Source organism: Pholcus phalangioides, unplaced genomic scaffold (genome assembly GCF_987345545.1).
Source record: "Pholcus phalangioides strain wild (caught in Gottingen) unplaced genomic scaffold, Ppha-v1.0 ptg000013l_1, whole genome shotgun sequence".
NCBI lineage: Eukaryota > Metazoa > Arthropoda > Arachnida > Araneae > Pholcidae > Pholcus > Pholcus phalangioides.
The window spans coordinates 25,214,234-25,466,719 of NW_028301606.1; the positions used below are offsets into that span (position 1 = coordinate 25,214,234).

General features: G+C 36.7%; 2 protein-coding genes across 7 annotated transcripts in view; one reads left to right on the forward strand and one right to left on the reverse strand.

Annotated features, from left to right (window-relative positions):
• The window catches only part of LOC149078849 (junction-mediating and -regulatory protein-like), a 24,407-nt gene extending 21,000 nt beyond the window's left edge, over nt 1–3,407 (reverse strand). For both annotated transcript variants that reach the window (XM_089241007.1, XM_089241006.1), the window contains exons 1-2: nt 3,238–3,407; nt 1,588–2,420 (exon numbers count right to left, since the gene is read on the reverse strand). In XM_089241007.1, the coding sequence (XP_089097133.1) occupies nt 1,588–2,398 (811 nt within the window). In that variant the 5' untranslated portion in view covers nt 2,399–2,420; nt 3,238–3,407. The remainder of the gene's footprint in view (nt 1–1,587; nt 2,421–3,237) is intronic.
• Nucleotides 3,408–8,547: 5,140 nt separating this feature from the next.
• On the forward strand, nt 8,548–222,726 carry LOC149078850 (uncharacterized). 5 transcript variants are annotated; one of them, XM_089241013.1, is made up of 14 exons: nt 8,548–8,834; nt 110,759–113,242; nt 119,935–120,148; nt 121,856–121,929; nt 129,130–129,206; nt 188,924–188,966; nt 197,324–197,445; nt 214,809–214,895; nt 215,174–215,341; nt 215,469–215,651; nt 217,613–217,825; nt 218,157–218,276; nt 220,168–220,308; nt 222,555–222,726. In XM_089241013.1, the coding sequence occupies exons 2-14, from the start codon at nt 110,800–110,802 to the stop codon at nt 222,624–222,626; spliced, it is 3,957 nt and encodes a 1,318-aa protein (XP_089097139.1). In that variant the 5' UTR covers nt 8,548–8,834; nt 110,759–110,799; the 3' UTR covers nt 222,627–222,726. The 5 variants fall into 5 exon arrangements, with proteins under 5 accessions (XP_089097139.1, XP_089097138.1, XP_089097137.1 ...); XM_089241012.1 differs by having other exon boundaries at nt 8,561–8,834; nt 129,127–129,206; XM_089241011.1 differs by having other exon boundaries at nt 8,562–8,834; nt 197,303–197,445.
• The last annotated feature ends 29,760 nt before the right edge of the window (nt 222,727–252,486 follow it).

A 252,486-nucleotide genomic window follows, 5' to 3' on the forward strand; every position in this document is an offset into this window, starting at 1 on the left:
GGAACTTCAAAACTGAACATCTTTTTTAATGAACGGCAAACATTGCATTGTAATAGCTATGCTAACTTTGATCCAGATTTAGGGATCTGATTAAGGTTCTTCAGTTTTTTCTTCTTTTTTTTGGTCATAGTGGAATATTAATATAATAAAGCAGGAGTGCACAACCATTTCAATCCGTGGGCCAAATATCTGAGATGGCAACCTCTCCTGGGCCAAAAAATTAGTACATTAATCGTATTGTATGGATTGATACCTTTTGTGGGCCAGATGGAACCCCTTGATGGGCCACATCTAGTCTCCTCCCGTCTTCAAGTTTCCAAGCATATGAGCTTCTGGGATTGTAATTGGTCTAATTTATGCATTGGATGCGGGTCTGCCAGCTATCTGTGGAACAGGGATGCCAGACCCAGGAAAGGACAAAGAAGACAATCTCCTCCTCCCTGTTTTTAGAGAGGTTTTCGATTACCAGTCATCTATAAAATAGGTCTGTGTCTTCTCAAGGTTCATATATATTCTTTTGAAGTATGGGGGAGACAACACATGCACACAAAGGATGCTCAACACATAGATTACATCATCCTGTATGTACTACAACTAGATATCTAACTCTATGTTAGGTGTTTCTAGAAAAGCATGTTTAAATACTGTGTGTGAATGAAGTGTATATTTGACATTATATCAGGGACTGGCAAATTAAAAAAATACTCAGGAACCAGCCCAATTTCGTAGGAGCCAAGCATGGTATTTTACTCAAGACAAAGACGGTCCTGAGTAAAATATCATGCTTAATGTACCTATGCCGGTCCTAATAATGTTTTATGACTGTCCCCTACTTTTTCCATACTAAAAGACATAGTGTAATGAAATCAGAAAGTTTTATGTCACCCTTTAGACTCCAATTTAGCAACCACATTTAGGAAATTTAAGGCACCAAAATATACTAGTCACCATGGTAACCTGGCGCCTATGTTTTGTCCGATCCTGCATTATATTACATAAAAACAAATAAGAATAACATCGCTCAGAGTTGTGTTACAGATTTCCTTAGTTGTATCCTACCGAAGTGTATGCTAATACATTTTCTTTGTATTCATTTAAAACTCTTAAATTTTTGAGTTATGAAGTTGTAGGTATTGAGGCAATCATATCATTTATTCCTAATTTTTTATTGGTGATTAAGATTTATTTCCCTTGACAGTGATTGCAGCACGATTTTTTTTCATCCATTGGCACAAAAAAAATGTAAACTGGATCCTACGTGAGCCCAAACTTCAGATCAGGTTGCTCTGATATCTATGTCAGATGAGGGAGTGGGGAGCATCTGGTAGTAGAGTAAAGCTCACATTTGGGTCCCAAAGTTGGAAAACCACAGAAAACTAAAAAACTAAATTGAGACAACAATGGAGAATTGAGCAACAACTATGACTCCAGCCATCACAGATTGATGCGATTGACTGAAATTTGATTATTTATAGGTGCATAGTTATCGTAACACCCACAACTACTACAGAGTGGTATTTGTTTGATATTTCCGCCTTTTTTTGTTCAGAATTTTAGTAGAAAAAGGAAAAAAAAAATAGGGCTTACACGCAACCAGCTTGAAAGTTTTTCTATAGTAATCCTGATAAAGTTGCTGCAATGCTTCAGCAGCAGCCAAATACTGTTCGTGCCACTCCTCAAATTCATCACGGACTTTTATCTTCATGTTATCCCCGATTTCATCATGAAGTCGTCTTTTGGCTTCCGTCAACTTGGAATTAGCCAGTTCTCTCAGTTCTATGAATGGCTGCAGCTGGAAGTTATAAAACTCTGCTAGTGCTATTGATATATTATGTACAACCTGATCTTCTAATGTATATATCGTTTTCGTCTCTAGTAATGTCTCAGCTCGTTCACGCAGAATAAGTACTTCTTCTAACTCTGCGTAGGACTTGTTTACAGTATTTTCTAAGGACTTTAACTTAAGTTCTGTTAGATTTTCTTCATAGTCGCCAAGTGGATCATCTTCATTGAAAAGAAGAGAGAACACCAGATTCTTCCCGAATAATTCTACCGCTCTGTCGAAATATCTCTCTAATGACTTAAGATACTGCTCCTGCAGGTTAATTTTTTTTGATAAGTTTCTCGGTTTTTCTGGGAAGTAAGAACATACAGAAGGGTCAATCAAACAAAATTGTTGATTGATATACATGAGCTCTTTAGGACTCATTAATGAAGCTTTGTTTTTCTCGTGGTGATCACTGGCTTTTCTGGAGCCCTCGTGATAAATCACTGCAACTTTATGTTCCTCTGCATTCCATCCAACGATGAATTTTACCCTCTGTTGAACGTCATCGACACAGAATATGTTCTGCTTGACAGCAACCCACTCACTTAAGTCAGGATCGGGCGAATCCATTTCTTAGAGCAATGGTTAGAAACTAGAAAAAACATAAAAAAAGAGCAAAAAAAACTTTAAAACAATCTTAATGACATTATACCTATTTTACTAATTTTCTCAGCCAATCATTCTTTAAATTTGCTGCCGTGTGCTATAGTCCGCCCGCTAAGCTGTAAATACTCCTGTATTTCCCCTGTAAATACGCCACTGCTCATACAATTACTCACCCACTTACTTTGTCAGTCATAAGGTCACTCACCCTGTCAGTTGGTCGTTCATAGTTATTCATCCACTCACTTGGTTACTCATAAGGTCATTCATTTGTTTTTTGATACGTTCACTCACTCATACAGTTGCTCACTCTGCAGGGGCGAAAAGTGCCTGGCAAAAGTAAAACGACCTGGCGACGAATTGTCGGAAGGCAAATTTTTCCGATCAACCACATAATAGAGTTCAACATTTAATGATCGTCTATAAAGATCAAAAATGGAACATCTTCGATATTTTTCTGTGGTTGAGTTTATCGTATTTCATATGTAACAACGTCAGTAGACTTCAACAATGGAAAATATCCCATTGTTGTAATAATTAGTACAGTCGAATCCCGTTATAACGAACTCCAAGAGACCGGAAAAATCACTTCGCTATAATGAAATTTCGTTATAAAGGAATTCCGGGTTCTTGGCATTGTCTTATGAAAACTTATCTGGAGGATTAGAAAAGCGTTCGTTAAAACGAGATTTTCGCTAAAACGGGATTCGACTGTATATTACTCGAGACTTCTCCACACAATATCATTATTTAATAGAAATGTCTTGTTCTGTTAAAATAGAAATGATTCTGAATATGTAACGAACCTCTAAAGCATTTTCCACAAAATACTGTCACTGGGCTATGAGTCAAAAACCACTTCTTCTTTTCCCCCCCTTTCTTTGATCGGATAAGGAGGGAGCGATGTCGCATCAATTGTTGTCGGCGGCGTGAATTTCAGAGAGAGACGTAAATAAACAAGTCAGCTGATTAATATGCTGGCGGTCATCGTCACGGTTAACACACTTTCGCGTGCTGTTATATTGTTATTTAAATTTTAATATGTGATTTATGTTTACACCGGGATTACGTGTACAAAACTTATTTTTGAAATGAACTTAGTCACCAAAAATTTTTGGTCTGTATATTATTTCTCGTACTAGCTTCGTTTTCATACTTTCCTTCAGGTCGGCCGCCATTTTCAGGCTACATCGAGAATGTCACCAGATATTTGACTATATTTCTTCGACAGAAATGCGGGAAAAGCAGAGCCTAAACACAAACCATCTTTAATTACCACTGAAAAAGTTTGTCAATGAGACAAAATTTGCCAATTATTGCTGCAATAACTACACAATATCTAAGTATGTCAGAAAATGAAGTGCTTTTGTGAATGGCAGGAAAATTTAATTGCCCATTGTTTACTCTTTTTTTTAAACATTAATGCTGCCGTCTGATTTTCATATTTTGAAACAGAAGTTTCAAGCATTTTGTATTTTTACATTAAAGCATGGAATATAGATAGCAGCACAAGATTAATGTAGAACACACACAATTTCCCGTTATTTTCTAATGGCATAATAATTACCTCATCGATGCTGAAATTATTTCTTTCGTTTATTGGTTTAAACACCAATAAACGAAAGAAATAATTTCAGCATCGATGAGATAATTCCAAAATCATTGAAAGATATAATTTCAGTATTAATGAAAAAGGTAATTCCAAACTTAATAAAAGTTAATTCCAAAATTAATGAAAGATAATTCCAGATTGGTGAAAGAGATAATTCCAAAATTAATGAAAGAAAATTCCAAAATTAATGAAAGAAAATTCCAAAATTAATGAAAGAAAATTCCAAAATTAATGAAAGAAAATTGTAGAATTAATGAAAGGTAATTCCAGATTGATGAAAAATTGATAATTCCAAAATTAATGAAAGTGATAATCCCAAAATTAATGAAAGTGATAATCCCAAAATTAATGAAAGAAAATTCCAAAATTAATGAAAGAAAATTCCAAAATTAATGAAAGAAAATTCCAAAATTAATGAAAAAAAATTCTAGAATTAATGAAAGATAATTCCAGATTGATGAAAAATTGATAATTCCAAAATTAATGAAAGTGATAATTCCAGAAGTAAGGAAAGAGATAATTCCAAAATTAATGAAAGAAAAATTCTAGAATTAATTAAAGCGATAATTCTAAAATCAATGAAAGTGATAAATCCAGAATTAATGGAAGATCATTAGAGAATAAATGAAAGATAGTTACAAAATTAATGAAAGAGTTAATTCCAGAATTAATGTGATATAATTTCAGAATCAATGAAAGAAATAGTTTCAGAATCAATGAAAGAAATAGTTTCAGAATCAGTGAAAGAAATAGTTTCAGAATCAATGAAAGAAATAGTTTCAGAATCAATGAAAGAAATAGTTTCAGCTTTAATGAAAGAAACAAATCCAGAGTTGATGAAAGAAATTATCCCAGAAGAACTGAAAGAAATATTAATTAGCAAATGAAATAATTCCAGTATTAATGAAATAAATAATTTAATCTTTTTTTTAGATCAGTTCTATATCCTTTTTTTAATCTTTAAAACAGAAGATTTACGGCCGTATTCACCAACACAGTTTCAACTGAAATCGCAGGTGGAAGGAGTGAAGATCGAAACGGATTGGTTAAATTAAGGATTTTAACCAATCCGTGTCGATCGCTTATCGTTTAACCTACGATTGAAGTTGAAACTGTGTTGGTGAATACGGCCCTTATAGACTAAACTGTACATTTCAATGGGGAAATTATTGCTAGGCAGGAACTGTGTTTTCACCGAGTCACATGATTTACTTGAATTCGATGTCGCTGCCGTCATGGCGGCTGGACCAATAACTTCTAAATCAGAAGGCTCTAGAATAGGCTGACCATATTTTCTCGAGAGAAATACGGGACATTGGGATTCCAAATACGGGACATCGCCAATTATCGCCAAAAAACAACGCCAAAACCAAACAAAGTTGCCAAATATTGTTGAAATTACGGAAAAATCAAAATGGCGGGAAATGATGCATCGCTGCAAATTGCAGTGGATTAAAATGTATTCCACGAAAAACAAACGTTCAAGACAAATGTGGGAGATTAATATTCTCATATATAGTTGTAATTATCGTAAAATAATTTATGAGTTGAAAAATAATGTCAATCTTTGACGTCAATAAAGAATAAAAATTCAAGTAGGCTTCGTGTAAAATACGGGAAAAACCGGGACACTTTTGCCAAAAAGTCGGGACGGCCAACAAAACAGAAAAAACCGGGACTGTCCCGGGAAATACGGGACGTATGGTCACCCTACTCTAGAAGATGTACTCTAGAAGATGTTGGCTGGACGCTCCCTCCAGTAATATAAGCTTGACGGGTGTATGCGCAGACGTCTTCCATTCTCAGTTTCCGGATCTGGTAACCTAAACAAGCGTAAATAGGGTTAAAAGGTGTTCTTTTTTTTAACGTTAAGGCTCGTTCACACGTATTAAGTGATTAAGTAGTTAATTAAATTGTAAGTTACCGAATGTTTAGAAAAGTGTCCACACGATAAGTGATTAAGTAGATGCTCATTAGATAATTTTTACGGAGGCAAGCGCAACAGGCGCATGCGCGCTACATTAAACTCAAATCAACGGAGGGAGAGAGACGCAATCATTCTTCAAATTTGCTGCCCTGTGCTATAGTCCGCCCGCTAAGCTGTAAATACGCCACTGCTCATACAATTACTCACCCACTTACTTTGTCAGTCATAAGGTCACTCACCCTGTCAGTTGGTCGTTCGTAGTTATTCATCCACTCACTTGGTTACTCATAAGATCATTCATTTGTTTTCTGATACGTTCACTCACTCATACAGTTTCTCACTCTGTAGGGGCGAAAAGTGCCTAACAAAAGTAAAACGACCTGGCGACGAATTGTCGGAAGGCGAATTTTTCCGATCAACCACATAATAGAGTTCAACATTTAATGATCGTCTATAAAGATAAAAAATGGCTAACGTATTTAAATTTCCATTTAAAAATTTTTCTGTGGTTGAGTTTATCGTATTTCATATGTAACAACGTCAGTAGACTTCAACAATGGAAAATATCCCATTGTTGTAATAATTAGTACAGTCGAATCCCGTTATAACGAACTCCAAGAGACCGGAAAAATCACTTCGCTATAATGAAATTTCGTTATAAAGGAATTCCGGGTTCTTGGCATTGTCTTATGAAAACTTATCTGGAGGATTAGAAAAGCGTTCGTTAAAACGAGATTTTCGCTAAAACGGGATTCGACTGTATATTACTCGAGACTTCTCCACACAATATCATTATTTAATAGAAATGTCTTGATCTGTTAAAATAGAAATGATTCTGAATATGTAACGAAACTTTAAAGCATTTTCCACAAAATACTGTCACTGGGTTATTTTACTTTGTAAAGTTTAGTTTTGGTTAGTTTACTTTTGTCCACACGATAAGTGATTAAGTAGATGCTCATTGGATAATTTTTACGGAGGCAAGCGCAACAGGCGCATGCGCGCTACATTCTACTCAAATCAACGGAGGGAGAGAGACGCATGCGCCGGAAAATAATAAAGAATAATTTATCTGGCATTCAGCTCATAGCTTCCGCAACAATGCATGGAGATAATCCGGTAGAACTGACGAAAATTGTGATCAGAGACATGTTATACGATATTCATCGAAGTTAAATTATGTAAGATTATGAGAGTGGACATGGTTCTCACATATTGGTCAAGGAGAGAAATTTCTTGGCGTTTATTGGAGATTCTTTGTGTTTATTAAACAAAAATTATTTGAAATTTTATTTTTTTAAATTTAATGCAGGTGTTTTTGTTGACGTTAAATACTTGATTATATATTTTTACCAATAGATAGCAGCAAATTCGTTTTGGATGAGTGAAATATTCCAAACCCGTCCACACACAGAGTTTTTAATGTACAGGGCGGACAAAAAGTCCGTAGAAACTTTAAAAATTCATAAAAACGGGAAAAATAGCTGAAATAAAAAACGGTTTGCAGAGTTAGCATCGCTAGGTAACGGGAATTGTTTTTTAGTGCAGGAGAAAAATGACTCGAAAAACAGCCGATAGGTGGCGTTGACGTACACAAGTCGAAGAAAAGATACTCAAATAACGAACTGAATGCCTCCAAATCGTTTATTACAGCAGTAGGTGTTTAACATGACCACCACCACAAGGGATAACATATTGCAGGCGTGTCACTAATCCAACAACGGCAGAGTGCAACAGGGCCGCATACACGGTTTGCAACGGTGAAGTGGTTGTGGATTATGAGGGCAAGTCCTTATAACCGTGTAATTTGCATATTTCCACCGAAGTCGCTCGTACCAGTACCACATATCGGCTCCTTTTTGAGTTTTTTTCCCCCCTGTCTTAAAAAAATTCCCGTGACCTAGCGATGTTAACCCTGCAAACCGTTTTTTATTTCGGTTATTTTTTCGGTTTTCATGAATTTTTAAATTTTTCTCTTGAATTGATTTTTGCATTTATTCTGAATTTCCGTCGATTCTGAAATTATTTCTTGCATTTATTCTGAATTTTCAGGATTTTTCATTTTCTGAACTTTCGATCCTGAATTTTATATATTCTGGTCAGAATATATAAAGTTCAGGGCGAAGGGGCCCCCATAATTATCAAGTCACCTCTGGCCCGCTATTATTTTCCCACTTGTCCCCGCGTCTAGGAAGGGTGGCTCCGATTGAGCGCGGGGTCTGCCATAGCCTCCACATCCTGGAGAAGGGCCCCTTAAACTGGGATCCTTGGTGGAACCCACCCCAAGCCAGACTTTTCACGGGCCGTTCTACGGTGAATTCATTTTCTTACGCAAAAGAGGGAAGTGGCCCGCGCTCTCAAAAATTTTCAGCACTTTCAGTTTACCCCTACTTTTCTAGATATATGGCCAGCATTGCTCGTTTTGCAACTACTTCGACCTGACCTCTAGCGACAGCGGAAGGAAACTCACAATATCCCAAATCCTTCATCCACAGAGCGTAAAAAGGGGTGGGATTTAGATACGCAAAGGCCTCGGTTTTGATTTGTAGATGTGCTGCTGCCGAATGCGAGAAGGTGAAGTAGAGAGGATGACTGTGTGTATGTATGTGTGTGTGTGTGTGTGGTGACGAAGAGATCTCTCGGGTGATGATGATAGACATCTTAAGGTTCGTTTCATTGTTGAACAGATGTGAGGGACAACAACTTAACTTCTCCTTCATTTCAATGATGCTCCGGATTATCCTTTGTTCGTCTCCAGAGTAATAATAAAAAGACACAGAGAAAGAGATAAAACAAGTTGTGCTCACTGGGATTATTACACTTCATCATCGGGGCAGTTGGAAGAACTGCTTAATGGTTATAAGGTATTTAAAAGAGCTCTCACTCTCTCAATACACTCTTCTTCTTTTTTTTAAATATGTGATCCTATTGTCTAAGAGTTGTGTTGTTTAAAAGAAGATATATGTTGTCCACGCGGATCAATTACATTAATTGATCTCTTTAGTGTTATAGAAAAAGAAGATGCGGATATCGAGAGGGGTTTTATAGTGAGCACTGCAATGTGTTTTGCTACTATAAAAGCGCGACACACCTTAATTGATGACTTAGTGCTCTACTTACACCGCGCCCTGGATATATGTGTTTTAAAATTTTTATATATGTGATTAGTGTAATATGACTCCCCCCCCCCTCCTCTTTCTCATGTTTACGGAATCGGCTTACAATTATTATTGATTCCTCTCTGAATGGGTTGGAACACATTTCTTTTTTCTTCCTCCCCTGAATTTCCATGAATCATTGGTTCGATTCCCGGAATTAGGTCGATTGTGTCTTTGAATACATTCTGTTCAGTCGCCGGCTTCATATATATTCACTGATTATAAATAGACTCATTTAAGCCCCACCCCATCTTGTATTGACCTACAATGAGGTTCCTGTGATTTACATTGTTTATATGATTTGATGGTGGTTCTTGCTTTTTTTTTTCATGGTGTGAAAATGAATTGAGTTCACAGGTTTTTCTGTGAATGATAATTATTTTTTGTTAAACTTGGACCTTTGTTGTTGATTGTGAAACTTGGAGGTGCTTTGTTGACAATGGTTCTTATTTTGGTTATGCATGCAACTGATCGTGACAGGTTGTGGCTTTCTTGATTGTTTGTAGTTTCGATGACCTCAATTTGTTCTGAGCGAATTGCTTGCGTATTGACGCATTCAACAGAGTTATACTTTTGTATTCATAGTTTACTATGTTTTCGTATAGTTTTATGTTGATAGCACACACACACTACTATATATTTTGGTGATGCATGCAGCCTATCTAAACAGATTGCAGCTTGCTTGATTGTGTATTGATTTCCTTATTTGAGCCTATGGAAATTGCTTGCATATTGACACATGCAACAAAGCTATGCTGACATATTCATAATTTTTCATGCTGACACGAGAATATAGTCATTCCTTGATGTACATCGCCCTGCATTTACATTGTCTTTGATTTTGAACAAAGCTTCAAAGCTTTTGATGTCAAATGTTTCTTGGAGATCGTCATATCAAAATAGTTAAATAGATAGAAAGAATAAAGAAAATATATATATACAAATTTAAAGATATAAAATAAATAAGATAAAATAGCTAAAATGAAAAAAAAAAAGATTTGAATGCCTCGATTTCTTTATTGTGAGCACTGTAGTGTAATGCTACTATAAAGCATGACACACCTTAATTGATGACTTGGTGCTTTACTTACACCATGTCCTATGTATATGTGTTTTAAAAAATTTTATATACGTAATTACTATATTTTGACTTATCCTTCTTCTTTCTAATGTTTTTTGGGAATTGGCTTACAATTATTATTGATTCCTCTCTGAGTGGTTCGTCAGTTTTTCTCTAATTCCATAAATCATTGGTTTGATTCCTGGAATTAGGTCAGTTTGACTGTCTGAATATATTCTGTTCAGTCGCCGGCGTCATGTAAATTCACTGACTAAATAGACCATTTAAGCCCCGCCCCATCATGTATTGGCCTTCAATGGAGTTCTTGTGATTTACATCCTTTATATGTTTTTTATGGTTATTCTTATTTATTTTTTTGTGATGTGAAAAGGAATTGATTTCCCAGATTTTTCTATGCATAATATTTTTTGTTGAACTTTGGACCTTTGTTGTTGATTGTGAAACTTGGAGGTGCATTGTTGACAGTGGTCTTATTTTGGTAATGCATGCAATGAAACTGGTCCAGACAGATTGTGGTGTTCTTGATTGGTTGTAGTTTCGAAGGCCTTAAATTTATTCTGAGAAAATTACTTGCATAATTGACACGTGCAACAGAATTATATTGACTTACTAGCAAAAATTCTTGGTGTTGCGCAGGTTTGCTCTATATATTGGCAGTATTAAAGAAGTGGCAAACTATTGTAAAGGGATAAGCATGTCTGAAATGCATTGTTTGGGAACTGCAGAAATCAAAATAAATGTCCAGACGTCATTGTCCATTCTTACAAACTTTGAACATGTCTGAAATGCATTGCATTGTTTGCGAACACCCAAAAGTTATTGTTGAGGCTTTTTAATGATAAACATATCTGAAACACATTGTTTGGGAACCCTATTAACCATAGTAAACATTCCACAAAAAGTCATTGTTGGGACTTACGCACTGTTGTTGCTCGACAGTTTTTTGCCCAGCTCTGAAAAACATCTGAAGTAGCCTATCGGGTACTAACTGATATAGGCCTACATGCAAAATTTGATAACAACTTGTTTAATATTGTAGATTTGTATATAGAACATACACACACACACATACAGACAAAAAATCAATTTTATAAATGGTGAAACCTTGATATAATGATACTTTGCGGACCAAGAAAAAATATTGATGTAGAGGTATTACCATTAGGGCCCTCTATAAAAAATGTAACAGTTTGACATTTCCAAAGATTTGAAAAAATATTATTGTGAAAGAATTTATCATATCGTGTATCATTGTAGCAAGGTTTCACAGTAGGGTAGGAGCAGTGATCTCTCACTTGTGCACCAGTGCAAGGGAACAAATAAAAAAAACGCATGAGTGAGAGGGGTGTAAGTGAATAGCACTATTATGCTATATATTTGTTCCCCATAGCAGGATATGCCAAAATCTGCTACATACATCACAGAGCAATCAGTGCTACTGCAGAAAGATTTGGAAGAATTTTAAGAAAAATGTAGAAAACATTATAATATGGGAATCTTCACTGCAGAACATTTCGAGTCAGCAGAGAGCTCGTTGCAGAGCAATGTAAAACATTCTGCTTTGGGGTCTTTGACCTGGGAGTGCAGAAAATTTTCCTATAATTGAGGGGAAACAAATAAGTGGTTTCGATTCCCTGATTTTATTGATTGAAAATTGTATGACGTTGACATGTGTGCGCAACAAAATTATATTTGATAAGTCTATCATTTTTTTTTACATTTTCCATAGATTTGAGTGGGCACAAACATCATTATATATTTTGGTGATGCACATGATGGATCTAGACCATAGTCTCCCAAACTTTTTGTTACATCGCCCCCTTCATCAGAAATTTTTTCCTCTCATCGCCCCCCAACTCACGTAAACCCATAGGATCCTATGCTAAATCAGTAGGTTCTATCGCCCCCTTGGACCATTCCATCGCCCACTTTGGGAAATACTGATCTAGACAGATAGCTTTCTTCATTGCATATAAATTTTCCTGTTTGAGTCTGGAAATTGCTTGCTTGCTTATTGACACACACAACAGTGTTCTGCTGATATATTAATGATTTTTCATGTTGGCACATTCACGCTTTTCATGTTGACATTTCCAGGATTTTCTATGCTGGCACATAAGAATGCAGTGATATCTTGAGAGGGCACGGGGGGGGGGGGGGTTGCACTGATAAGATTCTCATCGACCACTATAAAGGCGCCACCTTCAAGGCTATGGATTCGATACGGGAAAGGACATTGCTTGTTTTTTCAAAATCAGTCACATCAAAAAAATTAAATGAATAGAAAAATAAACAGCATCTTCAAATTACCTCCTGTATCCTCTTAAGAAGGGAGGTGTATGACCATTGGAAAAACATCTCTTTTTTTGACTTTTGTCATCAGCCTTGGAAGAAATTACTGACGTAAGTGTATAGTATACCATACCACATGGTATCATTGTACATTTCGGCAATGCATGCAACAGATCTAAAGGCTTGTGTGAACGAGTTAAATGATTAAATAGTTAATAAAATTTCAAGTGGTCAAAGGGCTCAGAAATCTGCCGCCACATAGTAATCAAGTCGTGAATGCTCATTGGGTAATACCAGGCCACCCCCACGGGCGCATGTGCATAGTGCCCACTTAATGAAAAAAATACATGGAACTGTATTCTACTTATTTACTTAACAATTAAATCACTTACCAACTAATGTGCCCGAAAGCAGAATATTTAGCACTGTTCTGCGACGAGCCCTCAGCTAACTGGAAATGTTCTGCGGTAAAAATCCCTATTCATTTAATAGTGTTTTTTGCACTTTTTCTTAAAATTCTTCCAAATTGTTCTGCAGTAGCGGTAATTGTTCTACGACACACGTCGCAGATTTTGACACATTCTGCTTTGGGGCTAATGTATAAAACTTGGCATACATTCTAAAGTACTTGACAACTTAAAATTTAGTTAACTACTTAATCACTTAGCTCTTGTGTGAATGGGCCTTAACAGATTTTCATGGTTTTGGGGTTACCTAATTTTATTAATTGAAAATTTCTTAAGTATATCAAGGCATTCACAGTTGTTGTCACACATATCAGTGCAAATTTTAATTATGCATGTAACAGATTTAGACATATATTGTGGTTCACAAATTTTGTTTGTAGTTTCAATTACCTTATTTTATTTTCTTAAAACACACATAATTGTTGACATATTCACAATTTTTATCTTGACAGATGAGTACAGCTTCATACTTGTGACTGATTATCATTCACTTTCTTGTTCATTACAACCTTTTCAGTTCATAAAAGTGAGAGGAGGTGGCATTATTTACTTCTATTATCTCAAAATTATGGATGGAGGCTTTATAATGTACGATTCTCCCAGCTCAAGTACATTTTTGTTTTCAGTTGTTGCCTTCGTCTCATTTATAACAGACAATGATTTAATGCGTCTGTGGATCCAGAAGTGCATAGTTTCTAATGATGTGAAAATTGATATAGCTATCGTGGGGAAATAACTATACTTTTAGGCCTATTGAGAAGATATCTTATTTGCGAATATTTTATTTCACAACGTAGCTATACTGATGTTGCAAATCTTGAGAACTTAGTGTTTCATCCTGGATCTTAGGAAACCCTTGATCCCTTTCAAATTTAAGAAAATTAATATTATGAATGAAGTCGTGGGATTCAACTTCAGTTTTAACAAAATCTTTTATATAAATGTGAAAGTATGTATGTACTTACATAGCCTATGTTTGTTCTTTTTACAAATCTATAATTTTAGACTGTTCGGCACCAAATTTTGCATACATACCAAACAGGATCGGGATTGAACCATAGGCTACTTTAAAAGTTTGTCAGAGCAGGTCAAATGCCCAAAATGGGCAAAAAAACTGTCAAGCAACAATGGTTCCTGGGCTCAAACAGTCACTTTCGGAATGTTTACTTTGGTTACCATGGTTCCCTAACAATGTGTTTCAGACATGCATATGCCTTTACAATGGTTTGTCACTTTTTATGTTGCCTGTATTATGTATAATAGTTTATTATATAATGGTTTGTCATTTTTTTAATCCTCCCAGTAATTGAAGAAAACCTGGGCATTGCCGGGCATTTTTGCTAGTACTTTATATAGGCCTAAGGGAATAAAAATTACTTCAAAGATATATGAAAAATCATCTGAGCTATAAGAATTCTAATGTGTTGTGCGAATGCTCCAATACAGCACTGGCAAAGTACAAATTCAGATAACAAACAGATGATATAGGTTTATGGAATGATTTACAACTTTCTTTGAGCAATAACATATTGTTTTGTTAATATTTTGAGCTCAACAAAAAATATTCTTATACAAATTGAGTTGAATGTGATTGCTAATATGTTTTGATTATTAGGAATTACATTATTATGCATTGAGCAATTTTTTTTTGAAAATAGCAAACATGTATTTTTTGATAAATTTTCAAGAATAGCCATTCAGAAAAACATTCACATTTAAAAAATATTTTGATATTTTTCACAAAAGCTTTATAAAATTCATTTGTTATTGTTTTTAAATTGCAGACTCATATTAATGTTGCCCTTTCGTACTGGGAGATTGATAAGTGTTTACAATACTCGTGTTTGAACATGATTGGACATGATGATGGATAATGTGATTATCAATTTTATAACTTGGTACTACAATAGTCATGAAATTTCAGTGAAGTCAGTGGCAGCCCCAGAATTTGTGAGTCCCCCATTCCTGAAATGACATAAAAGATGCTTTTGCTCTATTGTTTGAGCTCTTCTTGCCAATTGTTCACTTGCTGTGAATTTTGCATGCAATTGTTTCTGTATTCTGCATTAGCTGAGCTCTGCTTTGGAAAGTTTCGAAAAATATCTTAGCTTTTGAACATGATGTCGTGTTCAAAAAAAAGACTATTCTAACCATGATACCCATACTAGAAGGCAATAAAGTAGTTTTATAGCTTAAATTTGAGAGGGAAGGGATTTTTTTTTTTCAATTTATTTCATCTGCAATATCTTCAAAATGTGTGAGGTCAAATTCTGTGTGTCTGGTTTTTCCTGTGTGAGGATCACAACGAGATAAATTAGAGCTTTATGTCATGGCACACTATCTGCTGATAAATGATTTACAAAGCTTGGAAAGGTAAATATTTTAAAACATGAATTTTTTTTTGACAAAAATTTATTGATAAGCTTTATTTTATTTTTAGTTGAAACTTTAATTTAATCTTCGAAAATTCTTTTAAATTTCAATTACATTCCTGTTTTTTTTGGTATTTTAGTAGTTACCTTTTCATCTTTACTTCTTACCCTGGTGAACATTATGTATAAACTTTGAAAGTTTATTTGCTTCTACTTTAATTATTTGTGAGTAACACCTGTGCGTTTTTCTTTGCCATCTATGATATTTGGAACTTTACAGAAGTGGCAAATCATTGTAAGAAGTGAATGAACATGCTAAAACTTGTATTGCTTGGGAATTTTCATAACGATAAATGAACATTTATTTTATTTTCTGGTACCTTACTGGCACTATAAAGTTGCTGTTGTTGAAGCTATAAATCATTGCTATTAGATAGATTTTTTTGATTATTTATGACATTTCTTTGAGCTTTTTCAAATTTTAAACTTGTAAATTGTCAGATCCTAAAATTTAAAATGACTAAGAGAGTTTTTTTGTGATACAAAATTTAGTCTGTCCCTATGGCATATTTGCTGCGATCTTCAATTTGAATTTTCACACCTCCCCGAATAGTAATTACATCCTGGAATATCTACCTGTAAAATTGCTTCACAGGTAATTAAAGGATTGAAATTAATTATTAGGATTGAATGCAATGCATACATGCACCCTTGACTTACAACTAGAGGTGGTCTCAATGGTAAAATTTCTTAAAAATACTTTGAAGTATTTGGCTAACAAATAATTTATGCAAATTCCTTAAAAAGTTAATTTAGAATCTGTATAAAAAAATTTGCAATATTTCACAGTTCAAAAATTGTATCTTAATCTGTGCCATATTTTCCTATTATTTTCTGACTTGAAAATATAGTGTGAAAATGAGAAAAAAGGGGTTCATATTTTTCATTAAAATCTTCAATGAATAAAAATTCTCAACCAAATAATAATTAGGAATATTCTTTTCTTTTAATTTTGATGTGGATCAAGTGTTCTTAGGAATGCATGAAGACGAGCACTTTGGGGCTTAATCCTTACTTCATGTATGCATATTTAGCTGATCAAACAACATATATGTTTCGTAAATTCAGCTGCAACATGGATGATTTTCTTAAATCTTTCATAATCCTTTGATATTCCAGCATTTTGTTCAGGGTTGTTTATTCAACATCTACATATAAAGTATTCTGTGCATACAATTAATTATGCATGCATTTTTTGGGCTAGATGGTGCACCAATTCCATTGGACTATGCAGATTCGCCACCAAAAATCGGTTCTGATTTGTAGGCTCTAGTTTAATTAGCTAAATAGAGTGCATGAAATGATCATTCGATGGGACAAAAATGACTTATGTATATATTTTTTATGAATTTATATAAAAATTACAATTTACCCAAAAAAATTTTTTCATCTATTATTAATAGTCTTATTCTTGCACTAACTGTTCAATACCATAAATTTAGGTAATAGTTATTATTTTAATTGCAATTCATATAAATTTGAATTAAAACTGAATATCTCTCACAGTAATTTATTATCATGTTGCTGGTAGTCATACAAACCTCCAATTTTCTTTCTCCTTATTTACCATTATTAATAATGGTGAATAAGGAGAAAATGTAATAAAACTATTTTTCTGGATACAGTGTATTAAAAACATTGTTTAATTATTGGGTGCCCATTTTATTTTGATGCATTGAAATTTTTTAAAATGTTTTATCATTTATAATTTACTGTCTAGATATTGATTGTTAGTTTCAAAAGTTATCACATGAATACACCTTTTTTTTGGGGGGGGGGAATATTCACAAATGCTGGAAGTTTAGTACATAGCAATTATACCACAGATAAATTTATAAATAGTTTGCAAAGTCATAAAAATTGAAGGAATGCGTATATTTGAATGGAGTTTGCGAAATAGTTATTTTCTCGAAGGATTTTTTTTGGTGAAGAAAAAAAAATCAGTTCAATTTATTTTCCATAGAGGGCCCTGCAAGAAAACAAATCATTGGTAATTACAGCTGAACCTTTCTTAAATCTCTTCTGTTCGTTCAGCCGCAATTCACGGCTGAGGTAAAACAACTTCCCCAGTAGTGCTTTATACATCAATGTCAACATAACAATGAAACTTTGTAAGCTCCAGTAACAGCTAAATTCAGAAATGAGCTGTTAATTGCACACCTTGCATTTTATAGGATTCCGATTTGCATTTTTCCAGTGATTTGCTTTTGTGCGCCGTTATCTATCGACAAAAATTTTAACTGATTTTTTGCTTGTACCGAAAAAAATAAACTCCCTTCTTGAGAATAAATTTTTTTTTCGTGTTTTGCAAACTGCATTCAAATGTACAATCCCTTTAATTTTTATGGATTTTACAACTATTTACGAATTTATTGGACACCCCCTATACATTAACCATTACGTAAGATAAGTATTTTTGTTTGAATGTTTCTGGGTGATTTGAGCGTATTTGTAGAATTCAGTCTAATCTCAGTACAGAGTTTGTAGAACCTGAGAAGTCACGAAAAACTAGGTGAGATCAGGGAAAATGAGAAATGATAGCGGAAAATGTATAATGTGAGGCAAATTTAAGGAAATTGCAAATATTTGATAAAATTCGGGGTAAATTGTGTGAAGAGAAAAAAAATTTGGAAGGTGAAAGTTTTGAATTATTTTTTTTTCAAATGTTTTGATCAGGGAAATAATAAAGATTTTGTTGGGAACCCTGAGGTAAATCTTCACCCCTGGGAAGCGAATAAAAATGATTTTACAATCTTGGTAATTGATAATGAGTAGGTCTAATTATTTGGTTATGCTGGCAGGTCTTTTAAAAAACGAAAAACTGACGTTAAAAGTGATCGACGTTATACCAAGGTCTGACCTATTACTTTTCCAAGAAAATGTTTGTCCTGATCGCATAAAAAAATTATAATTTGTTTTTCCTTGGAGGGTAACATCAGGAAGTATTACTCAATTCATATATTGATGTGCAGAGTTGCATAATGCGTATCAAAGGTTTCCCAGGATTTTCCGAGAATTGATTTCGTATTCAAACATAAGGGATTTCCTTTTTTGCATCAATAAACATTACTGTATCTAGAGCTATAGAAAAGTACTGACTAAGATGGATGGATTGATGTTGCGTCACTTCGAAGCACCCCTACATTTGAGAGATCGGCATGGTTACGAAGATGCTAGTTGCTTGTAATTTATTTGCCGATCGATAGCAATGGTTTATTGTATGGTGATGTAGCATCAGATTTAACTGCTACTCACACGCCTCTGTGTGGTCGTGCGTATCCAGGTTCGAACCCCCGTGGTGGTTTGTGAAATTTTCTTTTCTGCTTTTTTCCAACTTCAAGCCGGTCTCCCAATTGGAAAAGTCTCTCCGCAGAGAGCAGGCAGACTTTCAATATGATACTTACGCAACATGAAAAATTCACGCATTTACCATCTTTACTTCAAAACATGGGATACAGTTGAGGGTACAACATGAAACAAGCACAGCTCTAAGAACATAAATACGTTAAAGCCATGCATATGCATACACTCACACAACATCAATATAATTCATAGGATTGGGGAAATAATTTTAATGCTTAATTTCAGCAAAGAATAAAAATTTCAATAGGCTTTGTTGAAAATATGTGGAGAATAACGGACATTTTCATGAAAAGTTGGGACGACCAAAATTACATGAAATTATGGGAATGCCCCAGCAAATATAGGTCATATAGTCACCCTAGAAATATGATTACTTGCATTCTAAACTACAATGGTTTTTGTCCTAAAAGTAAAACCTATAGAACTTGACATTGTCTACAAGTATAATTATTTTTAAAAAATTATATCTCTAATAAATTTAGCATTTCAAACTCGAAATTAAAAATGAGTAAATATTGAACATAAATTAAAAAAACTAAGTTTTATTTTTTTTTTTAAATCACGATCTTTATCTACCGCGATATTAATGTCTTTGAATTTTAAAGTTTTTCCCGGAAAAGTGCTTGAATAGTCCTTGAATTTTTTTCACTTTCAAAGAGTGTGAAACATGATAAACAAAAGGAAATAATGGCGGCATTGCTTTTTTTAGTCCGTATTGATTTGATAATCAAACATTTCCCATTTTTCAAATGTTGAAAGAAAACCTACTTTCGACGTGAATCGAGAGAGATGATTTCTTAATGACTATCCTACCACTCGAAATGTAATGTGACCAGAGATTAAAAAACGCGCTGGTGAAAAACTTTAAAACTGAAATCTTGGCAACGTTAAACAAACTGCAGTAGGCTCATTGTTTACTTTATCTAATCAATAAATTCATTTCTTTGAATGGGTTCGTTGTTTAGCTTTAAGATCCCTATGCATATTCAGGTATTCATGGAAAGTATGATCTCTAGACCCCCTGACCCAGCACTCCCTAAAGAAGACAAACCTCTTTACTTGGTGTTGTCTAACCACATTATTCTTTATAAGTCATTTGCTCTAAACTGTTGCCATGCTGACGGTTAATAACAGTGAAGTGAAAAGAATAAATCCTCAACTCCTTCCGAACACAAAAGAGCAGAATGAGGTAGAACAGTGGTCCTCAACCTTTTTTGACTGGCGGAGCCCTTTTTAATAAGAAAAATTCTATGGCGGAGCTCCGTAGGCCCATTTTTTAATTATTGATTAAAGTTACTGATTTATTTTTACTATTTAAAAATATTTATAATTTTTAAAAATTTTACTGGTTTTTTATTTTCCTCGAGTGGCCGCGGAGCCCCTGGAGAGTGCATAAGGAGCCCCAAGAGCTCCGGGGAGCACTGGTTGAGAACCGCAGAGATAGAAGAAGAAATATGAAAATTTTCTGGGAAAATTGGCACATTGACACAATCAAACATAATAGTTAGCGTTAAAACGACGTTTTCTTATATTAAAATCTCTATATGGGCGATTTGTTCATTGGAAATTTGTGGCGCTGAAATGTCGATATTAATTTTATTTTCAAATACCATATATTTAATTTGTTTTTTTTTAATGTACGGGGTGATTATAATTAAAGTTCGTTTTTGAAAAGTCTATAAAAAACGAATCATTGGTCAGAATGACCTGATATTTCACCTAAATATACATGGAACAATGGTATTTTGTCTGCCAAAAGAAAAAAAGTTCAAAAAGTGACTGATAGATGGCGCTGTACTCGTCATGAGATGCAAATTCAATGACGTGACCGTAAGAAATATCGTAGAAAAGCAAACAGTGATGAAACCATCAGGAAAAGGATGTGGTAAATTAGCTGCTACTCAAGAAATGTTCGATATGCTGTCCATCGTTTTCTCCTATGAGTCGAAAGCGCACAACATCATGTTCCACAACAGATCGAAGTGTACCAGGGGTGATGTTGTGAATGTATTGCGTAATGCGGTTTTTCAATCTAAGTTCGCAATCGGACCACTGTACACAACATTTTTTAGATGACACCACAGCCAGAAGCCACAAAGGTTCAGGTCAGGTGATCGGCCGATTCCCCGAACACCGTTTGCAGACATCGGACCAGAGCCGCTTCTAATACCCTTTAATGTCCGGAATTTCTTTAATGCAGATTCCACACAATCACCTTTCTTGTAAACAGTTTCATAAGCGGAGCCCGATCCTTCAATAACAACTTCATGACGACCTTCTTGGACGCAGAGAATAACAGGAACTGCATGTTCCCCGCCTCTTGTCACAATTGCAATGTGCGGTGTGCATGTCAAGTCTTTTAATTTGCATCTTATGGCGAGTACAGTGCCAGCTTTCGATCAATTTTGAACTATTTTTTGTCAGACAAAATCCCATTGCTTCATGTATATTCAGGTGAAATATCGGGTAATTCTGACCAGTGATTATTTTTTTTACAGCCTTTTCAAAAACGAATTTTAATTATAGTCACCTTGTAGTTCATGTTCCTTATGCAAGATGGAGGTGTACGTCCCTTAATTTTGATACACAAGGTAATTCAAAATTGGGTCGCAATTTGGAGGTGGCAGAGAGATCTGTTATGGCACCCAGTTTACTTCAACCCCCACCCCCCCCCCCTTTTAAAAACCATAAGAGAGGTGCCAAAATGGATAATAGCCCCGGGAAATAGAGTAAACTTTCGTTTCTATTTGCGGCCCTATTCAGAATCATCCGATTTCAAAATCAATCAGCTCAGAGAGAAATCGGATGATTTCTCTCTGAGCCACCCTCTATAAGTATTAGCTTTATTTTTTGACTTATAGGTACAAGTAGAATTTGATAGTATTTAGGGCTGGTCTGATTAACCGGGTCGATTAATCGATTAATTTTAATGGCAGTTAAAATTTTTAGTTCAGTTAATCGACTCGATTAATTCGGTTGAAATTCGATTAAAATTTTTATCAGAAGTTCGTAATTTATTTGACAAAACCGATCAGATGTCTTATATAATAAGTTACATTCCCAGATAAAACATTTCTGATTGGTGACCATATTTAAAAAAATATTTGACTCAATATTCTAATCAAATTTTTCGACATAAGGGAAATACAAATCGATTCCACAAAAACTTATGATTTCAGTTTTAAATAATTGTGTTTGATAAAAGAAGACAAGACCAATATCTGTTATCTCAACTGTGAGCATTAGTGTTGTACAAGATTCATTGAGAGACTGGTTATTTGTGGAGATGAAGATTACAAGGAAGAAAATTCATCACTGCCCGGACTCGAACCCCGGTCTCTCGCTTGCCGGACGAGCGTTCTACCATCTAAGCTATGGAAGCAGATGGAATGTTTCAACTTTGGAGCGTATATATACTCGGGGGTTTGATTCCACGTGGGGGCAGTGAATTTTCTTCCTTGTAATCTTCATCTCCACAAATAACCAGTCCCTCATTGAATCTTGTATTGACAAGTGGAGAGGACATTTCTATATGCATTAGTTTTGTATTTGTATTCCAGTACCATGTGGGAGCAGTTTTTAGGGGAAAAGTATGAAGATCGAAAGTAGTTTCTTGTAGTGAATGATTTAAAATGACTGATTTTTTTCCCCCCTTAAAAACAATAAGATCATAGTGAAGGAACTCCAGGATCTGAAACAAAAAGTCTTTAGCATTACTTCAAGCATGCAATCTTAATTTCTTAACTTATTCGAATATTTGTGTACATCTAGCGAATAGGTGAGTGAAATGAATAAAATATATTTTTTGTAGCATCAGAGAGTTGGTAAAAAAAGCTTACCTGATAGATTTTTTATCAAGTGTTAGCATTTGAAAACATTTGATTGAAAGTCGATTAAGTAATTAAAATTCTTTGATTAACCAATTGAAAATTTTAATCGATTCCCAGCCCTAATAAAATTGCGTTGAGTGATACATTGGTAAGTAGCTCAGCTGAGTCAAGACATTTCTTAGTTTTGAAATATTTTCGTTGCAAAAATGTGAATAAATTTCTCATTTGGATGTTTTTATTTTGGAGTGAATCTCTCGCGACCCCCTCCCCTACTAGCTCATTGACCCACACTTCGGGAACCACTCGTCTATGTTGATGAGAAACTTCAGCAAACCACTCACGGACGACATATATAGCATGCGGAGGTAGACGAGCCCACAGACTTCTGACGTTTGCAATTGTAATGACGTATCACTTCTTTCCAAATGAGCTTCTGTCTGTACAATTGTTACCACCGTGACTCTGTAATCGAACGGTTTCTAGCTACGATCGTTTTTCTCTTTCATTTCTGTCCCCGGTACCCTCGGTATAATTTTTTTTTTTTCCTTCTCCCGCAGATACACACGCAGAGATATAGATCATTTACTACAAAAAACCCCGAAACGACAGGTCTGTAGAACATAAAATAACGTTCATAGATCCATAAGAAAGACGGACACCACATGATACGGTCCATTTCTCGAACATTCACGAAGGTTTTCCTCCCAACTATTAATAGCCAGAGTTTTGCGCCATAAAAAAAAAAAGCCTCTCCCAGTGTATGTTTCTCTTAGTGCCTTGAACAGAAATGGAGTCGGTGTATGAAGAAGAGAAAGCAATGGAGAGGTTTTTTTTTATGTATAATTTGTTTTTTTTTTCTCTACTGACTGGCATTTTCTCTCCTCCGCCGACTCCTCGCCATTCAAATTCTCGTCCATTAAATTCCTGCTGCCATAGTAGTGAGCCGTCAAGCCATAAAAGTGAGCGGATGAGGAGATTCTCTATTCCTTGGATGTGGCACTTCTATATATTTTTCCCTCGGTTTCATCTATTCAACGTTTTTTTCCCCTCTCTCCTGTTTCTGCTGCCTTAGGAGGAAAAAGAAAAAAAAAACTTGCCGTGACATCATCAATTTAACATAATGAAGATATATGAGTGAAGATATATTATGACTATAGGTCGGTCAAGCCTGTTTCTTGTTGGAGACACAAAAACGTCTTTCCGGTGTTTATTATTAAGGGAATTGCTCTATCCTACTTATTCTAGCTAGTGGTTATATATGCTATGGCATACATGCTCAACCCATGGCCAGTGGGCCAAACTTGGCTCCTCAGATTCATCTGATCTGGCCCGCGACACAAACCTAATTTTGTAAAAATGAGCTAAGCGGCACGTTTGCAGATGAGTCAAGTGCTTCGCGGTGTAGTTCAGTATCACTTAAGTGGCCCGCGGCACTTCTACTGATCACTTAAAAATGACCAGCAGCATATTCACAAATCAATTGAGTGACCCGTGGCAAAATTTCAGGGCACTAAAGTGTCCTGCGGCACATTCCCAGATCACTTACGTGATCTGCGACATATTTACAGAACACTCAAGCAGCTGGTGACACATTTACAGATTACTTAGCTTAAATGATCTGTAAATGTGCCAAGAGTCACTTAAGTGACCCGCAGCACAGTTCCAGAGCATTTAAGCGGTCCTCGGTGCAGTTCCACGTCAATTACGTTACCCGCGGTACATTTCCAGATCATCGAAATGATCCATTGCACTTTTCCAGATCATTTATCATTTGTTCATGGCACATTTGTAGATCACGCGAGTGACCTGCGATGCTCTTTCAGATGACCCAAATGGCCTGCGACACGTTTACAAACCAATAAGTGCAGTGGCCTGCACTCTCTTGGAGGTTGAGCACCCTTGTGTTACGGTGAATTTGGTGAATCAGTTACTATGCATTCTGCCAATCATCTTGGTAAGTTTGACAAATTTATCTTTTTTTACCGGTTATTATGCATAATACCCAAGCGTCGTTGGTGAATTTGAGATAAATACTAAAAAAATTGCACCTTACCGGTGATTATACATAAGTCCCAAGCGCACCTAATTAATTTGAATCTGATTGACGGTACTTGAAACCTGGAATTCCTTTATAACGAAATTTCGTTTTAACGAAGTGATTCCTCCGGTCTCTTGGTGTTCGTTATAACGGGATTCGACTGTATTTATCTTGACTTAGGGTAACATATTCTCCATTAATTTCAAATGTTTCATTCAATAAAAACATTCTGTGTATACGGGTTGATGTGTGTATTAATAGTTGACGTGGGAAGCGTAAAATATTCGATTATCGATTGGAGGGAAAAGTCGTTGAAACTTGTAACATTGTCTCTATGGGGGGAAATTTGGTGCCGGAGGATTTTTATACGTTATCCGATTAAGCGGGGCCGACTGTACATAATGAAATAGCGTGTTTCTCGCAAGTCATTTTCCTGGAAAATAATTACTATTCTACTGATTAATTGCACCTGCACCATTATTAAATTTCGCTTCCACCTTTTCGGAGAAGGCAAAACTCGATTTAGACGTTTTCGATATTAATGTGATCATGTTCCGAAATGGCCTGCTTTAAGCAAAGAATCATTTATACAGAAACTTATCAACATTATATATTCCCCCCTATTAAAATAGGAACATAATGTCACTCTGGTGCGAGAGTTTCCGAAATGTTTTTATTTTCTATGGGAAATAAATCGCCGTAATTTTGTGAATCCGTTTCACACGTATAATGTTAAAAAATGCACCATCATCATTAGGAGAGAATTTTTCCCCGGGAAATAACGCCGGTATAAAAGCAGACTCCAGAAAGAGTTCCTTTTTCTTTCTCCAGCGTCTTAACCAATATGAAAACATCTGCTGCTTTTAATCTTCTAACGGCTCTTCAAATCTTTAAGCTTTTGCTCATATATATATACACACATATCTACGGAGAAATTTGTGTGGGGGGGGGGGGGGGAAGAGACTTTATACACCAGTGGTAAATGCGGTACATGTTGTTGCTGGTCTCATTTTCCCTCCATCCGGCAGACATCCCCCCCTCGTCCTTCGTTTTCATAATAAGCCGAAAACTGTGCGGCAAAATGTTTCGCCTGTATTACTGCGCATTTTCTGAACCATAAAATCCTGAAGTTAATGTGCGAAAAGAGATGAACGTAATTTTTAACGAGTCTCTCAGTAAAAGGGGAGGATATTTGCTCTCTTCCTCCCAACCCCTTAGTTTTCAGGGAAACCCAAAAGTAATTACGAGATAAATCTCTTCGTCGTCCGCACTCTACTAATTTTTTTCCATAAGCATAAGCCTCCAAAAAGTCGAACGAAGCTCCCGCAATAAAAACTCAATAAAACACGGCCTCGTTTTCTTTATTAGTATTTTTTTTCTCGGGTTGCATACACCAGTGTTTCTCAACCGCCGGGCCGCGGCCCGGTACTGGGCCGTGACATCATTCATACCGGGCCGCGACTGATGTGCCGTTTCCTTTTCCCCCATTCAGGTTCCGTTAATCATGTGTTTGACCGGGACTTTCACTTACAAAAATAAATGACACCGGGCCGCGGGCTTCCAAAGGTTGAGAACCACTGGTATACACGGTACTGTGCATTGCTTCCCGTGATTAGTGCGAAACAGACATTTCCTTAAAATCAGTGGTTCTTTACCAGGGGTCCTTGGTTAGGAACAACTAAAGTTATGAACCTAACGTGGAGCTTTTTTTTTGTATAATGCTTGTTATAGTGCTGCCATCAACTGACTGAGTGAAGCGCAATGATTGAATATGAATGATTTTTAACAGCTGGCAGATGCATTTTAGGTTTAGTTGAAGAAAATTCAACTGCCCTTACGGGTAATAGAGCTCACGTCTTCCCACTTGCCGTGTGAGTGCCTTAGGCCACTAGACTACAAAGGCAACGAGAAACCTTCGTATGAATAATAAGGATGAGTGACGTCATCCTTGTATAAGTCGCTAGCTGGTGGCAGTGTCAGCAATTGCGAGCTTGTCCTAAGTTAGGTCGGACCGTCCATGTACGATCCCGTTCAGTGCACACGAGCTCTAAAGCCAGGTTTTCCTAGAAGCAGGTTTCTACAGCGCGAGTAGCGTGAAAACTCTGATTGGTCAAAAAAAACCTGAATTTCAAGTTTTTAACGAATCGGCGTTTTCACGCTGCACACGGCGCAGAAATTCTAGTCCTAGGAAAACCCGGCTTAAGGAAAGATTGAAGGGCTCTTTGCTTTTGTAGTCTAATGGTCTAAGGCGCTCACGCGGCAAGTGATAGGGCGTGGGTTAGATTTCCCCCAAGGGCATTTGAGTTTCCTTTCTTTTTTAAAATTCATCTTCGCATCAAATGTAACGCTGTAGGCCTGTTGCTCTCTGCAGCGAGACTTTTTAACAGGGAGATCGGCTCGCATTCGTGCCTCAAAGTTGGGAACCACAGAGAACCAACTTCAGCCGACCTAGAGGTGTAAAATTCTCGCGAATAATCTTTCGTAGAATATTCTCTGGGAGGACTACTATATATATATTATAAATTACTAGAATATTCTTATTGAAAATAATAAGAATTATTCCCAAGTTATTTATAGAGATTATTAATTATAATACATGTTATTTTTTACAAATACTATTGAGAATACTCGCTAAATGATTTCTGTAACTGAAGAACATTCTTACGGAGGAGAATCTTTGAGAATATTCTCTGGAAGGACTGTTATTAACAACTTCAGAATAATTTTTATTATTTTCGATAAGAATACTCCCAGTAATTTATGAAAGTAGTCCTTCCAGAGAATATTCTCCTCCATAAGAATGTTCTTCAGTTACAGAAGTCATCTAGCGAGTATTCTCAATAGTATTTTAACATGTATTATAATAAATAATCTCTATAAATAACTTGAGAATAATTCTTGTTATTTTTTATAAGAATATTCTCTACTAATTTATAATAGTAGTGTGAATCGAGAGAATATTCTCAGTCCTCGTCTCTCTTCTCGACAAAAAGACGGGAATATTGAAGTTAGTAGTCTACTATATTAAAGTTTGAAGGCAAGGAAATTAAATTAACATGGCTCAATTGCACAACTTTTAAAGAAATGCGAGTGATACAGAATTTAAGTGTATGTACATTGAAGAAAATAGCAGTTCTGTATCTTCCTAGAATGAAGGTGATTGCATAAGAATAGCTTCCTTCATGAATCAACTTGGTTTAATTTACTGTTTTGAACTTATTTCTGAAAATTTATCTAATTTTAGAATAATTTTTTAAAGTTTTAATCTCAAGGTTTCTCTAAAATCTTCATAACCGAACTTTTAAAACCTCGAGAATATTCTCGAACTAAAAGTTGCCATTGGGGGGGGGGGGGAGTTATTATGCCAAAAATTGGGTTTTTTTTTATGTTTCAGGCAATGAAAACCGATTTATATTTCATAATATACAAATACAAGGCCAACCAAATGGCTGAGAAAAAGATGCTCGTAACAAGTATGTATGGATGTCATATATTACTAAAATACAGCAACCCAATTAAAAATGCAATAACAAAAATTACAAACTATATATATATTGTTTGTAATTTTTGTCATTGCATTTTTCAATAGCCTCTCAATTTACCCTAACATGTTTATCGTATTCCTCTTTAAACGTGTCAACAAAAACGATTAACAAAATCTCTAAGCCGACGATGGGTTCCCGGGTTCTCGCGATGCACATGCACATGACATTTTTATAAGCTTCCTGTAATTCTGCTGCAGTTCTTAAGTCACTTCACTTGCATAGCCTTTTGCCCTGCTGCATCATGTAATACGTTGTATTTTGCGATTCTATGTTTCTTTGCATCTGCTTGTTAAATGCATAGTGCTTTTCTACACGCCATTTTTCCTTCGTCGTATTCTTAATCCCACCTACACTGGCGTAGCGTTTTTGTTCTGCATTTGTGTCTCTTGTAATTGTTGCATACAGTATTGTATATAGCCTATATATATGCCTATAGACATAGGCATATATATAGGCTAAAAAATATAGACATAGGCATATATGTCTATAGTTTTTCGTGAGTGTCCTTCGAGGCTTGCTGGTGACGTGCGTATCTTTGTAAGCACCTGCCCAATGTAACCTCAATTTTGTGTCTTGCCCCGCTGGTGGTCTTTCGGTGCTTTGTGCTCCCGGCGTCGTATCGTTCTTTCACCTTGGACCAAACTCTCTGGGTAACCAGCTTATGGGGCCCTATGGGGCCGCTGTGGTGGTCGAGTGGTTATAGTGCCGGACTCGTGATGCGAGGATCCGGGTTCGAACCCCACAGTGGTGGTCGGCTGAAGTTGGTTTTCTGTGGTTCCCAACTTCAAGGCGCAAATGCGAGCCGATCTCCCCGTTAAAAAGTCTCGCCACAGAGAGCAACAGTCCTACAACGGTAAATCATTCAACCATAACACTTCACTCATAGTTTGTAAAAACTGGGGGCAGATGACAGCACTACACATAACAAGCATTACACAGAAACACACTTTACGTCAGGTTGCACTACACGTACACGCACATTCCCGCATGTACCGATTCGTTGGGGGGTTCCGCGGGGGGTTGGGGGGTGCATGTGTGGTGTAGCAGTAGTAGGTAGGGGCTCGGGGATCCATGATGTTCTTAAGTCAGCCACCTCGTTGGGCAATTTGCCTGTTGTGGCGTTGTATTTGTATTTGTATTTGTGTATTTGATGGGGACAGAGCGGAAGGGGGGGGGGTGTCATGATCTGTTTTGGATCTTCGCGATGCAAGTCCGGCGCTATAACCACTCGATCACCACAGCAGCTGGCAGGCAATATGCCCCTATAAAAGTATGAAAAGAATTATTATTTTTTTCAGACCATTTATATTCTCGGAAAAAGGTATTCTTGGCTCCTAAGAAATTTGGCTGGTGCCAAAATATTCTTTCAACTGGTCAAGCCCCGGTGTAAGGTAATCATAATATAGTGAGGTGCAATCACACGTGGGTAAGGTAGGAAAAAATAATCACTCACATATTCCATAGGCCTTTGGATTGGACATAATCGAAACTCGCCATTCTGTTGTCACGACGTATGGTCATAGACATCCTATTGGCATGTACATGTTACTGCCAAAGTCCGAAGTTGACTACTTCACGAAGTGGCCAGCCTAGTTGGCCCGGGCAATGGCCGAAATTTGGGCTTTCCCGGTCCCCATATGTCGATTCCTTTACGTTCCTATATATGTATCACTAAGATATCGATATTCGGGCTTTGGCTTCAACACATACATTGATGCATACAGAAAAATTCATATCCCGCTTAAGGTTAGAAATAGAATTTTGCAATAATAACGCAGTTTATATGAATTCGATCCAAGATATTCATATATATTTTAACTATTCAAACTCTCTCAAAGCAATATGCTCATCGTGAGACGCACGACGCGACTATGTAAAACTTGCATCAATATGTATAGTTTACTTCAGATATACATATAGCCAATAGGAATGGCTATATGTATGCATTGATAGAATTTATCCCATTGAAACCTTTGTTTCAAACGATTTTTTTTTTTTTTAAAAGACGTCTGGAGATGAAATATATAATATTTACAACATATATTTCCACTGTGTGTTAATATTTGATGCGCGGCTTCGAAATTGAAATGTTTTTGGTGAATTTATTCAAAAAGTATGTGACTATGACAAAAACTACAAAATATGGGGGGTCGAGGATTTCTTTATGGAATTCATTGAATTTATTCATGAGAGAAATGATATCTGATTTTCTTTGTTGTCTACTATTTTTGGCGGCGATTCCGCACAACAGTATTGCGGATTCAGCAGTTACTGTAGGCATTAATGGTGGACTTCTATACGTGCATAAGAGTTGCGTGCCTGTTATCGAGACTTTCGCAATTACTATTTGCTATAACCATTACGTGTCTGATTTTTCTCTTCGGTTGGGCTCGTTTCGTCCTGCCACCCACGGCGATCTAATCTAGTAGTAATTCTGTTATAGAGACAGAAAAGAGGACCTCGATGTAGTCCCGGGCCATGTCATTGGGCCATTAAACTTTTATTGCCTCACTTGCGGGGCCACCGATGAAGGCAATTAGTGGTTAATCTAGTTTCCATGCTCGGCTCATTTAAAGCACCCCGAAACGTCGAGGAAGAGGTAGAGAAGGCGAACGGGGGGGGGGGGGGGAGGGATCCTTCCTCCTTTTAATAGTGTTTATAATTTTGCTTTCATCCCGAGGAACGTCGAAAACGTCGCAGTTTTACCTTTCCCGTGTCGGGCAAATATTCCATCGCTTTTCTTCCACGATCGGCCATTAGTTTGTTTAGAACTTCTCGGGGGTAATTTGATAGAAATTTCGGCCGGAAATAAGTCGATTCCGGGCAATTTCCAACGAACCGAAAACAATGACATTGTTCTTACGAGAAACTGTTTTGTTTATTTTACTCGTTGTTGTTGTAGTGTATAAGTTGTTTCGGGGCGGTCGAGTGAGGAAGAGGCGGCCGGGTCTGCGTTAGATCTTGTACGAGCTCTATACTCTTTTTTTCTATTTACATGCATGCGTGTACGTAGGAAGTTTGTTTGCCTTATTGGTTCCAGTAGTACCATTCGCCAAGGGTGTGTACGAAATTCTCTAGCTTGAGTGAATTTTGGTAGGCAATGATGAAACAAAAAAAAAAATATTATCCTTTTAAGATGCAGCTTAATTTTTCCTGTGGCTTGCATGTTTTCTAGATGAATGACTCATTAAATTACGGTCAGCTCGGTGCAAAAACGACGAAATGCTTAAATGAAACAATAATGAAAAGTCGAAGAGAATTCTATTCTGTATAACTTAAAAATTGATGGTACGTTATCACGGTAACATTCCGAATACCACGGGTGTACAACCTTTTCCAGTCCGCGGGCCAGAAACTTTTTTTATATATAGTTATAGAGGGATCATATGCCCTGTATTTTACGGGGCATTCACGTATTTGTTCCTTTCTCATAAGATGACCCATTTTCTTCCCCTAATTTTCAACGAGACCAACTTTTTTAATCAAGTCTTTATGACTTGTTATAAATTAACTCCTTTTTGAAAAATTTTAGACTTCAATTGGCAACCTTAATTGTCTTAGACAATTTTTTCTGGATATAATTAGCAACTTTACCATCATTTGACAATTTTTTGGCTATAATTGGCAGCTTTACTTGCATTTAACGTTCTTTTTTGCAAATTGCTACCCCGTATGGATCCCGAATTTCCGTATATTTACAATGAAAATGTGGTCAGTATAGGCTTTTGTTGTGTGTGTTTTGATTATCTTCTACCGGAACATCTTTCGCGGACGGATGAAACTTTTTGGCAGGCCGCAGAAAAAAAAAACAAGAAACGGACGGTAAAAATGAAGAGAGAGAAAAATTGGTATTGGCTCCTGAAATTTTCAATGTATGATCACTATCTCGGGCAAAATAAATACGCTTGGATCCTAAAATATTTGGTTGGCACCTAGATTTTTTGTCATTTTTGTCCAGCCATGCTCTAAACCAGTGTTTCCCAAAGTGGGTGATGGAATGGTCCGGGGGGATGGCGATAGAAACTAAGAGTATAGTATAGGATCCTATGGGTTCGCTTGAGTCGGGGGTCGGTGGGAGAAAAAAATTTCTGAAAAAGGGGGCGATATAACAAAAAAGTTTGGGAAACTAAACTAACGAATCAGAAAGGGAAATTACAATATATATATATATATAAATAAAATTTTCCACGATTCACTTGTTGCTGCTGTTTTAAAATCTTGAATTGCGTTGAACGAATTCTTTATCTGCAGTTATTTTGTTTCTGTTCTCTTATTGAAAGTGAAAAAGAAATACCGATTTGAAATCCATTTCTATGAGTATCGAGTTGTTTTATTTACAGATACTCCCGAGATTTTGCAGCAGCTGGGCGAAAAATGAATAAGGGATGTATGTATGAATTGTTTTGAAGGAATTCTATGAGGAAAATGAACACCAGCGCCGAGAATAACTAGTGTGCTGTTTTGTAACTACGACATCCTGTTTTTAACTCTTCAGTGTTGCAGATGTGTAATCGCGAGTGAAACGTTAAGAAGTTAACTCAGGGCTTGAGAAATTCAAAAGAAAATTCAGGCACCAGCCAAATATTTTTGAAGCCAGGAGAGATTTTTATTTTTCTAAAGGAAAAACTGTCCTACGTAACGTTTTGTTGATTTTCCCAGGATTTGATGACTATTTCACACGTCGGAAGGCGCGATTTCATCAAAACAGACATTGAATGGTAAAAGTGATGAACGCTATTGAGAAGAGAAAATGTTGTGAAATCGCAAAAAAGAAAAAGTTTTCGCCCAACCATGGGGACGTTCACATTTGAGACCTCTTTATACGCTCTTTTGAATCACAGAGTGTCGGTGGAAAAAATTGCCAGTGGGTAAACCTCTGCAGTACAGTATTATACTACAATCATTGAAGTAGAAACCCTCCAGAGGAGGGTGATAGGTGGTAAGAGCACCTATCAACTAAAACTGTAATAATTCTTCTCTTGGCGTTTGTGACCGACTCTTGATTGATACGCCTCTTGATTGATACGCCTCGTAAAATCAATATAGTACGATATTAGTAAACATTTTGTAAGCAATAATATCAGTTAAATAATTGAGTTTGCCACATAATTTTAACAGTTGTTGTTTGTATGAAGTAAGATAATGTTATATAGTAAAACTCGTAAACCGCTGTCCTTGGCATTAAGGAGCTTGCAAATGCTTATTTTGACAGGCTACGATCTCCTGAACACCCGCATGTTAGAGAAATTGTCTATTAAGACCCTAGAATACCCACAGTACACTCTAGACCAATGGACTTGCTAAGCGTGGATTGGGTGCCGAATTGATGTAATTTTCAGAACATTTTCATGATTTTTTATATATTTTTTTCAAACAATTTATCAATTTAATATCAGTTTTGTTTGACATTGCAGATGCTGTGATCACAATTCAGAGACATTTATATGTTGTTTTTTTTTTCGCAATTAATCACATTTTTCTCATTTGTTCATAATTTGCTCTTGCATAAAATAATGCATCAAATTCATGTCATATTGCAATTGATGTTATTACAATACAGAGATGGTGCATGTTATGTCTTCATTATAACTTTTTCTTTGACGTTCTTGATTATGGTTATATGACTGATGACGGTTCAACAGTACCTGTACTGCGGAATGAAATTGTTTACACAAAAACTTTGACATGAACTCTAATCTTTTATTGATTCAAACATCTTTGATTAGTGTGTCTCGATTATGTAAAAATTTTAAAATGTTTGGGGTTTTTGGGTAGCATATCATCAGCTACTTCCCTTAAGACATTTCCCCCTTGTTTTCGACTGTGTTGTGTTTTATCTCGATGATCATTCCTTTCGCGAAGATTTGTAAACAATACTCTCCTGGCTCGTTCATTCTCTACACACACATGCACAAACTTGTCTTTTTCCTTCACATACCACCCCTGGTGATCTGTAAGTCGCCAGACAGCCTGCAAAGGCTGGGCATCGACGGAAACGTTCAATTCTGGTATGGTCTGGCTGTCCTTGGCTTTGTTTTTTTTTTGAAAGATTATAGACCAAGAAACATTTATACTTTAGATTGTATCCATTTTGATTACAATCATAGAAAGTGAAGGACGACTGCGCTTTGCGAGTTTTACTAACGTTATTTTACGGCACAGAGTCAACAACTGTTAAACAATTTAATTTGCCTCAAAACTTTAACTGATATTATAGCTTATAAAGTAATGATAAATATTAAAATCATATTTCTTTTATATGTGGCATTTCTTTCAGAATCAAAACATCGATTCTAATCAAAAAATTCTAACAGTTTGGTGGCAGGAGGGGGATTCCAGTTGTATGATTTTTCTTACATGAATTTTTCTTCAGTACTGTCTTAGTTATTTTCAATAGTTTCTAAAAGGCACATTTTTTGCTGATAAAATTTTATCTTGACCCGTTTGGTGGTTATGGATAAAATTAACTGAAAAAGCCACCACAGTTTTCGCAATAGGCTTACAAAAGGACGTTTGAAGTCAGAATACTTCCGTGTGCAGGGTTTTTTTGCTGCTCAGAAAAAAAAATTCCCATGTAATAGGTAGCATATATTATTTCGTCATTCCGCACAGATATTGAAATTCTGTGTGCAGAGAAACAACAGGTCTAGTGCAATGTATCAGCTACAACTCACTGGCGACGTTCACGAAAGAGATTGTGACCCCCCCCCCCCATCAGGAGAAAAAAATATCTCTTGATAGCTCAGAAAAAAAAAATTATTCAGCTCAGCGGGATTATTCAACTACAGGATTATTCCCCACTTAAACGCTTTCTCTAGCATATTGAGCCTAAAAACAAATAATAACGTTACAATTAAAACTTTTGCTGTCACATATATATGAAATATAAAAAATACTAAACATCTCTCTGTCTCAGCCTCCTTAAAGTAGGGTTGCCAGAAAAATTCTCTCTCCTTAACTTTAAAATGAGGACGCGTGTGCACGGCTGTCTTTCTTGCGTATAATCACAACAGATGGCGCCACTACATCAACAAAAAAAGTTTTTTAACCAAAACACAATTGATTTTAATATGTATACATTTTTACGGTGCTTTTCAACCGAGGGTATTTATTTTTCAGGTGTTGAGTGTTACTTAACCTATCTTGCGTCTGAATTGAAGTTGCCCGGTTCTTTATAAACTATTCTAAGGTCGTCTTACCTTATGGGGGCTCGCCGAGCACAGCCAGGAGGGGCTTCTTGGATGCAAAGGGGCACTACACGATAATGAGATCAGGTGCTATGATAAATAGCAGATTTCTCTTGGGCGAATGCTTAATTTTCCGAGGAAATTCAAAAAAAAAGTCAAAAGTAATTGACAAGGGCCATACAATTTTAGGGCACTCCAATTAGGGCTTTGTCCGGTACCCCTCCCAGCGGAATCCAATTTATTGTTTTGTTGCTCAAGGGCTTTACAAATTTTGTTGCTCTTCACCCAATCTAGTCTAGTTTTCTTGACTACTCATTCCTTCAAATTAGCCGCCCTGGACTGCATCCCGATTAGCTCCCCTCCTTCCTTTACACCATAAATATGACACTGTGTCTAAGTCGTTCTTTCGGTCGTTCACATGCTTTAACACTGTAGGTGACTGTTGTCTCGTCCTTCGCACACCAGATCATTCTTTTGGTAACTCATATGCTTGCACGCTCTCACAATATCAAACAACATTATCACATTAAAATTTAAAACGAAGAACAGCTTTTGCGAGTATCAGGTATAAGAAAGTTTTTTTTTTGAAAAAGTTTTCCCTGTTCCGTGATTTTTAAGGGTTCCGTGGCGTTTGATTATGCAAAACACCAGTTCGGAACCCGTGACTCAGAGGACTACAAGGCGCTTTTCACGTTGACGACATTATAAAGCATTGCTTAGGGAAAAACTGTTTGAATTTTTTTGACAATTACAGTGTTTACTACTTTTATTCGGTTCGAAAGCTCGAATTTCGGAAACCATATGTGCAAAAATGTCAGGTTCCAAGATCTTATTTACCTGATGCCTGGGATTTTCAAGCCGTATAATACCAGTGCAGGCAAATTATATTATTTTGGTCTCAAAACACAAAGAAAAAATGAGGATTTTCCTTCTTTTTTTCATCCTTTTAATCAGCGTAATATGTGATATTCCCATCATTTCATTTTTCTATCAGTTCATTTCTCCTAGTTAACAGCATCACGGTTACATATCTGAAAAAATCATTCTAATTATGTGCCAGGATAAATGTAAGGAAATTTTGATTGTTTAGATGTAGTCCTATAAATACCTTTCATGCTGTTACAGATTTAGAAAATAAAACTTGTCTCTTTTATCAAAAAAGCTATAAGAGGATTTGCAATTGTGGTATAATTTTTTCCCCCCGAGCGTTTCCGGTCATTTAGTTATCTGTTCTCAAACATATAAATGTTGGGAAAACGAAAAATTTTCTTTATGAATCGCGGGCGCCAGGTCAACCTGACAACTAAGAGATAGGTATTGTGTCTTACTGAATTGGGGTTTTTGAGGATAATAGATATTAAGAATTTATGTAAGCAACTTCTATTTTGGGGGGAAAAAATGCTTGGCTCCCGAAATTTTTTTCATTTTCCGATTCGTTATAAACTACTCAAAAATGCAAAAATTACTGTTCAAATTTTTGTTTTCAGTTGATTGCTACATTCTGCTGCTTTGCCTGTAACATGACAATTTTTAGCGTGTAAAGAAAGAATTAAAATGATGATCGTGCAATTTCTGTTGATGATGGTCATGAATGAAAATTATTGAATTTCTAGGATTAAAATAATTTTTTTCCCCCATCCTTAAAAAATGTCTCTAATGTTATCAGCTGAATGATATTTTCCCCCCTATTTTGAACATCTGAAAGAAAATAGAAAAAGTAGTACGTACGTAGATGATAGAGACGCAAGTATAACAAAATCTCTTTCCTTAGAATGAGATGATTTCTTCTGTGTGTGTGCCGTCATTTAGAGTTTTTTTTTTTTGTATGAGTTTTGTGATTTTTTGTTACGGAGTCATATCGTGCATGTATTTTTCTTATTATAAATAGATAAATTCAAAACAGCTCATTTTTATTTATTATTTTTTATATTGATGTAGTTTTGAAAAGGAAATTTGATATCTTGAAGTACTTTTGGTATCGGGGCATAACGGAAGTTAATTTATTTTAGTAAATTGAAATCTATTTTGGCTTCCATATTTTCATTTTTCGTTTCTTAGAACGTGAAACCTGAACTGTCTCGTAAATTTTATCCATTTACTATGAATGGTATTTTTATTTATTTTTTTTTGTTCTTCGATTTATGGAATGTCATCAGTGCTTTTCTATTTAAAGGAGCGAAATTTAATTTTTCTCTTAAAAAAGATCGTTTCCCATTTATTTTGCGACTTCATGTTTCTAATTCTATAACTCTACACGTAAGCTACACAATTTGTATATTTATGATGTATATATAGCATATTCGGGTAATATAAACTACTACTTTTATTTTTTTTCGACTATTCTAATTTAAAACATGGAACTTGAAACTTGTATTTCTATAAAATTTGAATTTTTGTCTTTGCACTCACAAGTGCATCGTAATTAAAAATAAATATTATAACTAAGAAAAAAGGCATCAAAAATAATTTTCTTGGGGTATTATAGAATAGTGTGGGGGGGGGGACCAATATGAAGAAAACTTAATTGGAATTGCTAAAGAAACAAGATTTTTTTTTTTTTAAATGAGTCGATGAAAAAAAAATTCATCGTTTGTTTTTGTAGTTGATGATGCGGTGTGGTGTTACAGTCTATCTACAAGAGTCACAAAAATGTAATCTTCCTATTCTGCCCCAAAACAGCCAAGATGGCCCCACAGAGAACACACACATTTTTTTCTAGACTTTTCCTCTTCCAAAAATTATCGTCTTGAAGAGATATTCTAGCTCAACTCAGGTAATAATTATAGTATTCCATATTACCTGACACACCATCTGTGAAAAAAAAGTGTTCCACCTAACCGGAGAAAATAGCTTGCTAAAAATGAGCGCAGCGCAATAAAATACAACACTTGTGATGCACATTGGGCTTACTTTTAAATTATTGGGCACATTTCCAATAATTAATAAACACTTTTGAGAACTTGCCCAAGTAAATTTCTGGAAATGGAAAAACATTCTCCTATACAGTAGCCGGCCGTGATGATGATCCTCTATATCTATAGCATCATGGCGACACTGACTGTATATCATCATGGGCGTGGGAGGGGGGGGGGCATTTTGAAGTTGTTTATCACTGATCTCCACTTGGAGGCCATACCTAAAGGCAGAGAAAATCGGATAGTCCATATCACCCGAATTATACTGTATTGTTTCGTTGGTTGTAAAAATGTCACATCAATCCAACATCGACAAAAATGTTTTCGATGTAATTAATCTAAATAATTTTTGTCGATGTAAGCGCCGACTCTTACCAAGATAAAATTTAACTCCGCATGTGATTTTTTTTTGCTGAGTATAAGAAAAAGTAAAGGAAAAAATATTTGTTAGAAAATTCTTGCTGAATGCTCTGCAACCATCCTGGATACCGTAAGTTCCAGTGTTTAGTCCGCAGCCGCATATAAACAGCACAGAAAAATCTCATTCATCAATACTGTAATCTAAAGCCCTGCGGTAATTTGCGTCGCATACAACGTGAATCGTCCACTCACTAATAGACAAGCAGGTATTACTTTTTTTTTTCCTACAGCAGTAGTTCCCAAACTTTTGTTACCCGCGGCGGTCTTGCTCAATTCATGGTTCATCTACAGCTCCCCAGAATAGCGTGGTAGATATTTTTCCAATGTATAAAAGAACCACCTCAAATCATAAATAGACTCACAAATCAATATCTCCAGCTCGCCACGACGCCCCTAGCAGCCGCGGCGCACACTTTGAGGAAACACTATACAGTATGCGACGCGTCTCATTTCGGGCGTGATTGGCTGACTGCTTTTGTAGTAAGATGTGCCACATGCCGCGTTTTTTTTTTTTTTGTAGATAGTCTCTGCATTTTTACGGTGTGTAATTTTTTTATCCTACACTTGAAATAAATAGTAATTTTTAGGGGTGTGGTTAAAAATGTATGTATTTTAAATGTATATGGTGATTATTTAGATTTATACATTAGTCCAGAGCTGGACAGATCGCAAAAAAATCTAGATCCCAGAAAGAAATTTTAGGCACCAAAATTTTTTTCCCCGAAGAAAAAGGTCCAAAATAATGCTTCTTTTGACTTTTTCAGGGCATAGTGACCCTCCTTCATGTTGGCAAATATGCTGCTATAAATTCCGAATATTTTGCGCTGCACTTTTGTAACTGCACGAAGAAAATTTTAGGCGCCAATACCAATTTTTTAGTCTCCATAGTGCCTGGGATTTGTCCAGCCTTGCGTTAGTCGGACACCGATTTAACGGTTTTATGAAAAATTCACCGAGAGAAACAATCACCGCTGGGAAAATTCACGACAAACTATTTATCGACAACATTTCGTCACCAGTGAGTGAGTGGGCGAGTGATTAAGCAAGTGAGTAAATATGTTAGAGAATAAGTAACTTTATGAGTAATCGAGTGAGTGAGTGAGTGATCAATTGTAAGAATGAGTGACATTATGAGTGGGTGAGTAAGCGGTTGTTCCAACATCTGAATCTTCTATATACAGCTCAAGCAGAGCACCGGTGCACGGTCTAAAGCACACCGTGGTAGAAATACAGCAATTCGAAAAACTGTGAAACATATTGAAAGCAAAGTATTTCTAGTATTTTTTTTTTTATAATTCAAGGGTATTTTTTTCCAGGAACGAATCCTTACAAATATTATTTACACCACTGGATCCGAAATTGCTTCCGGCTCGTTGATTAGTCTTTCTACTAATCTAGAGCTTTCCTCTCTTCCTCTCCACCTTGTGTTTTCTGTATCTCTCTCCTGTTGTTTTCTCTGTCCAGTTTGAACTAATTCAATATACTATCCGTGTACATGGAACAAATACTGTTTTGTACGTATCCTCGCTTTCGCATACCCGCCGTACACGTTCGATTCGGTATGTGTAGTTAGTCGGAAAGAAAGTGAAATTTCCGTTACGGCACAACCATATCCTTCTCTCTCTCTCTCTTCTTCGGAGAAAACTGCAGTTAAAGAGCAGGGCAAGGAAACGCTAATCTTTCTAGGCAAGAAATTGGTATAAATTGGTGCCGTCCTTCGATGTTGAGCAACCGGGAGAAAGGGGTGGAGAAGGGGTACGAAGTGAACCAGCAGTTCTTATAACCTCCGTTCCAATAGACAAATTAGAGAGAATTTTGTCACCGTTGGGGCTTCTGTTGTTCGATTTCTACGTAATTGCCTCCTCCTAACTGGCCAGGATGCATGCTCGACGCCGTGGCCTTTGGTAATGCGCGCTTGTTTGTCTAGATTTAAGCTGGCTCCTCTTGCATCGTTCCAGGCTCTGCCGCCTCCGGATTATTAAAGAAGGCTTTAAGGATTGGCGTTCTTGATTGCTGGTGTTAAAGGGCAGATATGTCACTGTCGCGTTCGTCGTCCTCTCGGCCCGGAGAAATATTTCTCGTGTTTTATAATTGCTTGATTTGTGCGAAATTCAGTCATAGGGCGTAATCTGTTTGAGTCTCTTGTAAACAACACGGTAGAAACGTTTCGTAATATCATTTGAAGAGACCAAGAAATGGATCGCGATCTTTCTTGCTAGTTATTTAGATGGAATCAATAAAATAGGGCTCAATTAGTATACGATATTTGAAGTAAAAATGCTAAAACTACAAAGCGGATATTTGTTAACGATGTGAGATTTACCAGAAGCATTTTGCGTGACAGAAAAAACCTATTAATGTACAAAGTGGATACATGTATAACGAGAGGCGATTTAAAGAAAGCACGTATTTACTAATGCTGGATTAGCATAAATAAATGAGACACAATTTTAAAAATTTATTTTTAAAACTATTACACACATAATACAATCTGTGGTATATAAAAAATAAAGAAAAATATTTTCAACATCGCTCAATAGGTGACAGCACTTCCTGTTTCCAATGCAGGCCGATATCCCCATTAAAAAGTCTCGCCACAGAGAACAACAGGCCTACAACGGTACAAATCTTCAATCATTTCACTTCAAATATAGTTCGAAAAATAGATGGTATCACTATAACAAGCATTACACACAGAGACAATCTTCACGTTAGGTTCAAAACACGTACACTTACATTCCAACATGTACCAATTCGTTAAAAGTTCCGCAGAAGAATATGGACGAGGTGCATGTGTGGTTTTGTAGTAGTAGAATGCAGTGTCTAAGTTACTTATAAATGGGACAGTGAGAGAAAAAAAAGTTTTTGACTATTAAAATATGTGCGAGTGCTGTTTCTGCTACTTCTGTGCAGCATACATTTAGAAATTTGTAACTGAAAAAAAAGCAAAAGAAAATGGTTCAGTCAATTTCAGTCACTGCATTCTACAGAAGTGTTTCCATCTATTGAGCGATGTTGAATAAAGCTTTGAATGTTTTTCTTTGTTTTTATTAGATTATATTACGTGCAATGGCTTTGGAAATATACATTTTTAAAATCGTGTCATTCATGTGTACAAACATTTTGCGAGACGGAAAAAAATCCCGTTAACGTACAAAATGGATACATTTTAACTATGTGTGATTCACCAGAAGCATTTATTGACCAATATTTTGCGTGACGGAAAGAAAAACTATTAGAGTACAAAATTGGTACATGTTAACGACGTGATTCACCTGCTGCCACCTAACAAATAATAAACGCTACTGTTATAATTGTTTGATTCATATTGCTAACCAATGTTTGATTGTGTGTCGCTAACCATTGTTTGATGAACATTTGTCATAAAAAAAAACGATGCTACATGTATATCAGTGAATATTTTATGAGCAGTAATATTAGTTAAATTTTCAAATTTCTTCGAAATTTTAAGTTGTTGTTTGTGCAGGGTACAATAATGTAAAATCTACGAAGTGTAGCTCTTTGGCTTTTTCTACGCACTACTGCAACAGGAATTGGCAGAGTCATGATGAAGGGGGTTTGATGGGTTATAACTACCCATTGGAACCCTGTCTCACCAATTATGGTTTTCGGTTTTGACTTTCTCAAATTGTGATAAACGAGGATTCCTTGTATACCAGCTTAGTAGGCAGGCTTTTTTAAGCAGGCTGGTGTTTAGCATTTTCTCATATATGGCAGTAGTTCTAATGTAAAGATATAATTTACGTACTCGACGTGTGTACGAAAGAAAGTGTTAAGGTTACCAGAAATTCCTTGACTTCGACATGAGAACACATGCATCCTCGGCTATGTTCCTCACATAATGTGAACAAAAGATGGCGCCATTACACTAACAATCAACAACATTTTTTTTCCAGCCAGAACAGAACCGCTTTTAAGATGTATACATTTTTATGATACTGTTATTCAACGGAGGGTATCGGCCATTGAGTGCTGTTTCACCCGTTGGTTTTTTTCTGACTTGGAAAGAAAAGGTTGCCAGATTGATTTTTTAATAAGTGACCCCAGGGCCGTCTTAACGCATGGGCCCATTGGGTGCATAGTGGCACTTCACGATAATGAAATGATCAGGTGCTATGATAAATAGTAGTTGCCACTTGGGCAAATGCCTTTTTTTTTCCAAGCGAGATTCGAGAATTTTATGGCCCTCCGATTAGGGCTTTATTCAGGCGGATTTATGGTTTTGTCGCAAGTGATCTATGCAAATCTTGTCGCCCCCTGCACCCGTTGTCTAGTCTAGTTCTTTTGACTACTCACTCCTCTAAATTAGCTGCCCTTGACTGTAGCCCGATTGCTCTCCCCCCCCCCCCCCCACACCGTAAATATGAACCTGGGTCTAAGTCACTCTTTGGGTCGTTCATATGCTTTCACACCCTTTAGGTCACTGTTTTCTCTCTCACTCACTATGTCATTCTTTTGATAAGGAGTCAATCAAAAAAATGTGACCCATTCTGGTAAATGCTAGTGAAAATATTTGTACGGAAAACAAAATGTTCAACTAAAGGATTCAAATTATTCATATAAAAATAAAAATTCATGGCAACAGAGGAGTGCAATTTAAAAACAGATCTACATGCTGCATCTAAAAATATATATTTCTTGGATGGTGGAATCAAAGCAAAAACAACTCGATGCAGCATGTAATTAAATTAAACTGTTATGTTATTTAAGAATTACATGAGCAACAGAAAAACATTAAAACAAATTTTCTATACCGTAAAGTGAGAACATGTATTGCTTGACACATTTTTTAAAGCATGATAAATTAGTATTGCGAGTGATTTCTGGTGGTAATGTGTTGTAGAATTTTGGGATAAGGGATAAGTAAAATGTTTCTTCAACAGTGTTTTATGAGGTAACGGAGGTGAACACTTATTATTTAGTCTATTTGAAGATCGAGATGTATTTAAAGATAAGGGGAATTGACCTTTTAATAAGAGAATACGTTAATTATATTTCTATTAATCTAATTAGTAAGTATTCTAAGATGTTGATGAAGTTGTATTGATGGTGTAGTAAATGTATTTGTGATGATTCTCTAATTATTCTCTTATATCTCTCTCGTTGATTATAGAGTAAAGGGTTGAAAGGTAACTCTTATTAATGTTAGTAATTCTCATTAATCACACATTGTTCCAAATCTTGTTGTGGAAGCTCCTATGCAAATGAGGTCCCCGTGCCGCGCTCGAGTGGGACTCGTGTGTTAAGATGGACCTGGGTCTATTGTAAATACACGTACATTCGACAATTCTCACTTCTACTTAATAACAAATTTCCAAAAATACATTTTTACAACTTATCCTAATAAAACGGAAAATGACATTCATGAACTTGTGGAGCTTCTGCTTCGGAAATCAGTAACAAGAAAGTTTTCTTCTTTGAAAGCTTTCCAGGTTCCGCCGTGGCGTTTGATCATGCGGGATCCCAAAAAAGTTGTAACGGAATCTCAAGGTTCCGTGGAACACCGATTGGGAAACCCATGTTCTAGTCCAGCGTTTCTCGAAAGTGGCCGATATCGTCTTCCAGAGGGAAAGTGCTGGAACTAACCGAGGGGATGACATACAGTAGTACAAATACGATCTTATCGGGTTTACTTAAGATGGGTAGGGAGTTAGAAGGGAGACCGTGTAATTGTGCAAATTTTGTTTGGAAGATACTGCTCTAGATTTTGTTTCCTTCGGGGCACGAGGATAATTTGATATTTTGCTGTATTATAATCAGAGATAATAACTATAATGGTCCTTGTGTCTTTCTCAATACCTCCTCATCCAATCAAAACGTTAATGGTGGCCGTCGTACCTTTTCGCGCTTCGTTGCACTATCCATTAAGCGAGCTTTATCGTGAGGGAAATGGGGGGGTCTGAAATACCTTATTTCTAAAATCCGTGCATGAGTCATATCCATTGAGTGCTCATGAGTCACACCAGTTAAGGTAAGAGGAAAACTCGAAACGCTCATTGTCCGAACCAGTACCTTACTGACTACCACAGTACTGGGATAAAGACTTTCCACCCCCACCTCTTCATCCGGAATTTTTATCGAACGGAGGACATTATACCTTTGTATTCGAAGCGTTACGATCAGACAGTCTGACTGACCATATGCATCATTAGAGATACACACACACACACTCTCTCTCTCTCTCTTTCCTTTCTCATGCGTTCCATTGGGAGGGTCATTTGGTAGCGGAATTGGGTAGAGCCTCAATCGTTAATCAATAGGGGACACTATAACGAAGCACTGAATAATTTACCGTCCGCGTTCGGCCACGCATGACCTCCGACCGAGTCGTTATCGCTTGAAACAACAGGCCGAAATCCGGCAGATTTACATCTCTCAGTCGTACGCTCCGCTCCCTGAGTATCCACTCTTTCCTCCACCCGACATTAGTCCATTCAGCCTGGAGTCCGTGGCTAATGGGACATTGAAGACCAAAGGGATGGAGGTCGAATTCGAATCGCTGGATTTGCTGAGCCATCAGGAGGAAGAGAGAGATTGAGAGCAAACCAACGGATGCCGCTAACCTTCCTCACTCACTCATTCGCTCTCGTTCGCCGCTGCTGTAAAAGCTATCACGGAGGCATTAGCAATCCGCATAAACAGCTAAGCCGTCCCGGGTTCCCGCAAGAGGTCTTGGAAATCATCAGTAGAAATCCGATGATGGAAGACTGGTGGAGGGGGATGGACTGACGGACGGGGTGTAGATAGGGTCAACACACAAAACAATCGGATGCTAGGCAAAACAAACAATAGCAGCAGAATATTACCGGCTCCATACATGTTTGTGCTTAGAATATGTCGATGCAGGATTGGAAGTGGGTCCTCGTGGCACTTGTAATTAACGCCCGACGTTTATTAGGTGCTCGAACTGGCAACTGCGACTCGTGATGCATTTACCCGTGATGACATTTTATCATTCGTTATGGTGACGAAGACGGAAGGTAAGGTTTGATTTATTGATTGAAGCGGAACATCTCGCCACCTGTCCTGCATTTCAGTCTGATATGCAGTTAATTCATGATAAGTCGAACTCCGACAACTCGAAAGTCTATTTGAGTCGAAGTTTACGCTCAGTCAGAGACTTTTTTTCCCTATTTTGTTGTTGAAAATTTCCCTTAACTCGACGTTTTCTTCCTTTAAGTCCAAGTTTTTATGAATGAGAGAAATTCAAAAATCTGTCATCTATTTTCCGAACTAACAGAAGTTACTAGTTCAACTGCTCGCCATCCAACTTGTTGCCAAAAGCCATAGAACACGTGTTTCCCAACCCTTTTGATGTCGCGGACCATTATAGTGAAGGTCAGTTTTGTGTTACTTTCCCCCCCTCCCTATAAAATCCAAAATGTATTATTTTTGTAATTTGAATATCATAAGAAAACTGTAATAAATTACAATTTTACAGAACTAAATGTGCATACATGCAATGGTAGTAAACGGAAATGATCTCGCAGACTCTCAGGGGTCCACGGACCATAGGTTGGAAACACGGATGTGGAATGAAATTAGCAGATTATCTGTATGGTATGTCGAGGATAACTGGGAAAAAAGCGTCGTTTTCTCCACCGAGAAACGAACCCAGGACCTCTTGCACATCGAGCAAGCGCACCGACCATTATACCGTTGCGAGACGATGTTGTTTTCCCTCAAAACACGAACAGTTGTGTGACTTGCTGATTAGAGACATGCACGTTCTATTAACTTCAGGTGGCAGCAGTAGAGATGAATGTGATTTTTGCTCGACCAAGATACATGGGAATTAATAGACTGTGTGGATATTATATCGTCTCTGCTGCCATCACCTGGAGGTCATAAGCTGAAATTAAGAGAGTCTGCACGCGTCTCTACTCAGCAATTTGAGCTACTGTTCGTGTTTTGTGGGGGGGGGGGGGGGTCTCTGTATGGTGCAATGGTCAGTGCGCTTGCCGGGAATGATTGAGGGTTCTCTTCCATTATCGCCCAGGGTTCGATTCCCGGTGAAGATTACGACACTTTTTTTTCCCACGTTTACCTCGGCATAATATCCAGATAGCCTACTGATTTCATGTACCTTAACCGAGCAAAAATCATCATCCATCTCTATTGATATTGAATGTGCCTGCATTCTGTGGAGCAGAGATTTTTAACCTTTTTCAACCGCGACACAGAATCGATAAGAAGATCAGTTTTGCGACCATCGGACTGTTTCGTTCGAAATTAGTGAAACCAATGTCACAATAAGTTCATTTTGACAGTCTGGTAGAGTGGGTTCGTACGACTCATCTAGGAAGCCCTTGTGAATCAAGTTTGCTTAGTGACCCATAGCTTGAGAATCCCTGGCTGTAAGTGGATTGGTGCGGCCCATCTCGGAAGCTCCCTGCGAATCAAGTTTGCTTTGTGACCCATAGCTTTAGAATCCCTTGGTGTAAGTAGATTGGTGCGGCCCATCTCGGAAGCTCCCTGCGAATCAAGTTATCGGAAATAGTATCGGAACTCATAGCTCAAGAATCTCTGGCTGTAAGTGGATTTGAACGATTCATCTTCTTGAGTGAATCAAGTTTGGGTTGGGACCGATAGCTTAAGAGCACCTGGCTGTTGGTAAATTTGAATGACTCATCTCGGTATCCCAAGTTTGGGTCGCGACTCATCGGTTAAGAATCCCTGCTACCTTTTCACATGCGGGTGGTACTGCTGGGATGCGAGACCGCATTCGGCTTTTGCAATACCTGCTTTATATATTTTTTCCCTCAGCCCTCGTCGCTCTTTCATTGAGCACTTCTAATATAATGCGCTTGTTTTCTATTCAGGGGATTTTCTCACACAAAACGCTTTTTTTTCTTACCTGAATTCGTCGAGTGTCAAATTCTTGTCCAATTCGATAAAAGTCTGTTGTAATTCGCAATAAACGTCTCTAAACCTGGAGGAAAAAAGAAAAGTATTACGACAGTTTCAGCGTGCAATTATGTGTGTTCGATCACAGTTGAAAGTGAGTCGCTGGGACTTGGAGCAGTCGATTAGTGGTTAACGACTTCTTTTGATTTCCTCTGGTTTTTTTTTTTTCCTTCTCTCTTTTCGGATCGGCATTCATTCTGATCTTGATGAGTTTTTCTGCTGGTCCGTCCCCCCTTTTTTCCCCTTTCACATCGGTCCCTTTTTTCATTTGGTCATTCACTTTACTTTTCTTTGTGTGTGTGTGTGAATTCTTCTACCCTTTTTTTCACTTTGATCCTGCTTTTCTTTTTTTTAATTGGAGAGTATTAAGAAGTTTTCTGGGAAGATAATCACCCGAGCGTTAGATTAGAATTATTGAAGGCGTGACGAGAAGCTTCTCTTCAATTTCAGACGAAAAAAAAAGTGTAAATGAAACAAACTACCGTGGAAATAAATTGAGAAGTTTCGAAAATTTCGCGAAGACCTAGATGATTACCATATAAATTAGCATTTTCTTTTCGTCGCTGATTCTTTAATACGGTTCGGGAAGGCTTTATATGAAATAACCTCTATTCCTTCTCTCTCTCTCTCGGACGGACAGAATTGGTCTTCAAAAATACTTTTGTCCATACTTAACTATTAGAAAATTTTTTAAACACGGTGCAAGCCACTTAATGTGATCACATCCAGACTGGGGGGTTTCTAATGAAAATAATCAATTGATAATTATATCCGGAAAAAGTTCCAGTTTCAATCACCATACATCCTGTTTTGTCGAACAGGACGTATGAAAATGGACAACTTCCCCCCCCCCCCCACACACACACACAGCTGGTTGCAAAATGTCCAATCAGCTGGTTCTTTTTCCATATGATTCATAGAACGGGATTCCTCCCCCCCCCCCCACTTCCTTGTTTGAGCTGAAATTCTTCAGCCATTGCGAGGAGTTGGGAAAGAACTGCGTGTGATAACTAGGGCTAAGATTTTTATGATCTAAAAACTGACAGAATATGCTCCATAAAAAACTTAAAATGCGCCGTAAAAATATAAAAAAATATGCCTTTATAAATAGCTGACCATATTTCCTCAATTAAATTACTGGAAATCGCCAATCATTGTCCAAAATGATGTCAAAGGTACCCAAATGAAATTGTCGTTTGTTGCTAACATCGCCGTTCGTTGTCAAAAACGTTGCCAAAGATGAGTAAAATTCTAAATTATTGCCAATATCGTCGAAAAATTTCCAATTGTGGGAAATGAAGCTAGTGAAGAGTGATATGGGGGAAGGACTCCCTCTTTATTGTTCTGCTGAAACACGCAAAATAATGCTCCAAAATATGAAAATATGCATTAACTATACCTAAGATTCGTGAACAATATGAATTTATACATTTGCATATCTGCTAAATTTGAAACCGAAAACGTGAACCGTGAGACGATCAAAAACAGCTTTCAAGATATGAAATGGAATTCCAGCTTGTTGTGATAATAAATAATACATATTTCTTCTTCTCCCAATAAAAGCCAACAAATGGCTTCCTAAAAAGAATGAAGTAGAGAAATTGGAAATGAAGGTTTATTTTATTTTTTTCTCGCATATTTACATAGAAGTTACATGTATGACTGGAAAAAAATAATAATCGGTATTTCTTTTTAACAACAATTCTCACTACTGAATATAATGAAATACACCAGCAAATAACCCTCGATAAAACATATGAGACTCCGAACTGACACAATATTGATTCTAAATTGCAAAAGAATTTCAAACCTAGAGCTTAACAAATCGAACAAAATATGTAGGCAGCAACTAAATTTCATAGAAGCCAATCGTGGTTTTTTCCTGCGTGGTTCCTCAAAGCGTGGTTGTTTCCAGATAAACGGTCCTATAAATAATGCATTTCTGACTTCTCCGGAATTAATTAACTTCCCATTTTAAAAGACGTGCTGTAATGAAATCCGTTCCGAAATTGTTTCGTCCTTAGACTTGGAAATCCCATATGGAAAATTTTATAGGTGGCAAATTTTTTACAAATACATAATTTTGATATAAATGTTTTAGTATCTATGGCAACCCGGCATCTGGAACTATGCATAAAAAATGTCTCGAAATTCTGAAAATCATGAGAAATGCTTTAAAATTACTGGAGATCATGAAAAAAATGCCTATCGCGTAAAGTTAGCGAAATATTTAAAATCATGAAAATATGCAAAATCATAGAAATTCGGGCACCAGTATTAACTAATGTATATCACGAATTGCAATACTTTTTATAATGTACGCCATGTTTCATAGATCCCTTGCCTTGGGAAAGTCTTATGTGGTCAGTCACAATGTGGTTAGTTGAACGAAACTAACCAAGAACTGAAGGATTTTTTTTTAATACCTAACACACAGACTTCCACTATAGGAAGCGTTGACACGTAATATGGGTGATAGCGGTTATCACGGCCCGATCAGGACATTGTGAACTGAGTACGGAGATTTTTCTCAACAAGGGACCCTTCGGACCCTAAGGGAAATATGTCTGATTCAGCCTTAGTTTCAAAATATGCGAAAAAAAAAGAACATTAACCGAAGTCCTGATTGAAAAAACCAATTTTTTTCCCATGTTTTGATATTGGATTGTTCAGTGCATAGCGAAAGTGATGAAAATACCCGAATGATAAGATTCTCCGTGATTCTACTATAAGCGGCATTTACTTTTCTTACATAACACGAAAGTTCAGGTTATTTAACTTAAAAATATAGGAGACAGATGGCAGAACCATTAGAACACACGACACAATAAAACTGACAACGCATAAATACGTTAGTACCATATATATATCACTCAGAACGCTCGTTCGGGCATGTACCGATTTGTTAGAAATTCCCTTTTGCTCTCCAAGTGTAAGCGAAAAAAAAAAACCACTTAACCGTTGAGCGTGGATTTCAAAAACGAAGCGTGTGCCTTCGAAAATTTCCGTATCCGTCACTTTCCAAAAAAAGAGAGAAGAAAATCGAAGAGGATGGAAATAATTAAGTGCAAAGTTAACTCAGAAAGCGTTATAGATCATGTCTTAATTACGTGAACGGATTTCTCATCAGCTGAAACTCCGTTTCGGATTTTTAGTTTTCACTTTTGCAATGATACATCATGGCAATGGCGCTTCTTCCTTCCTGTTCCCACCCACATTCCGTCTCGAGTAGTTAATGTTCCAAAAGCCTAATGGCCTAAACATCTGTTTACCTTCGCTCGAAAACTCCATATTTTAAGATATGGACGTTCCTGAAACTTTTTTTTTCCCTCCTGTTGAAATAATTCATGGATTTTCCTACATCCTCTGCCTCATTCTGTTTTATATCGGCCACGCGAAGAGTTTTTTTTTTTGAGAAATATGAGGAGAAAAGAGAGACAACCGAGTTTCTCCTCTTCTCAGCGCCGAAAAGTTTCTCGGGCAATATCAAATTAAAATTCTGATTTATTCGAAACAGGAAGCGAAATCCGATGTAAAATGTTTTGCATAATGGATTTTATTCCTCGGCTCTTCTTTCGTGTCCTACTTTTTCTTTTATGTGCTCTTCTCTCTTTTTTTGCCGCGTCCTCTTCTTTCGTCTTAGTTCCTATCAACGACGTCCTCTTGTCGTCGTCTTTGTTTTGTTCCCATCGAGCCCTCTTCTGGATGTCTCTTTGCCATAAAATTTGGTCAAGGAAGTTTTAATGCCCAGCCAGGAACTCAAAACTTGTTTTTATAGATTCATCGGGAATTCTTAAATGCTTTATATTAGTAAAGTTTTAATAAAGGGTGTCCCATAAATTCGTGAATAATTTAAAAATTCATAAAAACTGAATGAATTAGAAAATTTTAGTGCGGTTCGCGGAAAAAGTTATTCTCGCGAAGGGGGATTTATTTATTTTCTCACAAAAAATTAGTTCAAATTTTTGTTGACAGAGGGTGTTGTATGAAAACAAATAACGGAATATGCAAATCAGAGTTCGGTTCTATAAAATGCAGGGTATACGATTAACAGCTCATTTCTGAATTTTCCTGTTACTAGTGCTTGCATGAAATTTTTCATGGTGACCTTGACCAATTGATGGATAATGCACTATTAGTGGTGTTTTTTTTTTCCCTCGGCTACTATCGCCGGCTGAAACTTTACGAACGTTCGGACACAGAAGAAAGATTCAGGTCCAAACAATCATGATTTGCTTTTGTTGAGTGCTCTCTATTGACAAAAATTTTAACTTTTTTTTTTCTGTATACAATAAAAATTCCCCTTTCTCGAGAATAACTTTGTCGCGAACCGCATCTAAATGTAAAAATTCCTTCAACTTTTATGAATTTTTAAGTTATTTGCGAATTTATGGAACACCTTGTACTTACAAATACAAGATGCAGGAAACAAAAAATATTAAAAATGCTTCCATTTCGGTAATTTATTCCGTGACAAAATATCCGACATACAATAAACTTTTCTTGTGTCAATGTATTCGTGCGTGTGCTAAAAAAAATTTTGTTATACATATTTCGATTTTTCCTATCGTCCTATTTTGAGTGACGTCACCTCACTGCCCTATGATATACAGATTGGCACGTGAGGCAAATGTGCCTGCCACCTAAGTTATCCCGATTTTCGTTTTTCTATTTCCATAGGCGAAATTTTTTTTTTTTTTTTTTGTCGTGACTTGATGCATGCAGTGGAGGATTCTTGGTGATGATTGCGGAACAAAGAAATGTAGGTTATCTATTGATTTTTGTTGAAAGTAAGTTCAAAATGGTGAATCCTCCGTACTCTTCGGTACCGATTCCACCTTATCTTTAGCGCATATTGTCTATGTTTGGTAACGTATGGTAGATAGGAGTAATATAATTCAACATAGCTGCAAAAAAAATGTTGTTTAGGATTGGGGACAATATTGCTTAAGATAGATCATTAAATCGAAAAAAAACCCCGAATTCTTGGGAAGATCGAATGTTATTACTACAGCACTTGTAGATTCTCAACAAAAAGTAATGATTCGCGTCAAAACTATGCTTCAAAGCTATATATGAAGGAGAAAATTTTGTTATACAGTGTTGTGATTGAGCGCTATGACTATGTGAAATATCTGCGTTCATATTCTTAGTAAAAAAGAAGGATATCAATTTTCTTCCTTCATACCTTTCCTTTCTCCTTACGTTCAATTACTCAAGTACAGTGTACTACTAAGCTACTGTATTTTAACTTCATGACATCCGTAATGAGCCGGTGAATTTTAATTAAACTCGGAAGCTCATGTAAACTACGTATGTCTATTCGTGTAAGCTGAAATATTTTTTTTTGGAATTAATGTCTACTTCTAAATAAGAATTCGGAAATCATAGTGCGAGAAAATTTAAGTTCAAATCTAATTTGGTCTATTTTTTTCTGTCACCACAGTGTTCAACCTTACATAAGCTATTAAACTTCCTGCATCTATCTCCGCTTTCAACTTATTTTCTATAGTTTTTACCAGTATCACTACGAGAACTATCGTCCATGTAATGGTGGAAGACGAAAGTTTGAAAATATTGCTCTTCTGGAAGGAGACGTTAATTTTTTTAGGCTGTATTGTATCAGGAAAAAAAAATCGATCGTTCGTGTACTGCATTTTTTTCTGATGATCAATCATATGATTTGGTCCAAGCTCAGTGACAGAATGCTTTTGCTCGTTGGTTATTTCGCCAGGATATTTTGACCTGTAGGCATCGCTATATTGATTAGAGGCTACTATGTAGAAGCGTAGCTAAAGAATATTTTTCAGAGACAGCAAGTTCTTCCCTTTCAAGTCTCGCTACAAAGAGCAACAAACCTACAAATATTCACTCGCTACAGCTCAGTCAAATTTTGAAAAAAAGAACGTTGCACTAAAATCCACGCACAACACTAGATACGCATTCAGACTGTTAAGGATCGTCTACATGCATCGCTAGGAATTGTCCTCGAGTGGTTTGCTGATATTTCCCGTCCATGGCTGTCACGAAATATTTCATCGAGAGCCAAGCAACACGCACTAGACAAACATCAAACTTGGTTCGATCCGCCGACGGTGAATTTATCAAAGAAGCTTGTGTTGCGCCTCTCTCTCTTTTTTGTATCGCTAAGTTTGCGGTCGGAACCGGTTTGTGCTCGGAAAAGATTAAAGAAGAGAAAGAAAGCAGAAGCATGACGAACTGGGGTCAGCGCTAGTGAGCCTATGTAGACGCTCAGTTATGTACACGCACACTTCCGGCGTCACAACTCATTCCATAGTAAATTTCTCATGGCGATAGTTGTGCTCGGTTTGAAAGAAAGAATGAGTCAATTTTTTTATTGCGCGAAGGAACAAGTAGTGTCGTTTACCACTACATAAACTACAACGAAATCTTCGCGATTCCGACATATCTCTCTCCTTTTTTGTACCAGTTTAGTCCCTATAGACGACTGAATTCAATTTTTCATTTTTTAATGAATGACTATTTTTTATTTTAATGTTCTGTGACAGTCAATTATATTCACACGTGTACTCTTTCACGCCGCTGTAACAACCGATAGACCAAAAAACAACAATGCTGACTTGCTCGGCTGTATTGAAAAAACTTACCACATAAACCCCAGAATGAAGAGACGTAGGGAAATGCGATAAGAAAAAAATGAATGCCTGGAAGGAAATCTTTTCAGGTCGAACCCTGCATATGGCTACACTCCAGCTCACGTTACGTTACTGACTAGCTTGCCAAAACAAATAACAAATTGTATCCCTGAGGGATGTCGATGACGAAAATGTAGAAAAAATATAGCAGGATATAGTCCGTGATGACATCGGTCAACGTGGATCTAAAAAAGATTATGCTGAAGTAAACGGAGTCTCTAGAGGGATTATCCGAAATAATATTCTTTTAGTTGACCTTAGAAATTTTTGACCCGAGAAAATACCGCGAATTTATTTCGGTACTTTATTGGGTAGTTTCGAATATGTGATGAGAATCATACCTCAAACCACACTTATAACCATCGATGTGTTTACTGGTTTATGGCGGCAACTTTGGACACCATTTTACTCTCTCATTTTACGTGTTCGTGAGTTCTCGTTTTATATCTCTCAAGTTTTGCCAAGTACACAGGTTTTGTCGCTGAGCTCATCTTGTCGCTCCAAACACACGGTTCAGCGAACATTTCTGTAGCTTACGAGAAATGTCACACACACATACCTTCCGTGTCTCTTATCTTGCTCTGGTCATATAACGATACCAACTGCTGTTACGTAGTGGTATATACACACATATATCCTCATGGCTTTTCATATCCGGTTTGCGGGAATCTCTCGTCGTTTGTAGGAAGCACTTCAAGTGCAAGCTGTCGTCTCGTTCTTTGTTGTTTGCCTTTAAAAGTTTCCTCTCCGACTCTCGATGTGTGGACGCCGGGAAGAAGCATTTACAAGGGATGTTCACCAACGCAGCTAGCTCACTTCTCTTATGAACAGACGGGAAAAACCTTTCTTTTCTCTTTTTGTAAGGCAGTCGGTAAAAGTTTTCTTTTTCCTGTTTTTAATAAGTTTGCTTGTGTCCTGTTTTTGTTTCGTGGTTGGTCGAATCAAAAACATCAAAGTTCATGTTGGATATGATGATAATTTCGGTTCAAATGCCAATTGAAAACGGCTCATATAATCTTTTCTGTGTTTTATAATTTGTACTTGTCTGTATAATTCATGTTAAAATTAATTGTGTTGTCCGACATAAAATGAAGCTTCTGAATATATCCGTTAAAATAGGGTCGTCTAGACGTCTGTGTTTTGTAATGTATTGTACCTGCATTTTTAATTCGGTTGCTGTATTTTTGAAATATATGACATCCATATTTTTGTTATGGGCATGCTTTTCTCAGCCACCTCGTTGGACATTTTGCCTGTTGTGGCGTTGTATTTGTATTTATTTGTATAAAGTTCCTGTGAATTTCCGTACCCATACGTTTATTAAATGACCAAAATGTCTATTTTTCAATCGATTTCGATAGGGGGAGGGGAACATTTAACTATACCATCATTTTTTGCTCGTATTCTGCAATGGCGTAATTAGATCCAAGTTCGCTACTCTTCAAATAAAATTTCATCGTATAGTCCGCAGCAGCATATAATAGCGGATTGCTTTAAGTAATATTTGGCACCTTTTTTTTGTAGAAAAAATGTTTATTTTTTCTGTTCGTATTCGTGTACACGCCATCTTTAAATATTGAAAAATATATTTTTTCAACAAATTATTTTTCAAAACATTCATTTCTATTCTAATCTCTCCGAAAAAGAAACACCTACAGATAATTCACGATGGATATAATCCGCACTAAGAAATTCCGATTTTTTTTAACGTTTAACTTAATCCGTGAACTATACGCGGGAAAACACAGTAATTCCAATCATAGCATTGGTAAATTGAGTTTTTGATCTCAAATTGAAAGCTTTTGCTTTGCGCGAACTTTTAAATCGTGGTTATGATAGGTAATTTATCCCATTGTAGGGAACCAATAGGCTGGCTGTGGGTTCGGCTTTCATCTCGATACAATATGGTCAGTTATAGATGTAGTAAAAACCTGGTAACCCTATCTTAAGAGCATTATTATTCAGTTTGGGTTTTCAGTTCAACTAAGTCATAATATGCTTGTTACTATGACGCATATCGACAAAAATCCTTGACGATTGACCAATTTCGTTGTGAAGTTGTTTCCTTCGCAAGTATATCCTTACTGCTAAGAAAACAAATTACCGGTAACTGTGTCGATCCATTAACTGGATCGACTTCATGGAATATTAACTGTGGATATCATTTATAATTCACATACACAAATAGTATGGAAGGTGGATACAAATGAAAAATACAATTTCTATATAAAAAAATTTCCGGACTAAATTTTTGATGGTCTTGCTTGTTGAGTTATTGTCGAACGACTGAGGTGCTATATCATTGCTCCAACAACGGGATTTCAGCTTGGATTCCCGAGGACTAGTCTATTTATTTTTTCCATTTTCTGCAGTATAGATTTACTAGAAAATATACACAGGAAATTGAGGAAAGTGCTGGCATAGGTGTCCCCACTCTAGGATGTGAAATTCCTGCAATAGATACTATGAAATTCCGTAATATTTGCATTGGTGTCTCTGCATTTTGTGGTAAGTTATTATTTCTTCTTGATTTTTTTTATGTCGATTTCTTTTTTTTTTTGGAAGAGACAGCTGCTACCAATTTGTTTTTCAAGATCTAAAATTCCTTACTGAAAACTAGTATAGAATGGCAGGTTCATATATTCGCTCGAATTGCTAGCTGCTTCTCTCTCTCTCTCTTCCATATTGGATGCTAGATGGAAGCCCAACACAGTTTTAATGTAGAATCTCGTATTTCGAAAGAAAATTTGATTTGATTCTATGCTTCTCTTTTTCTGCTGTGATATACAGGGTGTCCTATAAATTCGTAAGTAGTTTACCAATTCCTTCAATTTTTATGAATTTTTGTATTTGATTGCCGTTTGCGAAAAAGTTATTTTCACGAAGGGAGATTTTTTTTTTTTTGCGTACAGAAAAAATTTAGAACAGACTGTTGTCGATAGATGACGAAAGGAAATCACTAGAAATATATAAATCAGAGGCCTATAGAATGCAGGGTGTACGATTGACAGCTCATTTCTGAATTTCCCTGTTACTGGCGCTTGCAAAGGTTTTAATTGTGATGTTGACATTGATAGATAAAGCACTGTTACTGAAGTGGTTTTTTCACAATCATGGGGTTATTCAAGTATTACGTCAGCATCGGGGGGGGGGGGTTTGATTTGCTGACTTTTGATGACAAGAGGGGGAGGGGGGGGTTGAAGGTCGCTTACGTCATCAACCACCCTTCTTTGAAGATATGAAATATTCTAAGCTGCTGAAGAAATTTTGCTGACAGTCGGGGGAGGGGGTCAGTGTTTTGCTGACAAGGGGGTCAAAAACGGCTGAAAATCTGCTTACGTAATACTTGAATGGCCCTCGTGAATTGCCGGCTGAAGCTTTAAGAACGTTTCGGACACAGAAGAGATTGAAGAAAAGTTCACATCAAATCAATCCTGATTTGCTCTCGTGAAGCGCCCTCTATTGGAAAATTTTTGTAACTAATTGCTTTCTATGTATGTACCAAAAATCCCCTTTTGCGAGAATAACTTTTTCGCGAACTGCATTAAAATTTTCGAATTCCTTCAATTTTTAGGAATTTTTAAATTGTGTACGAATTTTTGGGGCATCCTGTAAAGTGACGAGGTAAGAAGTCGTGAAACGAACAAGCGACAACCACTTCCCATGGGATGCAAATAGCTCAATGCGAATATTAGGAAGGCTGCGCTCAGAGGACTTTTCATAATGCTATGGTTGTTTAATAGGTGGCGCAACAGAGACCACCACTAAAACGTTTTTCACAAATGACGAATGTTTACGTACAAAGTCTGTTTCTTTGAAGAATATGGGGGAAAAAAAAGGAATGTGGTGAATATACATAGGTTATTTTGAGATCGGACATGGTTTCATCGTTTCCCAAAGTTTATAGTGCTATATAAGACTTTTTTTCAGTTGGTAACAAAATGTATACATATTTTTTTACTTATATTCTTTCCGGGTTTCAGTGGAGAAGTCTATTTCAGTGAGATTGTTTTTTTTTATCTATCTCAGACTTTCTTGGGAATATACATTTCTGACATGTCCTTTTTTGCATGACAAATTTGATGACTAAGCATTTTTTTTACTACCAGCAGTGTAACAGGCCCACGTTTTTCATGTGGTTTTGCTTTTTTTTTTCCTTCCTCGGACGCCGGAAGAAATAAAAGGTGACCATAATCTTTTCTTTTTTTGTATTTTTTTTTTCTCCTTACCGCATGTGACTACGAGAAACGGGATATAAAAGAAAATGAAGAGAGAGAAATGAAAAGTGATGCTCGCTGCTGGTGGTGGTTGTGCCGTGGTTTAAGATTTCGCCGGCCATTCGGAACGGAATAGGTCTGTAAATCGCTAAGCATAGACAGGAAAGAACGAAAAGAAAAAAAGTAAAATTATGAGGGGGTGAGGAAAAAAAAAAATCTGAATAGTATATGGAAGAGGAGAGTGAAAATTGGAGAAAAAAAAAATGGTGTGACAAATAGGTGGTGGTTTGATGGTCGTTTTGCTGCTTCTCGTTCTGGGACTTGGCAGCAGCAGAGCATAAAATTGTTGGGGTGGTGATTTTATTTTCTCCCCTTTTATGCGAAAGAGAATTCCAAGCGAGTCTATGATGATGAATCTCTTGATGTCTTCGGAGCCCCCTTTTTTTTGCCTTCTCTTTCCTCCTTTTTTTTTCGTCTTCAAGATGGCAGGCATATCTATGAAATGATAATGCTACATCTTACTGTCTTACGAAATGGTCTTGGATAGCAATCGTTATGGTGTTTTTCCCTCCTCTCAATCTCGGGCTGCAATTTTCGCTATCATTTACCGATTCGTGTTTGTTCGTTGAATGTGTCAATGAGCCATGCACAGAGCATATATATATATATATATATATATATATTTGCTCTCTATAGGAGTGATTCTTGTAGACTCAGCGTCATAAATTGCCTTTTTATTACATTCACTTTAAGTGAATAGATCTGCAATTTTTGATGGCTGAAAGAAATGTGTTGAATGATGCACGATATTATGCTTAGGATGTCTTGGCTTCGGCAACAACAGTGAGTAATACATAGTAAATTGGAGTTTAAAGAAAATAATTCAAGATGTGTGCATTTCTATGCACAGTATTCTAGTAAGTCTCATAACATAAAAACTCAAGCATTTGTTATCTTCACTTTAAAAATATTGGAAGGCAGATGGCATCACCAGCAAAACAAAAATAAGCAGAACTCTGACAATGTAAATACTTAAGCGAAGGGAGCATATATAACATCAGAACACACATTTCGGTATGTACCGATTGGTTAGAAATTGCGCAGAGGATTGTGTACGAGGTGTATGTACTTTCAATTAGTAATTCTTAATCCGGATAGCTGTGTGGTCGTGTGGCCATCGTGCTGGACTCTCGTCGTGAGGATTCGGGTTCGAAGCCGGAAGGAAAGGAGCGTTGTCCGTTAGTTTATGCTGTTATTTCCCAACTATTCCTCCGATTTTTGAATTCAAATATCTCAGCGGTAGTACACATCTATCTGAACTTCCACGATCTTAAATAGAGGCGTGGACTTTTTTTTTTGGTTGCTCTCGGGAGAGACAGGGCAACAGCTTTTTAATTGGGTTTTTGAAAACTGTGTTCGTGGGTTAATTTAAATTTAATTTTTATATTTTCATAACTAAATAACCCTTTGCAGTACAAATGACGTATCTGAGTTTACACGTGATTTGATTACTATTTTAATTGGAAGTATGTCTGTTGGATCAGCTGTTGGCCAGTAAATTGCGGCAAGGAAAATTATAGAATCAACCTGTATTCCATGCCCACTATTAAAAAAAATCATCTAATTCTCATGATCAATGCATAAGGAGATAAAGTGAACCGTAAGATAATTTCCGGAATCATCCCGGGGAATTCCAGTAATGCATCATATTTGCGCACTCGTTTCCTCTTTGGCCAGATTCTGTTATTCTGCTATAACACGTCGGCATGTATCAGAATGAACGATTTATGTATCAGCTATCACCTCCGAACACTTACCAGATCCTGACTTTATATTCGATTTTTAGGCTAAATTCCATCCCAGCCCTTAAGTGCCTTATTTTGCCCCACCCTCGCTCGAACTCGTTTGGTTCGCAGCTTGATTCTGCCTGTTTTGTATTACTCGCAATTTTTACGTAGGAGAGAGAGAGAGCTTGTCCTGGAAAGTGTCCAGCTCATTTGAGAGGCCAATAGTGGTAAAGAGTAGGGTGAGGCGGAAATGTGAAGGGGAAAAGGGTGATTTGCTGGAGCTCTCCAACCACCCTTTTCCTGTCCCAGATTTCTGTTTTATTTTTTTTTTCCGGGTCAAAAAGCAGTGAAATAAGTCGTCAGTTTTTAAATGTTTTCCATCTTAATGCTTGAAAAGCTCATGTCTGTTAAAAAAAATAAAAAACCTGCAATATGTATGTGTGTTGTGTGACGTCTCTCATAATAGACACGCAAAAAAAGTGTCTCCAGATTGTTTGTCTTTTTTTTCTCTGCTGTGCAGTGTTTCTCAAAGTGTGCATCGCGGCTCCTAACGGCATCGCTAACCTTTTTTCAAAAGCATTGACCTGAGCTGGCAACATTAATGTTTGCCTGTTCAGTGCTTTGAAGTGGTTATTTATCCTGGGGGAGTCGATAAACGTTATCATGGCATTTTTGCCGCGAGTGACAAAAGTTAAAGAACCATCGCTTTACTGCACCGTTTCTGAACCTGTGTTTCGCGACGATGGCATAAGTAGTCCACAGGCAGACTTGATGATTCGATTCTAACTGAACGAAAAATTATTCAGTTGTTGTAATTGATAGTAGTAATATCCGAATAGGTTCAACTAAAAACTGTACCTTCAATAATTTAGGTTCACCATATATCAAGGAAATCGCTATCTAAATACGGGATATTATTTATTGTAGTCAAAAAATGTAATTTATGAAGAGTGGGAAATAAACGGCTGCTTCAAATCGCAGTAAACAAAAATCTCTTTGACGAAAAAACATTCAAATGAATAGATGACAACATTTAATTGAGAAAAATAAGGGGAATTGGGATCTTAAATACGGTAAAATATATTTAATATTATATTTGATAATTGTCATCAAAAATGCCATAAGTCGGCAAAATCCCTAGTTAAAATCGCTGAAAAATTGAGGAAAAACACGTTGAACCTGATAAATACATAAGATGGATATTTGTATTTGTAGCCATAATTATCACAATAGTTATGAAAACGCTGTTTATTCATGATTTTAGTAAACATTACAAATTTGAATAAGCATCGTTGAAAAAACTGGACAAGTGTATAAAAAAACGATTCGGATGAACTGAAAATACTGGAATGTTGCTTAATTGGAATGTTGCTTATACTTGGAATGTTGCTTAATAGGGGGATACAAGTGTTCCGTCAAACAGTTTTACTAGTTCTTTGATTTAGAGAAGTTGCGAAATGCTGCTTTAGTGTATAACGGCTTCCCCTGCAAAATTCAATAGCTGTAATTAGGCTTAATCAGAGCTTGACAAATTCCAGACGCCGGGTTGCCATACATACTAAAACATTTGTATCAAAATTATGTATTTGTAAAAAATTTGGCAACTATAAAATTTTCCATATGTGGTTTCCGAGTCTAAGGACGAAACAAAATTTGGATTTCATTACAGCACGTCTTTTAAAATAGGAAGAAGTTAACTAATTCCGGAAAAGTCGAAAATGCATTATTTATAGGACCGTTTATCTGGAAACAACCACGCTTTGAGGAACCACGCAGGAAAAACCAACGCTTGGCTTCTATGAAATTTAGTTGCTGCCTACATATTTTTTTCGATTTGTTAAGCTTTAGGTTTGAAATTCTTTTATAATTTAGAATCAATCCTGTCAGTTCGGAATCTCATGTTTTATCGAGGGCTATTTGCTGGTGTATTTTATTATATTCAGTAGTGAGAATCGTTATTAAATAGAAATACCGATTATTTTTTTTCCCAGTCGTACATGTAACTTCTATGTAAATATGCGAGAAAAAAAATAGAATAAACCTTCATCTCCAATATTTCCAATATTCTCTACTTCATTCTTTTTAGGACGCCATTTGTTGGCTTTTATTGGGAGAAGAAGAAATATGTATTATTTATTATCACAGCAAACTGGAATTCCGTTTCATATCTTGAAAGCTGTTTTTGATCTTCTCACGGTTCACGTTTTCGGTTTCAAATTTAGCAAATATGCAAATTCATATTGTTCACGAATCGTAGATATGTATATAATTTTTTGGAATCGTGAATATTCAGAGCTAGAAACAGAAAGATTTTTTTTTTTATTATTTGTTTTTGAATTTTTTAAGACGACTAGAATATATTTTCATTTGAAAAACAGCTTCCGTAATAAGCTCAAGTTTCTTTTTGTATATTTTCTTTCTTTACTTGTTTATTTATTTTCTCTTTTTCTCAATTTGCTTCTTTATTTTCTTTGCAAATACCACTAATTCAGTACCTTCCTTGAATTCAAATTATCTTCGAATACCGACAAGTGTATTGATGTAAGGGGGAAAAAAATCTCCCCGAGGTTATAGTAAAAGCCAGTTTAGTAGATTAAAAGTGGAAAAAAATTTTCTTTTTTCCTCGACGTAATATTCATTATTTATCAGCTCACGGAACGCTTTTTCCATGTGAGCATTGGGGGGGGGGCAAAAAAAGTTCCTTCACCGAATAAAACAGTTTCAACTTACGAGGGTCGACAAAAAAGAAAATTGTTTGCTCTATAGGAAAACACGATTGAAAACTTCTTAGTTTATTGTTATTACCTCAAGGGCGTAAAGGAATTGAATTTGAATGTCATTTATTTGGGCCCGACGCTGATATGTTTAGAATGTGTGTATGTGTGTGTACGAACCCCCTCCCCGTATTTTTTTTACTGTTTTCCCTGTTGAACTTCCATTGAAGAAAAAATCAAGAAAAAATATCCCAATTTTTTTTCGTTTTTTTATTCCGGAAACCAAACATTTGCTTGACTTTTCGTAAAGAAAATTGAAACATTATAAATTCACTTTTTTTTGTTTCCGGAAGCAAGTTAGAAGCAATACAGTATACAGAAGTCGTTATAACGGTGTTTTTACTGCTGCTACCTTATCTTTTAGCGAGAAACTTCTTTTCTGGTATACACGCTTACACCATGGCTTGTGTGAAATGTTTCAACTATGTGCTTCTACTTACTCCTTTTCACTTGAGAATTTTCTCGTTCTTTTATTCTAGCTTTTTTTTTTTCTCCTGTCCTTTTTCTTCTGTTCTCCTTTTATGCTTTTGTATGTCCTGAATTACACCCGGGGGTGTTGCTGAAATGACTTTCTTACCACAAAATTTTTCTCTGTGCAGAGAAGACGCTGTTTCAGACCCCAGAGTTTTTAACTGTTTCCCGGATCTTACGTCGTTTCAGGATTTTTTTTTCTTTATCCTTCATTCTTTGTCCCTTGCTGGATTTTTTTATTATTATTCCTGACTTGAACTTTTTCTATCTCTTTTCTGCTCGGCATAATATTTCTTCATGTCACATTTCGTGGAAGTTTTTTTCTTCTGATCCATATGTTAAAAGAATAGTGTGATGTAACTTAATTTTTAACTTTTGATGCATTTTCTTTTTTTAAAAAATTGAATTTGTGTTGAAATTTCATAGTTTTGGCTAGACATGCATTACAACCAGTAATGATGCTGTTTGAAATTTATTTGTTATGCTGATGACACATTAATACCCAGATGCAGTATACATATGTTCAGATGTATACGTACACATGTTCTCTCTCGTTATGAAAGTATTATATATTTTTTAACACCGAATTTTTTGACTCGTTTTAGCTAACAGTCGGCCCCTCTTATAGAATATCAACGATTCCAGCACACAATATTCGATCCAGCGGGGTATTCGATTATACGGGGAAGAATTCAATTTCCATTTTACACTGCCAGTATAGTTTGTACATTGAAAACTGATGAAGGATCAATATTAATAAAGCTCCTCGAATAAATCAGACATCAAAAATGAAATGAAAATTATATTTAATTACAATGTGATCACAATACCCAAGATTTTTACTTTTCATTAGGAAAGTTAGTGCCCTCTGTTGGCTCAGCATAGAACAAAAATAAAATATCTAAATGTGCGTATTGAAAACAACTTGAATACTTGGAGGCCAGTACCTACTCTCAAATGTTTTAAAAAAAAATCTTAGTAGCATATTTTCCATTAATTCCAAATGTTTTATTCAATAACAACATTATGTGTATAGTGTTGAAGTGTATTAACAGTTGACCCATTAATCCTAATATTCGATTAAGCGGGGAGAAAACGTTAAAATCATTATATTAAGCGGGGAACTTTAAACATTTTCTTAATGGGAGAAATTTTGTTGCCAGAAGATTTTATCCGTTTAAGCGGGATATCCGTTTGTACTTTATCGATTCAACTGGGTACTGTATGATTGTACTGTATCACTAAAAGAAACAAAATTTTTATATAATGTTTGTGCTATGAAACCTATCATTATATATAAGATTTGGCTCAAACCTGAGCCAAAACTGGCATTAAAATGTTTTGGATTGATTTGTGTTCATTGTATGTCAAAATGTCCTTTAAAAAATAATTGATTAATATGGGTTGATTTTTTTTTTACTAGAACCATTTGAGTTAGTTAGACATGTGTGCCTCAGGTGTTAACTAGGAAAAAAAGAATCATTAAAACCATTTAAAACCGTTAACAATGAAGGTACATATGTCTGTGTGCCTCTAGAGCAGTGTTTCCCAAAGTGGGCAATATCGCCCCCTGGTGGGCGATGGAATGGTCCAGGGGGGCGGTAGAAGCTACGGACTTAACATAGGATCCTATGGGTTCACTGGAGTTGGGGGGGGGGCGATGAGAGGAAACAAATTGCTGATGAAGGGGGCGATGGAACAAAAAGTTTGGGAGACCATGCTCTAGAGCGAATAAGTTGCATTTCAAACATTCAGATGTGTCTGTCGCAATTTCATTTTTAATGTTTTTAACATATAATCTCGCAAAAAGTTCCATAATTCGCAGCTCATATTACGTACTTGTATTTATTTTCCTTGCAGTGCCAGCAGGTTTTAAATTTCGTATTGTGAATTCGAGCTGGCTTGCCCCTTTAAAAATATCTTTTCCAGTGAGAACAGGGGGATCCACAACGCAAAAATTGCAAGGGCTTAGGATTCAGTGGCCTACCATTGTCATAATTTGGAAGGCAGATGGTAACATTTCGTGCACGTCTCACATTCGCGCATATATATAGGGGTAAGACGCCCATAACCCCCTTTCCGAACTGAGTATTCATTTTTTGGAATTTCCAAATGTTTTTGTATTTTTTGAGTATCAAAAAATGCATTGGATACATAAATGTGAGCAAATATTTATTTTTTTCAAAAAAAAAGAGAATTCAAAAAATTCAAATTCTCAATTCTTCTTAGTGAAGAAAAAATTCACTTCGTTCAAATTTTCTCAACCAAGATCAACAACAAGTGATGTTGATGTTATTCATAATCTTGTGAACTGAATCAAATCAGAACAACATGCTGCTGCAGTCCTTAGTATCGAATTGTGTCGCATTAATTTTAGATACAAGGTTTTCGCATTAAAATTTCTAATACAATAACACAGTGTGTGGGCGGTAAGACACTTTTTTCCAAATGTTTGTCCTTAGTTTTACAAAGCGAACTTAACAGAGTAATAATTTATGAGCATACACGTACTGATTTTCTTATATTGATTATTGTATCAAGATGAACACGTAAACATGTCTCAGACGTGTCAGCCGATTCAAAGGCTCTATTTGTTTTATTTTTCTAGTGGTTATTCGTATATTTCTTCATATCCTTCCACAAAGCTAATCTTATTCTTGTTCAAGATGTTTATTTTTATTTTTTTTAATGAATGAACGCGAATAAAAGCTATCATGTTCTTTGCGTGGCCGCCCAATCGATTGATTCTGGGAATCGACATTATAAGGCCTCCTTTTCTGTTTTTCTCATCTTTTACTGTCGTCATCGTCGTCGAAACAAAAGACGAAGGAGCTGTTAACCCGCTGGAGTATGGCGTTTCGAATTCGTTGGATCTGATCGAAGGCGCATGAAATGCCCCAGAATATCAAGGCGTTGGGAGAATGGGGGAAACCTGTGCATGAGACCCACGCGTTGGGAGCCACCGAGTTCTACGTGCTGATCGCTTTGCTTGTGTTGTTCGTCCTGATGTTGATTTTCTACTTTTGCTACTTGAGGACTGTTCCGGTCGTGGACGATGAAGGCGAGATAGCCATACCGTGGTGAAACCAGTCGGTGACGTTTTTTTTTTTTTTTGTATTTTCGAAACATTGTATTGATGTTGTACGATTTAATTAGTTGGAAGCCTTTTCGAATTGCGCAATATTTGAACGAAGACCATATTTATCAATGTTATGATGCGTAAATCAGTTATATCCAGTTTTATTAATTTTTTGCTTGATTGAAGTTATTTATCTCTACGAATAATTTTTTTTAGACAATTGACACCATGTATAAATGCTGAATGTATATACGTCACAATGGAGATTTTCTCAATATATCTTATCTCAAGATGAAAATGTTACGATTGAAATTTTTAGTCAACTCAGAGAGAAATAACTATCGTTAGAAGAAAGAAATCATTAAACAAATTTAGACGAACGTTCGGAATCGGTAAATGATTGATATTCTAAAATTTCACTAGCGTTACATGGAATTTATGCCTTCACTTTCTGTGAAGTAGACCTCCTGTGATCATCATTAATTTTCTATGGAATATTGTAATTGAAACATCATTTACTCTTTTTGGTAGTAATATTATTTTTGGAAGTTGAACTTTTTTTTTTGCTTTGTATGTAGTTTATAACATCTGATGATTTTCTGATTTAATGGCTCTTCTACGCTAACGGTTGATAAGGCGGTTGTCTGTGAAAATCTTGCTACTTTCATACAATTTTTCGAACAAAACTCGCATTTTGCGATTTATTTTCCTGAATTTATTTTATTGGAGAATTGGTATTCTGCGAAGATCTTGAATCAAAATATATTGGAACTTTATAATTCTCTCTTTTTTTTTTTTTAAATAGGCAAACCCGCTTTTTTACTTGCAGAGATTTTTTTTTTTTTTTTAAATTTAAAATTTCATTATCCATTAAATGATATCATTTGATACTTTTTTACTCGTTTTGTTCGTTGATGAATGACTTTTAATTTGAAATTTTGCTCGTGTAAATCTGGTCGCCAAAAAATTTTTTTACCCGGAGGAAAGGGTCTAAAATAATGTTTCGTTTGAATCTTTCAGGGCATGGTGATCCTCTTCCATGTTGGCAGATATGCTGCTATAAATTCCAAACACATTTTGTGCTTCTCTCAGTCCGCATTTTAGAAACCACACAAAGAAAATTTTAGGTGCCAATACCAATTTTTTAGTCGCCATGGTGACCTGGCGCCTGGGATTTGCTCAGCTCTGATCTATAGCGCGAAATTTTGTGTTTCCCGCAGAAAATGGAATACTCACCGAAATGAAATATTACATTCGGTCTATAGCCCGTATTTATGGGTTTGTATAATTTCTTTCCCGATTTTTTCTCAGTGATGTGAACGGAGATAAAAACATAGCGGTAAGGCATATATCATTTCTTTCGACCACGTTTCTGGAGTAAGATCAAACCGGATGAGTAGGAATTAAATGCATTTTCAAAACTCAAAATGTTCGTCCATTTTCGGAATAAATAAAACATCGTTGTATTGATCGCAGTTCATTAACCTCTCCTCGTGCAAGGGCGAGATATCTCGAAATAGAGGAGGGCGTCACAAATCAAAAGTACATTTAGGCAACTCACCCAATTTTTTAGGAGCCAAGAATGCTATTTTGCTCAGGATAACAGGTCTTAAATAACGTTCCTTTTTACTTTTCCCATGTTAAAAGACCTAGCATAATGAAATCAAAAAACTTTGTATCACCTTTAGCCTGTAATTTAGAAATTTACTCCGATTTAGAAGATTTTAGGCGCCAATTCCGATTTCCTGGATGCCATGGCGGCGGCCGGTATTTGTCCAGTCCTGTACTAGAGTGTCTGGAAAAAATACTTGAGAGCTATCTCTATCATTCACTATCGAGCACTATCTTTTCGTTCTCACCATCAAGACATTCCGTTTGCAACCGTTGGTTGAATGGAATTAGGTTTTTTTTAACCTTTATCTCAGGATTACTATCATTTTTTTTCTCCCTCGCTACCGTTTAGCAAGTAAAGAAAGAAATTGTATCATTTATGTATATAGGAGAAGGGTACCTACTCTCACAGAATCCCACGGGTCCGCAAGAGGGCTATTACTTAACCGTAGAGGGAGTAGTAGTAGTAGTAGTAACCGCAAGAGGGTTACTACTTAACCGTAAACGCACCTTGCAAACATTCCTCTGAGGAATTCCTAAAGCATTTGTTACACGCAGTGACGATGGTGTGTGTGTGTGTGTGTGTGCATATGCTTGTCCCTAACGCATTTATGTTGTTATGTTGTCAGCGTTATGCTGATGCTGCCATCTGCTTTTTATATTTTGTCGAATGCCTGAGTTTTTCCATATTATGTAAGTATTGTGCTGACGGTCTGCCTGCTCTCTGTGGGCATCCTTTGGGAAGTGCAGCTGACGGGGAGGGAGAATATATATAAAAACCTGCTCCACTCCGTTTTTTTTCATCATTTCCTGAATGTAAAAGATACCAGTTTTCGAGATATATCGCCGGTACTTCAACTATACATACTTCAAATTTGTTGCCAAAAATCGGAGTTCGTTTTTTTGTGTGGATAGCTTGTGGATTATATTCTGGAAATCACAGTAATGCGTAACAGAATAGAGGAAAAAAAAATCCCGTACTGAGTACAGGAAAATCCACCCAAAAAGCCTGTCAAAAATGAAGGAGTAAAGACGACTTTCACTCTAAAGTTTTGAAATATGAACTCTTTCGGCATAATGGGGAAGTTTCGTTGTGTTATTCACACGCGGACGACGGTCAACTCGAGCACCATTATCAACGGGGGTACACATGTTGGTCAACGAGGCGAGAATGGGATAGATTCCTCTCTCAATGGTTAATTACAGTCCGCTGCGCATCTCCTTTTATCTCGCTTATCCCTTAGTAACAGAGGATTTGTGTAGTTCATGCTGCGATGCACGTGTACGTTCTCGGGTCGATCTCTCGCTTGCAAACAAACATTAACTGCTGGTCGCATTTTCCGAGGAAACGTTTTCAAAATGGTGGAGACAATTTCCCAGTATTCATTTTTCAACGAACGATTCTTTCCTTGTAAAAACCAACAACAACGAAAATGGCGAGAGAGAGAAAGAAAAAAAAAAAAATGTCCACTTTCAAATCCTCGTCGAGAGATTTACGACGTTTTATAAGAGAGTGGAAACTAATGCGTATGTGAATTTTATCCATTTTATCCGCTTTTTTTTTTTTTCTCTTTTCCCGTTTCTAGAAGCTTCTGTATAATTCGCTCGTTGTTTGCTGCTGAGAGATTCCGTGAAATATAATACGTATCTTTTGATGTATTTTGTTGTTCCTCACGGCAGCGGGAGAGGAACCTTGTTTTTTGTCTCCTCTCTTTATTTTTCTGTGTGACATACGAGCAGTGTACGATTCCCTTTGGAAATAGTTACGTGTAAGAGTGTAAATACGTGTAGGATACAGAACATAATTTTTTATATCTGGCTGAAATGTGATAACATATGCCAGTGTTTTTCAATCTGTGGTCCGCACAGAATCCCACGGGTCCGCAAGGGGTTCTTTAGGGTCCACGGAATCATCATCTCTCCAGTTTCTTTCTTTCAAACCGAGCACAACTCAGGGCTATCACTATCTATGGGCGATTTACTACCTAGTGAGTTGTGCCGGAAGTGTAACTGTGTGTACCTAACAGTCTGAGTGCGTATGTAATGTTTGTTTGATTTTTCAGTGCTGCCATCTATATTTCAGAAGTGAAGTGAGCGATGTGTTATCATTGAATTACATTTGTAATGTTTGTAGATTATCTTTCCCACTCTATAACTTACACATTTAGTGTTGCTTCTAATGCCGCACATACAGCAGGTATGTCGAAATGTGCCGTGTATGTGTTGTGTACCTGACGGTAAGTTTGTTTCTGAGGAATGCCTGTTATGTATTCGAGAAGTTCTCCCATCTGTCTTCCGAATTTGGAAGTGAAGAATTGGCTTTTTCTCCCATTGCACGCGGGAATTTTAAATCGTGTAGGCCTGGTTGCTCTGTGTCGAGAGACTTTTTTAATTGGGAAATTGGTGCATATTCGCGCATTAAGCAACTACTAAACCGTTCATGCACCTCGTACGTATTCCTATTCGGAATTTCAAACCAATCCGCCGGTGTCGGAGCGTGTAGCGTGAGTGTGTGTTTTTGCATGCAGAGCCGCCAACTTTTCGTATTTGGGGCCATTCAAGTATTACGTACGCAGATTTTCAGCCATTTTTGACCCCCCCTCCCCCCCCCCCCTTGTCAGCAAAACACTGACACCCCCCCCCCCCCGGTCAGCAAAATTTCGTCAGCAGCTTAGAACGTTCTGTATCTTTAAAAAGGGGTGGTTGATGACGTAAGCAACCTTCAAACCCCCCCCCCCCTGTCATGAAAAGTCAGCAAATCCGAAACCCTCCCCCCCGATGCTGACGTAATACTTGAATGACCCCCTTTATGCCACATTTCTCAACGTGCACAGGACTTCCCGATTTTGAATTCATATTGCCGGGTTTCAATCACTGCCATTAACGGTTAAAATAATACAAACTCAAAATTAATGTTTCTAATCTTCATTATTTTTTGCTGTTTTTCCGCCGCCACTGCTCCTTTTCTTTAAAAAGCTATTCCCCCCCCCCCCCCCCATTTACATGGAAAAGCACTCTAGTCGCGGTTCCCTGTATGAACGGCAGCGGTCAAACCCGTCCTAATCTATCCACGTAAACAAACATGGCCGCCCGATCTCATGGAAAGTGGTTTTTTTTATGCGTGTTTGATCGTAAGACGGCTGGTAGATTATTATTCAATCCCCATATTTTCTCAAAGAGCAAAATAAGGTTCTATTGGTTTTCTAATGCTCGTCATAGGCCTATTCCAAGGAAAAAAATTCAGAAAATCAAAATCTGTGTAAATGAAAGTTTCGGACGCATCCAGTTGTGGTCAAAATTCTTAATTTGTTGCTAAAAATTTCCGATGGGTGGCGAAATTAAGGGCTTCTATAAATCTCGGTTAAGTAAAATGATTTTACGATAACAACGTTCAACACAAAAAAAAAAATGTCGAGTAAATATCAGAAAGTCAAGGCAGCGTTGTTGAAAAAGATGGACATTCCTTTAAAAAGTTGGACAGCAAATAGTTACGAAACATACCAGAAAACGATGTCCCGTAAAATATGGGTTATATGATCATTCTATGTCTTATTTCTTAAGTTCGTTCTAATGGTCGTAAAAGAAATTTGGCATGTAAAAGTACGTTTTGTGCATTTTTTAACCCCGCTTCACACGTACAAGATTTTGGCAAGAAATTGTTATCATCTGTATTTAAGGAACCGTTGATAAATATGGTAACCTTGTGTTAACCTAACCGCACGTTACAAAAAGAAGAGGGAAGGAAAAAAATATATATAAAAGGTATAGTAGATAAGGTAGCTATAAAGCTTCACGATGATGAAGGGAGAGGAAAGAACTTGAAGGGAAAGAGAACACAAAGAACTTGTTTAAATTTATTCACTGGTGCTTGGACGTAATATTACGCCCGTGATCCTAAAGAGGTTAAATAAATTGCAGGATTTTTGTGAGGAAGCTACGGGATTTTCTCTTTCTGAAGATTGGCAGGTTTATGCAGGGCCCTGAGGTATTTATGTTGTCAGAGCTGTGCTTGTTTCGTATTCTTGTTGGAGTTGCCATCTATCATCCGTATTTTGAAGTAAAGAAGGTAAATGCTTGAATTTTCATGTTAGGTGAGTATCATGTTGAAGGTGTGACTGCTCTCGGAGGAGAGACTTTTTCAAATGGGGGACCAGCTCGCATTCGCCCCTTAAAGTTGAAAACCCGCGGAAAACCAACTTAAGCTGACGGGGTTCGAACCTGGATCCTTATGATAAGAGGCCAGCACGATGCGCGCTAGACCGCCGCGCATTAACCTGGAAAACCAACTTTGGCGGACCACCATCACCACGCTGTCAGTAGGACTCTAACCTAGGTCCTCGCGATGTGAGTCCATCACGATGACCACACGATCGCATTCACTGCTGTAAAATTGTAATTGTTTTTATGATTTGTAATTCATACTTTTCTAAAAAAAGCATTACATCCTGGATTTTATTTGGGGGGGGGGGACACGGTGCATTGGCCTCTACTTTGCTAATGGGGGTCCGTGACATCAAAAAAGGTAGGGAAACATTGACACACGTTAATTTTTCCAAAAGACATTCGAATGGATGAGAGTTAATTTCTGTCTGTTCTGTCTTATGTTCATAATTCATTAACGATGAAAAGGTTACGCACATTTCCCACTCGTGTTTACTTGTTGTTTGAAGTTCGATTTCGGATCTAATTGGTTTAGGGAATCTATTTTGAGCATCCTTTGCTGTATTTTTGAAGCTTAGATTCTTTAGAGGCTTACTTATAATCAAAGATGTGTTTATACAGTTTTTGAATGTTGACGAGGAAATTGGGTATGCGTTGGTAGAATATATACGATTGAAAATATTTTAATCCCATTTTACTTATCGCTAAATAGTACGTTTCCCATAGATTTAAAATTAATCCTATATTTCCTTTTCCCAATTATGGATTTTATTTTCTAATTTTGAAATTTACTGCGTAACGAAAGATTTTCAATAATAAGTTTTCGATTGTAAACAGATTTTAGAACTATCCCCTTAAGGTGTCCCGCTACGTTTAAAACGTGTCATTTTGTAGAAAAATATTGATTTTCCTATTTTAATTTTTCATGAGAAACCCCCCCCCCCATTTCTTGCGACTCCGAAACAGGCCTTGTTTTGATTATATGATGCTTAGAACCAAGGTTACACCCAGTTTAATTTTCGTTTTTACATCAAGTGTTGCGTGAATAAAAACTTTTAGCATAAGACATTTTACATTTTCGACATTTTACTTCAATTTGAAGAGCTTATTTGCCCAAAAGGGAATGTTTCCACTTTTGCTAAATTTACAGTAGGTTATTTTAAAAAAGTAGAAAATAGCGCAACAGGTAGCATAAGGTAATGGAATAAGTATGCTTGAATACTATGTTTCTTGACCAGCATTTAAGAGTTATCCACATTTAAATTTTGGAAATGTTCCGCTTTGAGAGAAAATTAGTGAAATTATTACCATTCGATTAAAATTTGAGCTGGTCAAAGTCTGAAAAATTGAAAATTTCTACGTCACATTTTCATTCCAGAAGGTGTTTACTTGCCCAAGAAGGTACCCTTACTGCTTTCTCGCCATTAAAATAAAAAACACACACGACCATTCTACAATAGAACCTCCTGTAGTTAGACTGTGATCACTGCAGTTAGTGGAAATCTCCACTGACCGACACAATTTCGAATTACATCGACGGGACTCAATGTTTACCTTACTATCCATTAACACTAGAAGGGCCGGACTATACGTTATACCTAGAAGGGTCGATGGCAGTCATTTTGACCGCTGCTTAATTTTAGTGCAATAAATTCAATCACACTAAATTTTTACATAAGGAGAAAACATACAATAAATCGGTAATAAAAAAAATAACAAGTATTATCCCACATGGTTAATTTGTTAGTTTTGAAGAAATTTGCATTTTCTTAAGCATACAGGGTGTCCATAAAGTGATTTTTCAACTATAAATATGAAAATATATTTAGAGGGCAACTGTGGACAGGATAAAAGAGATAATCATTGCATTCACATCACATCGCTTATTGAACAGCATGGGAAGAGCAGGCTAACGCAGCGGTATAAGCGAATGTAAAAGAGGGTGAAGCGATTTTTGGCGATGTTTTCTGAAAGAACATTGTGATTTATGTTTGCTGTTTCTTCATGTCATCAAGTATGTTGGAATATGATGACAAGGCTTCCTCTACCGATTTTTCTACATATGAAGATCGTACCATAGAGGGATCTATGCCATGAAAAGAATCTATTGCTTATTTGAACGTGTGAAGCCCTTCCGCTATGTTGCTGCTCATGGTGTGAACTTGTCTTCTTCTTTATATTGATCATCAACTGGTACCGCTTCAGTTTTAGGAGCAGTCAACTGCATTAATTCCTCCTCGGTCAATACCTCTGAATTGCTATTAGTTAGCTGTTCGACTCCTATATCCATATCAAATAACCCTTCTCCACCCACCTGTTTCGCTAACGTGACAATTCCTTTTATGGTCTCTTCAGTTAGCTTTGTAGAAATGGTTGTGTCCTTTAGCGCACATTATGGCCAAGGTTAATCCAACCTGAGGTGACTGTTTCTCTCTTGGGAGCTGCCACGGCTCTAATGATGACAGTAATGCCATTAGCGAGTCATCCAAAAATGAACCATCCTAAACATGCACAACTCAAATTTTGTAAACAAAACAAATGAATGACGATTTTTCAGTGTTGCAGAAATAAAAAAAAATCCAGTAAAGGGGAGGGGGAAATGCGAATACAGGGGGCCGACTGTAGTCTAATTTTACCAGTGCTGAATGATATTCCGACAATAAATCCGAGACTTACGATGCAAACTCTGTCAAAAAAAATCATGATTTTCTGCTATATTTACCCGGAAGAGAAAGTAGTGATTCCGGAAGTGATTGCTCTCTAAATCAGAGGATACTATTGAAAAAGAAAGACAAACATGTATTTTTTTAAAAATAGTATATTCTTAATGGACACTCCTCGTTATCGGACAAAATTTTCGGTCCCATATGTGCCTGTTAGCGAGGGATGAAAAATACCGAAATGTATGAAAAAGGTGGATATGTTCCTTTTTGATTGAAACGATTAACTTTACATTGTAATTTCTACCAAAAATATTCCCTTTTGAATAATTCCGGTTGCATAACCTGACATAGCTTATCCCAAAGATTCATAAACCGTTAAAAGGGTATCTCGGGAAAAAAAAGTATAAATGTTCCCTTCTGAAAATAAGCGTCTAATTTCTAAAAAATCCATTAATTTTATCATTACAAAATTTTCATATGGTATTCTGCCGTATATCGTCCTCATCCCGTGAGAAATATGAATGTGCAAATTTTCATTTTTTTAGTTGGTTGGATCCCTATCCAAGTTTTTTCCAGAAACACGAATGTGCATCCCTATTGATAGATAGGTGAAGAATGTGTATCCCTAACATAGGTAAAGTAAACATCCAAGCGTCATTCCTCCCCCCCAATAATTTACACATTCATGCATCTTGTTTGAGGATGGAGAGAACGATGTTGCTAAGGTTATGAACTAAAATCTAAGATGTATCACATGTATATATGCGTAGCTACAGTGTTTTATACACACGATATAATAAAAGAAATTTCAAAAGTTTCACTCGTATATCAACAGATGCGAGTGTAACTCATGAGCGTATAATATAATCCTTTAAATTTTAGTACATAACCAGCATCATTTTCATCATTACTAGCTGAATATACTGCGGGGCGAAATTCATTCATTGAATTTTTTGCAATCGTGTTTAGAATATTAGGGGACATTCAAGTATTACGTCAACGTCGGAGGGGTTTCGTATTTGCTGGCTTTTGATGAATGATTGAGGAGTGGGAGTGTTGAATGATGATTACGTCATCAACCACACTTTATGAAAATATGAAATATTCTTAATGATATCTTTGTGTATTTTTGTGTGCATTTATTTACTATTTTCCTGAAAAACTTGACCATGCGTGATGCGGGCCCCACTTTGCGCTAAAGGCAAGACCAGACAAATCCGCAACGATTCCATGAAATTGCACGGATAACTATATAGAGGAAGGAATTGTCCTAAATTACGCAAATGGTTGTTTTTAAGCTACCATCTTGACATTGGCTGATTGACATCTCTGAATTTTTAGAGGAAACCATGATGAAAAAACGAGAGCTCAATGCTCTGTAATTTGTACTAATCTATATCACTCCATTAATTAATGCCGAAAATTTAAAACACAAAATATAAATATAGCGTCCTGTTCCATTATTCACGTTGTTATCATGTGAAAAATATGTTCCCCGTGCATTCTGATATAGAGTGTCACACATGCAGTGTTGGTCGGACTTACCATGTGTGTTCTCGAAGAGCAATCGCAATCAGGGGAGTACATAGGATCGACCTTTGGAGGAGCCACAAAAAGCTTGGGGGCGATGAGGCACAGTAAATTTCTTAAAAATAAATTTTGAGTTATTAGCCTTGAAATAGCTTATTGAAATTAATATAAATTTACTATAACAACGTATAAGGGTTCTTTCGATTTTTTTCAATTTTTTGAAAAATATTTTTTTGCATCAAAAGAAATATTTTTGATCGTTTTGGGGCAGGAGACATGATCCCCCAAGCGTACGCCTCTGGTCCCAATATGCGGTAGGAGATGGGGGGGGGGGGGAGAGACGAAATTTTCTAACAAGGGAAGGAGGGGGTCAAAAATGGGAGAGACTAAAAATCTACTGACGTAATACTTGAATGGGCCTTACATGAATTTTGCTTAAAATTAGATATAAAAATGACTTTTTCATACAAAATGACGTGGGTAGTCCAAAATTTATTGTTTTTCACAATTTCAAGACACTTTCTACCAGAAAATGTTATTAAAGTTCACGCTGTAGTAAAATTTTATAGAAAAGTGCCAAGTAAGTTAGTCGGATAGCTTAAATTTTTGAAATGTTAATTTGAACAGCTTTATGAAACTCAAGATGTTGCCGTCTTAATGCTTTCCTAACGATCATTTAAAGACAGTATCTTGAATAGGAAAAACGGAAGGTAGGAAGAACAAAATTGAAACCATTAATACGAATGAAGATATAGCGCCATATTGGGGTCGAGGAAAGAAGATGAAATAAAAGTGAATGAGCTTCTTGTGTTTCCAGGATAAGATGAAAAGTTTCTGTATTATATACACTATTTTTGTGTACTATATGCATAATGTAATATCGTGTCCTGTCCTTTCCCCTCTACGCAATACACTTATGGCAGTTATCAGGTTTTGGACGCTGGTCTCGAGTTCATCTCTTATTTTCTAAAAATGTTTCGGGAGAGGGGGGAGAAAAAAAGAGGAAACATTTCTTCTGATGGAAGTAATTCCAAGAAGTGCTTTCACTTCATCTTCTTTTCTATTCCCCTCCCCCCACTCCCACCATTCAGCTCTGAATGGTCAGAAACTAATCATAGGCATACTTCAGAATTCTTTCCATTCTTCGTCTGATGATTCGAATACAGTAAAATTCGGTTATAGCGGCATCGGAAAGCCCTCGACAACATGTACACAATGAAAAAACATTTTGGAGATATTGAGAGTAACTATTGGACGGGAGGATGGTGCCTCAAACACGCAATGTACGTATTTCTATAGGTATAAAGTCTTATGGAGATGATTGGCAAAAATTGGATGCGGGTTGACGAGCCCATGTGCAGGCTACGAGTTTACACTTATGTTCAAATCTGAATATTTGATTTGAGCTGAAAGCGGCAGAATAGGAAATACCATTCACAGATCAGGATCATACGTTCTCCATTATGAAGAGTTATATTGCTAAGAGCGATTTAATTCTTTCCATAATCCAAGGCGGAGAAAAAGGAGAAGCCAGTGACATAAGCCGAATGTAGGCTCTTCGAGCCGGGGGAACACCGAGGGTGTGTACAGTGAACGACGAAAGGGGATTTTCCATCTCAACCCTTCCGCCTATACTAATAATATAACTCTTTTAAGAAACAGGGAGGCGATCGCCCTCATAGCTTTCTCTATATTGAGTGGTCAGCCCATCCTCCACATTCTTATAATTAGATTGGATTTTTCCAACTATTTCAATGTTAAAATTTTAAGTTCCGAGATTAGAACGTGACTGTTAATCTGCAGCCATTCACTAAAGTATGCACTAAATTAGCTAACGGAAACCGGCATCACATCTGCTCAAAAATGTGTCTCCGGAAAATTCTTCACATTCTCTGAGTAAATTCCGTGCTTTAAACTGACAAAAGAACATAATAAATTGACTACATTTTTCCAAAAGCTAAACACGATAAGCGTTTGTACGTATTTCTTGAACTCCGAAAGATCCTTCAAAGGAAAATGTTTACCTTAAATATGTAACGAACGCGTGGATGTGTTAAATATCATTGAAAAACAATCGAAAAAATTCGCGCTTGACACGAAACTGTATCATTCTGAATGATTTTCACCTGCTGAGCCCAAATATCGCCATGAAAAAGTTTAATTAGGTCTTGGTTTTGAGATATCATAATGTTAATTATTACAATAGTGCTATAACACAGTGTTCCTCAACCTTTTCGTACTTGTGAGCCGGTGTGATTACGTAAACAATTTCGCGGACCCGAATAAACAGAAGGGATTTTTGAACCGGTAAAAAAATAAATAAAAATAAATAATGGTAATAATAGGAAAGAAAATGTCCTTACCTTCCAACTTATTTTATCAAGCGATAAACATAGTTGACCTTGGACGCATGCTGCCACCTGTCAAATGAAAACAAAACTATTTGTAACTCTTCAAGCGAAATTGGTTGCTAGTTTTAAACCAGTGGGCTACATGAAAATGAACAAATATGTGGTATGATTCTATATACTTTTTATTTCCATGCTACCCATTGGTGTACATTTTATGCGCCATAATACCGGTTGCTATATTCGTATAAATATAAAATAATATCACGGAGAACATAAAAATATAGTAACCGGTGCCTATTATGTATGGCGCATAAGATTTACATCAGTATGCAGCATGAAAATGAAAAATATATATCATATCACATATTGTTCATTTTCATGCTTCACACCAGCATAAAACCAACAGTCAATTTTACTTGAATTTATAACCTAGTTTTGTTCTTATTTGATAGGTGGCAGCAGGGGTCCTAACGCCGAGCCTCTCTTTATCAAGCAATATATATTTGCATTTTTCTTTTTTGAGAATTAATCTTAATTAATGTTGTGATACGAGAATCAAATGCGCAATTTCAGAGAAACCTGTAGACAATTCAGCGTGAAATTCTCGTTGAACACACCAAATTACATCACAAATGACTGTTTTTATTTCGGACACAGAAACCTAGTAGAAACTTGTTCTCTAGTGCAGTGGTTCTCAACCGGGACCATATGCCCCCCTCCCCCAGTGATACTGGTATACTTCAAGGGGGGCCACAGAATAAAATGGAGAAAAAGCCATGACAAGTGGTTTGGAGGGCTGCGGAGACCTGAGAAGAAAAATTAAGGTGTGAAGAAATAAAGCTTTTATATTAGTAAATATTTACTTACAGAGTCCAACAAAACCACCCAGAAAACCAGGACCATGTTAGGGCATGGACCCACCCGTTCCTCACCGCCTACATTTTGCAACAAGTTCCCTAGGATGGAGTTTTTCGCAGGTCCCCGGCTAGATTTTTCACAGACCCCCTTCTCTATATTAAATTATAGTGTGAAAAACAAAAAATCATGAAAACCATATCAGGCCCCGGGCTGCAGCTCTCAGTCCCACTCTTGTGAGGGGTCATACCCGGGAAGCCTCATGTCCATAAGTGACCCCACCTTATGATATTTTGTATAGTACAATTAATTATGAAAATCAGTAGGAAATATGTAGGCTGTTTATTTCCATCTAAGTATGGGACTACCATAGCATCACTTTGCCTGAGGGGCATGATGTTGAGACAGTCCTGATAGAACTCGGACTAGCGGGGAGATCAATAAATTCTAGGCCAGTGGTCTGGATGCCAATTTTCTTTGCAAAATTTTCGTTCAGTATAAATTCACTGAAAAAATCATTTCAATACGTATAAAGGATCTTGCTTCTAGATGAGAGTTGAAAACTCTGGGTAAAACAGGGGAGCCACGAGAAAAAAAAAAAAAATGGTTCAAAAGGGGGGGGGGGGGCTACGGGCAAAAAAAGGATAAGAAATACTGGTCTAGTGTATTCTGATTCCCCTGAGTTTGCTACGGATAACATGTAAAACATATCAATGAAAATTCACAGTTCCTGGGAATTCTGCTAATGATCTACAAAGCATGGCTGTTGAACAATGATCGACAATCATTACAAATACAAATACAACGCCACAACAGGCAAATTGCCCAACGAGGTGGCTGACTTAAGAACATCATGGATCCCCGAGCCATTTTGAATTTTTTTTTGTTTCTCTGTAATGCTTGTTATGTGTAGTGCTGCCACCAGTTTTTTCTAACTATGAGTGAAGTGTTATGATTGAATGATTTATCGTTGTAGGACTGTTGCTCTCTGTGGCGAGACTTTTTAACGGGGAGATCGGCTCGCATTTGCGCCTTGAAGTTGGGAACCACAGAAAACCAACTTCAGCCGACCACCACTGTGGGGTTCGAACCGGGATCCTCGCATCACGAGTCCGTCACTATAACCATTCGACCACCACAGCGGCATTGACTTCGGATTCTGCATTTAGGGGCCATTCAAGTATTACGTAAGCAGATTTTCAGCCATTTTTGACCTCCCCCCTTGTCAGCAAAACACTGACCCCTTCCCCCTGTCAACAAAATTTCGTCAGCAGGTTAGAATATTTCATATCTTCAAAAAGGGGTGGTTGATGACGTAAGCAACTTTTAAACCCCCCCCCCCCCGATGCTGACGTAATACGTTAATGACCCCTTATTGTCACATTCATTGGTAGGGATATGAAGACAAAAATTTCATCAACATGTTCTGCTCAAATGATAAGCTTTTACAATGGAAAAACAAAACCATGTATTTATATCCGATATTATCGCATATCATACGCTGCATTTTTTTCCTAATGATTTATCTATGTTTCGTGTATTTGAGTATAAAATACAGCATGACACGTGTAATTGATTTCAATCTGTACCTTTTTTTCAAAGAAAATATCTTATTTGCTTTTGAATGTAGGGACTTTTTCCCCTCAGCCACTGAGATATTTTCATTCCACACACACACACGCTGTCCAACAGCCGTGTTCAGCTAGAGTACGTGCAGATTTCTTCAAGTATTTTCATTGCGATACATCCTAAAAACTTGTATCCGCTTGGCGTGTTTTTTTCCTTACTGTATCTACTTCTTTTCCCAAAAACATTTTTTTTTTTCCCAACCCGTTTTCAACAATTTTTTTTCCCTCCTCCTCCGTTGCATTTTTTCCCGTTTACAGGACCGTTCTTGTATATATATTTTTATTATTATTCCCCTACAAGGAGAAGGATGCCCGTAGGCAATTCTTCGGGTTTTTTTCTTTTATTTGTAGAGATTTTTTTGTGTGAAGTAAAGTCGAAATAGTTCCGTATAAAGGAATGATATAAGAAAGAAGTAAATATACATGAGAAACATGGAAAAAAAAATAAGTAAAGATATGACGAAGAAGTGAAGCTTCACCAAGTGAAAGGAGTGGGCTGGAAAAGAATGTTTTCTTTTCCTTCAATGTTGTGCCCGTTTCGCTATCGGCACGTTTCTACTGCCTTCGTGAATGATAGTAGTAGAGGCAGTAGTAGTAGTAGTAGTAGCCCATGCGTTTTGTGTGACTTACGGCACGGTTTACTACGTGTATTCATACACATACACATACACAAATGTATTCGAACGTGAATCATATGTATGATTTTGTTTCCTCGTTTACTCGAATTTCTTCCCGAGAGCTTCGAGGGCAAAAAAAAATTAAATGCATGAATATTCTTATTCGGAGTTTTCCCGAGTGTATGTAGTTCCGTTTTGAAATCCATCTGTTTGTATAAATACGTATTCCTTTGGATATCCGTCGTAAATTGTTCGCCATGGAGAGGTATTTTGTGAGAGGGAAGCGTTGATATTCTATCGGAAACTCTGGTTTCAAGAATGTTTCGGAACTTCTTTAAAATGCAATCAAAGGTCACCGAAATCTAAAGTTCAAGCGTCTTTTTTTTTTACATCTCTTTTCTTTCCTCGGAATATTTACAGTCAAAAGAGTGTTTGTGATATTCGAAGTCAGCAACTCCGTGAATCATGAATTTACTCGTCGCTCGATATTTTCCCATTTATACCTATGAAACTGGAGCATTTATACCTATGAGGCGAACAAGGAAAAAAAAAATCCACGTTTTTATGCGCGATATTTTAATTCAAAAATCTGAGAAAAGTTGAGAAAGAATAGCATAAACGAGGTGAACAAGCGTTATTCGTTAGTTTTTACTGTAATGCTATAGAAAATACAGTGAGAAACCTACAACGATACTCGATATAACGATAAATCCCTCTACAACAACATTTTTTCTTGGTTCGCAGACTATCGTTATATCGAGGTTACACTGCAGTCTCGTTACCTACAGTACTCTGAATGGATTTTCCATGATTATTGACTATATATATATTTTTTTCTGGATACATGCATAGTAATTTTGGATCCCTTTTATCCATCTCTTTTCTTTCGTGGAAATTACACAGTGCAACAGTTATTGAAGTATCACAACAGTATTTATGGCATGACCAGCGTAAATTAGTACTACGTCATCAGGCATATGATAGTGGTTGGAAAACCTCACAGTCGAGTTCGCTTATAACATACTCGCTAGGTGAGTCGAGAAATGTATGTTATTAGCGAGGTCTTAAAATTTGCTTATATAGCAGTTGTATGTATGCTTTAAGTTCATTGTTGAGGATGTCTCGGACGAAATAAACTTGTGCAGTACATAATTGAATTTAACATGGAATGGATATTGTTTTTGGTTGATATCTCCCGAGGAATTTTGAAAATTTATTGAAGCGTGGTACATATCGAGGGTATAATAGATTGCATTCATTCATTTTTTTTCTTAATTTAATTTATTACTTTGGTATTATTTGAGTTTATGCTAATGGCTTTATAGAAAACCTTTCAGCACAGCATTTTTTTGTACAATAAATTACAAAAAAGCAACTAATATTCATAAATTTTACTTCCCATCAATCACCGTGTTTTTGCAGTCTTTCAATAGGTAGAGATTTGATGCTCTTAAAACATTGCTGATTTCTCCTCTCACCGATCACGGCATTCGTTTATCACTGCCATCTACTAAGTCATTCTGAAAGTAGCAGAAAAAATAAACATTCAACAATTTGAAGCGCATATTCCACGTGGTTTTCACAGAAATGCCATAGAAAGACGTAGAATATATATACAGTATATATGTTTTTAATAGCATATAATTTTAATGTTAGAATACATATATTCGTTATAACAGGTGGCATTTTTTTTATCTGTAGATCAATTATAGGACTAAAAAAAAATATAGATATCACTTGCATTCTGCATACAATACAGATATTGCACAAATATGTCATTTTTAGGCTTCATTTTTCCAGGGTTTTGTTTGAAGTAGCTTATGTTACATCAGCATTATTTTGAAGGTTAAGAGAGTGTTTTTGGTATGTTATTATCCACAGTGTTTTAAGCGGGGTATGTAAAAATATGTGAAAGTGAGTAGATCAAAAATCATTCATTGCAAAACCGTATCTTATATCAAGGGTATGTTATAAGTGTACTTGACTGTATTTATATCGTAATAATTCGGTACATTTAATGGTGATATTTTTGATTCTCTTGTGTGTGATCCCGCGTTCAGAATATTTCCCTCAGACTATCTGCGCTTCACGAAATTTGGGTTGAATTTTTGAAAAAACTGTTGAAATTTTCCAATTTTAGGTATGAATTTGCTTTTTCTCGATCCCCCGGATTAAACCCATTAGACCTCAATGACTTCATAGCATATATTGATGTATATACTTTTTTTTTTTGGCTTGGGAAAAGATCGACAATGTGTCTGCTTAGCCGCAAATTACGGATTATCAAGCACACACCACGTATTAAGCTTTTTCTTGTTCTCCTGTCCCACGTCAGATGGCGATGCTAGTTCAGCTTTCGGTTTCGGTTGGTTCTATCCCGTTTTCCCACACCGCTCTTTTCTCCAGAGAGCGAGAGAGAAGAGAACGGGATCGATATTTCTCTGGCGTTTTTCGAGAAAAGGTGAGTCACTGGGACTCATTCTGCTCGTCGGGCCACCATTCGGCGGACGTCGTCGACAACAAATCGAGTGGAAAATAATAATAATAAAAAAAAGCACCACAGCAGGACCAACTACTACTAGTGCGCTGTGTTCCTTAGAGACTGGAATAATAATAATTGATATAATATCCCCCAATTTCCTATTTCATTCAGTGGTAGTTGTCGTGTTCGTGCCCGCTTTACTGTACTGGATCCGAAGTTTTCCTGTGCCGAGTAACCGGGGGGACAGCTTTGACGTTTCCACATACGGCTACCAGTCGGGTCAGTCTTGTCGGTCGCGGGGCAACATGTTCATCAGTATTACTAATTATTCTCTGCTACGTTACTTCGCATATGCGTTTTCACCATACCCTTGGACGGTCTTCCTCTTCGTTCTGTAACCATCTCTGGTGCCGGAAACATCCTCATATCAACCATATGTGCGACTCTTAGGCTTTTTTTTTTCTGTATCACGATGCCAAACCATAGACATCGCGATCGTGAATCGCGGTTTCCTCGGGCTTCCGGAACCTGGACAGATCTAGTTACATCGTGCGTGAGATTTCTTCGTACAGTTATGTGATGTGTCGTTCTTTATATAGTGTCCAGTGGCCCAAAATATTGAAGAGAGAGCACCTTGTTCTCCGTCATCATCATCTCATGCTTTCAAGTGCCATGTATCAGGAGTTTCTGTGCGTGATACGATAAATTCATGTGTTATATGCCTCGATTGATTGATACGATATCAGTGACCCCGTTTATTGGCCTTGCTTCCAGTGCCGAATCGATTCGAATAAAACACGTGCTCTATCGAGTCTTCCGTATGGTCTAATGATATTTCCCTTTCATCGCGGAGACATGCAAAGAGTCGACGTTTGGAATTACATGTTTAATTTACTTATGTAATTCACTGCAGTGGTATCTCGTTCTTTGTACCTCTCTTATTGGATTCATCTCGCAGGTGTGTAACCGTGTATATAGGTTTTCGGCAATTTCGGAAACTCGTCGTTATTTCGAATATGATCCGTTAGTCGTCTATACAAAACAAAAAAAAAAAAACAAAATATTGAATTTATCTTTCAAGAACGGCGAAGATTAGAATTTACCGATAGATTGTAATAAATATTTTCAATACTTGTATAATCCGGGATTATATAAAATAACTTAGAGACCTTTTTTCTGGCTACGTATTATCGATTTGCGTTCCAAAGTGCCTGAATTTCTAACGAGAGTGGTATATTGTATACATTTATAGAGGCTGTCTGTGAGCTTGTTATAACCTATAGTATTTTCGGTTCCGAAATCTCCGTGAGGAATAAAAAAAAGATTAATGTGATCTCTATCTATAGATGGAGTTGGAATCAATCGATTTATAAATGGTTACCGAGTCGACTAACAAGCACGAATTGTGTTTGTGATATAAATATAGTTATATGGATATATTATTATTACCTTCAGGACACGCAACATCGTAGATGAAAAGACTTTTTCTCTCGTTTTCGTCTCTCTCTCTCTCTATATATATATATCTTGGATTTAATGTAATATATATATAAATATTATCTCTCTCTTCCTTCGGACGTTGTTGTTGTCGTCTTCCCTGGTATTTTTTCGACCTCAAGTGCCTGCGGCGAAAAATTTCTGATCGATGGTGGTCTGCTTTTAAAAAAATAGATATATAATGAAATAAATTATCTCAAGATCGTATTGGGTTGAATGTGCTTAAAGTGATTTCACTTCTCTTCCCCCCCCCCCCTCTTTCTTTAAATTTCTATCGAATTGAAGAAAAAGGTTGGAAACATGGGACCAGTTGTCGAAACAAATTCCGTATTTTATCCGTAACCTCCCCCCTCCCGCAGAAATCGATGGAACTAATGCACGAGAAAGTATTGAGTGATCTTCTGTAACTCGTTGGAAAGAAGAAAAAGAATAGAAGGAACAGTAACAAAATTTTATCTTCAGGTGCCTTGTGATTTTGGGATCTGTGTTTTCAATTTCGGCTTGGTCTTCCAGTGAAAAGAATATAAGCTTCCCCTGATGATATATATATGAAGCTTTAGGTTTTTTTTCTTCCCTTAATCGTGCGTCTTGGGCGTCTATGTATTTACAAGCATCAACAGCGAAGAATTGTTTTTTTATTATTATCTGAGGAAGAGATCTTTCCTTCTCGGCATGTAAGTAAACCTGTTTATCAGTTTTGTTTTTTCTTTATAATGAAATGGATATGTTAATTCTCGTGCAATGGTGAGCATTTTATAAAAGCCGGTACGTAATTTGATGTTTTTGATGAATTATGGAATGTTCACTGGCTGCAATTCATCGGTGATTTTAACTTTAAGACATAAATTTGAATTTGCCTGACGAACTGTTATTATTTTTCATATTCACAGTGAAACTTCGATATAGCGATGCTATTAGTCGTCCTCGAGAAAGCTAAAATATATTGAAAGATATTTCAAGCCAAATCTAAAAAAAAAAAAATATCAAAATCTCCTCCAAAAATATAGTTGGGGGGAGGGGGTGGAAGTTATCGTAGTATCTAGAGGACTTTAAGATTAGCCTCTAGGCGATTCCAAAGAAGATTTAAAAAATACTATTGTAGGGGGATTTATCGTTATATCGAGTATCTTAGCGGCGAGGTATCACTGTATATGTTACGGTAAATGTAATAAATCCGGTGATTATGCGTAATTGCCGGTAACTGTACATAATCACCGTCCATTTTTGTAGGTTACGTAAATTTTGTTTGCATCGTGCGGATTTATCAAATTTACTGGTTATCTATGTGTACAAACATGTGCACAAAATGTATACAAAAACTGTGTATAAAATAACATGTCCTGACTGATTCATTACTGCCGAGCCGAAACCGCTGAAGCTATAAGTATGAAATTTGGACAGTCCTTTTTATTTTATTTTGTGGAGACTCACTAAGAAGGGATCTTTCAAAATTCAACGCCTAATTGTGTCATGGGGGGAATTTTCAGATTACGAAATCGATTCGAGCGAAGCCGAGCGTAACAGCTAGTTATTCGTTAAAAATCACAAGTGATAAATACCGCATGGTAAATACCGACGGCCCTGTTCGAAATGGCAATAACTCAGAAAAGTGCATTTTTGAGTTATCCACGCCATAAGAACGGTGGGAAAATATGCCTAGACAAAATTGCAAAACAACAGAAACTCCCAGCTCTTCTTATAAGCTACTCCTACTGTAATTAAATCATTAAATCTTTCAAAATAGAGATGAATATAAAGTGAATCTTGAAAATGCAGATATCTCATATCTTAAAATTTTCAGTTGTCCCTTTTATTGTACTAGGCCGTCAATATGATAATCCTTCAATGAAATTACTCGGATTTACTAGAATCCTGCTTAAACTTCAACTCTGGGTTGATAAATTCAATTGGTGATGGTGTTTTTTTTTTTTTTTTGCACATATTCATACATGTGTGAAGAAAACCAACATTATGTAACATTATGATGTTTTATCTCTTTAGCATTTATTTTCATTTAATTCAAGTTTTATAACAAAAATACGCACGTATTACACACGAGCAAAACTAATATTCTGTTTATATGAAGAGGACAGAGAGGTGAACATTTTCCCCCCATATTTATCGAACATAATAACTTGATTTGGAAATTATGTATAATCGCCGGCAAAAGCGATAATGTCGTGAAATTTATCAACCTTACCGAGACGATTGCGGATTATGCATAGTTACCGATTCATCACATTTACCGTAACATATACATTAATAGTCATTAGCTAGGATAATTTAATTATCGCCAACAAGCTTTGTATACTTCGTGCTTTTCCTAATTTTACAATATAATTATCTCGTTTAGCTCTGGTAGCTATAGGTCAGTGCCGAACACGCGCGTGATAGTGAGCTCTTGTCAGTGAATTTTCCGTTAATGAATCTTCTTGACACGCATTGGAAGGTTCCATAGATAATAACACAATTACAGCACGGCACGGCCCATCTCTTCAAAACAATTCCCAAAACTAATGAAAGTTTCAGACTTGACCAATTAAATTAAGCACCAACGAGAAAATTCTGTGGTGTTTGGTCAGAACATGATATCTCCAAAAATGGCTTTTTGATCTAAAAGTAAGTCTTGCTAATTACAAGTGAGATAAATGCACAAATACTTGCCGTACGGCTAAACTATATGTTGATATATGATATTTTAATTTTTGTGTATCTTTATTTTTGATTTTTAAGTGACAATGAAAATGCTTATATCTCAACACTGTGACTTTGAAGTTATGTTCTGACTAAACACCAAAAAATTCCAGAATTAATGAAAATTAAAAATGAAAAGTAGGTGGGAATTCCCCAATTTTTTTGCTGAGAATTCAGGATTAACGTATAAAATAATTCCAGAATTGATGGAAATTAAGAATTAATGCAAGGGATTATTTCAAATTTATGAAAATTAAGAATCAGTGCTAGGAATAATTTCAGATTTGGTGAAAGTCTCCAATGATTTGCCGTGAGAGCGGGCCTCGCGCATTGCGACCGCACTTGTCGCACACCCGCAAATGGCGGCTGTGCTTGTCCATTACTAAAAATTTCATTTTCGATTAATGGAATTTGCGTATGCCGATTATAACTTGAAATTTTTTCTCAAAGTAGTGAAATTGCATCAGTTAATTACACACAGTAAATTACGGTAGATTATGCGGTCGCAATTAGACGGTCACCAAAGTGAATGAAGTCCTTATGTGTGAATTATATTCTAGCAGTTGATTACAAACACGTCAATGTGGACTGCTGAAAATGTCGAATTCGCGCACACACGCCTTTCTTCACCTTTCTCAAGTACCGTAACTTGGGGTTTCTTTAACCCAAAAAGTACATTTCTTACCAAAGGATAGCCTTAAAAGCATTAATCATGCTGAACTTTTTACTATTTGAAACCTAACTTTTGCTTCAACTAACTTTAACTTTTGCTTGAAATTTTCTAAGATTCAAATTTTTTTTTCAAGCCAAAATTTTAAATTTTATGTTCAAAACAAATTTCAATAATTTATTATAAAGTAACCTCCGGTTTGTTACTTGGAGCAAGCTACATTTCCTATGCAAATAAGTAATTTAAATAGGTAATGGGAAAAGTAGGACCCCTAGGATCAGGAAATAAAACCCTTAGAGATATTTTCATTGTAAAATATTTATACAATTTTATATTAAATTTGAAAATACATCATGATTTCGTTGATGTTGAACGAAATATTTAAACACTCCTTTATATCTTTCTAACTGTACTGTAAGACCAGTCGGGGCCCCATGCTCAATATACACTGAAGAGCCAAAAAAACTGGTACACCTGCCTAATATCGTGTAGGGCCCCCGCGAGCCCGCAGAATTGCCGCAACACGACGTGGCATGGACTCGAATAATGTCTGAAGTAGTGCTGGAGGTAATTGACACCATTAATCCTGCAGGGCTGTCCATAAATCCGTTGGAGTAAGAGGGGGGTGGAGATCTCTTCTGAACAGCACGTTGCAAGGCATCCCAGATATGTCCAATAATGTTCATGTCTGGGGATTTTGGTGGCCAGCGGAAGTGTCTAAAGTCAGAAGAGTGTTCCTGGAGCCACTTTGTAGCAATTCTGGACGTGTGGGGTGTCGCATTGTCCTGCTGAAATTGTCCAAGTCCGTCGGAATGCACAATGGACATGAATGGGTGCAGGTGATCAGACAGGATGCTTACGTGCCTGTCACCTGTCAGAGTCGTATATAGACATCAGGGGTCCCATATCACGCCAACTGCACACGCCCCATACCATCCATCACAGAGCCTCCACCAGCTTGAACAGTCCTGTTGACATGTAGGGTCCATGGATTCATGAGGTTGTCTCCATACCCATACACGTCCATCAGCTCGAAGCAATTGGAACCGAGACTCGTCAGACCAGGCAACGTGTTTCCAGTCCTCAACAGTCCAATGTCGGTATTGTCGGGCCCAGGCGAGGCGTAAAGCTTTGTGTCGTGCAGTCATCAAGGGTACACGAGTGGGCCTTTGGCTCCGAAAGCCCATATCGATGATGTTTTGTTGACTGGTTCGCACGCTAACACTTGTTGATGGCCCAGCATTGAAATCTGCAGCAATTTGCGGAAGGGTTGCACGTCTGTCACGTTTAATGATTCTCGTCAGTCGTCCCGTTCTTGCATGATCTTTTTCCGGCCGCAGCGATGTCGTAGATTTAATTTTTTACCGGATTCCCGATATTCACGGTACACTCGTGAAATGGTCGTACGTGAAAATCCAAATTTCATCGCTACCTCGGAGATGCTATGTCCCATCTCTCGTGCGCCGACTATAACACCACGTTCAAACTCACTTAAATCTCGATAACCTGCCATTGTAGCAGCAGTAACGGATCTAACAACTATGCCAGACACTTGTTGTGTTATATAGGCGTTGCCGACCGCAGCGCCGTACTCCGATTGGTTCCATATCTCTTTATTTGCATACGCATGTCTGTACTAGTTTTTTTGGCTCTTCAGTTTATGTTTCTAACTAGTTCCACTAAGGATAATAATTTATGAAAAAGCTACTTTACAGTGGAACTGAAAACAATTCCCCCTTTCATTAGTTTTGGTGGACTACTATAATTTTCTTTTTTATACCTCATTTCTTCACTAGTAAAAACGACTGAATGTCGAGGTATGTGTGTGTTTAATAAATCATTCTTCAATCTCCTTTTTATAGAAGACGTACTTATTTTAAAGCGGGCTGATGCGCCTTTTCAAGACCAGGATTACACTATAAAAGTTCGATAAAAGTACTTTTATAAAAATTGAAAAATGCATTGGTAACATTCTAGAAAATGCAATCGATCACACACCTTATTGGTTGTATTTTTCGAGTTTTATAAATGAACTTTTATGAAACTTTCATAATGTAATTTCTCTAGCTGAAAAGACAGACCCCCTGTAATTTTGGGGCATTTTTGGTTTCAGATCTGCTAAATGCAATTAAATCACGCTAAACCAGTTAATAAAAGAAAATTGACAAAAAGTAATGATATTAATTATTTTCATTGTGGAATTTGAAAGTTAAACATGTAGCTAGCTAGGAGTTACTCAGGTCCATTTTCCCAGCTGGGAAAATGGACCAGAACTTTCAAGTTCTGGGCCATTTTTCGGTCCAAGTAACCCCATTACTTATACATTTTACTGTGTTAAGCGATTCTCTATCTAGCTAAAACTATTATTTTCTTAACGACTATAGGAAATACATGAAATGTAAATTTCTCTGTTTTGCATGACTGCAGTGTGTAAAATGTTAAAGTTCAAAGTTATCAGATCACAAAAATCATGTTTTCGTCACAAAGCAACATAATCTGAACTGGGAAATAACGGGAAGAGCGGGAACGTAGTTTTAGTGCCAAAGTTGAATCACTTCTGAATTTGCATAACAGCTGACCCGGGAGTGATTTGAAACATCCCCCCCCCTCCCCCTGAGTTCATTTAACTCCCAGGGCCCAAATAATCCCAGTTTACGGTACGTACAATTAAGTCTCTGTGAATTATTTATTTTTGTGATAACTAGAGCTCGGAAGTTCGGAAAAAGTGCTGTAAAAATGCACTTGACGTAATTTTTTTTTTGCGTATTTATAAACTCTTCTAGTAACACCTTTTTTAAATTTTTCTTGCCATAAATGCCATTTTGACGTTGTTTTAAGTTTATTCGTTAATTTCAAAAGTCATATTCTATAGAACTTGGATATTTTGAGCATTGAAAACTCCAAAAGAATTTTTTTTAAATCTCCTACTCTTAGTATTAATTATCACCAGGAAGCCCTTCCAGTCCCATTAAAACATGAACAGGAGTAAACTGTTTACTTCAACTGAAAGACCTACAAAATGTAAGTGCCTAAGAGATAGAATACTTGGTGTTGCTATGCATCAACTTTGCTTTGGTCGGATGGTGTTACATAGGAATGTTTTTGTTTTATATACGAGAGAAGCTGAGAAAAATTAGAAGTTTTTTTCTCTACATGCTATGCTTCACATAACACGTTTTGCTCACGCACTGGACTTCATTGTATATGTATGTGACTGTCCAAAAGGTCATCAGTTGACATATTAAGCTGCATACAAGGCGGGGTAAGAGCTTTCAGGGCTCCTAGATACACCATAAATGCATTTCAAACAACCATGGTGAGTTATTGTAGAAGATACATTATTAGTATATTCGATTAAATTGAGGGGTGTGCGAAATATGCGGAAATATCGGGCCCGCTCTTTAAGGGGTGCTGCATAGGCCTATGGGGCAATATAAAAGAAAAAAGTGATATTTTTTACAATAAAACAAGGTAGCTGGGTTTCAGTTATAAAAATGATAATTAATATTCCTAACAAACAAGAATCATTCGTAACTCGAAGGAGACTCGCGGCCTCCGCGTCTAGTAACGGTGGCTGTGAAATCGACCTAATCCTGAATCCGGGACCACAAACATTTTATTTTCAGCATAAAAAATATATTTATAATAACTGCATTATTATCCTAATAAAACTATAATTGTAACAGTAGTCGGAGTGAGTGCAACCAATTTTTTAGACAGTTGTGGCACCCTAAATATCGTATTTTGCCTTTCTCCCTGTAATTATAAACGCTTTATAAAAATACCTGCTTTAAGCATTTTTTATGCTTTTGTATTTTGACCATTTTTACGCCTAAGCTTTCAGGCTATAGTGATAATTTTTGTTTCCATATTAGATTTTAAGTATGTACTGTATTAGCAATACCGTACAGACCCGATACGAATTTCTTATGTACCTCAACAGGTCGATACTTACAAACAGGAAAATATGTAGATATCTCAAGTTGCAGGTTTTAATCCGACCAGGAGCTCGAACTAATTTGATATTTCGATGATTGTATCGAATTATTATTGCTGCTTAAGTATATGATATTTACCGAGGAAAATATGAATTGCACTCGAATAAGTATTATGATGAACATGTGGATGAAACGTTTTATTAGCACATACATACAGTACTATGATTTCGTTCGTATATGCCTGCATTTATGTTATCGTTCCGTTTTAACGTTACGTGATTGCTTTCTTATTAAATCGGCTTTGGTAAGAGAGGGGGGAAAAGGAATAAAATTCGTTTGATGCCTGTTGATATTGGCAATTATCGACTTAATTTTTAGCGGAATTAATTAATTTTGCCGGCAACCATTTTTCGTGTCATCAATGGCGGAACCGAAGCTTGTGAGCCAGTCGCTTTGCTTCTTTTGTTTTTAAAGCTTTAACTAAGAAAAGAAAACGATTTTTTTGTTCATTCTTCCAAGGATATATATGATATCCTTGCGTGCGAGGATAAGCTCTTCTTAAAAACGAGCTACTTTTTTTTTTAAAGCCCATTTTTTCCTTACTTTTTTTCGTCTTTTGTCCGTCCCTTGCGTCCTTCCGCCATGTGCGTGACCTCAGTTGGATTGGCGTTTCCCACGTGCCTCCGTCAAATCAATCAATAAAGACTCTAAAGCTGTAGAGCTGCCGTTCTCCCCATGTGCATTTTGGTTCCTCAAAATTACCTATACAATGTCTAAATGTCATATTCTGTGGAACCTCTTTTTTTTCCCCCCGGCGTGAATAAACCGGCCAGCGGATTAACCGGATACGGAAATTTTCAATTTCATGTTAAGCTCTTCCCTACCCGTGTTACGAATTTTTTTGATTCATCGGTAACGTAAGATTTTGTGAAACTGGTAATAAAAACAAACATTTCAATTCCTTAGAACTGGATTTTTTTCCATTCTTTTACAAAACTTCCCTTCCCACTTTTAGTCCCATCTCAACGCGTTGAAATAGCAGCCCCCTATATGCACGCATAAGATCTAAAAATCAGACATTGCCCTGGCGCAATCTACATTTGAAGATTTAGCCAATCACAGGCGGTACCAGGAAAAAAAAAACTTTTCATGTACAGGTGTGGGTTGAAATGTACTACTTTCTTTTTACAACTGAAAGACAAGGCACAAGGGTTCTGCCATCTGAAGTATAATAGTGAATAATATTAGTGTGGCTACGTAATTGTGTAAATAAGTATAATTTTTTTTATTAGATTTTTTCTTACGAACGACGATATGATACATATATCATAAATGTGAAGTATGTAAATAAGTAATATACTGTATATGTAAGTAAATGTGATATATCGGTTATTATGCATACTTACCAATCGTGTAGGTAAGTTTGATAAATACTTAAAATTTATCGCCTTTGTTTGTGATTACGCATAATACCCTAGTGTAGTTGGTGAATTTGATAAATAGGAAAATTCCAAATGTTATAGTATGTGTGATGAATGTTGGCGGACACACTTTGATATAATTATAACAAATTTTACCATCGTACCCAGATACAATACATGCATAGATTATGAAGTATAGTATATTATATAGTACGATTTATCATTTTTACCAACGACGCGACGATTTGGTATTATGCATAACCGCCGGTTAAAGTTATAAATTTATCAAACTTACCAAAATGCTTGGTAAGTATGCATAATAACTGCATTTATCCAATACCACCTATAGAAGAAGGCTATTTCACCTATAACCATTGGATATGCTGCAAAAAAAAAAAAAAAAAGGTAAAGATATCGCACACGTCGGCCTGCTACATCCAATGGCAATAAGTGAAATTAAGGGGACTTAAGGATTATTATTCTAGTGGCTATAGAGAGAGGTGAAATGGTCTTCAGTGACGCCACGAGCTTCATTCAGAGGCCGCTTTCTACAGGCTACAGGTGGTGTTGATTTATCACAGTTACCGTAACATATACACTGGACGGTCATTTCAAATAGGTTAGATACATGAACACTTTTTTCTGAAATTTTGTTAATTTTAATAATTTTTCACTCGCGGTGGTGTAACCAAGTATTTCGTTTGTCCGTATTCCATGGGCACGTGCCCCATTTGCCCATGCAAGAAACAGGCCCTGTCCACATTATCTCCCCAGCTCACCGCCGCTTCCATGTCAAAAATCGGCGGCGCCCCAAGGAGCCACTTTGAAGGAACAACTGACTTACAGAACACTTCCGTAGACTCCGTTGTCCGTACGCAGATCCATGTGCTCGTGGGGAAGCTATTTCGTATAGAATTCGATTGATATGCCTGTAATTTTGGCAGTTCAATGTATGACACAAACTAACAACATATATCGTATGCCATACAATTATGTAATTATAGTCTACTTATTTTAAGTTATCTACTACTAAACCATACATGCACCTCCTCGTCCATGTTCCTCTGGGGGTAACTTCTGACGGATCGGTACATGTTGGAATGTGCGTATCTGTGTTGTGAACCCCACGTGAAGCTTGTTTCTGTGTAATGCTTGTTGTAGCGCTGCCATCTGCCACCTATTTTTGTAACTATGGTTGAAGATGTTACCGTTGAAGGCGTGTTGCTTTCTGCGGCGAGACTTTTTAACGGGGAGATCGGCTCGCATTCGCGCCTCGAAGAAGGGTATCTGCTATGAAACACTTTAGCCTTTTTTCCCTACAAAATTGCCTTAATCTATCCACCTGCAATAGACAAATATTTACCGAACAAGGAAAAGAAATTTATACATGCTTCAGATAAAACTCTCTGGGATGAAGCTGAACAAAGTTATAAAAGAATAAAATGCCGGAAATAATAGCATTTATTATGCGTCATGGGTTTCTTATTAGTGTCTACTTGTTCGAAATCGAAATTTTATTATCATTATTTTTCCTCATTTCCCAGGAATTTTTTCAGTGTTTGATTTGCCGGTCTAATTAATGTCATCGCGACACGATATCTCTAGGTTATTACGATGATACATACGCAATTTTTGTCATATCTTTATTTTAAAAAAAAAAATCCAATAATAATGAGATGTTTTCCATCGAAGAGTTTTACACGTGAACGACTCTCATGTTTGTTGTTGTTGAAGCAGGAAACAATAAAGTTACCGATGAAATAACCATTTGCCGTCATTAGGATTAATTAGTTTATTAATTAAAACATTTGATGTTCTCCTAATTTTGTTTTTAATTTTCTTTTGAATAAAGAGGAAAGAGAAATAGCTTTTTGGTTTTTCGTTTAACGTCAGAATACTTTTGATTTTAGGGAATTTATCCTTTCCTCCAATTAGTTCAGGATAAAACCTTTTCTATCTTCTCCGTGTTTTTTGTATTTTTAAATTTTGATTTTTTTTTTAAAAAAAAACCTTAATTACCATTTTCATGTCCTCAAGTATGAACTTCGTAGCATTTCATCTCGTTAGAATCGTTTTTGAATGACAAAATGTTTGAAATAGCATCGTTTTTATTTTCCTTGAAATAAAATATTTCAAGAATTTATTTTTGGTGAATATTAAAAAAATCTTTATTTCTTTTCATTGGAATTTTTGTTTTCGTTAATTTAAAACATAACAAACATTAATTTGACAGGATCAAAATTCTTTTGAAATATGAACCTAAATTGAGATTCGTTATTTCTGTTGAAATATGCGAGTTATTTTAGAGCAATGTTAATAGTTATATTTAAGTACACATGATTCAGTGTTATGGGATAAGGCTTGACAAATTGGGGGAAAAAATATGTAGCAGCCAAATTTTCTAAGAGTCAAACATATATTTTTCCCCCGAGAAAAAAACGAACAAAATAATTATTTTATGCTTTTCTGGGCTCCCTGTGACCTCTTCCCAAGTGGGTAGAAATGCTTACATCAATTCCGAATTTTTTGCGTTGTCCCCAGACTCCAGTTTAGTCATCGCACATAGAAAATTTTAGTCTTACACTCCTCAAATTTTGACTCGCCATGGCGACCTGGTATACGACGTACGTAATATGGATGAATTCTGGTGGGATAATATTTTACCTACAGCGCAGCACAAAAGTTCAGACACACAATATATGCTTTAATAAAATTAAAAATAACTAATAGCTCTTGTTAATAATTTTATTTGAGATCAGAAATTTCGTATTCTAGAATATATGAGGGAAACGCGTCATAAAAACTAAAACTTCAGAGAAAAAACATTGAATTTTACGTGCGTTATAAAAGTATAGGCACAGAATCAAATTTATGTAAATTTCAATTTGCCACGTTAATTTACGTCACAAAGGTGTGTTTCTCATTGTTGCTACACATTGAATGATTTCGTGAATCAAGTACCATGCCAAAATCCGCTCAGTCTTAGAACAAGGAAGTATTGTGGATATGAGTAGTGACGTCACAAGGTTAATGTTGTCTGTTTCTCGAATTTCTATTGAATTGAATCGATTTAACTGAGGTATCTATAATATACAGCGCTAGCACTTGGTGAGCATTGTAAACCAAAATCGAGACCAGGAAGACCACGAGTGACAGTTTACGTGACGTCAGAAAAATACGGAGACTGGCTTCGCAACAAAATCACTCTGCTAGTGAAAACATAGAACAGAAATGAATATTTTAAGAGGAAACCCCCTGATCGTAGATAAATTCGCGAAGTCGGCTATTTGCAAAAGAGCAAAATGATTTGTATACCCTGAAAACGTCACCATTAGCGAGCGCAATTGAACTGCACTCGATACCATATGTCGTATTCAGGAAAATCACTGCAGTGATGAAAAGGGGAATTTCTAGATGGCCCAGACGGTTATTCTTATTACTAGGCATGATCTAAGCAAGAATCTAAGAACTTTATTCAGTACGCAGCAAGGTGGAAGTTTGATGATAGAGCGTTTGGTTATGATGGGAAGACCTCATTGGCATTCTGAAATGGCAGCAAGAATACAAAAATATACCAAGAAAGCCATTTATTACCATTTTGGAGTAATATTGGGTGCTTCAAGCTAGACTTTTCAGCAGGATCATGCCCCCATTCGCATCTCATAGCCTATTCAAGGAAAAAGTAGTTCAGAGCTAAAAGCGTCTCTGTTCTGCATTGGCCAGCCTTCAAAATGAATCTAAACCCCCCCATTGAAAACCTACCCTCACACGTGTCGTGCATAGCAGAGGAAAACAATATTTTTCGGTATATATATTTTGCACTGAAAAATACAATTGAGAAAGCATGGTTTTTGATTTTGACTTACTATACTGACCAGACTTACTATAAAACCTTGTTCTTTCGATGGAAATTCGTGCATTTGATGTTATAAAAAGCAATGGTTCATCACTTAAGTTACTAAAACTATTTACATGATTTCTAAAAAAAAAAAACGTGCCTAAACTTTTATGGCAAGCATTTTTATTGTTTTTAATTTGTCACAGGGATCCTGCTAATTTGCATTAAATTACTTAAAACTCGAAATTTGCGTTATGCCTAAACTTTTGTGGTGCACTGTATGTATATGCCATGAAAATAACCTGAAATATTCTGCGATATGAACGTGGTTTGAAAAGATTTCAGACAAGGAATCTGTCGCGTTTCTCCGCAAATTAAAATGAGAGGTCTTGAAATTGAGGTCCTTTCCCCAGATTTTCTCTGACATTCATTTTTTTAATTAGAAATCTCAAGAATCTCGTTTTAGGGGAATCATCGTTTTTAATTTTTAGTATTATTTTTAGAATCTTACTACAGTTACGGGCACATCACAGGCTAAAAATAGAGCGGGGGGGGGGCGCTGTATTACGTTTTGACTCCTATTTACTTGGATTTTGCAGACACAACCAATGTGTCATTTCCCCCCCCCCTTCTTACGTCATAAATCATTTTTTTTACCCAGTCCAGTCTGGTCATTTTTTTCCCCCCTTTACTATTTGTCGTTGCTTCTGGACGACATTGGAATGGCTTTCGGGTCAGGTTCGACGCCAGTGAGCATTTGATGAGTTATGTGTGGGTAAATTGTGTGAGAAGGAAAAAAAAACTTGGAAAATTCTGAGTGCGTGTATTTGTCAAGCGGACGGGCGGACCCGTCGTCATTATTATATCGAGCTGAGGTCAGGGCTATATATATACACACGCACAAACTCTCTCTTACAAAATACGTTATTACCCAACACCCCCTTTTGTTTTCTGTCTCCTCTCATTCCGTCGAAAGCTGGTGTGTGTGTGTGTGCCACAGCTGCTGTCGAGTCTCTAACGCTCTCGTTGGTAGGTTGACAGTGAGGGAACGAGCACAATAAATTCTCTTGTCATAACTCAATGAAATCTCGTGTTCGGTGCCATTAATCTCGATGGTCTGTCTCTCCAAGAGGCCGACGGCAGTTGTGGGAGTCGTGGCTGGTCCTGCTTGCAAAGGGGGAAAGACAGATTTGTGAACACTTTATGTGAGGATTTTGATCAAGTTTCGCACTATCAGCGACGGTTTTTCAAGTTTGCCAGAATTTAGGGGTGGGGGAAGAGTTTTTTTTTTTTTTTTTTTTTTTATGGATGCAGTCTGCTGAATGAATTCCTCTATTAATTTGATCTATTATCGGAGATTCTGTCATTCATGGCCAAGTGCGACAGGTTTTCTTGTGTTGCGAAAGTTTCACAGGGTTTCTCTCCTATGTGTTTGAACTTAGTGCTGCTGTGTGGTGATTGTGCTGGACTGGCACCGTGAGTATATGAGTTCGAAGCTGGAGGCACAGTAGTGGCAACACCACCTGTATAGGAGGTGGCCTCCGCACGAAGCTCGTGACGCCACTGGAGAAGGCCATCTTGCGCCATATTTATTCTTTTTTGTAGTATATCCAATGGCTGTAGATGAGATTTTCTTCAGCGACGGGCGGAATTTATTTCAGCGACGGGCTTCTTTATGACGGGCGGAGGCCTTCTTCTGCAGGTGGTGGTAATCGGCTGAAGTTGGTTTTCCGCGATGTTTCACTTTGAAACAGCGGTAAGCAGGCATATATTCAACACAATACTTCCATAACATGGAAATTCAGACATTTGGCATTTTCTCTTCAAAACATGCAACACAGATGACAGCATTCGTATACCACGGAATAAACATAACTCTGACAACATAAATTACGTTAGGGCCACGCATCTACAGGTGAATTCCGGTGAATTCGTAAGTAGTTTAAAAATTAAAGGAATTGGTATATTTGAATGCGGTTTGCAAAGAAGTTATTCTCACGAATGTAGATTTTTTTTTTTATTCAAAGAAATTCCAATTTTTGTCTATAGAGTGCTCTGCACAAAAGCACATTTATGGAAATTCGTTAATCAGAGTCCTATAAATTTCGGGTGTGCATTTGACAGCTCTTTTTCTTTTAATTCTCATACTGACACCTAAATAAGGTTTTCTTTGTGCTGTTGGCATTGCTGGTTAAAGCACTAGTCTTGAAGTTGTACCTCAGCCACGAATCCCTGGCTGAAGCTTTACGAACGTTTCGGATACAGAAGAGGTTCTATGGTTCATTCACTCCTGCCAGACTTGTTTCTCTAGCCTTCTATCATCAAAAACTGGAACTAAATTGCTTTCCAAAAAAAAAATAAACAAAAAATCCCCTTCGTGAGAATAACTTTTTCACAAATCGGTTTATATGTACACACACACACACTTTCTTCCTGGTACCACTTTGTTAGAAATTCTCCAGAGGAATGTTTCTCTCTTTTTTTTTTTTTTTTATGAAGTTTCGGATTGCTCTAACAAAGACTGAAATTTTCACCATACGATGAAGCCCTGGTCGTGTCAGCTATCGTAGATTACAGCTACATAGGCTGGTGTTGTCCGTGTACGGTTTGAAGAGAACGGGGGGGGGGGGATGTTTACGAGGTGCATGTGCGGTTATGGAGTTGTTTGAATTTTGTTATTTTAAACATTGAAAAAACAGCCGCGTTCTTATTCAGGATGACAGCTTCAAGTTGTTCGTTTCAATTATTATTATTATTATTATCACTTATTCATGCGCTTCCGAGTAATCAGCTCTCACAGGTAATTGAGGGTGTGGTCTCGATCCGAGGTGGTTTTTGGACCCTTTCGCTGTGTTTCGGTGGTTGATGAAGGTGAAAGAGCCTTGTATGGATGTTTTCGTACACTCCTCTTGCAACTCGCACTAAAAATTAGTTGATGGTTATCTTATTTGACTGTGCCTGTGACTCGTGCGAATTGTCTCTCCACGCCCGATGTTATGAACTTGAGCAATGCATTATCATCAGTTGTTAGTTCGGTACATATCTATCAAGCTTTAATGATGTTGTTAGCGTGTGTTATCAATGGCGATTGTTTTTGAGGGCTTAGTTGTTTTGTTTCTACTGGAGAAGCTGTTTCTCTACATTCTGTGCCGGATAAACAAAAGTAATTATTAAAACGATCGTAATGAGAAAAAGTGCTGATAGGCATGATGAGCAGTCAATAGCATTGCTGTTTTTCAGACTGGTATATTCGAACCTTTGTTCATAAACGGAAGCATTTGAACTGGGTTATGTGCTATTTCAGTGAAAGACATCACGTGTTTTGCTGAATAAGTTTTCGAATGAAATACGCATGATTGTCTCGACACCTAGGATATGACGTGAAACGTCAATAATCTATGGTTCCGGCTGATTCCCGTATAGCAAAAATGCACAAAACTTTCAGTACTCGGGGCCAGGCATAACGCTGCTCGGGGGAAGGGGGGTAGTGTCCACGTCCAAGCCTTAGCTTTTTTCTTCTTTTTTTTAATTCTCTGAGGGCGCGCTGTATCCGTCTATGGGGCTATATGGTGTGCATATGATTCGTATTTTTCCGTAATTTTGGCCGTCCCGATTTTTTTTTTGTAAATGTCCCTTTTTTTTAAATGAAACTTGAATATTTATTCTTTACTGAGAAAGAAATGAAGGTTACTTTCATAACTTACTAAATATATTACGATTATCATGACTATAACTATGATAATGATATGTCATATAATTAATCTTGCATATTTGTCGAAATCGAAATTTTTTGCTTTTTTTTCATGAATAACATTTTAATCTCAATTGTTTTGTCGTCAAACGTTAATCTCATGTGATTTGCTTCATTAAATTAAATAACATCAAAAATGATAGCGATTAAAATCACAATTTAAATAGCTTGATTTTTTTCAAGAAAATCATTGATTTAAATCACGAAATTCAATTTTTTTCTTTCATTTCTTCGATATCGAAGTAAAAATAACAGTATGGTATGCGCATGTAATTGGAAGTTTTTGATTAAAAAGAAATATAGAAGATCTGGTGAAATATGTTATTGCCAAAGCCCGAAGTGCGGCCGGGGCCGGCCACTTCGCAAATTGGCCGGAGATCTTTAGTCAAACTCGATGTGCTGATGTGGGATAGCCCAGTAGAAGCCAAATCCAATTTTTTAATCGCCAACGTGCGATACATGTCTATAAATATATCACCTGTATTGGATTAGCTCCATGTGACGAGGGGAAAGAAAGTGAAATTTGAGGGGAAAACTATAAAAATAATTATATATAGCCATATAGTTCAAATTTTGGAGAAAATATTATCACCGCTTCGTGACTGCGGTTTGATTTCTTGCCATAACTAACATAGACATAATTATTACGAAAAAATAGGCCAACTTAACGATAATCCCGAATCACGTGTTTTGTTATCGGACTTTGGCCGGGAATCACCGACTACTCCACGAACTGACTGTCCCATGTCCGAAATCCGGACATTGGCTGGTACAATATTGAACGAAATCGGCCTAGTCGTGAAGAAGTCAATTTCGGGCTTTGGCAATAGCGTATACAACGTCCACAACAGGCAAATCGCCCAACGAGTTGGCTGAAAAAAAAAATATCCATAAAAAATGTGTATGTCAATTATAACCAAAATACTGAAACCCAATATAAAAGCATATATCGCTAAAGGAGAAACTAATAATTAATACTATATAATACACTGCACATTAAAAATATTATGGTTGTCCCATCTAAGTATAGGTAGTTTCTCGATTTATCCCACTATGTCTATCGTACTTCTTTTTAAACGGGCCAATTGTGTTCGAATTCACGACCCCGAGTAGGTAGGCTATTCCATTTATTAACAACCCTTTAAAGGAAAAACTCCCTGTGGCACCACAACCATGGGGTTGTCCCTTACTAAACTGAAATATAGACTTGGACCTAATCCCTAGATACAGTGCAGAAAGATAGCTGCTCTATTTCTAGATTTTGTGCGTGAGAAAAAAATTCAGAAAAATATAGGGAGCTATAAACTCTTAGATGCAACTACCCTAAGCATTGGCAATGCATTGCAATGGGGCAGTAGGGTTTCCCTGATAAAAAAAAAAAAGAAGAGAAATTGGTTTTTGTATAAAGCCTTGAATTCTATGCCCTAATTGCTGGTTTAAAATAACAATAGATGTTGTGCCATCATGAATACCAAAGGGGGAAATGTCTTTAGAGAGTTTGCTCATTTTTTACCAAAGCTCATTAAATCTGTGAAAGAGTGAAAAAGGGTGATTTATTAAGTAACATCATGCAAATCAGAAACACATGATAATAAAGGCATCCACCAATTGCGCGAGAAACAATCTTGTCTTGTTTTTCATTTAGTTAATGCTGAATGATCCTTTTGTTGTACGTTGAGTGTGAATCAAGAATCCTTGCACTGTCTGCGATACTGAATTGCCATCAGGCATTCACTTTAAATTAGGGGCGGGGACACCTTTTGAAATGAAAACATTTTTCTCTACAAGAGATGTTAATCCATGAAGTTAATTTGGGCTCAACGACCCTTCATGTTTACATAAACAAAGATTTTTGGCCTTCGTATGTTTTTCTTGTAGTTCGTTTGTATATTGCTGATTTATAGTTTATTCGTTAATGCTGGATTAAATTTGACAGATAAGGTGATATGTAGGTGATATTAAAATATGCATTCTCAATGATTAACAGGATTAGTTTTAATTAATGAGCAGTCAGTTAATTTTAATAAAAAAACCGATTTAAATGGAAAAAAATGTGATTTAAATTTAAAACTTTTTTTTACATGATTATCTTCAAACCCTGGCTAGGGTTGGACAAACTGTCTATTACCCGACATTGTTCGGGTAATAATAAATGAAAGTACTCGGGTAAAAAGTTGTGATTGGGCATTTATTTCTTTTTTGATCACATGCCCGACGTAGACATATATAAGAAAAGCGTTTTTTGGCAGCCTTGATACAAACACATAGGCAGCATATTTAGATGTATCTTTACAACCCTGAAATTTAGCAGCCCCGTTTGGTCATGGGTCCTCATATCCTACAACTGGACTCTCTCTCTCTCTTTTTTTTTTTTTACTTGGTAACTTCAGAGCAACGATATGCGACGAAAAACGTTTGTTGAAGATTATAACTCTTAAACATGTATGTGTATCGGCTTGATGAATTGATGCTTTGAACATTGATGAATGAAAGAATTAGAATTCTATTAGCTTTCCCGTACCGATAATTTTTGTATTGAAGAGAAATCCACATAATTAAAAAAAAACCCAATTTTTTTGGCTGTGATTGGCAACTTTACTTGCATTTTGAATATTTATTCGTGATATCCCGCACGGATTTCGGTTTCCAGTATTTTTATGAAGAAAGTATAGTCGGCGTGGGTATTTATTGTGTTATTGTGTGCAATGGCCTTTTTACTACCGGAATACCTTTTGCGTGAACCTCTAGACTGGCCGCATTTGGCCCTCGGGGTTGTTCACCCTTGCCTTAAGAAGGATTTTATATAGAAAAACTATATAAAATCAATCGACAATTTTTTTTCCCCTCACATATATATATTTTACCGAGTTCAGTAGCCTACTTCTAAAAGTTGGAGCAGTTTGCTGAATGTAATTACTATAGCCGTTATTATTATTATTATTTTGTAAGAGGAATTCAAACCCCCCATAGCTTTTACTTTCCAATGATCTATTTATTTTTATTAGTTTTTTTTTTTCAGGAAGACCGTGAGTTTTTCACTTTACGCAATATATATATACATACACTCATTTTAATTTTGAGGTAGATTCCTTTCTCGCGAGTACGATCTTCCCCACTTACACTGTCTTATTTTAATTAATGGAATTATGAATTCAACGCCCAGAGCTTTGCTTCATTTCATAGTTTTCATCTTACTCACCACCCACTAACCCTTCATATATCATTATTCTCATTTCCAAGTGTTGTTCAATTTTTATAGTGATGAAATTCCTAATTGAAATGCTCTCCCCCCGCAGCGTTTCCTTTCCAGCGGTTCCGTGGGGAGGGACTTTATCCCTCCCCCACTCCCATCCATATGTACGTTATTTACATCGAGGCGGAGAGCGAGGAAGAAAAGCAGGCCGTGTATACGAAGCTAGCTGAATTGAATTAAATATAATTGCATGGAAGCTTTTTGTGTGTATGTGTGTGTAACTTCATTTTAAAACGCTGAATTCCATGATGTTGTTCTTATTGTTATCTTTACTTTTTTTTTTACTTTCTTTAAATTTTTCTTCCAAGGCATTGTGAGAAATTCTTTTAAAGTAAAAATCGGACAACAGTAGTAGTTTTCTTCTATTTTTAGTGTTTATTTCGTTATCGTGGTGTGAAATTAAGTTATTTTTACTTACTACTTCATGCATACTCATTCAAAGTGTTCTTTAAAGTGTGTAAATGGTTCATTTTATTCAAGACCAAGGTTTGGAAGACCATCGCTGTTATTATTTCCAACTGAAGTTTCTGAGGTTTTTTTTTAAAGGACCGCAATTTCCTGCATATGCTCTAAGCCAGTGATTCGCAACCTTTTTTATGCCATTCCCTCCACCAAACCCTCTCTGAAATCCTAATGTCCTCCCCCCACTCGTGCTCTTGTAAGAGCAAATCCCCCCCCCCTCCTCTCTTTTCCCGGTGAAACTTCATAGTTCCATAACAGACAAAGTTTTCTCCCCACCAAATGTAAGAACCATTATTTTCTGTTTTGCCTACTTCAATTTTAAATCCATGGGTCTTTGCACCCCCCATAACTGTCTACTTTTAAGTAGTTAAAAGCAGTGGTTCTTAATCAAGGGTCATCGGAGAAATTTCAGGGGGGTCCTTGATACGAGAAAACAATTAACTCATTGTTATTATACTATACGCAGAATATTAATTTTTAAAGGAGTGCCCCTTCATTTTTCTTCATTTTATTGGCATGGGGGGGGGGGGGGGTTCGTGGACTTTATCTTACTGGCACAAGTTTTCGTTGAACACAAAACACCAAGAACCCTTAGTCAAATCCCTTCCACTGAAAGAGAAAAATATAAGAAAGAAGTCATCGAAAAAATTATTTAAAATTGAGAATTTGAACTGATATATACAGAAAAATGAAGGCTGCAGGGCTTCATAGAATAGCTCAAATTGCCCCATTGTGGGGCGTGGACCCCACGTTGGGAATCGCCGCTCTAAGCGGTGGTGCATAATCCGCGTTTGCTAATTTCATTGCAAAGTTCACAGCGATGTTTTTATTGAATGAAACATTTTTGAAATTAATGTAAAATATGTTACTATATATATGTATATAAAAGTAAGATTTTAAAATATATAATGGCCTCCAAGTATTCGAGTTGTTTCCGATACATTCATTTAACTATTAATGTTTACTCCGCTGAACCAATAGAGGGCACTAGCTTTCCTGATTAAAAGTAAAAATTATAGATCATTGTAATTTAATACAATTTTCATTTCATTTTTGATGGCTGATTTATTCGAGAAGCTTCATTAATTAATATTTTTCCCTTCATCAGTTTTGAATATACAAATTATGCTAACGTTTTAAATGACAATTCCATTGTTCCCCGCATAATCAGATACCTCGCTTAATCGGATATTGTGTGCTATAATCGGTGACATTCAATTAAAACTGGGCCGGCTGCATTTCTCCATGACGTTTGGTCAAGGAAATTTTTCGACTTTCGGTCTAGAATCGCATATTGTCTGCAGATTTTGCAGGGAACCCTATCTTGAGGTTCCTACACACTATTATGACGTGACATGAGACCTTGTCACGTCAAAATAGTGTGTCGACACCTTTAGGATAATACGAAACGGTGACTAATCCTCCGTATATGTAAATGTGTAAGTTTCTGATCGTTACCTTTATTGCCAATAATGAAATCTTAAGGAATGGAGGGTAAAAATAAATAAATAAGCGGTGATTCGCCCGCTATCATCCATAGGCCATCTGTTATCTATATAGGCATTTTTTTTTAGCAATACATTTAGCACGCCACTCAATATGATCGCATCGGGACTGGGGGTTTTCTGATAAGAATTACCGAATGATAACTACAGTCGAATCCCGTTTTAACGAACTCCAAGAGACCGGAGAAATCACTTCGTTATCGTTATAATGATATTTCGTTATAAAGGAATTCCAGGTATTAGTATTGTTATTATGTAAAACTTATCTGCGACTTATAAAAAAAGTTTTCGTTAAAACGGGATTCGACTGTATATCCGAAAAGGTTTCGTTTACAATACGGAGACCATACCTCCCGTTTGGTCGAACAGGACTTTAATGGTAAATGGCTATTGGTAAAACTGGACAACTTTTGTTTTTCTTTCCCCCGCGTAGATAATTGATTGCAAAATGTTTAATCGTTTCATTTCTTTTTTATTCTATTGTATTCTAAGGAAACGGGACCTTTTTTCCCCCCTTTAAGCTAAAATTCTGTATTGTTATAAACACCACAACACGCACAAGCGAATTGCCCAACAAAATATATGGATGCCGAACATACCGCAAAATACAGCAACCCAATATGTATAATTGACCGTGGTGTGCCAAAAATGATCAAATGATATCCCCAATCACATTTAAACCATTATGAGGCGTTAGAATGGGATTGTCTAATGTCTATCACAAATTACGATTTTTTTTTAATGTACACAATACGTTTCATAGATTCCCCTAAGAATGTCTCTCGAAAGAAACTGATCAAGAACTGAAGGAAAACGTTCTTTTACGCCTTAAGCTTAAGAATGCGCAAAGAACTTTCGACTGGAAAAAATTTGATAGCATTTTCTGAAGTCTCGATGACTGTTAACCCTTGAAGCGATAACGTCGAGATATCTCGTCTCCATAGAAGCCTTTATTTTAGCATTGACAAGCCCAGATACTTTGTAAAAATAATATTTACCATTGGGAAAACTTTTCCCTATACCCTTAGTTTGCACCTGTTATTACTAAACCATACATGCACCTCGTCCACATTCCTCTGCGGAACCTCTAACGAATTGGTACATGTTGGAATGTGTGTGTACGTGTTGTGAACCCAACGGGAAGTTTGTTTCTGTATAATGCTTATGCATGGTGCTGCTATCTATTTGACTAACTGTAATGATTGAATAATTGCACCATTCTGGGCATAGGCGTACGCATTTTCGCAAGGGGGGAGGGTTTACGTTTCTTCCTACAAAATAACGCTATAATCTCGGCTTGAGTGGGGGGTTAGAACACCCCCCTCCCTTGCGTACGCCAATGGTTGTGGGTCTGTTGCTCTGTGGAGTTTGCACCTGGAGAAAATCGGAAGAAAACCTATTTAATTAAAAGAAATATGACATGTTTTTTGAAGGGGGATTTAGTGATTTTTAATTGCCACTTAAAGGGCTAACGCATTTTCTCCACATGTTATGAAATTGGTCCGTTCCGTTCCTTGAAAAAGTGATAATAATGCCCGAATTATAACATTATGCGTGATTCTAATAAGCGGCGTCGAATGTATTTATTTTTATTCAAACTTTTCGGGAAAAAAAGCTGTTGAGATAATACATCATGTAATCCGTTGACTATACACACACAAAATTACGGTAGGTGCTTAGGGTTATGTGAATTATTTCGAGATTGAAGTTATTCATTTGTATCTGACTGGGACAACAGTTGTTTCATGGTTCCCAGCGACGGGAAAAGTGTTAAATAGTTTGGCAAAAGTCAGCAGAAAATCCTCAAGAAACATTTGGTAGGTTGAGATTTTGAATTAGATATATTTGTTAGAAAAAGTCAGGGAAAAATTCAAGCAAGTTTTATTGGCCACCCTGTACCTTTCCAAACTTGCATTTACACGACGAAGTACGGATAGAATTTTCCACTCACTCTTTTGATTCAGTGAACGAAGCTGTATTGTCTTATTTATTTATTTAAAAATACAAAGCTACAGGTTTAAACCCAATTACAGCTTGCAGTAAAAATAAAAATTAGCACAGAATTGAAAAAACGACAACATGATAAAGTACACAAAAGACAATAAATAGTAACAAAAATTACGCAAAATACAAAAATTCTGTACAAAGATATATACAACGCAATCACAGCAAAAATCTTCTAAAGTCGGTAACAGACGAATGAAAAATAGCCAGATGTTGAGAAAGCTCATTATAAAATTCGGAAAATCTGTTTACAGCACAGTAATTACCAATAATGAATGATTTGACTGCAAATATTGCCACAATTAGATCTTGTATCTTGGCACTTAATATTGAAACAGATTTCGTTAAGAATGGGTATGCAATCAATTTGGTTAGTCGCCAGTTTCTTGAAAAAAATAACGAGCAAGTACTGTCTGCGTTTTTGTAAGCTAATGACATTGAAACTGTTTCGTAGATGAGTGGCAAATAGAATATTGTTATAAGGACAATGTTTTTTGAAATATAAATACCTTAGACAATTGTTTTGAATAATTTCAAGACTCGTATTGAGGCAAGCATGAAATGGGTTGCAGATAATTGAAGTATATTACAGTTTAGATCTTATAAGCGTATTAAAAAGGAATATTAAAGTAATACTATCGTTGAAATATCTCGACATTCTTTAAGCAAGCCAAGTTTTTTATTTGACACAGAGCAAAGATTTCTAATGTGATCAGCAAAGTTAAAAGTGGTACTACAAATAACGCCCAAACCGGTCGCAGAGGTTCTTCTAAGCAAATTGGCTATTATTAATGCAATACGAAAAAAAGATTGGATTCTTTTTGTGAGCGAATGGAAGAACAAAAAATTTATCAATATTGAGATTAGATCTATTAAGTAAACACCATTCGTGAAGTAAAGACAACTCGTTTTGTAGGCTGTAACATACATCAATACAATCAATACTTTTAAAAATCTTCAAATCATCAGAAAAGAGTGGACAATTTTTGAAAAGTGCGGATAAATCATTGATAAAAATGATAAATAACAACGGTCCTAGGACATATACCTGAGGCACACCAGAACTAGCAACAAAACCTTGGCTTAAATTGAATTTATATAACACACTCTATTGAATAACATATTCAACACTCTATATTCAACATACACGTATCTATTTAAGTATATTGATTTTTTCTCTTTCTCTCTTTCTGCAGGTTAAATAAATATACTATGAGATTACTGTGATGTTCCCGCCATGGCGAAAGTTATGGACCATCCTGTGCAGGAACCCAGCAGCGACAACGAGGAAATCAACAAACTCTTTCCCAGATGTCGTCCACGACCTACTATCACCAGCGACGTTAACCGCAACACAATCGTCAAGGAACAATTTCATAAGCTGGCCTCCACATCGTCGCCCTTCGGCAGCGACAGCACAGTGAATAGCATGGACAAAATGAACGACAACTACCTCCTCCGCGAGGAGGAAGAAGACCAAGTAGAAGACAGCAACCGGCGCTCGCCCACTGCTCCCTCGGACGCGAGCGAGACCTCGTCTCGCTGCTCGCAGCAGGACGGCGTCGGTTCCGGCGTAGTGAACCAGAACAATTCAGTGATCACGGAGGACCGCTCGGTGATCAGCGCCTACGAATACTGTGATTACGACGGCTCCTTGCTGTGCAACTCGAAAGACAGCAACAACCACCCCGGTTGCGGGGATCCGCAGGACTACCCGGAGGAGGTACCTTACGAACCCGAGCTCGACGTCGCGTATCAGCTTGAGAACAGTCCCGCGTACTGCCTGCGGGAAAGTAGGATAGAGATCGCCGGCGGTAGGGAAATATTTTCCAAGAGCAGGAGCAAACCCGCCAAGAAACGTCACGGCGATGAACTCTCTTACCACAGGCAACGGATGTACGACCACGGCATGCAGCAGAAAGACGAGTACAAGAGGTACAGTGCCGACGTGATGTACGACGACAAGTTGAGGCGCTATACCTATACGTGCACCGGATCTGTCGACAGGCTACACGCGTGTTCTAAGTACAGGACCGAACCATACATTCAGGAAGAGGAATCCCCCTCCCGCGAACTTAGGATCAACGGCCGGCCGTCGTTGAAGAAAAGTGCTTCGGTGAAAGGGCTTCAAGATTTCCCCATCGACGCTAAACAGCGACCTTTCTCGTCGGGCCACCTAGTGTACGAGGCCCCCGTTCGGAACGCGGAAATCGTTTACGACGACATCGGCGAGCTCATCGAACAGCAGAGAGAAACGGACGTCGACAACGCTTCTGTCAACGACAACTCCGTCGTCGCGTCACAGACTAAGACGTCTCCCTGTGGCAATCGCGTGCTACCCACAAGCTATCGGGGCGAGATTCTGGAGTCTCCTAACAGTGATACCGAGGGGGCGTTCCAGTTCGTGCACAACAAACCTCACGTCGGTGCCCTCGACACCAATTCTCCGGTGTCGCCGTGCAGCCGGTCGTGGAACACGGATACCAATGTGCCGGACAACACGGGGAACTTCAGCCCCGAGGACATGGAAACAGACTCTGAACCCCCTTCTCCCTACAGGGACGGCATAGCTCGCGTCATCGGAAACGTGCCCATAGCAGAATACGAAGGGTCGCCGCGGCGGTACGGACCCAGGCCAGGTTACCCGCAGCGCATCGTGCCGGACGACGAGAAGAGAGAAGTGAAGATGCATCCGACGACGTGCGAAGAACTACTGAAGGTTATCGCCGGAGAGTCGAACCTCCGACCCGTCGTTACCAAAGCGAACGAGAAGTGCGAATCGCCTACCAAGGACGATATCGACGGGTTGTGTGACGGTAAGCTGGACCCGAGTCAGTCGTTGGACCTACTAACGGACCATAACGACATGGGCTCAAAGGATCCCAAACTTTCTGCTCAGGAATCGGATTTCAGCGAACTCGAATACAGGCTTTATCGAGTGAACACGGGAAGTTCCTACGTCGGACGCAGGCTAGCTCAACAGGCGTCCTCAACTCCGGGCAACCAAGAGAGCCCGAAGCGCAGTGACGTGAAACTAGTGAACGGTGACGTGCCGCACGCGACGACTTCGGAGGAAACGTCTCCCACCAAACCTCCTCCCCCCGACGGTGGCGAAAGTTCGCCGGCGTTTCTTCCTAACGAGCACGAGCTGATGCTGCTCCACGAGAGTGTCCACCAGCATACGCTGCAGGTGGAGATGGTGGAGCAGGACCTCGAGTCCATCAGCACGTATCCCGGAACGGAAGACCTGGGCGAGACCGAGGTGGGCGAACAGGTGGACCACACTCGAAACTTCACGCTGTCGCCGGAAACCACCGACTGCGACAGCAACGACGTCGAGAGCGTGGTGTCACTCGAAGGCAGCATGAATTCGGCGGGGCGACTCATGAGCAGCATGCCCGTGCTCGAAGATGGACTCTCCAGCGGTCACAGCAGCGACAGGGACGAGGTCGACCCCGATGACTCCAGCGAAGACGACGAGGACGAGGCCTGCGACGAGCAGCAGCCGGTCAACAACAAAGTTGACCAGGACTTCTGTAAGACAAGGCCTAGCAACGGAATCCAATCGATCGATAAACTAAATCACCACGACGTCACTGAGTACATGTGGCGACACTCATGCAACTCGGTTCAGCGTCACGAGCTTGAAGCGGTGGACCTCAGCTATTTCGACGTTTTAGGTAAGAAATTACGCAATTTTAGTTTTTTTGCGTTAATCAACTTGCAAGTTATGATCCATGCTGAAAAATATCATTGAAGGGCCACTCCTATCAATGTGCAAGCTCTTGGTATTCTGAATAGGGTGAATTTTTTTCATGCGCCGAAATTTTTCCACTTCACATTAATTAGTTAGTTCCCTTCTACCCTTCTATAAAATGGCCATCTCTCCTTAGAGGCCAGTTATGAGGACTCCCTTCCCATAGGCGCTGGGCCCTCAAACTCTCAATAATTGTTAAGGTGGCTATGCACGTAACTGCAAACTTGACAAGCACGCATATTCATCGTTTTTACACACGCATGCACGATTTCCCTTTCGACACCACACCGTACAAGCATGTTTGCTGAAGAACAAATTTGTACTTGTAATATGTCGAGCTTAGGCGATGATACGCTCCCACTTCATGCTTGTGTACGCAGGAAAAACGCCAACCACAAGTCCCAACACCAAGCAGAGCTGACTGAAGAGCGAAGACTGGTACAAGCAGTGATGGTAACCTCTTCCAGCAAAATTTCCCCCACAAATTTCCCTTTTGACTAAATTTTTCCCACGCATTCAGAAAAATGTGCTGCCATCTAGCGGGGGGGATATGCGTAATCAAGAATTTTACAATAGAAATGTATTGCACTGCATTAATTTTTTTATTTTTTGCAAAAATTCTTTTGTTTGATGAACTCTCAAAATTTCCCACAAATGCTAAGAAATTTCCCACTTGGGTGAATTTTGCCCAATTTTTCCCACGAGTTACCATCACTGGGTACAAGCTACCTACACGGCCACTCTCTTTAGTTTCGCTTGTGCGGCTTCTACAAGCATGCATAATCAAATTTCTTTATTCCAGCCGGTTGTACAATCAAAATGCTTGCACAAAATTTCCCTTCAGACGTTCTGTCACGCTTGAACAATAAGTTTTAACGTGCATGCTTGGTGAGCTTGCAGTAACATGTGTAGCCGCCCGGCCTCCTCAATAGCTCGACGTAACAAATCCACCGAATGTCCCATTTCCCCTCCGTATGCCCTTTTATACCCGGAGCCGTAGTGTGCCTTTTCTGGGCCCTGGGGGTCAGGTTTTACTTAGAGTCCTTCTTGAAAGGGTTATCATTATGCAAAATGAGTGTAAATTTTGCCTCCCCCCCCCCATTCGGCTTGGGGCCCTGCCGTCTTAACGCATTGGCGCACCCGGGCACGGCCCTGGGGCCTCAGAGACATGAGAATAAGTTGCATTTTTTGAGAATTTGCCATGTAGGGCCTCAGAAAAATCACTTGGCCCGGGGGCCCATGATGCTCTGAAGACATCCCTACCCTGGGGCAGTGACCCTATTTACACCGTATATTGCGGAACGTGCGTAATTTCTCTTTGAAGACTATGTTGATGTTTTCCTGCCTAGTCGAATATTGTGATCAACACGACAACTGTAAATGTACATTAACCACTATGTTTATAATGTTTTTATTTGATAAAAATTTAAAAATTATGACAAATACATCACAAGTTAAAAAAAACTCAGCTTAGACACTTCAACCCCCCTAAGTCTATCTTCAGTACGTACATTCAATTACTTTATTTTTGTTCTCTGTAGAGCCAATAGAGAGCGCTAACATTTTGAATGTAAGTATCTCAAAAAAATCTGCGGAAAGATAGGATTTCTGTTTGTACAACTAATTAAAAGTTTCGTGAAAAGGTTGATGCAATAACCCCCCCCCCCCCCTCCCCGATGTGTACGCCCTTCAATCCCGTATATAAACGGGCCGTCCGACATTCATAGCCCTAGCCTGATGTTTTATTCATTTTGATACCTTTACGTAGAATCAGTGTGATAATATTTTTGCAGTACATTGCAATTTTATGCTGTAATGTCTGAAAAATGTCCCGGTTTTTAGTAGATTCCGCTTTTTATCCTTGTTTCTCTGGTACTTCATCTGGTCCTGCACAATAGCTGCGAACTACACTCGTGTGTAAAATTGAAAGAATTTGCGCATTTGTCTACTTGAGGCATGATGTTGGACGGCCGCACACCCCTCCACGTGTTTAACAGAGGGTCCCTGGCTGTTACGAGGTATAGAGAGGAGATCTTGGACCCCTATGTTTGACTTTTCGGGGGCGCAGTTGGCCATCGGTTCCTGTTCATGGACCACAACGCTCGTCCACATGGGAATCACGTGGTCAACGATTATCTGGAAATTCAGTATATTCGGCGTATGGAGCCAGATCACCTGTCCTAAATCGTGTAGAACATGTCTGGGTCTGGGACGCTCTTGGGAGAGCAATTTCATTTCGCCATCAACCTCTAAGAACCATCCAAGAGCTGAAAACTGCATTGCTGCAGGAGTAGCACCGATTATCTTAGGGACTCCTCAACTACCGCGTGTCCAGTATGCCGTCGCGCTTGTGGCCTGTCTGCAATGACAAGCTTTACTGACAATCATGCAGGCTTACCTTGACTTTTGTGTGATACATCTTTCTCTGTTATGTCTGCCTGTTCGTACCAAATTTCATTAAAATCTGTCCATTAGTTTTTCAGAAATTCGACATAATGTGCTAATTCTCTTAATTTTGCACACGAGTGTCTTATTCAAAAACTGCAGAGTTTGAAATTTTTTCTGTTATCCTTCAGGGTCTTCCTTAACTTTTATCAAGTTAACTCATTTCTGTAGAAGACATTTTCGACGCCATTTTGTTCGAGCAAAGCCTTTAAGTCTCGCTGAAAGGCAGTTATGCGCAAAACAAAAAGTAATGTATAGTCATGATAAACGTACTGGAGAGAAAGAATGGCTAGAAAACGAGAGAGGAAAACCTGATGTATTATATTCATACTTACAGCGTAGTGTACATACTTTGGAGCCTTTTTCCTCACTCCCACTCCACCCGATCAAAAACAAAGCCTTCGAAAATAGAGAAAGAAAGAAAGAAAAAAGATTGCCGCTGGTTCAAAGAAAGATCGTGACGTATAATAATAAACGGAAAAGATGAAGATGAAGTGAGAATGAGGGGGAGAGAGAGAGGAGAAGATGTGTTTTTGCTCTCGCGGTTGTGGAGTTCGTGCCTTTTCTGGACTCATTACGAGAGAAGTTGGTGCGCCCTATAAATTACGTCTTGGGCGTGGAAGAACAAAACGACCATAACACACACAGCAATAATTATTATTTGTACGGTGCTGCTGGATTCGAGATTAAAAATATAAGATAATAGGGGTGCCAAAAAAAATGAAAAGGGGGTTTTCCGCGTCATCTTGAATAATGGTCCTCGGAGTTCTGCCTAGTGAAATGCTCGAAGAATAGCGGTCGGAAAATGAACGTTTCGTTGCTTTGGCGTTTTAAAAATATGCACGTACGGTAGGGCCAACGTATATCCGCGATTCAGAAAACGACGTGCATGCTCTTAGTCTAAGTACGTTAATATAGTGATAACTCTCGGCTAACGAAGATAATTATTTTGGAATCGCATTCGCGCGCGTTAGCCGAAACGTGATTTCTCATAGGTTTCTGTGGAAAATCGTTTAATTCGTGCCAGATAATAGCCCAAATTTTGAAGAAAAGTTTTTTTTTAACACCAAAACATTGTTTAAAAAAAAAGAGGTCAAAGGCTGAAATGAACGCCATGCTTCACATTTGGATGAAGGATAATAATACGATAGGAACTGAAGATATTTTAATTTTACACCATGTTCACAACCTAATCGGGTTGGTGGGCAGGTTCCACGCGAGATCAGCTCGTTTCTGGGTCTCGTACATGCAGATTGAACAGATAATCCGTCTCCCTGAATGTCCAGACCGTTTAGTTTGATGCTAAAAGTCTTGCAGTGAAAGAACATGCACACATTAGTATCCTTCACTTCTAGGTATGAATATTTTCGCTTTGCGCTTAAATCACATTCATTTTACACGAAATCACTCAAAAGTTTTCTGGAAGAGAAATAGAGGCATGTATGAAAAGTGATTCTGATGCGGGTATAAATTAATCGGGCTTTAAAGACAGTGTTATTCTTGTGAAGATTGTATACAAATTCAGCTCACGACGCTGTTTTGTTATTGGGAGGGCGTGCAAATCCATGTCAACTAAATTCTCCACGTCAACTCTTCCTTAACCCAATCCGTATTCGTTAGCCGAGATCTCGAAGTATCTCAAAAATAAATATACGTAAGCCGAGGTATCACTTTACATAGACGCAAGCGTAAAATCTTCCCAGATAAATTCTGGAGCTGCGCGAATCCTCATCGTCTTCTACAATGTATTTCAGACTTCGGGAAAAGCACACAAATTCATATTTTGTTTATGAAAATCTTAAAAAGCAAACATATTTTTTAAAAATTCTTACCCCCTTCAAAATTTTAATTGATGAACAGAAATATCGACTTGTGGGGGGGGGCATATTTTAGCGGTTAAATAACTTTTTTTTGAGAGCCAGTTTTGAAAATGGGCAACTACTACTCAACCGCGCACCAACTCCGGCCATATATCGCCATACGATAATCTCTAACCAGTGGAGTTGGGTGGGGAAATAAAGACGCTATCTATTAGTGGCCGCTCCAGGCTCAGTAGGTGAACTTCGTTTCTGATGCTCTTGCCCGTATTTGAACCCGTGGACCCTGACGATAATCTTCACAGTTTAAGGCGAGTATCTTACCGTTGTCGTGGGCAACACTGATGAAATCGATATGAATGTAATAGAATAATTAAAGCCCATGAAAATCTGACTCCACGCCCTCGATCGCGATATATTCGTGTACCTAATCCAGGGGTGATCCACGCAGGCCCACAATACCACTAAATGCTATAAATATTTCCAATCGAATACCGCATGGAAGGTTTAAAATTCAGTAATTAGAAAGATCAATGTCTTAACTGGTTGTGCGACGAGACTCTGCCCTAAGACAAACAAAGGTTTCTGTAACCATTGAACTTTTTTTTTTGTTCTGAAAATTTTTTTTAATTAAATTTTTGCTTCTTTTTAGCCTTTCTTCTGATTTGGGTGTTGGCAACCCCAAAAAAGACAGTTTTTATAGAAATACGAAGTTTGAAAAGCTCCCTGTAAATGTTCTTTAATTACATTTTGTGCCAAACATTAGTAGAACCTATAGCCGGACTTGATAATATCTGAAATAATTTTTATATCACATCCCCCTTATACATTGTCATTTAAAGCAGCCAAATTCTGGATTCCACCAAAATAGATCTTGGACCTCCAATTATCCCATAGTTGATGACACATTGAAAGTATTGTAGTCCTGTGAGAACGCTTGGGTCATAAGCAGATACGAACGGGGGAGTGGGGATTGGGTGCCCTACCGCCTATGCCGATATTAGTTTTTTTTACTGAACGGATGGGGGGGGGGGCTGATCGTCCTTTTCGCCCTACCCCTGTATCCGCCATGGGCTCCAGTTAAGATGGGCTCGAATTGAGCTTTACCTAGGAGACTGATTTCTGAATTAATTCTGTGGGATTCTCAGCCTGATCTACAAAATATGACCCCGAGTCCGACACTACTGATATGATGACGACGTGAAGGCTCGTTGTACGTAGGACTTTCTTAACCCTGACAGCGGCAATCCCGACGTATCTCTGGTTCTTAAAACTCCCTCAATACGGCAACCCCGAGCCCACATGCCGTTGAAAGTTTTCTTCTTCTGATAGGATGTTATCTTTCTCCCCTCCACGTCAATCAACTTCGAGTGGGCGGAGTCAGCTTTTCTTCAGATTCTGATAACAGAAAGAAAGAGACGATGTGTTTCTCCTTCCCTTTGAGGTAGTATAGTGTTATTGCGTACAGCAGAAATAACGAAAAACTATAGTTTTCTCCTCATTATTATTATTATTATTTTGTGTTGGGGGGAGGACATTCATCAAGTTCGACGGAAAATATAATAATCATCTTTGAAAATATGTGGCAATTTCTAGATGGTTTTTAGGGCGGTATTCACCGACATGGTTTAAACTATAGTCACACAACCACCAGACCAACCGTGACCCCCACTAGGGGATATAAGCTGGTCCGTCTCAGGAGACGTGGGCCACGGTGGAAAAATCCAATGACATCCAAGACCAGCAAACCACCCACACCAAGCCACGAGCCAACCAGCACTATAGCAACTATAGTCACAATTTTTTAATAAGTGATCGACACGGATTGGTTAAATTCAGGTTTTTAACCAATCTATATTGATCTCTTACCAAAAAATTGTGACTACAGTTTAAACCATGTCAGTGAGTACGGCCCTTAGTGATTTCCAATGTGATATTCATAATGCTGATTAGGACAATTTTAAAAACCGTCAATTCGACCGCATCATTTAATGGTCTCCGACTTTTGCCTCAGTAAATGTTGTCAAGAGAACCCATAATAAATGTCGGTCGTATAAGGGACTTTCGTGGCATGTTAAAATATTTCGCCTAGTTTAGGGATTTTCAACCAATTTAGAAGATTTTTTTTGCTTCCCGTTTTGTGCACTCGTCGCCGATTAGGCGATCTCCCGCTAGAGTCTGTTAAACTGTGGATTACTCGACGATGTGAATGCGATAATGAGGTGTAGATAGAGGGGAGGGAGAGGGAGCATCGCTCCGACGTTATCGTTGATTCAAAGGCTAAATAATGTGTGTTGACTTCGATTACGCATCGGTTTAGTTGTGTCTAATCGCCGTGTGGTATCTGTTACAGCTCCGAAGCAGCCCGAAGATGCGAGTCAGAGGCTCCTCGGCGAGAACAACGTGGATTTCGGAGACGAATCTCGCAGTCAACCCCAGGACCTGTCGTCCGTGTCCGAGGCCATCAAGGAGATCAAACAGGCGATCCAGATGAGCAAGAACGTTCAGCTGAAGAATACGCATACGGGAAAATCCGACGGACCGAACCAACCCGTCTGGGTACCCAGGTGAGAATTTTTTTTCATCTCCCCGCACTTACGTACATACCACGTTTAATAATGATAATGGAAGTTATCATTACACAATCGTGTGTTTAGGGGAGAAAATAGCTTTAGCTATATATCTACATACTCTTTGGTCAATGTCGTATATACTAAAAAAGAATCTCGGAGAGCAAAAAAAAGGAAATGTTTTCTTAGGGTTGTCATTAAAGGGGGGAAAAAGAAAGCAGGTGGGCTCTCTCATAATACAACGACGAAACATCTGTCCCTAGCAATTAGGGAGATTGGGGGGGGGGGGTATCTCTTCTTCTTGTTGTTTTTGTTCCACTTTCCGCAGACGGGACGGTGTTACAAAGCAGTGCCACAAGAAAAAAAAGAGAAGATGGCTGCTATCATTAATGAACAATTACCAGAAGCATCGTTACGAGGTTTGACCACAATTTTTTTTCTCTCCATTTTTTTTCCCCTTACTGATCTTTTCAATGCACACACCCTGAAAGAAAATGATGTGAGACGTCAGCTCGAGGTTCTTGAAGCGTATCTTCTTGAATGACGACATTACTTTTTTTTCTTTCCTGTCTTATTGTTTCATTCTCTTAGAATATCTCGTGTCTCTCTAATAGGAATTACTTATCATAAGGGACTCGTGGCTGCGATCGTTAGAGGTGGGCTCGTTAAAGACGACGTTGTGTAACACATGTTTTAGAGGTTCCAAGCTAAATACTCTGAAAAGTAGCAGGCTTACAACGATACAATTATTCAATCGTTGAATCCCACTAATAGTTAAAAAAAACTTTATGGCAGATGGCAGCACTACACATAACAAGCATTACACAGAAACAAACTTCACGTCAGGTTCACTACAAATACACGCACGTTCCAACATGTACCGCAGAAGTTTAAGAAGTTAGAAGTTCCGCAGAGAAATATGGACGAGGTGCATGTGTGATTTAATTTAGTAGTAGTGGATCTCAAAGCGTGCGTCGTGACTACTAGAGGCGTCGCGAGGAGTTGGTATAGTGCAAGAGTCTTCAACCGCCGAAACACCGCGGGCCACTTTTGGCGTTTCAGTCAGGCCAGCTAATCACTAAGCTCAATACTACACGCTTGTTATGAAAGAGCTCGGCTGGTCACAAGTATTTCGCGGGCCATGCTTTTATGACCCCGTGTAATGATTGTACGAGACACCCACGGCCATCTTCACGTATGAGTCCAATCCGGGCACACGGCAATCCCATTTGCATGGGGGGGGGGGGCTTCCATGATAAGATTTGACACAATGATTTATGACAATAAATATGTAAATTTCAAGGTGGTAGGGAAGCCCTCTTTTATTTTGCCCTGGAACTTTGAGATGGCGCGTGTGTGTGTGCGCGCGCGCAAACTTATTTTTCAATTAAAAAAAAAATTGAGTTTTTCATTTATTTTTCATTATGGCACCTAATGTGTTTTATTATGTTGCCTAAGTGGGGTACCCCCCCTACCCTCCTAATTTATCGAGTGGTGGCCCTGGACCTGCCTTTCTGAAGTATTGAGGGCAATCGACCCACACCAGGCTATACATGCAATGCACCACCGCGTGGATGATCGCACACGTTTTCAGCGATTTCATTAATTAGGGACTTTGTTTTTTTCCAGTGTCCCCTGATTTAATTTAATTCATTGCATTTGTTTATTTCCAATAGCCACTTCAAATCATTATTATTATTGCAGGTTATCATCGGTCGGGAAGCCAAAAGACGGTGGCTGTCATGGCGAAACTCAAGGTGAAAGAAACATCGACGAAGGTAGAGTGTTTCTTATGCCGAAAGAAATAGTTCAAAATAGTTTTTTATTTTAAAGGCTTTTTTTGACTCAATTTAAATCTCAATTTTACTAAAATAAAATGCAATGAATACTTCTGGTCGGTAGTCGTAAGTTGGTTTCTTTTCGGATTTCAATCAACCTGAAGAGGGAAGGACGATCTAGACCAGTGTTTCTTAACCTTTTTTTGCCCGTGGCCCCCTTTGAACCATTTTTTTTCTCGTGGCCCCCTGCCTTACCCTGAGTCTTCAACTCCCATCTCCTTTATACGTGTTGAAATAATTTTTTCATTGAATTTATACTGAACGAAAATTTTGCAAAGAAAATTGGCATCCAGACCACTGGCCTAGAATTTATTGATCTCCCCGCTAGTCCGAGTTCTATCAGAACCGTCTCAACGCCGCCCCCCCCCCCCTCAGGCAAAGTGATGCTATGTTAGTCCCATACTTAGCTGGAAATAAACAGCCTACACATTTCCTACTTATTTTCAAAATTTATTGTACCATACAAATATCATGTCCCTCCCTTACTTATGGACATGAGGGCCCCGGACATGACCCCTCACAAGAGTGGGACAGTCAGAGCTGCAGCCCGAGGCCTGATATGGTTCTCATCATTTTTTATTTTTCACAATATAATTCAATATAGAGAGAAGGGGGGTCTGTGAAAAATCTAGCCAGGGACCTGCGAAAAACTTCATACTAGGGAACTTGTTGCAAAATGTAGACGGTGAGGCCCGGATAGGTCCATGCCCTAAGACGGCCCTGGTTTTATGGGTGGTTTTGTTGGATTCTGTAAGTGTATAGTCACTAATATAAAAGCTTTATTTCTTCACACCTTAATTTTTCTTCTCAGCTCTCTGAAGCCCTCTAAACCACATGTCACGGCCCCATTTTCCATTTTCTTCCGTGGCCCCCTTGAGGTATCCCAGTACCACTAGGGGGCCATATGGCCCCCGGTTGAGAACCACTGATCTAGACCGTATCTTACATATCCATGAAGGATCCGTCATACTCTGCAATCGTTTCTCACAAGAAAGGGCCCCAAGGTGATGGCTTCAAAAACTTTTTTAAACACTATCACTGATTTTACTCATTTAAATATGTGCAAAAATACAAAAAGATCCGGCGGAATAATTATGGGTCACTCGAAAAAAAAAATTAATATTTTCAAAGCCAATAAAGACCAAGAATGAGTTTAAAAATCCCGCAACCCTAGAATGACGTTATTAAAACGATACATGATCAGCTATATCGTTGGAAGATACGGGCGAGCTCATCAAGCACCTCCTAGAGATAGAAGGCCTCCGCATGTTGCTCGTGACGTCACGCAAGTATTCCATCCTCACTCAGAGTAATCAGAGGAAAAACAAATCCGCTAGTATTGTTATTGTGCGGAAAAGAAACGACGAGTTGGCGATTTCTATGTCCAAACATCCAATCACCGTGCGGTATTTGTGAGCTAACCTGGAAGATTCTACGCCAAAATAAGAAGAAACGAAATAGGATGCTGTGGTTAAAAACGTGGCAAACTTGCTAGATAGTCTTACCGGACTACTCTCATGACTTTCAGAGGAACTTGGCAACCCGTGTTCATCTCTTCTTTTCTGAAAGAGGAGATGCTGGCTGACCAAGCGGTAACGTTGACGTTACAGTGCTCGGTGATGGTGGATAGCTCAGCGGTTCTCAGACTTCTGGCACACGCGGCTCCCTTGTCTCATCCATCGTTTATTTACAGTTGTACTGATTATAATATCGAAAAGAAGCAATTCACAGCATTTGAATAAGTATGCATCACAAGTCTATTTGGTTCAGTGGCTAGCACACTAGCCTGGAGAACGAAAGACTTTATTAGCTGTCATGGGTTCGAATCCCGATAGGTGTCTAAAATAGTTTTATATAAGACAACCATAATATATTCTTTATGGACATTGTATAATATTTTATCATGTGTATATATATTGTTTATAATTTTTGTGATGGTGTTTTTAATTGGGTAGCTGTATTTTTTAAATATATGACATCAATATTTGTTTATGGGCATCTTTTTCTCAGCTACCTTGCTGGGCATTTTGCCTGTTGTGGTGTATTTGTATCAATATCGACAGCTCGCCGTGACACCACAGAGAAAGGTTTTTGCACCCTTTGAGAAATATTTCGCCTGCATGAGTGACTAAGTGATTGGATGAGTGACAGTGTGGGTGGCCTTACTTAATAGCTAAGCGAGCAACCGCATGAATGAGTATGAGTGACCAAGTGAATGATCGTATATCCTATGGGTGACGCATCAGTGAGTGAGTGACTGTATGGTTGAGTGAATTACCATATGAATGATCAAATGAGTCACCGTATAAAAGATCAAGTGAGTGAACATATGACTGGTCACGTGAATGGCCGTATGAGTGACCAAGTGAGTGATCGTATTAGTGAGCGTATGAATGATCAGGTGTGTGACCATATGACTAGTAAAGTGAATTTCCGTATGAGTTACGAAGTGAGTGACCATATGCGCACGCACTCGATCACTCAAGCATTTATTTGGTCACACGAATGGTCACTCATCCCCTAACTTGGTCAATCATACAGTCACTGCCCAACCCACTCACTTCGTCACTCACGTGGTCAGGGGCAGGAGAAATGTCCATGGACGAAACGGGGTAGGGGCGAAACGTCTGTTAGTAATGAAAAACATTCATATGCCATTAGGGAAAAGCTTTTTCACAAGTCACACTCCCGTGTTCTTATAAATATGATGGCTCTCATACATCATACACAGGGTCAAGCCAAAGGGTAGAAGAAGAAGAAAAAAAAGTGCACCCGAGATTAATCCACTCACTACTCATTGGGAGGAACCTCTGTGGATATTTATTGCACACTCTCATTTCTCTCTTAGATATTTTCCATCGAAGGATTTTCCATGGTTAGGATATTTCACACCATTGAAGCGTAAACGATACCTTTTTTTCTTTTTCTTTTTTTAAGTTCGGGCGAGTTATTGACAGGACATTACATTATACCTCCTCCTCCCATTCCCCGGACTTCATTTATAAATTAAGGGTTTAAATGTGGAAATATGAGTGGGTTTTGCAGCTATAGCTTCCTTGTAAATGCGAGTTGTCATTAAAAGTGCCTCCTCATTCCCGCGTCGGTGTTTGTTTAATGGCTGTGCATTCATCTCGTCAGATACCAAGTCGATGTTTTACTGCGGAAGAACCTTATTTCTCCGCTATGGGAGAAGCTTAAAGGCTTAACAGGTTTTTCTTTTTTCTTCTTCTTTTCCCGCAGGGAAGGTGATTAAAACACTCGATTCTTTTTTAATGGGTACTACGTAAATCAGAATGAGGGGAATGATGGGAAGAAAAAATTTGCTTAGAAAGTGGATTTCGCAGTTTAATGCACGGTATACTGGTTCCATCCAACTCTCAACTTTTTAGAGCCTCGGTCATAAATTCTTCTTTCCTTTTTTTTTCTTCCAGCGACTAACTCATACATGTTCAACCCATGACCCGTGGGACAAATTAAACCCTCGGAGTCATGTGATGTGCCCCCCCCCCTCCCCTCGATCTCAAATATGATTTTTAGAAACGAACTAAGTGGCACATTTGCGGATCACTAGAGCGACCAACGGCACAGTTCCAGAACACTCTAGTGCACCGCGAACATTTCCAAATCACTCATGTGACCTGCTGTGCAGTTCCCCGTGGCTCGCGTTATGTTTAAAGATCATTCGGGCCACCCGCGACGCAGTCCTATATCACTCAATCAGCCCGTGATGCAGTTCCACTCTACCGTTGCCACAGTGGTGGTCGGCTGAAGTTGATGTTCTGTGGTTCCCAACTTCGAGGTGCGTGAATGCGAGCCGATCTCCCCGTTAAAAAGTCTCGTCTCAGAGAGAAACAAGCCTACAACAGTACAAATATGCAAACATATGCATTCAGAATTTGTAATATAGGATGACACCAGTAAAAAAAATTCACACACAAAGCTATATACGCTGTCAGACTGTTAGGTACACATACTCACCACTTCCGGCACAACTCAGTTGGTAGTAAATTGCCCATAGCGTTACACCTGGTTTATGCTCGGTTTGAAAGAAAAGTTTCACATCTCTCCAAGTGACCCAAGGCACAATTCCGCATGAATTAAGCGGCCCGCGACACATTTCCAGATCACTTAAATAGTCTGCGGCTCTTTTTTTTATGGGCGTGAACCATAGAGGGTTAATATCTAGCATATTATGAGCCTAGACGAACATGACCCGTCGTGAGAAGCAAAAGATGATTTTAAAACTTTGTTAAGTTTCTCTACAACCCTCTAAATTGTTCGCCTAATAGAAACGGTATCGCTCAGCTTCAAATACCCTTTACATCAGGGTTGCACAACCTTTGCAGTTCACGGACCAGATGTGTGGTTATTCTGCCGCTCGCTGGCTGAAAACTGGTATACGTAGGATGACCTGTACGTCACGGGACATTCCAGTTATTTTGGTCTCCCCAACCTTTTCATAAAATGTTCTTTCCTTCCCCCCCCCCCCCTGTATTTTGAATTTTTGAGATCAAGAAATCAACAGATTATTTTCATGACACATAAATTATTGCCTTTGTCAATTTCGTTCACAGTTACGGCAACTTTACTTGCCTTTGACGATTTTTGGACAAAAAAATTAGTTACTTTACTTGCATTGGACAATATTTTGTTTTTCATGAAAATTGGCAACTCTACTTGTCTTTGAAAATTTATTAGCTGTAATTGGCAATTTTTAGCTGCATTTGAAATTATTTTTTTTGGCTGTAATTGACAACTTTATTTGAATTCGACAATTTTTTTTGTCGATAATTGGTAATAACTCGTATGGACCCCGATTTCCCGTACTTTTTTTTTTGAAGGAAATATGATTATTCTAGGTATTTATCGTGTTTGTTTTGATACATTTTTTACCTCTCGTGAGCCTGATGGAACCTCTTCGTGGGCTGGAGGTGTTGCAGTGTACACCCCGGCCTTGTATGGTCTCAAATCTTCTTGTGGCACGATAGCCATTGTAGCTCCATCTTATGTCTCTTGTTTCTTGATCTGGTACTCCAGTCTCTAGTTTTACATATATTACTGCCAAAGCCCGAAATTGGCTATTTCGCCAAGTGACCATCCCAGTTGACCCGACTAATGTCCAAAATTCGGGCTGGTCCTTATTTTTGATCCCTATATTTGTATCTCTAATATATTGATATTTAGATTTCTTTGATCACTATGGTAGCCATAGCTAACCATACGGCTTATTTAAAATGTTCACAATTATCACTAAAAAATACGCGAAAGCGGCAATGGCCCCCGAATCATAGGGTTCGATATAGATATGTATAAAGATTGATATACAGGAGCCGGCGAAAGCCCGAATTTCGGACATTGGCCTTCTCAACCGGGCCAAATTCGTTTCTTAGAAGTAACATATACATAATGAGAAAAACCTACCCTTTGTCCTCATTCAAAGAGACACGTGTAATCGATATTCTACTATTCTTTAAATTATTCATCGTTTTCCTCCTTTTACTTATCGAAACATCGATTTTTCTTATCGAGATATCGTCCTCATTATCCCATGCTTTTCGATAACTAATCATTGATGCTGAAGAAAACCTCCCCCAATAATTTTTTTTATTATTGTTATTGGATTCTAAAAAAAAACACATTAATATGCGCTTGGAATCATTTATTTAAATCTGATTATTCAGAGATGAAACTTAATCTTTTCTCCCCCCCCCCCCATTTTTTTCCTACGGCTCTAATTTATTACTTGTTTATTATCGGCTTTTCCGCTCTATTTCTTCCAGCTGATCTAACGGTATTTTCCATTACGTTGAAAAAAATTTCTAAAATTTGTGTTATGGAACCTTTTTGTTTAATGTAAACGCGGCTTTAATCATTTTTTCCACGCCACGGTCATTTTTTAATGTAAACTGAAATTGTTTTTATCTGTTTTAAGTCCAATGTTTATGCCTCCACACCTCTCGGCGGTATTCGGACTCGTGTTTTTACACCAAACCAGTGGTTCTCAACCAGGGTCCAAAGGGGCACCCTTGAGGTTGGTTTACGAAATTTCGCCTCTGATACGTTTCGCCCCCTGACATTTCACCTGTCTTGGCCGTTTGAGTGACGAAGTGTGAGGGACCGTATCAAGAAATATGGTATGATTAACCAATTGCGTGATGATATGGCTACTCAAAGAAATTCATTTGACCAGTCATATTTTCCCTCACTTGCTCACTAATACGGTTAATTGCACTCTCAGTCACTAACTGATACGGCCACTCGCACATTCACTTGGTCACTCATACGGTCTCTCACTTGGTCACTCATACGGTCTCTCACTTGGTCACTCATACGGTCTCTCACTTGGTCACTCATACGGTCTCTCACTTGGTCACTCATACGGTCTCTCACTTGGTCACTCATATGGTGAATCACTTAACAATTCAGTCACACTCACAATCATTCATAAGGCCGCTCACTACTTTTATGGTCATGGTCACTCCCCCACAGTGCCGTAACTAGGCAGGTGCAGCAGGTGCACCCGCACAGGGGCCCACTTGGAAGGAGCCCAAGAATGAGCCAGAAGGGGTCTAAATGCAAATTCCTGCACGGGCACAGGAATGGCTAGTTACGGCTCTACATCCCCAATCCCTCTTTCGGTCAGGGTAGGCAGCTTTCACCCTCTCATATATAGTGTCCATAATAAGACAGCTGCGGACCAATAGTGATGTGTCAGGATGAGCGATTTATTGTGTATGTCCGCTGGATCTCGTGCTGATTGCCCCCCCCCCCTCTACTTCTCGATTTGTGCCTGGCCCATGGCTACAGAGATTATATTATCTTATAAGTAGTATCTTATCTATAAAATTTTTGTTCATTGTAAATTTAGTTTTGACTAAATTCAATTCAGTAGGTAAAAAGGGTGTTGCCCCTACATTAGGATAGGGTGTACTGGGTAAGACGGGGGGGGGGGGCATGAGAAGAAAATATGATCCAAAAGGGGCCATAGGCTATACAAAGGTCGAGAACCACTCGGTCGCAATGCAGTCAAAATGACTTGAAAAAGTTCTAAAAAAACTTAATTATTATTGATTTGATTGTGTTTCAAACTCTTGTATCTAATCATGCACATTTTTTTTCCGAAAACCTTTTTTTCAGAAGATTGCGACACGGATCAGGAAACAGACAGGTTACTCGGTGCTCAAAGGACGGACGATAAAGGTTTCTACGATGAAAAGGTAGGTGCTCCCCTAATTTTGAAGGAAAAACGCCAAGAATTGTTTGACCAAAGAGAAAAAAATTGAATTATATTTTTTGGATGGTTATTGAATATTGAATTTTTATTCACTTATGCTCGCATTCGGGCAGGTGTTAAAGGCGCTTTAGCCCCGAACCATAGAATTTTATGAGCCATGATGGAGTTAAATGTATTAATTACCAATTTATAGATGAATCGTATCATTAGCGATCATCAGCATTTACAGCTATGAACCCCCCCCCCCCCACCCAACCAAGACCACGCGCAGATTTAACGTGCTTCTATCGGATTATTTCTTTTTATAAGCTGATTGACCCTCTAGGGCGATGCATTTCCGTAGAGACGTGGGATTAATTGTGTAGTTTACAGGGCAGACCCATTTTACCCGGCCCTCAGTGAAGGTGGGGGAATGATTCCCCCCGCCCCTTCTGGATTCGCTCTTGTCCGAGACCACATTTTAGACAGACGCCGGAGTCAAAACTTTTGTGCTACCCCTCCCCTTTTTTCTCCAACAGTTTTAAAGTGAATGTGTAAATGTCTTCTGTCTGTGAATATGACTTCCAAACATAATTGCGTCATCAATCCCCCCCTCCCCCTCACAGAGAGAGAAAAAAAATGTTCTCAATGCTCCGCTCCAACATGTTCAAAAAGGGGGCACCAAAATGAGTATTTGCCACAGGTGACAGAGTTAATATTTGTTTCTGTCTGACAAACCCTGTCGAGCCAATCGCCCTCCACAATTGCATCTGTAGCTTTTATTGACTCTGGCTCGTTCCAGAATCCCACTTTTGTACAGCAGTGGTATAGAGCACTTTTTTTTCTTTTTTTTTTTTTGCCCGATTGGTATGGTGACAAGATCATCGTCTACCACTGTGAAGGTTGCCGTCAGGTCCCAGGTTCGAACCGGGGGAAGAATATAGATAAGATATTTTTCACTAACAGAGCTTGAGTCGACCACCGAGAGATGGCACCTTCATTTCCTACCCAACTCGTTAATGGCAGTAAATTGCAATATAGCGATACGGCCGAAGTAGTGCTGTAGAGCAAACATTCAAAAATACATTTTTATAAAGTAATGGTCTTCACTAGGGTAGGGCTCCATCCCGGGGACGTAGGAGGATTCTAATTTTTTTCTTAACACTGTAAATTCACTGAGCCCGCGAAAAACCCGGCTGGGTGGGGGCATCAACGATACTCACCTGCTACGTGTGTGTGTGGGAGATAGGTGGATACGGGGGGGGGGGAAGGTTTTACGATCTTGGTGTACTATCTTGCTGGGGACGTTCCCTGTTCGAAAAGCCTGTATTCGCTTATATTGGGGAGGGTGATGCATGAATAAAGTTTATCGCCTGACGAAGCCTGCATCAGCCTCTTTTTGTGAAGGCCATGAATACAGACAATCTGGAGGGCCTCCAAATTCATTTATTTTACACCGGTCCGCAAAATGCTAATCCGTGGCGAAATTTTTTTTTATAACTAACTCGAACGATTTAAATTGTTCTCAAAATTTTGTCAGCCGTGGATCCTTGCCATAATCGTTATTTTTCCTGCTCCCGAAAATAATCTAGAAAGGAACTACTTTAAAGCATTGAATAATCACATGGCAAGTATCGCCAGTTCGCCGCGACGCGTACTTTGAGAATAACTGATCTAGGTCAAAATAATTTTCCTCCACGATTCAAAAAAATCAGATTCGAAAGTCTCCTCACCTCTTTGGCGGAGAGGGAAAAATGGAATTGCTGCAATGTTTGATAGTGTCTTGGATACATTCCCTTTATTCACTTCTACGAAAGGAAAGCCCCTAAAACATATAGAATATACTTATTGTTTTTTTGTGTTCAATACATCCTCCGCTGAACGTCGAGTTAAAAGCTCGTATCTTGTGACAGATTTCACAAGTTTTTCGGTTTTTTTTTCTTCCCGTAGAATAAAATTCACTCTCTTCTCGGTAGGTACAGGGCGTAGGTACTGGTAAATGGGAAAGTGCCCTTTACTTCTTTCGTTGCGGCAACAATTTCCTAGTTTTTCCCTTTTATTCTCTCCTATGATTTTGTTCCCTGCGGTATTAAGGGGGGAGGGGGGAAGAGTTGAAAGAAGATGGAAAAGATTTTTTCCCCCATTCGATGGGGTTTTTTCCCCGTTCAAAAAAAGACGTTATAAACTCGATACTGATTTTTAAATGACGGCAAAACAGGCGTCTGGTGAGAATTTGTAGAAAAGCGCAATTACGGTGTCAGTTTCCCCCAAAAGATAAAAGCCAATTTTTTTTTTTATCCTTTTTCTTTTTCCAGAATTTTTTTCCTTGTTTCTCCTGCTTGCATTTTTCAGAAATTGTCGCTCTTTATATGTGTTCGTTGTGTAGCGTCCCTTTTAGTGTTTTCTCTGTGCCGAGAGATCTTCTGTGTGTGTGTGTGTGGTATGCTGTTCCTTAATCCGATACTTCCCGTGGTTCCGTTGGCATACTTTTTCGGAATTCTTGCTGTAAATTTGCATATTGGACGTAGCATTAAAGGTAAACGGGATACCTCTCTCTCTCTCTGGCTTCTCTTTCTCTCTTAGGAAGTCGGTCTCGTGTTTTCTATTGGGTAATGTGTTGGGCAGGCGAGTCACGTACCGTCATAACATCCAAAGTCGCTTTACCTGCCCTTCCCCTATGCGTGGCATATTTCTCCTTAACTCTCCGCGTTTGGTTCTTGTTACGTGGGCCATTGGTACCTGACTGGCTGGCGAGTAAGGTGTGACGGGACTTTCTCTCCCTCATCTCTCTTTCTCTGTTGCCTATCTGAAATTTTAATGTCGAAGCTTCTTCTCGCTATGTCTCTTTCTCCAAAGAACTTCTTCGTCTACAAAACGGTGTTTTCTTGATTATCTGCTTCTGTTTCCGAAGTTTTACAGCTTTACGTGAGTAGTGCAAGGAATTTCCAAAACGGGGAGTATTTTTCTTATTCCGAGGCTCGCCACAACTCACCGGGACTCCCAACGTACTCTTGCTAATCGTTGAAGGAGGAGAACTGGGCTGTATATATTTCGGTTCTCGGTGTATAGAATTTTGAAAATAGAAAAAGAAAAGTTTGAATACATACCACTATCAGCGTCGCTTTTATACTTACGGATTTGAAAAGGAAGACAAATAGTCTTCGAAAGTATTCGAAGCATCACTGCATAATGTACTGCACGCTTACCGGCGTTAGATAGTCTACTGCGCATACGTACAATTCGGTTACTTTTTTTCAGCGGACATGACTGTTTTCTTCATATATATCTGAGCGCATGCTAGAGTCATCGTTTTACGTTGAAACATAAAATATTGCACTAGATGAGAGGCGGAAAATATACGTATGCACGTATATGTGTGCCCAGCTTTTACGTTATCAATTATGAATTTTGCCTCTGCCAAAATTCCATTATTTGTAAAATTCCTCAAAATTCCATACTTGAATCATATAATGCTGCTTGTCTATACTCGTAAAGATGGTGGTTTCCGCGCATAACCGAGGCTGCTGTATCATTGCACTTGTATTTCGCGTTCGAAGCAGGATATGCTACTACTACTACTATACCGCACATACACCTTGTCCGTATTCCTCTACGGAAAGCTGGATATACTCGGTAACGCTAGACAACAACGTCTTTTTGATCGGATTCCAGCATGTCCATAATTTAGGTTATCATTAGAAAAAATTGAAAGGCGGGCGCTGTGCAGCCCTTGCCGATAAGATACTCGCCTAAAGTACCAAAGGATGCTTAGAGGTGTCGCAAGTTCGATGCCCTGTTCGTCATTGTCAGAAACTTTCCTGACACAGGGGTACAACCGAAACGTAACATGACCCCAGAAAGATTGCTACCGCAGGAAGTCCTACATTGCGCCAACCTATCTGAGTTTAAAAAAAAGGCTGCCGTTTGGAATCGGCAATAAATTGTAGTCCTAGTGCGCAGAAAATGACCGTGGTGCGACAAAAGTGATCAAATGATCGGAAAAATGAAGTCCACTTAAAAAAAACGAAACGGTTAGCGTTTTATTGCAATGAGGAAATTGAAGCTTAATTGCGCATTTCATTCCTGGGATATTGATATCTTTAAAGTACGCTTTAGACGAGGAATTTTTTACAGGTCATATTTACGCAGGACCGTCATTTCAACTTTTCCAGGGGGAGGGGGCAAACATTTTCCACGGGGGGGGGGGCAAAGCACATGTACTCAATGTATGTATATATATATTTGTGTATATATATATACCATTTTTAGTGTGTTTTCAAAAGCCAGGGCTTAACTGATGGGCCTGTATTTACGTACATTCCAACATGTACCAATTGGTTAGAAGTTCCACAGAGTAATGTGGACGAGGTGCATGTGTGGTTTAGTAAGTCATACTTACGCATAAATGACTTATGATCATTTGTATTTTATAAATTTGTATTTATAACCCTTGTATTTGATACGATGCGTCGTCGCACCAGTTCTATCTTAAACATAGTGAAATTTTTCCAAAATTGTTTTAACTGCAATATTAGTATTGGGTCAGTCTTAAAATTCTCAGTGCTTTTCTCATAGCAAAGGAGAAAAAAATCTTTACAATTTTACCTCAGTTTTTTGAAGTGTCCTTTTTTTTTCACTCATAAATTTCTGCTCAAGTTTATTTTTCGTTTATCTATGTGACTGTTAATAGTTTTTCATCATTGAATTATTTTAATGGGAGCGAAACAAATAAGAGTGGGATGGTGTGATGTTTGTCGAGTATCAAAGATGCGATAAAAAATCGCAACACGCTCTCTCTCTCGTTTTAAGTGACCAAAGAAAAATGAGGCTTTAAAAATTGATCGTTTCGAAGCTTTTCAGAAGCATGTCACATGAAATATTTATATACAGTCGACGCTCGATATGACGACCCCCCCTCGTCCCGTTGAAAACGGTCGTTATATTGGGAAGTTTGTTTTAACGGAAGGAAAACATATATGGTAGTCGTTATAAGAAAACGTCTGGGACTTATCCTACCGGTAGTTGTAATAGAATGGTCGCTATAACGTGGGGTGTCGTTATAACGAGCTTGAAGTATATATAGTTTTTTTTCTCAATTTATTCCGCCAAGTGTTTGTATAATATAATTTTAAAAATGTTTATAATCTTTGCTTCGGGTGGCCGATTATTTTCCCCTTCGATTTCTGCCTTTAAAGCATCATCATCCGCTGCAATGGGTCTTCATCCCAATCATCATCTATAGTGGAAATATAAACTTCTAGCATTTATTATCCTATCACTTCCCTTGCCAAACCCTAAACATGGGATCATATATTTTATCGAAAACTGTTACACCCCTCCCCCCTCCCACCGCCCTAACTTTTGGAAATAACTATACTACAGGCAGTGTGTGTGTGTGAAGTAGCCATTTTTAGCAATAAATCTGAACATTTTCGCAGCATCCGTCACAAGAAATCAGACACGTGCTCTTCGGCACATACGGGGAAGACCAATGATCTCCACGGATTTTTTAAATGAGTTTGGGCAGCATTTACCTTCATTCTCCGAACGATGTACAACTATTTAATTCAAGTTGATTAAACACCTTGCAGAATTATCCAAAATATACAAATAACGATAAAAGGTAGACTTTCCCTGCGTAAAATTTCAAACGTTTATTCAAATGGAATAGAAAAACGCATGAATTGCCAAAACAGTCCTGCGAAAAAGAAAGAAAAAAAAACCACTAAAAACTTTCGCAGCTACCTGTTTTAGTTTTCTATAACTCATTCATACGCTTTAATTTTTTTCGATTTTCAAGACTGTTTTTTCATTTTTGATTCCCCAAAAATACATAAATGTCAATTTTTATTTCAAATTTTTAATTTTTTTACATTTTGGCTGAAAATTTAAACACATTTTGGCTGAAAATTTAAACACATTTTGGCTGAAAATTTAAACACATTTTGGCTGAAAATTTAAACACATTTTGGCTGAAAATTTAAACACATTTTCAGCCAAAATGACGCACCGTTTATTCATGTTCACATACAATTTTTTCCCTTAATTTTATGTAACAAATAACATTTTTTCCCCAGGTACTTTCTCCTCGAAGCCATCTTTTAAAAAAAAAAAAACCCTGAATGTTGAACTTTTAAGTGCTGCCCTCTGATGAAAGACCCCCCGAAGTTCATCGTATTTCCAACTCAAAACTTACACAATCCTTTAAGTCAGAGCTTAACTCCCTGGGGTTAAAAAAATATATATATATATATTCTTCAGTGAGAAAAAAGAAACCACCACGTTTGTGTATGCAAGGTCTGAAAGGAATACAAGCCTTCACAAATTATTTTGAAATCATCCACTCATTTGAATTGTATTACCACATACACAATACCCGATACATATTCAAGTTACTTTCGCTTTTTTTAAAGGAAAAATTTTTTTTTTTTGAAAAATTAAACAGTATATAGTATTTTCTATTGATTACATAGGGACGAAGTTTTTAGATCATTATATGTGTTCTCAATAAATAGTAAATAGAAAGTTATGAAAGAGGAAAAAATATTTATAAACACACACACTCCATACATATACTCATAGTTGTTGTTTCTTCAAAGTAAACTGAGTAGTGAGTAAAAACAAAAGTCCTCGATTTTTTTCTCACTGCTTATCAGAAAGGGGAATTTCTTTCCTGGTGGGACATCGATGTCTGGGGAATTAGCACGAGACAGGTGATTCCAAGATGCTTTCTTCTGTCTTGAAAAGGGGAGAAAAAATTTATTCCATCAAAGAACTTTTCATTTTCTTTTGCATTTGTGTGTGTTTATGTCATCTTTTCTCCTTTTTTTTTATGCCTGCTTCATTTATATATTTTTATTATTATTATACCCGACCGAAGATTCCTATTTTTGCTCTTTATTTTGCGCCTCAACAGTCACGCGGCTTCTTTTCTTTTTTTTTCATTTTATTTCCACCATCTCTTATAACTCATCTTTTGCTCTTTTTTTTTTTCTGCCCGGAATTTTTTTTTTTTTACTCTTACCTTTCTTTATTTCTGAAATATTTTCTGTTCAGGTATTTTCATTTTTTTTTTTCCAGTGAGCACCTTGAAGTGACATTCAGTGTATGATTAATAGCTTCTCATATGTGTTTGTATGTGTGTAGAGCTGCATCTAATGGAGGGACCAGAAAGGCTAAGGTGTGTGTGTGTATATATTTATAGGAAGGTAGAAAGAGGGGGGGTGTGTGGATGAAATGCGCGTGTGTGTGCCATACTTCTCGGTTTATACTAGCTGCCAATGCTTCTCTTCTTATCTGGGCACTTGCAGATCTCCAAGGCGAAACTGAAGTTTTGTTGGTTTCTTTTATATATATATGGTTATATTTTTTTTTCCCCCCTTAGCGAGATATTTCATTTTTTACCTTTTCATGCTTTGAGGACCATCTACTCCCCAACATTTTGTTCATGAGTGTTTTTAGACATTTATTTATTTTTTTCGTATCCCTTTTTTTTCTGTTCTTTGTGAAAGCATTTGGAAATGTCCAGATAAGAACCCAAATCTGTCTGCTTAGGTCTTAGGACATTTCATAAAAATTTTTGTCTGACAGATTTCTCCCAGTCCTGTCGTTATATGTCTTTGGATTTGGCAACAGCTCTCATAGCGAAAAATGCTGCTGTTAACAGTAATGTATTCGAGTTTGTTACTTTGCGTAATGCGGTAAATTCGTAAACTTGAATGGCTTTATGAAACTGAAGGATTGCACACATTGTCGATCGATTTGAGAAAATGCATCGTAGTACGTGTACGCTTTTCAGTTTGAAGTATTTATAGTCGAACAAGCAAAATATAACCGTTGCTTCGAGTTGCATTTAACTTAGGGTGTGGGAATAGTCAGAGAAATGCTTCTCCCAAAAACAACGGCAACATTTTATTTTTTTTAACGGGGAGGTCGACTCGCATTTGCAAAATTTTGATTTTTAAAGTTAAGAAAAAAAATTTAAAAAAAAAAAAAGGAAAATGTTGCTAAATCCAAGGTTCGTGTTTATAATTCATTGAATATATTATATTGAACATTATATTATGCAAAGAAAAATAAAAGTTACAGCTCTTTAGTAATCTTGCAATTGCTCACGCAATCGTGCGCGCACACCTGTGATTTTTAAGGGGTGAAATTTGATGAGCATTTTGTTTGATTCTTAAAAATCATGAATGGAGTTATTAGAGCGATTTTTCAAATTGCTTATATAAAAGAATGTAAAACATTAAAAAAAACTATGCACAGGATAGATTTTCCATCACAAAAATTCATTTTGTTTGATTAATTTACTAAGAAATGCGTAGATACGGCTTGTAGGGAAGTACAAACAATCACGTGGCTTCTATTTAACGGGAGATCGGCTCGTATTTGCTTGTTGAAGTTGGAAATCAACATTAGCCTACCAAGTCCGTACTTAAGTTGGGATTGGACCTAGGACCCCTTAATCACTTTAAAAAAAAGAGAAGAGATAAACTTAAAATTTATCACACAGTAATCTCCATCGATTCAGAATACATTCATAGATACTACTCAGAATACATTTAGAGATACTACTCAGAATACATTCATAGATACTACTCAGAATACATTTAGAGATACTACTCAGAATACATTCAGAGATACTACTCAGAATACATTCAGAGATACTACTCAGAATACATTCAGAGATACTACTCAGAATACATTCAGAGATACTACTCAGAATACATTCAGAGATACTACTCAGAATACATTCAGAGATACTACTCAGAATACATTCAGAGATACTACTCAGAATACTACTCAGAATACCATCTAACAGTTCACATACTAACTTCTTCAATACGTTTAAAGAACCTTTAGGACAGTATTTCTCAACCTATGGTCCGCGACGATGGTACAGGCAGAAATGACCGCTGACCGCCCAGAGAGACCATCTTGAGATCGTTTGCGCTCTTTGCCAAAGAGATGGACGGTCCCGGAGTTGAAAAGCCGCTGTGGTGGCCGAGTGGTGATAGCGACGGAATCGCATCGCGGATACCCGGGTTCGAGCCCCACCGTCATCACAGTGGTGGTCGGCTCAAGTTGGTTTTCTGCGATTCCCAACTTCGAAGCGCAAATGCGAGTCTATCTCCCCGTTAAAAATTCTCACCACAGAGAGCAACAGGCCTACAAACAGTACAAATATTCAATCATTACACTTCACTTCTGAAATATAGATTGCAGCTTTGAAAAATCTAGACACAACACTAGATACGCACTCAGACTGTTAGGTACACACACAGTTACATTTCCGGCACAACTCACTAGGTAGTAAATTGCTTATAGATGGCGATAGACCTGAGTTATGCTCGGTTTGAAAGAAAGAAAGGTCTCTGAGTTGGTACAAGTGGTCTGCAGGCAGACTTGATTTTGTTGATTCTAACTAAATGGAAAATGTTTTTATTGATATCCTTATGGACTCAAATTAAAATTAGACCTTCATACTTAGGTTAACGACATCTAATCGAAGAAAATACTAGAAATCGCAATATCAAATATGAAGTAAATCGTAAGAAAAAACACAATTTGTGACAAATTTACTAAAACTGCTGCAGAGTCGGGAAATAAAGGACTGCAGTAAATCGCAGAAAACTAAAATGTATTTCATGAAAAAAAAACCAGATTCATCATTATTAGGAACCATTTTCATTACCGGAATCATTTTCATGACTGTGATCCAGGGCCGCAAATAGGGAGAGCAGGTGGGCCTTGTGCCTCGAGCGCCGGACCGGAGCGGGCGCTAATTTCATCTACTAACCTGTCCATCATTACAAGTGGGAGCCAAAATGCATCGCTTGCCCCGGCTGACCAAGCATCTAGTTGCAGCCCTGCTGTAATCTAAAATACGGGGCAAATCTAATTATCACCAAGGGGGAGAAATCACCAATTGTTGCTGGAATCGCTGAAAATTATGAATCAGTGGAAAAGTGGACTTCTGGTGGCTCTCAGTGAATTGAAATCTAATTCACGAAAAAGAACGTTGAGCGTGACAAAATATGTAAGATCTAAGAGGAGTATTTATATTTTTTGTCATCATTATCATAGTATAATTTATATGTTAGGAAAGATATCTTCTCATTTATACCGTTCGAGTAAAGATTACAAATTTGAATAAGCTTCGTTGAAAAAAACGGGACAGTTGTGTAAAATCGAAACGGACAAGAATCGCAGGAATGTCCCGTAAAATCCAGGACGCATAGTCACCCTACTCATACAGTAAATTAGAGGTCCATCGAATTGTCTTTTATTTTACTAGTCCTTGGATTCAGAAACGTTGAGAAACGCTGCTTTAGGACAATCATCGCTGCTGTCGGGGGAGAGAGAAAAAAATGACTAGATATATGTATATGCACGTGACTTTTCATGGTTCCTAAATATTCCGATTATTCGAATATCCTTCTGTATGATGGTTATTGATGTTTCCTTACATGGAAAAAAATTTTTTTTTTGTCTACAATAAATATATTTTAAAGCTCTGTGAGCACTGGAATGGCCATTGGAAAGCAATACTGAAAATCCAATTTTTTTTTCTCCTTCCCTCATCCGAGATGATCAATAAAGTGAAACGATCCTTTGAAACAAAGTTTCGCGATTGTGGTACCCGCATATCGAGATTCTCGATTACTTTCGTAAACATGGTTCTCCTCTTTAGCCGAACGGATTTTCTAGCAGTGGTTTGGTTCACCGTGTATCAGGACAGGAGCATGCTTTTATCTCGCGCTAAGAGACCGCATATGTATTCACACACACACATACGTATGACTGAAGGCATAGCTGAATATTATAGGGACATGCCGTTACGGTATTCGTAGAATAATTGGATTCTTAATTATTTCCTGTTACAAAAGCGGAGGAGGTGGTTAGAGGGAGGGAAAGGGGGAGCGCTGCGACAGTGGAGTAAATTAATTCCATTTGCGTCGTACTGGCAGTTTAGTGTTGGTGCGCGAGCTTGTATCAGCGAGTGCGAGTTTCTCCCGACAATCTGGACCGCTTGTCCGATTTCCAGATTGTGGTGTGAATTGGTGCGGAACATTCGTTCGGATTCCTATCGGAAGCTGGATCGAAATTGACATGGAACAGTTCCACCCCCCCCCCCCCCATCCCAAGAGACGTTGTGTCAGAAATTTTAGCACAAATTAATATATCAATTTGTGTACCACATTATTTTGAATTCTACATGAATGTAGTGTCTTACTATAAGTCCTGGTTTGAAGAGTCAGTTCCGCAGATTTGAGACTTTGCTCCGGAAATTCTGGGAAAGATATTGAGCTATGAAAAATGAATATTTTAAATTATTACTCGGGCTATTTAATTTTTTTTTTTTTTTTCAGGAAACAGAATTCAGGTTTGTAAGTTACATTACAAACTCGTAGATGCTAGAGCCGCCCTTGGGGGTAGAGGGCTGTATGCTACTGCTGTGGCCGTACCGGGTCCCGCATTCGAGAAATAAAAATAAGTTTTTTAAAGTACTAATATATAAAACAGCTCCACAACACACAATGAAAATGATTAAAAAATTAATTAAGTTAATCTATGTTGCTCAGTGAGATCAGTGTTCTCCATCGTTTCTCTACTTGTGGGCCGGTGAGATTACGTAAAGGATTTCTCGGACCGCTGCAGAGACGGGAGAAATAATTTGCGAACTGGCGGGGGAAAAAATAATAGGGGGATAACTTAACAACTTTGAAATTTAATATATTTTATCATGCGAGAAACATCGTTAAACTGTGGCCACAGCTGCCACTTATCGAATAAAAACATATCTATTTGCAATAGTTCTTCAAATGAAATCTGGTTTTAAACTCGTGTACAGCATGAAAATGAATAGTAGACATGTTATGACACCATATATTTTTTTGTTTTTATGTCACTCGTTGGTGTAATGTCAATTACTATGTTTTCAAGTTTACCAAAAATAGTTTTGCGGCAAACGTAAAAATATAGTAACCGATATTATATGGCGCATAAGATTTATAACGTTATGCAGCATGAAAATACACAATATTCGATATCATTAGAAAACCAAACCAAGAATAACAAAGTTATTTTTTCTTGAAGAATTACTCGCCAATAATTTTATTCTTATTTAATAGGCAGCAGCAGAGGTCCTAACTCATAGCTTCTCTATTTCAATCAATATTTATGAACTTTTCTATACAAAAATATCTGAACGGAAAATCGAATAGGATTCTAACTCAATCATCAACGTTTTAGGCAACATAATTTATCATTCTGATATTAGAATTTTATTCATGTTTCATCAATATCTGTATTTTCACTATCCACTGTTTTTATTTTAGTTCACGAGGAGGATGGTATAATTTACTTCAGCCGTAGTCGTTTCACAAGCTCTAATAACTCCTGGGGGTTGAAATGTACTTCAGCCAGAATTCTTATTTCTTTCATCAATCTATAATTCCATTAAAGATTATAAATTCACTTAAGCTTCTTTGAAAAAAAAAAACGGGACATTTCTGAAAAAATTGTTGGAATAGTCACAAATAAAAGGGAATGAGATCAGGCCCTGTGTCCTATAAAACAAAGGTTACCCGAACATCATAAGACTAAAAATTTTGTTCACTAAGCAGGAGTGAAATATTGTACATTGGAGCCAAGGCTGGACAAATATATTGAATATTTTAGAAAATATTTATGCCGCACATTTGTCTTCTACACTAAAAAATCGGAAAAAATATGTGTCGCAAAAAGGGTGGGGGGAGGTCTCTGCTGCTACCTATTAAATAAAAACTAAACTATCTGTTACAATTTCTTAAGTACAGTTAGTTGTTGATTACAAACTGGTATGCAAGCATTACAACGATCAAAATGTGTTACGAAACTAAATATTATTTGTTTTTATTGTGCATACCGATATAAATTTTATGCGCCAATATATTTTTATGCCGTCGCTAGATTACGTTTTGTAAACATGAAAAAATGTAGTAACTGATACTTTTCGGAGCCCAAAATTTGAACCAATAGGCAACATGAAAATGTAAAAAAAAAAATCATAGTTTCATGCCACATGTTGTTCATTTTCATTCTGTACATCTGTTTAGAACCAACGATCATTTTATTTTGGCGCTTGTAACAGATATTTTTGATTTTATTCAACAGATGGCAGTGTGGGTCCCAGCTTAAAGCAGTGTTTCTACTATTTATAATAGTAAAGTAAAAATATAATAAGACAGAAGATTAAGGAAATTTTCCTCCAATTATTTTTTTTTTCACTAGGTCTCCCATTTATGCGGTTCACGAAAATTTCAATGAGAAGAGGGTGAAAAATATACTGAATCAAACCGTATAAATGCCCAGACTTTAAGTTCCGATCAGTAATTTTATCCATTGCCTTACAACTCGCTTAATGTCCTGGTTTTTATCAGTAAATTTGCTTTACGTCCCTGTTTTTCAGTCGCATGATCTAGCCACCCTATCATAGGCCCGTTCAGTAAATTGGGTGCAATTCTATGAACGAGGTGAATTTTCACTTAATGGCGCTTTTCCGACGCCAACTGCGCGCTATATTATCATTAGAGGTTTGACTAATTTTAGATTTCAAATTGGTGACCACACTCTTTTTGAGTTTTCGTATTTCTTTCAAAATTGCGATTGCAAAAAAATTATATCACAATCAATTTATATCAATAGATCTGAATCAATTACCATTATTTTTAAATTATAATCAATTTGTTTTTAAAATTTAGTAAGGAAATACGATAAAATTTTTTATATAAATACAACGCCACAACAGGCAAAACGCCCAACGAGGTGGCTGAGAAAAAGATGCCCATAACAAATATGGATGTCATATATTTCAAAAATACAGCAACCTAATTAAAAATGCAATTACAAACAATATATATATATATACATGATAAAATATTATATAATGCCCATAAAGAATACTTATGGTTGCCTTATTCCATGTATGGGTAGCTTCTCGATTTACCCCAACATGTTTATCGTATTTCTTTTGAACATGTGAAACATTTTTTGATTAGGGTATCTATTATTTTATGTTACATGCTCGGCCGGGCATGCGAATTTTTAGAGATTTGCCCAGCCTTGATTAGAGCCTTAATTCCACGGCACTCAAAATAATGTTCATTAAGGGGGAATGCCTCTATGGGAAGTTTCACTTTACAAGGAAACCGAGAAAATTGTTCTTACCGTGAAGGGGCCCCGCCTCCGCTACAACTGGCCCTGATTCACATTCGTGATTTCAAGGCTGTCCTGGTTTCAGCCTAAGAATTTCAAGACAGTCTCGGATTTAGCATGAAAAATTATGGTAATCCTATGCACTGAGTGAAGTCACTACTCTTATAACTCCACTTTATTTGAGAAAAACCATTCCTCTATTTCTGGTAAATGGCTCAATAAAGCGTGAATTTCTCTCTACTCAACTCGAATAGCCGATATTATTTCATCAGCAAAGTTTCTTTTCACGGAATTAATGTCAGTCCGAGGTGCTATCATACATTTTCTCGTTTAGAGGATGCAGTGCATAATCTCTCGATTAAGATCGTGGAGGGATTTCCTCACGGTGCAGTAAAAGATATTGCATATTTCAACGTGTTATTACTTAACGGCCCTAAGAGAGAGATTTGTCGAGAAACTCTCGCGATTCTGTAAACAAGTGCAATCTTTCTTTCACATTTCCTCACAAAAATCTTTTCATATTACTTCTCACATGCGTTTTTTTTTCTAATTCCTGCGCTCTAAATTTAAATATTTCTACCTCCAGTATGTTCGACAATTTGTATCTTTTTTTCTCTCACTCGCTCTCTTTTAAATCTCTTCTTTGGAAACCTGTATGCCTAGGAAGCCATCAAGCTGTCGGGATTAAATCGCCTCGAAACATGCGTCTCTCTCTTAGCACCTCTCTTTTTTTTCTCTCTCTCTACTATTAAGTTCTTTTAAAATTTTTGCTTCTTTAAAGTGAAAATTCCAATCTCCTTTGAGTGCTCGTTGCCCTTTCCTTCAGTGCTCGCCCATCCGCGAGCTTTTATTTTCGTCTGCTCTCTTTTTCTTTCTTCGATCCATTGCTGTATTACTCCAAAAGAGTCTTTTAGATATTTTTTTCTCGTTTTCCACAATAGTCTTGCTCTTGTTCATTTCCACACAGAGTCGAGTTCACTCTTGCGCCGTCCTTAAAACTATCGAAGTGAAGAAACGACTTTCAACCTCATCCCCCAACCCTAAGATTTTGAATACTGTTAAATTTACCAAAATAGTTTCTGCTTACTCGAGCTTAACAAGCACCTAAGGGAATCTGGTGATGACATGGTTTCTATATTGAATTTTGATTTTCCATTCCTTTTTCAATAGTTAATAATTGGCTAGAAATATGAGGTGTTTGTTTTTTAAATACAAGTATGAATACTGACAAATTGTCCAGTGGAAATTCACCAAAGCATTTTACACCGCGTGAGAGAAACTTCATACGTATGTGCTCTTTTTTCGTATGAAGTTTACATGAGCATAAAGCCGGAATTGTTCCGGCTGATATTCTGAGATAGGTTTTTTACCCTACGTTTTTGGAGTCGCGAACGAGTACCGTGTATGCCAGTGTTCTTAACATTTTGTCGCCCATGAGCCCCACCCCCTGGACTATATATACCTTTCCAATGTATATATTATGTCTGAACCAGGGTTTCCAACATTCAGAGGTTCTACTCGTTAAATTGGTATCTGAATAAATTTCTTGCGTACAAAAAGTCTCGTGTACCTTCGGAGCTTTATACCCATTCGCTTCTCTCTTGTAAAGGTCCTATGGGTTGTACTAGTGGGTTACAGAATTCGTCGCATGCTTGTCGTCCATAGATCGCTTAAATGATTCCCATGTGTGATACTTAGTTGAGCACCACTGGTTCATACCATTGATGCACAAACTTGGCTTTCGGGCCAATCTGGCTCTTTCAAGAATTTTATCCGACCTGCAAAGGAATTTTAAAAATATTCCATTATCAAAATGTAATTTAGGCTCTATAGTTGAACGTGAAATTTTTATACTATAATTATGTAGATCAATGATGATTATGTAGAAGAGACTACATCAAATCGAATGAAAGAAGCATGATCACAATGGTTCCATCAATGTTTTTAATTCATATGAGGCCTTCAAAAAATTTATTCAGCTTTTATAAAGTCGCAAAATCAACCCTAGATGACGCCCCACAAGCACTAAATATTTTACACCCATGATCTATGTCAGTGGTTCTCAACCTGGGGCTACATGCCACCCCCCCCCCCCCCCGTTGTCCCCCTGAAATATTCTGGAGGGCCATAGAGAACCATGATTGCCTCCTTCTGCATTCGGGCCTGTCCTGGGGTCCAGAGATGGAATATTATCCATAAAATTTTTGTTTTGACTAAATTCAGTTCATTAAATAGAAAGAGTCTCACTCCTGGATGAATGTAGGAAGCCCTTCATAAGACGGGGAAACCATAGGCTAAAAAAAGTTTAAGACACTGGTCTATGTTGCCCATAATCGGAAGAAAAACAATATTCTCATATTCAAATTACTATAATGCTAAACACTCCGATTGAAGTAGCAACTTTTCCATAGGTAGCTCGTATCTTGTCTCAGAGACGCCACCATCGGAATTTTAACCCCCTCACGTACAAGCATTTGGGCAACAAATTTGGATAATCTGTATTTGAGGTATCTGTGATAAAACTGGTCACCTTGTTCTCATGTTAGAACTGTAAGGGAGGGGATTAGTGACAGTATATAGATTTTTCACTCTTTCGCTCTTATTTTCTTTTTTTCACCGCTCCCCTATATTTGTTCTATTTCTCTCTGTCTCATAAATATTATACACAATAGTAAAAAGATGAATTTTGTATATATATATATATATGTGGAGGACCGCTAAAAAGGAATATAGAAAAAACGGGGAATGGAAAAAAACAGCTTCTGTTTATAAGGGTACAGTGAAGCTTCGAGAAAAGATGAAAAAACAGCTAAAAAAACAAGAGGAGCTGGTATATGCATTCCTTCCATTTGCTTTTAGACGAGATATCTCGTCCCTGATAGTTTAAGGATTAATTCAATTTGTTGGAGGAATTTCATCGGTGGCATCAGTTATTACTACTATCCACTCATGCGTAAGATACCGAATAAAATTGTCGACCATCCTTCCGAAAGTTCGGTGGTGCTCTCGAAGTTGGAGATTCCTAAAGATTAGGCTACTCTGCTGCATCTTGCTGAACTCTTTTCTCTCCGAATAGTGCTCAATCACTATAATCACTTAGTGTAATAAATATAAGTTTGAACGCGAGAAAAGATAACTAATTGATCCAGCAATTGTTTCGACAAAATGAACATTTGTCAAATTTAGGTGTTACCATTTTCGTGTGAACGTGTAGTTAGTTACCCATTTCCCCTTTTCAACTTTATACGCACTTCTTCCTCGACGTCGTCCGAGACGAGACGCTTCTGGTCTTGACCTTCTCCTCTGGTTATTCGCTCCGGTGAGTGATTGCTTCCTCTGTGCTTCTGAGAGTCTCACTTGCACATTCGTCTTCTCCGGAATCTCAGCTTACGTATGAAAGCTGGGATTATCTATATATATATATAAACACTACCTCTTTTATGATTTACGTGCTCGTGTGAGGAAAGACTCTATGCAGTATATATAAAGATATATTTGTATATGTTTACATTCGGCTGTTGCCATTGAAAAATAAATTTTTTTTTTTGATGGAAATGAGAATCGGAAAGCGTGTTACATTTTTTACTAATAACCCGATAATCTTATAAATGGTGAGCCTCAGATCATAACTTCCTAAATTTTGCAGAAATTCTGTATTAAAATATTCATTCAAGTTCGTGTAGAAAAATTCCCTCTTTTCTACACTCTTATGCTTTTGATACAGGGAGAAAAAGAGACGAGAGAATGAAAAATTGCTGTAGCCATTATCATCCATTAAGGAAAAGCCGGTGTGGCTGCCCACTTTTAATCAGCGTCCTGGAAGTGATCGATACGTCTAATTTTTTTGTTCAGCAAGTTTGAGCCCTTAGGCGTTCGAGTGGATGGCTAAAAAAAAAAACTAAAATAGATGCGGTTCCGAGGTGTAGAAAAATGTTCGTAAGATAGGATAAAAATGTTTCAAAAGATCAGAATATACATTGAAGACAGCGTTGCTATTTTACAAATAAAAAGTAAATCTTAGGAATTATTTATTCTCCGCCAGCGGCGTAGAAGATTAAAAAGATTAACGCATCAATAAACCCCGCGCATGAAATGAAAAGTACATAAATCTTTTTAAACAAAAGATGACCATTCAAATCTCCATTGTTTTCAACTGGCTTATACTGTAGTGATAGCCAGTAAGATATAATCACATGTTTTCGGATAATCCCATAATAGATAAACTTTCATAGGACGTGTTAGAACTAAACAAATTACCTCGCATTCGGAAATTATCAAGTCTTAAGTTCTGAGCTATTTTCATAGGCGGGTGTTTCAGTTGCTCTGTGCGATTTTTTTATCATATTTTAAAATCAACATTTTGTTGCTATACAAAGAAATTGAAAATCTACACTCAGATGCTCGGTGCTCGTTTGGCTGACCAAAAGTTGTATTTTAGCCACTCGATGTATGTTTTTCATGAAAGCAATGGTTCTCTTTCAGATATTTTTGAAATCCGTGAAGATGATGCTTCACGTCAGTGTTGCTCATCGTGTGGTCCGCGGACCAGAGGAAGATAGTAGAAAGATTTGGTGCTTCAATTCTAACTGAATGAAAAATTGTTATATCCTGACTTTCATAAATTATCAAACATCCATCTCTTTTATACCATAATTTAGTTTTGTGCTACTCATTTTTTTTCTCACAACTTCTCTATGGATTAACTACTCGGGAAAGTGATTACATTAATTAGTCCTTTGATCAAACTAACAATTATAGTACTCCTTCCTGTGATCTTTTTTCGTTCTCTGAATATTCCTCCACTATGCTACCTGTATTTCTTTAAATCAATACTTATGGTTATGAAAAACCAGCATGCTTCACCTTTCAAACACTTTTTGTACACCTGCAAAAAAGAAACAAAACTTATTTTGTCCCAATAACCAAGAAAACGATTGGTCAAAAACACTTTTCCTATCTTGTCCGTAAATAGTATAATTCTATACCAACTCAACTATTTAACGCTTTGTTTCCAACGTTAAAAAAATGTTTTTAAGTTATATCGGTTTTCAATCAGTAATATAGATTTTTCTAATTTTTACACTTATCTCATAACTTTCTTCTGCTCTCTTCGCAGAGAGAATTTCGCCCTCTTTCTTCTCTGCACATTGACATATATTCTATTTTCTTTATCAGTTTTTGGAATTTTATCACCACATACCTGCCTGCCATCGTGATTTATTGTTTAATATTGTGTATAAATAGTTTATATTGTCTTGTATACTTGTGATGTAATTTTTTTTCTTTCTGCGTGTATTTTTTCCACCTTCACATCTCGTGTAAAATTATTTGCCAGTAAGAGCAATTTGGCAATTTTTTATTTCATTCGGTATTTGTGTGTTTGTAGAATACAATGAGTTAAATTGTGTGTGTGTTGTTCATTTATCGAGAAAAATACCTTCAATTCTGATTCTTAATGCGGGTGCCTAGATGCCCCCCAAAAAAGCAATTTTTGACTAAATGGGAGTATTATATTAATAAACAGTTATTGAGAACAGCGATAAAAAAAAAGTTGTATTCCGCGAGGGATGGATAACTTTTGTTCATATGACTAGTGTGACCATATGTCATTTGAAAAGGCTACAATAAATTGGGAATGTTAAATTCGGCAACATCCATGACATCGCCAAAAAACGTTGCCATAAGTCGGTAAATGAGGGCAGGAAATGAACGGCAGATACCGATCAGAGTAATCGAGATTTCAAATAAATTAATAAAAATCCAGAATTTAAGAAAGAAATAATTTCAGAAAGCTTTCAATAATTTGTGGACCATCTTTGATTCTCTCGGGTCCCTGGACTCAGTAACCGTTGATCCATCCACACATCAAAACTGGTTTCAAAAATTCTGAAAACCAAAAATTTTGCTATTTAGGAATATTTAATTAGCCTTTCTGAAGTCGAAATAGACTCATGGGTCGTAAAGTTAATCGTGTTGTTGATTTCGGGGGCACGGCTGAAAAAAGGGTTAAGAACCTCTGTTTTAATGAATATAGCGGTAGTCTTAACTTTTTTTCTTATATTAAAAATTTTAGAAAATCTCTCTTAATTTCTTTAACGATCAAATATTTTTAAAACACATTACGTGATAAATAAAAAAAAACAAAAATCTCTATTAACAGCAAAAATCGATGATTTCTGCAGTTTAAAAAAAGTATATTCAATACTTAATTAAACTTAATATTATGTAGATTTTCAGTGGAGGGCTGTTTCTACCAATTACCGCATATTATTAACAATCGATGCAATCAGTGATAATACCTCGTTTTCAGCGAACTTACTTCCAAGTGAGGAAAAACAAAAGAATTAATTATTGAAGGAACAGTGTTTTTTCTTCATTCCCAGAAATTTCAACTTTTTTTTAAAAAATCTCATTTCGAAACAAATTAATGTTCAACTGAATGGGTATTTCCAGGGCCATCAACCGTTATTTAGTTCGAGGGTTTTTCGATATTCGATACCGTTTCATTTTATTAATGGAATTAATCGATAAATTTTTAGCAGCGAGTGGTTATAAGTGAGGGGAGAGAATGGACCCCCCCCCCTCCCTGTCTCCTTTTTCTCTCCTTTCCAAAAAAAAAGAGAATATTCTCTAATCGACTAATTTTTTTTTTCCGTTCCTGAGCTTTGCGTCCAGGCGTTTTATTGCTGTTTAGCGCCGCATTAACGCCTCTACAACAAGTTTTTCCTCCGGTATGAAGTAAATTAACGAACAGGATTTTTTTTTTTGCCAACTTTTTTATGAATTCTCAAGAGTTGTGCCTAAGCATTCCCCCTTTTTTCCCCTTTTCTACTTCATTAATTTTTTTTCTTTTTCTTTTTTTTTTTGACTTGGAACAATTAGATGGTGAACTAATTGTGTTTCAAGTCTAGTCTAGCATTTGCCAGTCTCTCGCTAATTGCGATGTAGTTAATTGCCATTCACTGTTCTCCCAAATTTTTCGCTACTTATGAAAATTTAGAGAAAATGAATTACTATGTATTGGTCCTTGTATTCTCTCTCTCTCTCCCACGGTATATTTCCGAAACCTATATTTTGCGTGCGTTTTATAAGTCCCGTGTATTTTTTCTTTTTCTTCGAATTTTATTTGAATTTTTATATGAAAATTGGTTCTTAACCCTTACAGCGGCAATCCCGATTTATCTCGTCAAACTTTATCTGCTTTATTTCAGTTATTCCGAAATATCTCGGCTTCTGAAAACACGTTGATTTTGTTTTTACAGGCAAACATGTTTTCCACGTCCCCCGTCCCCCCAACCCCCCGATGAAGTGTCAGTAGGAGGAGTTAGCTTTTGTTCGAAATTATACAACAGAAGGACTACACACACACACACAGTCGGGAAAAAATTCTTGAAAACAGGTGGCAATTTGTAGAAAGTTTAGTGATTTTCAATGTGACAGTTATAATGCGGATCAGGATAATTTAAAACCGCTTAAAGGGTTAAGGAGTGTTATCCGGCCTCGGGTATCATGACTCTTTGGCTTTAATGTGAAAGTGATTCCCGTGTGTATCGATGAATCTTTTGTTGTTTTTTTTTTTGGCAATGACAAAGAAATATTTTGAATCCCCCCTCGAAAAATCAATCCTGCTTATGTCCCTGCTTGAGAATGATGTTCGATTTATAATTTCTTTAAAGATTTGTTTACTTCTCAAGTATTCAAATTATAACATGATACATGTAATAATAATGATATTTTTTTTTGCATTGTTTCACAAACCTTTGGCAAAAGCGTGAAATAATTACTGATGGTAGTAGCAGATTACATATCTACCGAGACATTACCGTGTCTCTCGACTTTTTCAGAAAATCTTACGGACTCGTGAAAGATTCTTTATATCTTCCGAATTTTATTGAAGTAAATTTTTTCGCCTCAAAAATCCCAATTTTTTTTTGGGGGGGGGGCGAATTATCTTCCAAGATTTGACCCGGAAAAAGTCCGTTGAAACTGTTTTCCTCAAAACTACGTCACGTGCGGAAAGTTAGTTGTCATTTGCGCCCATGGAAATATCTAGAGCTTAAAATAGACGCTTTAGCTATCGCCATCGTAGCTAATCACATCCATGTTACATTTTGGCATGAGAGAGTGGAATTTTGGATGACCATGCGTCATATTTTTTTTTAGCCTGACGCCAATTTCGGTTATTTCTTTACTTAAAATAGTAGAGAAGAGGGAGAAATCCCTACAAATTTTTTTCCCATAAATCGAAAAAAATCTCCACCTTTTACACAAATATCTTATACATTTCATTCCGACATCTTAAACTTGTCTATAGCAATATTATCTGGTAGCCCTCTTCAATATCGTTATAACCGAGTTCGACTTTATTAAGTTTTTTTTTTTTTTTTCTATTCACCGATAACTGCGTTATTTCCACACTGACTGTAACTCCAACTCCTTTCCTAAAAACCATTTTCTGAAACAGTCAGACAATCCACACAGTGTTTTTTTAATGATCTATTGCATTTTAGATTCTATGCAAAAAATATATTCAGTCGAAGGGGGAAAAAATACGAACTGTGTAAAAATGATTTGATTAATTAAGACGCAAAAGCAAAAAAAAAAAAAAAAAAAAAAAAACATTGGTAATGAGAGGTGAGCATTAATTTATTTACCCATTCCATTCCTTATCGTGATCAATTGTGATATCTAATAATTCGTAGCGGAAAGTTGTGCGTACTTTTTCTTTCTCCTACGCCACCTCAACTAACGGAATTTTCTCTGAAGGAACCATCTTTTATTAGCCAGTTCAAACATACCGTTAATTAATTGAATAATCACAATCAAGTTATATAGTTAGTTAACTTAGTTAAAAAAAAAATTTTTTTGTATCAATACATCTTGCACTTTCGGAGAATTTTTTTTCCCCCTCAACTTCTTCTGTGGATAACACTAGTGGTTCTTATACGCCAACGCCAATAAATGATTTTCATTTCCATTTGAAGCTGATAACATTTGTAATTTGATTATATTCTTTTCTGTTTCCCGGAGGTAAAAAGTGACATTCTTTTATATTCCTCGGAAGAAAGAGATACGGGGAAAAATATACATATCAACTGAAAGAACAAAAGGTTTTTTTTCCCCTCCTATCTTAACGATTTAAATTATTTTCAGATTTTTTTTTTTTCCCCATCTCTATTTTCCTCTCTTATCAGAAATTGATACTAACCGAAACTCGTCTTCGTAATCGTCAAAAATCCTCCAGAGACTCGTGTTCATCAGGCTTTTTTTTTTTTTTCTTCGTTTTTCTTTTTTTTTTTTTTTAATTTATATAATATAGGCCTACTGTGTAAATCGATGTGGTTATCCGATGGAAGGGGCCGTCGAAAAAAAAAAATTCATCCGTTGAATCGATATTGTGTGTATTTCGCAGCATTTATATTGAGGCTGCAAGTTCATTTGGAAACTGAATCATTAAGAAAATGAAGATGGAAAACGATTGCTGCATCCTATGGCTTACTCCAGAAAGTAATCGAAAAGCTCCATTTCGGAAATACACCCTTTTCTTTCTTTTCTCTTTCTTTGAATTTAATTTCTTTTTCTTGTTTTTCGTTCAATTATTTCGTTCCTTACTTTTCTCGGGAACGTCTTCCGCATACCCGAAATTTCCTCCTTTTTTCTTATTTCGTGGTTTTTTTTTCGCGCTTATGCATATTACCAACTTCTGAATCGAAATGAAGAGAAGCATGAGAAGCAAATAAGTTTAAAAAAAAAAATTATAAATATATATATATATATATAGTATTTGAAGTCTTCTAAATTGGTTTTGATCCTTAATTCTAATTCCATTGTGTTTTTTCTATTATAAGTAATAAATAAGGGTACAACACTATTTCCTGCTGGTGTGTCTCTGCCTTTTCTCTGGGTTTTATCACGTTAGTTAATGTGTGAGAGAAATTCCAATGGCAGGTTTCATTAACGTCTTCCATTCAACTGTGGGAATTCGCTATTTCCTGTTTCCACATAACTTCCGCTTACGTCTGCTGTAATAATCGTGCGACTAGACCCTCCTTACTCTACGGATTCGTGGTGTCTGGATGGTGTAGTTTTAACTTCTCGTCTTTTGAGAATTGAAGGAATTACTGAGATGAACTAATACTAAGGATGAATTGTTAGTGTGGCTTATTTTTCTGGTCCCGACTTCAAAGGTGAAAGTTCCTCCAACGCTAAGTCTTATAAAGATTTCCCATTTACGACATTTTTTCATGTTTTTTGAAAAGCGTTATCCACTGTAAATACTGAGGATGACGCATCAGTTCATCGGCGTAGTGTTATAGTTCGAATAGTCATCAGAATCGAAAGCAGATTGATATTGGTATGCATAACCGGTACAATGATAGCACGTTTTTGTCGTACTACATCCTGTCGCACTACCCTTGGGTATGACAAAACTGTTTTCAACAGGGTAATATGGGGTACCACACAGCAAATATCAGCAGACACTAAAGTTATTGTATCTCCTGAATTTCGACAGGAGAATATTATTCCCAAGTTCACCCCCCCCCCCAAAAAAAAAGATGTTACACCCGTAAAGTAAATTGCCGCCATTATGCCAAATCACGAAAAAAGATTTCATTTCCGCAAGGAAAAGACAAAATTTGCCAAACCTCTCTACTTTCGAATCGGCGAGATCATCTGTGTTGAGGATGATCACACGTCCCGCTCAACCTGTTTGCCCCCGTTTTTAGCATGATGCTGATTTCTTGTTGGCCTTATTTCGTTTTGGTGTGACAATGGCAGGTAATTGGTCGACCGCTTGACAATAAATGGTGATGGTTAGCATGATGTCACGTTTTTCCAAAAGGAAAACATCCCTGTGATTTTTCTTTCATTAATGAAATATCCCTATTTTATTTTAAAAATCCCTTTTATATTTGTCTGCACGTACAGTTTCTAGATCCACGCGAAAATTCTTCTAATTCTAATTCTCGAATGTTGGCAGCGCTTCTATTGGGCATGAAATAAAAGATTTGTGATCTTCCTTGCCGTCAAACGAGGACAACCGCTAAAATCTATGGAATCTCATTAAAACCACATGATCAGCAACACCTCAAATTTGCATTAGAACTCCCATCCAATGAATACCATACAGAGTCCATGCGCAAAGAATCCTCAGCGAATTTAGGTGGTAATTTATGGTAAACCCTGTACATTCGGCTACTTGATGCATGTAAAATTTGAAAATGAAGATCAAATGCTCGGAACTTGTTCTTTTTCCTCCCTTTCTTACAGTTGTATTTTATGAATTAATTCATGGTGTGACTTTTTTCTTCATCGGTTAGTGTATTTGTCGTGGGTTGTTCTTTTAACCCTCTCAACGGCAATTACGAGATATCTCGCCTAACTTGATTCTTTGTCTTTCGGAAATTACAAGATATCTTACCTCATTGAAACCATCTTATTTCGGCAATGAAGCCCAGACAGTTTTATTATTAGTTTCATCTTCGAGTATGTTTTCCATCGCCACTCCATGTGGGGAGAGTCATTATTGTTTACGTTTTAATAACAGAAGGAGAGAGGCGATGCTCGAAACACAGCTTTTTCCCTTTTACCTTTGGGGTTGGTATAAAATGATTTGCGTCGGTATAAATAATAGAAAAAGACAGAGGATTTCTCTTCCTTTGTTTCTTTTCCTTTCTCTTGTTATTCTCAGAGTTGGGGGGACGGGGACCATTATCTCTATATCGCCTGCACTAATTCGGGAAAAGGTCTTTTTCTTGAAAAGATGTGGAATTTTCCCAAAGGGTTCTGTTATTTTCACTGTTCTATTTACGATGCGGGTCAGTAAAATTTATAAAACGGCCTAACGTGAAAGGTTAATGCGCTCCATTCTTCAATCGGGTATAGTCATGAAATATTTCAACGATGCCAGATTCCTCCAACATCCTCAATTTCTGCTTATGGATAATTGATGCGCTCTGTGTTGGTCAATTTCCAGTTAAGTGTATTACATAAATTATCGGTCTCGGATTCCCTTGGCAACTCGATTTCACTTGACCTTTTGTTCAACTTCCCCAGAAATGATGGAAATGAATTTTACTTGTCTGGACAAGATTGTGTCGACAAAGCTGAAATTCCTCGGGAATGACGATGCGTATTCATTTCGTCGCGAGGATGATGGGAGGACACAGGCAGCGAGGAATTCCTCTACTTGCATGACGGGAAGAAAATTTCGCATCACTTGATGCGTCGTAACCAAATGTACGAGCATGCAGCTGAGCTCAAAACAAAACCATTTCGCTGTCTCATTCAAGGCATTTCATCAGCGCGTGTTCGAGAGGTGTCTCTCCAAGTTCCGCGCCGTAGTGAGGAAAGAGTAGCAGAGATTTCCACAGCCTACCGCACGTTGATTTCACCAATCAAGATTATGAGAGGGGTGGAGAAATATATTTAGTTGAAGAGATTATATACGAGTATATAAGAGCAAGGAGAAGGTGGAAACCCCGAGCCATCGGCTGTGTAAGCAGAGCCAGTGGCATATCAAGATGATGTATGTCCTCTTTTAGGAGAGGAACGCCGAAACATTCTGTCTGTCCATCTCTGCCTACCCTTGTTCTTATCGCATATTGTATGTGTGTGCATCTCTCTCAATCTCTCTTCCACTTGGAATGTTGTTGTGTTGCCATGTGTCATCCTGAAGAAGCTCTGTTTGTGAGTCCCTCCTGTTAGAATATAAGCTAAGGCTCTCTCTCTATGAACCCTTTTCCCTCCTCTTGCTTCTCAGAGATTAGTGACAGGCGGATTTCTTTTCCTAGCGGGAATTGTTCCCGGCTCTGTTTTAATGATCCCTCTGTGGGCTTCGACTTGGTAAAGGGAGATTAATATTAATGGTCCCGGCATTGTGATACTCTGTCTCCGTTCCACCATCCTCGTCCATGTTCCCTAGCTTGTTGCTGGCATCGCTTCCACTCCCCTCTCGTAAAATGTGGGAGGAGTTGTGCTGAGAAAAGAACAAGGTGAAGGGAGGGGGGGGTGGATGGAATCTCCTTGAGAAGGAAATTGCTTTGTAAATGGAATGGACCATGTATGTGTACTTCAGCGAATATGCTCCAAGAAATCGGGGGAACATCCATTTAAGAGTCCCTGATAATTCTTCTCAAGTGACTTCGAAGGGGAAAAATTTTTGAAATTTTTTTTCCCTTATTTTTATGTCATTTTCATCGGCTTGTATCACTGGGGAAGTTGGAAAATTTATTTGTGTACATTTTTTTTCTATCTCTCCGTCTTTTGCCATTCGCTCGAGTTAATTTGAATACACGCAGTTGGAAATCACATTAGATGTTTATCCGCCCGTTTTCCCTTTCTTTCAAACATATTTTAATGTTATGATGGTGTTTTATTTTTTGTTCGGCTTTGAAATAGATTAAAACATTCTTTTACATATGGCGATGGGGATTCGTTCCGAAAAATCGAGGATATTTATTCTGGCACGAACCAGATCCGATTTATGCCAATGATAAAAGACTTTTTCTTTCCAGATAGTAAATAGAATATTTTTATTTCTTTTTCCGGCCTGTTAACCATAGATTTCACTAGCTAATAAATGGATATATTGTTCTTACTGTATGAATTCATTGAAAGAGTGCTTTACATTATATCCTAACTTAGTTTCAGAAATTGCCTCTTATTTTTGTTTAGTCGGAATCGCTCTGGGCTAAAAGGGTTTTACGCTTCCTTCCAATTTATAAGCTCGTAACGCAACTTGGAAGCTTACATTTCTTTGTCCATTGAATCAGAACCTTCATCATAAGAGTACTATTTATTTTTAGCTAGTTTGTAAACTGTCAAGAAACTAACTCTATTAACTCCATCCCATATCATTCCATAATATGAGATAGATTTTTATCTCCAAGTAATTGAGTGAAACCGGTGAATCAAAAATTTTCATGAATTCAAAAACAGCCTCATGATCCGGTTGTGCGGAAAACCTTTAGTTCTTTTTTTTTCCATTGGCTGATACAGGATATCCCTAAGTCCGCCAATGTTTTGGATATCCATAAAAAATTGAAGGAATGGGTGTATTTAATGGAGTTTGCAAAAAAATTCTGCGATTGATTCTAAAATTGTGGAAAATATTATTTATGCCGCATTCTGCACAAGTTTTCGGAAAAATATTCATCATAAGAATGTGAGATTCCTGCTGCCACGTATCAAATGAACACTGAGCTGTTGTAATTTTCTAAGTAAAGTTTAGCTGTTTATTTCAAACCGGTATGCACAGCATGTAACGAACAAAATAGATTATTTGTATCATATATATATATATTTGTTTTCATGCTGACACCGGTGTAAATTTCATGCGCCAAAATACAGGTTAATATGTTTTTGTTTTACCACTCTAAATCACTTTTTTCAAACATAAAAACATATAGTAACCGGTATTTTGGGGAATGAAATTCACACCGGTATGCTGAATAACAAATAAATAATAGTTTTTTCTCATACATCTTGCTCATTTTAGTTCTGCACATCGATTTGAAACCAACGATAATTTTATTTTGAGAATTGGGACAGGTAGTTTTGATTTTATTCAACAGGTGACGGGCAGGAGCCCACCCGAAAAATGTGATTTCGCGAATTTATAGTAGCAAAGTATAAAATTATGATCAAAACAAGTCAGAAGGTCAAGAGAAATCTTTCAATTTTTTAACGAGTTGAATTGTAACTTGGTGACTTCTTTTCCTAGCGCATATTATTATAATTAGCACTTTGACACTAATTTTAAATTTCCAACTTTTTTTGAATTTTCGTATTTCCAAAATTCTGAAACTATAATTATATCATTTCCGATATTTTTCATGCAAATAAATCAATTTGTTTTGTTTTGTTTTTTTCAAAGTAAGTAAATTCAATGATAATATTTTAAGGACATGTAAAATATTAATTTGCCTAACAGTTATTTTAAGCCTCATGCCCGACGGGGCATGTAAATTTTTAGAGATTGATCAAATATTTTAAACCCCCCCCCCCATACCCAATCATAATCTAAAAAAAAACAATGAATAAAATTCTATTGCCACCTGAAAATTTACAGCCCTGCATGTTATGCTACAGATTTGTCCAGCCCTGATATAAACTACCGTACTCGAGATAGTTAATTTTATTGCGAATGCTCCAAAACAAACAAACAAAAAAAGACTAAAAGTAGTTTAATTTTAGTATGAAATTTTTTTAAGTATTTTAAACTATTTAAGAGAGAGAGAGAGAGAGAGAAAAAAAAAAAAAGAAAGACCGTTGCCTGACCATTAGTCCTTAACATCAATAATCAAACAAAAATTTTTTGATGTAATTTGGCATTCTGAATGTCAATATTTTTTATTGTATTGGGAAGCGGTTCAATGCCGGTATGTTTGTAGATTTCCATGACAAGAATCAGGCTATCTGAACAGAACAAGTCACAGGAAAAAATAAGATTTCAATTGACACGGATTCTAGGAATTCCTTTGGGCTTATAATCGACGATGCGGCCTCGTTACCGTCGTCCAGGAAAACGCCTTGGTGGCACGTTGTGGTTCTTTTCTTGTTTTTTTTTCTCGCATAGTGGATATTCGTAATTTATCTCTAAGTTTATCATCATTTGGCTGTCCATGTGGTACGTGTGTTCCCTGGAGGTCTGACTGCTGCAGTTCTTTGAAAGAGACGAAACACCTTCCTTCCTTTTTTTCCCTTCTTAATGAATTAATGAATGAAGCATTGGTTATGGATTAAACCAGCGGTTCTCAATCAATTTGACTCGCGGAGCCCTTTTTGGCATTTTCTATGGTGGAGCCCCGTAGACCTATTTTTTACTTATTCAGCAAAATTACTGATATATTTTTATTATTCTAAAGTAATTATAATTATTTTTTTTCAAATTACTGTTGTTTTTTATTTTCCTCGAGTGGCGCGGAGCACCGGTTGAGAAACACTGTATTAAACCGATGAATGGATATTCTGCCAGAATACTTACGGCTACGATCAATTGCTGAGTTGCATCAATGAATATGTCACCTATACGCAATAATTGCTCTGCATGCACACTCATTGGAGTACGCACTCCGTGCAGCCTCACTATGTGGTGCAACGATGAAAGTGGAAGCCTCCGCAAAGTCGCCGGCTCGATTTATCGTCCCAGTGCTGCAGGTATCGGCTATGTACATACAATATGTATGCAGTTTATGTCCTTATAAATTTATTTTCCGGAGCGTTTCTCGTTGCAATATTTATGGGAAACAAATTGCCATCTGGTATCCAAAAGGAGAAAGAAAAAAAATAAGTAAAGGAGTCGGTTGTGCGTGTGGCGGCGCTTTTCTTTATTCTCATGAACGTTTAACTTTGCGATTACTGCTAGTGCTTTTATTGCTGTACGTGAGAGAAAGGAAAAGCTAGCGGTATGCTTTATTTTGTGTAACGCAAGTGCGGCTCTGCCATTACTCCTCCAATGATGACAATTGCTACGGCACCCGAGGGATTCCGTTCCGAGGAATTAAACTTTCTTCGGTTTCATTGCTATGGACGGTTTGGCACGCCTTCGCTTCTTTCTTTCCGTTCTTTTCTTTTGGAAGTCATTTTAATCATCGTTATTATTATCAATACCACCATTTTGTTCCCGGGGGAATCAACCACGCGTTATGAGCCAAAGAAACAACAACTATAAATTTCTTCCTTTCTTTTAAAAGGTAGGATTTCTTCATCTTCTGTGATGATGGATGTTGGTTAATTTCTGGTTTCATTCCTTGATAGAGTTTACTCCGTTATATTTATTTGATTTTAAAAAAAAAATCTCTGTATATCTCCTTGATGGATTTAGTCGCCATTTCAGAACGGTATTTGAATCATCTTTATTACAGAGCCTCAAATTTGAAGCATTTTTCATCCCCCGAAGAGATAAAATAACGTCATATTTCGAGAAGGACGCCGTTTATGGCTTGTTCACCGCCAGAAGAACCTGAAGATTTCTCTGAATCTCGGTAGTTGACCTTAAACTTAGAAATGAAATTGAGAAAGGAAAATCCAAATATATTATTTCAACCCTTAGGTGCTCATTTATTGTCTTTGAAACCATAGTCGGATTCTTGGAATTTTGTATATTTTCACGTACGTGAAGACAGTACGTCATTTACCGACTGGAAAATTTATCTTCCAGGAAATACTTCTTTGCTTAAAACGAATTTATCTTCGTAGAACTAACACCTACGAGAATAATTGAATTCAATCTCTTTGAATACTCCGTTTTTTCTGGAGAATTTTTTTTAGAATCAAATAAGAATGGTTGAAGCTGCAGAAGGGTAAAAATTACCCTATAGGTGCATTTCGTATACGCAAAGCATTTTTACGAATCAAATCTCTTTCTTTACCTGGATATGACGCACTCTTACACCAAGTCCTTAATCTAATTTGCTTGAGACGTGTTTCGAGTTTATTAAATGAGCTCTTAATACTGTATGTTTATACAGTTCCTTTCTCGTGCACATTTCCTGTTTGCCGTTTTGCTTAGGGGAGAAAGTTAACTAATTGAATATTTTGCTTGAAAAATGAAGTTTTTATATTCCTTGCGAGACGTCTTCAATGAGATTCTAAAGATGCTTCAGATGTGATTTTGTTCTAGTCGTTAAACACAGAAGTCCTACATGTCGAGATAGAAAACATTCATGGCGCTTTGAATGGAGTTTCCGTCTTCATAGCGTTGTTCAGTTTTGATAGCGGAGTGCGTCACTAGTTCGAGAAGATGGTGATGACCATGTAAAAAAGAAGTTTTCCTAGAAGAGAATGAAAATTCAAGTTGGAGGTTTCTGTAAAAAGAGACTCTATTTATCAGAGGAAAGCACTTTCATTCGGGAAAACTTTTTCTTTATGCGAACTGAATGCACGAAATTGATGGCAGACGGGAAACACAAAAAGATCTCTCGGGACAAGACGCAACAGTAATCATCATCAAGTTCTTTTGTGTCGTGGAAAAGGTAGAGAAAGGGAGAAAATTTGAGGTGTACAAATATGGCTTCAACTGGTTACAATTTGGTAACAAGAAAGCTTCCCCCTCTACTTCTCTAGTGTCCTCAATTGCTTCGCACCGCATAAGGATGCTGAAGGGGCACTTGTATCTAGTTCCTCTTATCTTTTTTCCCCCTTAATTCTTTCTCTTTATAAATATATACGGAATTTATTTTCACCTTAAAATGATGGTGTTTTACATATCTATACACTTTCTGACTCTTCATCAAGTCAAGTTCTCTTTACCAGTTTTTTTACCTCCAACCATGAATGTGGAATTTTCCTTTATTCATCAACTAACATAGCAGTTTCTTTAATAACATGTACAGGGTGGTTACAAATAAACTGACACTAATCAGACGTTGTAGCGCACATTCTGATGGTAGTATTTTGATTAAACTTAGTATATATAGGATGGGATGTATGGACCATGGAGTAAAAGAAATATTCAGTAACAAATAGTTAAATTTTTTACCACCAGGTGAAAAGTAGCGCTTTTTATCGCAATTACTTCTTTTTCATGTGCCAAATAACGTATATTCCAAGTTTCAATGAAATACGTCTACCACAGTGACCTTTGTAGTGCTCGTTGTAGTAGACGGATTTCATTGAAACTTGGTATATACGTTATTTGGACCATGGGAAAAAAGATAACTGCGATAAAAAAGCGTCACCTTTTCCACCTGGTGGATATGGCTTGATTGACATAGCGTAACATTATCTCGTACGGTACAGTGTAGCTACTGTGGTATCAGTAGGGGCAAAAAGGGGCTTCTGCCTCACCGCAGCCGCCGCAGCCGCAGCCATTCCCCATTCCGCAGCCACCGCATCCTTCTATTCCGCAGCCATCCCCCACTTTTCCGCAGCCAGCACCTGAGTCATTTTCTTCTGTGATAAGAGATCTTGAGGGGTCTTTCTTAAATCAAACTTTAGTGTCTGACATCAAGTCAACGCAGCTGTAATGACGTCAAAGATTTTTCAACGCTGCCCCCATTCCGCAGCCACCGCAACCTTCTATTCCGCAGCCATACCCCACTTTTCCGCAGCCAGCACCTGAGTCATTTTGTTTAGTGTGATAAGAGAATCACTTCTTTCTTGATTCAGAGGGATCTTTCCTAAATTAAACTTTAGTGTCTGATGTCAGGGGTTGCGTTAGCAAGCTAGATATTTAAATTTCTACCAGGGATCTTTCTCAAATTATCGTTTTTTAACTTAATTTTTTTCTGTCGTTATTCTAAGAGGGCTCAATTATTTTGAAATAAAAATCTCCCAAAATTATCGTTTTTATTTTTAGCCACTGCAAGTCGTGTGGGGTCGTTCTTGAATTAAACTTTTTCATATCACCCTAAAAAGTTTTCCCCAAGTCTCAACGATGATGTCACAACACTCCGTGATAGGATTTAGAAGGATCTTTCTTAAATTAACGTTTTTTAACTAACTTTTTTTCAAAGAGGTTTGATGAGGGCTTAAATTATTTTAAAATAAAAAATTATCGGGTTTTTTTTAGCCACTACGATGCAAGTCGTTCCTAAATTAAATTTTTTATGTCACATTTTCTAAGGTTCCAAGTTGTTATTCTAAAAGGGCTCGTCATATATTAAATTATCTTTTGGAATTTCTTATTTCTATCTCAAGTGATGAGATTTTTTTTTTTTTCAAAGAGGGTGCAATTCCTAAATTATCGTTTGGAATTTTTTTTTTATCCCCATGTTCAAATCTGACTTTCAACCAAATAATGCGATTTTTCACAAGAGGGGACTTGTTCATAAATCAGCTAGTAAAAATGCATGTAAAAAGACTTTAAATCTTACGCAACAAAATATTTGAATAGTAATATATATATATATAATCACCACTTTATATTTTTGTATACGTCCTTCCAAATTAACGTTTTCACTAATACCATGATGTCACAACACTCCGTGATGGGGTATTTTTCAAAGAGGGGTTGTATCGTTTGGAAATTTTTTTTTTTTTGTGAAATTCGTCACAACTCTGACCTCACATCCGTCCCTAATGTTCTATACCTTTTTTCTTTCTTTTTTTTAATTTCATGCCCATGACGTCGTCAGGTCATTATTCTGAAATATTTTTTTTTCACAGGGGTCGTTCTTGAATTATCGTTTACGCGTCGTTAAATTATCGTTTGGAAAACTTTTCATTCTGACATGTTTTTTACCATCGTGTAACTTCTCTTGAAATACGAGTTCGTTTACTTATCTGAGAAAATTTTCCGAGCTGTAAAATAAAAGAGTTACTACAAATGAATTGCAAAGTCTTTTTTACAAATCAAGTTTTCAATTATTCAATATTTTAAATAATTTTCTTCAATCATACATTTCAAATTTTCATAATTAATCAAATAATTCTCCGTGGCGTTATGATTTTCCACTAGAATTTCAGCGATGTCATGAAAGTCAAGGCATGATCGTAATATTTGTAATAATGTTAAGTTATCAAGCAACTGCGTGCCCAGCTGATAGCCCATGGCGCATCCACGACAACTAGATATTTTTTCCCCTACGAAATCATAACTTCTTTTAAACTTCCGACTATAGCAACGGTAATGTAGAACTTGTGTTCATCACTTTAGCTTGATTTTTTCTTTTACGCTAACTCTTCTACTATTTTTTCCAATGACATCCTCTCTAATGTTCTGGGTACAGTAACATAAAGTTAATTTTTGTTGGAAAAACTATAAATTGCGAAAGAAGGAGGGAAAGCTCCAATACAATTCTTCCATCTACCGAGATATCACACTTAGTACGAGAAGAGGTCAAAGAGAAATCGAACTAGCGCAAAAACACTCTTGATCGCTATAGTTCATTCTTTCTTAACAGTCAACCAACAGGTAGACACTTTTTGCTTTCATAAAAAATAATATATATTTTTCACATGCATTTGTTAATCTTGAAGAAACCCCCGCGACGTTTTAGTGATCTCACAGTCAAATAGTGTGATAAGACAAAATATTTTATCCGAATGTATATGATTTCCTGAAGTAACAAAAAAAAATTAAAGGTCATCTTTCAACGAAGAGTCAAGAATCACTTACCATGGTGGATACTCATTCATCGTTTATTGAGAGCATGCAAAAGAGTTAGCTTACAGTGTTTAGTACTAGCTTCAATCTTTTACCTGCAAACTTACGCATTTGTCAACATCGGGAAAAAATAACAGCGAAGAAGAAGATGCTATAGAAACAATAAAATCAAAAATATAGTAATACCAAGAGGCTTTGAAATACTTTTAACATATATTTATTTTTATTGATTATTCTAGATAATTTCTTTGAATCGTATCATCTCCCACCCAACTCAGCATTATCATCACCGCGATTCATTACTGGATCTCCATTTGGATTTACCCACATGTTTCCTCATTCGTAAAACGTTCTGGGTGCAGCTGTGAATCTGATAATATCGGGGTGGTCGCCCTTGATGGCGAACTTGAGATGTCGATTAAAAGAAAGTCATTGGCTGATTCACGATTATTCGCCCAATCTCGAACCCGTTGTTGAGTCTAAAAATGAAACATTTGGGGGAAAAAAAACCCTTTTATTTTAAAAATAGATAAATTTAAAGAATAATTTTGCTATTTTTTGAGTTTTCCTACAAAAAAAAATTTCAATTTTAGTGATGAGGATTATATAGACAACCGAAGAAAAAACTTTTATTTTGTTTTATTTTTTTATGTCCTCCTAGTATCACAAAACAGTTTGTGAAACTATGACGTTGAAATTGGATAAATCGTGTCGATCAAAAGACGTCTCGCACTTCGATAGTATGTTTAAAATGTTGATACTAATAGGAAAGCAATATTTTGTAGCATCGATTTTATTTTTCTATTGAGCATAAAAAATAGTTTAAACAAAATAATTGAAGAATTGTGTCAGGAATATTATGTTTATTACAACTGACTACATTCGAGACACTTTTAAAAATAGAGCAGTCTGTACAAAACGTATGTTTTTAACTATAATTCAGAGATATTTTTTAGCTGTTACACATTATTTCATCGAAATTAGCTTATTTTTATACTTACGCTGAACATTTTACACTGAAAAACTAATGTATATAGTCATTTTTATACACTACGGGGCTATAGCAGTTGTCAATTCAATGAATTAGAAGTTCTAAGATATGCTAAATATTTTCGGAAATATGTTAATTTTTATGAAACAATACATGAAGTTTGAAAGAAAAGAAATTCAATATTTTATATTTAAACACTTGTAAAATACAACTGAGTATATAGCCAGTTCATTGCAGTTAGTATCACCTGAAAACCACGACTAAAAAATTTCACTAAAATATCGAACATACTTTTGAGAAGATGAGTTTTGCACGCAGTGAAGTAACGAAAAACACGAATCTTCATGAACACGTTTAAAAATTAATTGAGACCTATACTCTGGTTGAATTGACTCAGCTAGAATTTTTTTCATCACTTCATATGTATAAGAATAAAATAGTTGTGTATTTCTATGAAAAAAAAAAAGAATCGCTAATTTCCATGATATTCGTCATTTGAAGATAGTCACAACCTTAAGTTCACATCGAGAAACGTTCATAACGTTATATAGATCGCTAATAAATGAGAGATGCACATCACACACTCCTTATTTTTACCTTTAAAATCGAAAACGATGTTAACTCTGTTGGATAATTTTAACCGCTTGATGGGCGTACATATTTAAAATGCAGGTTAAACACAACCCGATAAAACCGACACCACCGATAATTCTTTTCATACTCTTTTAAATTTTCAAGACAAGAGAGGACGGAACTTTTTATAATTAAAGACTAATACAATGTTGTTAGAAAGAAAGTCAAAATTAACAGGAGAACCATATAAAACAATTGTTTTATTTCACAGTAAGAATCGATAAAACGGAATAAATTGAAAACTATATCAATTTTCCTTTTTTTTCTTCGTTAATGAATTTCCCTCCTCAGGAGACCTTTTCATAGATGACTGGGCATTCCCTTCCAAGGTATCACATATCTCATGTTATGCTCTCATTCTATGCTCATTTCAAACTGAGCGAAGTCATTAAGTAAATCACACTCATGCTGCATATTGTAGAACAGCCTAGAAAAATTCAGCTGAAATGTGAAGAAGAAAATCGCTGTCAAATTGAGGTGAGTATCCCGACACGCTCTCGCTGTTTAAACTCCCAATGACAAGTAACGCGGATAAAAAATGAATACGTACGGAAAATCGTGACGTGGAATACAACAATTTCAATTAGAGTGAAATTGATTCGAAGTATATTTTTGATAAGAAAGTTGCTGTCTTTTGAAAATGTCACTATCTTCATAAATCCGTAATTGTAATAGTTCAACCTCTCATAAGAAAGTCGCAAGCAGACGTGAAAAAAATTCTTCACCTCCATTCTTCAATTGGCATATATGAAGTAGTTGCATATCACACGACACCTGCGAGAACACTATGTATCGATCACATATTCAGAGACCCTCGCGAAGAATGGTAATGAAAATTTTTACAACGTTGAACCTCAGCGTGAAGAAAATTCCTCTTCCGTGCGTCATTCAGATCACTGTATAGACTTTTTTCCCCTTCACATCTCTGCTTCTACACTCCACAAACCAATATAGCACACATTTTTTTTAATTAATTTTTTTTTTCTGTTTAAAACATTTTTGTTTTTTCAATTTTTTAATATTTTAAACTCTTCCCCAGATCTAGTTCTTACATTTTAACCACTCCCGGAACGCTAAAACTTTAGCTAAAGCACAATGGCCCTGCTGCTTTGGGTGATATGAACATGAAACCAGACTTTTCGAAACATTCATCGGGGAATCCAATAGTATATAGGATGGAAGACCGAATTGTCGCTGCAAAATTTTCGCTTTTTCTTCGAATTTCACGAAAATCGTATGATAATTTTCATTTATTCGGACCAAGTCTGCTACAACCATCTCGTACGGGTTAAAACCCAAGTACCACCCAAGTTTGCGTATGTTTCCATACACCCATGAAACCTGGGAGAATTCTCCATCACTTAAATCGTGAACACTAAATGATACCTTATAAATGTTATGATATGTCTCATCTGTTTCCAAGTTAGAAAAACTTTATTCCTTAACAATAAATTCTCGCGATCTTAACCTATAACACTCAACATCTGACACGCATGCCACAGCAAACAGGAAGAAATTTACTTACTCATAGAGTGTAGAAACAGAGATGGAAAATCTAAATACACTAGCTGGAATCGAACGAAAGAAACAAGGTGATTACAGTTTATTAGACACTCGATCAAATATACTTAGATTAGGCCAAGCTGACGAGTTCCGCTTGTATAGAATTATGCTAAAATATCAAACACCAACTAACAATCAAAGAACCGTTCTTTGATTGTTAGTTGGTGTCGCCCCCCCCCTCCGCCATTGGTTTCCGCGTTGAGAAGCACTAATGGTACAACGTCGCTGAACAAAAATTTGACAAACAAAACATTTAACAAAAATTTGAAAATACTGCTACGTAAAATTCGGGAATTTAGCGTAAAATTTGTAAGTTTTTGAAAGAACGGTGATTTCAGCAAAATTCAGCAGAGTAAAATTGAGAGAGGGATGCATGCTGATTCTTTTTTTTCCCCCACAGCTAGAGTTTGTTCGTGGGAAACTGATTTTTTTTTTACTTTTCTTTGTGTGAAACAACGTTGAAAGGTGTACGTAGATCAATCATTTGATTGATTGATGGAGACGTAATGCATTGTATGAATTTTAATGAATTCCTTTTTTTTTTTTTTTTTTTTGCTAGCTTGCGTGTATATGAGGCGAAGGCAATAGTGTATAAGGAATTGGTGTGAAGAGAGATTTATTTATTTATTTTTTTGCTTCCTTGGTTTCATTTACTTAACTTTTTTTATTGCAATAAAAAAAAGTTGTGCTCTATCATATTGCGATTAAAAGTGTCCACTGTTGATTAGTGTCTGATGTGATTTCGATTACAATTCTTACTATTTTTTTTTTCTTCTGATTATCATTATCATGGGGTAATGATTTGGTATTGACGCACCAGCCTTCCCCTCTGTAAAAACACTTGTAACTTAATTCATCACGCACTCTCGGTTGTTCGCAGTGAGCTTATGTATCTGTCTCTACACATACTACACATCATGTGTGATGGAATCTGAGGAGAAGGTTGCATGAGTTTGCATGAGTACGTTCGAGATAACAACTCACTCTTATCATTCGATCCTCTTATCACCCACTTTTTTGACTATTTACAACTATCTCAGTTTAGCACCCCTCACTTCATGAACTCGTATCAGGGGTTGCATATTACGGATCTGTTGGTTTCACTTGATTATCACACACATTGGTATATGAATCAAAAAAGAGACGTAAGGATGGACAAACACTCGTGTGACTGACTAACTAATGCCTCTATTCTTAGCCACTTAGGGTTGAAATGTTAACTACGGCTACAATGGCGGCATAACACCCCCCCCCCCCCCAAATTAGTTGAAGTTTGATATTTTAGCATAATTCTATACAAGCGGAACTCGTCAGCTTGGCCTAATCTAAGTATATTTGATCGAGTGTCTAATAAACTGTAATCACCTTGTTTCTTTCGTTCGATTCCAGCTAGTGTATTTAGATTTTCCATCTCTGTTTCTACACTCTATGAGTAAGTAAATTTCTTCCTGTTTGCTGTGGCATGCGTGTCAGATGTTGAGTGTTATAGGTTAAGATCGCGAGAATTTATTGTTAAGGAATAAAGTTTTTCTAACTTGGAAACAGATGAGACATATCATAACATTTATAAGGTATCATTTAGTGTTCACGATTTAAGTGATGGAGAATTCTCCCAGGTTTCATGGGTGTATGGAAACATACGCAAACTTGGGTGGTACTTGGGTTTTAACCCGTACGAGATGGTTGTAGCAGACTTGGTCCGAATAAATGAAAATTATCATACGATTTTCGTGAAATTCGAAGAAAAAGCGAAAATTTTGCAGCGACAATTCGGTCTTCCATCCTATATACTATTGGATTCCCCGATGAATGTTTCGAAAAGTCTGGTTTCATGTTCATATCACCCAAAGCAGCAGGGCCATTGTGCTTTAGCTAAAGTTTTAGCGTTCCGGGAGTGGTTAAAATGTAAGAACTAGATCTGGGGAAGAGTTTAAAATATTAAAAAATTGAAAAAACAAAAATGTTTTAAACAGAAAAAAAAAATTAATTAAAAAAAATGTGTGCTATATTGGTTTGTGGAGTGTAGAAGCAGAGATGTGAAGGGGAAAAAAGTCTATACAGTGATCTGAATGACGCACGGAAGAGGAATTTTCTTCACGCTGAGGAGGTTCAACGTTGTGAAAATTTTCATTACCATTCTTCGCGAGGGTCTCTGAATATGTGATCGATACATAGTGTTCTCGCAGGTGTCGTGTGATATGCAACTACTTCATATATGCCAATTGAAGAATGGAGGTGAAGAATTTTTTTCACGTCTGCTTGCGACTTTCTTATGAGAGGTTGAACTATTACAATTACGGATTTATGAAGATAGTGACATTTTCAAAAGACAGCAACTTTCTTATCAAAAATATACTTCGAATCAATTTCACTCTAATTGAAATTGTTGTATTCCACGTCACGATTTTCCGTACGTATTCATTTTTTATCCGCGTTACTTGTCATTGGGAGTTTAAACAGCGAGAGCGTGTCGGGATACTCACCTCAATTTGACAGCGATTTTCTTCTTCACATTTCAGCTGAATTTTTCTAGGCTTTTCTACAATATGCAGCACGAGTGTGATTTACTTAATGACTTCGCTCAATTTGAAATGAGCATAGAATGAGAGCATAACATGAGATATGTGATACCTTGGAAGGGAATGCCCAGTCATCTATGAAAAGGTCTCCTGAGGAGGGAAATTCATTAACGAAGAAAAAAAAGGAAAATTGATATAGTTTTCAATTTATTCCGTTTTATCGATTCTTACTGTGAAATCAAACAATTGTTTTATATGGTTCTCCTGTTAATTTTGACTTTCTTTCTAACAACATTGTATTAGTCTTTAATTATAAAAAGTTCCGTCCTCTCTTGTCTTGAAAATTTAAAAGAGTATGAAAAGAATTATCGGTGGTGTCGGTTTTATCGGGTTGTGTTTAACCTGCATTTTAAATATGTACGCCCATCAAGCGGTTAAAATTATCCAACAGAGTTAACATCGTTTTCGATTTTAAAGGTAAAAATAAGGAGTGTGTGATGTGCATCTCTCATTTATTAGCGATCTATATAACGTTATGAACGTTTCTCGATGTGAACTTAAGGTTGTGACTATCTTCAAATGACGAATATCATGGAAATTAGCGATTCTTTTTTTTTTTCATAGAAATACACAACTATTTTATTCTTATACATATGAAGTGATGAAAAAAATTCTAGCTGAGTCAATTCAACCAGAGTATAGGTCTCAATTAATTTTTAAACGTGTTCATGAAGATTCGTGTTTTTCGTTACTTCACTGCGTGCAAAACTCATCTTCTCAAAAGTATGTTCGATATTTTAGTGAAATTTTTTAGTCGTGGTTTTCAGGTGATACTAACTGCAATGAACTGGCTATATACTCAGTTGTATTTTACAAGTGTTTAAATATAAAATATTGAATTTCTTTTCTTTCAAACTTCATGTATTGTTTCATAAAAATTAACATATTTCCGAAAATATTTAGCATATCTTAGAACTTCTAATTCATTGAATTGACAACTGCTATAGCCCCGTAGTGTATAAAAATGACTATATACATTAGTTTTTCAGTGTAAAATGTTCAGCGTAAGTATAAAAATAAGCTAATTTCGATGAAATAATGTGTAACAGCTAAAAAATATCTCTGAATTATAGTTAAAAACATACGTTTTGTACAGACTGCTCTATTTTTAAAAGTGTCTCGAATGTAGTCAGTTGTAATAAACATAATATTCCTGACACAATTCTTCAATTATTTTGTTTAAACTATTTTTTATGCTCAATAGAAAAATAAAATCGATGCTACAAAATATTGTTTTCCTATTAGTATCAACATTTTAAACATACTATCGAAGTGCGAGACGTCTTTTGATCGACACGATTTATCCAATTTCAACGTCATAGTTTCACAAACTGTTTTGTGATACTAGGAGGACATAAAAAAATAAAACAAAATAAAAGTTTTTTCTTCGGTTGTCTATATAATCCTCATCACTAAAATTGAAATTTTTTTTTGTAGGAAAACTCAAAAAATAGCAAAATTATTCTTTAAATTTATCTATTTTTAAAATAAAAGGGTTTTTTTTCCCCCAAATGTTTCATTTTTAGACTCAACAACGGGTTCGAGATTGGGCGAATAATCGTGAATCAGCCAATGACTTTCTTTTAATCGACATCTCAAGTTCGCCATCAAGGGCGACCACCCCGATATTATCAGATTCACAGCTGCACCCAGAACGTTTTACGAATGAGGAAACATGTGGGTAAATCCAAATGGAGATCCAGTAATGAATCGCGGTGATGATAATGCTGAGTTGGGTGGGAGATGATACGATTCAAAGAAATTATCTAGAATAATCAATAAAAATAAATATATGTTAAAAGTATTTCAAAGCCTCTTGGTATTACTATATTTTTGATTTTATTGTTTCTATAGCATCTTCTTCTTCGCTGTTATTTTTTCCCGATGTTGACAAATGCGTAAGTTTGCAGGTAAAAGATTGAAGCTAGTACTAAACACTGTAAGCTAACTCTTTTGCATGCTCTCAATAAACGATGAATGAGTATCCACCATGGTAAGTGATTCTTGACTCTTCGTTGAAAGATGACCTTTAATTTTTTTTTGTTACTTCAGGAAATCATATACATTCGGATAAAATATTTTGTCTTATCACACTATTTGACTGTGAGATCACTAAAACGTCGCGGGGGTTTCTTCAAGATTAACAAATGCATGCGAAAAATATATATTATTTTTTATGAAAGCAAAAAGTGTCTACCTGTTGGTTGACTGTTAAGAAAGAATGAACTATAGCGATCAAGAGTGTTTTTGCGCTAGTTCGATTTCTCTTTGACCTCTTCTCGTACTAAGTGTGATATCTCGGTAGATGGAAGAATTGTATTGGAGCTTTCCCTCCTTCTTTCGCAATTTATAGTTTTTCCAATAAAAATTAACTTTATGTTACTGTACCCAGAACATTAGAGAGGATGTCATTGGAAAAAATAGTAGAAGAGTTAGCGTAAAAGAAAAAATCAAGCTAAAGTGATGAACACAAGTTCTACATTACCGTTGCTATAGTCGGAAGTTTAAAAGAAGTTATGATTTCGTAGGGGAAAAAATATCTAGTTGTCGTGGATGCGCCATGGGCTATCAGCTGGGCACGCAGTTGCTTGATAACTTAACATTATTACAAATATTACGATCATGCCTTGACTTTCATGACATCGCTGAAATTCTAGTGGAAAATCATAACGCCACGGAGAATTATTTGGTTAATTATGAAAATTTGAAATGTATGATTGAAGAAAATTATTTAAAATATTGAATAATTGAAAACTTGATTTGTAAAAAAGACTTTGCAATTCATTTGTAGTAACTCTTTTATTTTACAGCTCGGAAAATTTTCTCAGATAAGTAAACGAACTCGTATTTCAAGAGAAGTTACACGATGGTAAAAAACATGTCAGAATGAAAAGTTTTCCAAACGATAATTTAACGACGCGTAAACGATAATTCAAGAACGACCCCTGTGAAAAAAAAATATTTCAGAATAATGACCTGACGACGTCATGGGCATGAAATTAAAAAAAAGAAAGAAAAAAGGTATAGAACATTAGGGACGGATGTGAGGTCAGAGTTGTGACGAATTTCACAAAAAAAAAAAAATTTCCAAACGATACAACCCCTCTTTGAAAAATACCCCATCACGGAGTGTTGTGACATCATGGTATTAGTGAAAACGTTAATTTGGAAGGACGTATACAAAAATATAAAGTGGTGATTATATATATATATATTACTATTCAAATATTTTGTTGCGTAAGATTTAAAGTCTTTTTACATGCATTTTTACTAGCTGATTTATGAACGAGTCCCCTCTTGTGAAAAATCGCATTATTTGGTTGAAAGTCAGATTTGAACATGGGGATAAAAAAAAAATTCCAAACGATAATTTAGGAATGACACCCTCTTTGAAAAAAAAAAAAATCTCATCACTTGAGATAGAAATAAGAAATTCCAAAAGATAATTTAATATATGACGAGCCCTTTTAGAATAACAACTTGGAACCTTAGAAAATGTGACATAAAAAATTTAATTTAGGAACGACTTGCATCGTAGTGGCTAAAAAAAACCCGATAATTTTTTATTTTAAAATAATTTAAGCCCTCATCAAACCTCTTTGAAAAAAAGTTAGTTAAAAAACGTTAATTTAAGAAAGATCCTTCTAAATCCTATCACGGAGTGTTGTGACATCATCGTTGAGACTTGGGGAAAACTTTTTAGGGTGATATGAAAAAGTTTAATTCAAGAACGACCCCACACGACTTGCAGTGGCTAAAAATAAAACGATAATTTTGGGAAATTTTTATTTCAAAATAATTGAGTCCTCTTAGAATAACGACAGAAAAAAATTAAGTTAAAAAACGATAATTTGAGAAAGATCCCTGGTAGAAATTTAAATATCTAGCTTGCTAACGCAACCCCTGACATCAGACACTAAAGTTTAATTTAGGAAAGATCCCTCTGAATCAAGAAAGAAGTGATTCTCTTATCACACTAAACAAAATGACTCAGGTGCTGGCTGCGGAAAAGTGGGGTATGGCTGCGGAATAGAAGGTTGCGGTGGCTGCGGAATGGGGGCAGCGTTGAAAAATCTTTGACGTCATGGGAGTGATCAGACACTAAAGTTTGATTTAAGAAAGACCCCTCAAGATCACAGAAGAAAATGACTCAGGTGCTGGCTGCGGAAAAGTGGGGGATGGCTGCGGAATAGAAGGATGCGGTGGCTGCGGAATGGGGAATGGCTGCGGCTGCGGCGGCTGCGGTGAGGCAGAAGCCCCCTTTTGCCCCTACTGGTATCAAAACCTGAAGACTAAATGAAAATTAGTGGGGGTATCGTTGGATTTGTGTTCTCGCGGTCTAGCATTTCCAAAAATATTACTTGCGATCCATTACAGCTTGTCTGTACTTGTTTTTTCTGGTACTTGAACTACTGCTACTAAACCACACACGCACCCCCATAAGCATTCCTCCGAGAATTTCTAGTGAATTGGTGCATGCTGGAATGTGTCGTGTAACGATGATCGTTGAGAAGCGAGTGTTATGTTCAAGAAATGCTGCCATCTGCTCCTTTAAATTCGGAAGCAAAAAAGTCAGCAGATCAATGCTTGCACGAATTATACTCTTGTGGCTGGTTAATAGTTGGTGGTGGCAACTATTAACCAGCCTTATTGCGTAAATTGTAACCGAATTTTCGTGGTAACTAGAAGACTTATCCACATCTATAAATTATCGTTGGATTTATCTATGCTTTGAACATTGAAAAGAAAATCATGGTTATGCAATACTTCTTCAGATATGAGCGCTCAAAGTATGTTCATTTCATTATGCCAGCTGTTAGAAAAGGCAGCCAATTCGGTCAGCTAAGTGATTTGCAAGTCAAATTCAAGTGAAACCCCCCCCCCCCCTTGGGAAAAATATTTAAAAGAAGATTTTTCTGTTTATCGAAAATGAGTCGAATTAGATTCGTTTCTTGAAGTGTTTCGTCAGTAACTGTCAAAGTTTTAGCTCGTAATTTACCGGTTCCAGGAATCAATATTCTTCCAAGTTCAATGGAATATTCTTTCAAAAAAAATGTCGGGGAACTTTAATAAATCATTTAACAGTAATTATATATGGTTTTAAGATAATTCCTGACGTCTCCAATTTTAAGCGAAACAAAGAGTCGAGAGAGAGAGAGAGAGAGAGAAAAACAAAGGATCCGACATTTAAAACTTCCGTAATGTTTCAATATTTCCTCAGTTTGTTGATGAGGTGAAAAAAAAGTATTCTGGCGTCGTGATAAAAATGTAGCACCTTTCCTATAATTGCATTCAGAAAACTGCTTGCCTTTGTATGCGTATTCGGGCATAATGTAATCATTTTTCCCTCCTCGGAGAATACAGGATGCCCACCTCACTCCCGATAGCGCGGCCAATGTCTGTGGTAATTAATAACTGCCGGTTTCGTAAGAGAAGGAAGAAGAAAGCTAAAAGAGAGAGAGACACTCGGAAGCATTTCGGTAGTCAAAGTAATTATTCTTTTCTTCTTCGGTGACGTTCCCGCCTGTTTTATTAAAAAAAGTTGATTTATATCGACAGCAAATTAGTAGAGTAATGTAAGGACATACATTTTCCCGAAATTCTCAGTGTTTCCTCCATTTTATCATTTTTGTATAGCTTAAGGGTTATCGGAGAGTTCGGATTTGCTTTTATGTTTGAATCTGCATGTCCGTGAGTCAGGTGTTCACTTGGTTATTGTCAATTTTATCTAAAGGAGGGGGTTCCTGACCTTTTTACGGTTACGGACGAAATATTTTGTCCAAACGTCAGTGGAATAAATCCAATATAGTTCCCTGTGTTTTCTTTCCTCAAGCTTTATTGTAACTCTATGAACCGGAGTTGTTTTTCCTCCCCGTTTTTTTCTATACTCATGTTAGTGCTCCCCCTCCTACATATAATGTATCTTTCTTCTGTATACATGTAAGGGGAAAGAAAATATTTAGGGTGAGGGTGAAAAGAGAAATCAACTGTACACAGTTGAACCTCGTTTATCCGAAACATCAATTTTCGGAGCAACTCGGTTAACCGAACACCTTTTCAATCTAACGCATCTTCAGTTCTCTATAGTCAATGATACTCAACAGTTGGTATTTTCTTGGAACTTGAGAGAGAATCCTCTTGTCTTCCAACTCGATAGTTTCGTTCTGTTCTACAATAATCCACTTCCAGACAATTGTACATACCATACCTGTGAGCTATAGATATAAGTAGGGAGTGGATACAGGTACAGTTTATGTAGTTATAAACGATTGACAAGCAAACAAACGCGTGAATAGGAGCAGATTTAGCTGCCATCTTTCTTTTTTTTTCGCCTGACGAATTCATCTTGATCCTACGGATGTGCCTTAATGAGGAGAAAATAAAATTGTAATAATAGGAGTGCGTCATCTTGACAACAAGATGGTTTTTATTGCCGGGGGCGGGGGGTAATCATTTGGTGCTGAATTTCAATTTATTCCATTGCGTTATCGAATTAGTTTCGAAATCGATTTTCCGAACTTTTCACTTTTCTGAACACCCTTCGCTCCGGATGTGTTCGTATAATCGAGGTTCTACTGTACTTTCTTATTTATTAATCTATTATACTGCTTTTCCTTTGCTATTTATTTATTTTCTTCCCTTTCTTCTATTTTTTTTATTTCTCTCTTCCTTTTTCTAACATGCGGTTAGGTTAGGACAAGGTTACCAGATTTATCACCTATTTGTCAAATATAAATCATCCAAATTCATTGCCAAAAGTTTTTACGTGAAGATTGATAATTGACAACTTCAAATATCCTGTTGATCCAAACGTGGGTCGCCAGGGCCTCTGAAACGGATCGTACAAATCCATATAAAATCCGGTAATGAATCCATTAGTTGCGCTACTGGCTTCAGTGGCGTCTTAGACCGAGTACGCACGATTGGTTGATAGAATAAGCAATTATAGAAAATAATAATAAAATTGTAATAATAGACAACATAAGATTATATAAAGCGAATCCTTCAATATCAAGGGCCGATGACAAGCACAATTTCAGCAAACGAAAAATACCAATTTCGCATATTTCTTTGCGAAAAATATGAAGCGCAGAGCTGAGAATTTGGACGTTGTATTAGATTTGATGGTCTTTGTGGGTCGTTATATTGGATGAAAAACGACATGATATGAAAGAATTTTAGACTTATCGCTCTGGTTGTCATAATGGAGTGGTCACAATTATGCGTGGTTGTTATAATGATTCGACTGTATTCTGGTATTTGTTCTCTTCGTATTTGTGATTGTGTATTTTCCGGACGGATGGACGAACAATCCCCCATTCGATATCTTTAACATCAATAGGTCATAGATTGTTACAAATATCGTCGTATCTATTTGTCTTGTTCGTTTATCGATTTCTTTGATTGTGAAGATATTTTTTTTTTCTTGTCCGTGGAGTCGATTCGCGTTAAAATCTCGTTGTTTATTCAGGATTAAGTGCACCTAACGCTGTTCAACGACATCGAGCTAAGAAATTATGTTTCGAAGCAGCTGGGTTCATATATGTGCATGTGAGTAATCGTGGCAGCCACCTGCAGGATTTCTCCTCTACGCTTTTTGCTAAATTTCTGATTTTCTCGGAGCTGTCCTAGCCCTCTTCGAAGGAAGTTTTTCATAATATCGGTTTTTGTTGTTCTGCTCTATCTCCTACGTTTTCCGATGATCTTGGATGATAACGACGTTTCCCCGGATGAGGAGGTAAGATGATACCTCTGTTTGTTTATTGTTGTGGGGGATTCTCGTAAATGAAATAAGTAGCTGCTATAATTATATCAAATATGAACTTCATTGGTACTCTATAGTACTTTCCAGGCACTTTCTAGCAGCCCCATGCAATTGTGATTACAGGAAGGTACCTAGATGTTCGCTTTTGTGTTTCATAAGCTATTATAGGATATTGTACTCATTAGCTATCCAAAAAACACAAAAGCTAGTATCTAGGGACCTTCCTGTAATTCTAAAGGGCCGTTTTAACAATAAAGCACCGGTTTTTTTTCTGATGCCGGTTCTGACCCAACATAGGAACGCAAAGGGTTAATAATACTTTTCTTCGTCAATTTTAGGAACGCAAAGGGTTAATAATACTTTTCTTCGTCAATTTTCATTTGAAAATCTTCTTGGAATCTTGATCTCCCGTCTCGAGTTTCTCTCAAGAACGTCTCCCTTCCTATAACGTCAGTTTTTAAAGGTTCCCTGCCAACATAATTAGTAAATTGTGCTCATTTGTTTTAAGTCATACCGCATATGAACTCACTTTTATTCTATTTCAGTGACGTTATACAGGAGTCTTGGTGTGGTAAAATTCGGTTTTTCTGGATTAATATGAGGTAGTGAAATTCATATTGCATAAAAGAAACATAAGTGACTCTCACAGTGCTGTATAAATAAAAATAATGATTCTTTACATTAACCGGCATGCCGCAAAAACTGGAGAGAAACAAAATTTCTGAATATTGGAGTCTTGTCCGCTCCCAGCATGCCGGGGAAAGCGAGGTTCAACAAGGAGCACATCATGCTGAATTCAATAGTTTTTACAATAGAGAAATTTTAGAATTTTCCAGAATCTGTAACTGGAATTTCTTGGGATGCCGGAAAATATGAATATTCCCTTCATGCTGATCATCGCCGTTTCCCGGCATGTCGGATAATTCGGGGGAATACGATACTTAATGATGAGTGGTCTGCACCAGAGCGTGTCCCAATCTTTTCAAATTCACTGACCGGTAAAAATGGTTGGAGCAATTCCAAGGGCCACCAACTGTAGGCTTAATTTCATTAGTAACTATGTATTTTTATTAATTCATTTTATTTGTTTTCAGTTCAATTAGAATGAAATGTTTGAGTGCGTGCCTATGGCTCACCCACACAATTTTCGCTTACCACTTCTGGTCTTCAGACCACGGGTTGAGAAACGCAGCTCTTTGCCATACATGCGCAACCCGTTTCTCGCAGCGTCACAATGACTGTCATTTTACTCGAAACCTTGTTAAAAGGCCTTGCTGAACTTGAACTTTCTCTTTTTTTTTTTGTAATCTGGGTATTCTGATTGGGAATTATTTTTGAATTGCTCGTTTCACATGGATTCCAAAAAGCGAAAACTTCACCAACGTAGATTAGTTGGTTAGAAATTGATGATTCTGAATTAAATTTTAAAACCTTATTACACTATTTTATTTTTTTTAACGAAAATTTAGAATGATTTCATTTTTTCTTGGCCCACAACCTGGGAAATCCACTTTATGTGCCTCGCAACAAGCTATCAAATCACTTTTGTAGCGCGCGCTCTCAAAAAAAAGAAAAGATGAACAGTTCTTATCAGCAAAAAGATTAACTGTTCGATTAAGAACGGTCCAAATTTATAATGTGGCGGCGCTCGTGATCTTCCATTTGGCGGATTTCTCATCCAGTTTGTGTTCAGATTTTCTCTAAAATTACAAATTCTTATGTTATAATGTGATTAACTGGAGATGCTCTTAACTACAGGACAGAAAGAAAAACACTGCGCTAAAGAAATGTGGTAACAGGTCCGTGGGTGTAGAGCTTGTAACGAACTTATCCGACCATGTTCAGCGCATCAAGAATTTATCAGATTTTTTTTTGAAAGAAAATAAGACGACGAGTTAGGTGTGCAAATAGTGAAGAAGAGTGTATTTATTGTATGTGTATTTGTGTGTATAGAGCAAAATAGATTTAGGATTAGATAGGGAATGGTCAGAGAGTTGAAGACGAGAAGGAAGAGGGAGAACTAGTTTTCTTCGCTTTTTTTTGGGTTTTGGATGTCGACCGTGTTGACAAATCGAAATGCAACCTTTTCCTTGAGAAGTAAGAGATCTCTTCTTACCTCTTCTTTTTTCTCTCTTTTCAATACAATGTCCTTCGAACATCTCTTCTATTTTATTCGCTCCTTCTCTTCTTTTACTTGGTTATTTATTTTCGCTTCCGTTATCTGAGACTTCTTCCCGAAAATCTGTTGCGACTACGCGACTTCCGGTCGGAAAATATCTGTGGATACAGTCGGTTTTTATTTCTCCACATTCTATTCGTATTCAGAAAATCGCTGCCTGGTGGAAAAGACGATCCTGGAATAGCTGTTTGCTACATCTTTATGCATTCGCGGCATGTACAAGCCAGACTTGAATGGATGGAAAATACGTTCCGTATAAGTATAGCCGAAAATTTTTCCGATATATCTTTGGTGAATTTTCAAAAGAGATATACATAGTCAAACTCGATTATATCCCGTTTTCTGATATAATGTCATTAAGTGTTGGTCCCGCTGATTCCCATTGATTAAGAAAATCAAGATAAAACTTTCGAGATTGGAGATGCAAATCTGATCCTTACAACAGCTTAAAAAAAATTCCCGACAGACGCAAATGAATTTCTACTGGTAAGAAAAATTGACACGTCGTAGCTTATAACATTATTCATATCTTTTATTAAAATTTTCCACGCTGTTGGCGTCGGAAAAGAAGTCATGAAATACGGAAATTGAAGGGGAAAATGCGACACCTGTTGAAAATTTGAAATTTGTTGAACAAGCTAATATTGTCGAAATCGACGCCAACAATTCCGACACTGTTGGCGTCGGGAAAGAAGTCACCAAGTTACAATTCACCTCGCTTATAGAATCATAGCCGATTTGCGGTACAGAACCTGACGGCACGCGTGGTCCTAGGATAGGGTGGTCAGATCATATACGATTGAGAAACCGTGACAAATTCTAATAAAATCTGGGACATCTTGAAAAAATTTTCAGAAGGTATTATAGTGTCGCATTGTAAAGCAATGAATAAAGTTGCCTAGTGGCACTAAAAACAGAGTCCTTGTACTGTTTAATGTTTCTTCGGTGTTCTTCAATTTTTTCTCATTGTAAACCTCTGAAATCAAGTCAAAATTTTTGCGAACCGTCACGAATAGCAGAAATAATTTGTGACCCAGTGAATAAAAAAATGGATGAACATTGCCTAACCTTCGGGCGGGGGGCAGGAAATTGAATAGAATAGAAATAGGAAATTTGTATGCAAATTCTGTGCTCTGATGTCAAAATGTTATGTCACTTTTTCAAAATTTCACAATGGCCAATTTGTAAACAATAGTTTGCCAAAATGTGATAATGTGGCTTTTGGCTTATTACAATTTGCTTCCATTATTTCCTCATGAACAAAAAGAAAGAGACAAAATATTTCCAGTTTCCAAAATTTTGACAACGGGACTCCGGAATGCGAACAACTCTTTCTATACTAGAAACCACTTTGAGCTAGGACTGCTGTCACCTATTGAACAAAATTGAAACCATCTGTTGTAAGTGAAAATAAAGTAATTGGTTTTAAATCGATGTCCGTAGTGAAAATGAACAACATGTGTATAAAACTATAATTTTCTTTTATGTTGCATGCCTATGTAAATTGTATGCGCCAAAATACCGGTCAATATTCTTTTCAGTGATAGCAAAAAAATAATCTAGGGGGCAAACATAAAGTATATTAACCAGTATTTTGACGCATTAACTTTATGCCAGTATGCAACATAAATATAAACAATATATACTGTAGCTATCATAACAGTTATCAACTAGTTCGTTTTCATGCTACCGATTTAAAATCAACAACTAGCTTTTCTTGAAAAGTTATAACACTTTCTGTTCGATAGGTGGCAGCAGATGCCTCATATTTTTTTCATGGATATTTTATCCTATATTTTTGTGTAGAAAAAAAAATGCGACATACATATTTTCTACAATTTTAGAATCAGTTGCCGAATTTTTATCTCTTCCGGACACTGTACTGTATAATAGAGCCGTATTATTTTTCTGGAAAAATCATATTTTTACGTTTTTATGCAAGCTAAGTTTTCCTCCTCTATGAATACAGCATTAAAATATACTACGGTCGAATCCCGTTTTAGCGAATACCGTTATAGCGAAAATCTAGTTTTAACGAGCACTTTTCTAATCCCCCAGATAAGTTCACATAGGAACAATGCAAAAACCTGGGATTCTTTTATAACGAAAGGATTTCTCCACTCTCTTGGAGTTCGTTATAACGGGATTCGATTGTATTTTGCTGGAATTGGAATGTTCCAGGGATGTTCCTTCCGTTTTTCAAAACCGCCCAGTTGCGGTATATAAAAAGCCCATGATCACACTGGGCTGTTAAATACTAGAACCGTGAGAACAGATCAAAATACGTTCACTGCTCATTTGCATCATGGCTGCCATAAAAATCATTTCCGCGAAATTTCTCCATGTGTGTAGGAACACTTGCATCACATCGTCGATGAAAAATTTAAAAAAACGAAAATGTTCAATTTTTTTTCTTTTATATGCCAGGCATGTCATTGAGAAAAATACATGGTCAGTGAAAAAGTTAAAACGCCTCAGGCACTAGATTTGTCCAGCCCTGAGGTAAACACTTATTTTTTTTCCCAAATGAAAAGCAACGGATGCTCCACGATACGTCTTGATTCTAAGGATCACGTGAGATTTAATCCATTTCAAACTCTTGCTCTCTCCCTCTAAAGGTTCGGTTTCCTCCGTCTCAACTCGAGCCTCATCCTACGAAAACGATTGCGATAGACGTAATATTCTCCTCGTACTTAGTTCGGCTTGTTCTTGGTATTTTCCCCGAGAAATTGCATCCATGCCGTCCATTAAGGGTTATGGAGAAAACTACGGCGTCAAACATAATCATTTCTGCGAACGAGATATCATTCCTCACGAGTCATTCCCAATGAAGATTTCTCAAGAATGATTGTTTGTAGCTTCGTCCGGGCTCAGTTTATCTCTGGAACCTGCCTTGTCCCTATTTTCCCATCTACCCGTTTCCTGTTAAATCTTATTTATCTTGCCCCCACCTCCCTTAAACCGTATTTCGAACTGATTTGCTGGGAAGTACAGACATTTTCTCTCGCTCAAAGGAACCTGCGCCGTTTCTTGGAGCACCTCTTCTTCTATTTAGTCCTCTCTCTCTCTCTTCGTATTCGGTCTTTTATTCCTATGTTACATTTTTTGATTGCTACGTTTCCCGAAATGGGCTCATTGTGCTCCTGTTCCGAGCTCCCGCCCCTTTCTCATCTGATTCGTTTGGTTTCTAGATTTCTGTTTAATGCATTGCTCATTAAGAGGTCTTGAGAAGAGTAGGATTGTTAAGACCGAAATAACGTTCCCCGGTAATTTCCGTCTTGAATCGATTTGGGTGTGTGTGTGCGCAAGAGAGAGAGAGAAGTCGAGAATCCGTCGAAATTGCGAACTAACGATAATTTTCTATAGAAGCGGAACAAGCTTCATTTCGGAATTTTCTGTGAAAGTGCACCGTCTATAAATCGTTTTATTGTATTCTTTTCATATCGGATCATAAAATGTTTCCACAATGAACTCATGACGTGTATTAATTCGTACGAAATTGTCGTTGTCGATGGGAATCATTCGGCTAATATTTCATAAGTAGCGAATTATAACGAAGGTTTATATGTATTTCGGGTTCTGGAACGAAATTTGTCACGAATCAGAAATTTAATGAGGGGCTTACGTATTTCTGTGTGTACGGGTGACGTTGTTGGGAGATTCTCAGTGAATGCCAATAGAGAATGCGGGACTGAAGTGGTGTGTTTTGTACAAGTAGCAAAATTTAAGTAAGCTTTTTCCAATTATTTGTTATGGATAAATAATTGGATTCGATAGCGCGTTGTGTTACCATTTTCTACTTCAGTCTATTTCTGCTGTCCCTAACTCCAACAAGTACGTCATTTAATTAATTCGTTGTTACCCTGAAGCATAAAAAAAAAAGTTTTCCCTTCATTTTTTTCTTTTTCTTTCTTTTTTGACGGAAAGAGCGTAACACCATCATTATATTCCTGATTTTCCACTCGGATCACTAATCGATTACACCATTAAATTGTAATTTGTGACACTTTAAAATAAGTGGAAAAAAGAAAGGAAAAATCGAGTGTTTTAGAGATCGAATTCTCTCTCTCTCTCCCTGATAGTTTGTTACGGAAGTGTGGCTTCCGTACCGTCCTCCCCATTTGGACATTTAGCCTACGTCGATTTCGTGTTTTTAATGATTGTTTCTTTTGCTCGTCAGTATATGTACAGGGTGTCCCATAAATTCGTAAACAGTTTAAAAATTCATGGAAATTGAAGTAATTAGTATAATTGAATTCTAAGGTAAACATGATACATGAATTGATAACAGTTCGCGTACCTGTGTGATATGTGTAGATGAAATGAATTCGAATTTGAATGCGGTTTGTGAAAAAATTTATTCTCACGAAGAAGGTATTTAGTTCATATTTTGTCGATATAGAGCTTTGCGCGAAAGCAAATCACTGAAAATATGCAAATCGGAGGCCTATAAAATTTATGATTTTCATTGTGATGCCAACCATTTGTGGACCACTATTGGTAAAATTGTTTCACGTCAGCCAGGAATCGCCGGTTGAAGCTTTTACGGACGTTTCTTACACAGATGATATTGAAGAAAGGTTATGTCATTGAATTACGTGATTTGCTTTCGTGCAGTCCCTCCATCTATAAGAATTTGAACCATTCCCTCTTCGTGGGAATAACTTTTTCGCAAACTGCATTCAACTGTACCAATTCCTTCAATTTTTATGAATTTTTAAACTATTCACAAATTTGTGGGACTCCCTGTAGTTTCCATAAATTTTCAAAAACCTATCGCTTTTCAATTTGTTTAATGAATTTGTGCAAAATTTTATAATTTATTATAAAAACCATGTTTTTTTGCTCAAGAAAAGCGGTCCTAAATAATGTTTAATATTTTTACTTTCCCGGGACTTCACCTTTTCTTTTGGTGGAAGAACTGTCACGCGAAAAATTTCTGCTATTTATTTTATTCTTTGCTGAGCGTCTAATTATTTCTTTTATCTACAGTGAAAGTCCGTTATAATGAGTACGGCTTATAATGGTAATCTCATTAAAACTATTGATTTGCTAGTGATTGTCAAATAGCTAATGTTTAGGATACAAAAAAATATTCGGTTATAACGAGTTGAAAATTAGGAAACATTCGCTATAACATTAAAAGAATTCCCAAAAGTGCTAGTTTAGTCTTCTCTCGCTACAAGAATTGCGTATGATGACTCTTGTCATAGCACATGCTCCTAGTAAAAATATTCCAAGGTACTTCGAACAAAAAATGGACACAGAGAAGTCAAATTGTTTTAACCCCCTTTTTTTTTCTATTTTTGAGCTTCCGCCACTGTACATACATATAGGTTATGTGATGATTTTTTTCGACTTTGGTCTCTTCGAGTAACTAAAAGACCACGGGAATCATAACTTCTAAAGTCGTTTCCGATGACTGAAAAAATCGTGCTTAAAAGCATTTCCGATTGGCGGGAAAGTATTAAAGAGTCTATTCAGCTGTAGAAGTAAGTGATATAATAATAATACTTGAGACTTAAGGTTGAGATTTAACAATTATGTCATAGGGAATAAACTACTGTGAGGTCAAAAAACAAATTCACTAGAGTTCTGTTCATTAGTTAATATCAGAATAATATGATCCAAGAGACGCTTTAATGCAGATAAAGCAGCAATTTTCTACAGTTTTATAACCTACAGAATAAAACTGTAAATTTGATTATTACGAGAAATCCGTTATAACGACAATTTTTCTCATGATTATGAACTGTCATTATAACGGACTTTTGCTGTATTTAGTTTTTGTTGGTACGTTTTTTTTCTTCTCTTATTTATTCATCATTTCTCCTATTTATTTTTTTTCTCGGTTCGCAAATTATTTCTCCCATTTCTGCTGGTCCGCGAAATCTTAAAACTGCTTTCCGCAGCTATAAACAAATTGAAGAACACTGCGTTAATATACATGACTGTGTTACGACGATAAAAATAAGAGAATGAAATTGTTGTTTCATCAATACAAAATAACACAAAAAGTTTTTTTTTAAATCAATACCAGAAGAACCCCATCATTGATTCATACAAAAAAAAATATCGCTGTCAAAATGTATCTGTGTGTGACATCCGGGGGCGGGGGAGAAAAAAACTGTATTTTGAAGTGAATTGTCAAAGAAAAAAAAATTGTTGCTGTGGTAAGAAACTATTTGAGCAATATTGTTACATATGGAGCATTGCTTGCAACAAAAAGAAAAAAATAATTCTCAAGTCACGAAAGAATATAATGGTTTTATTCCCTTTCATTTTCTAATGGTCATTCTATAGCGCGATATGTCTTTGAAGAAGTTAGATTTATTACACATAGGAAGTGTATTTATAACGTTATAGTTGTTCTCAAGTGTTTTTTTTTTTAAGTTCGGATTATATATATAGTGGGAAAATATTCTCACTTTTTTTTTTTGCCCCTCATTTTTAGAGAATGTTTTTGATTTGAAAGCCTCCAGAGAGAGAGAGAGAGAGAGAGAGAGAGAGTATATGAAATGGCTGGGGAAAAAATTGTCTGATCCTATTACTTGAATACCGCATGTGGATTTTTTTTTTTTTAGACTGATTAAAATAGAAATTTTTGAGTTCATAACATTCTATAGAAAATGAGAAAGTTCATTATTACACAAGTTGGGTTTAAGACATGAAAGATGTTTTGATCACTTGCGTTCAAATCATTAAATGTTCAAATTCGTGCTTTTCGTTTTTTTTTTTAAATCGATAATATTTCCAAAAAATATATCACCAGCAAAATATTTTCACTTCATTAGATAAATATTTTTACTCGTTCCCGAACCATCTAGATCTACATTTTCAAACCCTTTTGTATCCAAGGGCCAGTGAAATATCTGAGAAGTTTCTACGGACCGCTATAAATGTATGCCCCGTATTTTATGGGATATTCCTATTTTAAATTTTTTTTTTTTTTTTGTGTGTCTGGATCGTCTTTTTTATACTAATCTAGTTTTTCGTTTTTTTCAACAAAGCTCATATTTCAATCTATTATCTTACTGAAATTATAAATGTAGATTATTTTTCCAATACTTATAGTCATAAATATCATAACATAGTTCATAAGTATTAATACTGGCTGATGCGAGATGAATTCAGGAAAGAAAGATAGAGAGAATACTCAACTGTATTCGCGGGAAAATCGAACCACCGTCCCCTCGCAACCTGTACAAGGGTGCTAGACCACTACACTACAAAAAAAAGCAACGAAACGTTGGGATCTAGCTTACTCTCCCGGATTGCGTGAGGACGATGGTTAGATTCCCCGTGGATGCAGTTGAATTTTCTCTCTTAATTTTATCTTCGTATCAGCCAGTTATCTAAACCTAACGTAGAGTAGACAACTTCAACCTGTTACTCCTCAAAGCCCAAAGAGTGCTCAATACTCGTGTATGATTTCGTGCTGACGAGCACTTGATCAACGCTTCAATAAACACCTTGTAAAAATTGGCATTCAATGATTTAGGGCAGTCAAAGTTGCCGTAGTAGTTGCTCTTGGTTTATTGATGCGTACAGGCAATGCTCGCTACTCCTAAAAGTTGAAGACCCCCTGGCATAGAGTGATACTTATCTCAAATATTTGTCATATTGAACTTCTTTTTTCCCCGGAAACTGCATTTCAACTGCAATTTTCAATATATTCCAGTAATTGTCCACATTTACCTCCAATTTTTGATAATTTAGCTGTAATTAGTGATTTTTCAACTGTATTAGTTGGTGCAATTGGTGATTTTGTTGAATTAGTCTATCGCAATGTTTTTGGTGACAATTGGCGATGGTCCCGTATTTTGCTGTATTGAAGATGCCGATTTTCTGTATTTAACCTCAATGAAAATGTGACCACCAGCTTTTAACACTTCTTCGTGAAATACCTTTTTTTTCAACTGTGATTTACAATAGCCTTTAGTTTCAGACATAATTGGCAATTTTATTGAGAACTCCATGTTTTGGCATCACATTCAGTGATATCCCATGTATTGAGTCACAATCACGTGATGTGTTAATTTTTTTATCGTTTTATTTATTTATCTGCTTACATGATTCATACCAAACTGTAATTTGTGATTGCCAGTAAGAGCCATTTGGCTCCTTGCTAATTTCCCCCCCCCCCTTTTCTCTGTATTCCACATTTCTCACTAATAAAGTATTGTAAAAACGCATTTCTTTCGACGAAATTCACCTAAAGTAATATTGACTAGTTTTTTTTCCCCCCCGAACCTTAACAGGGTATTACTTATACCAGTTTCACAAAATATAAATTAATGCTTTTCACTCAATAGAAATTAATTTATCGAGTCTGCGGGCTAACCATCGTCATGGACCATCTCTGGTCCGCAGACCGTAGGTTGAGAAACATTGATCTAGATTAACACGTATCTTATAACTCACTTTTTACAAGCTGAAATCACCTAGCAATCTTTTTTAGATAATATCATAGTATAAAACTGCAACGAGTTTATTATCTTTGATTTATAATTTTTCATCCATCTTATTGTCTTTTTGCTTTAGTTTCTTCGTTAATCATTTATATATCAAGAAAGCATATGATTTTTTCTCCCCTATTATTCTGTACTTTTACTGAATACGTTACGAATTTATTTCATCGCACTACATTTTTCTTTAAAAGACGTGATTTGGTTGCCATAAATCACAGTCATGCAAAATTTTATGAATTTAATACAAATAATATATTGATTACTCATGTTTTTATTTTCTTTTTTTTAGGGTAGGAATGCTGCGAATAAAAAGAAGAGCACCTCCAAAGAAGGTCAGTTTTCTCTAAATATATTTCCTATGTAATATACACGTGTTATTATACGAAAACATGGGAATTTGTTTCGATGTGTAAAACTCCAGTTTTAAATAGAAGAAATTGTTCCTCCGAGAGAAAAAATTCTTTGTTTTCTAATCCGTTTTTCCAATCCTCTCAGCGTGGGTAGGATTCTGAAGAAATGTTCGATGTTTTGCTTGTAAATTGATTCGAGACATGGTGAACAGGGATTTTGTTATTGTCAGCGTTTCTCGTTATTTTCAACCGAGCGCGATGTAGGCAGTTTCTTCATTATGGAATAGGATCTGATGCATTGTAGTGTTACATGTATTTTTACCGTGTATGTTAAGTATAGGCTGCTTATGTAATGAATTCAGAACTAGTCACAGTAATTTGCGCGAAAGGATTCCTAATGTGCGCTCATGAACTCGCATTCTATTTGATCATTTTTTTCGCCCCACAGTCATTTTCTACACACGAGAATAATTAGACCGGGACCTACAATTTATTTGCCGATTGCGAACGGTAGCCTTTTCTTTTATACTATCCGAGGGGTTCGAGCGCTAACCCCTCGATGTTTGACTCCCTGCGGTAGCAATCATTTTCTGTGACCATGTCGCCGTTTCTGTTGTACCCCTGTGTCAGGAAGCACATTCTACTAATAGTTTCTCGCAGAATTTCTAGTTTCGTATACGTAGACTCTCGTTTGTCAGACACCAACGGGATCAAAGGTATGTTGGATAATATAAATCGTCGGTCAACCGGAAGCAACTTTTCAAATATTCAAACGTCAAAACTGTCGTTATAATCAGCCAGCGTACATAAGGAATGTAATGTTTGGTCCTGTTACAACAGGATGATGCTCTATAATTACCTCGGATATAGCGAAAACAAAATGTGGGCCTTGAAGTTCGTTGTGAGGGTGTTTTTAATGTAAATAATTGTACTACAGTATTAATGAACTTTTACAAGTAAAAATAAAATGATACATTAATATTAAAAAAACCTTTGTTTTTGTTGAGTATTTTTCAAATTTTCTGGATCATTTTTTTTCTTTTTCCGATCATCCATTTCTGGATTATCCTTTGATATTGCACATCATTGTAATAAAGTGTATACGATAATCAAGAGTCTATTTATAGAAAATGAATTCCGTTTTGTATAATAGATTTTTTTTACAATGTTTATATTAAATGTGGATGCTAAAATTTGTTCGATTGTGTGTTATGTTAATAATAGAATTATCTGATTATATAATGAAATTCACAGGGTGATCGAAATTTTTTTTTTAAAGATTTTTGTGATTAAAATTTGTGAATTTTAAAATGTATTCAGAAACATATAGAAACATAACAATGCTATGATATCTTTACGTTCCCGGAATCAACCAACTGTACAGGTAATTCAAAAATAATCATCGGACTGTGAAAAGCTTCAACTTCAAACATAAATTGTACTGTAAAAAAAGTAAACGGGGCATGAAGAAGCAAAGATTAAATTTTTATTCCCCCCACAATTCTCTCTGACGTGTCACCAACTAGATAGCGCACGCTTGGTTTCTGGTAGAAACAGTAACCAGAAATGCCGTTATTTTTGTAATGTTTGTGTATCATGTCGTGCTCAAAATGACAACGAACGAACAAAAAAAAAGAATTTTGTGTTTGGGAAGATGCGAAGACTTCACCGTTTGTTTCAGTGCAAGGAGCGTACCGAACAAGTGTTACGATCATTAAATACTGACATGTGCGCAACCGTATCTCGGATGAATTGGACTACCGTATAGACAACACCTAAAGCAGAAGGTGTTGGCATAGATATGTGCGACGTAACGAAAGGAGGGCACATACACTTGTGTGCAAAATTAAGAGAATTAACACATTATGTCGAATTTCTTAAAAACAAGTGGACAGATTTTAATGAAATTTGGTACGAATTACGCCGTTATATATAACAGAGCAAGAGATGTACCGTACAAAACTCATACTACGCACGCATGATTGTCAGTAAAGCTCATCATTGCAGGAATGTCCAAAATCTACGTTGCGAGATCGAACTGAAAGTGAGTCTAATGTTCCCCTCTCACAGTCAGACAGGTGGCATAGCGTGAAGGCATACATGACACGAGGGAGTTGACCAATCGGTCCCACTCCTACAGTAACGCAGTTTCCAGTTCCGAGATGGTTCTCGCAGGGGGATGGCGAGATGCAATTGCCCTCCCAAGAGCGTGTCAGACATGTTCTATAGGGTTTAGGTCAGGAGATCTGGCTGGCCAATCCATACGCCGAATATCCTGACTTCCCAGATAATCGTTGACCAGGTTAGCCTGATGTGGACGAGCGTTGTCGTCCATGAACAGGAACCGAGGGCCAACTGCACCACTGAAAAGTCGAACGTAGGATTCTAAGATATCCTCCTAGCAGTCACGGACCCTCTGCCAAAGACATGGAGGGGTGTGCGGCCGTCCAACATGATGCCTGCCCAGACCAGACACCTCCACCACCATAATGATTCATTTCCCTGATGAGGGAGGGATGGTATCGGGTACCAGGCTCTCTCCAGATGAGTGTACGTCGAGAATCAGTGTTCCAGGCTGAATCTCGACTCATCTGTGAAGAGCACGGTGCTCCACTGAAGTCTGGTCCAAGGCCGATGGTGTCTGCACCATGCTAAACGCGCTCTCTTGTGTGCTGCAGTTAGGGACGCAAACAGCGTGTCTTCTGGCATAAAGCCTTCGGGCAGCAGTAAACCGTGAAACTCGAGTTCCAGGGGCCGCATGCCGCTCATGTGAGAGCTGCGATGCTGTAGCAGTCCTGTGGCGCCGCGCTGAAAGTGCAAAATAACGATGCTCATTGGTCGTCGTGGCTCTTCGGCGACCTTGTCCAGGTTTTCTCGATATTGATCCAGTGTCCTGAAACTGTTTCTACAAATTGCAAGACGACACTGGGCGTAAGTAACATCGAGCTCTGTAGCCACCTGCACTTGTGATTGCCCTGCATCCGATCTACCGACGATTCTCCATCTCATTCCGTCATCCATACGTTTGTGGCTACTCATTTTACCTGATAGCTTATAAAATTTACCAAACTTTCGAGAAACTCAGTGAATATCGCCGAGGAGTAAGAGCACACAAATCGTGGAAAACGCCTCGTGCACTTATCCCCCTCCGCGCACGAGTACGCTTACATATTCGACAACTGAATATTTGCATACTTCTTCGGTGGCATTATTAGTACTTTTGGTCCAGTTCTTGTGAAAATAGACACAATGTGCAAATTCTCTTAATTTTGCACACGAGTGTAGACCACTTATGAGCGTGGGGGGAGGGGGGGTTAACGAAATGTCTCTGCTGCTTGCGAGGTTTTTTTTCATTATGCTATCTGTAATACTCTTTTTGAAATATATCACTTTTGAAACCGATGATTATTTTTGAATTTCCCTGAAGTTAATAATTATGTGGAAAAGTTATCAAATGGAATGGAATAGCAACGTTCGATAAATAGTTTTCATAAACTCTTTCAATATGACGGTAATCTGATACCGCGTGACTTTTTCGATCACCCCGTTTATACCTGGAATTTCAAAAGTATTCACCTCAGTGTTGTGTTGTATTTTATTTTTTTTTCTTTTCACTGCTTCACATTCACTATGGCAAAATATGGAAAAAAAACTTTGGTGAGTTTTGCATAGCATATGTCCGCATGCGTAAATTGCACGCTTTTACACGCTTCGTTACTTTACCGCTGTTACTTCTGTTCTTTGTTGTTTATTTTATTTTTGAGGCTTATCTTTTTTGGTTTTCGATTTTGTTTCTCTCATTTGAATAATTTTTTTATTCTTATGCCGGTATGGATATGGCTTGAATGAATAATTATGCACACTTATTTTTTTTTTTATCCTAATGAATATTCTATTCCATCATCTGAATATGATCTGCCATTTTATCCATTGAATTTAGGGTTTGTGTTGAGTTAACCGTTTTTATATTACAGTTATCAAAGACATTATATTTTATCTCTTTCTTATCTAAAGAGTGGTTATAAATATTCTCCTACTTGTAGGCCTCTACAAAAATCGAAAAATTAAAATCGACTAGAAAATTATAGTTCTAGTGATCGGGTTTGTCTAAAACTTGATGTAAGCAATTCAAACCGCAAGATGAAGTTTTTACGGGAACTTTTTTTCATATTTTAACCTATAAAATAATTTATAGGTATTTACATAGTAGTTGCGGTAAATGTGATAAATCTAGAATTATATGTATTTCCGGTTAAAAAAACTATGCATAATCACCACTATTTTTGGTAAGTTCGATAAATTTCACCATATTGATTTTGCCAGCAATTATGCATACTTCCAATATAAAATCGGTTTGATAAGTTTAGAAATACTGTATATAAAAATATGGAAATATCACTAATTCCATCATTTAGCAGTTTTGCTTGTTTGTAATACGTGGACTAAACGTATTTTGCAATACAAATTAAATGGAAATACCTATTAAAAATATAAAAACATAAAAATTATTGTCTGGTTTTTTCAAATTCTAGTTTTTTCACGTGTCAACATGTTCAACACATTACCAATCAAATTCATCGTAGACTGAATTCCGGTAAATTTGAGTAATTTCATAGACGAATTATCATATCAACGATTTGACCTGTGGATAATTACCTGTAAATATGTTAAATTCGCTATGTGTGAACAAAATTTATCACTTACCAAAAGTGCCGGTGATTTATCACATTTACCGTCACATATACACTTACTAATTGATTGTAAAAGTTTGAATTTTAAAAAACATTTTACAAGAACAAGTTTTAAAACTTTGAAATCGATCCCGACAAATTTACGAGCAAGAAGATTCCTTTGAGTTAAAGATAAGAAAATATTCTAAAAAATCTCTCTTACGAATCTAATCTGAAATATTTCTACAAACATTTTAAAGTTGGGCATGAATTCAATCAAGAGAATGGGTCAAACTTTACCGCACACTAACTCCGATGATATCACCGAACGGCAATTTCCTACCAATGGAGTTGATTCTGAAAATAAAGGCGCCATCTATCTGTGGTTGCCTTAGGCTCCGTAGGTAAAGAACTTGTTTTCCATGTTCTTTCCCGGTTTCAACATATAAATCGGCTGATCGATTTTGCTCTTGTCAAATCATTATTACCGATCATGAAGGACTATTACTGATTGTGTATCCATCGCGAAGACCTGGGTTCGAACCTCAGCCGGCGCGCCGATGACGGCGCCACAATTATAGTCGGCTGAAGTTGATTTTCTGTGGTTCTCAACTTCGAGGCGCGAATGCGAGCAAATCTCCCCGTTAAAAAGTCTCGCCCACAGAGAGCAACAAGCCTATAACTGTACAAATATTCAATCATTATACCTTACTCATAATTTGAAACATGGATGGCGGCACTGAAAAATCGGACACAACACTAGATACGCACTCAACTCACGACTTTTGGGTACATGTATTTTGTTCGAGACGCTGCCACAGAGCTGGGCGGGAAGAGACATCGCCATCGGGATAAGTCCGGTAGCAGAGTCCTGACGTTCATTCATTCATTCATTGCTGATTGTATATCGGAGAAAAAACAAAATTAACCACGCATTTTTTCACACATTGCTGCATATAATATTTATTCCGAATTTACCCCCTAAACGAGGAGGATGTTGGAAATCGTAGCTTCGTTTCATTCCTCTTTTTTGTTTTTATGAGCGTATGAATGAGGGAAAGCTAATCTCCTCTATGTGCTGGACTCTAGCTGAACCGCTCGTTTTGTTTGATTTGCGAGAGAAGAAGAATAAGAGCACGATGAGATCGAACCACTCCTTTTTGGTGTTTTATGCCCGGCATTAAGCATTCATTAATATCGTCCATCCAGGAAAGAAAAGTTGCCTCGATTTTCTTCATGTTCCTGTTGCTGCTGCTACTGGCCTTTTCCTACATTTATCCTCCTTATTTTTATTTCTCCGCCCCCGTCGGACGGTTTCCTCTTTGCATTCCAGTGCGCGTGGGCGTTCGATCTGTTTGAGTTTGCAACGAGTTAACGGATATTAGTTTTCGAATTTCAGAAGTTTTCGGGTTCGTTGGGCTTTTAATGGCCTGTTATGGGAGAGGATGACAAGAGATAGAGGGAGAGAGTTGTGCTCTATGTTTTTCCTAGCCTGAGTAGAAACCTGTTCAGTTTTCGCCGGTTATTGATCCGGCCTCCCCGTCGTTATTAATTTCCGCTGATGAGTTCCCACTCCTCCCCATCTGGTGATCGCGTACTTCAATATTGATTTTGATACGATTCCTTCGTAATATCCTCTCTAGTAAGGTTTTATCGGGTAATTTTTATGATACCTTAACTCCATCGTAAGAGATTTGTAGTGTTTTTTAGTGTGTTCTTCCGAATCAAAATTGATAAAAAAAAAAAATCGATTTCTCACCGTTTTATATACCATATTTAATTTCAGAGGAATTTAATTTAATTTGCTCCGTAATGAGCTTGGATTTCAGATCGTAATGGTTCTGCTGTTAATTAGTTCACGAATCCTTCTCTACAAAGTTCGGCTATTTTTCTTCTCAGTTATTCGCAATACGCAGTTTATTAATAAACGATTCCTGCTTTATATTATTATTACAATAGATTCTCGCTAATCCAGCACATATCAGACCACAGTGTATCGGATTATCGAAGTCAATTGAAAATGTCCATTTAAATGATATAAACTTCTGTGCATAAACATCCAGTGACATTTTTTCCTCTTCTATGCTCGAAGGAAACCCGCCTAAATAAAACGCCGGTTTGCTGGATGGGCCGCATTAGCGCGATTTTACTGTGTTAGGAAAAATTTTCTTCTCTTGACTATTAAAATTTCTATTTATATACAGAGTTTGAACAAATGAATGATGCGATTTTGAAAATTTGTATTTTCAAAACTATTACACAAATTATAAATTTTTGTGTATATATTTATAATATATATTAATATATACACAAAAATAAAGAAAAACATTTCATAGTTTTAAATTTATTCAAAGTTGTTTTTTAATTTTTTTCACCAAAAGCTTCCGTTTTTTCACCAACCTTTTTCAATTCATCCAAATTTTTCTCAATACTTTGACACCTCGGTCTTTTTATTATTATTGTCATTGCATTCAAAACGTTTAATTTGTTTCACAAACCCAAATCTCGTTTCTTTCCGCATTCATTTTTCTGCTTTCATGACATTGCATGAAGCAAAGTTTGTTTGGTTTTTTTTTTTTTTTTTTTTTTTTATTAAAAAAGCTAACTCCCTCTGTGGGCTCAACAAGGAACAAAAATAAAATAATATAATTACAAATCTGTAATACAAATACAACGCCACAACAGGCAAATTGCCCAACGAGGTGGCTGACTTAAGAACAATTATACGTACTTCGACACTCCGAGGCACGAAGAGTGTAGGTTTATTTTTAAAATTCTCAACTGATAGCATATATTTGCAATAATTTCCAAATACTTCATCGAATAAAAGTATTATTTACCGTACATGGTGGTTGATGTGTAGTTACAGTGTCGTGTTGATCAAGATAACCGATCAAGCTGGGAAACAAATTATCCAGCTCGTACGAATTGGTCACTAGTAAACTATACGAACGTTTTTAACAACTGGCTGTTGCGAAGATGAATTTTTGGAAAGAGAAAATTCAACTGCCTTTGAGGGGAATCGAACCCACGTCGTTCCACTTTCCGGGTGAACGCACTAGATTGCAAAGGCAACGAATCTTTCAACCTTTCCTTGGAGCTCGTGGGTTCAATTTCCCGTAAAGGCAGTTGAATTTTCTCTTTCCAAAAATTCATCTTCGCAGCAGCCAGTTGTTAAAAACCTTCTTATGTATAGCGGATAGTGAAGTCATCCTTTCATAGTAAGCTATATACCTTTTTCTATTTTTTATTGCGTGTGGCTCTATTGGAGCCTTTGAAGTCAAAGGCTGCCCCCGTTTCCCTTAAAAATAAAAATTGTTCCTCTGTAGAGCATAGGCAACCACACACTGATCCAGATGCATTTTTACCAAAAATTTCTCTAAACGTATCGATGTGAGAGAAGTTAGAAACCCAAACCACAAAATTTTTTTTTTCTTCATATGCGCTTGCATGTGTTATTCTAGCATGGCTTCATGAAAGCAAAAAAAAAAAAAGCTTCTGTTTATAAAATATCTAATTTCAGATGTTTATAATGATTCTGATGAGTATTGGTGTTTCCAATATTAACGGAAATAAATTCTACTGTAACCCCCGCTTCACGCATATTTTCTTATATTTTCGAAGCTGACGTCTGTCTTTATTTTCTAGTCCTGATACACGAACCCGCAGTGCTGATAGAAGGTGTGCTGTTTCGAGCTCGGTACCTGGGTTCGACGCAGCTCGTGTGCGAGGGCCAGCCTACCAAAGCGACGCGAATGATGCAGGCCGAGGAGGCTGTCTCCAGAATAAAAGTATGTTAATTAGATTAATTATCCATAGGGCATACATAGTTGTCTCCTGTTTCCTTTTCATGTTTTTCTCTTACGATAATCTTGGGATTATCTCGTCATGTCAAGATTCTCATCTGAGGATCGAAAGCTCTTAGAGAATGGAAAATCGAAATTAATGCTACTCCTTTTGATGGGGGATAATTTTTGGAAGTTAAATAGAGTAAACAAAGGGTAGGATTGGCTATTCGCACAGTTAGCTTAATTGAAAATGAAAATATTGTAGATCTTGGGGGGGATTAAGTCAGGAAAAACGCTTATTAGGATTAATTTTCAGTGACAAAACTCATGTTTTAAGTAAAAATAAGATAATTTTTAATTATCAAAATAATTAATATGCTATATTTAATATTAATAAACCATCCGGAAAAATTGATCAGCAATATGATCTTTATAAAGATGTTACAAATGAATATTTTTGGGAGTGTAAATTTCGTTTTCATCGGGCCATACTTACACTTATGGACATACGACACATACGACACTTATGCAGTCGTACACTTCAAAAATGTTCTTTAAAAAAAAAATATCTTATTAGGAAATATATTTAATCATCTTATGTGAATAAGTTATAACTGAAAACGATGTTAATTCGTTAATTTGTGATTACAATTATTTTGTTGTGATTACAATTACATTGTACATTATTTACATTTTTTACAATTTATTCGTTGTGATTACAATTATTTTGACAGTTTTTTTCCTTTCTAAATTTCTTTTCACGCTGCTAAATAATTAGTCATTGGTAAGTATTATCAAATTGATGTGGCTTCACAATGCGTGATCACTGTTAATATATTGCACATCGGTTTTTTTTTCCGAATAATATTCCATCGAAGATCTAAGCTTGCTCAACGATATCGATTCCTAAAGTAATTTCAGGGCTTATTACCACCAGTTATCAGTAATAGAAATGAAAATAAACATTCTCAAATATCTCAAAAGATTTGCCGAACACTCGAAGAGAGAAATTTCTCTTATCTCTATCTTACCGCCTGATAGTGAACGGAATTCTCATTGGCTTATCAGCAATCTGATGGTACTTATCGTTATCTGTGTTTCTCTTCTTTTTTTCTTTCAATCAAATTGAAAATAAATTTCATGTGCTTTCAAGGCTTTTGCTTTTGAGCATGTCTTGAAAGAAATATCCTGCGATTTGTTTTTAATATTTACCTCAAATAATTGAAATTTTCGTGAGTTCTTCGTTATTAATTATAATTCATAATTATATTGATTTTGTGAAGAGGAAAAGAAATGTTTCATTAACATCGGATATAGGCCTACGAGTGCCCATCCTTTTCGATTTCATTGAGCTTCTTTTAGTTCAGAATTCTCTAATATACATCATATCCGTATGTAAGAGATCAATTAAACAACAATCATTAACTACTTCCCATGGAGCTGCATTCCCCCCCCCTCCCCTACCGTCCACACGAGAGTATATTTCGCACGTGAACGCAAGTTTTGTGACGTCATAGTGCCAGCTTTTAATTAACTGCGCTGTCATAACGCAATTTCTTTTATTTTGAATAAATTTTTATTCAGTTACACTGGTGTTGGGTTATTATATCATGCCGCAAGCTGGTTTTAATGCATTTTTAAACTTTATTTGACATTACATTATGATGGGATATTTATAATAATTACAAATTTTCGAAAATTCGTGAATCTAGTCATGTCAAACATAGAAGTTTCACTCCTGCCGCGCGAGTGTCTCACGCAGTTATATATATAGATATTATCAAACCAATATCAGCGCCAAAGGCAGCTGGAATATATAGTGTGATAAAAAAAAAATGTAACAAAGATGGAATATTTCAAAAAAACAACTTAACGTTATGAACTAAAAGCATTCAAAAGTTAAAAATCGAAGATGAATAATTCAAATCGGACAAAATTGACGAAATCGTTGAGCTGAATATACAAAGATATCTTTGGGCTTATCATCGGGGAAAAATGCCCAAAGAATAGCCAAAAAATATGCAAACGTTTCTGATAGTAAATTGGCCTTAAGCCTAAACTAATGTATTAGTTCCTCATTTTGCTATTCTTTGAGCGTTTCTCCTGATGACGAGCCCAAAGATAACTTTACACATTCAGCTCAACGATTTCGTCAATTTTTTTCAATTTGAATAATTCATTTTCGATTTTTAACTGTTGGATGCTTTTATCATAACGCCAAGTTGCTTTTTTGAAATCTTCCATCTTTATTATACATATCCCTGAACTTGGTTTTATTTTTTCTTCAAGCGCGAATATTCCGAATAGAAGTTTTGTGTATTTTTTACTATGGCTTTCAGTCTAGAAATTCTACTGTTGTTTTCATGATTGGTTGCTTGTGAGCCTATCTTTTGCAGCCATAAGTTTTTTTTAGTAATATTTAAATAGGAATGCCTATGAAATGTGTGGTTGATCGTGATTAGAAACCAATTCTGTTGAATTTCTTTTTCTTCAAGTCAAATCAGATATGCTTGAACAGAAAAGCCATATTCAACGCTACGCACCTGTATACGAGAGTCGATGAAAATTGAACACACGTGTAAAATAAATACACTAGCATACTGGAGGAAACACCGGATTTTTTTTCACGCATTTGTTTTGCCATGCTAATTTGTATCGACATTATTTCTCACTAGTGAATCTCAATTCTCCACGGTAATCGTGTGTAAATGATAGAAATCACAGGACTACTTCTGTTAAAAATGATGAAATCTTGGGACCACTGCTGATTTGAATTGAGTGGAAGTGTCGTTTTTTGATCGATTTGAAAAAAGTCTTATTTCAGCAAGTTTTTTGAAATACGTCTCAGTATTCCTTTACGATTGAAAGATCTCAGAATAGTGTGTCTTGCCTAACTAACACCTTCCTTCCTCCCTCCCTTCCTCCTTCCGCATTTTTCCATGTAAAGCACAACCCCGCCAGGCAATTCGCATCAAAGACTGACGTCTCCGCTGTCAGAGGATCCGACGAAGCTTACGCCGCTGGCAGGGCCTACGACACTGACGACCAACTAAAGATTTCATTGTGCCCACACGCCGTGAGTACAAATAAAATAAAAAACAAAACATGTGATTGTGAATTCGAAGTTTCTCCTTTTACCTACATCATCTCTTTGATTTCTTGCCGTTTTGTTACTTTTTTATTATTTGTCCCATGTTATTAATTTCTCCCTTTTTATTTACACACCGGAAAAAGAAAAAACCCATCGCATGAAATGTGGAAATTTTTTCTCTTCGTTTTTTTTTTCCGATATCAGCTTGGATTAATGCATCAGTTAATTACTCTGTATTCTCTGAGCATGTTTTCGTTTCGTACTTGTCAATTCATATTCATTTAGATTGGTTTTTTTTAGCGCTTTTATTTTATCAAAATTTCATACATAATCAAAGTTCTGCTTTACTTTGAGTTTCATATTAAATTCCTTAGTATAAATTGATTGCGTTTTTAATGAATGTTTTTCCTTTAGGATTGTGTGCCGCTTATCTCCTCTCATAATTAGTTGGTGTTAATTTCTCTATGTACAGGCTGTCCCAAATTGTTTGCACAACAGATGTCTCTCCAACCGCTTACTTTTGGAACACAAAAAAGTTTTAAAATGACGTGTAGTTACTTAAACTGTCAAAATTTGTTTGAAGGGTCGTATACATAAAAAGTTAAGAAATTTATATTTTATACAGTCCCCGTGTGTTGGAGTTGTTTTTCTATAGTTCCCAACTTCGAGGCAAGAATGCGAGCCGATCTATCGAATATTTCAATCGTTACACTTAAATCATAGTTTAAAAAAAAATGATTGCTCTACAATGCGTATTACACAGAAACAAACTTCACATCAGGTGCATGCACATTCCAACATGTACCAATTCGTTAGAAGTTCCGCAAAGGAATATGGACGAGGTACATATATGTGGTTTAGTAGTAGCAGTCCCCGTGTGCTAAAAGTTCCTAATTATTCAACTGTAGATCCCGCTATGAAACGTAATTTGCAAAAAGAAATCATTTGTAATTGCAATATTTATGGAGATCGTAAAGATATAAAATTACTTTGTTTCGACAACTTATCGATGTGTGAAAAGTTTTCATTCGCACATAATTTGCCATTTTTAGGGACTGCATACAAATTTAATTGAATTCAACGATTTTGATTTTTTTTAATCCGCAATTGCATTTTTTAACAATTACAAAATGTTTGCATATTTGAATTTGATTTGCGTTTGCTATTTATTAATTACGCCCTCAATCATTGGCTATAAATGCTGAAAACTTAAAAGTCAAATCTCTGTTCATAATGCATTTACAAATGGTTTTTTTTTTGTAAATTATTTCTCAGAACTACATTTACGTTCCACTAATTGGATGTTTTAGCACACAGGGTCTACGTGAAAAGTTAATTTTTCTATTTTCGATGCATACGACTCCTTGGGAAATTTAAGACATTTTAAGTGACTGCAACGTCACTTGAAAACTTTTTTAAATTGAAAAAAAAAACCCCGTTGATAAAAGAACCGTCGATCTTCTAAGTCAACGGTTGCAGATATATCCACTGTGCAAACAATTTGGTATCAGACGGTTGTGAGGAAGACAAAGAATCAGAAAAATTCTCCCATCTTATTCTTCAGTTTGTTCAAATTCTACGAAAACTATAACAATTGACTTATTATTAATATATAATTTTTTTTTTCAAAGTGATGCCGGAGAAATCTTCACAACAAAAAGTTGAAATTCGTTTTTTTGGGCGAAACGGTAGTGAATTGCAGTAAATGCATCCATGTAACTTTCAACATCCAATTTTGAACTGCACTTTAGTAATCGAAGAAATGAAAATCATATACGTGATTGCTTCATCTCATATCTATCCGTGTTTGCTTTACTTATTGACGTAGATCTTTCAGTTTTTTTTCATTAAACAGAAGAATACTGTATACGTTTGATGTACTCCTAAATACGCGTGGAAATACGGTAATCACGTAAAGTTAGATCATAAGATGCAATTCATAAAATCTTTTCATTCATCGTCCGGGGATTGCAAAATTATATTTTTCGTCTTCGTCCGTTCTTAACAGTTATTACTTATACTTACTCGTAAAATTTGTTTGGCTTAGTTATGTAGAAAAAAAATTTTGGATCGTAAAATTATTCCTCGAAATTCTTTTTTATTTTGGCTTTTCAAAATTTCGAGTTATTAATCAAAAGTAAGTATTGATAGGGAAAACTAAAATGGATTTTCTGGTAAGACATTACATTAAAAAATACAGTGGTACCTCGGCTGATGAATATAATTCGGTCCAGAATCACATTCGTTAGCCGAAATCTGCGATTTTCCATGGAAAATCGTTTATTTCTTTCCAGAAAAGGTCCGAAATTTGAAGGTAAATTTCATAAAACACTGAGAAAAACGCGCCGTGAAAAAGACAAATGCTGACTGCATGATGAGATAAAACAACTCCATAATTGGATAAAGGAGAATTTTCATTTATTTTTTACCCAATTGAAGTTGTGAAGTTGCAATGCGCACATATTTTACACTATGTACGCCATGCAGTCTAGTTCATGACCCATAGTGATAAAAAAATATGTCTGAGGTGATGTACTCATGTGATAGTCAGCTTATTAGTCTCTCACAAACACATGCAGATGAAAAGATTGGTTTCTAGAATATCCAGACTGTATTCAGTTGGGTATTAAGTCTTTCCGTTTGCACTCTAAGGGCTTTCTTTTCTAAACGCATTTTCTCTTGGTTTAATCATTCATTTGACATGAAATGCCTCAAAATCTTTCTGAAAGAAAGAGTTGTATCTGAAAAACAATTCCGTGTGGAAATGAGTGAATTCTGGCTCGTTACTTATAAGATTGATTTCGAATATTTCGCTCACGACGCTGCTGTTTTATGTTGGCGGGCGCATGCATCCATGCCTAAAAAAATGTTCGTTAGCCGAGGCAGAAAAATGTCAAAAAAATTGTTCGTTAACCGAAGTATCACAGTCTCGGATTGTCTAAATAGTTTTCATTGTACTAGTAGAACCATTTTTCTTTTAATTTATCTGTCAAAATAATATTTGCGATATGGTATGCAAGTTGCTATGATCTCAAAGTCGTTTGTTCTTGCTGACAGCGATTGCTCTTGAGATAAATCTCTCTCCAAACGGTTTCATGGTGTGTCACATATGATCGATGTGCAGCATGGGAGCATCTCTCATATAAATCTGATAAAAGTGTAGACAGAACTATTTATAGATGTTGTGTATTTACAACATCCTATTTGTATAATAGTTGTATTTCCAACTTATTCGCAGTCAGAGGCATTTTTCTCCTCCAAGACATTCAACCTCTTCATTCTTTGTTCTGAATTTGGCTCATGGATAGATTTTCCTCTTGGGGCAATCTGTTACATTGGCTGGTGGATGTATAAACTGAATAAATTTTAGAGAGCGTGGATTTATTCATGAATATTTGTTGCACATGAATTTCAAATGAGGAACTGAGAAAAGTATTGAATATGATAAATTTTCGTGTCTTTTATTTTTAAGAGCATCGAGGTTGAAAATCCTTAAACTTATGAGGTAGTCACTCACTATTAGAATGATTCCCATCAATTTCGTTTTACGAATCGAGTTCTCCTGGCAGTATGGCCGAACCAGTAACTTAGTCAGAAGCGGCGGATCTTGGCTGTGCGGCCGCATACAAACCCCCCACCACTTCCGCTTTAGCAGTGGTGTCAAATCAGCTATGAGAGAAAAAATAATTGCAGTAAAATCTGAAGGAAAAAAAATGTTTTGTTTGTCAAGCTGGAACTGTGAATGTATTAATGGTATAATATTTGCAGAGGAAACAAATTTTTGATGCATACGCATGACGTATCCATAGGATGTACCCCGACCCAACCGGTATGTATACGAGAAAATTCGGTAAACGGAACCGGCAAATCATGCCAGTAGAGTACTACTACTTTACCGCACACCAACTCCGGTAATGTTTCCACGCAGCGATTTACTGCTGATGGAGTTGGGTCGGAAATGAAGGTGCCATTTGTCAGTAGTCGCCTCGGGCTCGATAGGGAAAGAACTTGTTGTCTAAGTTCTTCTACGCGATCGAACCTGCGGACCTGACGCATCTTGCCACTGCACCCTTCGGGTGCCAATAGAGACGGTAGGGCGAGACGGGCTTAAACCCAAATCAAGTACCAGCGTTCAGCAGTTGAACAGAAGTATCACTTTTTTCACTCACACCAGGGCACCAGGTGTGCCCTGGTGTGTAATGCAGATTATGCACCCGAAGATGACCCAAATGATCAAGGAAGTCGAAATATGCATGGCTTATACAAATCTGCGAGTTTTCTGGGCCGTTTTACTGGTGGTGTTTATACGCCAGAGGGGCGCAAAAAAAAACACACACACACACACACTGGGGAGAATTTCGTATCTAGAGACGCCCCTTAATGTATTCAATTTCTCAAGTCCCATGTTCGACCTTGGTTGATGGATATTGTCAAGACCGCCTTTACCAGACGCGGGGCTCCGGTGCGAAAATAACAGCAGGGGGGCGTCATCCCCGATTTCTTTTTTCTGTGAAAGAGGGGAAATTGAAAATTCAGAACATGAAAATTCGAAATAAGCGCAAGAAATAATTGAAAATTCAGAATAAAAGAAGGAAATACATAAGAACTAATGAAAATTCAGAATTTATTTTAAAAAGACAGTTCCATATTATGTAGAAAATTCAGAATTTATGAATTTATAGATAAAAATGCAACTTACAGAATGGATGAAAATTCGGAATTTGAGAGGAATAGTTTTTACCGTAAATGTGGTCTTCCCCCTCCCCTCCCCCCCCCAAAAAAAAGTGGGACCCGGTGAGAGCGCACCCGCTCGCTGCACAACCCTATGGGCGGCTCTGGTTGCTGTACCCATGGGGCTGGAGTCCCAGATATTTCTGTCCTATCGTGGAAATGAATCCGTTCAACTGGTAGGGATAACTGACGAAAGTAACAGTATTGATTCCTGATCCAATCAATCGGAATAATTTATTCAGAGCAAATCCGAGAATATATAAAAAGAATGACAAAAAAAAAAATATTTCCATTAAACTAGAAGAGAATGTGTTATCATCGAAAATGTCAAGCTTGTTTGAGTTTTCTTTTCCACTTTCCTTGATATGTCCGAGATGCTTTTATTTCTTCTTCTTTTTCTACCATCATTACAGACTTGCATTTGGATGCTTCCATGTTTTGTTTCCGCCGTGAGTGAAGTCCATACTTGAGCCAAGTGCAGATGGAAAAGCACTCGGGAAAAAAAATAAAAGGAAAAATTGTTTGCATTTTCCTCTTTATTGACCTGCTGGCAAATATTGACTTCCTTCTGTTACTTTGGACTTGTTTCTTCTTATTTTTTCTTTCTTCGTGTTCAGGAAGAATTTTAGTCGTTTCATGGAACAAAAAATAATTTATTGATCCGGAAGAAATTTTTGTTTCTCTCTGTGAAATTTTTCTTTTTTTTTTCGGTATTTCTGGAAATAGTTTTGTCCCTTGATTATTTTTCTCTTGCTGCTTATTTTTTTGTTTCCGTGCTCTTGGAATGTGCTTGCGAAGCCTCGGGCGATTCCAGTGGAAAATAAAGAATTTATATATATAAAAAAAAAGTGGGGGGGGGGGGACACAAATTGATGAAATCACTGCTTCTCTTTTGAAAGTGGCTTATGCTTTCGGACATGATCGTTTTTTCTTTTTCTTTTATTATTGGCTGTTGGACAGGTACGTGAGCTTCACAGCTGTCCAATTAGAGTTATGTGTCTGGAACTTGTTCAAGAAATACCCGGTGTCCCACTGAGTTATTGTTCTTGGCTGTTTCCCCCTTATGTATAGCAATATATACTGCCTGAGAATACCGGAGAGTAAAAAATAAATAAAAGCATGCACTTTCTTTTGTGTCTCCGGGATTTTCATGATCACGTATGGCCAGCGGTCAATCATTCGTTTCACCGGTAAGCTGGAACTCCATGAAGATCATCAAGCTACATCCTTCTACAACTGAAGCTTCCTTTTACTTTTTTTCTTCTTTTTTCAATCAAACTCGGTTACAGTGGCATTAAACGGAACCGGGAAATTTTTTCGTTCTAGCCGAAGTTTCGCTGAAACTTAGGTTCAGCGTTTTGATTTGCAAGTTCAAAATATATCATACGTCCCCCGAATGCTAGAAGCACAAATGTGCAAATTTTCCCCTTTTCTTTTCATCAGCTGGTTTGATACCTTATTTTTCTAAGTTTTGCCTGAAGCGCGAATGTGCATCCCTGTTGAAACACGTGTTACAAAAATTTTAGGAAAATAACTTCCATAGAGTAACGTGGGTAGAGTAAACATTCAAACTTCATTTCCCATGTTCTTTTTTTCCCCCGAGGACATTGCACATTCTTGCTTCTGGCATGGGGGGGGGGGGGTGACATGTAGTCATGAAGTGATTATTTTACCATTATATATGCCCCACAACCAAAGGGGAAAAAACAAAGTTTTTACCTCTCTAGAAAATTGTATAGGCGGTAACTTTTGTATCGGGCTTGTAGGCCTTCCTCCTTTAATATCTGCTATAATCCTCATTATGTCTATTGAAATATTTGTTTCGACCCCCCCCCCCCCAATATTTCCGAACCCTTCCATAGGCATAAAGTTATTGAAAATAAGTTTTTGTATTCAGCAGGGAGTCACAAACTGCCGGCTCATTAGTGCTTCGTATCAGGCACGCAGCCCGTTGTGTCCGATTGCAGTTATAATTCATGAACTTGCCATATTTTTGAATTTAAATATAAATTTATACTTCACATGATACTTTATCGGTTTGCATAGATACAGGCAACAAAAGCAGCTCTCTAGTTTATGCTTTGTTTCACAGAATGCGGCCCGCTTGCTCATAGCAAATTAAATGAATCCAGCTGGTACGTCTATTTCACACCTAGGTAGATAGATTAGCCTTTTTCTGAGTTTTAGTTTGTGACCCCCCTGGTATACAAAAACGCAAAACACGCATTTGAGAAACGAATTGGTGATTAATAGGACAAGTAAAGCTGGACGCTGGCATATTCTTGCAGAATTTACTTCTGAACCTACTTCAAGTCCCTTCAATGAAAAGGCATAGCTTAAAGAGTAAACAAATCATAAATTGAATAGAGTACGAATCCTGATTCCTGGAGTGATACTTGATGTTCGATATAGATACAGTCGGCCTCGCTTAATTGGATAACGAATACCCTTCACGCGTCAACTGTTAATGCGCATGAACCACTATACACAAGTTTTTATTCAATGAAACATTTGAAATTAATGAAAAATATATTACTTGGTTAAGATAAATATATTTGAGAGTAGAGGTACTGGCCTCCAAGTATTCAAGTTGTCTTCAATAGGTACATTTAATTATTTTATTTTTGTTCTCCGTTGAGCTAATAGAGGGTGGTAAGAAAAGTAAAAATCTTAGGTGCTGTGGGCATTGTAATGGAATATAATTTTGATGTCTATAATTTATTCGAGAAGCTTTATTAATATTCATCCTTCATCAGTTTGCAAATATACAAACTATACTAACGTTGTAAAATGGCAATTGAATTGTTCCCCGCATAATCGGTTACCACGCTTAATCGGATATTATGTGCTGGAATCCGCTTAAGCTCTGAGCTGACTGTACTAAACCAGAAAATGAAAACATATCATCATCAATCGTTGGTGTCTCAAAGGGGAAAGAGCTTAGGCAATTTTTTGTGAAAATATATCAATACAATTAGTTCCACAGCTTCTGGTAATTGTGCGCTGGCATAAATGAATGAAGAGGGTTGTCATAGATAGCTGTGAAGAAATAAACCTTTCTAGTGCAATACGGTCTGGGAAAATGTATCATTCAGAATCCAGCAAAGCTATCCATAAATCCAGGGCCATCCTATCGCATGGGCCCATGTGGGAGAAGGGACCTCACACAATTTCCGAGTGTAAGGGTGTAAACATAATTCGTCCTTATTTCAGATTTTGGAAACCAGATCGTCTCCGATTTATTAAAACCCCGAATTTCAAGCTAAAAAAAGTTAAAATTCAAGTTTTTTAACCAATCAGAGACGACGCGGGTTTCCAGAATCTGAAATACGGACGCACTATGTTCACACCCTAAGTATGCAAATATGTAAGCTGTTACTTCCAGCTAAGCGTAAGGGACCCCAGACAAGACATCCTAGTCATAATCGGAGGTCGATGACATAGGAGGTCGTGCCCCAGAACGTGACTTCGTCGAGGACCATAATGTCGAGATGACCCTGCATAAAAATCCCCCCCCCCCCCTTAAGAAGGAAGCTCACAGAACTGTAGCAGGCAGACCTTCAACATTGCTTGAAAATTAAGGCATCTATCATCTTCACTTCCTGTGAATATATACCATATATACAGATTCAAAAAAAATATTATATATTGTTAACTTATAGATATATTCTATGCATGTTTTGCTTGTTTTTAATAAATATGGCATGTTAGCATTGCATGCTAGAATATTTTTGTCTTCTTTTATATTTATATGTGCTCTTTACTTGGGTTTCGAAAAATTTAAATTTTGATATTATATAAGGCCTGGATTACACTATAAAAGTTTGATAAAAGATCTTTTGCAAAACTTGAGAAACAACCAATAAGCCTATTGATTAAATGCGCTCGAATGTTACCAATGCGATTATTAGTTGCATTTTTCAATTTTTACAAACGATCTTTTATCAAACTTTTATAGTGTAATCCCAGCATAAGATTTATATAGTTTTGAACCAGCTAGTTCTTTCAATCAAATCGTTTTCCTATAATTATGGTTGTGAATGATTCATTTCGGTTCTGCGTAAAAGTTTTGTGCTGCCTTTGAATGTTTCAGAGGAAGCTTCTCAATAAACCTGTATAATTTCAAAATCGATGCTGATTCATTAAGAGTGGCTCATTAGTAGTAATCACTCGTTAGCAATGTATTAAATACACTCTAATTAATTACCACTTTTGAATGGTGGTGATATACTTACTTTTGAGCACCTTTTTAATATAAATTGCTGATCGGTGCTCGAATTTAACGCAAGACGTGAATGATTCGTTGTAAATTACTGCTACTAGCAACGCATAAATATTTCATACTTCGCACGTTTCTTCCTGTCATTAGAATAGAGAAGACCGATTGATTCTACGTGTATCTACCCGAAAAGACGTCTATTTCACGATGCCAACTTCAATTATGGACAACAAAAAGGAGTAGCCCCAATAGATTGTTTTGTCTCCTAGTTTTTTTTTTTAATTCAAGTTGATAATTAACTTTTATTAATCGAAAAAAAAAAAGAATGTCAGTGCTGTTCTGACTTCATTTGCATTTTAAACAGCCAACCCCAGATTGTATTCCTTCACATTAGCGTGCTGCAATGATTTTCAACTCGTAACCCGCGGGTAACATGTGGCCTTCGGAGATTTTCACCGTGGTCTGTTGACAGTTTTTTAGACAATGACTAAAAAATTAAAAGACGATTATGAATTAGCATTTTCATACCTGAACCAGAACCGACCATTATTTTTTTTATTTATTTGTGTTTGGAAGAGTAGATCAACTTTGCCCAAGAATATTAAGAAGTCACCAAGGAATAAAGGCAAATATACAAAAAATACAAAAACTCATAATGGATTTTGAGATGAAAAAAAATTTTCAGAAATTTCGGCGGCAATCCTAGATTAAACCCAAGTAATTTCATTGCCTCTATAGAGAAGTCAGTTTCACTCAGTAAGATTCTACCTGAACAGAAAGACACCTTGAGACATCTTATATCCAATATTTTGGTAGATAATGAGTAGAAGAACAATAAGAAGGTCTCTGTAGGCTTAATTCACCGGACGAACGTCAAGGCATCAAACAACTGCAGACAAGAATATTGTAATTTCTAGAGCAGATAAAGGGGGACTAAGTGTGATAATGCCCAAAGAGCAATACTCAGAGTTAATGACATCACACATTTCGAGTGGTTCTTATAAATAATTAAAGAACGATCCATCCAATTCCCACTTGACAAAGTTGAAAAAAGTGGTAAAGAAACAAGTATCTTCTTTCCCAAACATGCAAAAAAGAGCTTAATTCCATCAAACGCCATTTCGTCACGTATCTATGGCCTACCCAAAATCCACAAACCAACATTATCTCTCCGTCCCGTATTCTCTATCATTAGTAAAGCTTCATACAACCTCGCTAAATTTCTGGCTCCGATTCTCTCTCCACTCACTGAATCAAATAATAATAGTTAGAAATTTGTCAAGTTTCTTTCAAATAACACATACAGTTGAACCCAAAGAGCTTAACTAGCTAATGGTGTCTTTTGACTAACATTCCCATAACTGTTAGTATTAGTTTCCTAGAAAGACGACTTAAAACACAATTTTTCACAGTCTGAAGTAGAGGAAATATGCAATCTCACATTCACATGTCTCAAGAACAGCCTTCAGGTTCGATGACTAGTTTTACACCCAGACTGACAGTCTAGCAATTGAAAATCCTCTCTCCCCTATTTTGGTGATGTCCATATATGTATTTTTAATATAAGTTTTTGAGAGTAAAAAAAATTGAACGCCGTGCCATTCTCATTTTATCGGAGATACGTGGATGATGATTTTGTGCTTCGGGACGATTCCGAAGATGACTTAGAACAGTTGTTACGCTTTATGGCATAGACTCTCACGTTCAGTTCACAGCCGAATTTGAAACCAACAATGAACATTCTTTCTTGGATGTACTAGTAACTAAATATAAATCACATTTCCAAACCTCTGCCTATCGTAAACCTTTCTGGGTCTCACTACCACCTCATTTTAGATCTTGTCATCCCACGCAACAGAAACTCGGCGTCTAGAGTCACCGATTTGGGAATTCTCATTGACGAGCGACTTAAGTTTTCTGAACATTGTTCAGCGGTTGTCAAAAAATCGAATAGAATGCTTGGTCGAATGCATTTTCAAAAAGGTCTCTTCGCGTTCTCCTAAAGTCATTCTTCCGCTTTTTCGAGGCTTAGTTCGTCCTGGACTGGAGTATGCTGTAAGGTTTTGGAGACCATACCTACAGAGGGACATAGACTTGGTTGAAGGGGTGCAGAGAAGAGCTACGCGTGTCCTTATTGGCACACAGGGCTTGAGTTATGAAGAAAGACTTCATTTTTTGAATATGTTTACATTGGATGAACGCAGGTGTCGAGGAGATATGATCGAAGTGTTCAAAATTTTCAATGGGATGGATAGGATGGACCATGAACTTTTAGTACACCGCCAATCGACTGCTTTTACAAGGGGACACCAGTATCGATTGGTGAGGGACAATGCAAGGTTATGGTGTCGCAGGGAATTTTTCTCCAATAGGGTTGTTAATAAATGGAATAGCTTACCCCCGGAGGTAGTAAATTGTAACACAATTGACACGTTTAAAAAGAAATACGATAAACATGTTGGGGTAAATCGGGAAGCTATCCATTCTTAGAATAAGACAACCATAAGTATTCTTTATGGGCATTGTATAATATTTTATCATGTGTATATATTGTTTGTAATTTGTGTTAATTGCATTTTTAATTGGGTTGCTGTATTTTTGAAACATATGACAACCATATTTTTATGGGCATCTTTTTATCAGCCACCTCGTTGGGCATTTTGCCTGTTGTGGTGTTGTATTTGTATTTGTATTTCGTGTTGATGCAGCAAGAATATTTAACTTTTGTTCAGATCGGAGCGTATGAGACTGTGAACTTCAAACCATCAGAGCAATACTTAATTCACATGGTCATATCATACACATATGTGTACCTCCTCGGGTCTGAACTTGAAAAAATAATCATTATAAAACCATTTAAAACTTAAAAATGATGGTACACGGAGCGAAGAGGATAAACAAGGGCCTAGCCAGAAATTTCGTTCCGGGGGGGGGGGGGGCAAAGTGATACAACAATAGATTTGGTCATCTTTTTCCCTTTTTCTTTTGTCATTTTCTCACATTTCCGGGGAGGGAGACCAGACCCCCAAGTCGTCGTCGTCGTCCCACCCCTCGCTACGCCCTTGGGCTGAAAGATTGAGCTCCCAAGCCTCTCTTAGAGATACAGTGGTATTTAGAATTGTGAGATGCTTTCCAGATTCATAAGTAACGCTTTTGCTTTTGATAAATTACCCGGGTTACCTTAAACAAGGTGGGGCCCCTGGCAGACCCACAACTTAACCACCTGGTCAATCGGTGCAAGCGCGCATTTTGACGCCCCCCTCGTAATAATGAAAAAGTTGAAGGGTGAAATTCGCTTCCCCTCTTTTCTGGCGCCCGGAGCGCCAGTTCCCCCCCCCCCGAACGAAATTTCTGGCTACGCCCCTGTTTTAGCCTCTTCGCTCCGTGTACCAGTTCTGTCTAACCCCCCCCCCCATAACGGTTGCAACCCTGGGTCCCTGAGGCTCAAACAGTGTTTCGGGATCCTTATTTCATATATTTCAGGACAGAAAAGTTCGCATCGAAAATGACACATCAAAAACGGGAATCCATGAGCTGAAAAGGAAGTAGGATGGAATTTAATAGGGGAAAAATGCAGAATTTCAAACCAAAGAAAAATTATTCCAGAATTATTGAAATTATTTCGTAATTGATAGAAATTTCTAATAAGTGGGAAAATAGTTCCAGAATTACTGAGATAAATAATTTTTGAATTTTCAAAAAGCAATTTGTGCTTTAGTGATGGAAATTATTTCAAAGTTAATAAAAAAAATGTGCATAGGCAACAAATAATTGCACATTACGTAATAAAAAATAATTGCATAGTTATTGAAAGAAATGATCTCAAGATTTCATGAAAGAAATAATCTTGATTTCATGAAAGAAATCACTTCAAGAGCTATACATATTGAGAGGAAAATTATTTCAGAATTACCCCGAAATAAATAATTACAGAATCATTCAAAGAAATAATTTAATAAAAGAAATAATTTCAAAATAAATATGTCTTCATTTTTTATTTTTGCCCCTGTTCAACTCAATGCCCAGTTGGCCCTTTTATCAAGATGTCTCTGTAAATTACATGAGAGACCCTTGTAAATAGAAATAGATAGAATAGATAGATAGAATTACAAATACCTCAATATGATTTGTGGTGACCTGCGGGAAGTTTCAATTTCGACAGGATGTCTGAAAGGTCCATCCCTCCCCCCACTGGTGTACTGTATTTAATAAATCCCGTAATCGGCCCACAAAATGGCCGTTGTGAAACAAAACAATATAAGTTGCCCAAAAAATCTTAAAATTCACGTTTAATTTGCATCAGAACATGCAATTCGTTTAGTCATTCAGCAATCAACTTGCATTTGTTCATTTAGATTAGATCATGCATGCTTGAGCTGTAGCCCTCGCTTCAACCTTAATTTTGTAAAAATGAACTAAGCAACACGTTTATAGATCACCATCGAGTGGCACGCGGCACATTTCCAGATCATTCGAGTGGTCCACGATACAGTTCCAGAGCACTTAGGTAACCTCCGCACATTTCCAGATCACTTGAGTGACCTCTGCATATTTCCAGATCACTTTCCAAGATCACAGTTCCAAATCATTTAAGTGACTCACGGCATGATCCACACATATTGCAGCGATTCCCTTAGGGGGGCCGAGATCTTTGGTAGTCCCGATCGTAGTGAATTATACCCATTTATATTACCCCGGTTGTAGTGTTTAAAAACAAAGAAAAACGACAAGAATTGCCCAGGGCCCTGAACTGGAGCCATGCCACCCTTGTGGACGCCATGGCCCGCGGCACATTTTCAGATCACTTTCGTGGCCCGCGGCACATTTTCAGATCACTTTCGTGGCCCGCTGCACATTTCCAAATCATTTTAATGGCATGCGGCACATTTCCAGATCACTTAAGTGACCCGCGACATGCTTCCAAACCAATAAAGTGGCCCGCACTCTCCTTGAAAGGTTAAGAACCTTTTATTTAGATACTGTGCAATACATATTATATCCTTTCAAGTAGTTCTTTCCATTTTCATTGGAAGTTCTGCTATCATTTGAAAAAAAAATTGTTAAGCTTTGGTCACATCATTTCTATCTTGTGATCCTCACCCAACAACACCCCTTTTCCAAATTGTCTAGCTGGTTGTCATATAAGTACTTGTACAATTTTTTTCCCCCATTAATCTGACTTAGTGCATCCGCAGACACTAAAATCACATGGCCAGACATTTCTCATTCATGTTTTTACTATTAAGTGTCTGTCATCACATCAGGAGAACAAAGACGATTTGTCTGCTATAATTTCTGATTATTATTATTGTTTTGTTTGTCTAGGCTCCAGAAGGAGAAACACAGCCCAGCACAGAAGTTGATCTTTTCATATCAACAGAGAAGATAATGGTACTGAACACAGATTTGAAGGTATGCTTGAAATTTTTATGGTGTAAATATGCAGATTTCATACAAGTAAATGCTTCTTACACAATTTTCAATATCAACAATCATGCTATTATTCTCAAAATTCTAGTTATGCCAGCATCCCTGCCTTTTCAACATCATATGTTGGTCAGTGCATATATGAAAGAAATCGTACCGATTTCTTTTATATAGTATATTTTGATTGAGAAACTTAATTTCGTGTGCTATTTTTTATTCTTTTGCATGATTATATATGTTAAAATTTCAAATCACGTTTTTAGGAGATAATGATGGACCACGCATTGCGCGCAATCTCATACATAGCAGATATAGGGGATCTGGTGGTGCTCATGGCGCGAAGACGAGTCATGAACAGCCCAGATGATCCCAATGAGCCAAAGATCAAGAGGACACCAAAGATGATATGCCATGTATTTGAATCTGAAGAGGTGAGAGAAGTTATACATTTTGTGTACACATGCATTAAAAGTGTGCATATAATGAATTCTATGTGTTACTTCATAATATTTTTGCTTCTGATTGCTGTGAAAATTTCTCTTTACGTTTTTAAAACAGGCTCAGTTCATCGCTCAGTCCATTGGCCAGGCATTCCAGGTTGCTTACATGGAGTTCCTGAAAGCGAATGGAATAGAAGATAGTAGTTTTGTGAAAGAAATGGATTATCAGGAAGTGCTCAACTCTCAAGAAATATTTGGCAATGAGCTGGAGATGTTTGCTAAAAAGGAAAAGCAAAAAGAAGTAAGGAACAATTTCAGTTTGTGCGTAATGTATGTAAATGGGAAGAAAAATCTCTTTACATCACCTAAAATAACACATTTTACACACATGAAAAAAATACTGATTGTCACAATGTAGCTTTATTAATCTTCTATAAATTATATAAAACTAGCCATTCAATATTCAAATTGGATTCTGCAATCATGCATTGCAAATATATATATATATAAAGGATTGCTGGAAATATCAGTTTTTCCATGCTTTTCATATTCAGAGGCACTGGACCATGGCTATGTTTGCATATCTTATCATCAATGGTACTGTCTGGAAATTAATTAACCAACCAATTTAATCTCTGAGCAATCTTCTTATAGGGGAAACTTACCAGATAATGTGTGCATGCATAACATGCTTGTAGATGTCAGAGTTATAAGCACATTGATATTATGTGGTATTCGTAATAGCTCATACTCATATTTAGGCTAATTATTTTCAATATAAGAAAAGATCCATAAATTTTATTTGGAACCATCTTCTCTTTGCTTATTTTTCAAAAACCATTCCTTTACGCAATTTTTTTTGCTTTTGTGAAATGTCGGCTACAGAAAAAAAGTTTTTGTGTTTTCAGTGAAAAGAATCACTCTCTTATTTAACGTCTAAACTAATATTCTGAAATATGTATGAAGGGTCATATTTTCTATAATTCCTAAAACATATCAAATAATCTCCACCTAGTGTTAAATACAAATTTTATTATCCTCTTACTTTATATTTTATGGCTTCCCTCCTTCAGTCCAAAGAAAATTTGAGTATTTAGTTGTACGTAAGAGTAGATAAACTTTGCCTACTAATACTCAAAAAATCGCCAACGGAGAAGGCAAATATATGGAAAATACCAAACTCGTGATGCATTTTGACACACAGTCAGTACTGTCTTCAGAGAAAAAATTTATAAAATCCTAACAAATATAGATGTGCCTACTAAAAGCTTAGGTTTCAAGCCCCCCCCCCCTTCATTAGTTACATTCCATGTGGTGATTGCCCTCTTGGTTATATAGGACAGCCAAGGAGACCTATTAAAACAAGATTAAATGAGCATGCTCTCTTTGTTGATGATTAAGAATGCAAAAAATCTACCATCGCAGCTCACTGCTGGCAAGAAGGCCATAGGCAGGCTCGTCATTTAGGGCGGTCAGAGGAACCGTTGCCCCCCCCCCCTCCGACTTTAGAAAATGCACTAGGAAATTATATATATATATATATATATATATATATACAAATACATAAAGGCGTATACAGAGTTTTCTCAAAGGGAGAGTTTTCAATATTTTTTTCTTCTCGGGGGGGGGGGGGGGGAAGGGTTAAATTCTTTCCAGCTAAATAACACTATAATCTCGGTTTGGGGGGGGTGTTAGAACCCCCCCCCCCTTGTGTACGCCAATGTACAAATATATATATATATACATACATACATACATTGAATACATGTTCTTTGCCCCCTCCTCGGGAAAAGTTGAAACGATGGCCAATTTCAGGAAGCAAGAGTTTTTCACAAGTCCATGGCTGATTAAGACTTCTACAAAGCCACATGTATTCAGGCCTTCGACCATGATGTCTGAAGTGAAAAGACATACTTTTTTCTGCTGACGTACTGAGAGTTAAGATTTCGTATCCAACCTAAGAGGGATCCTCAGTGCGCATGGTTATTGGTTATATATTTTTCATCTGACGAGGAAACCAATTGTGTATCAAAATGCATTAGGAGTTCTGTATTTTCCATATATTTGCCTTATGCATTGATAAATTTCTGATTAGTTGTATGTGTTTGCAAATTAAAGTTGTATACCGTTTTTGCATCAGTTCTCATGTTTTTGCAGGCAGTTTTATTTGTGACGTATTAAATATAGTTGTTTTTTTAAATTTAAACTTATTTGTTTTTAAAAATTAAAAGTTTAAATTTGTTTTTAAACTTATCTTCTCAGGTTGTTGTTCCAAAACAGAAAGGTGAAATTCTAGGCATGGTCATAGTAGAATCTGGATGGGGTTCAATGCTTCCAACTGTTGTGATAGCCAATATGGCCCAAAGCGGACCAGCAGCTCGCTGCGGGCAGTTGAATATTGGTGACCAAATTATAGCTATCAATGGCATCAGCCTTGTAGGACTGCCTCTTTCTACATGTCAAAACTACATTAAAGTAAGTTTGGTTCAGGGAGAGATCAGGGTTGGACAAATCTAAGCACACATTTTTGTGCATGCATTTTTTTTTCAACCCCATACCTAATGCATATTAAGTTAGGCATGTTAATTTTTGGAGATTTGTTCGGCCCTCTGAAAGGTAATTTTCGTAAAATTTTCTTTAAAATGAATGTTGGCAAATTAAGTTTAAACGTGCACATATTACTTATCTTTTTTTTCCTTTAATATACAAGTTACATTTCAAGTACTTTTTCACTTTTTTTAGAAAAAATTGGTTGTTTTTTTTTTTCAAAATTACTTATAAATGTTATTCATTTGTTGTTTTGCAGAACACAAAAAATCAGACCGTTGTTAAGCTCACTGTAGTTCCTTGTGCCCCTGTTGTGGAAGTAAAAATAAAACGCCCAGACACGAAATATCAGCTAGGGTTTAGTGTTCAAAATGGTGTTGTAAGTACAATTTAATTTCCTTACGTATTTTCTTTTGCATATTATTTGCTCATAGGGTGTAACGAATTACTTTTCTCAACCAACATACATTAGTTAATTTTACCCTGTGAGAGAAATGGTTGGATCTAAGGTTACTCATACCAGAAAGTGAATTCTTTTTCTCTGTCTATAATTCCTCTCAGTCTTTGTATGGGTATTTTACTTTAGAAAAAGAGATAACTTTTATTTGTTCATAAACAGCTAAGAAGCTTGAATATAGAATCAATATGAGTATTATGTATATTCGACGCCCGATATAACAAACCCTCTCCCCTTTGTCCTGCTCAAAATGGGTGTTATATTGGCAGGGTTGTTATATCGAAAGTAAAACATGATAGTTGTTCTATGAAAACATTTGGGACTTATTCTACCTGTTATAATGGAATGCTCACTGTAACTATGACGTGGGGTCGTTGTAATGAGCATCAACTGTATATTGACTTTTTTATTGACAGAAAATTGAAGGTCGCATATTATCTCACATTTTTTTAGCTTTACTATTATTAAAAATTTGTTATGAACATTTTGACAATTTATTTTTTTATTAAAGTTTTATAGAGGCCACAATTTTATGATTAGATAAAAATAGCTTTATTAAATTGATTCTTCAATTTAAATTTGTTTGTTCTGTTTTACAAATTAACCCATCAGGCCCTCCAGTAAAAATCAAAATCACTATCTCATTGTGTAAATAAGCATCTATGGATGTATATGTTATTGTAAATGGGATAAATCCAGTTATTACACATAATAACCAGTTGTTATGAGAAATTGCTAGCACTATGGTAAGTTTTGTGAAGTTCCCTAAATTTATCACTTTTACTGGTGATTATGCATTGCACCCAAGCATTGTTGGTAAATTTAATAAATTTCCCGAAATTGGTACCTCTGATCGTACATAATAATCACATCATTGGTAGAAGTGATATAAATTTCATACTATATGATATACCACACATAATAATTCATACATATATTGTATCATTATATCAGAGTACGATTGTAAAATTTGTTATCATAATATTGGGGCTGACTATATTCATCACACATAGGACTCATTTGGAATTTTTTCATCTTTGCCAAATTCACTAATTACTCCAGTGTATTATGCGTTATCGCAGATAAAGGCAATAAATTTCAAGTACTTATCAAATTTACCAATCACACTTGGTTATTATGCATAATCTCTTGTAAAGGCAGGCCTGTCATTTGGGGGGCTTTAGAAAATAAACTAAAAATGTGTATATATATACAAATATACATATTTACATGCATTGAGTACATGTGTTCTTTGGTGCCCTCCCTCAGAGATAGTTGAAATTATGCCCCTGTGAAAAGATGATAATTTTTTTAGTATTTAATCAAAATTATCCATGACTCCTGAGTTTTATACATATTCGCCAATAAAAGTGATACATTTATCAAATTTACCAAGATGATTGGTAGATATGCATAATTTGTTGTTATAAATTCATTGATATATTAACTGATTTATTACATTTACCTTAGCACATATACTATGAATAAAAGATTTCCATGATAAGGGAAACTAAAATGAATGAATCTCTTTATTAAAGATGCTTAGCTAGATTCATTTGCTGGAGCGAATTGAGATACTTATAAAGGAAAAGCTAATACGTGACCATGTGACAAATAAAATTTAACTGTGTTGTGTATTTGCATTTTCGGTTATTTTGATAATTATTAAATTCTTCTTTTTGTAAGGATTCAGTTAACATACAAGAAAGTTCTTTTTTATTTAGTCAGAAAAAATCTTTTATTTTATTTAATTAGTTAATTCATTTTTTGCTTTCTCTCTCTCTTTAATACATTATTATCTCTGTGCATTCAGATCTGTAGCTTACTGAGAGGTGGAATAGCTGAGAGAGGAGGTGTACGAGTTGGTCACAGAATCATTGAAATAAATGGTCAGAGTGTTGTAGCTGTGCCGCATGAAAAGATTGTGAACTTGCTTGCTACATCTGTAGGAGAAGTATGTTTGTTTTCAACTTGTAATAATTATTATAATACAATTATTATTGTATACCTGTATGCCAGAGGTAAGAGACATTATGTCCACTTTTGTCAGTGTTGAGATAATGCTATTAATATGCAATACTTCGTTATTCTACACGTAGGTATCATCATCATCATTTGGCGTCCCATAAGGGAAAAGCCTAGGCAAATTTTGCCCATTGCTCTAACATCAAGTGGTTTAACATGAGTTGTGGGCCATGTGAGAATGAAGAGAAACATTATTCTGTGGAAATTCCCAGAGTTTGGTGACTGCTCCGGAGACGAAAGTTATCGTATCTGTTACCAAATTATATTGAATCTCTGTATATGGGAGATTATGGAAAACCGCAACCGATAAAGCCATATCAGAAAATTTGAGGCTGCTCCTGTCTGCAGTGCCCTTTTAGAAAAGGAGCAGAGAAGGTCTCAGAGACACGTAGGTATAGTACACCATTCTTTCTTTCAAACCAAGCACAACTCTGGTCTATTGCTATGAGCAATTTACTTCCAAGTGACTAGTGTCTGTGGTGTGAGCGTATGTACTTAGCAGTCTGATCGGGTCTGTAGTGTTGTGTGTGATTTTTTATCGCTGCATCTATGTTTCAGACGTGGAGTGAAGTGTAATGATTGAATATTTATACCATTGTAGGTCTGTTGCTTTCTCTGGTGAGACTTTCTAACAGGAAGATCAGCCTGTATTAGCACCTCAAAGGTGAGGAGCACAGAAAACCAACTTCAGACGACCACTGCTGTAGTGCCATTGGGGTTCGAACCCGGGTCCTTACAAAGTGAGGTCGTCCCTATGACTACTTGGCCATTACAGCGGTGATATAAGACATTAAGTTGTACTTAAAATAAATAAGATATATTAACTTAAATTGGCTTTATATCAAAAGCATGGTGTGAATTTCTCGGAATACCCAAAATCTGTTCCCAGGTTTTCATGGAAAACAAAAGAATGAAACCATTGGCCTTCCACTGGGGAAATGGCTTTCTATTCTTCTTCATTGCGGTTTATCATATGCGGAAACCCTTAAATTCAGAACATTCAATAATTGATGTTTTAGATTTATACCCGAATAAATAAGAGATATTCACTTTATAAAACAAGCCAGGGGAGACATGCTAAACAAATCTTCAAATGGCACTCCTGTAAAATTTATTTTTTGTGACATGGTGTCCTTTATGTCCAGCATGCAGATGTAATATAATATACAATATAATTGTATAATTATTATTATTAGGGCGGATTCACATCTACACACACTCAGTGTCATGTCAGATATGGCAAACATTTTTTTTTAATGATTGTCTGCACAGTCACAATACAACAGATATGAATACGTTCATTGGTTTTGTATGAAGCAATGTTTGCCATGACACACAGTAAGTGTTTGTAGATGGGAATCCACCTTTACCAGTTTAAAGTTGCATATTTTTTCAACTTACATTTTGATCTGAAAATGTCACAGCTGCAGATCAATAGAAGAGAAACAGATTACAATAACCAAGTATATTTTTCTACATTACAAATATAACCAGTTTTAAGAAAAATGTCGCAGAAAACATTGCTGCTTTATATAAGCTGCTCATAATTTTTGAAAACTCAAAAAAAAAAAAGTTGAGAACGAAATTCAGTTTTGTACAACATTCAACTCGTATCCAGTTTTCTTTGAGAATTTAATGATAGCACTAATTAAATATTATACATTATGTGCAGATATTAATATCTTTCCTCTTGTGTAAAAATGTTTATAAATTTTTTTTAGAATCACTCAGTTACAATGCCACAAAAAACAAATTATTCTGGCTATAGATAAGATGATTCAGATGTGGCGCAGCTTTAAATCAGCTGCAAGGGCAAAAAATTTGCGTTGAAACTAAAAAATTTCTAACTTAAATAGATGTAATTTTTTAACCTATCACCTGGCTATGACAGCATAGGCCATCATGTTGATTTTTGGTCTAATTATTTAAGTTTTTTAAAACTAATTAGTAATTATGTCAATTATTATTTTTATTTTGTTGATGAATCAAAAACACCATTAAGAACGCGAAGTCAATCTCAATGTATTCATAAAAAAAATTTTATCAGGAAAATATATTTCATCAGTTTCAAACTTTTAAAAAGGAAAAAAAAATTAAAAATAATTTACCAGAATGACTGGTTAAAACCTTTTTAGAATTTTTTATATATTTTATTCTTTGTTTTTAATTTTTCAGATTCACATGAAGACTATGCCTACGTCTATGTTCAGACTTCTAACAGGACAGGAATCTCCACTGTATATCTGAATGAAAGATTTTTTTTCTTTCTGAAGATGCAAAAATGGATGTTAGCTCTTGTGCCTCTAATTCAGCTATATCTCTCTTTCTCCTTTTGTTTAAAAAAAAAAAAAAAGAAGTGAAATAGTGAAAAATAAAAAGGACAAGAACTTATCTTTGTTTTTCAGAAGTTAATGTGCAAGAAAACAGCTCATCGGCAATGGTATTACTTAGATACATTATTACATAGACTTTGGAAAGAAGGGAAAAAATTATGTGTTTGAAGAAAAGGAACAAAAAAAAAGTAATTACTTTTTGCTCCTGTCCATTTACTTCAGCCATATCAGGGTTTGGATGTCTTCAGAAAAGTGTTAACGTGAAACATAGGTGTCCTTCAGGTTCTGTGTGTGATTTTTCTCACCTGGATGTGCATATATAAAGTTTGTTTCCAGTGCAGTGTATTTCACTGCACACTTCTTTCTCCCATTTCTTTCTTCCATATATTTTGTGCTTAATAAGTGATACTATCCTGTTAAGCTTTTGCAATAGCTCAACTGTATTTACTAGTCAAAAAGTTGGAAAGAAATGTTTTTTTTATCACTTTCATTGCAATAATTGATGAAAACATTACATTTCTGATAAAACTATTGCAGTTTTGCTTTATGCATCCACCTCTATTTGTATTTAGATTATTTGTGAATTGATTTGATCTTCCAATTTTATTGTTTGTGTCATGTATTTATTTTTCATATTTTCTTTTTACAGAAAGTTGTATTGGATTGTTTATGCATTCCTCTTAGTCATAGTTATTTTTCGAACTGGAAAAAGTGAAATTTTTATCAAAAAAGAGAAAGAAAGAGCATGCACGTGATCCACACAAAAAACAAAAATTTTCTATTTCTCTAAGTGTTGACAACAACATTTATTTTTCCTTTTTCTTCAATTTTGATAGTTGCAAAGGAATTTAAATTTAAATTCTCCCTTTGTTGGCATTAATATGCAATAAGATCTTTTGGAATAACCTCTTGATGATTTTCATTTACATTGAAATTTGAAAGAAAATATCAGTTAATGTTTTAATGTACTGATAAATTGATTGCCAAAAAAATTTCTCTTCTTTCTTTTGATCATTTGTTTGCACTTTATTCAGTTCTCACTAGTTTTGTTGTGGTTTATGATATTTCAGTGTCCAAAAAATATTCAGTGTCCTATGTCTGAGTCCTATATACTCATTTAGAAAAAAAACCCATGAGATTATCTAATGAAGCAAGAGTACATGTAAGAGTGAAAAGAACAAGTATAAAAATTTGATTCAGAAATCGTGTATTATCCAAAATGCATTTCTATTTCTATTTGGATGTGAAATTTCTTTCAGATATGTGCATATTGTATGAATATGCCTTTAACTATCAACAAGGTAAGTGTACTAGAAGTGATATTTCTTACTCTTTGGTGATAGACGCTTTGTAAATAATCTCCAAATGCAATCAATTCTAAGTCCCCATTTAATTTTCCCATGTACTCGTTGCTGAAAAAATTATTTTATGCTTTGTTTTTTCGTGGTATGTAAGTGACTTCCTCAGTTTTCCTAACTTTTCGAACAGATTTTTTTAGATGAATAAGGGAAATGGCTAGAAAATACAAATAGTTCTTAACAAGTCTGAGTTTCTTACTTCCCTCAGGATGGGAGGTATTCTTCTTCCATGAGTATACATGAGTACACATGAACTCATTATAGTACCTCTTTCCATTTCACTGCCATTGCCTAACATGATAGACGATTAACAGCTAAATAACTTTTCAAAGGAGTTTACATTGATCACTGGAGGGGAATATCCTTAAAGTTTTTGAGCTTGAATAGAGGGCTGACAAAAAATGTTAAGAATTTTTTTTTAGTATAAAAGTTTGATTTCTTTTTTTTCCGTTTCCATAATTTTGTGAAAAAATGAATTATGATATCGATCTGATTTAGTGCCATTTATTCTTTTTGTATATGTTGGAATGCATATTCAATTTAATCTATTAGTCTTGCCATATTAGCATTATTTGTTAGTTTTTAGTTTTTTTATTATATATGTTAGTGCCTGAGAAAAAATATATGTATGTTTTAAGACTGCAAAACAAAGTGCTGTAAAAGCTGTTGATCTTATTAGAGAACTATGCTTCAGCAGTATGTATATCAAAGTGTATGCACCTCAGATGATTTGAGCCTTACTGATAACGGCATGAAAGGTTTTGAGTGTGTGACCTGTACTCAAATTGACAATATTTGAGTGCCGCAAACGATTATGTACATGATGTAAGTGATGGGGTATGGAGGAGCTGGGCAGAAAGACCAATTTATTCTTGAATAATTGTCATTTTATACTGTTTGGACTGTTTTTTTTTTTGTTTAACTTCACTGTTATTGTGATGATGGTAGTGAGCAATATTGAAAGTAATGCTCTGATGATGTATTCAACATTTATTTTTGAGTCATGTATAGATATTGATCGCTGTATGAGTTTTCATGCTCAAAAATTTTATATACTTCCTCCTATGTATTGCTTGCATTTTAAAGCTCATTGCTTTGAAAAAATATATATATACATACATGAAACAAAAATGAACTTTTGGCTGTAGAAACTGAAATATTTGTTAATTTGTGTAGGTATTTTTTTCCATCAGCCAGTCATTAAAACTGAATGCCAGTCATTACCAAAGTTCGAAATTTTCATTTCAACTGAAATGTCATATTTGAAGATAAAAATCTGGGTTTTTATGTATAAAAAGAAGGCTATCAAAAGTAGTGTTTCTTCATTTCAGATTAGTATGGTGGCTTTGGTTTATTTTTACAGTATTTAGAGAAGCTGCATATATATATAGCTACATTCTGAAGCAGATTGTGATGCTCTATTTTAGTTTTGTCGATCAAATTCATCATAAAAATGTCGAATTTTTTTTTCAGTGATATTTAAATTATTCTGTATCCAATAACATTAATTTTAATAAGTAAAAGCTTACAAATATTCATAGTAATGTACATGATCTTTGAATGATGATGTATGTATGAGTAAAGTACTCATAAGGGTAATTTACTTCGAACACATACTTTTCTTTTCTGCAGCATTGTTCCTTTCTTTAATAACAAATTTAACAGCTTCAATTTTTCGTTCTTCGAAACTCTACTGATTTATAATTTGCTCATTTTTTGTGTTCATGGTTATTCATATATGGATGAATGTTAGATAGTAATTTTATATTTTTATCTTTCTAATCAGGATTTCCTGTAGTTCAACAAATTATTTAAACACTTTCTCATGTTGGGAAAATATTGCCAAGCTGTCCAGGGTGTAAAGTCATACCCTTATTTATCTCCTGAACCATTGGTGATAGAAACATATTTTCTATTGGACAAAGTATCAAAAAACATGACTATTTTAGATACATTATTCATTTTACGAGGGCTGTATAAGTACCGATACAAATTTTAATGTTTTATGTCATCCCCTCTTCTCTTCCTCCCCCCCCCCCATCCTTCATCTTCCAATTAAGAAGTTGCTCACCCCTGTTTATTCTGAGCCCAACAAAAAAGTTACATTTTTATAAACGTAATATTAGCCGAGACATTTGAGTTCAAAAATCGCTAAAAATTAATGAAAGAACGGCATACGTTAAGGGTCGAGCTCAAGAAGAAATTGGGAACATTATTTTGTAGTTGTAGATTACTTTCTAATTGAGTGTGCATCTGTCACCAATGATTCAAAATATAAAAGGGTGTATAAGGATATGTGTGACTTTAAATACACTCGTGTCCATAAATTGAGGATAATGCCAGCTCCGGCAAATAAAGGTTCAGAAACAAAACAAACGTTACTTATTCATAAAGCCCATTTATTAAACAAAAGATAAAGAACAAAAACGATGGTGTATGTATGATACCATTCATAAAAACTACGATTTTTGCTCCCTGGAGCAATTGTAAAAAATATCTCCTTTACAAAAACTTACTATTACATGGTTGGTATGATGGTTAATACATTGTATGTCTACCATGCGATGAAATGCAGTCCGTAAAACGCCTAGGCATGCTGAGTATCAAATTATCGATCTGATCTTGGGGAAGATCACTCCACTCAGCAAGCAATGCCCTCCGAAGTTCCGGTACACATGTAGGAGGTGGTTGACGGGCTGCAACTCGCCGGCCAAGCATGTCCCACACATGCTCTATCGGATTCAAGTCAGGTGAGAATGCTGGCCATTCCATACGGGTTATATCCTCAGATTCAAGGCATTCGTTTACGATGTTTGCTCGGTGAGGACGGGCGTTGTCATCCATAAACACAAATTCTGCGCCCATGGCACCCCTAAACAAATGTACATGTTGTTCCAAAATGATGTCCCGATAAATTTGGGCTTTCATGGTTCCGGTTTGAACATGCAGATCTGTTCTGGAAACCAGTATAATTCCACCCCAAACGAGCAATGCTGCACCACCGTAACGGTGTCGTTCAATGATGTTGTCTTGGTGGTAACGGGTACCTGGCGTTCTCCATATGAAAGTCCGACGTTGAATCAAACTGCAAGCTAAACCTGGACTCGTCGGGAAAAATCACACAAGCCCACTGTGACGATGTCCACATTGCATGTTCCCTACTCCAGGCTAATCGCTGCCGAGTGAGTTGCCGTGAGCGGAACACATCTGACAGGCCTGTGAGCATATAGACCAATATCTCCCTAACGTCTGTACACGGTTTGCCTTGAAAGTGTGGTACCCGTGGCTGCAGATAGCTGAGGAGACAGGCCGGATGCTGTGCTCCGTCTGCTTCTTTTGGCAGTTACTGCCAAATACCGGTCTTCATTCGGCGTTGTAACTCGGGGGCGACCAGTACTTTAACGTCTACTGACATTTATGTTATCTTGGAATCGTTGCCAAAGCCTAGAGATGACACTTTGGGCAATTCCAAGTTCCTCGGATACTTCCATCTGAGTACGCCCACATTCCAGGCGGCCGATAATTCTACCACGTAAAAAATCGTCCACATGCGTCCTCTGTGTCATAACTATTCGCTTACGGCACTTACAGAACTCTTGTGAACAATTTTACTTTTTTGCCACCATTCCTTATATACCCCCCTCTTACACTCTCGCCATTGTGACGTACTATCGGCATCATCTGGTGGCTTCCTTAAATTTGCATATCATTCTTGCAGATGTGTGTGATAATTCTACAGGTGAAATTTTTCCTTTAGCTTTCGATTTTCGTGTGATTCTGAATTATCCTTAATTTATGGACATGAGTGTACTTTCTAAACAATTTGAATACTTTCATGTGGTGTCATATTATTTTTCCTTGCAGCAATTTCTTTTTCAAATTATAGGGAAAAAACCGAATGAATTAAAAAAAACTGTTTTGGTATGTTTCAGAATTACCATAACTGTGTTTTGGCATCTGAAATTCCCAAATGTTTAGCATTATTCAATCAATCACTAAAACATCAAATTATTTTTTTAATAACCAAATTCAATATTTGTACTTTTTTATTAAAAACTATCTAAACTGTGCTATAAGAGAAATGATATCCTTTCATGGCCAATTTTTCATTCTTCAAAACTCTACTGATTTATAATTTGCTCACTTTTTGTGTACATGATTATTCATTCATTGACATGAAAGTTGGATAGTAATTTATCATTCTACTAAGGATTCCCTATAGTTTCACAAATTTTAAACACTTTCTCACATTGGGAAAATATTGAATATACAACATATAATAATTTATCAACCTAATAAGACTTTGCAGGTTCTTTTAAATGTTTTTATTTATTCATTTTTTATGTTATGCACTTTTTTATATATTGTTAATAAATATGGCAAATGGCAGAAGTTACAAACATAAAATTTGTCATAGCTCCAAGTGATAATAATTATTTTTTGTGTGCCAAAATAATTTTTATTTCAGGTATTTTATTTGCACTAGTTCAAAGAAATTGTTTTATCAGCATATATAGGTTTTATTTATTATTCAGTTTAGTTTGTTATTTCAATTGCTCTGTGGTCACATCTTCATGGGCTAAGTATAACTTGATTATATGGTTTCAGATGTACTCGTGTCCAAATCTTCATTTGCCCTTTTATGGGGGGGGGAAGCTAAAACAATTCATCTTAAATGATGCTCATAGCCATGTAAAACTTTACTCTTAAACACATTCAGAATTGGCTAAGCAATTTAACCTATCGTATCAGCTCTGCATAATTTGTGGAGTTATAGCTTTCAGGGTGTACCATAACAACTAAAATATTCTCAAAGGCAGCTGATAAACCTTATACTATTATAAATAATTTTTGTTATAATTTATTCATAACTTTTCTGTCAGAAAGTAATTTTTCTGTTATATGCTCAAAAAACATTTTTCTCAGAATTATATCAGACTTTTTTTTAAATGTTGTAGATGAATGTGCTTCAGCTTGTTAATGAAAATGTTTTTACATTTTTGTAATTATTTATTGTTATTAATTTCTCTCCTGCATAACTGGTATCTATATATAAATATCTGAGTCTTACTGATGTATAAAAAAAACTCATAATATTGTTATTGATGTTGTAAAGTTGAAATACAGTTAAGGTTCAGTCATGCTACCTCTTTTTATCCTTCTAATTCTCATCACATTCAAAAGATTATCAGGGGTTTTTTTTTTTTCAGAATTTCCCGGAATTGTAGATGTAACTGCCGATTATTTAATTTTTTTCCCTTCAACAATAATGATTGAGTAGGAATAGAACACTAACTTTAAAAAAAGCAGATAAAAACTGCATGTAACTGCTTATACCTCTACATCTCTGAGAGGTAGAGTTAGTATTCTAGGCTTAATTAAATTAAACTTGAATATCTTCACCTAAAACATATAGTAGCAAAATGTTGGAATTAACTATCGTTCATTTCTACTTGAATTCACATTCATCAAAAGATTATGTACGGGAAAAAAAGGTTTTTTGTATCAAGCTTGTTAAGTGGCATCAAAAGTGATTTTTTTCCAATATCCTAGAGTCACAAATTTTTCTAATTTCATTACAACGCGTCTTCCAACATAGAAAGTGGTGATAAGTCTTAGTAAAAATCAAAAAAACATTACATATTCAGAACCATTTTTTTTTTTTTTGGAAAAAATTCTAAGAGTAGTTTTATGCATTTAATTTGCTATCCTGGGAAATAATTAGAGGGGGGGAAATGTTTTTCCATCAAATGAATTCCTATTCAAATACCAATTGAATTCAATTAACATGCTCATCAATTATTCAACGAACCATAATATAATCTAGTTTATGAGATAAAAAAAACATGTAATCTAAGAAATGCCCTTTTAAAAGCTAATTCTAATGGTACTTTTGTATTCAAAATAAATATTTTTCTAATGTTCTAAAATTAACCTTTTCCGGAAATTCAAGGCTTTCTAAAGATTCTTTCGAAAGCTGTTTAACATGTTCTGATGCCACTTTAGTATCAGCTCACTAATTATTTAGTGGGTATTTTACTGGAATATTACACCATTATTCAAAGCTTGGCAAATCCCAGGTTGCTATGGTGACTAGTTTACTCCACACCAACTCCGGTCGCAATACAACAATTTCCTAACGATGGAGTTGGGTTGGAAATAAAGGCACCATCGTACGGTAATCGCCCCAGGCTCGGTAGGTAAAAAACTTGTTTTCTATAATCTTCCCCCGGATCGTACCCGTAGACTCTGAGGGAAACATTCATGGTGGAAGACGAGCATCTTACAACTGCACCGCTCGGGCGCAATAAATTCGGTAGGTGCAGTAGTGACGAGAAAAGCGGTATTGGTGCCTAAAATTTCCCATACGAGATTGCTAAATTGGAGTCACAAATTTTTCTCATTCCATTACAACGCGTCTTCCAACATAGGAAGTGGTGATAAAAGTATCAGTAAAATCTAAAAAGCATTACCTATTCAAAACGTTTTTTTCTTTTTTTTTTGAAAAAATCTAGGCATGGCGCTTAATGCAGTTTGGCTGACACTTGAATTTATTTGGACTTTGTCATTAGCCTAAGGTTTAACCAACCTGCTGCCAGACATCACCACCACGGTTGAAGATGCTCAGAAAAATGTTAATGCAGTTATTGCATTACGTGTCTTTTTTATATTCAGGTTTAATATGTCCAGTTTTGTTGCTACCTCTCAACTACGTCATACTAGCTTAGAATAAGGAAAAAAACAGTTTAGGTAGTACAAAATAGGCTGGAAAAACCTTCAAATTAAATTTAAAATCTCCTTCCTCCCACAAAAAAAATTACCACCAAAATACCAGTCAATGAAGGTGAAAAGAGCTAGAGATCATATTCAGCCTGATCTCAAAAGAGAACGGTATTAATGTGAACTAGACTTATACAATTCGTCCATGTCTCTCTTGAACGATATTTCAAGGCGAGAAAAGACGGACCTTTTCATAATAGAAAACAAAGCTGCATTCAACTTTCAAGTGGCTTTGAGAGAAAATGACAAAAAAAATTTGCCTAACGGCAATGACAAAAGTCATTACATCGAGACTCGATTCATGAGTTTCATTTAACCCTTTATCTAGCACATGATGAAAAAAAATGAAATATGTAAATTTTTTGGTAGGTCATTTTACTAAAGCCTTTCCTATTAGGACCCAACAAGCAAAACAAAATTTCAAAAAATTTAGTACACAATGAATTAATTAACCTGGTACTCGAAAGTACCGTAAGCACTATAGGATTACAATGAAAATAAAATAATATCAATTCAAATGTGTTAAATACGTAATAATGAATATTTACTTATTTTACAACAACAAAAAAATATAATTTGCAAACGGCTCTTTTTTGGGGGTGGGAAGAAGGAAAAATTTGTTTCCTTCAAAATTATAATTTGTTTTATACATTTGTTCGGGAACATTTTGTAAAAGTAATGTTTTGCTGCATTACACAAAAGTATAATGCAGTAAACACTTTCACAGGGGTGAAACGTCAAGCGGAATTTTAACATATTTAAAAAAACTAGCTGTTCCACACTTGTGATGTCATCTGGTAATAGTAAAGTAGTTATATACAATAGCCTTTATACTTCAAAACAATGTACCAACGACGTGTGTAAGGGATGTTTCGGAAGTTAAAATGTTGGTGGTACTGTAAATTATCGTTGGTGGATAGTGTTTAATCCATTAAGGAATATTAAATTTATTGAAGAAAAGAAATTTTTTTCGATTTTTTTTTTTCATTGCTTTTATGATGCAAAGATTACTGTTGTGTAACTTTCTTTTTCGGAGGAAATATATAAAATCCATGGGTCTCACAAAGATGTTTCGCAAATCAAAAAAAGAAATGAAAATTGCATGTATTTTTTAGTTTTTAATTTCCGCGGTGTTTTTCTCACCGCTGCTATACATATATAAATATGAATATGTGTGTCTGTATGTGTGTGTTGTATGTTTAAAACTTTTGTCCTTAAATTTTATTTTAGTTTTTCTTTCTCTTGGTTTTTTCGCCGGAAAGAAAACCAAGGGAAAAGAAAAAAAAAATTATTTGCCGCAATTTTTTCAGCAGCACTTTTATTGCCAATATGAATAATAACATCATGGAAACAAATGTTATGCTAGTCACTTTTTCCATTCTTGTTTTCTTTTATGTGTTTTTTTTTTCTCCTGCTCCTATGAAAAGCTTATGTATGTACGTATTTTTGTCCGAATTGTGTCATGTTTCATTTGCTGTTGTTTCATTTCTACGGTGCAGCTGCTTTTGAAATGTAACAACACTTATGCTTGTAGATCATCTTCTCTTTTGCTATTCAAAAAAAAACCTGAAAAAAAAATTTAAAAAAGTAAAAGAAATTTAGTGGATGTAACAATTTAGGTCAAATTATTAAAAAAAATCATATTATTGTTATTTGATCAATTTCATTTCTGATTTATAAGTACCATGTAGTCTGTTTTATTGGGAATTGTTGTTGTTTTTTTTTTTCATTTACATCAGGGGTGCACAACCTTTTCAGTCCGACGGCTAGATTCACGGTACACTAAAGCCTGTTTGTTATGACACCTCTCTATTCTGGACAATCCAATGCCCATCAATATTCAATTTTACTCTTTCAAATTTTGTTAAGGAGTGAAAATACTCCTACAATTAGGAGGTATTATTAGATCAAACACCAAATTCATTTAGGTTCTTGTATTTTAAATAGAGTTATTTCTCACTGATAAAGAAAAATGCCCCTCGTTTCACAAAAAATGTTCCTTAAAATTTTGAGGCAGAAATCAATTTACTGTTCAGAATTATATTTTCAGATTCACTGCCTAAACACCTCCGTAAACTGGACGGTTTTGAATGGAACCGAAAATAATCCTATAACATAGAATGTCCATAATAATTTACCTTTCTGATTTGGACAGATTTTAATGGAACCATAGGTGCCCAACTTACAAGGAAAGGTCCCAAGGTTTAAGTCTTCAAAAAGTTTTGAAAAAATTACCACTGATTCTACTCACTTAAATATGTCCAAAAATATTTTAATAAATCCGGCCGAGTTATTAATCAGTCAAAAAACAATTGTAAACACTAATATTTTTAACGCCGAGAGGCCAAGAATAACTTAAAAAATTCCGTAACCTTAAGAGAGCATTACAACACGATTAAAGGTACAGCACAAAGAGAAACTAACTAGAGTTTTTTAGAATACAGATAAGCTGGAAGAAAGTAAAAAAAGTAAGTTTTTACAGATATTCGCCAAGAACGCAAGGTATGATGAGAAACCAACTGGTAGCATTTGTAATAATTTTTTGCGGCTTTGAGGATGACACCTTGGGACCTTTTCCTTGTTAAATAGGTTTCACACTGTATTTCTGCCGCTCGCTAGCCAAAAATTTGTATATAGGCTGACCATATTTTGTAGGACGTACCCCCCATCTAAACATTTTTTTATAAAAAGGCCCGTTTTCTCTTATTTTCAACGAGGATTATCCGAATGTTTGAAATTAAGATTATGTTTATGACTTAAATTATACATGTTTTGATAGTTATGACTAACATAATTAAAAAGTCGTATAAATATATTCATCTCGCATATTCGTCAAACATATGCGTTTTTTATTGATGGATTACATTTTAACTCATTATAACTTGCAGTAGCCCTCCAATTCCCGCCATTGGCGATTTTTCAGAAATTATTGCGGCAGAGGGCAACTCTATTTGCCTTCAACAATTTTTTTTGACTGTATTTGACAAATTTATTCGCCTATGACAATTGTCATTGGCCAGAAATGTAACAAAAATCGGAGTAAATAAAAATCGGAAATATTTGCAGGAGAGCGGAAAACAAGTTTCAGGCGCCATAGACCAACGCGCCAAAAGTGACATCTGATGACGCATTTTTCAATTTTTCACCTGCAGATAGGACAGTCACCTCCTTTTCTAGGTTGAAAACCTTGGTAATTTAGTATGTTTTGACGCGGAATATATATATTTTTTTTTTGGTACTTACTGAGTTCATCATTTCCGATCTTCGATTTTTTTTAACTGCAATTGACAACTTAACTCGGCTTTGACAATTTTTTTCTTTGGCGATTTCCTGTATTTTTATGAAAGGAAATGTGGTCAGCCTTGGTATTTATCGTGTGGTCTAGTCAATCGATCCTTTTCTACCGAAACATTCTTGCGGGGGGCCAGATGAACCACTTGGCAGGCCGGAGGCTATGCACCCATGATGTAGATGTAATAATCGTGATTACAGGTCAGTATTTTTAAACCTTTTGTACTTGCGGACAGGTGGGAGAAATTAATTAGCGGAGTGGTGAAAAGAAATAATAATTGGAAAATTTCCAAATCGTCGGACTTTTTTCATATTTATGTTAGTGCCAAAGCCCGAAATTGTCCAATTTCGTTGTAAATTGTACCGGCCAATGTCCGAATTTCTGGATTTGGCCAGCCAGTTTGCGAAGTGGCTGGAGATCCCTGGCCTAAGTCCGATAACAAAAGACATTTAGTTTGCTTTTTTTTCCGTGATAAATGTTCACGCTAGCTATGGTCACCATCAAACCGCCGTCACGATGCAGTAATATTTTTCTTTTTTTCTTCAAAATTTCAGAGAGAAAAACTGTCTATATTATTATTCTATCGTTTTTCTCTGAAATTTCCTTTTTTTTCCTCTCGTCACATGGAACTAATTCAATACAGCTACTAAATATAGCCGTGTATCACTCGTTGGCGATGAAAAAATTGATTTGGTGGCCTACCGGACCGTTTTATATCAGCATATTGAACTTCACGAACTGGCCGCACTTTAACATTTGACAGTAACATTTATATATTCTGCCATTATACGGGGAGAGGGGAGGGGAGGGCATAGCCACTAGCACACATCGCAAATTACTAGCGAACCGTTGATGCTAGAGGCATGCTTCCAATTAGAAAAAGTATCCAAATAACGTTTAGTACTCAAATATGTCATTCATGTTTCAAGAGGTTGTAGTTATTCAAATAAAAAAATTAACTTTTACATTGTCCCCATGTGCCCCAAAATCCAATTAGAAAGTTGTTAACCTGTCTTTACTAATGTCAACAAAAAAATTCCGCGTTCGTGAGTATAAATAATATTCGCCGAGATATTTGAATTAAAAGAACCAGCATAAATGGGACTAAATATCGTAAAATGTTTTTTCCCTCATTTATGCTTTTTTCCCGATTTTTGTATTAAAATATTTAGTGAGTATTATACAAATACAACGCCACAACAGGCAAAATGCCCAACGAGGTGGCTGATAAAAAGATGCCCATAAAAACATGGATGTCATATATTTCAAAAATATAGCATATATTTTAAAAATTCAATTAACAAAAATTGTAAACAATATATCAAAAGCCGCTGTGGTGGTCGAGTGGTTATAGTGACGGACTCGCGATGCGAGGATCCGGGTTCGAACCCCACAGTGGTGCTCGGCTGAAGTTGGTTTTCTGTGGTTCCCAACTTCAAGGTGCAAATGCGAGCCGATCTCCCCGTTAAAAAGTCTCGCCACAGAGAGCAACAGTCCTACAACGATAAATCATTCAATCATAACACTTCACTCATAGTTAGAAAAACTGGTGGCAGATGGCAGCACTACACATAACAAGCATTACAGAGAAACAAAAACTTCACGTCAGGTTTCACTACACGCACATTCCCGCATGTACCGATTCGTTGGGGGTGCATGTGTGGTGTAGCAGTAGTAGGTAGGGCCTCCAAAAAATGGCTCGGGGATCCATGATGTTCTTAAGTCAGCCACCTCGTTGGGCAGTTTGCCTGTTGTGGCATTGCATTTGTATAGTGTACTTACAAATGTGGAATTTTTTTTTTTTGTTTGCCTCAAAGGACAACCACTTTCTAATTTTTGAGCACAGGGTGTACATATAAAAAGTTAATTATTATTGCTTTTATTTTAATGACTCTACACCCCCTCTCAACATTGATGACGTATATGAGTTCTACATGTTATTTGGATATTTTTTTCTAATTTGAAACATGTCTCTAACATCTACGGTTGGCCAGTAATTTTCGATGCTACTAGCTAGGTATTAGTTATGAAACCTGTATAAAACATTCTATGATCTTGCTATTCAGGATAAACATTAAAAAAAATGCTCGTTATTCATTTCAACATGGGGGAAAAATATCCATTAAATATTCCGATTTTCTAGCTGCATAAGCAAATACGGAAGCCAAAAAAATATCTGGTAATATATCATTTCTGGATGTTCATCTCGTGCGATATTCAGAGAATTCACAGCAACGTGCATCGATAGGAAAAATTGAGAAATCCCGATGTGTTTCCTTTTTCCCGTCTATGCAACCGAGATAGATTTTTTTTTTTTTTCAATTTCCAGGGGTTCCAGGAAAAAAAAAAAAATTATACATATATATATAAATTTCTCCGGAAATGCTCAGAAAGTTGTTTCTCAGTATGACGGCTCCAGAGTATAATACGATACCAACATACCGTGACGAAGAAAAGCAGCCATGCGATACTACTCCGGGTACGAGTACATACAGTACGTACTGCATAACCTATACACACACACGCCCGTGTGAATGTGTTTGCGGAAGGCATCATGTGCAACGGTGTTGCGGTAAATACCTATGGGAGTCGTGTTTTCCAGTAATACACGAAAGGATATACGTACTATTTTTCTTTATATACACAGGAAAGAGAAAACGGGAAATTTCTCCTCTCGTTTTTTCAATATACCCGGAGTTGAAAACCTCTGTGTGTATATATAGTACGTAGTGATTTCTCCGCATTGCCGTGAAAATCAGAATCCTGTGTCGGGAAAAAGTATATCAATGGTCGAATTACATTTCTTCTGTGATGGGAAAAATTTATTTTTTTTTTTGCTCGCGGTAAAAATATTTGTATATATAGTTCATGAAAATAAAAATTCTCTCTCTCGTTTCACCTGGATGAACAGTAATTTCTTCGGCGGAATTGGGAAGATTTGTTGTTTTTCACTGAAATGTTTGTTCGAATGGTTTCCGAGGTATTCAGCGTTTTTTCTAGTCGCGAGCACTGCCTGTATCCATCCTCAAAAAAAAGATAAAGACAAGTTCGGCATACGAATGTATGAAATAAAAATTATTTCAATACTAAAAAACGCAATTTGTACAAGAAATTTAATTGGAACGTTGATCAAGTGCTCGTGAGCACTACGGGTGCTTTAGGGAGCACCGTATTGAAGATGCCTGGGTTAAAGAGCCGTTGGAAAATATTTTCAGTAGTTTTGAATCTGATTTTTTTCCCTCATCCAATTGCATTGCGTAATAATTATTCTTAATCAATTTGCAGAACTGATAATCAATTTTTTTTTTCATGTTAAAAGGTACGAGACCCCCCCCCCCTCCCCTTAAAATAAAAATCCGACCACGTAAAACATCTAATCAAACACAGGGTGTACCGATACCCACCACCACCGATATCGTTGAGAAGTTTCAGAATTTCCCTTCTAATCTCTAGAAATTTTAGTTTAGGAGAAAATAAATTTGAATTTCATAGATAAATATATATATATATAATTTATAAAACTTTTCAATAGAGAACAAACGTAGCCCCTAAATATTTTATTGCAAATAACTTTGGGTGATTTTCATTTGAAATTTCTTATCGCATGGGTGTGTGGTCGAACTCTCAAGCAAATAAATTCTGTGGGGTCTTCCAAGGTTTAAACATCTACTCTCTGTCTTTGTTGGGCCGTACCCTACCAAAAAAAATGCCAGACACCTTAATTCAGAATCCGGTAGGATGTATAAGATATTTGCACATGTGTTGTTTTCGCATGTTGCCTTCTATCCACGTACCCTACCATGCAAGCTGTGCGTGCAGGAATCCTCCTGGGACAGGATTTTGTCAGTCCCTTGAAATATATGGAGAGTAAAAATAAGTTGGTCTTGGGCCTTTAAGCTAGACCCCTGTCCCATCCCTTGTGGGATGGAACAAAACTATTTTCGCACCGGGCCGCAAAATGACCATAGCCTTATCAGAAAGCAAATGTATAAGTATTTTTTCTGCAGCAAAAATCTGGTTAAATCCTTACCAAGAAGCTTCAAATATTTTGTCTTTTCAAATTTTAAAATTCAAGAAAATTGAAATTTCATTTACTTAATTTTATTTAAAATTGAATTTCAAACTTAAAAACTTGTGCAATTTCAATTCTAATTTCAAATACGATTGAGCCAATGAAATCGCAATCGTTTGCTTCAATTCATAAACTGATCAGTTCCCGTCATTTTGAATTAATTTTTATTCAATTACATTGAGGTCGTACTACAGGGTGGGCAAAAAGTCCGTAGAAACTTTAGCAATTCATAAAAACCGGAAAAATTACCAAATATCCCTCATACAACTTCAACCCCACACACACACACACATACTTCCCCACTTGTTGTACATGAAATGATATACCAATAGAAAGATATGGGGGAACATGGGCAGGTGCAGAGACGCACATCGCCTGCAGGGCACGAGTGGCCCGGTACACCCGGGATTTCAAATATCCCCATAACTCGAAGTCTGCCTGTGTCAAATCTGGAGAGCGAGGAGGCCATGCGAACCTGCAACGCCTGCTAATGATTTTGTCGTCCCTGAACGTCTGTATCAGGAATGCCTTGACCGGAGTAGCAGTGTGACAAGTTGCTCCATCTTGCATAAACGTGACGGTAGGAAGCGCATCTCTTTCACGCAAACACTGCACGACCTCCTCTCGCGGAAGCGTTAAATAATGCGGCGCATTCACTGTAGCCGTTTCCCACCCATTTACTGGGCACTGCGATTCAAAGAAGAAGGGTCCTATGATGAGCGAACATGAGAACCCACCCCACACTGTCACTTTTGGGGGAATGCAATGGTTTCTGCGTGTAGTCACGTGGATTAGACGTCACCTAGGTGCGGCAGTTATGCGTATTAACGTCGCCATGAAGCGAAAAATGAGCTTCATCTGTCCACGAGATGTTAAAGACCCAGGTGGGATTCTGTTCAATTTTGGAGAAAGCCCAACTCGTAAATGTTCCCTCTGTACGGTACCCGCTTGTAAAAGTTCATGGCACGACTGCTATTTGTATGGGTACAGATCAAGGATTCCATGAAGAATATTGCGTATAGAGGATGGTGGTGAGCCCAAGCGTCTGGTACCTTCACGAGTACTGCAGGTCCCTTCAGATGATTCGGACGCTAATGCTTCCATTTCGGCTGCAACACGCGGCGAACGTGCCTTCCTTAGACATGGTCGTCCAGTTCTTACACCATCCTCCAGCGTTCCAGTTTCCTCAAACTGCTAAACAAGCTTCAAGAGGCCTGTAGCTGTTAAAGGCCCTTTTCCAATCCTCACATTCTTCTGAACTCGGAATTTACGCATGGCAATGGTCGCTGATTCCTGCTTCACGTAAAACAACTTCACCAACAAAGCTTTATACTTCGCACTCAGCATCTTTATTCACGTGCACGGTTTACAACGATGAACTGTTTGTGGATTAGGAGCGCAAGTTCTTATAACCGTCTCATTTGCATATTTCCACTGAAGTCGCTCGTACCAGTGCCATCTATCGGCTGTTTTTAGGGAGTTCCCCCCTCCCCATCAAAAAAATTACCGTGATCTAGCGATGCTAACCCTGCAAACCATTTTTTATTTCGGTTATTTTTTTTTCCGGTTTTTATGAATTTTTAAAGTTTCTACGGACTTTTTGCCCACCCTGTATTTTAACATGTTCGCAAGCTGTTTCGATACAAAAAATTAACGGCCCTATTCACCAACACAGTTTAAACTACAATCGCAGGTTAAAGGATTAGCGATCGACACGGATTGGTTAAAATCCTCAATTTAACCAAAATCCATTTCGATCTTCAATTTTTTTACCTGCGATTGCAATTTAAACTGTGTTGGTGAATGCGGCCATAAGTATTGTGATGTATATGAGATGTGTGAAACTTTATACTGGCATAGGATAGCATATACAATACGTGTAAAAAAATTTGGAAATAAAATCAATGGTTTTTGTGTGAATAGTATTTGCAATGGTATTTCTACTAGAGCATGGTGAGAAACTATGTTAAACGATACGAAACCGCTTAAAAGAAAAATCAGACCGCATAAAACATCTAACCATACACAGGGTGTACCAAATACCCACCACCATCAAATCGAGCCATTCTAATGCCACGGCAAGAACATATATACTAAGCCGCTGGACAATTTCTTCGGTAAATACTGCAGATTTCCCTGAGGCTAGAGAAAGAACTCCACGCTATGTGTGTGTGTGTATTTATCCCGTACATATAACTTTTCTTTCACGACTACTTCTCGGACTCGAGGACGGACATCCACAGAGATTTTTACTGTGTAGAGCACGAGAACTGCGGCAACAACTACCACAACTACTTATACCACGACAGAGATAAGAGGAAAAAGCCGTTTTCTCTGAGGGAGATGAAGAAAAAACTTGGACACAGAAAAAAATCGGCCATCGTCCAGGTCTGGAATATTTTTCTCTAGTATTTACAGTATTTAACTGCACTGTATTTCTTTTTACGCTGCAAGAATATACGCGTCGTCTTATCCTATATTACTTTATTTTTTCGTTTTGCAACTCGAGACGGTATTTTTCTACGTAAGTATGTATCACTTATAACGAATAATGTCCGGAATCGGTCCTTAATGGCACTCGTGAACCATCGGCAAATATTTGCTAATCCGATAATTGGTATCAGAAATGATGAAATTTTATTTCTGTAGAAAATTCTCTCTCTTTTTTCAGAAAACTGCTTCTAAACATTCTTCAGTCAACGTCCGTTATAACGCCCCTTCCCCTCGATTCACGAAAAATTGGCGATTATATTTTGAGGGGTTTAGGGAAAATTCATCTCGACAATTCACCGCCGTGTAATTTTTCCGCTTGGGAGATTCACTGCTAAGAAAATTCACGGACCAAGAATTCATCGACGGAAAATACACAGGCAACAGTTCTACACCAGTCAGTGAGTGAGTAATGATCGAGTAAGTGAATCTGTAAATGATAAAATAGTTGAAGTGACAAAGTGGTTTGTGTTGGTGAGTGAGTAAACTAGTGAGTGAGTGACCTAGAGATAGTGTAAGTGACCTAGTGAGTGAGTGTCCTGATGAGCGACTAAGTGGTAGACTGAGGGATCTAAAGTCTAGTGACAGAATGAGTGAGTGACCTGGTGATTGAGTACGTGTGTCAGAGTGAGCGAACTAGTGAGTTGATGATAGAATGAGTGACCTAGTGAGAGAATGACAAAGTGAGCGACCTAGAGATCAAGTGAGTGATTGGCCTACTGAGAGAGTGATCGAGTGGGAAGCTCCCCTTTCCCTCATTTATGATCTTCTTTCCCAACTTTTCTCTGATTTCTGAATTCAAATATCTCAATGAATATTGCACTTAGAAACGTTTTTGTCCTCCTCCTCAGAAGACACAGGGCAACAACTTTCCAATAGGGTTTTTGAAACAGGGTGACCAAATAAAAAGTTAATTCTTTATTTTAATAACTACACAACCCCCTGCAATATGAATACAAGGGACTCAAGGCGTCACCCTGTATATTTACGATAGAACCGGATCGTTAGTTTTGAGTTCGGGGCCCGGCGTTTCCACTGCCAGTGTCTTTGGAATTTCATGCTCTACACATTCGTGCAGGATTTTTGTAGATGTAGTTGTATTTTGTCCGCATATACCGCGGCATTTTTGAAGAGAAATTCGGAAAATTTTTAATTTTTTCAGATTTACAACTTCGTGTCTTTCTGAGTTTATGAGAAATAGACCTGAAACCCAAATTAGTGGCAACAGATGCAAAACAACACTCTTCTTCAAAACAACACTTGTTTCACTCGACTCGAATAGTTAGTCTCTGACATATGTTTCCGTTTATTAACACGTGTCGAATCCGTAAAGTCGAAAATCGTTGGTTCAATTCGCGATCGTACAGTTCGCAACGCCTTGCTGCCACGAACTTCGGAGTGGTACTCTGGCTCAAATTTGCATTCTCTTTCTCTTTAACTTCTTCACGTACAAGCTTTTGGCAAGAAATCTAGATCTCTATTTAACGAATCGGCGATGTGAATCTAGTATAACCTTGCATTAATCTAACCACACGTTAGGAAAAGGGAGAATGGGGGAGGAAAGAAAGAATATACAATAGATAAGGAGTCCTCTCTTCACCCTCACTCTACGTGTTGTCCTTCGCTCTTACATGTATAGGCCTATAGTTGAAAGATACATTATATATGTGTGAAAAAAAAACTCGTTAACAGGAGTATAGGAAAGAAAGGAAAAACAACTTCCGTAGAGATAGGGTTACCGAGATGGTGAGGAGAGAGAAAAGTGAGACACAGAGAACTCTTATTTGAATTTATTCCACTGATGTTTGGACGTAATATTACGCCCGTGATCGTAAAGGTGTAAAAAACGAGACCTAGAAGATGGCACTAAAAAACGTTAAGAACCCTTACTCTGTAGCAGAAGTGGCCAGATAGCCCGTGAAGTGATATTGTGCGACTCGCGACAAGGTAAAAGTACCGTGAAAAAATTAAATTTGTGATCATTATTTGAACTATCGGTTCCAACTGCAGATTTCTTGATCAACAAACTGCTTACAAACTTAATTTCTAATGACAAAATTAATAACTAATTAATTCAATTAATAATGGAGCGATTATACACCGAAGTCGCACCACTGATGCGGCCCCCGACGCTATAGCCGACCATTACGTTGGCCCGCGAACAGAAAGAAGTTGACCACCCCTGCTCTATAGCAAGCAGCTGTTTCGTTATCCATTTTCAAAGTTGGTCACTCATTTTTTATACACCCTGTATCAAGCAAAATCCTAACTAGAAAAGACAACGTATAAAAATAATAGATACAACTAATGTTAATTGTGGAGTGTTATATAATATTTTAAATCAAATTTTATTAGGAATATTCAAAAGTCATCAATCTCCAGATTTAATTTGATGGATTAAAAAAAAAAATTTTTTCAGGATTTATGCTAAAGGAGAGAGAGAGCTAATTTGAATTCAGATATTCTCTGGAGAATATAAACTGAAAATTTCATTCAGATTTGTGGAAAAATTCTATTAAAAATATTTTTTGGGTGAAAAGTTGAATGGATTAATTAAATTAATTTTTTTCAATTTTCAGGAATCCGAAAAAAAAAAATTTTTTTTTTCTTTGAATTCCAGAAAAATCTTGTTTATTAAGCGAGAAGTTTAGTCATTAATTTCTTCAGAAATTTCCGTTTCATTCAAATTTTTATCCGATTTAAATCGAAAAATATTTAACCGAAACCGAATGGAAAAACGAAAATAAATATCACAAGGAAGTTTTGAACTTTAAAAGATTGAATTTTCGTGTGAAAGAAAGATTCTTAAATTCCTTTCAAGAGAAAGAAAGTTGTTTTCTTGAATCTGATTTAACTTTTGAATAATAAAATTCGTTTAAAATGAAACAAAAAAAAAGAAAATTTCCGTATTTTCGGCGAAAAAACAAAAATGACTGGTTGAGATTTCATTTAAATTTTCTACTTGCTGAATTCGGGAAAAATAAAGGGAAATTCTATATAAATCGTGGGTATTAAACTTCATCTGATTTGCATATGCTAGGTATTTAATTTTCAAAGCTATCTATCAAAATCCAAACCCGGATTTCAATAGAGATTTGACTGTAAATTGATCGTGATGAACCGGCATCCATTCTTATCCAGTATTTCTCAAACAGTGTTCCGCGGTGTCCTATTGCTCGATGAATCGGGTTTACGTGTTACATGGTGACACCGTAAACGCGGACTCTCTCTACTTTGGCCCATTTTATTTTTAAATTTCAAATTCACTTTCCAATAAACTCAATATTATTACTACTTTTGAGTTCTGGTATCCTTTTATATCGATAAGTTATCTTATATAATGTATATGTGAACAAAAAACGCCGATTTTTTTAACTTAAACTAATTAAAAAAATGAAAACATTTTCGCCAAATGTTACCCTTTGTATGTGCCTAACTTTGGCCCACTTAATTTTTTTTTCTGTCGTAATCCTTTAAGCGGCATTGACGAGATATCTCGCCTCCTCGAAAGCCACTTATTTTAGCATTGGCAGGCCTAGGTATTTTGCAAAGTTGATTCCTCAATGCAACACTCTTCCCTATACCCCTTGTTTTACCCCTGCTGAAAGTAAGAAAAAAATCTAGCTAATTAAAATAATATGTCATTTTAAACACGGTTTTGGTGATTTCTGCTATGCCATTTAATGGGTTAAAACTGTTGAAAAAAAAATTCGGAACTGGTTTCCTAAGTAGCGGCGATAAGCAAAGCAACTGAGTGCATCAGTTAGTTCACGAATGGCCGATTAGTTAGGCAGCAACAGTGGTAGTTTTGTACGCTGTGATTGCACGTGGTTTTTTCATCTCTCAAACTTTTAACTGTGTAGGTTGTAATCAAGTTTTTGTCGAAATGGGAAGGTGTCTAATTAGAAACACAATTTTAAGCTTTCACCTGTAGTATGATTAAAATTTCGTTTACATAACCTTTCATTTTTTCCGAAAACATTAATTAAAAATTTAATCTCTGGTAAACGAAAAATATGTCCTACTTTGGCCCAAAATTTTGTGGGCCAAAGTAGGTCGTATTTTTGAAATCCTTGGTAATTTGTTTGTGAGAACAGTTAAAAACATAATTATGCATCGAATAATTATGTTCGTTTTTCAAATGCTTATCCTATTTCAAGTTTTTGTTCCCAGACTGGAAAAAGATGGTGTATAAATACCAGCGTTAGCCTGGTAGGCGAAATTATGCACACTACAGCATTGACCAACTTCAAAAATGTTCAAATGCAGTTAGATCTATTGAAATAAGCTTCGGGCGTACCGTTAAAAACAATCTTGAAAATACATTTCCTAGCAAACCGGGTCATCTCAAAGTTTTTAGTGCCGATGAAGAACTAGCATTTGCTGGTACGTTGACAGAAAATCCATCCACTGAAGAAGAAGAAAAAAATGCTGGTGTCCAAAATATCAATTTTTGGAGTAAAGAATATACGGGGGAACCTCTCTTCTCATTTATACTTCTCTCAGTTATACGACTTTCACATTTATACGACGTTTTTATTTCGGTCACAATTTGCTCCTTTACATTTTGATGCTAAAATAATTCATTTATTCAATTATTCGACGTTTTCACTTCGACTCGAACTCTAAATCTTTAAAAAAAACAGCATTCACATCAAATGCGCGTAATTTGTGAAGACAGTAAAAATGTGTTCTAGAGAAAAATGCACTGGAACAGTTCTTCCTGCTCATTGTTACGACAAAAGCAATAGATTTTAGGGTTATTGATGACAAAATAGTCATTGAGAAGGCTGAAAACCATTTAGAATAGACTGTGTCCGAGACGTTGTGAGCGCCAAAGAAACGGGTTTCAATTGTTTAAAGACGGCCATGTCTTTTCCGAATTTTTTTTTCTCCTGTTTTCCGCGTTATCCCCAGAGGGTGAGAAATTCCATTGTAAGCATTTGAACGAAACACGTCCGCCAGTGAAAATAGTATAAGAAATTTCCAATTCTCATAATTAACTCTTAATCAAATAATATACGATGACGCTAAAAGAAAAACGGAATAAAGTTTTTTTGAAAAATCATCCAAGCAGTGTTATCCAAAATTATAAATTTTAAGGGTAATTTCCCTTCTCTCTAAAATGTTGGAGCGATATCTTTTTGTAAAAGATAGGGGTATCGATTTTCTTATCAGTGAGAAATAACTCTATTAAAAAATTACTTTAAATTTGAAGGGATATTTTCTCTCCTCAATGAAATTCGGAGGAGTAAAATTGAATTTTAATGCGCATTGGCTAACACAGCATGCAAGTAGAAATTAGGCTTCTATTCCAGAAATTTTCCGATCATAAAACGTATAGGCATATAAAAAAATGCATGCTCGGCCGAAATTTTCACATGCCTGGGGCATATCGGCAATAGATTCGTCTAGCTCTGGCTCCAACGTTCAAAACATAATAAGTACGCGCTACGAAATGCAATCAAGTGCAGAATCAAGTTTTCATTCGTTGTTTGAATGGTTCAGACTCATAAAGCAGGAGAAACGTCGTATTAACCGATATTTCACTGTATCAGATTATTTTATAAATAAACACAAGTTGTCTAAATTATCAATTATTCTGTAGTTTATAGAAAAATTGATTTCTTCTATAAAAAAACAATAGAATCTGAATAAATATGACCATATTTCATACGTTTGAAATTAGGAAGTGGTACTTAAAGTTAAAGGTAGATGACGCTAAAAAACAAAACTAATTTATTTTGACGCACAAATAACGAAACCGAAACTGTTCAGGAAAATTATCCCACCACAATAAAATAAAAAATAATTATGTTAACCGACATTTGTCTTCTTTTCAAATTTGTCTAAAACTAAGCTTAAATGTATAAAATTTTTTCAAAATATAAACATAAAATATGAATTGATCTAAGAAAAGCTGGATATAAACATATTACTAAAATATACATCAATTCAGAAATTAGTGTTTTAAGTCAACAGCAGATGTCGCGCCAGTAATTTTTTTTTTTTTTGAAATGCGCATCAATTGAAACTGAAATGTTTAAAGTTTGGAAAATCTATTGTATATGTATAGCATTTGAATAGTACAGTCAGGGCCGTCTTAACACCACCATTGGGCCCCCGGGCAAAGTAGTATTCTGGAGTCCCTAATTAGCTGCTTTCTTTTTTGGAAATCATGCATAACACCAAATATCAATATCACGAGGCCTCTTATACATTCGAAACCCATGCGTTAAGACGACACGGATCTGCCAATAAGATATACATACGGTACACAAACACAGTATCGCTTCTCTCTCGATCATTTCCAGTTTCATTTCGTTGTGGTGTTTTGCTTGATGGCTGCGATAAAAAGTTTAAACTAATGTTTGTTTTGTTTGTTTTTTATCTTCAAAGGAATGCTCTGTATGAATAACCTAGATATAAGCAAAATAAAGGTAACGTTCCTCTTACTTTATTTCTCTAAGCGATTTGAAATGCGATTTTAAAATTAGTTTTTTTGTTTTTTCTCCCCTCGAGTGTCATTAAGATGATTTTTTATAACATAATTAGCGATATGATTAGCCACATTTTGAATTTTGTACTATGTCTGTTTGGGGGATCATTTTTTGCAAATATGTGTGACTTTCGCATTGATACGACCAGATCAGACCAGAATGTAAGCTTTTGCCGGTTACACTAAGTCATCACGCGGCTTAAGAAGTGGTCTTTTAGGCCCTAAGAATATTTTTTCTTATAATATTTATTAACATTGATACGACTGAGCTGAGCTGAAATGAGATTTTTACGCTGGTCCCGCGGCACAATTTTCGATGGCCGTTCCACCAGACTTATTCGTGGGGCACTTACGTAAGTGACCTATTTTTTATTGTGTATGTGTGTGTGTAACTGTAAGGTATAGGTCAAAATCGGGATTTAGAGCTCATTTCTCAGATTTTTTGCAGGTAAAATGCCAATGCCGTGCGCTGGAAAAGAATAGTTTGAGTCATCATGAGTTATGCACTAATAAATGGTCAGGTTTTGAAGTGTCTGAAGGAATTCTATGTTGTAAATAATTGAGGAAAAACTTACACGATGTTGTTGTGTTGTAAATTGCTCAGGAAATTTGGGTAATTGTCTCGTAATTGCTGTTGAAGATGGAAAGTCTACGTGTGGATTTGATTGAGTTTGGCGTCATCAAAGTCACCCAAGTCAAAATGTCGTATCAATGTTTAATAAACCATAAATATATTTTGGCTTGGGTCCCCTCAAAGTCGAAAACAGGGTTCAACTGTATTGAAATTGTGTGCCTCCATTTCCTATCAACAGTGTTGATCCATGCACGATGGATAGATGACGCCACCGCTGAAACTCAATCAAATCCACACGTAGACTTTCCATCTCCAACAGCAATTACGAGACAATTATCCAAATTTCCTGAGCAATTTACAATTTTCAAATCCCTTTCAAAAACTCAAAACAAAAGCACAGCAAACAGATTAACAATTAGTACATTTGCAAACTACAAATTGATAAAACTCTTATAATCACCAGCCAAAAGAGACATTGAAAATTTTACTCTCACTTCTCTTCATACCCTCGAGCCACGTTGTACCGTATAATGTAATGTAATGTGAGAAACGCTAGCATTTATTGTGTCAGGAGGATTGTAATGGAACTTGAAATTGGTGGGGATATCACATATCGAGGGAGTGAAGGAGGTATGTCTGGTATATGGTGGAAGAGAGGACAACAGACGAAGAAAGGCTCGTGTTTTACTCCAATTACCTCACGCACGACTTTCCAGCCCTTTTAATTAAATAGTTATTTGCATATTTCTAAGGTCGTTTTAATTAACGTTTTAGGAGGAAAAGGTAGAGTAGAGACGGAGAGATATAGAGAGAGACATTCCACGGCGAAATGACACTCCACGATGGAGGAAATGCTAAATTAATTGAGAAAATGTGTCCGAGTAAATTAAAAGATGAAAATGGCGAGAGAGAGATAATATAACTCTGTAGAAAATCTTACGACGAAGGTATTTTGAAGCGGATAATAAAGATATGTTTCCAATCCTCACAACATGAAAATTACGAAACGGACCTTGTCGTCGTAATACTTATGACGATGATGATGATAATGTACTGCGTAATTTCATGGTCCGCTTAAGAGCCATTCCCGAGTTACGTATCAGTGCTTATTTCGCAGTTTTACCAATTTTAAGTTGAACAAATTAATTTTTTTTTCATTTCTCTCTCAGAAATGACTGCTGGATTTGGAATGATGCTTGACTCTATCTGTTGGATCTCGGGAGATTTTAAAATTTTCTACAATCATTATGAATGATTTTTTTTAAGTATTTTGGACGTTGGGTGTCGTGCTCACGACTAATTATTTCCGTAAATAACGTTAAAAAACGTTTTCTCTTGATTTACTGATGGCATTTCCGAGTCTATTGCGTCATGAATCATAAAACGTCGAAAATATGGCAGGGGTACGTTACGAAAAAGCTCTTTCAAATGGAGTATCCTATTTCGATGTGATGGTCGTAAAGATTTCTCTCCTTAAATTTTAAGATTCTAGTGAGTCGTCATCTCTGTATGATATATATAGCTAAAATTCCTTCACGTTTTTAATTCCTGATGAGTTCAACTGGTGACAGTGTTGGTTTTTTGTTGTAAATTTCAAAGATCACAGATGTTTGAACGGTTTTCTGCGTTATCCCATGTAAACTTGCGACTACATGCTCAATGTTTTTATCTTGATTTGCATAAAATAACTTTAAAAAATCAAATTTATCTAATTAGAGAATGTATTGATTGCATTATTGAACGTTATCTTGAGGGATTTACTCATGAATATGAGCCAACATTTGTCGCAGAGATTGTGCCCTTGGGGAAGACAATGGGACTGGAGGTGCATGAGGATGGCATTCAAGAACCAGTGTGTATTATTGTGTTGTATTATTGATTGAAGCCATTTTTATTAGTCATTTTTAACCGAATGGCTAATTGTGGTATGAATTCTCCGAGTTTCCATGATTTTCTATGGGGAAGTTTGATTCGAATAACGAGTACGTTGGCGGAACAAATTAAGCTCGTTAACCGAAGTTCCACTGTATTGACCTTTTTTTGACATGTAATATAGCATTCGGGGTACTGCCTTTTCCTAATATATATCACCTCAAAATTTTTGTCCTCTTGATATTTCTTAGAATTTTTTGAATTTTTCCGAGAAACTCCTAAAACGAAATAATCATTGTATCCAAAAAAAGGAACGTAATTAATATCAATACCGATTTATTGAAATATCGTCCGAAAATATATACAAAACTTTTTTGTTTAGTCTAAGCAAAATCTCGAAAGGAATTTCGCAGTCGGATGCCCAGGTTTAGAATTTCAATCTCAGATCGGGATTCCCCCTTTGATTTTTTACCTTCGGTCTTCTCTTTTCCAATTTCGTCTTATTGAAAATTTACGATTTCCTCTCAGAAATTTTTTTTTCCCCTTTAAGATCAGAATCCCTCGGAAAAAGAATAAACAGAACTAGATTTTTCGGTTTCCCTCAAAAACTTTAATCCAGCCTCTAAGGTAAAATGAAAATGCTTACATGCAATACATTTGGACAGAGGATCGTGCCATTTTCATGGTGACTCGGAAAAAGCAAACTTCCAGGTCTTATATATCTTCCGGTAATTCGACAGAAACTGCCGAAAACCAATTCGAATTTTTTTTTTCCCCCTCGGACCAAATCATAACAGTTTTTTGTATGGTTTAATGAAAAATAGAAATTTACCCCGTATCAAATTTTTTCTGAATTATTTCTCCCACAGACAGAATTCAATTCCGAAAAAGCTGGGTAAAAATTCTCATCGCAATAAAGCCCAAAGGTATCGCTACAAATTTGCATATTGCCCAAGAGCATTATGTCATTTCCTTTCAACCGAGAGAGTAAATCACTTCTGACAATGACTTTTGCAATTTAATAAAGCACGAATGTCCCGATCGGGTTTCCGATTTCCTCTCAATGAATGTAATCCGCTTTACGGAATGGATCCAACATTTTGAAATACGCTTTGACATTTGTTATAGAACATTCGGAAATTCTGGTCTCGAGGGAACGTTTCATTTTAGAATACGCTTAAAATGTCGCAAACATTCGCTTTATTTCATTTCAACACACGGAAGACTTTCTCACGCATTTCATTCCCTCAGATAAGTTTACGGGTTTTAAATTTTGGAAATTAAAATAAAATTATTTCTATTAAAATCGTTCACTTGGAATTTTTTTGCCACTGGAAATTTCGAGGTTAAATCTAGATGGAAGTCGTAGTGTCTTAATTAACAAGAGCCAGAAAATATTTTGGAAGCCTCGATATATAAATTTGAAGCAACTCGAGAGTATTCTTGAGAATCTTAATGAATTCCAAAGTTTCCGCAATGTGACGTGAGAGGAATTAGAATCTTGACAAAAATTCACGAGCGTTTATCAGTTAATTCACTCCAGCGTTTTCATTAGAATTTCAGAATAGATGTATTTTGTGTGTGGTATCTCTTCGGAGATGGAGAGGATAAAAGTGCTGGGGGAGAAAAAAAAACCCCATAAAGAGAACATCCAAGAGGTTCGAACTAGTCTCGTGGAAAATAATCTGCTAATTGTCATTTTTCTCGGTCCATTTTTCTTGAGCAAACACGCGTAAATATATGTACTGAGGGGAGAGAGAATGTGTGTTGCTTCGTGTCTCGTTTAGTTATGGCTGGAAAAATCTCATTTATTTCGGGAGATGTGTGGGCTTGATAATGCGCTAAAGCCAACACGGCAAATGTACTAGACTCGTGGCGTTAATTGAATAAAGCACGACACACAAACTTCACGAGCCACTTTTCTTCTGATTGTTTGGTTGTAACCTCATGTGAGCAAGGAATTCCCTAGGGAAACGCTGAAGTACCATTTACTAATAAAACACGCGGTTTTTATTATTATTTCTTCTTTGTATTTTGTTATTTTGTGTGTGTATCGGGTTATACCAATTGTACCCTTTCAACCCATTTGCATCAAGTCTCTTGATCAGGGCTGAACAAATCCATTACCCTCCATGCGCCCGGATATGTAGCATTTTTAATCGGGCATGTATTTTTCTCGACCACGTGCTCGACCGGAGCATGTAAAAAAAAAAAAAAGATCATCGGAAACGAAAAAACATCGCTATTCCACCTTCACCTTGAACTTCGTAAGGAACTCCGTCAAAAGTGAATGCTTTCCTTCTTCACACTCACGGCGACCAATCACGGAACGCCAAATTTCTCTCCTATTCATATCAATGTAAGGTTTTTATAACCCTCTGCGTGCTCTACTCCATCATACAGCGATGATGAGTGCAGCAGTGTGCTCCATCATCTTAAAATGATTTCGATATTTTTTTTCCGAAGACATTTTTTAACATGAAGTTCTTAAAATGACGAGTAGATGGTATTCGCATCTGTGTATTCTCTAGTTTTTTTTTATTTCTCTATTCTCTAACAGATTTGCTTGTACTATGTTGCACGACTTTAAATTGTTGAGTAATGGTAGTGTGCCTTCCTGCCTCAATCACTATTTTGTTGGTATCACTATTTTGTTTGTATTACGCAAAACGAAACCTGCAAAACGAAACGTCAAGAGGCTGAAATACTATTACATTTTTAGACGTTTCACACACACACACATAGAATCATTAAACAATGAAGGGACTGTTTTTGATTCCGTCGAAGACAGGTTTCTGTCTCATACAGTGTCCGTTTTAGATAGGTTTCACTACACA

Coding starts and splice junctions, on each gene's coding strand:
- LOC149078850 (XM_089241009.1), top strand. CDS start 110,800: ATGGCGAAAGTTATGGACCATCCTGTGCAGGAACCCAGCAGCGACAAC. Junction 113,243..119,934: donor CAGCTATTTCGACGTTTTAG/GTAAGAAATTAC, acceptor TATCTGTTACAG/CTCCGAAGCAGCCCGAAGAT. Junction 220,309..222,554: donor TTGCTACATCTGTAGGAGAA/GTATGTTTGTTT, acceptor TTAATTTTTCAG/ATTCACATGAAGACTATGCC.